This window comes from Pseudophryne corroboree, chromosome 6, assembly GCF_028390025.1.
Source record: "Pseudophryne corroboree isolate aPseCor3 chromosome 6, aPseCor3.hap2, whole genome shotgun sequence".
Taxonomy (NCBI): domain Eukaryota; kingdom Metazoa; phylum Chordata; class Amphibia; order Anura; family Myobatrachidae; genus Pseudophryne; species Pseudophryne corroboree.
Window position 1 is genome coordinate 355,132,137 of NC_086449.1, and position 278,040 is coordinate 355,410,176.

General features: G+C 47.9%; 1 protein-coding gene across 2 annotated transcripts; it reads left to right on the top strand.

Annotated features, from left to right (window-relative positions):
- The first annotated feature begins 65,567 nt into the window (after window positions 1-65,567).
- LOC134932299 (very-long-chain 3-oxoacyl-CoA reductase-like) lies at window positions 65,568-229,507 on the top strand. 2 transcript variants are annotated; one of them, XM_063926607.1, is made up of 11 exons: window positions 65,568-65,636; window positions 98,899-99,217; window positions 162,287-162,333; window positions 162,539-162,614; window positions 165,212-165,322; window positions 177,109-177,176; window positions 207,249-207,283; window positions 208,149-208,230; window positions 223,090-223,155; window positions 227,318-227,467; window positions 229,318-229,507. In XM_063926607.1, exons 2-11 carry the CDS (start codon window positions 98,926-98,928, stop codon window positions 229,435-229,437), a joined length of 1,047 nt encoding a protein of 348 aa, XP_063782677.1. In that variant the 5' UTR covers window positions 65,568-65,636; window positions 98,899-98,925; the 3' UTR covers window positions 229,438-229,507. The 2 variants fall into 2 exon arrangements, with proteins under 2 accessions (XP_063782677.1, XP_063782676.1); XM_063926606.1 differs by lacking the exon at window positions 65,568-65,636 and adding an exon at window positions 202,551-202,595 and having other exon boundaries at window positions 98,911-99,217.
- The last annotated feature ends 48,533 nt before the right edge of the window (window positions 229,508-278,040 follow it).

Sequence of the window (278,040 nt, forward strand, 5' to 3'; positions counted from 1 at the left end):
CGGTCAACGTAATATAAAATATCCACCCTTGTACCAATAAGATGCATTGTCAGATGTTGTGGTGTGCACCAAGCAAATACTCCTGATGGCACTCACAGCAGTTCTCCTCAGCCTAGTCTGGCTCCCCCTCTCTTTCCCCTGCAAGCTGCAGTCACTCACTGACACTGACAGTCGCAGACTAGTTACTGCTGCAAAAACGCGTTGTGTCAATGCTGCTGCCGACCGCCTGCCAGTATTGAATTTGTCTTCCTCATCAGTGGCTGGCGTTGGCATAGAATAGAAGGAGTGAGGTGGGAGTGTGACGGTTGGGCGTGCGAGCAGCATGATGTCATCACGTCACATCACGCTGTTTTTGTACATTGAGGTGGAGCCGGGAGTATGAAAGCCGGTGGCAGTGGCACCCTTGATTAACCCAGGCGTCCAGTCAGTAATGCAGTCCTGACAGGGTGCAACGCAGAGGGGACAGTAATCAGCCTGCTCGGCGCTCGCTGCATCAGGCATGTGAGATCGGATTGCCAGACATTAGGGGGTGCCTGTGCGCACCAGGCACCCACCCTGCGCACGCCTATGATAGTGCCCCCAGTAGGAGCGCCGCTGACACGCATAGTGCCCCCAGTAGTAGCACTGTTGACATGGATAGCGCCCCAGTAGCAGCGCCGCTTAAATGCATAGTGCCACCAGTAGTAGTGCTGATTACACGCATAGTGCCCCCAGTAGTAGCGCTGCTTATACGCATAGTGCCCCCAGTAGTAGTAGCGCTGATTACACGCATAGTGCCCCCATAGTGCCCCCAGTAGTAGCGCCAATTACACGCATAGTGCCCCCAGTAGTAGCGCCGCTGACACACATAGTGCCCCCAGTAGTAGCGCCGCTGACATGCATAGTGCCCCCAGTAGTAGCACCGCTGACACACATAGTGCCCCCAGTAGTAGCGCCGCTGACATGCATAGTGCCCCCAGTAGTAGCACCGATTACACGCATAGTACCCCCAGTAGGAGCGCAGCTGACACGCAAAGTGCCCCCAGTAGTAGCACCGCTGACACACATAGTGCCCCCAGTAGTAGCGCCGCTGACATGCATAGTGCCCCCAGTAGTAGCACCGATTACACGCATAGTACCCCCAGTAGGAGCGCAGCTGACACACATAGTGCCCCCAGTAGTAGCACCGCTGACATGCATAGTGCCCCCAGTAGTAGCACCGCTGACATGCATAGTGCCCCCAGTAGTAGCACCGCTGACATGCATAGTGCCCCCAGTAGTAGCACCGCTGACAAGCATAGTGCCCCCAGTAGTAGCACCGCTGACATGCATAGTGCCCCCAGTAGTAGCACCGCTGACACGCATAGTGCCCCCAGTAGTAGCACCGCTGACATGCATAGTGCCCCCAGTAGTAACACCGCTGACATGCATAGTGCCCCCAGTAGTAGCACCGCTGACATGCATAGTGCCCCCAGTAGTAGCACCGCTGACATGCATAGTGCCCCCAGTAGTAGCACCGCTGACATGCATAGTGCCCCCAGTAGTAGCACCGCTGACACGCATAGTGCCCCCAGTAGTAGCACTGCTGACATGCATAGTGCCCCCAGTAGTAGCACCGCTGACATGCATAGTGCCCCCAGTAGTAACACCGCTGACATGCATAGTGCCCCCAGTAGTAGCACCGCTGACATGCATAGTGCCCCCAGTAGTAGCACCGCTGACAAGCATAGTGCCCCCAGTAGTAGCACCGCTGACATGCATAGTGCCCCCAGTAGTAGCACCGCTGACACGCATAGTGACCCCAGTAGTAGCACCGCTGACATGCATAGTGCCTCCAGTAGTAACACCGCTGACATGCATAGTGCCCCCAGTAGTAGCACCGCTGACATGCATAGTGCCCCCAGTAGTAGCACCGCTGACACACATAGTGCCCCCAGTAGTAGCACCGCTGACATGCATAGTGCCCCCAGTAGTAGCACCGCTGACATGCATAGTGCCCCCCGTAGTAGCACCGCTGACACGCATAGTGCCCCCAGTAGTAGCACCGCTGACATGCATAGTGCCCCCAGTAGTAGCACCGCTGACACGCATAGTGCCCCCAGTAGTAGCACCGCTGACATGCATAGTGCCCCCAGTAGTAACACCGCTGACATGCATAGTGCCCCCAGTAGTAGCACCGCTGACATGCATAGTGCCCCCGGTAGTAGCACCGCTGACATGCATAGTGCCCCCAGTAGTAGCACCGCTGACACGCATAGTGCCCCCAGTAGTAGCACCGCTGACACGCATAGTGCCCCCAGTAGTAGCACTGCTGACATGCATAGTGCCCCCAGTAGTAGCACCGCTGACATGCATAGTGCCCCCAGTAGTAACACAGCTGACATGCATAGTGCCCCCAGTAGTAGCACCGCTGACATGCATAGTGCCCCCAGTAGTAGCACCGCTGACATGCATAGTGCCCCCAGTAGTAGCACCGCTGACATGCATAGTGCCCCCAGTAGTAGCACCGCTGACACGCATAGTGCCCCCAGTAGTAGCACCGCTGACATGCATAGTGCCCCCAGTAGTAGCACCGCTGACACACATAGTGCCCCCAGTAGTAGCACCGATTACACGCATAGTACCCCCAGTAGGAGCGCAGCTGACACACATAGTGCCCCCAGTAGTAGCACCGCTGACATGCATAGTGCCCCCAGTAGTAGCACCGCTGACATGCATAGTGCCCCCAGTAGTAGCACCGCTGACATGCATAGTGCCCCCAGTAGTAGCACCGCTGACAAGCATAGTGCCCCCAGTAGTAGCACCGCTGACATGCATAGTGCCCCCAGTAGTAGCACCGGTGACATGCATAGTGCCCCCAGTAGTAGCACCGCTGACATGCATAGTGCCCCCAGTAGTAACACCGCTGACATGCATAGTGCCCCCAGTAGTAGCACCGCTGACATGCATAGTGCCCCCAGTAGTAGCACCGCTGACATGCATAGTGCCCCCAGTAGTAGCACCGCTGACATGCATAGTGCCCCCAGTAGTAGCACCGCTGACACGCATAGTGCCCCCAGTAGTAGCACTGCTGACATGCATAGTGCCCCCAGTAGTAGCACCGCTGACATGCATAGTGCCCCCAGTAGTAACACCGCTGACATGCATAGTGCCCCCAGTAGTAGCACCGCTGACATGCATAGTGCCCCCAGTAGTAGCACCGCTGACAAGAATAGTGCCCCCAGTAGTAGCACCGCTGACATGCATAGTGCCCCCAGTAGTAGCACCGCTGACACGCATAGTGCCCCCAGTAGTAGCACCGCTGACATGCATAGTGCCCCCAGTAGTAACACCGCTGACATGCATAGTGCCCCCAGTAGTAGCACCGCTGACACGCATAGTGCCCCCAGTAGTAGCACCGCTGACACACATAGTGCCCCCAGTAGTAGCACCGCTGACATGCATAGTGCCCCCAGTAGTAGCACCGCTGACATGCATAGTGCCCCCAGTAGTAGCACCGCTGACACGCATAGTGCCCCCAGTAGTAGCACCGCTGACATGCATAGTGCCCCCAGTAGTAGCACCGCTGACACGCATAGTGCCCCCAGTAGTAGCACCGCTGACATGCATAGTGCCCCCAGTAGTAGCACCGCTGACATGCATAGTGCCCCCAGTAGTAGCACCGCTGACATGCATAGTGCCCCCAGTAGTAACACCGCTGACACGCATAGTGCCCCCAGTAGTAACACCGCTGACATGCATAGTGCCCCCAGTAGTAGCACCGCTGACATGCATAGTGCCCCCAGTAGTAGCACCGCTGACACGCATAGTGCCCCCAGTAGTAGCACCGCTGACACGCATAGTGCCCCCAGTAGTAGCACCGCTGACACGCATAGTGCCCCCAGTAGTAGCACTGCTGACATGCATAGTGCCCCCAGTAGTAGCACCGCTGACATGCATAGTGCCCCCAGTAGTAGCACCGCTGACATGCATAGTGCCCCCAGTAGTAGCACCGCTGACATGCATAGTGCCCCCAGTAGTAGCACCGCTGACACGCATAGTGCCCCCAGTAGTAGCACCGCTGACATGCATAGTGCCCCCAGTAGTAGCACCGCTGACATGCATAGTGCCCCCAGTAGTAGCACCGCTGACATGCATAGTGCCCCCAGTAGTAGCACCGCTGACACGCATAGTGCCCCCAGTAGTAGCACCGCTGACATGCATAGTGCCCCCAGTAGTAGCACCGCTGACATGCATAGTGCCCCCAGTAGTAGCACCGCTGACACGCATAGTGCCCCCAGTAGTAGCACCGCTGACATGCATAGTGCCCCCAGTAGTAGCACCGCTGACACGCATAGTGCCCCCAGTAGTAGCACCGCTGACACGCATAGTGCCCCCAGTAGTAGCACCGCTGACACGCATAGTGCCCCCAGTAGTAGCACCGCTGACATGCATAGTGCCCCCAGTAGTAGCACCGCTGACACGCATAGTGCCCCCAGTAGTAGCACCGCTGACATGCATAGTGCCCCCAGTAGTAGCACCGCTGACATGCATAGTGGCCCCAGTAGTAGCACCGCTGACATGCATAGTGGCCCCAGTAGTAGCACCGCTGACATGCATAGTGCCCCCAGTAGTAGCACCGCTGACACGCATAGTGCCCCCAGTAGTAGCACCGCTGACATGCATAGTGCCCCCAGTAGTAACACCGCTGACATGCATAGTGCCCCCAGTAGTAGCACCGCTGACATGCATAGTGCCCCCAGTAGTAGCACCGCTGACATGCATAGTGCCCCCAGTAGTAGCACCGCTGACACGCATATTGCCCCCAGTATTAGCACCGCTGACACGCATAGTGCCCCCAGTAGTAGCACCGCTGACATGCATAGTGCCCCCAGTAGTAACACCGCTGACATGCATAGTGCCCCCAGTAGTAGCACCGCTGACATGCATAGTGCCCCCAGTAGTAGCACCGCTGACACGCATAGTGCCCCCAGTAGTAGCACCGCTGACATGCATAGTGCCCCCAGTAGTAGCACCGATTACACGCATAGTACCCCCAGTAGGAGCGCAGCTGACACACATAGTGCCCCCAGTAGTAGCACCGCTGACATGCATAGTGCCCCCAGTAGTAGCACCGCTGACATGCATAGTGCCCCCAGTAGTAGCACCGCTGACATGCATAGTGCCCCCAGTAGTAGCACCGCTGACAAGCATAGTGCCCCCAGTAGTAGCACCGCTGACATGCATAGTGCCCCCAGTAGTAGCACCGCTGACACGCATAGTGCCCCCAGTAGTAGCACCGCTGACATGCATAGTGCCCCCAGTAGTAACACCGCTGACATGCATAGTGCCCCCAGTAGTAGCACCGCTGACATGCATAGTGCCCCCAGTAGTAGCACCGCTGACATGCATAGTGCCCCCAGTAGTAGCACCGCTGACATGCATAGTGCCCCCAGTAGTAGCACCGCTGACACGCATAGTGCCCCCAGTAGTAGCACTGCTGACATGCATAGTGCCCCCAGTAGTAGCACCGCTGACATGCATAGTGCCCCCAGTAGTAGCACCGCTGACACGCATAGTGCCCCCAGTAGTAGCACTGCTGACATGCATAGTGCCCCCAGTAGTAGCACCGCTGACATGCATAGTGCCCCCAGTAGTAACACCGCTGACATGCATAGTGCCCCCAGTAGTAGCACCGCTGACATGCATAGTGCCCCCAGTAGTAGCACCGCTGACAAGCATAGTGCCCCCAGTAGTAGCACCGCTGACATGCATAGTGCCCCCAGTAGTAGCACCGCTGACACGCATAGTGCCCCCAGTAGTAGCACCGCTGACATGCATAGTGCCCCCAGTAGTAACACCGCTGACATGCATAGTGCCCCCAGTAGTAGCACCGCTGACACGCATAGTGCCCCCAGTAGTAGCACCGCTGACACACATAGTGCCCCCAGTAGTAGCACCGCTGACATGCATAGTGCCCCCAGTAGTAGCACCGCTGACATGCATAGTGCCCCCAGTAGTAGCACCGCTGACACGCATAGTGCCCCCAGTAGTAGCACCGCTGACATGCATAGTGCCCCCAGTAGTAGCACCGCTGACACGCATAGTGCCCCCAGTAGTAGCACCGCTGACATGCATAGTGCCCCCAGTAGTAACACCGCTGACATGCATAGTGGCCCCAGTAGTAGCACCGCTGACATGCATAGTGCCCCCAGTAGTAGCACCGCTGACATGCATAGTGCCCCCAGTAGTAACACCGCTGACATGCATAGTGGCCCCAGTAGTAGCACCGCTGACATGCATAGTGCCCCCAGTAGTAACACCGCTGACATGCATAGTGCCCCCAGTAGTAGCACCGCTGACATGCATAGTGCCCCCAGTAGTAGCACCGCTGACACACATAGTGCCCCCAGTAGTAGCACCGCTGACATGCATAGTGCCCCCAGTAGTAGCACCGATTACACGCATAGTACCCCCAGTAGGAGCGCCGCTGACACACATAGTGCCCCCAGTAGTAGCACCGCTGACATGCATAGTGCCCCCAGTAGTAGCACCGCTGACATGCATAGTGCCCCCAGTAGTAGCACCGCTGACACGCATAGTGCCCCCAGTAGTAGCACCGCTGACATGCATAGTGCCCCCAGTAGTAGCACCGCTGACATGCATAGTGCCCCCAGTAGTAACACCGCTGACATGCATAGTGCCCCCAGTAGTAGCACCGCTGACATGCATAGTGCCCCCAGTAGTAGCACCGCTGACACGCATAGTGCCCCCAGTAGTAGCACCGCTGACATGCATAGTGCCCCCAGTAGTAGCACCGCTGACACGCATAGTGCCCCCAGTAGTAGCACCGCTGACACGCATAGTGCCCCCAGTAGTAGCACCGCTGACACGCATAGTGCCCCCAGTAGTAGCACCGCTGACATGCACAGTGCCCCCAGTAGTAGCACCGCTGACACGCATAGTGCCCCCAGTAGTAGCACCGCTGACATGCATAGTGCCCCCAGTAGTAGCACCGCTGACATGCATAGTGCCCCCAGTAGTAGCACCGCTGACATGCATAGTGCCCCCAGTAGTAGCACCGCTGACATGCATAGTGGCCCCAGTAGTAGCACCGCTGACATGCATAGTGCCCCCAGTAGTAGCACCGCTGACATGCATAGTGCCCCCAGTAGTAACACCGCTGACATGCATAGTGGCCCCAGTAGTAGCACCGCTGACATGCATAGTGCCCCCAGTAGTAACACCGCTGACATGCATAGTGCCCCCAGTAGTAGCACCGCTGACATGCATAGTGCCCCCAGTAGTAGCACCGCTGACACACATAGTGCCCCCAGTAGTAGCACCGCTGACATGCATAGTGCCCCCAGTAGTAGCACCGATTACACGCATAGTACCCCCAGTAGGAGCGCAGCTGACACACATAGTGCCCCCAGTAGTAGCACCGCTGACATGCATAGTGCCCCCCGTAGTAGCACCGCTGACATGCATAGTGCCCCCAGTAGTAGCACCGCTGACACGCATAGTGCCCCCAGTAGTAGCACCGCTGACATGCATAGTGCCCCCAGTAGTAGCACCGCTGACATGCATAGTGCCCCCAGTAGTAACACCGCTGACATGCATAGTGCCCCCAGTAGTAGCACCGCTGACATGCATAGTGCCCCCAGTAGTAGCACCGCTGACATGCATAGTGCCCCCAGTAGTAGCACCGCTGACATGCATAGTGCCCCCAGTAGTAGCACCGCTGACACGCATAGTGCCCCCAGTAGTAGCACTGCTGACATGCATAGTGCCCCCAGTAGTAGCACCGCTGACATGCATAGTGCCCCCAGTAGTAGCACCGCTGACACGCATAGTGCCCCCAGTAGTAGCACTGCTGACATGCATAGTGCCCCCAGTAGTAGCACCGCTGACATGCATAGTGCCCCCAGTAGTAACACCGCTGACATGCATAGTGCCCCCAGTAGTAGCACCGCTGACATGCATAGTGCCCCCAGTAGTAGCACCGCTGACAAGCATAGTGCCCCCAGTAGTAGCACCGCTGACATGCATAGTGCCCCCAGTAGTAGCACCGCTGACACGCATAGTGCCCCCAGTAGTAGCACCGCTGACATGCATAGTGCCCCCTGTGCATAGTGCCCCCAGTAGTAGCACCGCTGACACGCATAGTGCCCCCAGTAGTAGCACCGCTGACACGCATAGTGCCCCCAGTAGTAGCACCGCTGACACACATAGTGCCCCCAGTAGTAGCACCGCTGACATGCACAGTGCCCCCAGTAGTAGCACCGCTGACACGCATAGTGCCCCCAGTAGTAGCACCGCTGACATGCATAGTGCCCCCAGTAGTAGCACCGCTGACATGCATAGTGCCCCCAGTAGTAGCACCGCTGACATGCATAGTGGCCCCAGTAGTAGCACCGCTGACATGCATAGTGCCCCCAGTAGTAGCACCGCTGACATGCATAGTGCCCCCAGTAGTAACACCGCTGACATGCATAGTGGCCCCAGTAGTAGCACCGCTGACATGCATAGTGCCCCCAGTAGTAACACCGCTGACATGCATAGTGCCCCCAGTAGTAGCACCGCTGACATGCATAGTGCCCCCAATAGTAGCACCGCTGACACACATAGTGCCCCCAGTAGTAGCACCGCTGACATGCATAGTGCCCCCAGTAGTAGCACCGATTACACGCATAGTACCCCCAGTAGGAGCGCAGCTGACACACATAGTGCCCCCAGTAGTAGCACCGCTGACATGCATAGTGCCCCCAGTAGTAGCACCGCTGACATGCATAGTGCCCCCAGTAGTAGCACCGCTGACATGCATAGTGCCCCCAGTAGTAGCACCGCTGACAAGCATAGTGCCCCCAGTAGTAGCACCGCTGACATGCATAGTGCCCCCAGTAGTAGCACCGATTACACGCATAGTACCCCCAGTAGGAGCGCAGCTGACACACATAGTGCCCCCAGTAGTAGCACCGCTGACATGCATAGTGCCCCCAGTAGTAGCACCGCTGACATGCATAGTGCCCCCAGTAGTAGCACCGCTGACACGCATAGTGCCCCCAGTAGTAGCACCGCTGACATGCATAGTGCCCCCAGTAGTAGCACCGCTGACACGCATAGTGCCCCCAGTAGTAGCACCGCTGACATGCATAGTGGCCCCAGTAGTAGCACCGCTGACATGCATAGTGCCCCCAGTAGTAGCACCGCTGACATGCATAGTGCCCCCAGTAGTAACACCGCTGACATGCATAGTGGCCCCAGTAGTAGCACCGCTGACATGCATAGTGCCCCCAGTAGTAGCACCGCTGACAAGCATAGTGCCCCCAGTAGTAGCACCGCTGACAAGCATAGTGCCCCCAGTAGTAGCACCGCTGACATGCATAGTGCCCCCAGTAGTAGCACCGCTGACATGCATAGTGCCCCCAGTAGTAGCACCGCTGACACGCATAGTGCCCCCAGTAGTAGCACCGCTGACATGCATAGTGCCCCCAGTAGTAGCACCGCTGACACGCATAGTGCCCCCAGTAGTAGCACCGCTGACACACATAGTGCCCCCAGTAGTAGCACCGCTGACACGCATAGTGCCCCCAGTAGTAGCACCGCTGACACGCATAGTGCCCCCAGTAGTAGCACCGCTGACACACATAGTGCCCCCAGTAGTAGCACCGCTGACATGCATAGTGCCCCCAGTAGTAGCACCGCTGACATGCATAGTGCCCCCAGTAGTAGCACCGCTGACACGCATAGTGCCCCCAGTAGTAGCACCGCTGACATGCATAGTGCCCCCAGTAGTAGCACCGCTGACACGCATAGTGCCCCCAGTAGTAGCACCGCTGACATGCATAGTGCCCCCAGTAGTAACACCGCTGACATGCATAGTGCCCCCAGTAGTAGCACCGCTGACATGCATAGTGCCCCCAGTAGTAGCACCGCTGACATGCATAGTGCCCCCAGTAGTAGCACCGCTGACATGCATAGTGCCCCCAGTAGTAGCACCGCTGACATGCATAGTGCCCCCAGTAGTAGCACCGCTGACATGCATAGTGCCCCCAGTAGTAGCACCGCTAACATGCATAGTGCCCCCAGTAGTAGCACTGCTGACATGCATAGTGCCCCCAGTAGTAGCACCGCTGACATGCATAGTGCCCCCAGTAGTAGCACCGCTGACATGCATAGTGCCCCCAGTAGTAGCACCGCTGACATGCATAGTGCCCCCAGTAGTAGCACCGCTGACACGCATAGTGCCCCCAGTAGTAGCACCGCTGACATGCATAGTGCCCCCAGTAGTAACACCGCTGACATGCATAGTGCCCCCAGTAGTAGCACCGCTGACATGCATAGTGCCCCCAGTAGTAGCACCGCTGACACGCATAGTGCCCCCAGTAGTAGCACCGCTGACATGCATAGTGCCCCCAGTAGTAGTACCGCTGACATGCATAGTGCCCCCAGTAGTAGCACCGCTGACACGCATAGTGCCCCCAGTAGTAGCACCGCTGACATGCATAGTGCCCCCAGTAGTAGCACCGCTGACACGCATAGTGCCCCCAGTAGTAGCACCGCTGACACGCATAGTGCCCCCAGTAGTAGCACCGCTGACACGCATAGTGCCCCCAGTAGTAGCACCGCTGACATGCACAGTGCCCCCAGTAGTAGCACCGCTGACACGCATAGTGCCCCCAGTAGTAGCACCGCTGACATGCATAGTGCCCCCAGTAGTAGCACCGCTGACATGCATAGTGCCCCCAGTAGTAGCACCGCTGACATGCATAGTGCCCCCAGTAGTAGCACCGCTGACATGCATAGTGGCCCCAGTAGTAGCACCGCTGACATGCATAGTGCCCCCAGTAGTAGCACCGCTGACATGCATAGTGCCCCCAGTAGTAACACCGCTGACATGCATAGTGGCCCCAGTAGTAGCACCGCTGACATGCATAGTGCCCCCAGTAGTAACACCGCTGACATGCATAGTGCCCCCAGTAGTAGCACCGCTGACATGCATAGTGCCCCCAGTAGTAGCACCGCTGACACACATAGTGCCCCCAGTAGTAGCACCGCTGACATGCATAGTGCCCCCAGTAGTAGCACCGATTACACGCATAGTACCCCCAGTAGGAGCGCAGCTGACACACATAGTGCCCCCAGTAGTAGCACCGCTGACATGCATAGTGCCCCCCGTAGTAGCACCGCTGACATGCATAGTGCCCCCAGTAGTAGCACCGCTGACACGCATAGTGCCCCCAGTAGTAGCACCGCTGACATGCATAGTGCCCCCAGTAGTAGCACCGCTGACATGCATAGTGCCCCCAGTAGTAACACCGCTGACATGCATAGTGCCCCCAGTAGTAGCACCGCTGACATGCATAGTGCCCCCAGTAGTAGCACCGCTGACATGCATAGTGCCCCCAGTAGTAGCACCGCTGACATGCATAGTGCCCCCAGTAGTAGCACCGCTGACACGCATAGTGCCCCCAGTAGTAGCACTGCTGACATGCATAGTGCCCCCAGTAGTAGCACCGCTGACATGCATAGTGCCCCCAGTAGTAGCACCGCTGACACGCATAGTGCCCCCAGTAGTAGCACTGCTGACATGCATAGTGCCCCCAGTAGTAGCACCGCTGACATGCATAGTGCCCCCAGTAGTAACACCGCTGACATGCATAGTGCCCCCAGTAGTAGCACCGCTGACATGCATAGTGCCCCCAGTAGTAGCACCGCTGACAAGCATAGTGCCCCCAGTAGTAGCACCGCTGACATGCATAGTGCCCCCAGTAGTAGCACCGCTGACACGCATAGTGCCCCCAGTAGTAGCACCGCTGACATGCATAGTGCCCCCTGTGCATAGTGCCCCCAGTAGTAGCACCGCTGACACGCATAGTGCCCCCAGTAGTAGCACCGCTGACACGCATAGTGCCCCCAGTAGTAGCACCGCTGACACACATAGTGCCCCCAGTAGTAGCACCGCTGACATGCACAGTGCCCCCAGTAGTAGCACCGCTGACACGCATAGTGCCCCCAGTAGTAGCACCGCTGACATGCATAGTGCCCCCAGTAGTAGCACCGCTGACATGCATAGTGCCCCCAGTAGTAGCACCGCTGACATGCATAGTGGCCCCAGTAGTAGCACCGCTGACATGCATAGTGCCCCCAGTAGTAGCACCGCTGACATGCATAGTGCCCCCAGTAGTAACACCGCTGACATGCATAGTGGCCCCAGTAGTAGCACCGCTGACATGCATAGTGCCCCCAGTAGTAACACCGCTGACATGCATAGTGCCCCCAGTAGTAGCACCGCTGACATGCATAGTGCCCCCAATAGTAGCACCGCTGACACACATAGTGCCCCCAGTAGTAGCACCGCTGACATGCATAGTGCCCCCAGTAGTAGCACCGATTACACGCATAGTACCCCCAGTAGGAGCGCAGCTGACACACATAGTGCCCCCAGTAGTAGCACCGCTGACATGCATAGTGCCCCCAGTAGTAGCACCGCTGACATGCATAGTGCCCCCAGTAGTAGCACCGCTGACATGCATAGTGCCCCCAGTAGTAGCACCGCTGACAAGCATAGTGCCCCCAGTAGTAGCACCGCTGACATGCATAGTGCCCCCAGTAGTAGCACCGATTACACGCATAGTACCCCCAGTAGGAGCGCAGCTGACACACATAGTGCCCCCAGTAGTAGCACCGCTGACATGCATAGTGCCCCCAGTAGTAGCACCGCTGACATGCATAGTGCCCCCAGTAGTAGCACCGCTGACACGCATAGTGCCCCCAGTAGTAGCACCGCTGACATGCATAGTGCCCCCAGTAGTAGCACCGCTGACACGCATAGTGCCCCCAGTAGTAGCACCGCTGACATGCATAGTGGCCCCAGTAGTAGCACCGCTGACATGCATAGTGCCCCCAGTAGTAGCACCGCTGACATGCATAGTGCCCCCAGTAGTAACACCGCTGACATGCATAGTGGCCCCAGTAGTAGCACCGCTGACATGCATAGTGCCCCCAGTAGTAGCACCGCTGACAAGCATAGTGCCCCCAGTAGTAGCACCGCTGACAAGCATAGTGCCCCCAGTAGTAGCACCGCTGACATGCATAGTGCCCCCAGTAGTAGCACCGCTGACACGCATAGTGCCCCCAGTAGTAGCACCGCTGACATGCATAGTGCCCCCAGTAGTAGCACCGCTGACACGCATAGTGCCCCCAGTAGTAGCACCGCTGACATGCATAGTGGCCCCAGTAGTAGCACCGCTGACATGCATAGTGCCCCCAGTAGTAGCACCGCTGACATGCATAGTGCCCCCAGTAGTAACACCGCTGACATGCATAGTGGCCCCAGTAGTAGCACCGCTGACATGCATAGTGCCCCCAGTAGTAGCACCGCTGACAAGCATAGTGCCCCCAGTAGTAGCACCGCTGACAAGCATAGTGCCCCCAGTAGTAGCACCGCTGACATGCATAGTGCCCCCAGTAGTAGCACCGCTGACATGCATAGTGCCCCCAGTAGTAGCACCGCTGACACGCATAGTGCCCCCAGTAGTAGCACCGCTGACATGCATAGTGCCCCCAGTAGTAGCACCGCTGACACGCATAGTGCCCCCAGTAGTAGCACCGCTGACACACATAGTGCCCCCAGTAGTAGCACCGCTGACACGCATAGTGCCCCCAGTAGTAGCACCGCTGACACGCATAGTGCCCCCAGTAGTAGCACCGCTGACACACATAGTGCCCCCAGTAGTAGCACCGCTGACATGCATAGTGCCCCCAGTAGTAGCACCGCTGACATGCATAGTGCCCCCAGTAGTAGCACCGCTGACACGCATAGTGCCCCCAGTAGTAGCACCGCTGACATGCATAGTGCCCCCAGTAGTAGCACCGCTGACACGCATAGTGCCCCCAGTAGTAGCACCGCTGACATGCATAGTGCCCCCAGTAGTAACACCGCTGACATGCATAGTGCCCCCAGTAGTAGCACCGCTGACATGCATAGTGCCCCCAGTAGTAGCACCGCTGACATGCATAGTGCCCCCAGTAGTAGCACCGCTGACATGCATAGTGCCCCCAGTAGTAGCACCGCTGACATGCATAGTGCCCCCAGTAGTAGCACCGCTGACATGCATAGTGCCCCCAGTAGTAGCACCGCTAACATGCATAGTGCCCCCAGTAGTAGCACTGCTGACATGCATAGTGCCCCCAGTAGTAGCACCGCTGACATGCATAGTGCCCCCAGTAGTAGCACCGCTGACATGCATAGTGCCCCCAGTAGTAGCACCGCTGACATGCATAGTGCCCCCAGTAGTAGCACCGCTGACACGCATAGTGCCCCCAGTAGTAGCACCGCTGACATGCATAGTGCCCCCAGTAGTAACACCGCTGACATGCATAGTGCCCCCAGTAGTAGCACCGCTGACATGCATAGTGCCCCCAGTAGTAGCACCGCTGACACGCATAGTGCCCCCAGTAGTAGCACCGCTGACATGCATAGTGCCCCCAGTAGTAGTACCGCTGACATGCATAGTGCCCCCAGTAGTAGCACCGCTGACACGCATAGTGCCCCCAGTAGTAGCACTGCTGACATGCATAGTGCCCCCAGTAGTAGCACCGCTGACATGCATAGTGCCCCCAGTAGTAACACCGCTGACATGCATAGTGCCCCCAGTAGTAGCACCGCTGACATGCATAGTGCCCCCAGTAGTAGCACCGCTGACAAGCATAGTGCCCCCAGTAGTAGCACCGCTGACATGCATAGTGCCCCCAGTAGTAGCACCGCTGACACGCATAGTGCCCCCAGTAGTAGCACCGCTGACATGCATAGTGCCCCCTGTGCATAGTGCCCCCAGTAGTAGCACCGCTGACACGCATAGTGCCCCCAGTAGTAGCACCGCTGACACGCATAGTGCCCCCAGTAGTAGCACCGCTGACACACATAGTGCCCCCAGTAGTAGCACCGCTGACATGCACAGTGCCCCCAGTAGTAGCACCGCTGACACGCATAGTGCCCCCAGTAGTAGCACCGCTGACATGCATAGTGCCCCCAGTAGTAGCACCGCTGACATGCATAGTGCCCCCAGTAGTAGCACCGCTGACATGCATAGTGGCCCCAGTAGTAGCACCGCTGACATGCATAGTGCCCCCAGTAGTAGCACCGCTGACATGCATAGTGCCCCCAGTAGTAACACCGCTGACATGCATAGTGGCCCCAGTAGTAGCACCGCTGACATGCATAGTGCCCCCAGTAGTAACACCGCTGACATGCATAGTGCCCCCAGTAGTAGCACCGCTGACATGCATAGTGCCCCCAATAGTAGCACCGCTGACACACATAGTGCCCCCAGTAGTAGCACCGCTGACATGCATAGTGCCCCCAGTAGTAGCACCGATTACACGCATAGTACCCCCAGTAGGAGCGCAGCTGACACACATAGTGCCCCCAGTAGTAGCACCGCTGACATGCATAGTGCCCCCAGTAGTAGCACCGCTGACATGCATAGTGCCCCCAGTAGTAGCACCGCTGACATGCATAGTGCCCCCAGTAGTAGCACCGCTGACAAGCATAGTGCCCCCAGTAGTAGCACCGCTGACATGCATAGTGCCCCCAGTAGTAGCACCGATTACACGCATAGTACCCCCAGTAGGAGCGCAGCTGACACACATAGTGCCCCCAGTAGTAGCACCGCTGACATGCATAGTGCCCCCAGTAGTAGCACCGCTGACATGCATAGTGCCCCCAGTAGTAGCACCGCTGACACGCATAGTGCCCCCAGTAGTAGCACCGCTGACATGCATAGTGCCCCCAGTAGTAGCACCGCTGACACGCATAGTGCCCCCAGTAGTAGCACCGCTGACATGCATAGTGGCCCCAGTAGTAGCACCGCTGACATGCATAGTGCCCCCAGTAGTAGCACCGCTGACATGCATAGTGCCCCCAGTAGTAACACCGCTGACATGCATAGTGGCCCCAGTAGTAGCACCGCTGACATGCATAGTGCCCCCAGTAGTAGCACCGCTGACAAGCATAGTGCCCCCAGTAGTAGCACCGCTGACAAGCATAGTGCCCCCAGTAGTAGCACCGCTGACATGCATAGTGCCCCCAGTAGTAGCACCGCTGACATGCATAGTGCCCCCAGTAGTAGCACCGCTGACACGCATAGTGCCCCCAGTAGTAGCACCGCTGACATGCATAGTGCCCCCAGTAGTAGCACCGCTGACACGCATAGTGCCCCCAGTAGTAGCACCGCTGACACACATAGTGCCCCCAGTAGTAGCACCGCTGACACGCATAGTGCCCCCAGTAGTAGCACCGCTGACACGCATAGTGCCCCCAGTAGTAGCACCGCTGACACACATAGTGCCCCCAGTAGTAGCACCGCTGACACGCATAGTGCCCCCAGTAGTAGCACCGCTGACATGCATAGTGCCCCCAGTAGTAGCACCGCTGACACGCATAGTGCCCCCAGTAGTAGCACCGCTGACATGCATAGTGCCCCCAGTAGTAGCACCGCTGACATGCATAGTGCCCCCAGTAGTAGCACCGCTGACATGCATAGTGGCCCCAGTAGTAGCACCGCTGACATGCATAGTGCCCCCAGTAGTAGCACCGCTGACATGCATAGTGCCCCCAGTAGTAACACCGCTGACATGCATAGTGGCCCCAGTAGTAGCACCGCTGACATGCATAGTGCCCCCAGTAGTAGCACCGCTGACATGCATAGTGCCCCCAGTAGTAACACCGCTGACATGCATAGTGCCCCCAGTAGTAGCACCGCTGATATGCATAGTGCCCCCAGTAGTAGCACCGCTGACACGCATAGTGCCCCCAGTAGGAGCGCTCCCAGTAGTAGTGCCTCCAGTAGTAGCGTTGCTTACACAAAGTGCCCCCCGGAATAGTGCCACTTATACACAGTGCCCCCAGGAGTAGTGCCACTTATACACAGTGCCCCCAGGAGCAGTGCCACTTATACACAGTGCCCCCAGTAGTAGCGCCACTTAGAAATATAGTGCCCCTAGTAGTAGTTATACATAATTACCCCAACAGTAGTGCGATAATTCCCCCCCAACACCACACACACACACACACACACACACTTTCTCTCACTCACTCTCTCTTTCCCTCCACTCACCTAAGTCTGTGTGACCGGATCAGGAGCAGCATCCTCTCCCTCGTCACACACAGCAGCCTGGTTCCCTGTAGCTCTGCCCTTCTGACACATGTAGCTCCGCCCCCTGGTCATGCAGCCCCGCCCCTTTCCCATCCACAACACTGCTGAAGGGAGAGGGGGTGCAGACTCTTCAAGTTGCTGACGCCGCTGCCTGTGTCTGTAGTGTGACAAGAGCAGTGGCAGCTGGCAGCAGCAGAAGGGACTTCAGCACAGGGAAGCAGAGCATGAAGAGCGCCTATCCAGCACAGCACCTCCCTGCACTGCATCCCTTTGCTGGGCCTGTATGCAGTTATCCAGATCCATCAGCCAAACCCGTACACCCAGGGCAGGTGCAAGGTCTCTGCACCTTAGGCAAAGGTTTATCCTAGTGCTCCTAACCTGCAAACCCCACCACTACCTCTCGGAGGGGAGATGCAGGTGGACATTAGGTGACCTGGGGTGAATTGCATCAGTATACATACAGAGGACAACATTCAAGGACTTTTAAAGTGAAAAAGTATATTGTAAACAAAGTCTTCACAATATACTTTCATTTTCAAATCCTTGAGCGAGAATCATTCTTTTTGCCTAGGTATACACTCTAGCTGGCATGTTAGGAATTGTAGGACACTAAGGCCTATGTATTCACTCTAGCTGGCATGTTTGGAATTGTATAGGGCACGGAGGCCTATGTATACATGCTAGCTGGCGTGTTAGGAATTGTATAGGGCACTGAGGCCTATGTATACATGCTAGCTGGCATGTTAGGAATTGTATAAGGCACTGAGGCCTATGTATACACTGTAGCTGGCATGTTAGGAATTGTATAGGGCACTGAGGCCTATGTATACACTGTAGCTGGCATGTTAGGAATTGTATAGGGCACTGAGGCCTATGTATACACTCTAGCTGGCATGTTAGGAATTGTTTAGGGCACTGAGGCCTATGTATACATGCTAGCTGGCATGTTAGGAATTGTATAGGGCACTGAGGCCTATGTATACATGCTAGCTGGCATGTTAGGAATTGTATAAGGCACTGAGGCCTATGTATACACTGTAGCTGGCATGTTAGGAATTGTATAAGGCACTAAGGCCTATGTATACACTCTAGCTGGCATGTTAGGAATTGTATAGGGCACTGAGGCCTATGTATCAGGGACGTGCAGTCAGGGGAGGCCCTGTCATAATGATTAAAATAATCCAAAGAAGATATTTATGTAACACATAGTCTCTTCTGTGTCATATATATCTTCTTTGCTTTTAATAATTGTTGCCCTGACATGGCAGCAAAATCGTAGTGGTGAGGCAGTGAGAGCGCTTCCTCCCACAGACAATAGTAAACTGCTGAAGCAGGGGGCGGGGCCATGCTATGGGCATAAAAGCCCATTGTAAAAAATGAAGAAAAGAGGCAGCTGTACATATGCCTCATTGATGAGGCTGTACCGTCAGCTCACTCGAAAGCACGCCCCCTTCCAGTCATTGGACAGCAGATCCAGCACTGCTTCTGAGGAAATGGCCAGTGATTACAGAAATGCCCCCATACTGTGTCTATCAGTGGCGTGCGGTGAGGTCAGTGGCTGGTGAGGCACTGCAGCCATAATGTCCGCTGAGCCTTGTTGATAAAACCTACCACCGCCGAGTCAATGCCCGCTGCCACCACTGTCCTTGCATGCGCCAAAGTCACACATGCTCCTGGAAAAGTGGGCGTAGTCTTGCAATGAGGGTGTGGCCTTACAACAAGGGGCATGGCCTCAATGGGAATGCTGTATCCATGTGATCAGGACAGGGTGATGCCTTGGAAAGGCAGTGGGTGACAGGAGAGAGATGGTGATGGGGAGACAGTGATGCAGAGGAGATTCAGTGGGTGACAGGGAGAGGATGACGGAGAGACGGTGACAGGTAAAGGGTGACAGAGAGAGGCAGTGGGTGACAGGGAGAGGGTGACACCAGGGAGAGGATGACAGGAAGAGGGTAACACCAGGGAGAGTTTTACAGCAGTAGGTAAAAGGGAGAGGGTGATACCAGGGAGCTGGTGACAGGAAGAGGGTGACGCCAGGGAGATGGTGACAAGAAGAGGGTGATGTCAGTTAAAGGATGACAGCAGTAGGTGACAGGGATAGGGTGATGCCACTGAGCTGGTGACAGGAAGAGGGTGACATGGAGAGGGTGCCAGCTGTAGGTGACAGGAAGAGGGTGACACCAGAGAGAGGGTGATGCCAGGGAGAGGGTGGTGCCAGGGAAAGGGTGACAGGAAGAGGGTGATGCCAGGGAAAGGGTGACAGGAAGAGGGTGATGCCAGGTAGAGGGTGACAGCAGTGGGTGACAGTAGAGGGTGAAAGGGAGAGGGTGATACTAAGGAGAGCATGTTGGCAGTACAGCATAGAACATGAGCAGTACAGCCCGGTCTCCGATGAGCTTAGCTCATGTCAAACTAAAGTACCCGCCACTCTCCCTCGCAAATCCCAGCCAGCCCCCACTGCCAACGGTAACAGAGAGAGGAAACAACAAGCCTGGTCCCTGTGGCGGGGCTGCTCATCCTTCAGTACTTGGTGGTACTTTGCTCTAGGCTACATTTTAGCCTACCACCCATCCTCCCTCAGAAACCTGCACAATTGACTTTTGGGAAAAGCTGGTGAGTAGACTCTAGGGCAGCACTAGAGTCTACTCACTTGCACCACCGGCTAGAGAGATGGGGGCCTGGATGGAGATGACACACAGACCCCCTCCTTGCTGAATATACCTTTGTGTGGGATCGGTATGGGATTCCGTTGCATGGGATGCCGAATGTCAGTAGTCAGAAAGCCAGCAGAGGGGGGGCGAGCGCAACAAAGCTCTCTGCGCTCACCACGTTGCCGGCTCAGTGTTGAGTCTCACTCGCCACAGGTTCTAGTCTCCCTCTATGGATGTCATGGACACACACAGAGGGGGAATCACTTACCTCGCCGGTATTCCAGTGGCGGTATGTTGGGATCCCGGTATCTGTATTGAAACAGCTGAGCTCCCGACAATCGTTTTTTTAACCGCATACCGTGTATGTGTGTAAAAAATAAATAAATCCATGTGCTCTGTATGTACAGTACATAGACAACAATAATACATACACTTCCTCAACTTTCACAAAACATTACTACATATATATATATATATATATATACTGTATTGCCTGGCTCACCCCACAGAGCTGGCTGGGAAGGAATCAGATCTTCCCAACAAGAGCAGGAAAGGGGCGTGACCTCTGCCGTGAGGGGGCGGAGCCTCAGGAGGGTATTGAGAAGGTACATACAGATGCAGGAGACTGGTGGCTGATCCCGGGGGAGGGAGCAACCATTTAAATAGGGAAGGGACGGGCATCGGGCACTGCTGCTGCTGGCTATGCTGCAGCAGACATGTCAGACTGTGACATGTCTGCATTCCCGGCCAGACAGCAGCTGAAAGGGGTGGGTGCAGCGGCTGCAGCTTACAGCATCCATCGCCGTTGCACATATTCAGTAAAATAAGGGAGGGGAGGGGAGGGGAGGGGCGGGGGCGGGCATATGTAAATAATAATCATTTTCCTTCGCTCCCTCGATTTCAGTGAAGCCACTGCCCAACTGCATGTGAGAGGGACGTGCTGAAAACGGCACTTCCGTTAGGTGCCGCTTCAGCTGCTTATTTTAATGGGCTTTCACTGCCGAACGCTTGGCCCCGCCCACCGCTTCCTGACGTTTACACTGTCAGCGGGAGGCACTGTGAGTGCTGCCTCCTAAACATATTTAACTCAGTTTTAAAGCCGATAAAAATTATTACAATAATACAAAGGTTAAAGCAGATACTTATGACACAGAATATGTGTCATAAGTATCTTCTTTGTATTATTTTTTAACAGTAATGACACTGCCTCCCCTGACTGCACGTCCCTGGTATCTATTGCGGAATCACCCCAGCACACTGCTGCAGCCGGGGCAGTGTAGGATTCCCGGCATATTTGACGTTTCCTCAGCTGATTATCAGACAGCATTTGCTATCTGCATGACCCCTATCTGGAGCCTGGAGACTGATACCATCCTGGAAGAAAGCAGAGCTGTGTACACATTAACACCAAAGGTTAGCTGCCAGGGACCAGTCATCATCTGCCACTCTGCACTATACGACCGGCTTTTACACTGGAGACAGTAATACAGGGTGAGTTACCCTCAGCACTGTAAAGCCCCATACCACTAGAAGATCCCTGCCAATATTGGTGGCGACGGAGACCCGGCGGGGTGCCGGCATCGGCAAGCGCATACACACTTGTTGATGCTGGCGATGACGGCAGCGATGGCAGGGGGGCTGCAGGGGGAACGACGGCCATGCTGCATCTGCAGCGTGGCTGTCGTTAACAAGGACATCCCTCATCTGTACACGTTCAGATGAGGGAGGGGGTTGTTAATGATGCCCGGGAGCGTGCATCATTAACGACATTGAGTGTACACACTGGATGAGATTGTAACAGATCTAGCTCATATTGGCCCTTCTGAGCGAGATCTTTTACTTTCTCGTCTAGTGTTTATGGGGCTTTACTCTTTGATTACAGACACAGGATAGAGTCTTTCCCTTTTCACTGCACTATGCGGGTTATTCAGAGCAGAGCCGCCCATAGCTATAGGCAAACTAGGCAATTGCCTAGGGCATTTGATATGCCCAGGGGCATCAGCAGCTTCTGCTGATTAAAATGATATGCGGCATGCCTATATTCTGTGTGTAGCATTTCATATGCAGATACAGCCACAGTCTCACACAGTATATAGGCATGCTGTATATCATTTTAATCAGCAGAAGCTGGTTGTGCATCCTAGCCACATAACAATGCAAATAAGATGCATTTTCATTAAAAAATGTGCCCGACGTTAGCACTGAGGCAAGATTTATGAGGACACATCTGTATCCAAGCAGAGGCAGAGGTCACAGTGTTAGTGGCAGTGTGAGTGCTGTGTGCATGTGAGTGGGTTGGTTGTGCAGTAGTGTTCGGAATATGTGTAAGGAGCATTATGTGTGTCATGTAAAAATGGATTAATAATGTGCATCATATGTATAAGGGGCACTATGTGTGTCATTATGTGTATAAGGGCATTAATAATGTGTGGCATACTGTATGTGTAACAGGGTACTACTGTATGTGCCATTATGTGTATAGGGGCGTGCAGCAAATGTGTAGGGGGCACTATGTGTGTCATTATGTGTATTAGGGCATTAATAATGTGCGGCATATGTGTAAGGGACATTATGTGTAAAAGGGCATTAATAAAGGTTGTCATAATGTGTAAGCACATTATGTTTAGAAGGACATTAATAATGTGTCTCATATGTGTTAGGGGCATTACTGTGTGGAATTATGTGTTTAAGGTGCTTTTCTATGTGGTGTTGCGTATAGAAAGGGCTCTACTGTGTCGTCTAATGTGAATAAATAGCAAGAGGGTGTAGTGTAATGTGAATAAGGAGCAATTCAGTGTGATGTAATGTGAATAAGGGGCTCTACTGTGAGGAGTAACGTTTATAAGGTAAAGTGATACTACTGTGGGATGTAATATGAATTATGGAAACTATCGCATTATCAAATGTGAATAAAGTGCAGTACTGTGTGGTGTATTTGGTATTGGGGTTACTATTGTGTGGCCATGCCCCTTGCCAGCAAAAACACACCCCTTTTTGGGCTGTGCGCCAAATGTGCAAACTGTACCTATTTAAAATATAGGGGGGACAAACCCCAAACTAAGGACTGCTATGGATGAGGGGTGATGGTTCTGGAAAAGAAGTGCAAGGTCAGATGCAGAACCAACAGTGGTGCTAGGGGGCACCAGCCAAAATCTTGCCTAGGGCATCATATTGGTTAGGGCCGGCTCTGATTCAGAGATGGACGCATCTTGCTTCCGCAGCAAGACCTGCATCCATCTCCTTACATTCTCTTGCTTCCGCAGCAAGACCTGCGTCCATCTCCTTACAGACTGTAAGGAGGCTGCACAGCACAGGGCAAGGCTGCTCAGCATGTGTATTGTGTTGCCTCACAATGCATCCGCAAATTAATTGTGGATGCAACAATTTGAGGTTGACACCTGCCTGTGCAGCATGACTGCGCTGGCAGGCGGTATGGAGCCATTATTTTTTCGGAGCAGTAGTCCCAAAAGAGCTCCCGACACGCCCCCGCAATGCCTTGTCGCCACACCCCTGATGGCTGCCGCTGTCAATCACCTTGTGGCTGCATCCTGCCACAAGGTGTAGGGATGCGCACTGCAGCCGGTGCGTGTGCACAAACCTTTTGAATGCAGCCGCGGTGTATAGAAACGTGGCTGCGTTCAGTGTCTGACTAGACTCCAATATATTGTGTCCTTATATCTGTGTTTTATAATCCATTAAAAAGGTCTGCATAGAACCTGATTGTATGACTGTCATTGTGCAGTAACATTTCAGCCATTAGAAAGCACTGGGACATATACTTAAATTAAATCCTGCTTATATTAACTGCTTTACAGCTCTCTGCATATCTATAAGAAGATTTTTTTTTTCCGTTTTACTGTGGGTTTATTCACACAAACAAAACTGTAAAGATGCCAACCCCCCACCCCTTCCACTCCCACGTGTGCCTCCCCAGCCACTAACCTCACCGCACGTCACTACTATGTATACATGCTAGCTGGCATGTTAGGAATTGTATAGGGCACTGAGGCCAATTTCCCATTTTTGCTGAGTGCCAGGATAATCTATATACTGCATATACATATGAGGTCTGGTGGTGATATTTAATTGTAAATGGATACATAGTCATACAGTACATATATTAGAGATGTGCGGCGGGCACTTTTCGTATTTTGTGTTTTGGTTTTGTTTCTGGTTCCATGCTTGTGTTTTGGATCTGGATTGGTTTTGGCAAAACCACCCTTTCGTGTTTTGGTTGTGGTATTGGATCTGGATGATTTTGGAAAAAACCCCCATAAAAACAGCTAAAATCACAGAATTTGGGGGTAATTTTGATCCTACGGTATTATTAACCTCAATAACATTAATTTCCACTCATTTCCAGTCTATTCTGAACACCTTACAATATTATTTTTAGGCCAAAAGGTTGCACCAAGGTGGCTGTATGACTAAGCTAAGCGATACAAGTGGGCGGCACAAACACCTGGCCCATCTAGGAGTGGCACTGCAGTGGCAGGCAGGATTGCAGATTTAAAAAATAGGCCCCAAACAGCACATGATGCAAAGAAGAAAAAGAGGTGCAATGAGGTAGCTGGAGGGCTAAGCGACACAAGTGTGCGGCACAAACACCTGGCCCATCTAGGAGTGGCACTGCAATGGCAGACAGGATGACACTTAAAAAAACTAGTCCCCAAACAGCACATCATGCATAGAAGAAAAAGAAGTGCAATGAGGTAGCTGTATGACTAAACTAAGCGACACAAGTGTGCGGCACAAACACCTTGCGCATCTAGGAGTAGCATTGCAGTGGCAGAAAGGATGGCACTTAAAAAAAAATAGTCCCCAAACAGCACATCATGCAAAGAAGTAAAAGAGGTGCAATGAGATAGCTGTTTGACTAAGCTAAGCGACACAAGTGTGTGGCACAAACACCTGGCCCATCTAGGAGTGGCGCTGCAGTCCCACTGCACTAATGGCAGATACCGAATGCACGTCTAACACCAGCATAGTTGTTATGGCCTCAGTAATACACTTTGCAACAGGGTATATATATATGGCAGTATCACTGGAATTATATGGCAGTACCACTGGACATATACGGCTGTATCACTGGAATTATATGGCAGTACCACTGGACATATATACGGCTGCATCACTGGAATTATATGTCAGGATCACTGGAATTATACCGCAGGATCACTGGATTTATACGGCAGTACCGCTGGACATATACGTATGTATCACAGGGCTTGACTTATACTCCAGTACTACTGGAATTATACGTCAGGATCACTGGAATAATACGGCAGTACCACAGGACTTATACGCCAGTACCACTGGACATATACGGCAGGATCACTGGACTGTATTTATACGCCAGTACAACTGGAATTATACGGCAGGATCACTGGATTTATATGGCAGGATCACTGGAATTATACGGCAGGATCACTGGATTTATACGCCAGTACCACTGGAATTATACGGCAGGATCACTGGAATTATACGGCAGAATCACTGTATTTATACGCCAGTACCACTGGAATTATATGGCAGGATCACTGTATTTATACGCCAGTACCACTGGAATTATACGGCAGGATCACTGGATTTATACGACAGGATCACTGGAATTATACGTCAGGATCACTGGAATTATACGTCAGGATCACTGGAATTATACGCCAGTACCACTGGTATTATACGGCAGGATGATTGGAATTATACGGCAGTACCACTGGATTTATACGGCAGTACCACTGGACAAATACTGCAGTATCACTGGACTGGATTTATACGCCAGTACCACTGGAATTATATGTCAGGATCACTGGATTTATACGGCAGTACCGCTGGACATATACGGCATTGTCAATAGACATATACGGCAGTATCACTGGACATATACGGCAGTACCACTGGACATATACGGCAGCACAGGGACACTACCACTGGACTGATGCAGGACAACACAGCACCACTTTAATGGACTGGACTTATACAATAGCACTGGACATATGGCAGCAGAGGACTCCAGCACTGTGACTGGACTGGACATATGGCAGCACAATACACCACCACTGAACTGATGCAGCACAACACAGCACCACTGGACTGGACTTATACAGCAGCACTAGGCATATGGCAGCAGAGGACCCCCACCACTGTGACTGGACCTATGCAGCACAAGACACCACCACTGGACTGATGCAGCACAACACAGCACCACTGGACTGGACTTATACAGCAGCGCTGGACATATGGTAGCAGAGGACACAACCACTGTGACTGGACTGATGCAGCACAAGACACTAACACTGAACTGATGCAGGACACTGAGGATGGAGACACATCCTCTCTCTACACTCTCCAATGCCGGAGTGAAAATGGTGGTGTCGCACGGCGACTTATATTGAATCCAAACCCTGCGAGAATGACAGCGGGATGACGTTTTGCCTCGTTCTGGTTCCGAGTCAGGTGGGAAAATCCGAGCCTGACTCGGATCTGGGCTCGGGTGGTGAAGTTCAGGGGGGTTCAGTTCTCAGGGAACCGAACCCGCTCATCTCTAGTTATCAGGGTATTCCTGTGAAGCCATGATCCCTTCAGTGACATCAGTTGGGCTTCTGAGAGGTCACCTCCCCTGTCTGAGAAGACAAAAGTGCCAGATGGCAAGTCCGGCCCTGCACAAGAGAAAACCCATTGTTTCCACAGTTTACGTGGAATTAGTGACTTCCTGTGTGTTAATCCCTGATTTTTAGTTTGGGGCAAAATGCAATTTAATTGAATAGCCTTTCCCAGTGCCATGTGGCTAAATTAATATGTGTTAAGTGCAATACATATACCCCAACAGTTCCGGTTTTATATGTAAAATGAGATAATTTTTTCAGTACTACAGTAGTAGCAGAGAAATAATTAAAACATTTTGTAATTCCCATAGTAAAAATTGTAAGGACCCCTAAGTAGATCAAACATAACATGTCTCACTTTCTGGCTTACTGAAGCTTTCTCTGATTAGTCCATGGCTGCTTCACAGCAATACAGCAATAGGGTCATGGGTTTCATTCCAACTAAGGACCTATTTAAGTGAAGTTTGTATGTTCTCCCCACATTTTTATGGATATGCTCCAGTGTCCTCCCACACTTTGAAGATATACTGGTATTACTTTCTGGAAAGTGATGTGAAATTTGTAGAGACTATTTAAATGTCTGCATACATAGGGGGTCATTCTGAGTTAATCGCTAGCTACTTTCATTCACTCTGCAGTGATGAGGCAAAAAACGGCACTTCTGCGCATGCGTATGCGGCACAATGCGCATGCACGTTGTACTGTTGCAATGAATGATGTAGTTTCACACAAGGTATAGCAAAGCTTTTCAGCCGCACTGCTGGCCGCAGAGTGATTGACAGGAAGTGGGCGTTTCTGGGTGTCAACTGACCGTATTCAGGGAGTGTTCGGAAAAACGCAGGCATGCCAGGATAAACGCAGGCGTGACTGGGCAAATGCAGGGCGTGTTTATGACGTCAAACCAGGAACTGAACAGTGTGAAGGGATCGCAAGCGCTGAGTAGGTATTGAGCTACTCTAAAACTGCACAAAAAAAGTTTGCGCCGCTCTGCGATCCTTTCACTCGCACTTCTGCTAAGCTAAAGTACACTCCCAGTGGGAGGCGGCATAGCATTTGCACAGCTGCCAAAAACTGCTAGCGAGCGAACAACTCGGAATGACCACCATAGTGTTTGGTACACATAGATTCAAGTGGAGATCATACAGAGTTAACCAACAAGTCTCTTAAAAAAAATATTTATTTATTTAGGTTCAGTATTTAAAGAGACATAAGGCATACGCACGCCACTCAAGCACACTTATCTTAGTAAATAAAGACACAACAACCGTAATTGGCGTGAAAGGGGTCAGCTTTTTATTTTGACTGAGAGGGAGGCCTATTAATACTAAAACTAAAAATGCAGACTTCCCTCTCTAACTAAGGTGGCGGGGAGAAGAACGGTTAAGCATGATCTAGAATTTAAGGGTAATCCAAAATTATATGACGAAATAGAGCAATAAACATGTGTTTGTGAGGGGACCTTCTGCCCCAGATGTTCTGGGATTGGCCTCCTGCCTCCATCCCGAGCAATAAAAACTTATGTGTGAGGGGGAATTCTGCCCCAGATGTTCAGGGATCGGCCTCCTGCCTCCATCCTAGACATCGGAAATCCAAAAATCCAAGGCCAGGGGTCGACCTTCTGCCACTACCCCTGCCCACTAACAGTTGTAGGGACGGAGGTACGCTCCGCCCCAACGGGGTAAAAAATAGGGCCACCGGCCCCGACATCCACAAATGTTTATGATCTATCATATGGGCCCATCAATTAATAATAAGACTATAAAATTACCTAAAAGTTCACCCAAACTTTCTAACGATAAACTCCTTAAGTTAAACTAAAATAACCGTTCAGAAACTGGCCAACTGCCAGGTTACCAACCTGCCACCGCCACCGCACCGAAAACTCAACTCAACTAAACAAAGCAGAATACGAAGAAAACTCACTCAACTCAAACTAAAGAAAACAGAATACAAAACTAAAAAGATCTCAAGACCTGGCGCACCAGATAATTGCCACCCACGGCCGACAAGCCATATAAAGCGCGGATCTGAGCGCCTGCCTGCAAAAGAAGGGTGTTACTGAGGTTAAGAAACAAAATATATGGAGAAAATGGGTAACCTAACCTGCATCCCTAACAGGGGGGGGGGGGGGGGGGGGGGGGTCGCCCAATTTGACTTGAGGCAAAAACGCAAAACTTCGTCATTCAGCCGGCAACAGCCGTAATTAAAACCAACGATAAAACAAAAATTCCTCAAGGCCCCCGCAGTCGCAAAGTGCGACTGCGATGAGCAGCTAATCTTCACTGGGAGGAAAAGGCCTGATACAACGCCTGACTGCACCAGACCTCCACCTACCCAGTGCCCGGACTTTGACTTTGGACCAACCCGCCGCAGCGGCTGCTGAAGCAGAGCCGATGCGGAAAGAGTGAGTCCCATAGTCGGCCGGAGATAGACCCATGTATAAAATACAACGCCCCAAAACCGACCGGAATTGATATCTGGTCAACGGGGAACCGTCACTATGGACGAGTCACCCGGGAGGCGTTGGAGGCCGTACGGACGAAGAAGACCGGGCCGCGATAACTGGACAAATGCCCCGCACACGAGCCCGACCCACTCGAACCCACAGCCCCCTGTCGACTACGTCAGTCGTGGAGCGCTGAATCCTACACCACAAACCGCCGGGGCGTGCGACGACGTGGGCCGCCAGCATGGGCGAGGCAGAAGTCCGAGAGACGGACACCAGCTCACCCACCCTGAACGCACCGTGGAAGGCCATCGTAAAGGCCGCCATGAAGAGGCGAACCTCGTATCCCCGTATCGTATCCCCGTATCGTATCCTCGTATCGTGAGCGCTGAATCCTACACCGCAAACCGTCGGGGCGTACGTCGACATCTTTTGTTTGACTGAAAGGAAGGCCTATTAAATCTAAACTTGGAGGAAAAACTCCATCTCTAGGGACGGTTGAAATAGTTATCACACATAGCAGAAAGCATACAGCACATGAAAATAAAATATCTCAAAAGTATAATTGAAATAATATCCGAAATTTAGAAGGTCCTTCTGCCCCGATGTTCTGGGATCGGCCTTCTGCCACCATCCCTGAGGGCCGGATGCCCAGATGTTCCGGGATCGGCCTTCTGCCACCATCCCTGAGGGCTGGCTGCCCAGATGTTCCAGGATCGGCCTTCTGCCACCATCCCTGAGGGCCGGCTGCCCAGATGTTCCAGGATCGGCCTTCTGCCACCATCCCTGAGGGCCGGCTGCCCAGATGTTCAGGGATTGGCCCTCTGCCAACATCCATGACATCCCGAATCCAATGCAACTATGGGCCATCTGCCTTGTGAGGGGTCTTACCACTATGGCCCCTCTCCAGAAGGTAGCGACTCCACCACTACCAAGCGGCCAGACAAGCCGCGAAAGTTGCAGGATCCAAAGACTTGTGGGCTAAATCATCCAATCCGCAAACAGAAGCAGGACAGAAGTCCCTTTGGATTAGAGCTGCAGGAGCCAACTGCCTAAATCGTTGCCAGTCGCCGCGAAAGGGTATCATCAATGTCGTTGCGCTCGGTCGGGACATGCTCGGCTCGCAACGTAATGTTGTTCACCCAGCATAGCAAGACTATCTGCGCGAAGACAAGGATGTGGACTCCTGCCTAATGATGGCAAAAACCACGCCCAAATTTTCGCACCAGAAGACCACCTGTTCGTTACGCAGGGCATAGCTCCATAGCTCCAATGCGCCCAGTATGGGAAAAATTTCAAGCAACAGCAAGTGTTTCGTGAAGTGCTCGCTAACCGCAAGCACCAGAGGCGTCCGTGAAAAGCTGCAGGGAGGTGCTAGACACGACCGCCTCCCACCCAACACAGACGCCGCTGAAATGAACCAGAAATTCATCCCTTGTACGTAAATCCCGCCGAATTTCACGGGACAATCTGAGAAAATGATGCGGGCGTTGAATTCCAACTGTCACCCACTCCAATCTTGCAAGCAAAATTAAACAGGCACAATAGGGATCGAGCCCGCATGAAAGTAAGCTTGCCCGCAGCAAGCACACAAAGGATATTATCGTGAAGACGTAACACCGTATCCACTGGGAGTCCACAGAGGCTGGCGACCGAATCAATCTGAAGTTCGAGATAAACGGATGCAGAGGGCCCCTAAAGCCGTTCAGGCGCCACCGCAACCCCGAAGTGTGCGAAGAGGGCGAGTGCCCTCCGCAACAAGCTAGCGCGCGATCTGAGTCCTGTGGCACCGGTCAAAAGGAAATCATCCAAGCAGTGCGAAATTAGCCGTTCGCCCGTCACATGCTTCAGTCACCAATGGAAGAAAGAACTGAATTCCTCAAAGTATGCGCAAGAGAGAGAACAACCCGTAGGGAGGCACCGATCTATGTAATAGCCATCACCCAATATAAGAAACCCATAAACCGAAAGGCCGAAGGGTGCAGAGGGAGAAGACGAAATGCTGACTGGATGTCCAAGTTACACGTCACGGCCCCCGTTCCAAAGGACCTAATGGTGGCTATGGCCGAAACAAAGGACAGGTAAATGACTCTACACTGTTAATCGGCGATAGCATCATTTACATAGGAGCCTAAATTTGTCCGCGGCCTTCTTGGGCACTATCCCGACGGGAGACAAGACCAAATCTGGTAAGGGGGGGGATTCCGAAAAGGGGGGGGGTGGCTATCCTCCTGGCCAACGAAACCTCAGCCTGAACATTCTGCCGGAGCATGACTGGAAACTCCCAAGCCGAACGCAGGTTTGTACCAGCCCCGGGACCCACTTGCCCAGATATCAGCAAGGAGAAGCCGAACGCGAAACCCGAGAGCAAAAATTGGGCGTCCACCCACCGCGGGTACCCTCGCAGCCAGGGTATGGGCGCCAGTAATCTAATTGGGGTGGGGGCCAAGGACAGCGCCAGGGGCCGCGGGAACCCGACTCTGCCGGGTCTGCGAGCCGGAATTACCCCTTGTCCCAGGACTGGCGCAGTCCTTGATCCCATGGGCTCCGCCACATCCGATGCAGGAGCGACGAAAATGACACCGACCACCCAACTCACATTGGGCATTATTTAAAGCGAAGCATTTACCATGCCCTGTGCGGGATGGACCCGCTTGAAAAGCAGCAGAATGAGAGCCAGGCCGCTTTGGCCACCGTCTCGCCGTACTGGCCTCCTCGGTGCCCACGGAGTGTCAGCTCCGAGCACAATTCGACATCCATTGTTCCGAAAATGTAGATCCCCCCGGCCGAGCAGTGTGCGCCAGAAGACCTAATAGTAACGTTGCCCAGCCGACCCTTTATACTCCTGATACAGCACGTGTGTAAGGAATTGACAGAGCACTAGGTTCATGTGCTCGTCCGGGAGCGTCTCTAAATAACACGCCGCGTAGATTAACATGCACCTAACCCAATCAGGGTAGGATCGCAAAGCGGCGTCGCCGAAAGCAAAGCGTAACGATCAACACTAGTGAGGGAGAAGATATTGACGTATTGGCCCTTACGGATCCTGTCCCGGACCCGGTGCATCAGACCACGGTGCACCGCCGTGCTAGCGCAGTGCACGGTGTCTGACTCGAACGACACTTGCGAGGCGGAAGAGGTTGAATACCGGCGTTCGCGCCGTTTGACCCTGTGCAAACAGCCGTTGGAGGACACCCCCTCCGAGGACGTTGAGCCAAGGGATGAGTCCGTGCACCGATGCCTACGCCTGTGTCTACTGCGCTAGCTGGAAACTCTACGCGTACATCTACCCTCGCTAGAGGACGGGACTGAGTACTAGATCCCAACCTGCTACGAGGGGTAACCATACTACCCCGGGACAAGTCAGGGTCCGATGAAGACTCACCTGCACGAGAAGCAACTCAGTCCGTCCCTGCACCCTTCGGATGACTCGCTGAGGCACCGGCCGACTCCATTCCAGTCCCGACGTCCACGGCTGGGGAGACAAAAGAGACATAGTTCCCGTGGACCCCCACCAGTCTTGCAGCCGTCGCGAGCAGAGCTGGCGCGCCGGCCATTCCGCCAGAGGACAGGAGCGGCGTAAGCATCTGCGCGATGCTATCAGCCAAAGAAGCGGTGTCCGGCTCCTGTCCCCCGTGTACGGAGAGTGACAAGGGGGGGGGCACCGCCGACATGACTGTGGCACGAATGGTGCACAAGATGGTGGCATCTACCAAAGGAGCAGATGCCGTTGCTCTAAGCTCAGACACAGAACGCGAGTCCCGCGCCCCCACGGGAGGCTTGTAAACCACTTGTTGGCAGCAAAAACCCAGACGTGCCCTCGCTGTTGGTTATCGTGGCGTCTCCGTCCCCCACCGCCAAGCACAGCCCGGCGCCAACTCCTATCCCTAGCATAGGTCTAAACACCAGATCCCCGAGCGCTGTCCTGCCATAGATATGCAACGCATCTGCCAACCGTGAGCCATTCGCAGCAGCGTCCGGAGCAGAAGGCTGTCCCCAGCTGGGCTTAGATAATGCGCTGACTGCCGGCGGACGCCATTCCCCTAGGGGGGGTAACGACCTGCAGCTGTCTGTGGCTGGCCGGGAAAAACACGGGCACGTAGGACGACATTACTACATGCAGCAAGTGCACCCCCAGAATGGGCTGGTGCCACGGGCCCATACACGGCAGGAGTGTCACATTGACCGGTCCCACCGCGGGCGGCCGTCGTGCGGGCCTGTGAGTCTGTAATATCAGCCCCAGAGTGGCTGACCAGACCGTGGCTCCGGAGGGACATCCCTGCGAGGGCTGACGGCATCACCGGCCCAGGAGCAGCAGGGCAGGTGCGTCGCCTCGTCCTACTGGGGGGGGGGGGGGGGCGCCACGTGGCCATGCACCTGCCTGCTCAAAAGTATTCCTATTTATTTCATTTGTTTTGATTTTGTTATTTCATTATTATTATTATTATTTTTGTTTGTTTTTAAGTACATCTCATTGGGGAACTGAGGAGGCCTCATGTGGGCTCCCCTGGCGTTGGCCGGCGACGATACCGGGCCAGAGCGGGAGATACATCATATATACTAAAACTCACGGACTTCAGGTCCGTAAACCATTACTGCACCTGAGTGCTGCCCACCACTTGCGAATCACACGGCCGCGTCAGAGGCGGGAGCGCTGGCCGGGCCGATCAGACATAGCGCGGCCGCCCCCCGCTTCCGACTAGCAGCTGCAAGGACGTAAGCACGCCCGTCCAAGCAGGCCGGCCCTGCCGCCTGGGAACTTCAGGTGCCTCGTCATCCGCCTCCGCCGCAGCCAGCGGCAGGGCCGGAGACGGAGTTTGTGCCCGGCGGGGAGCCGAGCGGGCGGACGAACCAGGCCGCGGGCGCTCCGTGACTCAGGCGCCACAGGAGCAGCAGGCATGCCGCACTTGGCCGGACCCAAAGGAGTCCAGTAGCCGATAAGGCAGGCCCATGCTGCGGCTGGGTGAGGCAGCAATTGTAAAACACAGGCACAAACAGTATAAGAGAATGTAGGAAAGTAGGACAGTAGGGGGGAAGAAGAGAGGTAAAAAGATGCAGAGAGAAGTATAGATCAGGAGGGCAGGGAGAAAGTGAATAGTTTGAAAGAAACAAAGAGTTTTAAAAGCTATATGGTGTACTTAGGAGTTCCACGGAAAAAGCTGGAAGAGGCAGGATGTCCTAGGTCTGAAGACTATATGTATGTCAGACCAGCCCCTATACAGAATCCAGCCAAGGACAATCCAGGAAGTTTCCCTTACGTTCCTCCCACAAAAACTGTAACCCCTTCCGTGCAAGAGTGATGCATTAAGAGGCGTGCCGGTGAGTTTATGCTGTCTCGGCCACATTCATGACCTACGCAGTCTTTGCTTTTAAGTTTTAACCTTATATATACAAGCATTGAATGCACCAAAAAATTGGAGATATTGGCCCTCATTCCGAGTTGTTCGCTCGGAGTTTTTCATCGCATCGCAGTGAGAATCCGCTTAGTGCGCATGCGCAATGTTCGCACTGCGACTGCGCCAAGTAACTTTACTATGAAGAAAGTAAGTTTACTCACGGCTTTTTCATCGCTCCGACGATCGCATTGTGATTGACAGGAAATGGGTGTTACTGGGCGGAAGCACGGCGTTTTAGGGGCGTGTGGATGAAAACGCTACCGTTTCCGGAAAAAACGCAGGAGTGGCCGGAGAAACGGTGGGAGTGCCTGGGCGAACGCTGGGTGTGTTTGTGACATCAGCCAGGAACGAAAAGCACAGAACTGATCGCACAGGCAGAGTAAGTCTGAAGCTACTCTAAAACTGCTAAGTCGTTTGTGATCGCAATATTGCGAATACATCGGTCGCACATTTAAGAAGCTAAGATTCACTCCCAGTAGGCGGCGGCTTAGCGTGTGTAACTCTGCTACATTCGCCTTGCGAGCGAACAACTCGGAATGAGGGCCATTGACTACCTAATAAGTGCTAATTATTTTCAGTGTTACGCTATATCATACCCTCCAACTGTACCGTTTTAGTAGGTCCAGTACCTTTTTTTTATGTTTTTTACCGATTTTTAGCTCTCCTAACTTCCATTGAAAATATAGGAAAAGGGGCGTGACCACACCCCTTTACCCCATGGCCACGCCTCATTTTTCACATTTGTACTGATTTTTATGTTTAAAATGTTGGAGGGTATTTACTAGTAGATTTTTCACTAAATGATCTACTCAAATCAGTGGATATCGAGTTCAGCTAAATGGTGTTCACATATAAGAAGCCAAACTGTGCTCAAGAACTATTGCATACCTCACAACTGTCCCAATTTTTGCGGGACAGTCCCTTTTTCTGGGACTGTCCCGCTGTCCCACCTGCGGGCTGCAGTGTCCCATGGTGTGTGTGGCGGTGGCAGTTAGGAGGCTCCTGCATTCGCTGCTCTGCAAAACATACACACAGTGTCTGTTCACATGTTCACAAGTGACAGAGGGAGAGTGGGTATGCCAGCAGCTCATAGAGTGCTGGGCATGCATCATTCAGTGACGTACAATGGAGGCGTGGCTTAAATCACGGCATCGTCACAAAGCCACACTCCCTTTTCGAGATCATGTCCCTTTTCCGGGAGCGTGCACAGCTTCGCCGCACGTGTGCCCCTCTTCTACGATGAGGAAAGTTGGAAGGTATGCTATTGATACTATGTATAAGTGCTGAGTAGTTCCACTGGTTACATGAATAAGGAGATTTTCCCCTAGTGATACATCTGAGTAGGTGAATAATGATCTTATTGCTGCTGTGATACAGGAGCTAAAGTGACGCTATCACCTGAGAACTGATTATTCAGGTTCTCACAATTAAAAGATCGAGAAAGTTTAATATTTATATACATTTTTCTAGATGCTGTTATGTGTTATTATACCATTGCTTAATACACCATCATATGTGAATTATGTTAGAGATTTTGGATACTTACCTGTGATAATAGAATTGTTTTCCCTGATAATATGAACTTTTTTTATATTATGAATAATTATCATAGTTATATATTTATCTACTAGACATAAGATATATTTCTCATTACAAATACATTAAATAGAGACAAGAACGCACTGATTTTGCACTGGTTCTTTATTGATGTTAAAGATTAATAACCAGTTACTGTATAGCCACAGTACGCTGAAACCAGTAGATGGTGGACATGGATCATTGTTTTTATGTACTTACCTATTAGAGAAGGTGAGGAAAGATGGAAAATACACACTGAGAGTTTTCTGCAGACTTCAAAAAAGAAAGGTCACTCCTTTTCGATTAGAAGATTACAGAAACCTCTCAGGGCATATCTTCCACCTTCTCTAATAGGTGAGTGCATAAAGATAAGGATCCATGTTTACTGGTCAGCTACTGGGTGCTTCTCCGTAACAGCGGCGAAGTTAGACAGGGGCCTAGAACAGCTCTATGACTTGCGTTAGTGTGCCTTTAAGCTTTTCAATCTTGATCTTCAGTAAGGTGTTTTCTGCGCTAACAAGCTGTTCTCCTGGATTAACTGTTTGTTTAGGAACTCGAGGACTTTTATCTGGCGATCTTTGTCTTTATCTCTGGGAGACAGTTCTTTGTACAAACTGCCATCAGAGTGATCATAACCCACTGGCTTGGTTGGGGGCAGTTCTTGTTTCTCAAGCCTGGTATGGCGAGGCAAGTGGGCATCCCTTCTCTGTGCAGACAAGGTATCTTCTGCATGGACAGCAGGCAGTTATCGTCTCCCAAAGTGGGATCATCCATCTTAAGGCCATGTGGCTGATGTGGGGAAAGATGAAGAGTAGACACTGTTAGACAGTGTCGGACTGGGGCATGTAGGGCCCACCAGGGGAATGCAGTGGTAGGGGCCCATGTTTAGGGGTGTGGCCAGTCTGCAGAGGGGGTGTGGCCTGCCACCTCATTGGTTTGACTAACCATTAGAGAGTGCAACGTCTGGGCCCCTTCATAAATATATACAGTAAATTCAGCTGCTGCATGCATGATAATGTACCGGATTAATAACAGCAATGCACTGTAGAAAATACACCATAGTCCAGTATAAGGTAACATATGTATTATGTATAATTCAAGTGCAGAGTCTGAAACCTGATCCTTAGAGCAGGTGGTGGGCCCCCAGACAGTAGGGCCCACCGGGGGTTTCCCCTGTACCCCTGTGGGCCAGTCCAAGCCTGCTGTTAGATGCCTTGCAATGCATTTACAATTGTAAGTGACAACAACTATTTATTTAGGGATATACATTCATATTTAAGCTCAACTAGAAGCTGAAACTATTAGATGTATAATGGCCTTTCTGTACAGTCCAATTCGTCGGTTACTATTTTACTTATGTAAGCTGAGAACACTTTCATTGTTGGAAATTGTAAAATCATCTGCGGTGTCTGACATAAACCTACTTTCTGACTTCCCTAATATTTTCAGACGTATCAAACCTTCTAAAGAGTAAAAGTGGAGCTGTTGCCCACAGCAACCAATTATCTTCTAGCTGTTATTTATTTATTTATTTAGTATGCTATACAATGATACAGTAGCTAACAGTTTGTTGCTATGAGCAACAGCTCCCATCATTAGAAGGGATGACAGCTCTCCCCAGGTTACTAATAATTAATGGTGGCCATGTATTGCTGATGTACTCTATTGGCCAGTGTGTAATAAGGAAACCAGGAGAGTGGTGAGGATTTCTCAGTACATAAATAGCTCCTTAGTTTGGCTTCAGTGGTAGAAGATGAAGCCATCATGGAAAACCTCAGTGACCACTCTACTAAACTTAGCTGCCCTTGTCTTTGTCCAGTTACTAACCTCAGCCAAGTATATTTCTCCTAACAGTTGTTTCTCCTCCTGCCTGTGAGCTGCCGGTGAGATGTCTGTCTCCAGATCTTGAAGGAGAATGAGAGAGGCAGCAGCCAAGCAGAGAGATAGGCAGTTGATACCATTATGACATCACAGCATGACCTCACAGACACTCTTCCCCCCACTCACACACACTAGACCGGCTAGGACTGGTTATTTCTGGTTTGAGGCCCATTATGACATCACAGCATGACCTCACAGACCCCACCAGACCAGCCAGGACTGGTTCTTTCTGGTTTGAGGTGCCTGTTGTCTGACATAAGGGAAATGTGATATCACACCTCATTTAAAGCTATTACATTCACATGAAAATAATAGTTATTATTTTTTTGAACAGAGAGTGGTGTATCTGCACACTTGTATATTGATTCATTTGCCAAAAGTTGTTCCCCTATACTTAGAGTTTTACATTTGTGTTAGAATTCACTCTGTAAAGGATTCCATCAGGGGGCACCACCAGTATAGTAAGGTTACAGACATCAAACAAGTAATGGAAAAAGTATACCATATAATAGGCGCACATTGAGACTGAATTTATAAGACGTAACTTTTAATTTCCTCGTTTGGAGAAAATGATACCCCTTTCACATCGCACAAATAATCCGGTATCGACACGGCATATTGCCGTGTCGACACGGGTCAGTGTGCGATGTGAAAGCACTCTGCCGGAATTAGCGGGTCGCCTGACCCGGTAATTCAACCCGGTATAAAAGAAGGATTATACCCGGGTTGAATACCGGGTCAGGTGCAGTGTGAATGGGAGCCGCGTCGATGCGACACGGTTCCCATTCACAGCATAGGGAGAGGAGCTCATCTCCCAGCGCCGCTTCCAACCCCGCCCTGCGCCCCCCCCCCCCCCCCCCCCGCTGCTATGGCAACCGACCCGGGGTCGGAAAGCCAGCAGAGGGGAGCAAATGCCGGATCCCACCCGGTAAGGACACGTTTCTTTTACCGCGTGGGATTCGGCATTTGCGATCTGAATGCGGTATTAGTGATATTCAATCACAGTTGAGTTGGATATGACAGTGACAATTAGAGGTTAAAATCAGATTTACACAGACATACAAATATGTGCACTGTATATGAAAACAAAGTGTGTAAAGATTAAAAAAGAAAGCAATATCCATTTATAACTGTTCTGCTTGTGATATTGCTCATACAATCAAAATAACCTGTTTCCAGACTTGGATTTTATTTAAACAGGGTACATATCTTACTGTTTCTTATTGTGATACACACGTAATTATTAGATTCTCACATTATTACTTTCAGTGCATACTACTACTACTACTACTACTACCAATGAAATAATAATAATAATAATAATAATAATAATCTTTTAGGTTACTATGGCAGCAGCCATGACCTGTTCACTAAAGGGGAGCTTGAGTAAAGGTAAGAATGTTGGGTGGCATGGCAATATATTGACTTAAGATCATCATTGCACAGTTAGCTGGCATTACAGGTAGGTGTGTCATGCCATGGAGCAGAAGATGGCAAAGCATAGCTGAAGCTTCAGTCCCACAATAATTGATTGCTAATTAACAGGCGAGTTGGAGTAACAGTGTGTATAATTAATAAATTGTTCCCTAATATGCCACAGCGTGCACAAAACTATTGATTCAACGGTTCATGCAGCTATGTTATATATTGCAGAGGTGAGAGTTTAGATTACCTCAGGTCCGTGAGGGACAGTAGCACGCAGTCAGGGCCAGTGAGAGCCACGCCGGGCCCCTGTAAATACCTGGAGGCGTGGCTTAAGTGGGCATGGTTATGCCCATTAGTATAAAAAATATGAGACTACCAAAATAATTGCGGGTCCGTAAAGTATCCCCACATGCTCCACAAGGGGGGGCCACCACTTTAACATAGGGGACAGGGGGTGGCCACCCACTTCCTACTGTACTTGATCTGGAAGCGGGTCCCTCCTCCCCGGCCACTGCCAATCTTCCCAGTAATATTTGGGAAGAGGACGCAGGCCACTAGAGAGCACAATGCCAGAGTCTCTGCTTTCTATATGAGGTGACATCTTCCTGAAGATATCACCGGGACGATGGTGCCTCCACCGCCGGCTAGTGGAATCACTGGAATTAAATAGCAAAATCTCGCTATCGCCTGCCTAGTGAAGTGGAATCTAGATGGGATTTGGTACCGGGGACACAATACCTCCATCAATTGTCTAAATCCCACTGCACTAATGGCGGATACCGGACACATGTCTAACACCAACAGAAGTGTCAAGGCCTCAGTTATGAGGGCTTCCATCGTCATGTGAAGCTGAACCACTAGTCATGAACATAGGCCAGGGCCTCAGCCATTCCTTATCACTCCGTCATAAATGGCATATTGGCAAGTTTACATTTCTCCTCAGACCATTTCAATTTATTTTTTGGGGTCTTTTTACTGAATTTTGTTTTTTGGGATTTTACATGCCCTCTACTATCACAATGGGCATCAGCCTTGGCAGACAACGTTGATGGCATTTCATTGTCTATGTCATGGCTAGTGGTAGCAGCTTCAGCACTAGGAGGAAGTGGTTCTTGATCTTTCCCTATTTTATCCTCCAAATGTTTGTTCTCCATTATTTTTCTGGAGTTATATAGCACAATATGCAGCACAAGAGAGCGTACCCCCTATACCTCAAAGGGCAAACCCTGTAAAAATTATTTGGATTAAATATTAATAACCCCTTTATTTGGAGTAAATAATATACAGCACAGGACAGCACCACTGAGTTTATATGGCAGCACCACTGGACTGTATTCATACGGAATTATATGGATTTATATGGAATTATACAGCAGGATAATTGGAATTATATGGAAGTTTTCCAAGAATTATACGGCAATATCACAGGAATTATACAGCAATATCATAGGAATTATACGCCAGTATTCCGAGAATTATATTCCAATATCACAGGAATTATACGCCAGTATCCCAGGAATTATACGCCAGTATTTCGAGAATTATATGGCAATGTCACAGGAATTATATGCCAGTATTCCGAGAATTATATGGCAATATCACAGGAATTATACGTCAGTATTCCAAGAATTATATTGCAATATCACAGGAATTATACGGCAATATCGTAGGAACTATACGCCAGTATTCCGAGAATTATACGGCAATATCACAGGAATTATATGACAGTATCACAGGAATTATACGCCAGTATTCCGAGAATTATATGGCAATGTCACAGAATTTATACGCCAGTATTCCGAGAATTATACGGCAATATCACAGGAATTATACACCAGTATTCTGAGAATTATATGGCAATATCACAGGAATTATATGGCAATATCGTAGGAATTATATGTCAGTATTCCGAGAATTATACAGCAATGTCACAGGAATTATACGGCAATATAACGGGAATTATACGCCAGTATCACGGGAATTATACGGCAGTAACACTGGTTATATGGCAGCAGAGGACACCACCACTGTGACTGGTCACTGGCCTGATGCTGCACAAGACACTTCCCCTGGTCTAATGCAGGACAAAACAGCACCACTGAAAGGGACTTATACAGCTACACTGGATATATGGCAGCAGAGGACACCACCACTGTGACTGGTCACTGGACTGATGCTGCACAAAACACTTCCCCTGGTCTAATGCAGTACAACACAGCACCACTGAAAGGGACTTATACAGCTACACTGGATATATGGCAGCAGAGGACACCATCACTGTGACTGGTCACTAGACTGATGCTGCACAAGACACTACCCCAGGTCTAGTGCAAGACAACACAGCAAAAATGCAAGGGACTTATACAGCAGCGAGCAGCACTGGGGACATATAGCAGCAGAGGACACCAACACTGTGACTGGCTGGACTGATGCAGCATAAGACACTGACTACACTGGACTGGCCTGAGCAGCACAACACAGCACAAGAATCGCCACCCCACTTTCCCGCCCCCACACAGACTCTGAGGACGGAGACACGTCCTCTCACTACACTCTCCGAAACTGGACTGAAAATGGCCGCGACGCGCGGCTCCTTATATGGAATCCAAATCCTGCGAGAATCCGACAGCGGGATGATGATGTTTTGCCTCGTTCAGGTTTTCCGAGTCAGGCGGGAAAACCCGAGTCTCGCCCGGAACCGGACTCGAATGGTGAAGTTCGGTATGGTTCGGTTCTCTGAGAACCGAACCCGCTCATCTCTAACATATATACACACATACATATACTTGTATGCTCCTTATTGTGTTCCATCCGCCCATCTGTAAGTTCATTAAAGACCCCTCTCCTACATATGTACTATATTGTGCCCCAGTGCCTGTGTTTTCCCTATTATGCTGTTTACAAGTACAAACCACCCATCGGACTGTAGGAGCTGTACTGTCTGTGGTCCCACAGAAGCTCCCGTGGGTTACCTACCTAGAAGTGGTTTCCTTGATTTTCCTCGTAATTGGCATGGTTCCTTTTAAAGGCGGCAGCAGCATTTCAGGTGATGCTGCAGGGCGGAGATATGTATTCAGGTGCTGCTTGCTGCTGGAGAGCCAGGATCCAAGAGGTGCATCGGGGCTATGAGGAGCGGCCGTGGGGGTGCCGCTCAGGAGGCATAGTTACATCCGTCTCCTATGTGTTTTCACATGATTTGATGTTCCACGTGTCAGCACGAAGGATGTGCTGAGACACTATGTGGTACTGTACAGCCTGATAGTGGTGGATGCACCTGATAGACCTGCAGCAGCAGCCAGCGCAGTGTAAAAGAAGGAGGCTGCATACATCCTTCAGTTTTTTGCTAGATGAATTCAGTGATGCCCTCCAGGGCTCAGGGCCCCTAGGTAGCCGCCTAAAGCTGCCTGATGGTAGAGCCAGTCCTGGATACACCTGCCTCATCTACAGGTACCACACCATCTTCATAAAAGGGGAGACTGAGTAAGGGCAGCACCTCTTGGAAGAGTCGAAGAACCTTTATAATAGTTAAAGTTACAAAATAAAACATTATTCAACTAACACTCCAACCAGGTCCGGTAACAGAAATCTTGGGGCCCGGTACACTTATATTTTTGGGGTCACCTATCCCTCCAAGGTAGGTACAGGCTAGTTGGCCAATGGCTTTTTCAACAACACCCCCTTCCCTCGTCTCTCACCAGCCCCACTTCGCTCCAGTCCTCCAGCCTTGTCCTCACCTTGTACAGCCGGGATGCGGTTAAGATCCCGCCGGTCGGAATACCGACACTGGAATCCCGACCAGCACAATCCCGACATATTCTCCCTCTGTGGGTGTCCACGACACCCACAGAGGGAGAATAAATTAGTGTGCCGAGCGTAGCGAGGCACCGTGCCCACAGCATGGCGAGCGCAGCGAGCCCGCAAGGAGCTGTGTTCTGCTTGCCACCCCTGTCGGGATTGTGCTGATTGGGATTCCGGTGTCGGTATTCCGTCCACCGGGATCCCGTCCAGCAGGATTTCGTACTGATCCCATACAGCCCCATCCCTCCCACCCCCCCACCCTGTCCACCCATTCCTATGTCTCTTAGCCTTCCCACTGTCCTGTGTTTCTGAGCCCCCCAAATCACCTTGTGTTTTTCAGCTTATCCCCCTCCTCATTGTTAGGGTCTCCTGCCCTGTGCTGCCACGTCGTCATGGCAACCGGGAGACAAGTGCTAGCGGAGTAACCTGAGCGCAGCTGATACTCCGGTTCGGGTCTTTTGCTGTGCAGTGGTTATAGGCTCTGTGCACGGCAGGGGATCCGGTGCTGGTTTTTGTGCTCACAGTCTGTGAGGTCTGAGTGGGACGTGGACAGAACCTGCTTTATAAGGCCTCTTCTCAGGGTAGGCAGATGCTGCTGAATCTTTGTTGGTTAGTCAGTTCATGAAAGTTAGCCAGTACTGTGTAGCTTTGTATTTGTTTGTTGCTTACTGCAAATAGGCCTGGGGATTTGGTATTACACTCTGCCAATCCAGACCTAGCAGTAAGACTGGAGTCAGTCGTTTAGCTTGCTGGGGTTCTGTTACTACTCTGTGAACTTAGCAAGTTTGCGGCTGTATCCTAAGACTTGCCTGTCTAATCCTTTCTCACTGTGCTAGGTGTCAGGGGTCAGTTTAGTGGCAGTAAACTGAACCTGTGCTCTGCAAGTGAGAATTAGGATTGTGGAGACTCTCCTTGTGTCTATCATTCCATCTCTGACCAAGGAGTTTACTGCCACACCCGTTGGTAACTCTTTAGGGTTTTGCTGTTGCCCTTAGCAACAGCATTTCGGGTTCTCTACGTATTAAAACACAACATCTTGCCTTTCCCATCTGAGCAGTTCTAATACAAGGGAGATACCCAGTTCCTTAGCCTCTGGGCTTCTCTGTTCACTTTGTGTGTATTTTGTTACCCTATCACCTTCTGTGTACGTTATGTCATATTCCCCAGTCTGTCTGTGAATCCATTTGTTTTGCATAACAGTTCAAACACCAGTACATTCCTGCAGGCAATGGAGTGCATAACAGTTCTGACACCAGTACTTTCCTGCAGGCACTGGTGTGAATAACATATTCAGCAGCCTAATACTCCTGTTGAAATTTTGTGGGAATATGGGCCCTCATTCCGAGTTGATCGCTCGCAAGGCGATTTTAGCAGAGTTACACACGCTAAGCCGCCGCCTACTGGGAGTGAATCTTAGCTTCTTAAAATTGCGACCGATGTATTCGCAATATTGCGATTACAAACTACTTAGCAGTTTCAGAGTAGCTTCAGACTTACTCGGCATCTGCGATCAGTTCAGTGCTTGTCGTTCCTGGTTTGACGTCATAAACACACCCAGCGTTCGCCCAGACACTCCTCCGTTTCTCCGGCCACTCCTGCGTTTTTTCCGGAAACGGTAGCGTTTTTAACCACACGCCCATGAAACGCCGTGTTTCCGCCCAGTAACACCCATTTCCTGTCAATCACATTACGATCGCCGGAGCGAAGAAAAAGCCGTGAGTAAAAATACTATCTTCATTGTTAAATTACTTGGCGCAGTCGCAGTGCGAATAATGCGCATGCGTACTAAGCGGAATTTCACTGCGATGCGATGAAATATACCGAGCGAACGACTCGGAATGAGGGCCATGGAGCATACCCCTCAAAATACGTTGCAACAGGTGGTCGATCAGGTGCAGGTCCTGACTCAACAATTTAATGATTTGTCCATTAAAATGCACAGCTCCCAGGCTGCTGGCGGAGCTCCCGCAGCAGCAGCACCTGCAGGGGTTAAGGAGCCGAAAGTAAATCTCCCGGATCGTTTTTCTGGAGATCGCTCGCAGTTCTTTTGTTTCAAGGAGAGCTGCAAGCTATACTTCCGGCTTAGGCCTCAGTCTTCTGGGTCGGAGATTCAGCGGGTGGGCATAGTGATTTCCTTGCTACAAGGAGACCCACAGGTCTGGGCATATGGGTTGCAGCCTGACTGTCCGTCGCTTAAAAGTGTTGATGCTTTTTTTACGGCACTGGGCATGTTGTATGATGACCCTGACAAGACGGCCTCAGCCGAGGCTCAGATTTCGATCCTTAAGCAAGGGCGAAGGCCAGTTGAGGTTTACTGTACGGAGTTTCGGAGGTTGGCCCATGATACCAAGTGGAATGACCCAGCCCTGAGACACCAGTACCGAAGAGGTCTTTCTAACCAGATAAAGGACCAACTGGTACAATATCCCTTGCCTGATAGCTTGGATCAGCTCATGCAGTTATCCATCCGGGTGGATAGACGGCTGAGAGAGCGTAGGCTTGAAAGGGAGACTGAGATTTCCTTCCTTCCCAAGGGAACCTCAGACTCTGAGGAATTTTCTGAGGAGCCTATGCAGATTGGGGCTACCCGCCTCTCCTCGCGTGAGAAGACGCGGAGGAGACAGCAGGGGTTGTGTTTGTGCTGTGGGAATAAAGGTCATGTGGTAGTATCATGCCCAGAAAAGCCGGAAAACTTCAGGGCCTGAGGGTGATGGGAAATATCCTGTCAGGCCAGAAGTCAGAATTTCCCAAGAAGACTTTTATCATTCCGGTGACCTTGAAGATCCTCGGTCAAACTGTCAAGACTGAGGCCTTTGTGGACAGTGGGGCCGACGGGGTTTCTATGGACCGCCAATTCGCCCTGAAACACTCTGTTCCCTTAGTACCCTTGGCATCGGAAATTGAGATTTGTGGGTTAAACGGGGAACCATTATCCCAAGGTAAAATTACCTCTTGCACTAGCCAGATTTCTTTGTTTATTGGAGCCACACACTCTGAAAAATTGTCCTTTTATGTGACTGTCTGTACTTTTGCCCCATTGGTGTTGGGGTTACCCTGGTTAAGGGCCCACAATCCTCAATTTGACTGGGTCTCTGGGGAGATTCTTAGTTGGGGTACTGATTGTTTCAGGAGTTGCTTGAGCCTTCCAGTCAGGCTCTCGCAGCTAAGTTTGCCAGGATTGCCAGGGTGTTATGCAGATTTTGCGGACGCGTTCTCCAAAAAAGTTGCAGAGGTACTACCTCCCCATCGCCCCTATGACTGTGCCATTGATTTGTTGCCAAATGCTAAGCTTCCCAAGAGCAGGTTGTACTCCCTGTCACGTCCTGAGACTCAGGCTATGGCAGAGTACATTCAGGAGAACTTGGCTAAGGGATTTATCAGACCTTCACAGTCTCCAGTTGGGTCGGGGTTCTTCTTCGTGGGTAAAAAAGATGGTTCGTTGCGACCCTGCATCAACTTCAGGGAATTGAACCGTATCACGATTAAAAACTCATACCCACTGCCTCTCATTTCGGTCTTGTTTGACCAGCTTCGTACTGCCACCATTTTTTCTAAGATTGACCTACGCGGTGCGTACAATCTAATCCGAATAAGAGAGGGGGATGAATGGAGGACTGCCTTTAATACCCACTCAGGGCATTATGAATATTTGGTGATGCCTTTTGGGCTCTGTAATGCCCCGGCAGTCTTCCAGGATTTCATGAATGATGTGCTCAGGGAATATTTGGATAGATTCTTAGTTGTATACTTAGATGACATCCTAATCTTCTCCCATTCCCTGGAGGAACATCGGAAGCATGTACGCTTAGTCCTCCAGAAACTCAGAGACCACCGGCTTGGGGCGAAGCTGGAGAAGTGCGAATTTGAAGTTAAGCAAATCGCATTTCTAGGATATATTATCTCCCCAGAAGGTTTCCAAATGGAGGGTTCCAAGGTACAGGCAGTCCTGGATTGGGTGCAGCCCACTAGTTTGAAGGCGCTTCAGCGTTTCCTGGGCTTTGCGAATTTTTATAGACGATTTATCGCTGGATTTTCGTCTATAGTGGCGCCCTTGGTGGCACTCACTAAGAAAGGGGCGGATGTTGCTCACTGGTCTTGTGAGGCTAAAGCGGCTTTTGCCCGTCTCAAAAGGGCATTTGTTTCGGCCAAGGTGCTGCGACACCCAGATCCAGAGCGTCCTTTTGTGGTGGAGGTGGATGCCTCTGAGATGGGTATTGGGGCAGTGCTTTCTCAGATGGGAGTGTCTGATAATCGCCTTCATCCCTGTGCTTACTTTTCCAGTAAATTTTCGCCTGCCGAGATGAATTATGACGTGGGTAACCGGGAATTGTTGGCTATTAAGGATGCACTCGAGGAGTGGAGACACTGGCTTGAGGGGGCTAAGTTTGTGGTCTCAATTCTCACTGACCATAAGAATCTGGCATATTTAGAGTCAGCGAAGCGTCTCAATGCCAGGCAGGCACGATGGGCTTTGTTTTTTGCTCGCTTTAATTTTTTGATAACATATCGCCCTGGGTCAAAAAACATCAAGGCTGATGCGCTCTCGCGGAGTTTTGCTCCAATCCAGGAGACCACCGAGGAGCCGTTGCCCATTGTTTCCCCATCATGTATTAAAGTGGGCATTACCCAGGACCTCTTATCATTAGTCCTTAGAGCACAGGAGCAGGCTCCTCCAGACCTTCCGGTAGGTCTTTTGTTTGTGCCTCCTAGGTTAAGACAGCGAGTGTTCCTGGAATTCCATGCCAAAAAGTCGGCAGGTCACCCGGGTATTGCCAGAACTCGGGAGTTGCTATCTAGGGCGGTGTGGTGGCCCTCGGTGGCTAAGGTTGTGGATCAGTGGGTTCGGGCATGTGACATCTGTGCCCGAAATAAGACTCCGAGAGGGGTTCCTGTTGGCCCATTACATCCACTCTCTATCCCATCTAAGCCATGGACCCACATTTCAATGGATTTTGTGGTGGACTTGCCCAAATCCTCGGGGATGACAGCCATCTGGGTTGTCGTTGACAGGTTTTCGAAGATGGCGCACTTCGTTCCACTGGTGGGGCTGCCATCGGCCAGACGCCTGTCTGAATTATTTATGCTGCATGTTGTGCGTCTCCACGGGTTGCCACTTGATGTGGTCTCTGACCGCTGATCCCAGTTTGTGGCCAAATTCTGGAGGGCATTTTGTTCCGATCTCCAGATTTCTGTCAGCTTGTCGTCAGGCTACCATCCGCAGTCTAATGGGCAGACTGAAAGGGTGAACCAGTCCTTGGAGCAGTTCCTCAGGTGTTATGTCTCCAAGTGTCAGACTGACTGGGTTGCTCATCTGTCCATGGCGGAGTTTGCCTATAACAATGCGGCTCACTCTGCTACAGGGATCTCTCCCTTCCTTTGTGTGTATGGGCATCATCCTAAGGCCAATTCTTTTGACCCCCTGGACTCCACGCCTGGTGGTTCCTCTGTGGTTTCGGTCCTTAGAGGTATTTGGCGGAAAGTGAAGAAAGCCCTTGTGTCTGTGTCATTAGTGACCAAAAGGGTTTTTGATAAGCGGAAAAGACCCTGCAGCTTCAAATTAGGAGACTTCGTCTGGTTGTCTACCAAGAATTTGAAGTTGAGACAGCCATCTCATAAGTTAGGCCCCCGGTTCATCTGCCCTTATAAGATCACCAGGGTTATCAATCCGGTGGCATTTCAGTTAGATCTGCCCCGTTCTTTGGGTATCAATAAAACATTTCATTGTTCCCTTTTAAAACGGGCGATTAGTAATCCTTCTTCCAGTGGAAGACCTTCCCCTCTTCTGATACGTGGCCAGAGGGAGTTTGTTGTTGAAAGGATTCTTGACTCCAAGGTGGTTCGGGGTCGGCTGTCATTTTTGGTGCACTGGAAGGGGTATGGCCCGGAGGAGCGGTCGTGGGTGCGCAGTTGTGATCTTCATGCCCCCAGACTGATACGCTCTTTCTTCTCGCAGTTCCCCGATAAACCCGGTGGTAGGGGTTCTTTGACCCCTCGTCAGAGGGGGGGTACTGTTAGGGTCTCCTGCCCTGTGCTGCCACGTCGTCATGGCAACCGGGAGACAAGTGCTAGCGGAGTACCTGAGCGCTGCTGATACTCCGGTTCGGGTCTTTTGCTGTGCAGTGGTTATAGGCTCTGTGCACGGCAGGGGATCCGGTGCTGGTTTTCGTGCTCACAGTCTGTGAGGTCTGAGTGGGGCGTGGACAGCACCTGCTTTATAAGGCCTCTTCTCAGGGTAGGCAGATGCTGCTGAATCTTTGTTGGTTAGTCAGTTCATGAAAGTTAGCCAGTACTGTGTAGCTTTGTATTTGTTTGTTGCTTACTGCAAATAGGCCTGGGGATTTGGTATTACACTCTGCCAATCCAGACCTAGCAGTAAGACTGGAGTCAGTCGTTTAGCTTGCTGGGGTTCTGTTACTACTCTGTGAACTTAGCAAGTTTGCGGCTGTATCCTAAGACTTGCCTGTCTAATCCTTTCTCACTGTGCTAGGTGTCAGGGGTCAGTTTAGTGAAAGTAAGCTGAACCTGTGCACTGCAAGTGAGAATTAGGATTGTGGAGACTCTCCTTGTGTCTATCATTCCATCTCTGACCAAGGAGTTTACTGCCACACCCGTTGGTAACTTTTTAGGGTTTTGCTGTTGCCCTTAGCAACAGCATTTCGGGTTCTCTACGTATTAAAACACAACATCTTGCTTTTCCCATCTGAGCAGTTCTAATACAAGGGAGATACCCAGTTCCTTAGCCTCTGGGCTTCTCTGTTCACTTTGTGTGTATTTTGTTACCCTATCACCTTCTGTGTACGTTATGTCATATTCCCCAGTCTGTCTGTGAATCCATTTGTTTTGCATAACAGTTCAAACACCAGTACATTCCTGCAGGCAATGGAGTGCATAACAGTTCTGACACCAGTACTTTCCTGCAGGCACTGGTGTGCATAACACTCATGAAGCAGTGAAAAGTGTAGACAAGTGAACCAGTGGAGAAATTGCCCATAGCAACCAATCAGCTGCTTTGTATAATTTTATAGTATGCAAATTATAACTGTTATTTCAATGCTAACTGGTTGCAATGAGCAACTTCTCCATTGGCTCGCTTCTCCACACTTTTCACTGTTTAATAAATAGACCCCTGTATCTCTCAGCCTCCCCCTGTCTCTCAGCCCAGGGGCAAATGCATTCCCTCCAACTGTACCTTTTTGGCAGGTACAGTACCTTTTTTCTATGGTCTGTACCAATTTTTGACTCTCCAAACATCCATTAAAAGTATAGGAAAGGGGGTGGGGCCACGCCCCCTTTATCTGTAACTATGCCCACTTTTCTAATTTGTACCGATTTTTATGTGTAAAGTGTTGGAGGGTATGCAAATGCAGTATTCGCAGGAAAGGGGAGTCCTTCTATTCATGCATGGGTGTGTGTGTGTGTATATGTATGTATGTATAATATATATTAATATATATATATACCCCCCCCACACACACACACACACACACACTCGTTACATAGAACCCATATACACACACAGGGCCAGATAAACCATGACAGCATGATGATGACCAGCCATCAGCTGGCCACATGTTTGGCCATAAATCAGAAGGGTTAAAATTGCATTTCTATTTTTCACACAGAACAATTAAATTTTTGTACTTTTATATAATTAGGGAGACATTGGGGCTTATAGTGTATGGTGTCTACTTGCCTACATGGCATTGGCCTCACCGCTTCTCATAGTAGGCCCCTGATCATTTTCAGCCCCAGGCCCATTAGCCCTTAATCCGGCCCTGGTTATAGGGGGTAATTCCAAGTTGATCGCAGCAGGACATTTTTTAGCAGTTGGGCAAAACCATGGAGGTCATTCCGAGTTGTTCGCTCGCAAGGCGATTTTAGCAGAGTTGCTCACGCTAAGCCGCCGCCTACTGGGAGTGAATCTTAGCATCTTAAAATTGCGAACGATGTATTCGCAATATTGCGATTACAAACTTCTTAGCAGTTTCAGAGTAGCTTCAGACTTACTCGGCATCTGCGATCAGTTCAGTGCTTGTCGTTCCTGGTTTGACGTCACAAACACACCCAGCGTTCGCCCAGACACTCCCCCGTTTCTCCAGCCACTCCTACGTTTTTTCCGGAAACGGTAGCATTTTTTCCCACACGCCCATAAAACGGCCTGTTTCCGCCCTGAAACACCCATTTCCTGTCAATCACACTACGATCGCCTGAGCGATGAAAAAGCCGTGAGTAAAAATACTAACTTCATAGCAAATTTACTTGGCGCAGTCGCAGTGCGGACATTGCGCATGCGCACTAAGCGGAAAATCGCTGCGATGCGATGAAATTTACCGAGTGAACAACTCGGAATGAGGGCCATGGGCAGTGCAGGGGAGGCAGATATAACATGTGCAGAGAGAGATAGATTTGGGTGTGGTGAGTTCAATCTGCAATCTAAATTGCAGTGTAAAAATAAAGCAGCCAGTATTTACCCTGCACAGAAACAAAATAACCCACCAAAAATCTAACTCTCTCTGCAAATGTTATATCTGCCCCCCCCCTCCAGTGCACGTGGTTTTGCCCAATTGCTATCAAAAATCCTGCTGCGATCAACTTGGAATTACCCCCATGGTTATGCCCAACTGCTAAAAAATTTGCTGCTGCGATCAACTTGGAATTACCCCCATAGTGTGAAGACTATTTATAACAGGATTTTCTGCTATTATGAGAAATTTTCTCCATGACAATCATCTCTATAGTAGGCCTGGCCAACCTGTGGCTCTCCAGCTGTTGTGAAACTACATATCCCAGCATGCCCTCCCACAGTTTTAATATTCCCTAACAGCAAAGCTGTGGCAGGTGTAAATGCTGGTTTACTTACAGGACTAAAAGCTACACTTTAAAAATGACATTCAATACACTTTAAATGGAGTCGCTGTGGCCGCTATACTTAATCCTCAACCTACGTACTAATTACACCATTAGCGCACAGAGCCCTGTACCGTGTACGTACTTTGCGTACAAATGCTGCGCTGGCTGTACAAAATACACTCAGTGCGTACACACCCAAAAGATACTTCGTGAGCCCTTAACAGCTACACATGTGATTGTAATACACTTATAACCTTAGCAAGGAAATGGAACACAACACCAATTGTAAATCAAAACTCGGTTGGGGTCTAACACACCAACGGTTCTTTACTTGCAGGAGGTAACAACATAAACAATACAATAGAATAATGGCTACATCCAATGGTACATACTTGTTTGGTTTCACCTGCGCTTCCCAGTCTGGTCCTCAGTCATCTAGGTAGATGACCTTCAGAGTCTGTGTTTGACCAGGCATGCAGCTGGCTCTTTTATACAATCTTCCAATCTGCGGGAGAGACCATATGCAAATTGCGAATATACGCACGCACGGCAGAACAAGTACGCACACGGAGGCCATCTGTGTGTAGTTTGTACGTCATGTGCGCATTGCAATATTTTTCGACTTCGACAGTCCACCCTTTGGCAGTCACCAATAACTGCCACTACCTAATCAATAAACAGAAAAATATCTATACAATATATACAGAAGCTTGGATGGTCGGGGGAGAGTTGTAGGTGGGAAATGTATGACCTAGTGGGATAGTAAAAAGCATGTATGTATGAATCCATGTCTGAGGGGCATGTATCATCGTGCCGTATATGTTCTAAATAAGCTTCGAGGTATTGCAAAGTATACATTAAATCCTTCTCATCCCGTATTAAGGGTCTGTAAATGGGCCAACAAACACTACCAAGCTCTTTTTGGCTTCTTGTTTCAACAAATGGGGTGCACATTTAGTTGATGATACATGGAGGGGGAACATACGTGAGTGCTAGTATATGTGGATATCACCTGTCGACTATGTGTGCCATTAACTGGAGGTTGCAGAGATGAAGATAAAACACATACTGTATATAAAAATACATTCACATAAACATTTTTGGTAGGGCTGACGTCTTTTCCGTTTGGATGTATCTGGGCAGAGGGGGAAACAGAGAAAAATGGGTGAAAGAAACAGGCCATGAAATTCATTTGCAATCTTTATCATAGCGCTGTCTCTATGGATGGATCATAAATTAAATTTGCTGCTGTAACAGCGCCCTCGCTCCTTAGACTCATCAAATTTGTGCCGTGCTTGCGCCGTGTTAGAATTTGAACACACCTAAATATCAAACCAATAATTATGATGACTCCCAGGATACAAAGGAGAAACTTCCCCACACTCATAATGACATTTTGAGCCCACTCTCCTAAACCTGAGAACCATTTGCGTAAGTTCAACCATGAGACCCAGCCGGTCAGTTCATTACTCACAGTCGCTAAGGTAAGGTTGTGCTTCCTCCTGAACTCCCACTTCAACTGCAAGATCTTGTCCATCTTCTGATCGATGATCTCCGTTGGGTGGTCAGTGCTGTTCGTAATATATGTACAGCACTTCACACCATTATTGAGTTGCCAGAGTAACACAGTACCCACCTGTGACGGTTGTGACATAATTAAGGACCATCCTGTGCTGGATCAGTTCCTTCTTGTAGGCTTGTAACTCCCTTCCCGTATACCTGAAGGTGTCGTCATACATCTCAGTGATATTATCTATTAAGTTCGCTATCGCATGGATATACCTATAATTTATAGTTCCTCTGGCAGTACGGGTGATTTCTAATGCGAGAAGGAACTGAATCCCGGTGGATTCGTGGATCAAATCAGAGGCTGCGTGCTCTGCCCTATCTATGAGGTGTCTCTTGATGATGTGTTCATAGTGAGTATGAGTATAAGGAGCCTGAGCACTGCGGTGAATGTCTTTCATTTTATCATGGGTTATGGTCATGACCTCTGGTAGTACTCTCCCAATATAACACAATCCCTCTGAGCTCGGGGCAAGCCACTTGTACGCTTTCCTCCCACATATGAAATAGGCATCATCTGGGAGAACATAGGGGACAAAATGTAACATCACAATATTGCAAACTTTGCAAGTAAAGAAACCAATCCCTAGTTCTCCCATCTGCTCAGTACAAGTATCGGGCTGGATGATATGAGCACAATACCGTGACGATACTTTTGCAATCCACATGATCTTGCTTCCACGGGTATACCTATACCGAAAATACCTCCCACTGTTGGCTATTTGACGTACAAGTTCAGAGTCTATGGGTATCCTACCAAAAAGAGAAAAAAGAAAGGTAGTTCTGTGGTGCACTTAGTCGATGAGTTTCACAGTTTTTATTTATTAAAACATAACTTTTATTAGTATCATAAAATATAATCTCCCCACTTATCTATAAAAAGCGAAATATTAAAATATAAAGATAGTAAGAAATTAAATAATAAAATCTGGCGTTGGAGCACCCGATATTTCTCCTGTTCTTATTAAATGTTCGATCCAAATATCATTAGTATTATTGTGTCTGAACCATAATGATATGTTGATTCAAATTCTCTAAATATATCCTAAAGTGATCTATTAATAATATCCTTCCTCCTCTTATAAACCAGTCCGATTGGGTGGTTGTGAGGTGATTACAGGAAGGGTATATATAGATCACTAGGCATTAGATAGGTAGTATGCAATCTTGTATCAAATACAGTTTGATTGTCCTTTCAATTCAGTGATGTATTTCCTCATGCAATGTTATGAGGTTGATGCAATGTATTATGTTCAATCCTTCACTGTTACAAACTGACTGAACAGATCACTGTAGCAGTGTTATAACGGATGGGCTGCTTACTCACACCTCTATGCCTTAATACAGAGCATAATCCCAAATCAGTACATCTATAATAATAATGTACTGTAGTATGGGGATACAGGGTTGTCCCATTCACAGTTACTGCCTAAGTGTGATCTTTTTTATTTATATTGTCCCTTGCTGTTTGATAATTTTAACTCGTGCAGGGCTGCAGAGACTTAGTTTGTAAGTATACAGTCCTACGTTAGACGATCGCAGACATAGTAATGATATTATTGTATGTCAGTTTGGCTGTTGGATCTTTCCTCTATATAACCATGAGGTGCATGATCCAAATCGCCGCTGCTATGTGATTACATGCAGATAAATTAATGCTGCCAGTATATTATCACATGGGGCTAAAATTGATCTCTGCAAATAAGCCTGCACGCGCTGCATATATTCAGAGCTTTCTCATAATGCAAGGAACTTCTATTGATATAGGCATACTTGAATTAAATCATTTCATTGGTGTTAATGACACATAACATGATTGTACATTGGCTACCAGCGCCTCACTCCAATGCGCATTTCGCCCGTAGCTTAATCGCGGCTCCATGATTAAGCTACGGGCGAAATGCGCATTGGAGTGAGGCGCTGGTAGCCCCGTTTTTTGCTCCTGTAGACAATGTACAATCATGTTATGTGTCATTAACACCAATGAAATGATTTAATTCAAGTATGCCTATATCAATAGAAGTTCCTTGCATTATGAGAAAGCTCTGAATATATGCAGCGCGTGCAGACTGTCATTGTGTGAAATCTTCCTACTTAGTATAACGCACGTGTTTTTAGCACACTGGTAGCAGACATAAAGGCTTATTTGCAGAGATCAATTTTAGCCCCATGTGATAATATACTGGCAGCATTCATTTATCTGTGTTAGGGTCTCCTGCCCTGTGCTGCCACGTCGTCATGGCAATCGGGAGACAAGTGCTAGTGGAGTAACCTGAGCGCAGCTGATACTCCGGTTCGGGTCTTTTGCTGTGCAGTGGTTATAGGCTCTGTGCACGGCAGGGGATCCGGTGCGGGTTTTTGTGCTCACAGTCTGTGAGGTCTGAGTGGGGCGTGGACAGCACCTGCTTTATAAGGCCTCTTTTCAGAGTAAGCAGATGCTGCTGAATCTTTGTTGGTTAGTCAGTTCATGAATGTTAGCCAGTACTGTGTAGCTTTGTATTTGTTTGTTGCTTACTGCAAATAGGCCTGGGGATTTGGTATTACACTCTGCCAATCCAGACCTAGCAGTAAGACTGGAGTCAGTCGTTTAGCTGGCTGGGGTTCTGTTACTACTCTGTGAACCTAGCAAGTTTGCGGCTGTATTCTAAGACTTGCCTGTCTAATCCTGTCTCACTGTGCTAGGTGTCAGGGGTCAGTTTTGTGGCAGTAAGCTAAAACCTGTGCACTGCAAGTGAGAAATAGGATTGTGGAGACTCTCTTTGTGTCTATCATTCCATCTCTGACCAAGGAGTTTACTGCCACACCCGTTGGTAACCCTTTAGGGTTTTGCTGTTGCCCTTAGCAACAGCATTTCGGGTTCTCTACGTATTAAAACACAACATCTTGCTTTTTACATCTGAGCAGTTCTAATACAAGGGAGATACCCAGTTCCTTAGCCTCTGGGCTTCCCTGTTCACCTTGTGTGTATTTTGTTACCCTATCACCTTCTGTGTACATTATGTCATATTCCCCAGTTTGTCTGTGAGTCCATTTGTTTTGCATAACAGTTCAAACACCAGTACATTCCTGCAGACACTGGTGTGCATAACATATTCAGCAGCCTAATACTCCTGTTGAAATTTTGTGGGAATATGGAGCATACCCCTCAAAATACGTTGCAACAGGTGGTCGATCAGGTGCAGGTCCTGACTCGACAATTTAATGATTTGTCCATTAAAATGCACACCTCCCAGGCTGCTGGCGGATCTCCCGCAGCAGCAGCACCTGCAGGGGTTAAGGAGCCGAAAGTAAATCTCCCGGATCGTTTTTCTGGAGATCGCTCGCAGTTCTTTTGTTTCAAGGAGAGCTGCAAGCTATACTTCCGGCTTAGGCCTCAGTCTTCTGGGTCGGAGATTCAGCGGGTGGGCATAGTGATTTCCTTGCTACAAGGAGACCCACAGGTCTGGGCATATGGGTTGCAGCCTGACTGTCCGTCGCTTAAAAGTGTTGATGCTTTTTTTACGGCACTGGGCATGTTGTATGATGACCCTGACAAGACGGCCTCAGCCGAGGCTCAGATTTCGATCCTTAAGCAAGGGCGAAGGCCAGTTGAGGTTTACTGTACAGAGTTTCGGAGGTTGGCCCATGATACCCAGTGGAATGACCCAGCCCTGAGACACCAGTACCGAAGAGGTCTTTCTAACCAGATAAAGGACCAACTGGTACAATATCCCTTGCCTGATAGCTTGGATCAGCTCATGCAGTTATCCATCCGGGTGGATAGACGGCTGAGAGAGATGGCTTGAAAGGGAGACTGAGATTTCCTTCCTTCCCAAGGGAACCTCAGACTCTGAGGAATTTTCTGAGGAGCCTATGCAGATTGGGGCTACCCGCCTCTCCTCGCGTGAGAAGACGCGGAGGAGACAGCAGGGGTTGTGTTTGTACTGTGGGAATAAAGGTCATGTGGTAGTATCATGCCCAGAAAAGCCGGAAAACTTCAGGGCCTGAGGGTGATGGGAAATATCCTGTCAGGCCAGAAGTCAGAATTTCCCAAGAAGACTTTTATCATTCCGGTGACCTTGAAGATCCTCGGTCAATCTGTCAAGACTGAGGCCTTTGTGGACAGTGGGGCCGACGGGGTTTTTATGGACCGCCAATTCGCCCTGAAACACTCTGTTCCCTTAGTACCCTTGGCATCGGAAATTGAGATTTGTGGGTTAAACGGGGAACCATTATCCCAAGGTAAAATTACCTCTTGCACTAGCCAGATTTCTTTGTTTATTGGAGCCACACACTCTGAAAAATTGTCCTTTTATGTGACTGTCTGTACTTTTGCCCCATTGGTGTTGGGGTTACCCTGGTTAAGGGCCCACAATCCTCAATTTGACTGGGTCTCTGGGGAGATTCTTAGTTGGGGTACTGATTGTTTCAGGAGTTGCTTGAGCCTTCCAGTCAGGCTCTCGCAGCTAAGTTTGCCAGGATTGCCAGGGTGTTATGCAGATTTTGCGGACGTGTTCTCCAAAAAAGTTGCAGAGGTACTACCTCCCCATCGCCCCTATGACTGTGCCATTGATTTGTTGCCAAATGCTAAGCTTCCCAAGAGCAGGTTGTACTCCCTGTCACGTCCTGAGACTCAGGCTATGGCAGAGTACATTCAGGAGAACTTGGCTAAGGGATTTATCAGACCTTCACAGTCTCCAGTTGGGTCGGGGTTCTTCTTCGTGGGTAAAAAGGACGGTTCGTTGCGACCCTGCATCGACTTCAGGGAATTGAACCGTATCACGATTAAAAACTCATACCCACTGCCTCTCATTTCGGTCTTGTTTGACCAGCTTCGTACTGCCACCATTTTTTCTAAGATTGACCTACGCGGTGCGTACAATCTAATCCGAATAAGAGAGGGGGATGAATGGAAGACTGCCTTTAATACCCACTCAGGGCATTATGAATATTTGGTGATGCCTTTTGGGCTCTGTAATGCCCCGGCAGTCTTCCAGGATTTCATGAATGATGTGCTCAGGGAATATTTGGATAGATTCTTAGTTGTATACTTAGATGACATCCTAATCTTCTCCCATTCCCTGGAGGAACATCGGAAGCATGTACGCTTAGTCCTCCAGAAACTTAGAGACCACCGGCTTGGGGCGAAGCTGGAGAAGTGCGAATTTGAAGTTCAGCAAATCGCATTTCTAGGATATATTATCTCCCCAGAAGGTTTCCAAATGGAGGGTTCCAAGGTACAGGCAGTCCTGGATTGGGTGCAGCCCACTAGTTTGAAGGCGCTTCAGCGTTTCCTGGGCTTTGCAAATTTTTATAGACGATTTATCGCTGGATTTTCGTCTATAGTGGCGCCCTTGGTGGCACTCACTAAGAAAGGGGCGGATGTTGCTCACTGGTCTTGTGAGGCTAAAGCGGCTTTTGCCCGTCTCAAAAGGGCATTTGTTTCGGCCAAGGTGCTGCGACACCCAGATCCAGAGCGTCCTTTTGTGGTGGAGGTGGATGCCTCTGAGATGGGTATTGGGGCAGTGCTTTCTCAGATGGGAGTGTCTGATAATCGCCTTCATCCCTGTGCTTACTTTTCCCGTAAATTTTCGCCTGCCGAGATGAATTATGACGTGGGTAACCGGGAATTGTTGGCTATTAAGGATGCACTGGAGGAGTGGAGACACTGGCTTGAGGGGGCTAAGTTTGTGGTCTCAATTCTCACTGACGACAAGAATCTGGCATATTTAGAGTCAGCGAAGCGTCTCAATGCCAGGCAGGCACGATGGGCTTTGTTTTTTGCTCGCTTTAACTTTTTGATAACATATCGCCCTGGGTCAAAAAACATCAAGGCTGATGCGCTCTCGCGGAGTTTTGCTCCAATCCAGGAGACCACCGAGGAGCCGTTGCCCATTGTTTCCCCATCATGTATTAAAGTGGGCATTACCCAGGACCTCTTATCATTAGTCCTTAGAGCACAGGAGCAGGCTCCTCCAGACCTTCCGGTAGGTCTTTTGTTTGTGCCTCCTAGGTTAAGACAGCGAGTGTTCCTGGAATTCCATGCCAAGAAGTCGGCAGGTCACCCGGGTATTGCCAGAACTCGGGAGTTGCTATCTAGGGCGGTGTGGTGGCCCTCGGTGGCTAAGGATGTGGATCAGTGGGTTCGGGCATGTGACATCTGTGCCCGAAATAAGACTCCTAGAGGGGTTCCTGTTGGCCCATTACATCCACTCTCTATCCCATCTAAGCCATGGACCCACATTTCAATGGATTTTGTGGTGGACTTGCCCAAATCCTCGGGGATGACAGCCATCTGGGTTGTCGTTGACAGGTTTTCGAAGATGGCGCACTTCGTTCCACTGGTTGGGCTGCCATCAGCCAGACGCCTGTCTGAATTATTTATGCTGCATGTTGTGCGTCTCCACGGGTTGCCACTTGATGTGGTCTCTGACCGCGGATCCCAGTTTGTGGCCAAATTCTGGAGGGCATTTTGTTCCGATCTCCAGATTTCTGTCAGCTTGTCGTCAGGCTACCATCCACAGTCTAATGGGCAGACTGAAAGGGTGAACCAGTCCTTGGAGCAGTTCCTCAGGTGTTATGTCTCCAAGTGTCAGACTGACTGGGTTGCTCATCTGTCCATGGCGGAGTTTGCCTATAACAACGCGGCTCACTCTGCTACAGGGATCTCTCCCTTCCTTTGTGTGTATGGGCATCATCCTAAGGCCAATTCTTTTGACCCCCTGGACTCCACGCCTGGTGGTTCCTCTGTGGTTTCGGTCCTTAGAGGTATTTGGCGGAAAGTGAAGAAAGCCCTTGTGTCTGTGTCATTAGTGACCAAAAGGGTTTTTGATAAGCGGAAAAGACCCTGCAGCTTCAAATTAGGAGACTTCGTCTGGTTGTCTACCAAGAATTTGAAGTTGAGACAGCCATTTCATAAGTTAGGGCCCCGGTTCATCGGCCCTTATAAGATCACCAGGGTTATCAATCCGGTGGCATTTCAGTTAGATCTGCCCCGTTCTTTGGGTATCAATAAAACATTTCATTGTTCCCTTTTAAAACGGGCGATTAGTAATCCTTCTTCCAGTGGAAGACCTTCCCCTCTTCTGATACGTGGCCAGAGGGAGTTTGTTGTTGAAAGGATTCTTGACTCCAAGGTGGTTCGGGGTCGGCTGTCATTTTTGGTGCACTGGAAGGGGTATGGCCCAGAGGAGCGGTCGTGGGTGCGCAGTTGTGATCTTCATGCCCCCAGACTGATACGCTCTTTCTTCTCGCAGTTCCCTGATAAACCCGGTGGTAGGGGTTCTTTGACCCCTCGTCAGAGGGGGGGTACTGTTAGGGTCTCCTGCCCTGTGCTGCCACGTCGTCATGGCAATCGGGAGACAAGTGCTAGTGGAGTAACCTGAGCGCAGCTGATACTCCGGTTCGGGTCTTTTGCTGTGCAGTGGTTATAGGCTCTGTGCACGGCAGGGGATCCGGTGCTGGTTTTTGTGCTCACAGTCTGTGAGGTCTGAGTGGGGCGTGGACAGCACCTGCTTTATAAGGCCTCTTTTCAGAGTAAGCAGATGCTGCTGAATCTTTGTTGGTTAGTCAGTTCATGAATGTTAGCCAGTACTGTGTAGCTTTGTATTTGTTTGTTGCTTACTGCAAATAGGCCTGGGGATTTGGTATTACACTCTGCCAATCCAGACCTAGCAGTAAGACTGGAGTCAGTCGTTTAGCTGGCTGGGGTTCTGTTACTACTCTGTGAACCTAGCAAGTTTGCGGCTGTATTCTAAGACTTGCCTGTCTAATCCTGTCTCACTGTGCTAGGTGTCAGGGGTCAGTTTAGTGGCAGTAAGCTAAAACCTGTGCACTGCAAGTGAGAAATAGGATTGTGGAGACTCTCCTTGTGTCTATCATTCCATCTCTGACCAAGGAGTTTACTGCCACACCCGTTGGTAACCCTTTAGGGTTTTGCTGTTGCCCTTAGCAACAGCATTTCGGGTTCTCTACGTATTAAAACACAACATCTTGCTTTTTACATCTGAGCAGTTCTAATACAAGGGAGATACCCAGTTCCTTAGCCTCTGGGCTTCCCTGTTCACCTTGTGTGTATTTTGTTACCCTATCACCTTCTGTGTACATTATGTCATATTCCCCAGTTTGTCTGTGAGTCCATTTGTTTTGCATAACAGTTCAAACACCAGTACATTCCTGCAGACACTGGTGTGCATAACAATCTGCATGTAATCACATAGCAACGGCGATTTGGATCATGCACCTCATGGTTATATAGAGGAAAGATCCATCAGCCAAACTGACATACAATAATATCATTACTATGTCTGTGATCGTCTAACGTAGGACTGTATACTTACAAACTAAGTCTCTGCAGCCCTGCACGAGTTAAAATTATCAAACAGCAAGGGACAATATATATAAAAAAGATCACACTTAGGCAGTAACTGTGAATGGGACAACCCTGTATCCCCATACTACAGTACATTATTATTATAGATGTACTGATTTGGGATTATGCTCTGTATTAAGGCCTAGAGGTGTGACTGAGCAGCCCATCCGTTATAACACTGCTACAGTGATCTGTTCAGTCAGTTTGTAACAGTGAAGGATTGAACATAATACATTGCATCAACCTTATAACATTGCTTGAGGAAAGCCATCACTGAATTGAAAGGACAATCAAACTGTATTTGATACAAGATTGCATACTACCTGATGCCTAGTGATCTATATATACCCTTCCTGTAATCACCTCACAACCACACAATCGGACTGGTTTATAAGAGGAGGAAGGACATTATTAATAGATCACTTTAGGATATATTTAGAGAATTGAAATCAACATATCATTATGGTTCAGACACAATAATACTAATGATATTTGAATCGAACATTTAATAAGAACAGGAGAAATATCGGGTGCTCCAACGCCAGATTTTATTATTTCATTTCTTTCTATCTTTATATTTTAATATTTCGCTTTTTATAGATAAGTGGGGAGATTATATTTTATGATACTAATAAAAGTTATGTTTTAATAAATAAAAACTGTGAAACTCATCGACTAAGTGCACCACAGAACTACCTTTCTTTTTTCTCTTTTTGGTAAAATACTGGTTCTAGGCAGCGGGTAGCACATCCCCCCCTTATACACATCCAGAAATTGAGATGAATACACTAGATGGGGATATAGTCGTACGGTACCTGTGCGGAAACCTCTGTTCTTCTCTATGGGTATCCTATCAGCTCTATGTGAAAAGGTCATTGTCTGGTTATTCCACGTCACTTCCCAATTTCCTGGTTTTCGGTAATTGGAAATATTAAAGCACAGTAAGGACCTGTCTACATGATACTGGTGGAGCTTCAAACTAGGGGGCCCAGAGATATTGAATTTCTTGTCCACTGGTCTCCCACCCCGTAATTCGAGTACCTCATCTATTGCTAACGGGTATGGTACTAATCCTGACTTACTCTGACCTTGAGGTACCTGTGAGCACACCCAGAATTCTGTCTGGTTTAAGACCTTACCCACTAGTGAATGGTAATCACTCAATGGATGGCGGTCCATGTCGATATTAAGGTTGGACTGACATCTCTGAATGCACCCATCCTCAATTCTCACAATTCCTACAAATACAATATTTATCAGACAATAACCCTTCACAGTGCCTCCGAGCTCCATGACTACCAGAGCGCTTACTGATACCAGCCTTTACTCGACTGATGTGCTGCTCCTGAGATCCTACAAATTCGTACTCGCCATCAGAACCCATTCCAGATCCCTGCTCGACCTCTCTGGGACATTCACCAAAGCAAATTGTCCTGATCAAAAATAGAATTACTAGTAGAACCTGAAACGCAGTCTCTTGTGATAGATCCATTTCGTTAGGGGAAAGAAGGAAAATAAGAAGGAGAAAAGAAAGGAAAATGTAGGGGGTGAAAAAAGAAAATGGTGCGACAACCGTCCTAGATTTTGTTGCTCTCCGTGCTCAGGTGCCTTTCAACAGTCCTGCCTCTCAACTTTCCCGTCACAAACACTCCAGTGATACGAGGTTCTCTACACTCTGCTCTTTGTCACGAGTCTTCTCCGAGTCAGCGACCTTCTTGTAGTGGGACGAGTGAACCCAAATCTCTCTTTCGGCGACCTTTAGTGCTGGTTAACAAGACTTGGTATGGTCCTTCCCACCAGTCTATGAGGCAACCTGAGCGTAAGAAATTTCGAATAATCACATAATCCACAGGCTCAATGTCATGACAATTACTGTTCGGTAGGTCAGGAATCACCCGCTTTAGATTTCTTTGTTGATTTCTCAGCTGCTGGCTCATCCCAACCAAATATTTCACAGTCACTTCATTATTACATTTCAAATCATCCTGGGGGTCTATCATTACATGAGGTTGTCGACCAAAAAGAATTTCACAGGGTGATAAGTTAAGTGGAGACCTGGGAGTGGTTCTGATGCTGTACAACACTAGTGGCAAAGCTTCTGGCCACAACAATCCAGTTTCAGCCATTAATTTGCTCAGCTTGTTCCCATCAGTTTGCACATAACCTTAAAGACTTCACCTGTAAAATGGGTTCCCCTATCACTTTCAATCATTCTAGGGATACCATATCTACACACAAATTCCTGCACAATTTTCTTTGCAGTGAACATAGCAGTATTTGTGGCAGCAGGGAACGCTTCTACCCAATTGGAAAATACATCAATACAAACTAACACATATTTCAAATTCCTACAGGGTGGTAACTGTATGAAATCGATTTGTATTTCCTGAAAAGGTCCATCTGTCGGAAGGATATGGGATGGTTCTGTTGGTATTGTCTTACCAGTATTCTTCCTCAAGCAAGTAAAACATGTCATTGCTCTCTTACCTGCATGAGAAGTGAATCCTGGCGCACACCAGTAGGCTCTCACCAGCTTGCACATACCCTCTTTGCCTAGATGAGTCAGACCGTGTGCCGCCTCAGCTAGACTTGGAAGATATGCTCTGGGGGCTACTGGCTTACTGTGTCCACCTGGCCAAAGTCCTGAGGACTCCTGGCCATACCCCTTTGACCTCCAGACTGCCTTTTCCTGTAGGAAACACAAATTTTGAATTTTAATTTACTATCGTGTGTTATCAGTTGTGTGAAGTAAACCGTCTCTGGATGAGAGAAGAGGGGAAAAATAGTAAATACAAAAGGAAAATGTCAGGTTTGGAATTGTCAGGTTTGGCATTCACCAACAGGCTGTCACACCATCATGCATATCGGTGTCTGTACACAGTCTCCCTTCACCAGTATTCTCATTCTACATCCTTTGTGCCTGACCAGGCACACTGCATAAATACTGGTGTCCTTGTGCTGGTGAGATATACTGGATATTGGGCAGAACTCTGATGGACGGAGTAGGCATCTGACGTTTGAACTGTAATCGGGTCCATGTATTGTACCCTCCTGTTGGTGAACGTAAGAGATGAGGAGGAAACTTTGAAGAAAAATCACATAGAGGTTGTTAACAGATAAGTTTGTTGAGGCAAAGAGGATTTTATAAAATTTTACAACTGGATTGGGCACTATGGAGAATGACTTCTCTACTGTCTATACCCCTTAAAAAAAATTCTATGTGTCATATGTCAAAGTCGAAAAATATCGTTATTCACATTGCCATATACTAACCCCAATGCACACGCCCACTGCTCGTGCATGCAGTCTGCCGTGCGTGCACATGTCCGCAAATTGCCTACACTCGCTCCGGCGATTACGCGCGTGACATGCGTATTTACAGTAGAGTTTATGGGCTTGTAGCGGGCGACTCGTTTATAGTATAATTAACCCACATAGCGTGTTTTATAGATAATATTCCCCTTAACAATGTCAGTAAGTTTGTTTAGTTTAAACGGTTTCAGGGACTTGGGAATTCCTCTTTTCATGATACAAAGGGTCTGACAAAGGTTGAACAGCGGTGTCTGGTACCTAACTGAAGAGTATTTTATTAGAAACATTCCGGTGTTGGTTAGGAAGAGATCGGTCGCTCCAGCGCATAGTTATATGTAAAAGTAGTTTATGGACATTTACAGTATTTGCAGTTCATTACACATGCAGGGGGAATCCAGAGGATGCCTCCCACCTGAACAGTTGGAGAGAGACACATCCCCCCGTACGAACCCACCTATGACCTTTTGTTATAGTGCAAAGAGACATTCCTGTGTCCAATGAACAATGAGATGGTAGGGACCATCGTATTGTGAATGTAGGCTGTAAATATAAGGCAGGCAGCCTGGGCCAGCTCACTCACTTCTCTCTACAAAGGTTTTCATCATTGATTAACTTGGAGCTGGTTTCCAGATTGCGCCTGCGATTCTTTCCCACGTGTGTAAGTTTTTCTCTGTGGCCATTTCGTTACTCTGTATGTATGCAATTGTTTTTGTGTAGCTAACTTATAAGTGTTTGCCATTTATCCTCTTTCTGTTTATTTGTATTTGCAATCGTTTACTAATGTTTGTATTTCTGCTTCGTTATTCTGTTTAGGTATTAATGTTAGTTTTGTAGTGTATAAGCTGTAACCGTTTTCCCCTTTTTACATACTAAAATCATCCAGATAAAGGTTTTCGAACCTTACAATGTATTGTGTGTTTATCATTACATTGCTAAGGGTATCCTGAGCGTCTCAATCGCTCAAGCAGCTTTTTTATTAACAAGCGTTATATCATTACAGTATTTCAGTATTAAGGTTCACAGTATAAGTATATCCTTTCAGTGTGTTGCTAACAAGGTTTACTGAGTGTCATCCCGTGAGCGTCTGCCCCGCTCGTGTTCCTTTCGTGGGCACAGCGTCCGCTACGCTAATAGGGTAGCATTACGATAGTCGGCCGCCTATAGCATGCTCGATACCAAGCGTAAAGTTGTGAGTGAACGTGCCGCTCGTGCGTCTCGACCACGGCCTAGCGTCTGATACGCTAAGTGCGTATCATTACGGCACCTCGTACGCCAATTGCGTACTGAGACTCTTACCAATATATTGTGAATGTTATAAGATAAAGAATAGGCTTTATCACATATCTCTACTGGGACTATCCCAGCCATCAATCCAGTGTCCTGTCCATCCTAAGTTCATAGGGAACCCGGTATCTGTGAGATAATTTCCTCTACCTGTGATGGACATGCATCTAGAACAGTGAAATGCAACATTAGTCTTCGTGGGTATCCAACATACTTTGTGCTTCCTGGGCGGGAGCACGCTATATGTATACCATATCTAACAAAACTCCTGTCAAGTTAATCAGGGGCCATTTCTGCTAGAGAAAGAAAGTTTCGAGGCCTCCTCTTAACCCCAGCAAGTTCTGTCAAAGGGTAAAATTGTATTTATTCCGTTCTTCCCATTAACCGAATCTGTGTTTTCTATATGGCTCGTGATTCCTTACTATATGTCCCTTGATCCCGTCTATGTGTTTAATAATGTGGCTTGTTTTCTCTGTCTAGGGGTCTATATTTACTATGTGTCCTACTACTCCTACAATTTCTAGCAAAATGTCCTTTCTTTTTACAAATGTAACATATTCTCGGTCTTTTCCAACTACCAGGGTTTTGGAGTTTAGGCTGATAAGGCTTTGCTGCAAGAGCCTGTAGACTTATTGTCATCAGTTTCTCCTCCTGTTGTTTTCTGCGCCTAGCAATATTCTTGTGGTGTTCAATAGCACACCCTCTAAGACAAGCTACTGTGGACCTTCTCTAATTAGGCAAAGATGTTTGTACCCTGTCTCTTACTGCCTTATTGAGCCCGTCCATTAGCACAGAGACAGCCACCTCCCTGTAATTCGCATTGTTCCCTGTATCTGATATCCCAACGTATCTATCCATTATTTGCAGAGCCCAATGAAAATATTCAGATGCCATTTAATTTTCCCTCTGATTTATGGAGAAAAATTTTCTCCACTTAACTGTAGTGGGGAAATACAACTCTAGTTGCCTGTTTATTCGTTCCACATTCTCCTGATTGTTTCAGTCAGTCATAGGACTATCCAACTCTAATCTACAATCAGTTATAACATTTTGGGTGTCAATATTAGGGGGTAGGCACGCTTTCAAAAATATCCGCCAATCTTTGTTTGCTGGTTCATGAGCATTACCCAGATCTCTGATAAACTTTTGACATCTGGCTAAATGCTTCCAGGGATCGAGGAATTCTGAAATGATTGACCGCAGCTCAGCTCTGGACCACGGGCAATACATTGCATTATTCCTGGTGAGGATTACTCCCTGACTATCGGTTCCCCCATTGGAAGTTACTATTTCCAAGACAGGATGTAATCCTACCATTCCATTCCTAATCTGTTTGCTGTAAGGTGTTGTTGTCTCTGTGCAATGACCCGTCTCACACTTACCGGTAGCTGTGACCTCACCAGTTCTTTCAGTGGGGAATACTGTTACTGCTCTAACTGGATGGCTAGGCCCCACCTGAGTTTCCTGCAAGGCGACTGCCTGAATGAGAGCTGCGATTTGGCTGGGTCCTTCATATTCCTGTGACCTATAACCTTGAAAAGACTTCAAAACAGGATACATCTTGCAAAAATTAGGGTTAATACATTTCTCTTGCATTATACTATCATTCATAGATATACCATTGACTGTAGCCATCTCCTCCCTCTCGACCTGTGTCGTTAATGGTGTGTTTGTGTCCTCATTCCTGCTAGGTTTGGAACCAGCTTTGCGAATATGTTCCCTTTGCATCTCCCCCTCTTGTTGCAATAGTTTTAAACAATCGTTATGTCTAATCCTTTGTTTTCTGGATTTAAGCAAACATATTTTACTGCCTACATTCTGCAGTACCTCTGGTTCAAAGCTGCATACCCTGGGGAATGATACCCTATCGTTGTCAGTCATACATACCCATTCGTCACAGTAAACTTCAGCGTGTGGACCATATTTTCCACACATAATAAACCTTGCTGACCATCTCGACCGCAATTCCGACCTTCTCGATCCTAACTCTTCTGCCTGAACCCTGGCTACCATACATCCCTTAGTTGAGCAACTGGCTCCCATAATTTGTGGGTCTTGCCTTCTCGGCTATTCCCACAAATACCAAAATACTCAATATAAGGCGATGGTGAAAGTTCTCAGAGCGCTTCCACCCACTCTCGCCCACGTTGGCCGGTACTACCATACACTGTCGATAGCGAAGGCGATGTACCCAACTTAGGGCCCCTAATTGACCTATATTTACTGGAAGGTTTTAGGAGTAACTTACCCTTTCCAGTAAATATCTGTCGTTGGAGATTTTCCTGAGAGAGACCAGCAAAAACTCCCTATGCACTTTATACACAAATCACACTTGCGTATGCTCTACATGGCGCTAATGATACCGCGATTTTACGCAAAAGCTCGTAAAAAGGGTATCAAGTTGCACTATATATCGCACTCACAAATGCGCGGTCCAATCGCACAGCGTATAGGTACTTGTTACCTATCCGCCCTACGACCACTGGAATCAAATCACAAGCTGCAAAACCTCAGCCGGAGCGTATCAAAAAACTATATGGGTCACAAAGTTCACAATTTCCTACCAAGCTCCTGTGTAAGTCTCCTCATGACTTACGTATTCCAATCTATACTAACATGAGTCAGCCGCCTCACGCCGCCAAGCCTCCACTCACTTAATGTACCACACAACGGGATCACGACTTCCCGGGGTTCAATACGTTCACTCTTACTTTCACTCACTTAAATATGATTTGTTTTTCGGTACAGAAAAATTTTCACGCGTTCTGATTGGCAGCTTTACCCCCAGAGGCAATACAGTTTAAACAAAAGTTTTATACTAATCTGCTTTAGAAACCGGATAGTTATGTGCTATTGTAGCATGGCTACTGTCCCACCTTTTAACTGAACGAAACTATCGTGTAATTTGTACTTATCGTCCACACTCTTACGCACTTTGTGTAAACACCCAACCGTGCGTGTCTTTTACGCTGCGTGCTCAGTCCTGTACTTTGTCCGAGACACGTGTACTAAACCATGCGTCCGCAATAAAACAAATCACACAACTCTATAAATGTGAGCAATACTAACCATAATCGCTCACAAGCACAACCGCTTGTTCTGTGTAACCTTTAACGACAGGGCCAGACCTGCGTGTTGTGTTTTATATTTACTTCCTTAAACACTGTTATTTAAATTTTAACTATATAGCAACAAATGTATCCGATTTCACACAGATCTAAATGAATCTAGCAATCTGAATCTTGCTGCAACAATGTGAGAGGGTATGCAAAGTATCGGTGCCCTTTGTGTACGCTTTTGGCACCAACATTTTTTTCACAGATTTTAAATAGCTTTTTTCCTGTTTTACGGGTTCTATCAGCACCTCTGCAGACCAGACAGAGCAGACTCAATCTAACGGCACACAAATAGGGTTTTCAGCACATCCATCGACCAGGAAAAGGTTACCTAGGATAACTTTCCGCCCTTTGCTGATAGATTAAGTCTGCTATGACCTGTTAGGCTGTGAGCATGTGAAAACCGGACGATGACTTCAATTGTAAACGCTGGTTTACTTACAGGACTAAAAGCTACGCTATACGCAACCTACGTACTAATTACACCATTAGCGTACAGAGCCCCGTACCGTGTACGTACTTTACGTACAAATGCCGCACTGGCTGTACAAAGTACACTCAGTGCGTAAACACCCAAAGATACTCCGTGAGTCCTTAACAGCTACACATGTGATTGTAATACACTTATAACCTTAGCAAGGAAATGGAACACGACACCAATTGTAAATCAAAACTAGGTTGGGGTCTAACCCACCAACGGTTCTCCCATGTGTCACTCCTGCTCATTAGCTTGGTTTGATTGTCTATCTATATAGCACATAAACAGAAGTTCAGTTGATATTACCAGACTTAACAGCCTAGCTCCAGTGTTACTTTAATGAGTGATAATATCAGTGGGATTCACCATCACACAGTCTGTAACAGGAGGAGACGTATTCATTTAGCATATTTACATATAGATAAGAAAATGTTTGTATAGTATATCATATTGCTGTGTTCCTCATTCATCAAAGAAAATGTATTTACCACCAAATGGTAAGGCATGTGTAAATAAAATATCATTATTTTATTGTAAGAGTTCAGAGTCAGGTTTTTTTTTTATCTGTGTTTTATTTATTTATTTTTTATTACACAATACAAGATCAAAGTTATCAGTATTTTCAGTATATCATTTTCTCTATATTATGCTCTTTTTTATTTAGACTGTAATATTTTTAACAACAGCAGACTGGAAAGGACAGACATAACAGGCAAACAGTAGTTAATTAGTATTCTGATAAAATAGAAATACATATGAAATATAGGCGGTGTGTGAATTAATTTCCAAACATATCCCTATGTTCTCCCCTACCCCTACAACAGCACATTCCGAGTTGATCGTAGCTGTGCTAAATGTAGCACAGCTATGATCAGGCACTCAGACATGCGGGGGGATGCACAGCACAGGGCCAGAGTGCCCCCCCCCCCGCGCAGAAATGCAAAAGCATCACACAGCAGCAATGCTTTTGCATCTCTGGAGTTACTCCCGGCCAGTGCAGCTCCTGCGGCTGGCCGGGAGAACCTCCTCGCTGCCCCAGGTCGCAGTGGCTGCGTGTGATGTCTCGCAGCCGCCACAGCCTGCCCCCCAATGGTCTGGCCAAGTCTGCATTGACCGGACTGCGCCCCGTAAATGGCGGCTTAACGCCGCCGTCCATCCCCCTCCCGCTCAGCAACTGCCTCTGCCTCAGAGGCAATTCCTAGGCAATGACGGCTGGCATGCACCTGGGCACTGCGGCACCGGCGCATGAGCAGTTCCGACCCGATCGCTGCACTGCAATAAACTGCAGCAAGCGATCGGGTCGGAATGACCCCCATTGTAAGCTGCTGTATCTTGTAGTCTTATCAGCATGAAGTTAAATATGGCTATGTAACATTAAGATTGTGTCTACTTCTGCAGCATCCACTGCAGCACTTTGTTTTCCTTTTGTTACTTGTCCAAATAAGAAAACAGTTCATTTGTATTGTTCTGCTTTCATTAGTGGATGTCTGAATGGCAGTGCCGTAACTAGGCATTTCAGCACTGTGTGCAAGAAATGACATTGGCACTCCCTGCCCCTATGCAAGATAGGGGCAGTGTGCGCCGCAGGCACAGAACAGGCGGCTTGTAATGAGTCAATTTGACTCATTATAAGCCACTGGCCTGTGACGTGCGGTGGGGTGAGGCACTTACTTACGTTTGTCCCAGAGTTTTGACTGAATAAAGTATATGATAAATACAAAGAATATGTTTGAAATATCTTCTTTGCATTATTCTAATAATTTTTATAGCCAAATCTCTGGAGTAAAAAGTCTATGGCAGTGCCTCACCTGCTTATCTTCTCCGCACATCTCTGATCAAAGCGCACCAAATTTTCAGGGGTTTATACTCCTGCACCTGTGTATAATGCCCAGATATACCCTTTGGCTCATATATTGTGTGTAAATCTGGCTCTGGGGCCAGCTAGTGCCTCCTTAGCCATTTAGCTCACCGCCCTCAGGGCAACTGCGCTGTGTGCCAGGCACACCTGGCACACAGGTAGTTATGGCACTGCTGAATGGTAAAAGAAGCCCCAAATGTTTCCTTATAGTACTTGTTTCAGCAATTATAGATAATGCATGGCATATAGTAGCTACAAGGAAGAAAAAGACTATCAATTTCATAAAATGAGGTATTCCTAGGTGTGTAAGTGTGCTACTACCAGTAGCAACTCTTGCCACGGGCAAGCAGGCTTTTTGCCTGGGGCGCCGCTGCCATGGCAAGAGCCGCTACTGGTGCCATGCGGTGTGCCTGACATTATCGCGCACTGCACGGCATTGTGGGAGCGGCCGCAGATGCTAGAGGTCATAGTTGACCTCTAGTGTCTGTGCAGTGTATGGCGCTATGGGAGAGACGTCATGACGTCTCTCCCATTGATTCGAGGAGCAGCGGCCGGAGATGAAGGACAGCAGCAGAGGTCGGGAAACAGGAGTAGAGCTGTTGAGTATTTTTTTTTGTTAGCACCGCTACAAGGGGGAACATCTACTAAGGCCAAAACTACTGGGGGCACAGCTACTGGGGGCACAACTACTGAAGGGCACAACTGCTGAGGACACAGCTACTGGGGGCAAAACTACAGGGGACACAACTACTGAGGGCACAGCTACAGGGGGCAAAACTACTGGGGACACAGCTACTGAGGGCAAAACTACAGGGGGCACAACTACTGATCGTACAGCTACAGGGAGCAAAACTACTGAGGGCAAATCAACTGTGGCCACATCCCTTCCCTATAACCTATGAAGCCACACCCCTATTTTTTGCCGCACGCCTATGGTGCGCACTAACCCTGTTTTGTCTATTGGGGGAGGCGCCAATGGAAACTTTCGCCCTGGGCACCACAAGGTCTTGAACCGGCACTGACTACTACCTCATGACAAAGTCATCATAAAAAAAAATCCCTAAGGACTTCTGTTATTATTATTGGGATGACCATAGTTTGAAAATGTAGTCATTTAAGCCTCTGCTTAAACTGGTACAGGGCCATTGCCCAGTATGCTGCCGCCTAGAGCACGGATGCAGTCACACCGCCAGTGTTAGTAGTGTGCTATGCAGTCCTGACAACTCCCACTGGCCAACCCATGGAGGTGTGATCTTTTACATCAGTCTTCCACACTTATGTGGCACTCCACCATGTTTTTCCTCTTCCTGTCTACAGCATGGACCGGGTATGCCCCTGAGTATCTACCAGGTTGAGGAGCCCCATAAGACTCAATATTACACTGTGCCTCCATCACTTATACATATTAATTAAACCCTGCTGCCACAACTGTGCCAGAGAGTAATGAATACAACTGTGTACAGTGGTTCAAGTAGAAAAAATGTTTTACAGGTGCGCATCCCAAAAAAAGATGGATGTGGCCACATGCCACATGGGGCGTGGCCAATAAAAATGGGGACGTAATACACATATGGGGGGGGGGCAGATACACATATGACCCCAATAGTGCCAGCTACACATTATCCCACAGTGCCAGATATACATTGCCCCACAGTGCCACATATACATTGCCCCACAGTGCCAGATACACATTGCACCACAGTGCCAGATACACAAATACCCCCACTTTGTCAGATATATTTGCCCCCAGTGCCAGATACAGAAATGTCCCCACTGTGCCAGATATGCCCCAGTGCCAGATACATATATGCCCCCAGCAGTGGCGTCACAAGGCGGGTGCGTGGGGTGCGGCCCGTACCCGGGTGTGACACCTGGAGGGGGTGACACCAAATGTCAGCTCCTCCGCAGTGACAGGAGCCAGGTGCTGCAGTGTGAAATTCCGCTACAGCACCCGGCTCCTGTCACAGAAGAGGAGCCGACAGCACACTGAGGCCGTCTCTGGGGGAAGCCCAGCATCTCCGGAGATGCTGGGCACGCCCCCAGAGTGACGATACCAGTATCCCCGCAAAGCCACGCCCCCTAGCTGTAAGACCACGGCAGTACATCAGGGGTGCGCACCGGGTGTCACCACACCTGGTGACGCCTCTGGCCCCCAGTGCCAGATACATATATGCCCCCAATGCCAGATACAGAAATGCCCCCAGTGTCAGATACACATGTCCCCACAATGCCAGATATGCCCCAAGTGCCAGATACAGAAAAGCCCCCAGTGCTAGATACACATGTCCCCCCAGGGCCAGATATGCCCCCAGTGCCAGATACAGAAATGCCCCCAAAGTTCCAGATACAGAGATGCCCCCATTGCCAGATACAGAGATGCCCCCAGTGCCAGATACAGAGATACCCCCAGTGCCAGATACAGAAATGCCTCCAGTGCCAGATACACATGCCCCACAGTGCCAGATATGCCCCCAGCGCCAGATACAGAAATGCCCCCACAGTGCCAGATATGCCCCCAGTGCCAGGTACACATGTCCCCCCCCCCCCCCCCCGCTGCTTACCATGCTGCTGCTGGCCTTTGTATGAGAGGAGGAGAGCACAGCATGCGCCTCTCCTGCTCCTCAGTCCATGGCGGCAGTGCGGGTGTCACTCTACCTTCATTTAGGTGGCGAGCCATGAGCCAATCAAAGCTTGCGGTCCGGCAGCCAATCAGGAGCCTTGGCTGCCGGTCCACGAGCTCTGATTTGCTCACGGGCCAGCGCCGAATTGAAGGTAGACACTGAGGGGCAGGAGAGGCACACGCTGCGCTCTCCTCCCCTCATACAGCAGCGGTGAGCAGCAGCAGAGGGAGGAAGCGGCAGTGGGTACAGCGTACCCACGGCTAAATTCTTAAGGGTACCTACCCGTTCTTGCACTGCTGCCTGTGCACCTGCTAGGTGACCTGGAAAATGTGACCCCAAGAGTGGCAACTGAGCTAGCAGGACCATATTAAAGGCTTTTATTGGACTTAAGTATTGAAGACTCTTAAAAAGTGTCAAATGGTTGACTTTTACATTTTTTGTTTTTAATGTGAAAACATTATAACCAGCGAGTGGTTTATTTTTTACAGTTTTTTGGGGAGCTAAAAATTCTCTTTAAACATAGGTTCTCAAACTCAAAGTCTTCAGGACCCCAAACAGTTCATGGTTTCCTGGTTTACTTTTATCACAGAATCGCAAGTAAAATAATTAGCTTCAGCTGTGGATTTTTTAAAATGTGTCAGTAATGACCACACCTGTGCCCCTGATAGGTGACTTGAAAAACTGTTTGGGGTCCTGAGGACCAAGTTTGAGAACAAATGCTCTATAATGATTTTCCAGTGTTTTTATAAAAGTTTGAAAACCCCCTGTCCAATTAATACAAAATCTCAACTTATATCATTTACCCACTGTTGAGCTCTTTAGATAAATACACCTGGAAAATTACATGTCATTATTGGTCAAATTAACTTTTATTATTTATGCATTCTTTTTAATTTTGAGGCGTGTACCAGAGGTTTTACACTGTGTCCCAACATTTTTGCCTTAAAATATAAATGTTCCCTACCTTTTAACTTGCTCAGGGGGGTGCGTACAAAAAAAGTTCAATTTGCAGGTAGAATGGATTGTGAGTTTGGAGTTGCAATTGTAGTATTAATTTGCACAAGCGAATTTGCACATAATTGGATCGACCCAAGGATGGCTAAACATAAATGTCCAGAAAACAACAGCTGTAGTCAAGATTCTTTCTAGTTGTTATAAGATCTAGATCTGTTGACAGGAGATGCATTCAGCATCCCAACTGTCGGGATCCTGACGGTCATGTGACTGACGCCTGAATCCAAACACCACTCAGGAGATCACTGACAGTCGACATCCTGCAGGTGAGTATCGGGATTAGGGTTAGGGCCCGGGAGGGGAAGATTTAGGGCTAGGCACTAAGGAAGGTTAGGGTTAGGCACTAGGGGGGATGGTTAGTCTTAGCCATAGCCACCACCGCCGGAGAGTTAGCTCAAGCCGCCACCTCCCAAGGGTTAGGGTAGGGGAATGGTGTGACTGGGGTAGAAATACTTACCCCCCTGATGTCAGGATCTTCAATGTCGGGATGCTGCCAGGATTAAGTGTGTATTCCGTTGACAGAGTGTGTGTTAATTAATGTTTCATTTATTGGGGCTTTTTCAATTCTCTTCCGGGGGTATCCAATTAGCTGTGATATTGCATTTTTGAGATAAATGATCACAAATTAGATAATTCGGTATCCTATTAGCGGTGATAAGTTATCTGCAATAAGTCTCCATAGGGGTTATCGTGGATTTATATTGATCATCTTTGAGCAGGTGATGAGTAGTGAAAAATCTCTATTTTAAGGTAAAAATTTGGGGATTTGGTTTAAAACCACTGGGACACTGCCCTGAATGACAAATTAGGCACTTAGATGTTTTCAAGTGGCCAATAATGACATGTGATTTTTGGTGTTAAAAATGCAAAGTGATGAAAAATTGGGTACAAGGTATGGGACAGGTATCGAGTATCCCATATCCAAATATTCCGAAATGAGGAATTTTTTGAGTGAGAGTGAGATAGTGAAACATTTGTTTTCTGATGGCTCAATGTACACAAACTTTGTTTAATACATTAAAAAAAATATTGTATTTAACGACCTTCAGGTTGTGTGTATAAGGTGTATATAAAACATAAATGAATTGTGTGAATGTACTCACACTTTGTTTAATGCACAAAGTTATAAAAAATATTGGCTAAGATGACCTTCAGGCTGTGTGTATAAGGTGTATATGAAACATAAATGCATTCTGTGCTTAGACTTGGGTCCCATCGCAATGATATCTCATTATGGTATGCAATTATTCCAAAATAAGGAAAAATCGGATATACAAAATACTTCTGGTCCCAAGCATTTTGGATAAGGGATACTCAACCTGTATTGGGGCGATTTATGAGTGGGACAAGTGTTTTTATGCTTGCAAGTAAGAGTAATTGGTCTGTTTCCACTTATTTAAAAAGTCTCCTAAAATGACCCAAATATATATACTTATACCCATGTTTATGTACCCCACTTATTTTGCTGGGGGAAAAAATGAATATACAGTAACAGCCGTCTGTCCCAATTTAATTACACAAAATAGTTTTATTATGCCTAGACTCTAGAATGTTTTCCTATATTAGTTTGGCTCTTTGGGGGGTACAGGCAGATTTCTAACATTTTCTCCTATACTTATCTTAGCTTTTGTTGGCTACAATTATCGTGCAAATCCCATTATCACCATTTTGGAATAGGATAGGTGCAATAAACGGGAGCACGTAGGCTGCGATAAGGCGATTTATTGGGAGAAAGGTGCAATAACATTAGCCGCGATTGCGATCGCGTTATCGTGGCTAATTGGATACCCCTCTTAGTGTTGGATATAGAGACTAGTTAGTGTCTTTGCATAGGTTCTAACTGCTCACTTATGTGTAATGATATGTTGTAATTGTAACAATTTCTACCTTCAATGTTGCTTTTATAACTTCTCACTATTGTGTAATATGATGTAATTGTAATGATTTTTCCTTTCGTTGTTGCTTTTAGAATTTCTCACTTATGTGTAATATGTTGTAATTGTAACGATTTTTCCCTTCAATCTTGCTTTAATTAATAATAAGTCTTACACATTTCTATAAGTGTATCACTTTGTATGGAGTGTGAAGTAGAGATTCTCAGTTAAGGTTTGCTCCCGTGTATAAATTACTTCACAGAAAGGGTAGTGGATAAGTGGAATAGCCTCCCATCATAGCTGGTAGAGGCTAACAGAGTAGAACAATTCAAACATGCTTGGGATAGGCATATGAATATCCTTACAAAGAAATAAGGATCAAATAGGGTTGAAGTTTCCTAAAGGTAAAAAAAAAAGGGCAGACTAGATGGGCCAAGTGGTTCTTATCTGCAGAGCCGGCCATAGGCATAGGCAAACTAGGCAATTGCCTAGGGCATTTGATATGCCTAGGGGCATCAGCAGCTTCTGCTGATTAAAATGATATGCGGCATGCCTATATTCTGTATGTAGCATTTCATATGCAGATACAGCCACAGTCGCACGCAGTATATAGGCATGCCGCATATCATTTTAATCAGCAGAATCTGCTTGTGCATCCTAGCCACATAGCAATGCAAATAAGATGCATTTTCAATAAAATAATGTGCCCGATGTTAGCATTGAGGCAAGATTTATGAGGACACATCTGTTTCAAAGCAGAGGCAGAGGTCACAGTGTTAGTGGCAGTGTGAGTGCTGTGTGCATGTGAGTGGGTTGGTTGTGCAGTAGTGTTCGGAATATGTGTAAGGAGCATTATGTGTGTCATGTAAAAATGTATTAATAATGGGCAACATATGTGTAAGGGGAACTGTGTGTCATTATGTGTATAAGGGCATTAATAATGTGCAGCATATGTGTAACAGGGTACTACTGTATGTGTGTCATTATGTGTATAGGGGCACTAACAATGTGCAGCAAATGTGTAGGGGGCACTATGCATGTCATTATGTGCATAAGGGCATTAATAATGTGCAGCATATGTGTAACAGACATTATGTGTAAAAGGGCATTAATAAAGGTTGTCATAATGTGTAAGGTGCATTATGTTTATAAGGACATTAATAATGTATCTCATATGTGCAAGGGGCATTACTGTGTAGAATTATGTGTATAAAGGCATTACTAATGTGTGGCATTATGTGTATAAGGTGCTCTACTATGTGGCGTTGCGTATAGAAAGAGCACTACTGTGTGGTGTAATGTGAATAAGGAGCAATTCAGTGTGATGTAATGCGAATAAGGGGCTCTACTGTGAGGAGTAACGTTTATAAGGTAAAGTGATACTACTGTGGGATGTAATATGAATTATGGCCACTATTGCATGATCAAATGTGAATAAAGTTGTAGCACTGTGTGGAGTAATTGGAATTGGGGTTACTATTGTGTGGCCATTCTCCTTGCCAGCAAAAACACACCCCTTTTTGGGCTGTGCGCGAAATGTGGAAACTGATCCTATTTAAAATATAGGGGGTACAAACCCCAAAATAAGGACTGCTATGGGTGAGGGGTGATGGTGCTGGGAAAGAGGCGCAAGGTCAGAGGCCGAACCAGCGGTGGCGCTAGGGGGCACCAGCCAAAATCTTGCCTAGGGCATCATATTGGTTAGGGCCGGCTCTGCTTATCTGCCTTCAAATTCTGTTTCTATGTATAATTAAGGAATGTATTCAGGGCCAATTTAACATATAGGCACACTGGGCAGCTGCACAGGGCACCACCATTCTAGGCGCCTTCAGGCAGGGATGGGATGGGCTGGCAGGCATCTGCCCCCTCGGGCTTGGGACTCCAGAGCTCCTTGGGAGATAGGTAGATAATGCTGCCCAGCCGCTCTGATAGTGAATTACATACAATCATATTAGCCAGGCAGCATTCTCTACCTGCTTCCTAGCCTGCAGCCACACAGTGAATATCTGTTAGCATGCTGATTGACGGATATTAGGAATTCATTGAACTAGTCTGTGTCACAGTGACTAGTGATGCCTCTTTCAGCTAATCCAGCTCTGACTAAAGAAACTGTCCCTATGTGACTGACTATGTCTTAGGCTGTCTCTGGGACTAGGAATAATGTGTCCTTAATGGAATAATAAAAATGCTAATTTGTAAAATCTGGTGGAAAATGTGGGAAGACCAAGTAGTCTGTAAGGCAGAGAAGAAAGGGGAAACTTATATTCAATTTGTGACATAGCATGGACATATGAGAGAAGCAACTTGGAGGAAAGGTGAAATTGATTTTAATGTGAATAAGCTGTACAACTAGAGATGTGCTGCGACCTCCGTGTTTTGGTTTTGGATCTGGATTAATCCTCATGTTTTGGCTTTGCAAAACCACCCTCAAGTGTTTTTGTTTGGATTCAAATTTTGTTTTGGATTAAAATTGATTTTAACAAACGATAATCATTGATAAAAATTGATAAAACAGCTAAAATCATTTTTGCAATCCAAAATACCGAAATTTAAAATCCGAATTGCAAACCACGGTAACATTCAAACTGTAACTAGGAACAGATTGCATCTCCTTGGAGGATCTGTATCGGATTTTGATTCAGTTCGGATCCACAAATTTTGGGTGGATTAGGATTTCTTGAGAACCGAACTGCACATCTCTAACTACAAGATAAAACAGAGGGGGACATTTACTAAGCAGTGATAAGAGTGGAGAAGTGAGCCAGTGAAGAAGTTGCCCATCGCAACCAATCAGCACTGAAGTAACATCTATAATTTGCATACTATAAAATTATACAGAGCTGCTGATTAGTTGATGGGGCAACTTCTCCACTGGCTCACTTCTCCGCTCTTATCACTGCTTCGTAAATGTACCCCAGAGTGTGAGAAATAAATTGTGGTGAAATTCAGCTTACACCCTACTAAATAGCAGTCCCATGATGTACAGTATGCATAGTATGATGTCCTACCTCTGGTGAAAAACACACTCTTGCACAGAAAATTTAGCTTCTCATCCTTTAATAAACAGACTACTACATTGGCAATTTTTCCTGGGGACACCAGGACAGCGTCGGGGGAAAATTACCATTATACTTCTTATTAGTAATAGCATGGATTGGAGAGCTTCTATATTTGCCCACTGATATTACAAGAAGACAAAAGTACCTGTGTTTATAGAAGAGGGTTTCCTCTTTCAAGTGAAATGTAAACTAAAGGGGGGTACACATGGAGTGATAATCTAAGCAATCTGACTAGATTTCTTAGATTTTCAGCAAGATTGCTCCATGTGTACCCCCTACAGCGATAGCGATGCGCAGCCCAGCGCATCGCTATTGCTGCTGCTAGATTGGCCTGCATGTAGGCCAATCTAGCGGGTCGCTCATGTCACCCGCTGGGTGAAATGAGCGGCCCCCCGTCTTTCCCCACACGCTCAGCACAGATCGCGCTGTGCTGAGTGACGGGAGAGATGTGTGCTGAGCGGTTCGCACACATCTCTCCTGCATCGGCCCGTCTATATGGGCCTTAAAAGTTAAGATAATAAATCCTATCCTGAAGCCTATAATCTAAGTACATACACTCAATTTGCTCTAAAGTCCCATATAGACGGGACGATGCAGGATAGATGTGTGCTGAGCGAACTGCTCAGCACACATCTCTCCCGCTGCTCAGCACAGCGCGATCTGTGCTGAGCGTGCGGGGGAAAACGGGGGGTGGGGCGCTCACTTCACCCAGCAGGTGAAGTGAGCGACCCGCTAGTCAGATTGCTTAGATTATCGCTCCGTGTGTACCCCCCTTAACAGTAGCCCAAACACTAAATCTAAATTTGCATCACATTTTAATCCTACCCATAAAAGAAGCTCAATATCTAAATCTTTTCTAAGTCCTAAAATTGCTCCCCAAATTCAATAAAATTAATGAACACTCAGGGATAGATTTACTAAAGGTAAGTTTTGTAAAAACATTTTCTGGGCATTTTTTCTGGTGGAATATTTGTCTATCTCCTCTGCATACAATGCTTGCCAAATTTGTAAATATTGAGAGCTCTTGGAGGGTGATGTGAGAGTGGGCAATGTCGGGATTGGGAGGGGGAAGAGCAGTTGACTGACACAATAGGTTCAATTCAAATAGCCATGAGCTCTTACAGTACAGCTGGACTTGCAGATTTTTGGTCGCAGCCCCATAGAGCTGTGTACAACAGTCCACGAGAGCAGGGCAATATTGGGCTGCAATGCATGGGAGTTGTGGCACTGTTGCAGATGTTTCCACACTGTTGCAACTGCTACTCATCCCTGTCGTACCTAATAGGATCGAGCTCAATGACTCCTTATATAAGAAGCTCTTCACAGCACAGGCAGTTGTAAGCTTGGTGATCAACAATTTACATCCACTGTGCTGATCGCAACGGGATGTATAATAGTGTGGCAGGTGGGCTGTGGCTGTGCTTGGTGCCTGCACTGTGCACTTCCCCGCTGTGGCAACAGTCACATCACTCCTTGGTAAATACTGTAAGAGGGCTCTTCCACCGCCCATGCTAATCTCCCTTTCCAGCCTTAGCTGCTGTACCTCAGGGAGGCCAAACTCGGGGAGACTGGCCTATCCTCCCGGGAGTACTGGAAATTGTGAGGTGTCCCAGACATTCCAGAAAAGGAGGCAATATGCCCTTCTGTTTTTCTAATATTAAAAATGAACTCAAATATTTTTAGAATATATATAATGTCTCATATATTATTATAATATTTATAACATGCCCCTATATTATATGATTCATTATAATGACCCTCATATTATTGTATTTAGAGTATTGGCTCAATTTTTAAAAATAATTATAATGAAACCCTCCTTCATAATTATGGGCTCATTTTGGGCATACCCACTGTGCCTGTAATATTTATTTAGAGTATTGGTATGCTGAATGACTAAAGGGGGGTACACACGGAGAGATCAGTGCTTAAATTCTAAGCAATCTGACTAGATTGCTTAGAATTTAAGCATGATCTCTCTGTATGTACAGCGAGCCGCGGATCGCTATCGCCGGTGCTAGATTGGCCTGCATGCTGGCACAATCTAGCAGGTCGCTCACTTCAGCGCTGGGTGAAATGAGCGCTCCCCCCGTCCGCCCCCCTCGCTCAGCATACATCGGCACTGTGCTGAGCGGGGGTAGAGATATGTGCTGAGTGGTCACTGATAGATCACGCAGCACATATCTCTCCCCGTGTGTACGGGGCTTTATCAACACTTTTCTTGTCTTGATATTACATAACCCATTAGATAAAAAGTAAATGAAACAAGATGGATCACTTAACAGGCCTCCCACCCAAAATGAGCTGATGCATACTTAGACAGCCAGTCATACTGGAACGGTATGACTCGATCTTTGATGGATGTAAGCGATTTAGGGCTTAATTCAGCGTGGATTGCTACTGAGGCAGAAATAGCGATTTTCTCAAACCTCCTTCTGCTACAAAATCGCATGTGAAGAGCCACCTAGAAAGGTAAATGAGGCCGGCCGATGCAATCGCAAAACTGCGATGCATAAACAAAAATCGAGCCCCATTGATAGTTGCGGATGACCCAGGGCTACTCAGAATGATGAGAATGCAGTCGCACCTGGCGCCATGTTTTAAATCGCAGCAATGGCAGCTAACATCAGATGCACACCCCAAAAACGGCCATGACACGTCTGCATCTCCCTAATGCCTGCCTCCTGTCAAACCTGATTTGTTTGGTCTTTTTGTTGACCTGAATAGGTTTGTTAGAACCTTAAGTCGTAAGAGGTATTTTGCCATTAAGGAATTAAATAAAAAGGATTTAATGGAGAATCCTATTGTAATGGATTCCAATGATCAAATTCCTTTGGAAATATTAGAATCTCTTCTTTCAGAAAATGTAGAAGGATGTGGGGTACCCAAAACAACAGCTAAGCTTTATGATGTGAATAATAAAGAATTACCCTTTAAGAAACCATCCGAGTTCTATCCTCTTCAATATCAGGGGCCATTCGTAGAGAGCTTCTATTCTTCCACTATGGAAGATTTTAGGAAGCTATGTCAAAAAGTAGAATCTAGAGAAGGTAAAAGTAAATTTTGTGGGGACAATCTCACCAAAAAAGAGAGATTAGCTCTTAAGAAATTAATGGCGGACACCGATTTGGTCTTTAGACAGGCCGACAAAGGTGGGGGACTAGTAATACAAAATAGAAAGGATTACCTTTCTGAAGCTAATAGACAGTTGAATATTACATTATTCTACAAGAAATTGTCATCAGACCCCACCTTTGCCTATCAGAAAGAGCTAAAAACCCTTCTCGATACAGCCCTTGTGGATGGAACGATATCTAAGGACACATGGCACTTTTTGTTTTCTGCGCACCCCGTTACACCCATTTATTATCATTTACCAAAAATCCACAAACACATCACTAAGCCACCTGGTCGACCTATAATTTCAGGTGTAGGGTCACTTACCACTAATTTATCTTCTTTCGTTGATGCACATTTACAAGGCTATGTAACGTCTCTTCAATCATACTTAAGAGATTCTTCTGATTTTTTTGAATAAAATAAACAAAATTGTTTGGAAAGACTAGAGATGAGCGGGTTCGGTTTCTCTGAAACCGAACCCGCACGAACTTCATGTTTTTTTCACGGGTCCGAGCAGACTCGGATCCTCCCGCCTTGCTCGGTTAACCCGAGCGCGCCCGAACGTCATCATGACGCTGTCGGATTCTCGCGAGACTCGGATTCTATATAAGGAGCCGCGCGTCGCCGCCATTTTCACACGTGCATTGAGATTGATAGGGAGAGGACGTGGCTGGCGTCCTCTCCATTAGAAATTAGATTAGAAGAGAGAGAGAGATTGTGCAGAGTCAGACAGAGTTTACCACAGTGACCAGTGCAGTTGTTGTTAGTTAACTTTTATTTATTTTAATATAATGTATCCGTTCTCTGCTATATCCGTTCTCTGCCTGAAAAAAAACGATACACAGCAGCAGCCAGTCACACAGTGTGACTCAGTCTGTGTGCACTCAGCTCAGCCCAGTGTGCTGCACATCAATGTATAAAAGGCAAAGCTTATAATAATTGTGGGGGAGACTGGGGAGCACTGCAGGTTGTTATAGCAGGAGCCCCCAGGAGTACATAATATTATATTAATTTAAAATTAAACAGTGCACACTTTTGCTGCAGGAGTGCCACTGCCAGTGTGACTAGTGGTGACCAGTGCCTGACCACCAGTATAGTAGTATATTGTTGTATGTATTGTATACTATCTCTTTATCAACCAGTCTATATTAGCAGCAGACACAGTACAGTGCGGTAGTTCACGGCTGTGGCTACCTCTGTGTCGGCAGTCGGAACTCGGCAGGCAGTCCGTCCATCCATAATTGTATTACAATATATACCACCTAACCGTGGTATTTTTTTTTCTTTCTTTATACCGTCGTCATAGTGTCATACTAGTTGTTACGAGTATACTACTATCTCTTTATCAACCAGTGTACAGTGCGGTAGTTCACGGCTGTGGCTACCTCTGTGTCGGCAGTCGGCAGGCAGTCCGTCCATCCATAATTGTATTATTATTATAATATATACCACCTAACCGTGGTTTTTTTTTCATTCTTTATACCGTCATAGTGTCATACTAGTTGTTACGAGTATACTACTATCTCTTTATCAACCAGTGTACAGTGCGGTAGTTCACGGCTGTGGCTACCTCTGTGTCGGCAGTCGGCAGGCAGTCCGTCCATCCATAATTGTATTATTATTATAATATATACCACCTAACCGTGGTTTTTTTTTCATTCTTTATACCGTCGTCATAGTGTCATACTAGTTGTTACGAGTATACTACTATCTCTTTATCAACCAGTGTACAGTGCGGTAGTTCACGGCTGTGGCTACCTCTGTGTCGGCAGTCGGCAGGCAGTCCGTCCATCCATAATTGTATTATTATTATAATATATACCACCTAACCGTGGTTTTTTTTTCATTCTTTATACCGTCGTCATAGTGTCATACTAGTTGTTACGAGTATACTACTATCTCTTTATCAACCAGTGTACAGTGCGGTAGTTCACGGCTGTGGCTACCTCTGTGTCGGCAGTCGGCAGGCAGTCCGTCCATCCATAATTGTATTATTATTATAATATATACCACCTAACTGTGGTATTTTTTTTTCATTCTTTATACCGTCGTCATAGTGTCATACTAGTTGTTACGAGTATACTACTATCTCTTTATCAACCAGTGTACAGTGCGGTAGTTCACGGCTGTGGCTACCTCTGTGTCGGCAGTCGGCAGGCAGTCCGTCCATCCATAATTGTATTATTATTATAATATATACCACCTAACCGTGGTTTTTTTTTCATTCTTTATACCGTCGTCATAGTGTCATACTAGTTGTTACGAGTATACTACTATCTCTTTATCAACCAGTGTACAGTGCGGTAGTTCACGGCTGTGGCTACCTCTGTGTCGGCAGTCGGCAGGCAGTCCGTCCATCCATAATTGTATTATTATTATAATATATACCACCTAACCGTGGTTTTTTTTTCATTCTTTATACCGTCGTCATAGTGTCATACTAGTTGTTACGAGTATACTACTATCTCTTTATCAACCAGTGTACAGTGCGGTAGTTCACGGCTGTGGCTACCTCTGTGTCGGCAGTCGGCAGGCAGTCCGTCCATCCATAATTGTATTATTATTATAATATATACCACCTAACCGTGGTTTTTTTTTCATTCTTTATACCGTCGTCATAGTGTCATACTAGTTGTTACGAGTATACTACTATCTCTTTATCAACCAGTGTACAGTGCGGTAGTTCACGGCTGTGGCTACCTCTGTGTCGGCAGTCGGCAGGCAGTCCGTCCATCCATAATTGTATTATTATTATAATATATACCACCTAACTGTGGTATTTTTTTTTCTTTCTTTATACCGTCGTCATAGTGTCATACTAGTTGTTACGAGTATACTACTATCTCTTTATCAACCAGTGTACAGTGCGGTAGTTCACGGCTGTGGCTACCTCTGTGTCGGCAGTCGGCAGGCAGTCCGTCCATCCATAATTGTATTATTATTATAATATATACCACCTAACCGTGGTTTTTTTTTCATTCTTTATACCGTCGTCATAGTGTCATACTAGTTGTTACGAGTATACTACTATCTCTTTATCAACCAGTGTACAGTGCGGTAGTTCACGGCTGTGGCTACCTCTGTGTCGGCAGTCGGCAGGCAGTCCGTCCATCCATAATTGTATTATTATTATAATATATACCACCTAACCGTGGTTTTTTTATACCACCTAACCGTGGCAGTCCGTCCATAATTGTATACTAGTATCCAATCCATCCATCTCCATTGTTTACCTGAGGTGCCTTTTAGTTCTGCCTATAAAATATGGAGAACAAAAAAGTTGAGGTTCCAAAATTAGGGAAAGATCAAGATCCACTTCCACCTCGTGCTGAAGCTGCTGCCACTAGTCATGGCCGAGACGATGAAATGCCAGCAACGTCGTCTGCCAAGGCCGATGCCCAATGTCATAGTACAGAGCATGTCAAATCCAAAACACCAAATATCAGAAAAAAAAGGACTCCAAAACCTAAAATAAAATTGTCGGAGGAGAAGCGTAAACTTGCCAATATGCCATTTACCACACGGAGTGGCAAGGAACGGCTGAGGCCCTGGCCTATGTTCATGGCTAGTGGTTCAGCTTCACATGAGGATGGAAGCACTCAGCCTCTCGCTAGAAAACTGAAAAGACTCAAGCTGGCAAAAGCACCGCAAAGAACTGTGCGTTCTTTGAAATCCCAAATCCACAAGGAGAGTCCAATTGTGTCGTTTGCGATGCCTGACCTTCCCAACACTGGACGTGAAGAGCATGCGCCTTCCACTATTTGCATGCCCCCTGCAAGTGCTGGAAGGAGCACCCGCAGTCCAGTTCCTGATAGTCAGATTGAAGATGTCAGTGTTGAAGTACACCAGGATGAGGAGGATATGGGTGTTGCTGGCGCTGGGGAGGAAATTGACCAGGAGGATTCTGATGGTGAGGTGGTTTGTTTAAGTCAGGCACCCGGGGAGACACCTGTTGTCCGTGGGAGGAATATGGCCGTTGACATGCCAGGTGAAAATACCAAAAAAATCAGCTCTTCGGTGTGGAGGTATTTCACCAGAAATGCGGACAACAGGTGTCAAGCCGTGTGTTCCCTTTGTCAAGCTGTAATAAGTAGGGGTAAGGACGTTAACCACCTCGGAACATCCTCCCTTATACGTCACCTGCAGCGCATTCATAATAAGTCAGTGACAAGTTCAAAAACTTTGGGTGACAGCGGAAGCAGTCCACTGACCAGTAAATCCCTTCCTCTTGTAACCAAGCTCACGCAAACCACCCCACCAACTCCCTCAGTGTCAATTTCCTCCTTCCCCAGGAATGCCAATAGTCCTGCAGGCCATGTCACTGGCAAGTCTGACGAGTCCTCTCCTGCCTGGGATTCCTCCGATGCATCCTTGCGTGTAACGCCTACTGCTGCTGGCGCTGCTGTTGTTGCCGCTGGGAGTCGATGGTCATCCCAGAGGGGAAGTCGTAAGCCCACTTGTACTACTTCCAGTAAGCAATTGACTGTTCAACAGTCCTTTGCGAGGAAGATGAAATATCACAGCAGTCATCCTACTGCAAAGCGGATAACTGAGTCCTTGACAACTATGTTGGTGTTAGACGTGCGTCCGGTATCCGCCGTTAGTTCACAGGGAACTAGACAATTTATTGAGGCAGTGTGCCCCCGTTACCAAATACCATCTAGGTTCCACTTCTCTAGGCAGGCGATACCGAGAATGTACACGGACGTCAGAAAAAGACTCACCAGTGTCCTAAAAAATGCAGTTGTACCCAATGTCCACTTAACCACGGACATGTGGACAAGTGGAGCAGGGCAGGGTCAGGACTATATGACTGTGACAGCCCACTGGGTAGATGTATGGACTCCCGCCGCAAGAACAGCAGCGGCGGCACCAGTAGCAGCATCTCGCAAACGCCAACTCTTTCCTAGGCAGGCTACGCTTTGTATCACCGCTTTCCAGAATACGCACACAGCTGAAAACCTCTTACGGCAACTGAGGAAGATCATCGCGGAATGGCTTACCCCAATTGGACTCTCCTGTGGATTTGTGGCATCGGACAACGCCAGCAATATTGTGTGTGCATTAAATATGGGCAAATTCCAGCACGTCCCATGTTTTGCACATACCTTGAATTTGGTGGTGCAGAATTTTTTAAAAAACGACAGGGGCGTGCAAGAGATGCTGTCGGTGGCCAGAAAAATTGCGGGACACTTTCGGCGTACAGGCACCACGTACAGAAGACTGGAGCACCACCAAAAACTACTGAACCTGCCCTGCCATCATCTGAAGCAAGAAGTGGTAACGAGGTGGAATTCAACCCTCTATATGCTTCAGAGGTTGGAGGAGCAGCAAAAGGCCATTCAAGCCTATACAATTGAGCACGATATAGGAGATGGAATGCACCTGTCTCAAGTGCAGTGGAGAATGATTTCAACGTTGTGCAAGGTTCTGATGCCCTTTGAACTTGCCACACGTGAAGTCAGTTCAGACACTGCCAGCCTGAGTCAGGTCATTCCCCTCATCAGGCTTTTGCAGAAGAAGCTGGAGGCATTGAAGAAGGAGCTAACACGGAGCGATTCCGCTAGGCATGTGGGACTTGTGGATGCAGCCCTTAATTCGCTTAACAAGGATTCACGGGTGGTCAATCTGTTGAAATCAGAGCACTACATTTTGGCCACCGTGCTCGATCCTAGATTTAAAGCCTACCTTGGATCTCTCTTTCCGGCAGACACAGGTCTGCTGGGGTTGAAAGACCTGCTGGTGACAAAATTGTCAAGTCAAGCGGAACGCGACCTGTCAACATCTCCTCCTTCACATTCTCCCGCAACTGGGGGTGCGAGGAAAAGGCTCAGAATTCCGAGCCCACCCGCTGGCGGTGATGCAGGGCAGTCTGGAGCGACTGCTGATGCTGACATCTGGTCCGGACTGAAGGACCTGACAACGATTACGGACATGTCGTCTACTGTCACTGCATATGATTCTCTCAACATTGATAGAATGGTGGAGGATTATATGAGTGACCGCATCCAAGTAGGCACGTCACACAGTCCGTACTTATACTGGCAGGAAAAAGAGGCAATTTGGAGGCCCTTGCACAAACTGGCTTTATTCTACCTAAGTTGCCCTCCCACAAGTGTGTACTCCGAAAGAGTGTTTAGTGCCGCCGCTCACCTTGTCAGCAATCGGCGTACGAGGTTACATCCAGAAAATGTGGAGAAGATGATGTTCATTAAAATGAATTATAATCAATTCCTCCGCGGAGACATTGACCAGCAGCAATTGCCTCCACAAAGTACACAGGGAGCTGAGATGGTGGATTCCAGTGGGGACGAATTGATAATCTGTGAGGAGGGGGATGTACACGGTGATATATCGGAGGGTGAAGATGAGGTGGACATCTTGCCTCTGTAGAGCCAGTTTGTGCAAGGAGAGATTAATTGCTTCTTTTTTGGGGGGGGTCCAAACCAACCCGTCATATCAGTCACAGTCGTGTGGCAGACCCTGTCACTGAAATGATGGGTTGGTTAAAGTGTGCATGTCCTGTTTTGTTTATACAACATAAGGGTGGGTGGGAGGGCCCAAGGATAATTCCATCTTGCACCTCTTTTTTCTTTTCTTTTTCTTTGCATCATGTGCTGATTGGGGAGGGTTTTTTGGAAGGGACATCCTGCGTGACACTGCAGTGCCACTCCTAGATGGGCCCGGTGTTTGTGTCGGCCACTAGGGTCGCTAATCTTACTCACACAGCTACCTCATTGCGCCTCTTTTTTTCTTTGCGTCATGTGCTGTTTGGGGAGGGTTTTTTGGAAGGGACATCCTGCGTGACACTGCAGTGCCACTCCTAGATGGGCCCGGTGTTTGTGTCGGCCACTAGGGTCGCTTATCTTTCTCACACAGTCAGCTACCTCATTGCGCCTCTTTTTTTCTTTGCGTCATGTGCTGTTTGGGGAGGGTTTTTTGGAAGGGACATCCTGCGTGACACTGCAGTGCCACTCCTAGATGGGCCCGGTGTTTGTGTCGGCCACTAGGGTCGCTTATCTTTCTCACACAGTCAGCTACCTCATTGCGCCTCTTTTTTTCTTTGCGTCATGTGCTGTTTGGGGAGGGTTTTTTGGAAGGGACATCCTGCGTGACACTGCAGTGCCACTCCTAGATGGGCCCGGTGTTTGTGTCGGCCACTAGGGTCGCTAATCTTACTCACACAGCTACCTCATTGCGCCTCTTTTTTTCTTTGCGTCATGTGCTGTTTGGGGAGGGTTTTTTGGAAGGGACATCCTGCGTGACACTGCAGTGCCACTCCTAGATGGGCCCGGTGTTTGTGTCGGCCACTAGGGTCGCTTATCTTACTCACACAGCGACCTCGGTGCAAATTTTAGGACTAAAAATAATATTGTGAGGTGTGATGTGTTCAGAATAGGCTGAAAATGAGTGTAAATTATGTTTTTTGAGGTTAATAATACTTTGGGATCAAAATTACCCCCAAATTCTATGATTTAAGCTGTTTTTTAGGGTTTTTTGAAAAAAACACCCGAATCCAAAACACACCCGAATCCGACAAAAAAAATTCGGTGAGGTTTTGCCAAAACGCGGTCGAACCCAAAACACGGCCGCGGAACCGAACCCAAAACCAAAACACAAAACCCGAAAAATTTCCGGCGCTCATCTCTAGGAAAGACACTTGTAAAATTATAGTATGTGATGTAGAAGCACTTTATACCAATATCCCACACGAGAAGGGGATATTGGCAGTGCAATATTATTTACAGAAAGATTTTACTATATCAGAGTCATTACGTAACTTTTTATTATCATCAATACAATTTATTTTATCACATAATTATTTTTAGTTTGAATTAGAGATGAGCGGATTCGGTTTTACTCGGTTTTACTCGGTTCTCAAAACCGAATCTTATTGGCTCACGGGTGTCACGTGTTTTGGATAGCCAATAAGATTCGGTTTTGAGAACCGAGTAAAACCGAATCCGCTCATCTCTAGTTTGAATCACAATTTTTTTTGCAGTCACTGGGGACCGTCATGGGACCAAGTTCGCTCCGAGTTTCGCCAACCTCTATATGGGGCGCTTCGAGGAGCGCCACATTTGGGGTGGCGTATACGGAGTGAGCATGGTCTTCTTTGGGCGCTACATTGATGAGTTGTGTATTATTTGGGATGGGGATTTTATCACGGTCACAGATCTGGTTAATAATTTGAATAATAATTACTTTAATTTAAAATTCACACACAATGTGAGCGATACCACCCTTAATTTTTTAGATATCACAGTAAAAGTGGCTAATAATCAGCTCCACACTGCCACATTCACTAAGGAAGTTGATTGTAATAAGTATCTTCACTTTAATAGTTGCCACCACAGCAGTTGGAAGGCAAATATACCAAAAGGCCAATTTATGCGTGTCCGCAGGAATTGTTCTAATGATACTGACTATGCTATGCAGATAGAAAATATGTGTACATCTTTTTTGAAACAAGGGTACCCCAAAAACCTTTTAGAAAGAACTCTTGTGGAAGTTAGTTCCATGAACAGGGAAGAGCTCCTAGTGCCCAAGAAGAATAGGACTGTGAACTCTATATCACATAGGGAAATTAATTCAAAATGTCCTCTCACCTTTATAACAAAATACAATTTATCAGCCATTGAAATTAATTATTATAAATAAAAACTATAGTTTATTGAGGCTTGATAAATATCTGAAGAACGATTTACAGGAATCTCGGAAAGTAGTTTTCAGAAACAGAGCCGGCCCTTACCAAAATGATGGTACCATCACCACCGCTAGTTCCGCCTCTGATTCTGCAACCCTTTCCCAGCATCATCACCCCCCACCCATAGCAGTCCTTTTTTTTTTTCCTACCCCCTGTAATTTAAATAAGAACAGTCTGCACATTCGGCGCACAGCCCAAAAAGGTATGTGTTTTTGCTGGCAAGGGGCATGCCCACACAATAGTACCTCCAATTCAAATTATGACTCACAGTAGTGCAACTTTATTCACAATTTATCATGCGATAGTGTCCCTTATTCACATTACATCACACAGTAGTACCACTTTACCTTATATACGTTACTCCTCACAGTAGTGCCCCTCATTCACATAACATCATACTGAATTGCTCCTTATTCCCATTACACCACACCGTATTGCTCTTTATTCTCATTACACCACACCATATTGCTCCTTATTCACATTACACCACACCATATTGCTCTTTAATCACATCAGACCACACAGTAGTGCCCTTTCTATACGTTACGCCACACAGTAGAGCACCTTATACACATAATGCCACACATTAGTAATGCATTTATACACATAATACCACACAGTAATGCCCCTTACACATATGACACACATTATTAATGTCCTTATAAACATAATGCGCCTTACACATTATGCCAACCCTTATTAATGCCCTTATACACATAATTTCCCTTACACATATGCCGCACATTGTTAATGCCCTTATACACATAATGACACGCATAATGTCCCTTACACATATGCCGCACATTATTTGTGCCCTTATACACATAATGACACACACAGTGCCCCTTACACATATGTTACACATTATTAATGCCCTTATACACATAATGACACATATAGGCCCTCATTCTGAGTTGTTCGCTCGCAAGCTGCTTTTAGCAGCTTTGCACACGCTAAGCCGCCGCCGCCTACTGGGAGTGAATCTTAGCTTATCAAAATTGCGAACGAAAGATTAGCGGAATTGCGAATAGACACTTCTTAGCAGTTTCTGAGTAGCTCCACACTTACTCGGCATCTGTGATCAGTTCAGTGCTTGTCGTTCCTGGTTTGACGTCACAAACACACCCAGCATTTGCCCAGACACTCCCCCGTTTCTCCAGCCACTCCCGCGTTTTTCCCAGAAACGGTAGCGTTTTTTCGCACACACCCATAAAACGGCCTGTTTCCGCCCAGAAACACCCACTTCCTGTCAATCACATTATGATCACCAATACGAAGAAAAAACCGTGTAATGCCGTGGGTAAAATACCTAACTGCATAGCAAATTTACTTGGCGCAGTCACACTGCGGACATTGCGCATGCGCATTAGCGACTAATCGCTCCATTGCGAGAAAAAAATACAGAGCGAACAACTCGGAATGACCACCATAGTTCCTGGCTTTAGTCAACTGGCAGTTCTACTAATGTCGGATGCCTATTTTTTATTATATTTATTCTTATTTGCATTGTTATGTGGCTAGGATGCACAAGCAGCTTTTGCTGATTAAAATGATATGCAGCATGCCTATATAGTGTGTGCGACTGTAGCCAGGGCCGTCTTAACAGCAGTGTGGGCCCCTGGGCACAGCAATGCATTGGGCTCCCTACACATCCTCCAGCGGTAGGGGTGGGGTGTGCTATCAGTGGCAGCTCAGGGGGTGTTCTATCTTCTGCTCAGCATGTAGGACCTGCAGCAGTAATTTCTGCTAATTACTCCTTTACTGCACAGATGGGACTAAACTGTAGAGGGGCCATTGGGCTGAATAAAGAAGCCCTGGTACATGACTTTCGGGGTGGTAGGGGGTGTTTAATACGTAGGGGGGGGGTGGATAATGGAGTGGGCTTAATATTCATCATTTTCTGGTGGGAGGGCAGCTTGCTTGACTGCAGATATCTCAAGTTCCTGAAAATATATTTCTTAGCTTTGAATTGAATAAAAAACTAAAGAGTCCCACCTTTCAGAAGGTTCTGGGAACTTGGGGATCAGAGGTCAGGAGCCAGAGCAATCCTCCAATGAATATATAAAACTGTATACCAGGCATGTGGAACTGGTGCAGGGACCAGCTGCTGGAAGGCTGATATCTCTGGTTCTGGGCACAGTAGAGACAAGCTGACAGTGTCCAGCAAAAGGGGAGAGTCTCAGATTTTGGATTATACCCTCAGAAAAACTCTATGTCAGACAGAACCTGAGATATCTGGCTGGGAAGAGCAATTAACAGGCTCGGATGGGGACCACTGCTTTCACGTTGAATATCTCCGGTTCCCCAAGGCCGATTTTCAAAAATCTGGTACCCTTGGAAAGAGGGAACCCTCAGCTATCAGCCTAGGGCCCTTATACTCTTGGGGCCCTTGAGCAAGAGCCCATTGAGCCCATACGTAAAGACGGCCCTGACTGTTGCTGTATCTGCATACGAAATGCTACACACAGAATATAGGCATGCCGCATATCATTTTAATCAGCAGAAGCTGCTTGTGCCCCTAGGCATACCAGATGCCCTAGGCAATTGCCGAGTTTGCCTATGCCTAGGGCCGGCTCTGTTCAGAAAGGCCGATAGTCTCAAACAGAAACTAGCACCCAGTATGCTTAGATTAGATCGTAACAAGGATCTAGCTGTGGGTCAGTGCCGTTTCTAGCGGCGGGCGAGCCGTGCAACCGCACGGGGCGCCCGCCGCGGCACTTCGTGACTACTCCTCTCTTTCCTCTCTCTTCCACCCGAGCGCTCGGGGGGCGGGGCTTCGCGGAATGACGCGTTTGCGTCGTGACGTCACGACGCAAACGCGTCATTTCGCGAAGCCCCGCCCCCCGAGCAGGAGCGCTCGGGTGGAAGAGAAAGGGAGGAGAGGACTGGAGAAGATAACCATCGACGGAGGAGGCGGCCGGCCCGCGGGACCCGAAGAGCGGCAAGTTGTAAGTATTCTCTTTCTCTCTCTCTCTCTTTCTCTCTCCCTCCCCACTTGACACCTGCCGCACTGTGTAAAATGGGGATACCTGCCACACTGTGTAAAATAGGGATACCTGCCGCACTGTGTAAAATAGGGATACCTGCCGCACTGTGTAAAATGGGGGCACCTGCCGCACTGTGTAAAATGGGGGCACCTGCCGCACTGTGTAAAATGGGGGCACCCTCCACACTGTATAAAATGGGGATACCTGCCGCACTGTGTAAAATGGGGATACCTGCCGCACTGTATAAAATGGGGATACCTGCCGCACTGTGTAAAATGGGGATACCTGCCGCACTGTGTAAAATGGGGATACCTGCCGCACTGTGTAAAATGGGGGCACCTGCCGCACTGTGTAAAATGGGGATACCTGCCGCACTGTGTAAAATGGGGGCACCTGCCGCACTGTATAAAATGGGGATACCTGCCGCACTGTATAAAATGGGGATACCTGCCGCACTGTATAAAATGGGGATACCTGCCGCACTGTGTAAAATGGGGATACCTGCTGCACTGTATAAAATGGGGATACCTGCCGCACTGTATAAAATGGGGATACCTGCCGCACTGTATAAAATGGGGATACCTGCCGCACTGTGTAAAATGGGGGCACCTGCTGCACTGTATAAAATGGGGATACCTACCGCACTGTGTAAAATGGGGATATCTACCGCACTGTGTAAAATGGGGACACATGCCTGCGTACTGTGTAAAATGGGGATACCTGCTGCACTGTGTAAAATGGGGGCACGTGCCTGCGTACTGTGTAAAATGGGGGCACGTGCCTGCGTACTGTGTAAAATGGGGACACCTGCCTGCGTACTGTGTAAAATGGGGATATCTGCTTACCGTACTGTGTAAAATGGGGATACCTGCCTGCCGCACTTTGTTAAATGGGGACACCTGCCTGCCGCACTTTGTAAAATGGGGACACCTGCCTGCCGCACTTTGTAAATGGGGACACCTGCCTGCCGCGCTGTGTAATATGGGGACACTTGCCTGGTGTAATGTGTAAAAAGGGGACTTTTTTATTTTTATTTTTTCCCCCTGTGGTGGGTGTGATATCAGACGAGGCCACGCCCACTGAAATGAGACCACGCCCATTTTAATCAGGCCACACAGCCTTGTTGGGAGCGCGCGCGCCTTCGGCGCGCGCATGCTTTTTTTCTGGCTATATGGGGGGGGGGGGGGGCACGCAATTTTTTTTTATACCAATGGGGGGGCGCATTTTGAAATCTCGCACTGGGAGCCAAATTGTCTAGAAACGGCCCTGCTGTGGGTAATTGGTTACATCTAGCCCCAAAACAAAAAGGGTTTTTTAGGTGTGGTAAACCTAGGTGTCATACATGTGATCATGCTGTACATAGATGTAACACCATCACATTATTTAGTAACAAAGAATCATTTGAGCTAGGTTCCTTTCTCAACTGCCAGTCTGGTTATGTCATTTCATTTCTTGTGGGTGCGGTATACAATATGTAGGCCGCACCACTAGAACATTAAATGTTCGGTTTCTGGAACATAGGAGATTCCTTATTAAAGGGAACAGAACACACAGTTTACAGTGTCATTTCGGAATGTGCCCCAAGGGGATCCTTAAAGATATAAAAGTACAAGCTATCGAACAGATTCCTCCATCAGTCAGAGGAGGTGATAGATTTTCAAAACTTTGTCGCAAAGAGGCATTTTGGATATTCAAACTTGGAACCATGGTTCCCTTAGGCCTTAACGACACCATAGAGCTCAATAATATATAACTTAGGGTTCCTCCTCCCATTGCAGCTATTGCCCATTCAGCTTTAAATCCATTTTAGGTGTAGGCTATGTCTTTCATTCATGGTTACATGTAACACCATAATCTGATTACTCCAGGTGTAGGTAGATTATTAGAGAAATAAACTGTATCATTATTCCTTGATTGGAATTTTCTGAGATCTGTCAAGATTTAATACCTTTATGACATTGAGTATATGTCTGTTTATGCAATAGATCATTGTATTTATATTTATATAATTCTAGGGACTGACTCAATGAAATTTCTCTCACTCTGCTGTCTCTTCACTTAAAGTCTTTTTACCATTATGGTAATTATAAGATTATTGTTATGTAGCTCTGGGATTTGTTATCTCTAGAATAAAAATAGTATGGTAATTATGTGGCTATAAGACACCCATTTTTATATATGTTTATGTTTTTAAATTGTTTATAGAGTCTCTCTTATGTGTTTAGACTTAATAAACAGAAAAAGTTATTTAACCTTAGCTATCATCTTATATAGAGGACGAATAATTAGGTCTACATATCTATTTATCTATAAAAGTATTTCAATACAAGTAAGAGCCTGTTGGTTTGAATTAACCTGACACAGTCTTTAATTGGCTGATTGTTATCAGACATCTGTTCTAGTAATTAGGGTGCTCTGGTGTATAAAACTGCTCAAAACTATGGAGGCGGTACTTCTGATGAAACAGCCCCTGTTCTCGAGGCTGAGAAACGCGTCAAGCATCCCGCCCGACATTCTGTCCGGTATTCTGGTCATCATCAAAGACTTAACATACAAGCAGTGCGCTTCGGTGGCTCCCGCCACATAACCACGAGCGAACGGCTTCTGGTCCAGATCAGCCGCGCTCCAACATTGTCCTGCGAGTCCAGCCCCTATTCAGTGCTACTGACAGCTCCTTCTGTGCCGCCGCACAGTGGTGTGGGCAGCCGGCGCCCACTATCAGGAAGGAGACGGCGGTTAATTCCTCCACCACTAAAGGCCTGGGTAAGCTTTGCACGAGACTGTTCAAATAGCGGTTCCAGCTTAAAAGTCACTGCACCATGCATGGAAATATGTCCATATAAGCTGCCCATAAAAAGCCTTTTTATATTGATGGATGAGACTGTGAGCACTCAAGCTGTTTATTAAATGGTGGATAGTTCAAGTGTACATCATTTTAATTGTGGATGGACTTTCAAAGAAACATCTAATACATTTATGTGACCAATTAGCCCATGCATGGAGCTTAATTTAAGAAGCATCAGTTAAGCATAAATGCTGCATCTTTATCCGGAATACAGGTGGTTACGTTTTTCCAAGGGAGTTTTTACAATGTATCTTATATTTGTTACTATCTTTAGCTACTAATGTTTGGTGTATATTACACGAGTTTATTATACCACAGGATACTTAGTTTATTTACTGAATTGTGATAGATATATAAATTATTTGTAATAATACATTTTATTAATGCTGTCTAATGGTAGCGCTTCGCTGAGTGTTTTTTGTTCTGTGAATTTTTTGGTTGAGGATCAGCACCTCAATTTTGGGAAGCTGCTGCCAGAGAACAGTATTAGCATTTCAGGTGTCTTATAGCCATTATACTAGCGCCCACCTACCTTTTTTTCGCCTGTCAATCAGCCTGCGATTGCACACCAGCAAAATGTGATCGCATAAGAATTGCATATCAGAGGCCGCACACGCATGATGCATTTGCAGTGCATGCACAGTCATCTTATAATCGGTCGTTTGCGATTTAGCAAATATTGCAACTGTAGCTGAATAGGACCCTTAGGACGTTTTATTCTCCGAAAAAAGTATCTGTGTGCTTCTTTTGGGAGTTTTCCCTCATGTTTTTCACAAAGACTAAGGGCCCATTAAAGTCTTAAATGGGCCCTGAAGTGAATACATGTTTAGGGTGGAGTTTGATGCTGCTTGTTTCTACATTTTAAATATGCACATTATTGTGACGTTGGTTAGTAAAGGTGTATATTTATAACAATGCAAATATTTTTCTAAGGTGCAGTTTAATATCTCTTTTCAGAAGCTGGCTCAAGCCTGTTGGATTACAATGTTTGCTTTCATACAGTGCAAAGTCTTACTGTGCAAAGTTAGTATATTGAGTAACATTACAGATGGGCGGCCCCTTACTCACACTTTACACTTCCTCCTTGATTCTGCTGAGACTGAGAGTATGTGGGGAGAGGAGCTTTGTACGTGGACACAGGGATTTTCCCTGTTTGGGATACTGGTGGCAAGTTATATAGTAATAAAGCAAACATGGAAAGTGATCTGTGGGCTGAAGACGCACATCCTGTCCCGGTGGTGGAAAACAGATCTCACACAGTATGGACGCTGGGCAGGTAAAGTAAAATGATCTCACATACAGTATTTTGTAAGTGCAGTACTGGCTGGTCACATAAAGTAATCATGTACACAGCATAGCTCAGATATGCCCGATATAATGTCCCCACATCTCAGACTTAGGAGTCTATTTATCAAGCCCATATTTTGTAAAATTATGCAGAAACATCAGTTCCTGTATAATTACATGTATTCCCACTAATAGCCTAATGCAGGAGATGTCACAGAAATCTCTAGGAAAAAGGTTAATTAGTGCTGCAGGCCTCAGTCCCTATTATTGTCAATGGGAACTATGGTCTGGCCCATAAGTACCAAACTCCAAAAAATGAAGATTAGCAGAGTTTGGATCATAGGTTACGATATACTTTGATACTGAGATAAAGGATATCAAGTGCATGATGGCAGGACTTTTCTGTAATTGGCATCATGGTGATATGAACACAAGTCTAATGTAATTGCTTCCAATAAAATACAACTAAAATGACTGCATCACTCCTTCTTGCATTCGCTTTTTCCAGAGCATGGGTAGTAAGAAAATGCACTACGTGTGCTCAGCAAACAGGTCTGCATTCAGCTTTGCATCAGTCCCAATATGTTTGGAAATCTGGGCTATGAGGTCTGTCAGAGCCGGCCATAGGCATAGGCAAACTAGGCAATTGCCTAGGGTATTTGATATGCCTAGGGGCATCAGCAGCTTCTGCTGATTAAAATGATATGCGGCATGCCTATATTCTGTGTGTAGCATTTCATATGCAAATACAGCCACAGTCTCACACAGTATATAGGCATGCTGCATATCATTTTAATCAGCAGAAGCTGCTTGTGCATCCTAGCCACATAGCAATGCAAATAAGATGCATTTTCATAAAAAAAGGTGCCCGATGTTAGCATTGAGGCCATATTTATGAGAACACATCTGTATCCAAGCAGAGGCAGAGGTCCCAGTGTTAGTGGCAGCGTGAGTGCTGTGTGCATGTGAGTGGGTTGTTTGTGCAGTAGTGTTCGGAATATGTGTAAGGAGCATTATGTGTGTCATGTAAAAATGCATTAATAATGTGCAACATATGTGTAAGGGGCACTATGTGTGTCATTATGTGTGTAAGGGCATTAATAATGTGCGGCATATGTGTAACAGGGTACTACTGTATGTGTGTCATTATGTGTATAGGGGCACTAATTATGTGCAGCAAATGTGTAGGAGGCACTATGTGTGTCATCTATGTGTATAAGGGCATTAATAATGTGCGGCATATGTGTAAGGGACATTATGTGTAAAAGGGCATTAATAAAGGTTGTCACAATGTGTAAGGCGCATTATGTTCATAAGGACATTAATAAGGTGTCTCATATGTGTAAGGGGCATTACTGTGTGGAATGTGTGTAATTAAGGGGCATTACTGTGTCTAATGTGAATAAAGAGCAATAGGGTGTGGTGTAATGTGAATAAGGAGCAATTCAGTGTGATATAATGTGAATAAGGGGCTCTACTGTGAGTAGTAATGTTTATAAGGTAAAGTGATACTACTGTGGGATGTAATATGAATTATGGACACTATCGCATGATAATATGTGAATAAAGTTGCAGTACTGTGTTGCGTAATTGGAATTGGGGTTATTGTGTGGCCATGCCCCTTGCCAGCAAAAACACACCCCTTTTTGGGCTGTGCGCCACATGTGCGAACTGTTCCTGCTTAAAATTTAAGGGGTATAAGGTCAGAGGTGGAACCAGCGGTGGTGCTAGGGGGCACCAGCCAAAATCTTGCCTAGGGCATCATATTGGTTAGGGACGGCTCTGAGGTCTGTTATAATCCTGATGGGGTTCATGCTTAAGTGGAAAGTTACTATAGTGCTGTTTGGTCAAACAGTGAAGTTTACTAAAGTCAAAATGTGCATCAAATCACATGAATAAAAATCAGATCTTTATTATTTACTTATTTATATTTCCATACACGGTCGAGTCACATTATGACCACCTTCTGCATTTGACGTCGGCAGCACATATATCCACAAAGTACGTCACATGTCGTGCAGTGGCTTGGTGGGTATATACGGTGTGCGATGAGCAGTCTGCACACATATCACTCATTGATGTCATGGGTAAAAGGGGCAATTTATTTGAGTTACAAAAAGTGATGATTATCGGCTTTCGGGTCAAGGCTGGCAGTATTTTTGAAACAGCGCAGTATGTGAACTGTTCATATGCTGCTGTGGTGAAGGTGTATAGTGAATGGACATGTGGCACCATTGTGAATAATCGAAGTGGAAACTGCGGAGCACCACATGCCACTGATGTGAGAGGTGAACGTCGGCTATGAAGGTGCGTGAGGTCCGACCGCCACACTACAGTCTAGCAGCTCAGTGTCACAATGAACATGGGGGGCTACCAGATGTGTGTCTAAGATGACAGTTCAGGCCGTCTAGCTGCTGCCGTGCTGCACATGGCGGTTACTCTGGCTATTAGCTGGTGATCATAACAATGTGACTCGACCGTGTACATAGCACCAACATATTCTATTGCACTTTACAATTGGGAACAAAACAATACAAAAACAAGACTGGGTAATAACAGAGAGAGAAAGTGGTAAGAGGGCCCTGCTCACAAGTTTACAATCTATACAATCTGCATTTGCTTAATTGTAATGATTTATTGTGAAAAATAAAAACTTCTAAGGAGAAAACACACATTTATTATATACCAAATCGTACACTCTTATACAATATTGCTGCAGATTAAATCCCAGTTAATCAGGAGCAGTTTCTGGAGAGGAATTATATATTTCAAAGTGGTGCCAGACAATGGGGGAGTGGGCACCACAAAGTATTGTGACCATACCCAGCCTCGTAACAGGGCACTTCTGCGCCCTGTGCTGCACCCACCCCCTGAATGACACTCAAGCGGAAAGGTGGGCTGCATTGCTTCGGCTCACTAGCTGCTGCTCAGAGTGCCTTACAGACGCTCCAAGCAGCAGAACATCTCCCACGGCACTAGGGGCAAAGACATAGTATCTTTCCCCACAAAGTGCTGTTGCTGGGAGCCAGAGCAGTCTGCAGCCAAGGCTAGGTATCGCCCCCAGGCCATCCCACGCTCTGTGGCTGCACCGACTGCCCACCCCTCCTTATGGCCCTGTCCATACCCCCTTATACAGCAAGGACATGCAGTCAGGGGAGGCAAGGGAGGCAGTGCCTCCCCTGTCACAATGACTAAAATAATAAAAAGAAGATATTTATAACACAGAGTCTGTGATAAATATCTTCTTTTATTATTTTAACCATTCCCGCCATAGAAAATCCCTGCATTTTAGGGTTGTAGGCAGTGGGAGAGGTGCCTCCCGCTGCTAACATTAAAGGCCGGGCAGCGGGGAGTGGGCAGGAGGCAGGGTGAAAATGTATGTTGAAGCGGCACCACTACAGGTGCCTCAATGACAGGGGCGTGCTTTCAGCCCACAGTAATGCACACCCCTGTAAGTCCCCCAGATGTGATTGGGCCAGGGGATCCGCTGGCCAAACGGGCACATGGGTGGCGCGATGCGGCATCGTGGCGACGGGACCCGGCGGGGAAAGGATGGGATGCGGCAGAGCTGGATCATAGAGGATCCAGCCCCTGCCAGCCACTCTGCAAAGTTCGGCAGCGAAGAGCGGCTTCCAATTTAAAAAATGGTGCCTCAGCGTCATTTTTTAAATTCAAGATGGCCACCGCAAGCCAATCACGGCTCGCAGCGGCATCGCCCCGCCCCCTCAACTGGCTTATATAAGCCAGCGGCGGCCAGTCCGGCGGCGGGGAGGGAGCAGTCAAGAGCTCCCAAAGACCGAAGACACCGGAAGCCCTGGGGAGGCGGCAGCCTTGCAAAAGAGCTTAAAGGCTGCCGTCACCCAGGTGAAGATGCCGGAAGTCCTGGAGTAGGGGCGGCCATGTAAAAGAGCTTAAAGGCCGCCTCCCCCAGGTGAAGGTCCAGCACACTAAAATATTAAGACATTAGGTGTTGTGTTTTTATTTTAATATTTTCTTTACAGGCAGACTACTGGTGCCAGCGGGCCCTTAATGTCCAGGTTCACCAAGTGCCAGCATGCTTGGGCAGGCTTGCTGGGACCTGTAAGCCGACTGTGAAGAACAATATTAGTATGCAATGAACCCCGAACCCACCACCACCAGGGGTCAGGAGGGGGGACCCCATTTAAATTTTCGGGGCCCCTACTTCCTGAGGAATTCCAATCCTGTGCTGACTGGTTTGGGGGGGGGGGGGGATGTTTAATGCTATGGCAGGAGAACCCCACACTGAGTGTCTCCCCTGCTATGGCATTACTCCCCCAGGCTGGTTTGGCCTAGTGCTGATCTTTGTAAAAGAAGGGGAACCCTATGCTTTTTTTGAGGGGGGGAGGGGGTGGCGGCGCCAGTGCCTCACCAGTCACTGCCCTCACCGCACGTCACTGTTATTCAGGGATCTAATAAAGGAGAAAAGAAGTACTGTATGATAGGCGCACATAGAAGACTAATTATTTCAAACGTAACTTTTATTATCGTCAGTGTATAATATCTTGTGATAATAACTCACAGTTGTGTTGGTACAGCAGCAAAAATTAGAGATTAAAATCAGACTAACACAGACATACAAATATGTGCTTGGAAAATGAAAGAGTGTACTAAAGATGTAAAAAGCGATGTCCACTTGTTACTGTCTTGCTTGTGGTATTTATTGTGCCAAGATAACCTGATTCAGAGTTCAGGGTTAGTTTGAACACATTAGGTATCTTATTAATTTCTGTTTAGATGCATATGTAAAGATACTCAGATCCCGGACTGTCAAATGACAGTTTAATTCAGTTTTTAGTCCTAGTTCCCATAGGGGCTAAGGGCGGGATGTACTAAGGGAAAAATGCGGTAAAACCCCCATTTTCAGGGGTTTTACCGCATTTTCAAATGTACTAAGATCTCACTGCTGTTTTTTCGCCGCCCAGTGTATCGCCATCTCTGGATGGCGATACCCTATAGAAGCCTATGGGCTTCTTATCGCTGGCCGCCGCAACCTGCCGCCCCTACCACAGATGCCGACCCCCCTCCCCCTCGGCATACCTTCCTCCAGGCAGCCCTAGTCCCGGAAGGTAATCTCCGGAGGTCCTTCTGGCTGCATGGTGGAGGAGGAGGCATCGGGGACAGCCTGCTGCCTTGTTCCCAGCAGCTGAGGTGAAGGAGAACCCAGGGAGGTGACGGAGACCCCCCCGTACACCACCTTACAGGTATCGCGGAGGGGGGGGCGGGGGTTCGTCACCGCATTGCGATGTTGATCGCATATGTTAGTACATATGCGATCACCATCGCGGCGAGGGGCGGCAATGTATGTTAATACATCCTGCCCTAATTCAAACCTGATCGCTGCTGTGCGTTTTCGCACAGCAGGCAATCAGGTCTGTACTGCGCATGTGTATGCACTGCAATGTGCAGGCGCGACGGCCCGCAGCGATGGGAAGTGCCAGGATGGTGCGAAAAATCCGATCGCCCCGGCGATCGCAAGAAGATTGACAGGAACAGGGCATTTGTGGGTGGCAACTGACTGTTTTCAGGGAGTGTCCAGAAAAACGCAGGAGGGACCTGGCGTTTTGTGGGAGGAATCGTGACGTCAGCTACGACCCCAATCATCGCAGCGGCTGAGTAAGTCCTGAGCTGTGCAGAGATTGCACAAACTTCTGTTTGTGCAGCTTTCCTGCACATGCGATCGCACACCTGCACAGCGAATTCCCCCTCCCCCTGTAGGCGGAGACTACCTGATCGCAGGGATGCAAAAATCGCACGCTAGCGATCAGGTCTGAATTACCCCAATAGTTATAAGGCTTTGCTGTGATATGGAATAAACCCATTTTTCTACTTTACTGAATTGTTTCGCCGCTGCTTGTTGGATCATTGCTCAGTATCATTAAAGTACAAGAGGGCACTGGAGCAAGTTGCCACACAGATAGGGTGAGTGCCAGTCCATGTTCCCTGTATAAATGTTTGCGCAAATACAAATAATCATAAATACCAAAAAACACTACTGGGCTGTAGGGGGTGTTTTAGGTGTGTGTGGGGTAGGGGGAGTGAAATGGTGGTAGTGGGCTGCTAGCGGAAGTAAAGCGGTTAGACACTGGCAGGGTGTGAGATACTGAGATGGGGAGGTCAGTGAGCAGGTGGTGAGCAGGTGGGGCCACTGGCTGTAGGGGGGGGGGGTAATCAGTGGCATACACGGAGGTCAGTGGCTGGTGAGACACTGCATCCATAATGTATGAAGAGGCCTGCCGTAGACCCCTACCACCACCGAGCTGATGCAGACACCGCCAATGCCCACAGCATGCCTGATTAAACTTGCGAAGAGTAGGCAGCTAATATATTGTCAATTTTATCAAATAAAAATATTACAGCGAGGGTTACATCAGGGAGAGGAGGACAGCAGTGTGTGACAGAGAGAGGGTAACACTGACAGCATTGGCTGACAGTAAGAGGGTGATGGAGAGGGGGTGACACTGACAGCATTGGGTGACTGGGAGAGAGTGACACCAGGGAGAGGATGACATCAGTGGGTGACAGAGAGAGGGTGACACTGACAGCATTGGGTGACAGGGAGAGGGTGACGCTGGGGAGAGGGTGACAGCAGTGGGTGACAGAGAGAGGGGTAAATTTACTAAGATTCGTATTTTTCGTAAAAAGTTCAATCACGAATGACATCGAAAGTGTAAAACTGCAACTTTTTGAATTTATTACGACTAATTTACTAAGCTGTCGTATTCGGGTTTTTCTTTTGTTCCGATGTCGATGTCATTCGTGTTTTTTTTTTTATTTTTACGGCAGTGATTAGCAAAACACTGCCGACTTTTTTTTACAATAAATCTCGGCCGGATCTGTGTGATCCGTGCTGGGGTTCATTTTTTTTTTTTTTTTAATTAAACAATGAGAAATCATAAAAAAAAAATGCGTGGGGTCCCCCCTCCTAAGCATAACCAGCCTCGGGCTCTTTGAGCCGATCCTGGTTGCAGAAATATGGGGAAAAAAATGACAGGGGTTCCCCCATATTTAAGCAACCAGCATCGGGCTCTGCGCCTGGTCCTGGTTCCAAAAAATACGGGGGACAAAAAGAGTAGGGGTCCCCCGTATTTTTAAAACCAGCACCGGGCTCCACTAGCTGGACAGATAATGCCACAGCCGGGGGTCACTTTTATATAGTGCCCTGCGGCCGTGGCATCAAAAATCCAACTAGTCACCCCTGGCCGGGGTACCCTGGGGGAGTGGGGACCCCTTCAATCAAGGGGTCCCCCCCCCAGCCACCCAAGGGCCAGGGGTGAAGCCCGAGGCTGTCCCCCCCATCCAATGGGCTGCGGATGGGGGGGGCTGATAGCCTTTTGTGTAAATGAAAAGGTATTGTTTTTAGTAGCAGTACTACAAGTCCCAGCAAGCCTCCCCCGCATGCTGATACTTGGAGAACCACAAGTACCAGCATGCGGCGGAAAAACGGGCCCGCTGGTACCTGTAGTACTATTACTAAAAAAATACCCAAATAAACACAAGACACACACACCTTGAAAGTACAATTTTATTACATACATACACACAAACATACATACATACTTACCTATGGCCCCACGCAGGTCGGTCCTCTTGTCCAGTAGAATCCAAGGGTACCTGTTGAATAAATTATACTCACGAGATCCAGGGGCCCAGGGTCCTCGTCGTATCCAAGTGTAATCCACGTACTTGCATAAAAAAACAAAACGCTGACCCGAGCCACGAACTGAAAGGGGACCCATGTTTGCACATGGGTCACCTTTCCCCGAATGCCAGAAACCCACTTTGACTTCTGTTTAAGTGGGTTTCTTCAGCCAATCAGGGAGCGCCACGTTGTAGCACTCTCCTGATCAGCTGTGTGCTCCTGTCCTCACTGACAGGCAGCACGCGGTAGTGTTACAATGTAGCGCCTATGCGCTACATTGTAACCAATGCTGGGAACTTTCTGCCCTGCGGTTGACCTAAAGTGACGTCACCGCTGAGCAGAAAGTTCCCAGCATTGGTTACAATGTAGCGCATAGGCGCTACATTGTAACACTGCCGTGTGCCGCCTGTCAGTCAGTACAGGAGCACACAGCTGATCAGGAGAGTGCTACAACGTGGCGCTCCCTGATTGGCTGAAGAAACCCACTTAGACAGAAGTCAGAGTGGGTTTCTGGCATTCGGGGAAAGGTGACCCATGTGCAAACATGGGTCCCCTTTCAGTTCGTGGCTCGGGTCAGCGTTTTGTTATTTTAATCAAGTACCTGAATTACACATGGATGCCACGAGGACCCTGGGCCCCTGGATCTCGTGAGTATAATTTATTCAACAAGTACCCTTGGATTCTACTGGACAAGAGGACCGACCTGCGTGGGGCTATAGGTAAGTATGTATGTATGTTTGTGTGTATGTATGTAATAAAATTGTACTTTCAAGGTGTGTGTGTCTTGTGTTTATTTGGGTATTTTTTTAGTAATAGTGCTACAGGTACCAAGCATGCGGGGGAGGCTTGTAGTACTGTCCCCCCCATTGGATGGGGGGGACAGCCTCGGGCTTCACCCCTGGCCCTTGGGTGGCTGGGGGGGGGGACCCCTTGATTGAAGGGGTCCCCACTACCCCAGGGTACCCCGGCCAGGGGTGACTAGTTGGATTTTTGATGCCACGGCCGCAGGGCACTATATAAAAGTGACCCCCGGCTGTGGCATTATCTGTCCAGCTAGTGGAGCCCGGTGCTGGTTTTAAAAATACGGGGGACCCCTACTCTTTTTGTCCCCCGTATTTTTGGAACCAGGACCAGGCGCAGAGCCCGATGCTGGTTGCTTAAATATGGGGGAACCCCTGTAATTTTTCCCCCCATATTTCTGCAACCAGGATCGGCTCAAAGAGCCCGAGGCTGGTTATGCTTAGGAGGGGGGACCCCACGCATTTTTTTTTTGAGAAAAAAACAACTTTCCCACCCCTTCCCACTGATAGACATGCACGGATCTCATGGATCCCTGCATGCCTATGCAATCACGGCTCAAAAAAGCAGGTCTGCTTTTTTTTAGCACTTTTTTGCGATTTGTAATTTTTCACGGCAGTGTTTTCCTCTTTAGAGATTTGCACTTTTTAGTAAATGACCGAGTTCTACTAATTTGCTGGCGTATTTTGACCGATGGTGTATTCATTCGTATTTTTTTACAACTACTTCCAAAAAAATACGAATGCCCTCATCTCTGCCGTGATTTGAGTTTAGTAAATTACCGAGATGACACTTTGAAGAAAAAACGGCATCTCGGTCAAAATCGGGACCTTAGTAAATTTACCCCAGAGTGTCTACTGAGAGCATTGGGTGACAAAGAGAGGTTGACACCAGGGAGAGGGTGACAGCAGTGGGTGACAGGGAGAGAGTGATGCCAGGAAGTGGGTTACACAGTGAGGGTGACAGCAGTGAGTGACAGGGAGAGGGTGACACTAGGGAGAGCACATTCAAATACAACAATAAACAGTACAGCCTGGGTCCGCAGAACAGCATGAGTGAGCTAAAACCATGTCACACCGAAGTGCTCGTCACCCCCCTCTGCCAACCCGGCCAACCCCCGCCCACTGCCGCAGCTGGTAAGACAAGCGGAAACAACAAACCTGCTGCATGTACTTGGTCTCCTCATCGTCCAGCACTTCATAGCTCAGCCGCTCCGCTTGTACCGCACTGGCTGGTGAGTGCTCTGCAGGCTGCGCGGATGTAGGAGGCAACAGGGTTCCCAGAAGTAGGGCCGGATCAATTGGGAGAGGAGAGGGGATCGCAGCCCCTCCTCCCCCTCGGGTCAGACTACAATTACTTAATTTGACAGCAGCTGCCAGCTCAGCCTGCCAGCTGCTGTGCGTTACTGCTGGACGGGCGGGCACATACAATTTATATAAATAAATACATATAATCCACAGGGTGGGCATTACCTTGGTGTCCACCCCTGTTCCCGGAATCCGCCACTGCCCAAGCACATCAGTCTCAGTGACAGGGGCGTGCTTTCATATGGGCTAACCGCATGCCCCTGTCAAAGAGGCACTTCTCTAGGTGCCGCTTATAGGGCTTTTTTAATTGGATTCTGCTGCTTGATGCTTGGCCCTACCCTCCGTTTCCAGCTCTTTTACATTGACAAAGGGAGGCACCAAAAGCTGTGCCTCCAAACACATTTAAAACAGAGATAAAAAAATATTCAAATAATACAAAGGCTAAAGTATTAATTTAATCATTAATGTCAGGGAAGGCGCTGCCTCCCCTGACTGCACATCCCTGGGGGTAATATATGTGGAGGACACTGGGCTGGAGTGGGTTCGAGGTGGGGTGGGGGGGGGGGGGTGAAGTGGCCTAGCAGAGTGCGAGACACTGAGAGGGGAGGGGGTGATATATGTGGAGGACACTGGGCTGGATAGAAAGAGTGGCAGTGAAATGGAGATGGGAGGAGCGAACACTAGTCTGGAAAAGGTGGGGAGCATTTTGCTGAAAGAGGCCAATGAACACTGTGACTGTGCTGGCTGTGGGGGTTAGGTGGGGGGGCAGTGGCTTAGGGGCAGTTGGCCAATTGGGGAAGAAAGCGGGGATACACTGTACTAACAGGGTGAGAGACACTGGGATAGGTGAGGGTTGGTTAGATGGGAGGGGTCACTGGGCCGGGGGCAGGGGATGGTAGCCCTGACCTGGGGTAACTTTCTGGCCAACTCACTGCAGCACTGCTATAAATGTCCCCAGTGCGAGTGGTCACTCAGCCCAGTAGTAGGTATAGGTGTCAGTGAAAGACACATATAGAGGCAGGGGTGGATTGGGGTGGAAAACCAGGTCGGGAAACTTCTGGAAGCAGCCCTAATAGAGACGGGGTCTGTTGAGAGGGTGGGTTTTGTAAAGGGGGCTTTGAAAAAGACTTTCTAGCCTTAAGGCGTGACTAGTGTTACACTGCTAACATGTGAATGTCACATATACAGCTCACAGCCAGGTATCTTTGATTGGTCACAGCCAACAAGTGGATCAGCGAATGCTTACCATCAGGGAAAATCTGCATATTTCCAATTCCACCTAAATTAAATGGACTTATGCTACATTAAAAAAGAGCGTTGGGTCTGCATAATACAAGGAATAATTTGGTCAGTTCACAATATAACCAAAGTGTTCATCTACCTCCAGATGGTCACCATGTTCCCAAACAGCATTAACACTACATATTCCAGAATGGGACCTTAGAGATTACTACAGCTAGTAAAAGCTTTATTACCCGTAGCGCCCTATGTCATGCAGATAAAATATAGCTCTGCATGTTAAATGGACTCAATACAATTAGCAAAGCATAAAGAATGTATAAAAACAGAATTATTCAGAGGGGTTACTATTACTATATAGTAGAGATGTGCTGCTGGCACTTTTCTTGTTTTGGGTTTTGGTTTTGGCTCTAATTCCACTTTCGTGTTTTGGTTTTGGCTTGGTTTTGCCAATACCACCCTTTCGTGTTTTGGTATTGGTTTTGGCTCTGGATGATTTATTTTTTTTAAAACATAAAAACTGCTAAAATAACAGAATTTGAGTGTAATTTTGCTCTTACGGTATTATTAACCTCAATAACATTCATTTCCACTCATTTCCAGTCTATTCTGAACACCTCACAATATTGTTTTTAGGCCAAAAGGTTGCACCAAGGTTGCTGGATGACTAAGCTAAGCAACAAAAGTGGACAACACAAACAGCTGGCCCATCTAGGAATGGCACTGCAGTATCAGACAGGAGGGCAGATATATAAAAAAGGCCCCAAACAGCACCTCATGCAAAGATGTAGAAGATGTGCAATGAGGTAGCTGTATGACTAAGCCAAGTGACACAAACAATTGGCCCATCTAGGAGTGGCACTGCAGTGGCAGACAGGAGGGCAGATATTAAAAAAAAGGCCCCAAACAGCACCTCATGCAAAGATGTAGAAGAGGTGCAATGAGGTAGCTGTATGACTAATCCAAGCGACACAAACAATTCCCACTGGAATTATACTGCAATATCACTGGAATTATATGGCAATATCACTGGAATTATATGGCAGTACCACTGGACATATACGGCAGTATCACTGGAATTATATGGCAGTACCACTGGACATATACGGAAGTGTCAGATAGGATGGCACTTTAAAAAAATAGTCCCCAAACAGCACATGATGCAAAGAAGAAAAAGAGGTGCAAGATGGAATTGTCCTTGGGCCTTCCCACCCACCCTTATGTTGTATAAACAGGACATGCACACTTTAACAAACCAATCATTTCAGCGACAGGGTCTGCCACATGACTGTGGCTGAAATGACTGGTTTGTTTTGGCCCCAACCAATCAATCTCTCCTTGCACAAACTGCCTCTACAGAGGCAAGATGTCGACCTCATCCTCATCGTCCGATTCCTCACCCCTTTCACTGAGTACATTCACCTCCTCACAGAGTATTAATTTGTCCCCACTGGATGCCACCATCACAGGTCCCTGTGTACTTTCCAGAGACAATTGCTGGTCAAGGTCTTCCTCAAGGAATTTATCATTCATTTTGATGAACATCATCTTCTCCACATTTTGTGGAAGTAACCTCCTACGACAATCGCTGACAAGGTTACCGGCTGCACTAAACACTCTTTCAGAGTACACACTGGAGGGGGGCAACTTAGGCAAAATAAAGCCAGTTTGTGCAAGGGTATCCAAATTGCCTCTTTTTCCTGCCAGTATACATACGGACTGTCTGACATGCCTACTTGGATGCTGTCACTCATATAATCCTCCACCATTCTTTCAATGGTGACAGAATCATATGCAGTGACAGCAGACATGTCATTAATTGTTGGCAGGTCCTTCAGTCCAGACCAGATGTCAGCTTTCGCTCCTGACTGCCCTGCATCACCGCCAGCGGGTGGGCTCGGAAATATTTTCCTTTTCCTCGCAGCCCCAGTGGTGGGAGAAATTGAAGGAGGAGCTTTTGACAGGTCACGTTTCGCTTGAGTTGACAATTTACTCACCAGTAGGTCTTTGCACCTCTGCACACTTTTGTCTGCCGGAAAGAGAGATACAACGTAGGTTTTAAACCTAGGATCGAGCACGGTGGCCAAAGTGTAGTACTCTGATTTCAACAAATTGACCACCGTTGAATCCTGGCAAAGCGAATGAAGGGCTCCATCCACAAGTCCCACATACTTAGCAGAATCGCTCCGTCTTAGCTCCTCCTTTAATTTCTCCAGGTGCTTCTGCAAAAGCCTGATGAGGGGAATGACCTGACTCAAGCTGGCAGTGTCTGAACTGACTTCACGTGTGTCAGGTTCAAAGGGTTGGAGAAACTTGCACAAGACGGAAATCATTCTCCACTGTGCATGAGTCGGGTGCATTCCCCCTCCTTTGCCTATATCGTAGGTGGATGTATAGGCTTTAATGGCCTTTTGCTGCTCCTCAATCCTCTGAAGCATATAGAGTGTTGAATTCCACCTCATTACCACCTCTTGCTTCAGTTGATGGCAGGGCAGGTTCAGGAGTGTTTGCTGGTGCACCAGTCTTCGCCACGCAGTGGCAGAATGTGGAAAGTGGGCCGCAATTTTTCAGGCCACCGGCAGCATTTCCTGTACACCCCTATAATTTTTCAAAAAATTCTGCATCACCAAATTAATGGTATGTGCAAAACATGGGACATGCTGGAATTTGCCCACATGTAATGCACGCACAACATTGGTGGCATTGTCCGATATCACAAATCCCCAGGAGAGTCTAAGTGGGGTAAGCCAATGCGCGATGATGTCCCTCAGTGTCCGTAAGAGGTTGTCAGCGGTGTGCCTCTTACGGAAAGCAGTAATACACAGTAGCCTACCTAGAAACGAGTTTGGATTTGCGAGATGCTGCTACTGGTGCCGCTGCTGCTGTTGCTGCTGCAGGAGGCAATGTGCGTATTCTGGAAAGCGGTGATACAAAGCGTAGCCTGCCTAGGAACGCGTTGGCGTTTGCGAGATCCTGCTACTGGTGCCGCCGCTGCTGTTCTTGCAGCGGGAGGCAATACATCTACCCAGTGGGCTGTCACAGTCATATAGTCCTTAGTCTGCCCTGTTCCACTTTTCCACATGTCCGTGGTTAAGTGGACACTGGATACAACCGCATTTTTTAGGACACTAGCAACACTTTTTCTGACGTCTCTATACATTCTCGGTCCAGTGTTGGGAATGTCAGGCATCGCAACCGCTGACACACTTGGACTCTCCTTGGGGATTTGTGATACCGTCTCAGAACGCACAGTTCTTTTCTGTGCTTTTTCAAGCTTAACTCTTAATTTTTCTAGCGGGATGATGAGGGCTTCCATCGTCATGTGAAGCTGAACATCTGCTCATGAACATAGGCCAGGGCCTCAGCCGTTCCTTGCCACTCCGTGTCATAAATGGCATATTGGCAAGTTTACGTTTCTTCTCAGAACATTTAAATTTCTTTTTTGGGGTCTTTTTACTGAACTTAGGCCCTCATTCCGAGTTGTTCGCTCGGAGTTTTTCATCGCATCGCAGTGAGAATTCTCTTAGTGCGCATGCGCAATGTTCGCACTGCGACTGCGCCAAGTTATTTTGCTAGGAAGAAAGTAAGTTTACTCACGGCTTTTTCATCGCTCCGACGTTCGCATTGTGATTGACAGGAAATGGGTGTTACTGGGCGGAAACACAGCGTTTTAAGGGCGTGTGACTCAAAACGCTACCGTTTCCGGGAAAAACGCAGGCGTGTCTGGAGAAACGGTGGGAGTGCTTGGCCGAACGCTGGGTGTGTTTATGACGTCAGGCGGGACCGAAAAGCACTGAAATGATCGCACAGGCAGAGTAAGTCTGGAGTTACTCAGAAACTGCTAACTCGTTTGTGATCGCAATAATGCGCATACTTCGGTCGCACATTTAAGAAGTTTAGATTCACTCCCAGTAGGCGTAGGCTTAGCGTGTGTAACTCTGCTAAAATCGCCTTGCGAGCGATCAACTCGGAATGAGGGCCTTAGATTTTATATGCCCTCTACTATCACATTGGGTATCGGCTTTGGCAGACGACGTTGATGGCATTTCATCGTCTATGTCATGACTAGTGGCAGCAGCTTCAGCACTAGGAGGAAGTGGTTCTTGATCTTTCCCTATTTTATCCTCCAAATTTTTGTTCTCCATTATATTTCTGGAGTTATATAACATAATATGCGGCACAGGAGCACTGGACATATGGCAGCAGAGGATACCACTGTGACTGTTCACTGGACTGACTGATGCACAGGACACTACCACTAGTCTGATGCAGGACAACACAGCAACACTGTAAGGGACTTGTTTTTATTATACAGCAGCACTGGACATATGGCAACAGAGGATACCACTGTGACTGGTCACTGGAATGACTTTTGGCTGATGCACAGGACACTACCACTAGTCTGATCTAGGACAACACAGCAACACTGTAAGGGACTTGTTTTTATTATACAGCAGCACTGGACATATGGCAACAGAGGATACCACTGTGACTGGTCACTGGAATGACTTTTGGCTGATGCACAGGACACTACCACTGGTCTGATACAGGACAACACAGCAACACTGTCAGGGACTTATTATACAGCAGCACTGGACATATGGCAACAGAGGATACCACTGTGACTGGTCACTGGAATGACTTATGGTTGATGCACAGGACACTACCACTAGTCTGATCTAGGACAACACAGCAACACTGTAAGGGACTTGTTTTTATTATACAGCAGCACTGGACATATGGCAACAGAGGATACAGTGGCGTAACTAGAAATGTATCTCCCCCAAGCCAAAAAAAATTTTGGCGCCCCCCCCCCCCCCCCATCCCCCATAATTGGGAGCAATAAAGGGGTAAATATGCACGCGCCGAGGGCGCGCGCAGCAAAAAAAGGGGCGTGGTTTCGTTGGAATGGGCGTGGTTTCGTTGGAATGGGCGTGGCATTGCAGGAAAAGACTACCTTATACCCCAGTTTTGCAACCTGCACGCCCAGACGTTGGCCACCACAGGAAAGAAAAATAATCCTGATTCATGCCCCTTACATTATTTGTAATTTTTCCTCCTTATAGTAATGCCCAGTATACATTATGCCACATACTGCAATGGCCCTTAGACATTATGCCACACACAATAATGCACATGACACAGTATGCACACACCATAATGCCCCCGACACATTATGCCACACACCGTAATGCCTGTGACACATTATGACAGGAATCGCAATGCCCGTTATAAATTATGCTACACACTGCACTGCCCCTGATACATTATAGCACATACAATGTCTGTGACACATTATGACACACACTGCAATGTCCGTGATACATTATACCACACACTGCAATGCCCGATACATTATAGCACATACAATGCCTGTGACACATTATGCCACACACTGCAATGACCTTGAGACATTATACCACAATGCCCGTGATATAGTATACCATACACCGTAATGCTTGTGACACATATCGCAATGCCCGTTATACCCTATGCCTGTTATATATTATGCCACACTGCAATGACCCTGAGACATTATACCACATACCACAATGCCCGTGATATAGTATACCACACACCGTAATGCCTGACACATTATGACACACACCGCAATGTCCGTGATACATTATGCCACACACTGCAATGACCCTGAGATATTATACCACATATCACAATGCCCGCGATATAGTATACCATACACCGTAATGCCTGTGACACATTATGACACACACCGCAATGTCCGTGATACATTATGCCACACACCGTAATGCCCATTACACATTAAGTCCTACAGTAAGGCTTCTAATTACTTTTCAATTACCTGCTCGTTGTCAGGGGTTTCATGCACTGGGTGTCATGCTCGTTGCCAGGGGTTTCATGCTCTTGGTTCCATGCACGGTGCCAGGGGTTTTCATGCTCAGGGTGTCATGCTCGTTGCCAGAGGTTTCATGCACTGGGTGTCATGCTCGTTGCCAGGGGTTTCATGCACTGGGTGTCATGCTCGTTGCCAGGGGTTTCATACACTGGGTGTCATGCTCGTTGCCAGGGGTTTCATGCACTGGGTGTCATGCTCGTTGCTAGGAGGTAGTCCTTGTTGCTAGGGCTGTGCTCCCAGTGCCACATATGTCCCCAGTGCCAGATATTCCCCCACGGTGCCAGGTACTCACATGCCCCCAGTGCCAAATATAGCCCCCCCCATGTGCCAGGTACACATATACCTCCCCAGTGCCACATTATCCCCAGTGCCAGATATTCCCCCACAGTGCCACATATGCCCCCAGTGCCACATATGCCCCAGTGCCAGATATTCCCCCCAGTGCCTCATATGCCCCGTGCCAGATATTCCCCCCCAGTGCCACATATTGCCCCCCCCCAGTGCCAGATATCCCCCCCCCGTGCCACATATGTCCCCAGTGCCAGATATTCCCCCCAGTGCCATAAATGTCCCCAGTGCCACATATGCCCCAGTGCCAGATATTCCCCCCCAGTGCCACATATGCCCCGTGCCAGATATTCCCCCCCCAGTGCCACATATTGCCCCCCCCAGTGCCACATATGCCCCAGTGCCAGATATCCCCCCCCCCGTGCCACATATGTCCCCAGTGCCCGATATTCCCCCCAGTGCCATAAATGTCCCCAGTGCCAGATATTCTCCCCCCCCTCCCTGCCAAATATGCCCCCAGTGCCATAAATGTCCCCAGTGCCAGATATTCCCCCAGTGCCAATTATGCCCCCTCAGTGCGTCGTTCCCCCCCCTCCTTCCTCCGCCGCCGCCGCTCCCCTGCTGTTAGGAGGGACACGGAGGGCACAGTGCGCGCCTCTCCTGTGTCCCTCCTGTGTCTCCAGCGGCCGCGGGTCACTGTAATAAAGGAAGTGCTCACGAACGGCACTTCCTTTATGACCAAACAACAAAAATTAACAGCGCTAATCTAAAGCATATGTGTACTTTTATTATAGAAAATTTAAAAACAATTTATACATATAAATACCATAATCCTAGGTACCGATTACTTCTACAAGCATGGAATGATCAGCATAATTAATACTGTACACTTTTACAGAGAATAGGTGAAAATTTAAACCATCAAATAGTTAATCATATCTCATGAGTGTAATCACTCTATCTTGACAGTCTCTTCCAGCAGTGATAGAGTAACTTGATATAGATCAATCAGTTAGTAGCAGATGTCAGTAGCTTTACCAATTTCCACTGGGACAGATTTAGCAGTGGGTTCCACAATTCAATTTGAGCAGTAATGAATTAGTGCTTATCACATTGAGCTATCAAACATCAATGAGAATGTCCGTACAGCTATTGCATACAACCTGCCTTTAGAGGTTAAACTTTAACCCTTATGGTCCGATGTATTGGTGTCTCCCGACTCCTGGTGCATGAATGTCCATTAGTGTGGGTCTTATCCGGAGTATCCAAACACGGATCCAATTTAGAGCAGGTAGAGTGGGCTTATGCAGCTTGAGTACCGGTACCGGATAGGTGAATGGCTCTTACGCGTTTCTCCGCCTGTCACTTGTTCCTCTGAGGAAGCCGCTGAACAAGTGACAGGCGGAGAAACGCGTAAGAGCCATTCACCTATCCGGTACCGGTACTCAAGCTGCATAAGCCCACTCTACCTGCTCTAAATTGTGTACAGTATTAATTATGCTGATCATTCCATGCTTGTAGAAGTAATCGGTACCTAGGATTATGGTATTTATATGTATAAATTGTTTTTAAATTTTCTATAATAAAAGTACACATATGCTTTAGATTAGCGCTGTTAATTTTTGTTGTTTGGTTGTTTCAGTTAGAGGGTAGTGTACTTTCCCTTTTTAACAGCTGCTTTCTAAACCAAGAGTGTTCTTTTTTAGTAATTTATGCACACACTATCTATTTAGCTATTAGCGCCAAGCTGCCTTTTTTTCTGTACTTCCTTTATGAGACCCGCGGCCGCCGGAGACCCAGGAGGGACACAGGAGAAGCGCGCACTGTGCCCTCCGTGTCCCTCCTAACAGCAGGGGAGGAAACGAGACCGCAGACTGACATGCGGACGCTCGTCCGCATGTCAGTCTGCACTAAATCAGTGGCGCCCCCGCAGCCCCTCGCCCCCAAGCCACCGCGAGGGCTGCGGGGGCAGGAGTTACGCCACTGAGAGGATACCACTATGACTGGTCACTGGAATGACTGATGGCTGATGCACAGGACACTACCACTGGTCTGATGCAGCACAATACACCACCACTGAACTGATGCAGCACAACACAGCACCCTATACAGCAGCACTGGACATTTGGAAGCAGAGGATACCACTGTGACTGGACTGTTGCAGAATCCTGACAACTGTACTTCCGAATGTAAGTTTGACGGGGAGGGTTAGGGCTAGGCTGTGGGATGAGGGTTAGGGTTAGGCTGCAGGATAGGAGAGTTAGGGTTTTGCTGTGGGGGTAGGGTTAGGCTGCAATGGGGAGGGTTAGGGTTAGGCAGTGAGGATGCCAGTGTCGGTATTCTGACCGCCGGCATCCTGACTGCCGGTATCCCGTACCCAACCACACGAAATACCTGGCACAAGCCTCCACGTATGTGAAGACAAGCACTCAGCAATAGCATCCCCACAGATGTAACACAATTTACAAAAAAATAATTGGAAACCAAGGCAACGCAAAGGCATGAGAAGGTTGTATATGGAGGATGCTATGAATATAATACAGACCATAAATATTTTAGTAATTATACAGCATGTAAAAGCCGGCATCGCGACATGGATAATTATCCTGATGCCAGGATCCTGAGTGAAGGTTTGCAAGGCCTGCGGACAGGTAGTTTTAGGCTGCAGGAGGATGGTTAGGGTTAGGCTACGGGGAGAGGGGACTTAGGGTTAGGCACACCCGGGGAGGGTTAGATCCGTGCATGCTTATCTGTTGAAAGGGGTCTGAAATAGAGTGACCCCAATTAAATTTGCGGTTAACCGCAGACCGCAAAGTTCCCATCATAGGCCAGAATGGACTTGCGCTAAGCTCCAGTCTGGCCGCTGTGCTCTGTCTGATTGACAGGCTAGTAGCGCACAGCCAATCAGGAGAGCACCATGACATGGCGCTCCCTGATTGGCTGCTGGGATCTCCAGTGACAGGAGTCACGGGGGGTCCCGGCCATACCCTTTAGTGGCGTGTATCGGGCTTTCGGTTTGTTTTTTTGCCAAGGCCGTGGATTACTTCTGGATCGAAGAGGACCGATCATCACTGAATAATAGGTGAGCATATTGACATTTTAAATTTACAGGTAAACAATTGGATTCTACATGGAGAAGGGGACGCGATTGGTCAGCGTGGGATGTAGGTAAGTATGTATGAGTGTGTAAGTGTGTTTTAATAAAATTGTACTATCACGGTGTGTGTGTGTGTGTATTGTTTTTATTTGGGTATTTCTTTTGTTGTAGAACTACAGGTACCAGCGGGCCCGATATTTCCCTGCAAGCTGGTACTTGTGGTTCTCCAAGTACCAGCAAGCGGCGGAGGCTTGCTGGGATTTGTAGTTCTACAACAAAAGACAATCCACCGCCCATGGATGGGGGGGACAGCCTCAGGCTTCAGCCCTGGCCCTTGGGTGCCTGGAGGGGGGACCCCTTGTTTCAAGGGGTCCCCATTCCTCCAAGGTACCCCGGCCATGGGTGACTAGTTGTGGGGTTAATGCCACGGCCGCAGGGACCAGTATAAAAGTGTCCCCCGACTGTGGCATTATCTTCTCGGTTAGTGGAGTCCGGTGATGTATTTTTGGAACCAGGGCCGGCCCAAGAGCCCAGTGCTGGTTGGCTAAATACTGGGGGACCCCAGGCAATTTTTCCTCTGTATTTAAACAACTAGGGCCGGCTCAAAGAGCCCAAGGCTGGTTATGCTTAGGAGGGGGGACCCCACGCATTTTATTTTCACACTTTTAAAAGTTTAAAGTCTTTTCATACTGTACACAATGAAGCCCTGCACGGATCTCACTGATCTGCCTGGGCTTCACTGTGTTATGTCCGGCAGTGTTTTACTAATCACTCCCGTAAAACACTTCCCGACTATATGAATAACATCGACATCGGAAAATACGAAAAACGAAAACTCAGCAGTTTAGTAAATTACAGAAAATGATTTAAAAAAGTTGCAGAAAAATAATACCAATAAAATTTGAGTTCAAACTCCCACCAATTCAGAAGAAACAGGAATCTTAGTAAATAAACTCCCATGGTTTCTTTACTTGGGATGCAACGCACATACACAGACATATACAGTATATAATAATTTATATATATACATATATATATATATAAAAAACAGGGGGATGGGGGTGCCAGCGACCATCGGTGTCTAATGGTTTTTAGATATGATATGAAGAAATGGCTGGATACATTCAGATAAAATTATAAAATTCAATTTAATTTATAAAAGAGATTGGTGGGATAAAAGTTTACAAGCATAGCGAGATATTTAAGAATACAACAAAGATATTTAAATAAAAACAAAAAACGGATATATAACATATGAGAATAAAAAAATTGAATAAAAAAAGTATATCAATATTCTAAAAAGATAAAAACTGTGCTTATCTTTTGAAATGGAGGGTCAGTTTAGAGGTACACCCAACGCATTTCGTCCATCTGACTTCATCAAGGGGTAGGGTGCTGCGAAACCATTTTATTCTTCTCCATAAACCAACAGAGGGGAGAGAAGCAAGAAAGAGCGTAAGGAGAGGATCTGATTCTCTGACGCCTCACAATGTAGCTTTCAGTATTGATTCGATTTCTGAGAGATTCTTCTTTGTATGTCCTTGCGTATGACTCTTTCCTTCCTTCCTATCTTTCTTTGCTCCCTTTCTCTCGTTCTCTCTTTCAGGACCAAGCTTGGTCCTGAAATAGAGAACGAGAGAAAGGGAGCAAAGAAAGATAGGAAGGAAGGAAAGAGTCATACGCAAGGACATACAAAGAAGAATCTCTCAGAAATCGAATCAATACTGAAAGCTACATTGTGAGGCGTCAGAGAATCAGATCCTCTCCTTACGCTCTTTCTTGCTTCTCTCCCCTCTGTTGGTTTATGGAGAAGAATAAAATGGTTTCGCAGCACCCTACCCCTTGATGAAGTCAGATGGACGAAACGCGTTGGGTGTACCTCTAAACTGACCCTCCATTTCAAAAGATAAGCACAGTTTTTATCTTTTTAGAATATTGATATACTTTTTTTATTCAATTTTTTTATTTTCATATGTTATATATCCGTTTTTTGTTTTTATTTAAATATCTTTGTTGTATTCTTAAATATCTCGCTATGCTTGTAAACTTTTATCCCACCAATCTCTTTTATAAATTAAATTGAATTTTATAATTTTATCTGAATGTATCCAGCCATTTCTTCATATCATATCTAAAAACCATTAGACACCGATGGTCGCTGGCACCCCCATCCCCCTGTTTTTTACCTTTAAATTATAGACAGCTTATCCCTGTCTAATTTGCTTGGAGGCTAGCTGACACCTTATATTTACAAAGGAGTGTCTACGGTTGGGTCTATATTTATAACCCTATATATAATCTACTTACACAAATCTGTGGCGCCGTACTACCACTGCTTCAACATATATATATATATATATATATATATATATATATGATTTGTGGAACAGCGTACAGGTGCGCTCCACGGTGATTTGCAGATAGTACTTTCCAGGAGTGTACTCCTAATGTTTTATCAGCACCAAGTCTTTGTTTTTCAGACTGCAGCTACCTCTTAGAGAATCCCGGAATCCCACGGGATGATTTGTCTAGAGAAAGAAATTAGAGGAGCGCTTCATAGTGCATTATCGTTTATTCATAATATATATTAAAAACAGCAATTTGTCACAATGATATTTGGCTTAATACCTCGTGATTCTTCTGAGTGGGCTTAAATACCACTTGATTTTTTTGTAAAAATATCCCCTGGTATCGCCTCCACCAGCCGCCGATCCAGCGTCAGATCCCTGGGACTCGTGCCGCCCGCCTCACGTTAACGATCCTCAGCACGCCGGGACACCGCTGCTGTCTGCACGGGGAGGAGGACGATTTCAGGATACTGCAATCACGTCACCAGGCTCCGCCCCAACGCGTTTCATCGTAAGACTTCGTCAGAGGGTTGGCCTTGGTGACGAGAACTACTGCTTTATACCGGCAACAGCCAATCAATGCACCCAAATCATTAGGTACACCTGTGCACTTAGGAATCCTTTTACCCAGTTTCAAAATTACTTATTTAACACAATATAAAAGACACATATATACAGATATAAAATGGAATAGAAAGCAGACAAAATATAATAGAAAACAGACAAAATATAATTGCCACAGGCAACATAATCGAGGACATCAATACAGATTGATATAATTTGTAACACATACTTGCCTACCTGACCCTCTCCATGAGGGAGAAAATGCTCTGTTCCTGGACTTTCCTGGTAATGTATGATTGCCATCACCTGTGGTGTAACACCTTTCTTATCAATTACCCAGCTCACCACAGGTGATGGCAATCAATACATTACCAGGAAAGTCCAGGAACAGAGCATTTTCTCCCTCATGGAGGGGGTCAGGTAGGCAAGTATGTTGTAACAGGCTTTGATAATTCGGCTATAGCTTTTCCCAGGTATTTTACATCTCAGTATCAGCCTGCAGTAATGCAGTAAAAGCATATATCATTAAATAATTCAAACAGATTTTATATGTTTGCCCGCTATCCTAACTACTAGCAGAACCTGGAATGACAATAAAGAAAAAGTTACAATCATTTCACAGTTATTTTCATAATGTATCTTTTTTAGACGCCTATAGCACCTTTAATTTCTAACACTGTTACAATTATTCTCTGACCACAGTTTTATACTCTGAAGAGGGAGGAATATCTTAATTATTTTTATTTTAACTATTAAATGTATCAGTCTCAGAAAGACCAACCTCTGAATCCACTAATAAACGGCTCTTAAAGAGACAGTTTCTTTTCTTTATTTACCACAAGTGAAAACCATGAGTTTCAACCCTTACTCTTGTCTGGTATAAATTTGGATGTCTTTCTTAGTATCAAGCCCTAATGTTCTTCTAAAGGGGATATTGCTGACTTGATTTCTACAGAGTTCGCACCGCTGATCATACAGTATCGGGTTGCATGTTTTTCAAAACAATTAGAGCTTATACGAATCATTCCTTCATTTTGAGTTTGATTTAATTGACTAATAAATTTACTCACTGCATTAGTTAATGACATATCCAAAAAAAGGAGAGAACTACATCCTAGAGATCTTACACTCATTTTCTTTTTACACAGATATAGCAGCCTTCAGTATGTAACACTGCTGCAGTTACTCTCTGCGGTCACCATTTTATGCTCTAATACTAAAAAAGGGGAAGAAGATGCCTAATTAATTTTTACTCATACATTTGTTAGTCTCATACGTGCCAGCATTCTGATCTATTAAAAAACTCTAAAGGGCGAAATTCAATGCTTTCTTATCTAGTCTTTTATTTATAAACTGGGATAATCTCGAATCCCTTCTCTAAAGGACAGCTATTATATATCCGACATCTTAATTAGCTATCTGTAACAAATGGGGTTATCTCATAATTTTCGTTTAGACCATTTGGAACCAGTGTGTCCAAAGAGATAATCCAGTAGGTTTCTCTCTTCGTTAATTTTTTATCTCTATCTCCTCCTCTGAGGTCTAACCTCACATTTTCAATCCCTTTAAACCTCAGAACACTTGGATCACTATTATGGAATTGTTTAAAATGTCGTGACACACTATGGTTATTTACCCCATTTTTTAAATTTCTTGTATGCTCTAAAATTCTAATTTTTAGTTCCCTTTTAGTTTTCCCTATATAGTAGTATCCACACGGACAGGACAACATATAGATAACGTATGTAGTATTACAATTAATATATGAAGTTATAGTTTGAATTTTTTTTTTTTAATTTGCTGACTGAAATGTTTTTGTTTTTTCTCCTAGGGCACAAACCTTGCAGTGCCCACACGTGTAAAATCCTTTTACATCGTGCAAAAGGATCTGTCTCCCTTCCTTTTTAGTTTGGACCTTTTCCAAACAACTCTTGGACACCTGTGATTTTATATTATTCGCTTTTTTATAAATTATATCTGGCCTCTCCGACAGATGCTCTGTTAGTATAGGATCTAATTTAAGTACATGCCAGTTTTTTCTAATCAGACTCTCAATTTCTTTATTATTACTATTAAACTGTGTAATAAAGGGACAGAAAGTATTGGTGTCTATCTTAGTATCCTTTTTTTTATATTCCAGTAATTCAGTCCTATTTTTTTCTTTAGCTCTAATTTTGGAATTTTCTATTAGACCTTTAGGATACCCACGATCTGCAAACCTTTTTTCATAAACCTCTGACTGTTCTTCAAATTTATTCAGGTTTGTACAATTACGTCTGAGCCTAGTAAATTGTGAGAATGGGATATTTGTTTTCCATCGAGGGAGATGGCAACTCGTGAACTCCAAGTAGCTGTTACTGTCCACGTTTTTAAAATGAGTATATGTTTCTATTTTTTGTTCCACTGTAAAATTCTCTGTACTTATTACTAAGTCTAAAAATTCAATTTTATTCTTACTTGTATATAATATACACATTATATATATATATATATATATATATATTCATACATTATATATATATATATATATATATATATATATATATATATATATATATATATATATACACCAATTTTCCAAGTGCGGCACTCCTGGACTTATCAAAATAAATCACGGCTCAGACAGGCAGGTACAGTAACGTTTCAGTGCCACTTTATTCAGGCACTTTCATCAGACAATATAAGATACAAAGTGACTCACCTAAATAAGTGTACCCTCCACATGGACGCCAATCGCCGGAAGCCGACATCCAGGACCTCCCACCTGGCTGGCCTCACGTCATCAATGACGTAATCCCCGCACACACCTCACCTGGGTGGGCTGAGATCTCGCTACCAAAACCCCACGTTTATTTCTTAAAGTGCTAGTGCATAATAAAACATTAAAATGTTCAGAATAGCTGAATCCTAATGCGTGCAGGAATGCTGTTTGGATCTTAGCATATGTCGCAATAGTTTTTAACATATGTCGCTATAGTTGATAATTTATGAGCATGTCAAGAATACCATTATTTGTTAATTTTAGCTCATTAACCTCACGAACCTAAATAGATAACTAATACTGTATCATGACTTTTATATTGGCCAAAGTATCCTCACTGCTACTCATAGGTGTTACAGGAACCAATTGAGACCTAAGTATTCGTTGAGCCCCTTAGGGCTAAGTGTGTCTAGTCTAAATATCCATTCAGACTCACACTGCATAAGTTTCAATGATCTATTGCCACCTCTAATTAGGGGTGGTATATGATCAATCATTCTATATCTCAACGTACTCAGTGGATGTTTTGCACGACTAAAATGTCGAGCTACTGGCTGTTCGCTGTCTCCTTTTAGGATCGCTGCTTTTATGGAGCTCCGATGTGCTGCCATCCTTTCTTTAAAGGCTCGTTCTGTCTTACCGACATATGATTTACCACAAGGGCAAATAATTTGGTATACTGTGTATTTTGTGTTGCACGTCAATGTGTGTCTAATTTTGTATTTATGTCCTGTTGTGGGGTGATAAAAGGTATCACCCGCAATAAGGTATTGGCATGTTGTACATGCACATCTTATGCATCCCATGGTCCTACTCCTACTCCTAGTGGCATAATTAGATCTAATGTCAGTTTTTACCAATATATCACGGAAATTACGGCTCCTAGTATAGCAGCTCATGAGTTTAGTATTGTTCAATTTTAACTCATCGTCCGTCTGGATCATAGGCCACCATTTTTTGGAGATCTTACTGATATCATTGCTATATTGATTGTACTCCTGCACCCAAGGGATCATGGTAGTAGTTTTTTTTATTTGATTTTGTTTCAATAATTCATCTCTATCTAATTGGAGTACTTTCTCTTTAGCCTGTATTAGTTCTTCCAAACTATACCCTCTTTCATAGAATTTATTGATCATGGTATTCATCTGCTCCTCTGCCAACTGCGGGTCAGATGTGATTCTTTTTACCCTAAGTAATTGGGAGAAAGGGAGGCCTCGTTTAAGAGGTCTAGGATGGAAACTCTTGCAATGAAGCAGGTTATTACGATCTGTTGTTTTTGTGTATAGGGAAGTAGTAATTTTACCATCATGCTTTTGTATTAAGACATCCAAAAAATGGACTTCCTTCTTGCTAATGGTATATGTAAATTTGATTGGACAATCTTGACTATTGTGTCCTTCCATCAGAGATACAAATGACTCTTGGCTACCTCTCCAAAATATCAACAGGTCATCTATAAATCTAGTATAGAAGACCACATTACTAGCAATCTCGAGATTAGAAAAAAAGACGTCAGTCTCCACCTGGAACATATAGATATTGGCGTACGACGGGGCCACACTGGACCCCATCGCACACCCTATACGCTGCAGGTAGTACTTCCCATCAAACATAAAATAATTTTTAGTCAATACCAGATACAATAATTCAAGCAAAAAAATCAAGGTCTGGGCCAGTATACAGTGGATTGTTGTTAAGAAAGCGCCTAACGGACGCTAGTCCTTCTTCATGCGGGATAACTGTATAAAGGCTTGATACATCAACACTACAAAGCCATATGTCATCATCCACATCTGTCAACACACTTAATTTTCTCAACAGTGCAGAAGTATCCATAAGATAGTTTGGGTGCGCTTGGATACTAGGCTGTAATACAGTATCAATATATATAGAGATGGGTTGGAATAAAGATTCCACTGCCGCAATTATGGGGCGTCCAGGGGGATTTACCATAGATTTGTGGATCTTTGGGGTAGTGTACATAATTGGTACTTTAGGGTGTTCAGGTATCAAAGCACCACTGAGCTTAGATGCAATAATTTTATTATCAACTGCTCTCGCTAGTAAATTTTTTAATTCACTCTTAAATATACTAGTCGGATCTCTGTCCAATAATCTGTAGGTGTCCTTATCCATAAGTTGCCTATTAATCTCCAGGATATATTTGCCAGTGTCCTGTATGACAAGTGCACCGCCCTTGTCTGCTGGCCTGAAGGTCAAATTCTCGTTTTTCGATAATCCCATGAGCGCCTGATATTCATCCCTTTGTAGGTTATGTCGTATGGGAGTGGGATTCGTGATATGGTTATTCACCTCATTTCCCATCATTCTCATAAATGTCTTAATTGTAGAATTGGACGACTGGGGATCAAATGTCGCTTTAGGTAGTACTTTGCGTAATGCCGCTGGTATTTCTTCTGTAATCGTCGACTCGGGATTGGACTTAGAGAAGAATTCTTTTAATTTAAGTTGTCTGCACATATGTTAAAAACTATTGCGACATATGCTAAGATCGAAACAGCATTCCTGCACGCATTAGGATTCAGCTATTCTGAACATTTTAATGTTTTATTATGCACTAGCACTTTAAGAAATAAACGTGGGGTTTTGGTAGCGAGATCTCAGCCCACCCAGGTGAGGTGTGTGCGGGGATTACGTCATTGATGACGTGAGGCCAGCCAGGTGGGAGGTCCTGGATGTCGGCTTCCGGCGATTGGCGTCCATGTGGAGGGTACACTTATTTAGGTGAGTCACTTTGTATCTTATATATTATAATTTTAATGAGAATGATGGGAAATGAGGTGAATAACCATATCACGAATCCCACTCCCATACGACATAACCTACAAAGGGATGAATATCAGGCGCTCATGGGATTATCGAAAAACGAGAATTTGACCTTCAGGCCAGCAGACAAGGGCGGTGCACTTGTCATACAGGACACTGGCAAATATATCCTGGAGATTAATAGGCAACTTATGGATAAGGACACCTACAGATTATTGGACAGAGATCCGACTAGTATATTTAAGAGTGAATTAAAAAATTTACTAGCGAGAGCAGTTGATAATAAAATTATTGCATCTAAGCTCAGTGGTGCTTTGATACCTGAACACCCTAAAGTACCAATTATGTACACTACCCCAAAGATCCACAAATCTATGGTAAATCCCCCTGGACGCCCCATAATTGCGGCAGTGGAATCTTTATTCCAACCCATCTCTATATATATTGATACTGTATTACAGCCTAGTATCCAAGCGCACCCAAACTATCTTATGGATACTTCTGCACTGTTGAGAAAATTAAGTGTGTTGACAGATGTGGATGATGACATATGGCTTTGTAGTGTTGATGTATCAAGCCTTTATACAGTTATCCCGCATGAAGAAGGACTAGCGTCAGTTAGGCGCTTTCTTAACAACAATCCACTGTATACTGGCCCAGACCTTGATTTTTTGCTTGAATTATTGTATCTGGTATTGGCTAAAAATTATTTTATGTTTGATGGGAAGTACTACCTGCAGCGTATAGGGTGTGCGATGGGGTCCAGTGTGGCCCCGTCGTACGCCAATATCTATATGTTCCAGGTGGAGACTGACGTCTTTTTTTCTAATCTCGAGATTGCTAGTAATGTGGTCTTCTATACTAGATTTATAGATGACCTGTTGATATTTTGGAGAGGTAGCCAAGAGTCATTTGTATCTCTGATGGAAGGACACAATAGTCAAGATTGTCCAATCAAATTTACATATACCATTAGCAAGAAGGAAGTCCATTTTTTGGATGTCTTAATACAAAAGCATGATGGTAAAATTACTACTTCCCTATACACAAAAACAACAGATCGTAATAACCTGCTTCATTGCAAGAGTTTCCATCCTAGACCTCTTAAACGAGGCCTCCCTTTCTCCCAATTACTTAGGGTAAAAAGAATCACATCTGACCCGCAGTTGGCAGAGGAGCAGATGAATACCATGATCAATAAATTCTATGAAAGAGGGTATAGTTTGGAAGAACTAATACAGGCTAAAGAGAAAGTACTCCAATTAGATAGAGATGAATTATTGAAACAAAATCAAATAAAAAAAACTACTACCATGATCCCTTGGGTGCAGGAGTACAATCAATATAGCAATGATATCAGTAAGATCTCCAAAAAATGGTGGCCTATGATCCAGACGGACGATGAGTTAAAATTGAACAATACTAAACTCATGAGCTGCTATACTAGGAGCCGTAATTTCCGTGATATATTGGTAAAAACTGACATTAGATCTAATTATGCCACTAGGAGTAGGAGTAGGACCATGGGATGCATAAGATGTGCATGTACAACATGCCAATACCTTATTGCGGGTGATACCTTTTATCACCCCACAACAGGACATAAATACAAAATTAGACACACATTGACGTGCAACACAAAATACACAGTATACCAAATTATTTGCCCTTGTGGTAAATCATATGTCGGTAAGACAGAACGAGCCTTTAAAGAAAGGATGGCAGCACATCGGAGCTCCATAAAAGCAGCGATCCTAAAAGGAGACAGCGAACAGCCAGTAGCTCGACATTTTAGTCGTGCAAAACATCCACTGAGTACGTTGAGATATAGAATGATTGATCATATACCACCCCTAATTAGAGGTGGCAATAGATCATTGAAACTTATGCAGTGTGAGTCTGAATGGATATTTAGACTAGACACACTTAGCCCTAAGGGGCTCAACGAATACTTAGGTCTCAATTGGTTCCTGTAACACCTATGAGTAGCAGTGAGGATACTTTGGCCAATATAAAAGTCATGATACAGTATTAGTTATCTATTTAGGTTCGTGAGGTTAATGAGCTAAAATTAACAAATAATGGTATTCTTGACATGCTCATAAATTATCAACTATAGCGACATATGTTAAAAACTATTGCGACATATGCTAAGATCCAAACAGCATTCCTGCACGCATTAGGATTCAGCTATTCTGAACATTTTAATGTTTTATTATGCACTAGCACTTTAAGAAATAAACGTGGGGTTTTGGTAGCGAGATCTCAGCCCACCCAGGTGAGGTGTGTGCGGGGATTACGTCATTGATGACGTGAGGCCAGCCAGGTGGGAGGTCCTGGATGTCGGCTTCCGGCGATTGGCGTCCATGTGGAGGGTACACTTATTTAGGTGAGTCACTTTGTATCTTATATTGTCTGATGAAAGTGCCTGAATAAAGTGGCACTGAAACGTTACTGTACCTGCCTGTCTGAGCCGTGATTTATTTTGATAAGTCCTGGAGTGCCGCACTTGGAAAATTGGTGTGTGTGCATATACGTGAGGGCACCCGGACGAGGATCGTAATTAGAAGGAGAGCCGGACCATACGGATATATATATATATATATATATATATCTTGAAGAGAACTGGCACTCACCCCAAAAGAATAATGCTCAGGTGCCCTCTGGAGTAATACACATGCAGCAAAAGAAATCATGCAGCTGCACTCAGAGACTGGATCCCAGTAGATAACGTGAAAAAAGGAACTTTAATCCATAACAGCAAATAGGGTGACCTATTTGCTGTTATGGATTAAAGTTCCTTTTTTCACGTTATCTACTGGGATCCAGTCTCTGAGTGCCGCTGCATGATTTCTTTTGCTGCATATATATATATATATATATATATAGGTACAGGAAAATGCTGGCACTCTCAGAGACTTGCAAAGATGACACAGATACTGTAGTTTTAAGGTCAACGTTTCAGGGCATTGCCCTTTTATCAGTCTTGATAAAAGGGCAATGCCCTGAAACGTTGACCTTAAAACTACAGTATCTGTGTCATCTTTGCAAGTCTCTGAGAGTGCCAGCATTTTCCTGTACCTATACTCTGCAGCCGTGGCTGACGCAGGGCACCGGAGCAATCTGCACACGCTTACTGGGAGTGCCATACAGTACTTTGTTATATATATATATATATATATATATATATATATAGTTTCAAAGAAAGAGGACGGCACTCACAGGATTTTGAATATGACGTTTTGTAATCCAAAAAAATGTCAAAGCATTATCGACGTTTCGGTGTCACAGCACCGTCTTCAGGATGTATAACCATAAATACAAGTGACCAAGACAAGTACAAAGAGCCACTTACCACACTTATAAAGGGACCCAAATACCAGAAACCACCCTCACCTGTGACATTTTTTTGGATTACAAAACGTCATATTCAAAATCCTGTGAGTGCCGTCCTCTTTCTTTGAAACTACTGTCACGTGGATTCGTGTTTGGACCGAGTGCACCGAGGTATTTGCATATATATTTTTTGAGTGCCGATCTGCTGGAAAGTTATATATATATATATATATATATATATATATATATATATATATATATATATATATAAATATCGGCAGCACTCCCGGCGCATGAACAAACGGGGCAGACACAAAGTCTGTGTGATTTGTGTCTGCCCCATTTGTTCATGCACCAGGAGTGCCGCCGACATTTACCTCTTATCAAAGGATTCGTGTTTTTCCATTTACCAAGGAGGGCACCGGCTATAATTAATTTTACATTGCATACAGGACTTAGGAGTGCTGTATATTGTTTACACTCTCTCTCTCTCTCTCTCTCTCTCTCTCTCTCTATATATATATATATATAGAAAAAGAAAAAGATTATTACTGCGCCAATGTAGTATAGATCAGATATGTTGTGTAAAAAGGGCAAAATATGACACTCCCCTGTGCTGCTAGTGGGGCGTCACTGTGTCCCTCAATAAAAACAGAGGTGGTAATTCCCTGGAGAAATGGGGGGGATGAGGGATATATAGCGACCACCAGTGTCAATCAATGAGGTAAAATTGCCAATAATAATGAGCCCTGTGATGAAGTCTAAGTGACGAAACGCGTTGGAGACCTGCACTTACTTCACCCCAGATAAGGAAAAATCTTTTTACTTGATCTTATTGTAGTTTTATACAGTATATCCTTCTTTGAAGTGTTTTAGTTCAGCTGTGATTGTATTTTTGTCCCATTTTTTATGTCTCATTTTTATGTCTCATTTTTATGGTAATAAATTGTTTTATTATATTTATCTCCCCATTTCTCTTTTTTTATATATATATATATATATATATATATATATATACTGCTCAAAAAAATAAAGGGAACACTTAAACAACACAATGTAACTCCAAGTCAATCACACTTCTGTGAAATCAAACTGTCAACTTAGGAAGCAACACTGATTGACAATCAATTTCACATGCTGTTGTGCAAATGGAATAGACAGCAGGTGGAAATTATAGGCAATTAGCAAGACACCTCCAATAAAGGAGTTGTTCTGCAGGTGGTGACCACAGACCACTTCTCAGCTCCTATGCTTTCTGGCTGATGTTTTGGTCACTTTTGAAAGCTGGCGGTGCTTTCACTCTAGTGGTAGCATGAGACGGAGTCTACAACCCACACAAGTGGCTCAGGTAGTGCAGCTCATCCAGGATGGCAGATCAATGCGAGCTGTGGCAAGAAGGTTTGCTGTGTCTGTTAGCGTAGTGTCCAGAACATGGAGGCGCTACCAGGAGACAGGCCAGTACATCAGGAGACGTGGAGGAGGCCGTAGGAGGGCAACAACCCAGCAGCAGGACCGTTACCTCCATCTTTGTGCAAGGAGGAACAGGAGGAGCACTGCCAGAGCCCTGCAAAATGACCTCCAGCAAGCCACAAATGTGCATGTGTTTACTCAAATTATCAGAAACAGACTCCATGAGGATGGTATGAGGGCCCGACGTCCACAGGTGGGGGTTGCGCTTACAGCCCAACACCGTGCAGGACATTTGGCATTTGCCAGAGAGCTCCAAGATTGGCAAATTCGCCACTGGCGCCCTGTGCTCTTCACAGATGAAAGCAGGTTCTCACTGAGCACATGTGACAGACGTGACAGAGTCTGGAGACACCAAGGAGAACATTTTGCTGCCTGCAACATCCTCCAGCATGACCGGTTTGGCAGTGGGTCAGTAATGGTGTGGGGTGGCATTTCTTTGGGAGGCCGCACAGCCCTCCATGTGCTCGCCAGAGGTAGCCTGACTGCCATTAGATACCAAGATGAGATCCTCAGACCCCTTGTGAGACCATATGCTGGTGCAGTTGGCCCCGGGTTCCTCCTAAGGCAAGACAATGCTAGACCTCATGTGGCTGGAGTGTGTCAGCAATTCCTGCAAGACAAAGGCATTGATGCTATGGACTGGCCCGCCCGTTCCCCAGACCTGAATCCAATTGAGCACATCTGGGACATCATGTCTCGCTCCATCCACAGACTGTCCATGAGTTGGCGGATGCTTTAGTCCAGGACTGGGAGGATATCCCTCAAGAGACCATCCACCACCTCATCAGGAGCATGCCCAGGTGTTGTAGGGAGGTCATACAGGCACGTGGAGGCCACACACACTACTGAGCCTCATTTTGACTTGTTTTAAGGACATTACATCAAAGTTGGAACAGCCTGTAGTGTGTTTTTCCACTTTAATTTTGAGTGTGACTCCAAATCCAGACCTCCATGGGTTAATACATTTTATTTCCACTGATAATTTATGTGTGATTTTGTTGTCAGCACATTCAACTATGTAAAGAACGAAGTATTTAATAAGAATATTTAATTAATTCAGATCTAGGATGTATTGTTTAAGTGTTCCCTTTATTTTTTTGAGCAGTGTGTATATATATATATATATATATATATATATATATATAACTCTGGCACTCCCTGGCAGAACAGTACCATGCAGATCACTGTACCCGTGTGCCTTCTTGAAACATTGAAGAAACCACTCATTTTTTTCACCTTCTGAATCCTGGAGTGCCGCCCTATTTTTATATATATATATATATATATATATATATCAGTGGCGTGCAGTGAGATCAGAGGCTGGTGAGGCACTACAGCCATAATGTCCGCCAAATCCTGCCGATGACCCCTACCACCGCCGAGCCAATGCCCGCTACTGCCTCTGAGCCGATGCCTGCTGCCACCGCCAATGGCTTACAAACTTGCCCACCATCAACTGACCCAGCCCTCCGCCACTAATTTGCATCTCAATCCGATGCCGCCAATGCCCGCTGCCTGCCTGCTCATCATACTTGTGATATATTCTACATTTTTATAGAAAAAAACATTAGTGTTTGGGACTGGGAAGGGAGTGGGAGGAGGACATGAATGCAATTTTGTTGTCCAGGGCTTCCATTAACTTAATGGAGAAGGGTCTGAATGGGTTAAAAAAAAATGCTAAGTATAACCAGCCTCGGGCTCTTTGAGCCGGTCCTGGTTGTTTAAATACTGGGGAAAAATTGGACAGGGGTTCCCCGTATTTAGACAACCAGCACCGGGCTCTTAGACTGGTTCCAAAAATATGGGGGACAAAAGATGTAGGGGTCCCCCGTATTTTTAAAACCAGCACCGGGCTCCACTAGCCAGGGACATAATGCCCCAGCCGGCGGACACATTGATGTAGGTCCCTGCGGCCGTGGCATTACCCCCCCAACTAGTCACCCCTGGCCGGGGTTCCCTGGAGGAGTGGGGACCCCTTAAATCAAGAGGTTCCCCCCCTCCAGGCACCCAAGGGCCAGGGATGAAGCCCGAGGCTGTCCCCAGCACCCCTGGGCGGTGAGTGCCGGGCTGATAGCCATAAGTGTGTATAAAAAAGAATATTGTTTTTTGCTGTGGAACTACAAGGCCCAGCAAGCCTCCCCCGCTTGCTGGTACTTGGAGAACCTCAAGTACCAGCATGCGGGGAAATAACGGGCCTGCTGGTACCTGTAGTTCTACAACAACAAAAATACCCAAATAAAAACACAACACACACACCGTGAAAGTAAACATTTATTAAAACACACAAACACACTCACACATACTTACCTACATCCCACGCCGGTCACGTCCACTTGTCCATGTAGAATCCAATAGGTGGTTCCTGTAAAAATGAGAGAGAGATTACTTACCTACATCCCACGCCGGTCACGTCCACTTGTCCAGTAGAATCCAACAGGGCCGGTACCTGTAAAAATGAAAATTATACTTACAAACAAAGTAATCCACAGGAGGAGAGAGAGAAATGAATGAATATTATGCACTCGCTGACGCAGGAGGACGTTAGCACAGACAGGGGAGAGTGCTGCTGCTAGCTGGGATGATGGAGCAAGCGCCCCCGATAGTTGTAAGCCTAGTAGCTATACCCCTAGTAGCTTTACCCCCTGTAGCAGTGCCCCCAGTAGCAGTGCCCCGAGTAGTTGTGACCCCTGTAGTTGTGCCCCCAATCGCTGTGCCCCCTGTAGCTTTGCCCCTTGTGGCTGTGCCCCCAGTAGTTGTGATCCCTGTAGCTGTGCCCGTTGTAGCTGTGCCCCTTGTAGCAGTGCTCTGAGTAGTTTTTCCCTCAGTCACTGTGGCCCCTGTAGTTTTGCCCCCAGTAGTTGTGACCCCAGTCGCTGTGCCCCTTGTAGCTTTGCTTCCAATCGCTGTGCCCCGAGTAGTATTGCCCCCTGTCGCTGTGCCCCCTGTAGCTTTGCTCGCAGTAGCTGTGACCTGTCGCTGTGCACCCTGTAGCTTTGCCCCCAGTAGCTGTGCCCCCAGTCGCTGTGCCCCTTGTAGCTTTGCCCCCAATAGCTGTGCCCCCTAGCTGTGCCCGAGTAGTTGTGCCCCCTGACGCTGTGCCCCAGTCGCTGTGCCTCCTCTAGCTTTGCACCCAGTAGCTGTGACCCCTGTAATTGTGCCCCCAGTTGCTGTGCCCCCAGTTGCTGTGCCCCTTGTAGTTGTGCTCCCCAGTTACTGTGCCCCTTGTAATTGTGCCCCCCAGTTGCTGTGCCCCTTGTAGTTGTGCCCCCCAGTTGCTGTGCCCCTTGTAGTTGTGCCCCTTTTGCTGTGCCCCTTATAGTTGTGCCCCCCAGTTGCTGTGCCTCTTATAGTTGTGCCCCTTTTGCTGTGCCCCTTATAGTTGTGCCCTTGTTGTTGTTCCCTCCCCAGTTGCTGTGCCCCATATAGTTGTGCCCCTTGTTGTTGTGCCCCCCAGTTGCTGTGCCCCTTATAGTTGTGCCCCTGTTAATGTGCCCCTTGTTGTTGTGCCCCCCAGTTGCTGTGCCCCTTATAGTTGTGCCTTTTGTTGTTGTGCCCCTTGTAGTTGTGCCCCTTTTGCTGTGCCCCTTATAGTTGTGCCCCTGTTGCTGTGCCCCTTATAGTTGTGCCCCTGTTGCTGTGCCCCTTATAGTTGTGCCCCTGTTGCTGTGCCCCTTGTTGTTGTGCCCCCCAGTTGCTGTGCTCCTGTTGCTCTGCCCCCAACACAAACACATTTAAAAAAAAACACACACACACACACACATACTTACCGCTCCTGCAGCGCTGCCTCCGTCTCCGTCCGCCGGCTCGTCTCTGCTGTACTATGGGAGAGACGTCATGACTCATGACGTCTCTCCCATAGTAGCGCCGCTCAGACACTAGGGGTCAATTATGACCTCTGGTGTCAGTCAGCGGCGCTGGCTGCAGCGGGCGCCCACACAGCCCACGGCGCCTGCTGCAGCCGGGAAGGGGGCTCGCTAGTGATTGGACAGCGGATCCAGCACTGGATCCACTGGGCCATTCACATCTGGGGCACTGACAGGGGTGTGCATTCATCGGGGCTGAATGCACGCCCCTGTCATTGCGGCACCAGTATATGTGCCGCTTCCCCATTCATTTTCAATGGGCTTTCACAGCCCATTGCAGCACCCCGCCCCCTGCCCGCTGCCCGGACTTTTAATGTTAGCAGCGGGAGGCACCTCTCCTACTGCCTCCCAGCTGTCCCTCACATGCAGCCACAGGGGGGGATTAAAATATGAAAAAAAGATATTTATAACAGACTGTGTTATAAATATCTTCTTTTTATTACTTTAATCATTATGACAGGGGGTGGACTTGGATGGGATGAGAGGGGGGGGGCCCAAAGCATTTTGTTGCACCTGGGCCCACCGCTCGCTAGTTCCGCCACTGAAGCACACCATACATACAACATACAATACACACACACACACACAGAGCATACTGTACATGCAAACATAGCTAGCAAAGCATACTGTACTTAACAAAAATCACAAGCAAGAGAGAGGAGCAGTCTGGCCTCCAGAGTCTGAAAGATGGCATGTTGGCGAGCTGCTGTTGCCCCTGATCACTCTCCCAGGCTGAGATGCTGAGCCCCTTGCATCGGGCAACTGGGCTGACTTATCAAACAGTGCAGGAGGCTGTTGGTTGGCCAATGTACCTGCCTGTGCAGCGGCAGGAAGGGTGACAAGTTTAACTTCCATTTTGCTGGTTCGGTGAAGTCAGTCTACCATCCTGGAACCAATAAAAGTTCCTTCTGAGGACTATTTTCAGTTGAAGAATTCTATCCGAAACCCATATTGATTTTATATGTGTAATACACTAATTTGTTTCCAGATCACTTCAAGCCGGCACTTCTAATGATACATCTTTGTTTACCACGCTTTTTCTAATTTATTCTTAATGTACCCCTGAGGAAGTTCTTTGGGACAAAATGCGTTGGGTTCTATGTTCTTTTGATTTCAGTGCTACCATTTGAGCAATATTCCGGCTAAGAAAGCTGCTATATCCAACTGGAAAGATCTGCCTTGTATTTTTATGAAAATCTGTATATGTTTGTACTTTCTTAACATTACCGTTTTGTTTTGGTGTGTCCTGATGACGGGAGAGGGGGGGGGGGGGGGGAGTACCCCGAAATGTTGCAAATAAAAGCACCTTTTTCCACTTGAATGAAGTCCAGGAGTGCCACCTTGCTGTATGTGTTGGTATGCGGGGCTGGTTAGCCCATGGGAGTGCACCCTGGCAAGTATCTTTTAAGGCTATTAAAGGAGTGCTGAATCTGTGGTTTATGTATATCTATCTATCTATCTATCTATATATATATATATATATATATATATATATATATATATATATATATATATATATATATATATATATATATATATATGAAACAAATAAAATTAGACGTGTGCCTCCTAGTGCAAATGTTCAAGAGAAAAATAGGTGAAAACAAACAACCTGTGAAACAAATAAAGGCAGATAATGAGACAAGGGGGTATATTTACTAAGGTCCAGATTAATTTTTTTATTTTTTTTGTCGAAGTGTGATCACGGGAATTTACTAAACACAAATCTCGGCAGTGTTGGGGCTATTCGTATTGGTTTCCAGGCAGAGTTAACAAATACGAATGGATAGACCATCGTTCAAATCAGTGGCGTGCGGTGAGGTCAGTGGCTGGTGAGGTACTATAGCCATAATGTCCGCCAAATCCTGCCGATGACCCCTACCGCCGCCGAGCCAATGCCCGCTACTGCCTCTGAGCCAATGCCTGCTGCCACCGCCAATGGCTTTCAAACTTGCCCACCATCAACTTACCCAGCCCTCCGCCACTAATTTGCATCTCAATCCGATGCCGCCAATGCCCGCTGCCTGCCTGCTCATCATACTTGTGATATATTCTACATTTTTATAGAAAAAAAAATTAAATTAGTGTTTGGGACTGGGAAGGGAGTGGGAGGAGGACATGAATTAAATTTTGTTGTCCAGGGCTTCCATTAACTTAATGGAGAAGGGTCTGAATGGGTTAAAAAATTTAAAAAAAAAATGTGTGAGGTCCCCCTTCCTTAGTATAACCAGCCTCAGGCTCTTTGAGCCGGTCCTGGTTGTTTAAATACTGGGAAAAAATTGGACAGGTGTTCCCCGTATTTAGACAACCAGCACCGGGCTCTTAGACAGGTCCTGGTTCCAAAAATACGGGGGACAAGAGATGTAGGGGTCCCCCATATTTTTAAAACCAGCACCGGGCTCCACTAGCCAGGGACATAATGCCCCAGCCGGGGGACACATTTATGTAGGTCCCTGCGGCCGTGGCATTACCCCCCCAACTAGTCACCCCTGGCCAAGGTTCCCTGGAGGAGTGGGGACCCCTTAAATTAAGGGGTCCCCCCCTCCAGGCACCCAAGGGCCAGGGATGAAGCCCGAGGCTGTCCCCAGCACCCCTGGGCGGTGGGTGCCGGGCTGATAGCCATAAGTGTGTAAAAATAAGAATATTGTTTTTTGTTGTGGAACTACAAGGCCCAGCAAGCCTCCCCCGCTTGCTGGTACTTGGAGAACCTCAAGTATCAGCATGCGGGGAAATAACGGGCCCGCTGGTACCTGTAGTTCTACAACAACAAAAAATACCCAAATAAAAATACAACACACACACCGTGAAAGTAAACATTTATTAAAACACACATACACACTCACACATACTTACCTACATCCCACGCCGGTCACGTCCACTTGTCCATGTAGAATCTAATAGGTGGTTCCTGTAAAAATGAAAGAGAGATTACTTACCTACATCCCACGCCGGTCACGTCCACTTGTCCATTAGAATCCAACAGGGCCGGTACCTATAAAAATGAAAATTATACTTACAAACGAAGTAATCTACAGGAGGAGAGAGAGAGAGAAATAGAAAGAAATTAATGAATATTATGCACTCGCTGATGCGGGAAGACGTTAGCACAGACAGGGGAGAGTGCTGCTGCTATCTGGGATGATGGAGCAGGCGCCCCCGATAGTTGTGAGCCCAGTAGCTTTGCCCCCAGTTGCTGTGCCCCCTGTAGCTTTGCCCCCAGTAGCTGTGACCCCTGTAATTGTGACCACAGTTGCTGTGCCCCTTGTAGCAGTGCCCCAAATAGTTGTGCCCCCAGTAGTTGTGACCCCAGTCGCTGTGCACCCTGTATCTTTGCCCCCAGTAGCTGTGCCCCTGTGGCTGTGATCCCAGTAGTTGTGACCCCTGTAATTGTGCCCTCAGTTGCTGTGCCCCTTGTAGCTGTGCCTTCAGTTGCTGTGCCCCTTGTAGTTGTACCCCCAGTTGCTGTGCCCCTTGTAGTTGAGCCCCTTGTAGCTGTGCCCCTTGTAGCTGTGCCCCCCGTTGCTGTGCCCCTTGTAGTTGTGCCCCCAGTTGCTGTGCCCCTTGTAGTTGTGCCCCCCAGTTGCTGTGCCCCTTGTAGTTGTGCCCCTTGTAGTTGAGCCCCCAGTTGCTGTGCCCCTTGTAGGTGTGCCCCCAGTTGCTGTGCCCCTTGTAGTTGTGCCCCCAGTTGCTATGCCCCTTGTAGTTGTGCCCCCAGTTGCTGTGCCCCTTGTAGTTGTGCCCCCAGTTACTGTGTCCCTTGTAGTTGTGCCCCCCAGTTGCTGTGCCCCTTGTAGTTGTGCCCCTTTTGCTGTGCCCCAACACAAACACATTAAAAAAAATACACACACACATACTTACCGCTCCTGCAGCGCTGTCCTCCGTCTCCGTCCGCCATCTCCTCTCTGCTGTACTATGGGAGAGACGTCATGACTCATGACGTCTCTCCCATAGTAGCGCCGCTCAGACACTAGGGGTAAATTATGACCTCTGGTGTCAGTCAGCGGCGCCGGCTGCAGCGGGCGCCCACATAGCCCACGGCGCCTGCTGCAGCAGGGAAGGGGGCTCGCTAGTGATTGGACAGCGGATCCAGCACTGGATCCACTGGGCCAATCACATCTGGGGCACTGACAGGGGCGTGCATTCAACGGGACTGAATGTGCGCCACTGTCATTGCGGCACCAGTATAGGTGCCGATTCCCCGTTCATTTTCAATGGGCTTTCACAGCCCATTGCTGCACCCCGCCTGCCCCCCGCAGCTCGGACTTTAATGTTAGGTGCGGGAGGCACCTCTCCCGCTGCCTCCCACCTGTCCCTCACATGCAGCCACAGGGGGGGGGGGATTACTAAAATAATAAAAAATTATGGCCCTCATTCTGAGTTGATCGCAGCAGCAAGAAAGTTAGCAATTGGGCAAAACCATGTGCACTGCAGGAGGGGTAGATATAACATGTGTAGAGAGAGTTAGATTCGGGTGGGGTGTGTTCAATCTGCAATCTAATTTGCAGTGTAAAAATAAAGCAGCCAGTATTTACCCTGCACAGAAACAAAATAACCCACCCAAATCTAACTCTCTCTGCACATGATATATCTGCTTCCCCTGCAGTGCACATGGTTTTGCCCAATTGCTAACTTTCTTGCTGCTGCGATCAACTCAGAATGAGGGCCTATATTTATAACAGACTGTGTTATAAATATCTTCTTTTTATTATTTTAATCATTATGACAGGGGAGGCACTGCCTCCCCTGACGGCACGTCCCTGGTTCAAATACGGCTGTTATTTTAGACAACTCAGTAAATTACTAAGAATTCGTATTCTCAATCACTGCCGACAATAACCAAACACTGCCAGGAAAGCATAGAATTCGTAAAGAAAAGGAGCTTTCAAATAGACCTGCTTTTTGGTGGCATGTTCAGATAGTCATGCATGGATCAGTGAGATCCGTTCATGCTTATCTGAGGAAAAGGGACAGAAATAGTTAAAAATGTCAAATAGCTGGCCCATTATTTCCCCGCATGCTGGTACTTGAGGTTCTCCAAGTACCAGCAAGGTTGGGGGGGGGGGGACTTGCTGGGACTTGTAGTTCTAAAACAAAAGACAATATTCTTTTTTTTACACTGGAAAAGTTTATCAGCCCCCCATCCACCACCCAGGGATAGGGGGACAGCCTCAGGCTTCACCCCTGGCCCTTGGGTACCTGGAGGGGGGGGACCCATTGATTTAAGGGGTCCACACTCCCCCAGGGAACCCCAGCCAGGGGTGACTAGTTTGGGGGGGGGGCATTATCTTCTTGGCTAGTGGAGCCCGGTGCTTGTTTTAAAAATACGGGAGACCCCTACGTCTTGTCCCCCATATTTTTGGAACCAGGGCCGGCCCAATCGCCCAGTGCTGGTTGTCTAAAGACTGAGGGACCCCAGTCAAATTTTCCCCGGTATTTAAACAGCCAGGACCGGCTCAAAGAGCCCGAGGCTGGTTATACATAGGAGGGGGGACCCCACGCAATTTTTTGCCAAACTTTAACTCTCTTAATACTGTACGCAATGAAGCCCTGCACGGATCTCACTTATCCGGCCGGGCTTCATTGTGTTATGTTCGGCAGTGTTTTACTCATCACTTCCGTAAAACACTACCCAACAATACGAATAGCATCGACATCAGAAAATATGAAAAACGAAAACTCGGCAGCTTAGTAAATAACCAAAAATTACCTCAAAAAGTTGCAGAAAAATACGTTCGATAAAATTTGAGATCAAACTTACACCAAATCGGCAGAAACACGAATCTTAGTAAATATACCCCAACTTATCCTTTTCAGATTTTTTGGGTCACCAATAGGTATGGATATGTGTAACAAAATACAGAAATAAAATATAGACCCTCATTCCGAGTCGTTCGCTTGGTAAATTTCTTCGCATCGCAGTGAATTTCCGCTTAGTGCGCATGCGTAATGTCCGCACTGCGACTGCGCCAAGTAATTTTACAATGAAGATAGTATTTTTACTCACGGCTTTTTCTTCGCTCCGGCGATCGTAGTGTGATTGACAGGAAATGGGTGTTACTGGGCGGAAACAGGCCATTTTAAGGGCGTGTGGGAAAAAACGCTACCGTTTCTGGGAAAAACACGGGAGTGGCTGAAGAAACGGGGGAGTGTCTGGGCGAATGCTGGGTGTGTTTGTGACGTCAAACCAGGAACGACAAGCACTGAACTGATCGCAGATGCCGAGTAAGTCTGAAGCTACTTTGAAACTGCTAAGAAGTTTGTAATCGCAATATTGCGAATACATCGTTCGCAATTTTAAGATGCTAAGATTCACTCCCAGTAGGCGGCGGCTTAGCGTGTGCAATGCTGCTAAAATCGGCTTGCGAGCGAACAACTCGGAATGAGGGCCATAGTGTACACCCTTAAAAACTGCACATAAGGCATAAACCGCACAATCTGGTTTTAAAATAAGGAAAAGTTCTTCTAGTACCTAATTATCTGATTTTTGGCATCCAAAATTGCCTGAAATGGTCATGATTTGGGCAGATTGGGATGGGGACTGATTTATGCAAAACATGTCTATCACTAGCTGCTTGCTTATAGTATACATCCCAACTGTGTCATCTTCAGCAGAGCAGTAGTGAATGAGTAGCACATTCAGCATTGAAAGGGGAGGAATGGTTATCACACCCCTGTGGTGTCTGGCAATGCAGTTTTGAAGCATGACCATACCTCCATATAGGGCCTAAGGGCCTAATTCAGACCTGATTGCACCTCTGCAAATTTGCAGAGGATTGCAATCAGATAGTCGCTGCCCAGACAGAGTGAATACCCATCCCGTGCACGTCTGCGTACGTCATGCGAAAAGTTTTGCAAACACCGGCCAGCTGCAAATCCGTTCGCAACTCACTCACCATCCAATGTTTTTTCCAGTCTGTGTAGACTGTGCGCAGCCCAGGACCAACTCCTACAGTGTGAAAGAAACAGGCTGATCGGGCCGGAGCTGACATCACACACCCACCCTGAAAATGCGTGGGAACGCCTGCATTTTTCCTGACACTGCCATAAAATGGGCAGTTACCACGCCCAAATGTCCGCTTCCTGTCAATCAGCCTACCTTCGCCTAGCGATCAAAAAAGACACTGATTTTTTTTGCAGTTTGGCCTCGCACCTGCGCATTACAATCCGTAGTCATTTGATTATCATCCGCATTGCGAATTCGCACAACAACGATCAGGTCTGAATTAGGCCATAAATCATGTTTGTACGCAAATGCAATTGCAATTCTCTAGGCTACAGAGCTGATAATGTTAGCAATTAAAGCTGTCACTCAGTAATGAAAAGAGATGCCCACCGGACTCATCGCAAGCTGACAATTGCGTACACATTAGCGGACTGGGGACCCCATTCAGTAAGGATTGCATTTGCAAAGCTGCTCACGTAGCTCCTCCTTCCTGCATTTGCCATAGCAATACTGCTATCGATGCAATCACAGTTCAGGATGAACATCGCGGACATCAGTCGCGATGTTCATCTGCGACGGCAGGCTGAGTAGCAGAAAATGGGGACAGCACCAGCCGCTCCTGTCCCTCCCTGCGAACGCCTGTGCATGTCAATCAGGCAGAGGCGATCGTATATCTGTGCACATCGCATGTGAAGAACTGGTACTGCACATGCTCAGTTTCCCAAACATTGGGATACTGCAGGTTGGATCCCATAAGCGATCCAACCTGAATAAGGCCCTATATACAATTGTGGAGAACATCAAAGCTAAGGGTTGGTCTAAGGCTACGCAGACTGGCCGCAGCAGTAGCAACTCAGAAGCCATGTATTTGCACATACGATCATGAAGCCATCAGAAGATAGAGGCCCATAAATGGCCATGACACACCTGCGTTTTCAAAACCACTCCTCTTAAACTCCCTGTTAACACAGCTTCAGAACGGCCAAGGGGCAGTGTGAACGGGTAACCCGGGTCATCCAACCCGAGACCCATTTACACAGGGCCGTCTTTCAGTATGGGCTCAATGGGCTCTTACCCAAGGGCCCCAGGAGTATAAGGGCCCTAGGCTAATAGCTGAGGGTCCCCTCCTTCCAGGGGTACCAGCTTTTTTAAAATCGGCAATGGGGAACCGGAGATATCCGACCTCAAAGTAGTGGTCCCCATCCAAGCCTGTTAATTGCTCTTCCCAGCCATATATCTCGGGTTCTGTCTGACTTAGAGTTTTTCTGAGGGTATAATCCAAAAGCTGCGACTCTCTCCTTTTGGTGGACACCTGCAGCTTGTTTCTACTATGCCCAGAACCAGAAATATCAGCCTTCAAGCAGCTGGTCCCTGCTCGAGCTCCACACGCATAATGGCCCTCATTCCGAGTTGTTCGCTCGGTATTTTTCATCGCATCGCAGTGAAAATCCGCTTAGTACGCATGCGCAATGTTCGCACTGCGACTGCGCCAAGTAACTTTACTATGATGAAAGTATTTTTACTCACGGCTTTTTCTTCGCTCCGGCGATCGTAATGTGATTGACAGGAAATGGGTGTTACTGGGCGGAAACACGGCGTTTCAGGGGCGTGTGGCTGAAAACGCTACCGTTTCCGGAAAAAACGCAGGAGTGGCCGGAGAAACGGTGGGAGTGCCTGGGCGAACGCTGGGTGTGTTTGTGACGTCAACCAGGAACGACAAGCACTGAAATGATCGCACAGGCAGAGTAAGTCTGGAGCTACTCAGAAACTGCTAACTCGTTTGTAATCGCAATATTGCGCGTACGTCGGTCGCAATTTTAAGAAGCTAAGATTCACTCCCAGTAGGCGGCGGCTTAGCGTGTGTAACTCTGCTACATTCGCCTTGCGAGCGAACAACTCGGAATGAGGGCCAATATGCAGTTTTAGGTTTTCATTGGTGAATTGCTCTGGCACCTGAACTCTGAGCCCTAATTCCCCAGTACCTTGTGAAAAGTGGGACTCTCTATTTTTTCATCCCGTTCAAAGCTAAGAAATATATTTTCAGGAACTTGAGATATCTACAGTCAAGCAAGCTGCCCTCCCACCAGAAAATTATAAATATTAAGCCCACTCCACTATCCACCCCTTCCCTACGTATTAAACACCCCCTACCACCCTAAAAGTCATGTACCAGGGCTTCTTCATTCAGCCCAATACCCCCTTCTACAGTTTAGCCCCATTTGTGCAGTAAAGGAGTAATTAGCAGAAATGACTGCTCCAGGTCCTACATGCTTAGCGGAAGATAGAACACCCCCTACCACCCGCGGGACATCAAAGCTGCCACTGATAGCACCCCCCAACCCTACCACTGGAGGATGGGTAGGGGGCCCAATGCATTGCTGTGCCCAGGGGCCTACACTGCTGTTAAGACAGCCCTGCATTTACAGCATAGGGAGAGCCACATTTCCAGTGCTTGGGAATGATGTCATCTACAAGCATCATCAGGTCAGAGCGTCTGTGTGAACAGTGTCTGTCCCGGGTTAGACCCGGGATGTTGGTGTGAAAGGGATATAAGTTTCACTTTCAAGAACCCCCACCTTTGTTCCAGAACCCCCCCTTCCCCCTTACTTAGCATCCAAACATTGTAGAAACATATACTCGGCTTACAGTATTCACCAAATGTAGATGAACTGGCTTCTTATCTGCATATTTTCCTTTAGGAGACGGAGGGCCTAATTCATAGTTGATCGTAACCGTGCACAATTTTGCACAGCTACGATCAGTTACTCAGACATGCGGGGAGACGCCCAGCACAGAGCTAGTCCGCCCCGCATGTCTGGCTCTGCGCCGCCACACAAGTGCAATAGCCGCTTTTGTACTTTAAGAGTAGCTCCCTACCAGCACAGCTCCTGCGCGCTGGCAGGGAGCTACCCGTCGCTGTCCGGGTCATAGCGGCTGCATGTGATGTCACGCAGCTGCTGCGGCCTGCCCCCTGCATGGTCTGAGCACGCCTGCGTTGACCGGACCGCGCCCCCAAACACCGCCGTCCCGCCCAGAGACTGCCTTTGCCTATCAATCAGTCAGAGGCGATCACAGGGCTGAGACAGCCGTCGGCTGTCTGGCATGCGCCGGTGCACTGCGGCACCGGTGCATGCGCAGTTCAGACCTGATCGGCTGCTGTGCGAAAATGAATTGTCCATGAATAACAATAGGGATGGAATCTTAATAATATGGACACCAATTAATTTTCTTGTATAGTTTTAAAAAAATAAGATTTTACTCACCGGTAAATCTATTTCTCGTAGTCCGTAGTGGATGCTGGGAACTCCGTAAGGACCATGGGGAATAGCGGCTCCGCAGGAGACTGGGCACAAAAGTAAAGCTTTAGGATTACCTGGTGTGCACTGGCTCCTCCCCCTATGACCCTCCTCCAAGCCTCAGTTAGGATACTGTGCCCGGACGAGCGTACACAATAAGGAAGGATTTATGAATCCCGGGTAAGACTCATACCAGCCACACCAATCACACCGTACAACCTGTGATCTGAACCCAGTTAACAGTATGATAACAGAGGAGCCTCTCGAAAAGATGGCTCACTACAACAATAACCCGATTATTTTACAATAACTATGTACAAGTATTGCAGATAATCCGCACTTGGGATGGGCGCCCAGCATCCACTACGGACTACGAGAAATAGATTTACCGGTGAGTAAAATCTTATTTTCTCTGACGTCCTAGTGGATGCTGGGAAATCCGTAAGGACCATGGGGAATATACCAAAGCTCCCAAACGGGCCGGAGAGTGCGGATGACTCTGCAGCACCAAATGAGAGAACTCCAGGTCCTCCTCAGCCAGGGTATCAAATTTGTAAAGCCGAGACCCCTCGGGCAGCCGACCAAGATGAGCCCACCTTCCCTGTGGAGTGGGCATTTACAGATTTTGGCTGTGGCAGGCCTGCCACAGAGTGTGCAAGCTGAATTGTACTACAAATCCAACGAGCAATAGTCTGCTTAGAAGCAGGAGCACCCAGCTTGTTGGGTGCATACAGGATAAACAGCCGTTCTGGACACCTAAATGTTCAGGGCCCTGACAACGTCTAGCGACTTGGAGTCCTCCAAGTCCCTAGTAGCCGCAGGCACCACAATAGGTTGGTTCAGGTGAAACGCTGAAACCACCTTAGAGAGAAATTGAGGACGAGTCCTCAATTCCGCCCTGTCCGAATGGAAAATCAGGTAAGGGCTTTTATAGGACAAAGCCGCCAACTCTGACACGCGCCTGGCCGAGGCCAGGGCCAATAGCATGACCACATTCCATGTAAGATATTTTAACTCCACAGATTTAAGTGGTTCAAACCAATGTGACTTTAGGAACCCCAAAACTACATTGAGATCCCAAGGTGCCACTGGAGGCACAAAAGGAGGCTGTATATGCAGTACCCCTTTTACAAACGTCTGAACTTCAGGGACTGAAGCTAGTTCTTTCTGGAAGAAAATCGACAGAGCCGAAATTTGAACCTTAATGGACCCCAATTTCAGGCCCATAGACACTCCTGTTTGCAGGAAATGTAGGAATCGACCTAGTTGAAATTCCTCCATCGGGGCCTTCCTGGCCTCGCACCACGCAACATATTTTCGCCAAATGCGGTGATAATGTTTTGCAGTTACATCCTTCCTGGCTTTGATCAGGGTAGGGATGACTTCATCCGGAATGCCCTTTTCCTTCAGGATCCGGCGTTCAACCGCCATGCCGTCAAACGCAGCCGCGGTAAGTCTTGGAACAGACAGGGTCCTTGCTGGAGCAGGTCCCTTCTTAGAGGTAGAGGCCACGGATCCACCGTGAGCATCTCTTGAAGTTCCGGGTACCAAGTCCTTCTTGGCCAATCCGGAACCACGAATATAGTTCTTACTCCTCTCCGTCTTATAATTCTCAGTACCTTGGGTATGAGAGGCAGAGGAGGGAACACATACACTGACTGGTACACCCACGGTGTTACCAGAGCGTCCTCAGCTATTGCCTGAGGGTCCCTTGACCTGGCGCAATACCTGTCCAGTTTTTTGTTGAGGTGTGACGCCAACATGTCCACCTTTGGTTTTTCCCAACGGTTTATAATCATGTGGAAGACTTCTGGATGAAGTCCCCACTCTCCCGGGTGGAGGTCATGCCTGCTGAAGAAGTCTGCTTCCCAGTTGTCCACTCCCGGAATGAACACTGCTGACAGTGCTATCACATGATTTTCCGCCCAGCGAAGAATCCTTGCAGCTTCTGCCATTGCCCTCCTGCTTCTTGTGCCGCCCTGTCTGTTTACGTGGGCGACTGCCGTGATGTTGTCCGACTGGATCAACACCGGCTGACCTTGAAGCAGAGGTCTTGCTAAGCTTAGAGCATTGTAAATGGCCCTTAGCTCCAGGATATTTATGTGAAGTGATGTCTCCAGGCTTGACCATAAGCCCTGGAAATTCCTTCCCTGTGTGACTGCTCCCCAGCCTCGCAGGCTGGCATCCGTGGTCACCAGGACCCAGTCCTGAATGCCAAATCTGCGGCCCTCTAGAAGATGAGCACTCTGCAACCACCACAGAAGAGACACCCTTGTCCTTGGTGACAGGGTTATCCGCTGATGCATCTGAAGATGCGACCCGGACCATTTGTCCAGCCGGACCCACTGAAAAGTTCTTGCGTGGAATCTGCCGAATGGGATTGCTTCGTAGGAAGCCACCATTTTTCCCAGGACTCTTGTGCATTGATGCACTGAGACTTGGCTCGGTTTTAGGAGGTTCCTGACTAGCTCGGATAACTCCCTGGCTTTCTCCTCCGGGAGAAACACCTTTTTCTGGACTGTGTCCAGGATCATCCCTAGGAACAGAAGACGAGTCGTCGGAATCAGCTGCGATTTTGGAATATTGAGAATCCAACCGTGCTGCCGCAACACTACCTGAGATAGTGCTACACCGACCTCCAACTGTTCCCTGGATCTTGCCCTTATCAGGAGATCGTCCAAGTAAGGGATAACTAAAACTCCCTTCCTTCGAAGGAGTATCATCATTTCGGCCATTACCTTGGTAAAGACCCGGGGGGCCGTGGACCATCCAAACGGCAGCGTCTGAAACTGATAGTGACAGTTCTGAACCACAAACCTGAGGTACCCTTGGTGAGAAGGGTAAATTGGGACATGAAGGTAAGCATCCTTGATGTCCAGAGACACCATGTAGTCCCCTTCTTCCAGGTTCGCAATCACTGCTCTGAGTGACTCCATCTTGAATTTGAACCTCTGTATGTAAGTGTTCAAAGATTTTAGATTTAAAATCGGTCTCACCGAACCGTCCGGCTTCGGTACCACAACAGTGTGGAATAATACCCCTTTCCCTGTTGCAGGAGGGGTACCTTGATTATCACCTGCTGGGAATACAGCTTGTGAATGGCTTCCAAAACTGCCTCCCTGTCGGAGGGAGACATCGGTAAAGCCGACTTTAGGAAACGGCGAGGGGGAGACGTCTCGAATTCCAATTTGTACCCCTGAGATACCACCTGAAGGATCCAGGGGTCTACTTGCGAGTGAGCCCACTGCACACTGAAATTCTTGAGACGGGCCCCCACCGTGCCTGAGTCCGCTTGTAAAGCCCCAGCGTCATGCTGAGGGTTTGGCAGAGGCGGGAGAGGGCTTCTGTTCCTGGGAACTGGCTGATTGCTGCAGCCTTTTTCCTCTCCCTCTGTCACGGGGCAGAAATGAGGAACCTTTTGCCCGCTTGCCCTTATGGGAACGAAAGGACTGCGCCTGATAATACGGCGTCTTCTTATGTTGAGAGGCAACCTGGGGTAAAAACGTGGATTTCCCAGCTGTTGCCATGGCCACCAGGTCTGAAAGACCGACCCCAAATAACTCCTCCCCTTTATAAGGCAATACTTCCATATGCCGTTTGGAATCCGCATCACCTGACCACTGTCGTGTCCATAACCCTCTTCTAGCAGAAATGGACAGCGCACTTACTCTTGATGCCAGTCGGCAAATATCCCGCTGTGCATAACGCATATATAGAAATGCATCTTTTAAATGCTCTATAGGCAATAATATACTGTCCCTATCTAGGGTATCAATATTTTCAGTCAGGGAATCCGACCACGCCAACCCAGCACTGCACATCCAGGCTGAGGCGATTGCTGGTCGCAGTATAACACCAGTATGTGTGTAAATACATTTTAGGATACCCTCCTGCTTTCTATCAGCAGGATCCTTAAGGGCGGCCGTCTCAGGAGAGGGTAGAGCCCCTTGTTTTGACAAGCGTGTGAGCGCTTTATCCATCCTAGGGGTTGTTCCCCAACGCACCCTAACCTCTGGCGGGAAAGGATATAATGCCAATAACTTTTTAGAAATTATCAGTTTTTATCGGGGGAAACCCACGCTTCATCACACACCTCATTTAATTCCTCAGATTCAGGAAAACTACAGGTAGTTTTTCCTCACCGAATATAATACCCCTTTTGGTGGTACTCGTATTATCAGAAATGTGTAAAACATTTTTCATTGCCTCAATCATGTAACGTGTGGCCCTACTGGAAGTCATATTTGTCTCTTCACCGTCGACACTGGAGTCAGTATCCGTGTCGGCGTCTGTATCTGCCATCTGAGGTAATGGGCGCTTTAGAGCCCCTGACGGCCTATGAGACGTCTGGACAGGCACAAGCTGAGTAGCCGGCTGTCTCATGTCAACCACTGTCTTTTGTAAAGAGCTGACACTGTCACGTAATTCCTTCCAACAGTTCATCCACTCAGGTGTCGACCCCCTAGGGGGTGGCATCACTATTACAGGCAATTGCTCCGCCTCCACATCATTTTCCTCCTCATACATGTCGACACAAACGTACCGACACACAGCACACACACAGGGAATGCTCTGATAGAGGACAGGACCCCACTAGCCCTTTGGGGAGACTGAGGGAGAGTTTGCCAGCACACACCAGAGCGCTATATATATACAGGGATAACCTTATATAAGTGTTTTTCCCCTTATAGCTGCTGTATTGTTAATACTGCGCCTAATTAGTGCCCCCCTCTCTTTTTTAACCCTTTCCGTAGTGTAGTGACTGCAGGGGAGAGCCAGGGAGCTTCCCTCCAACGGAGCTGTGAGGGAAAATGGCGCCAGTGTGCTGAGGAGATAGGCTCCGCCCCCTTCTCGGCGGCCTTTTCTTCCGCTTTTCAGTGTAATCTGGCAGGAGTTAAAATTCACCCATATAGCCCTGGGGGCTATATGTAATGTATTTTCGCCAGCCAAGGTGTTTTTATTGCTGCTCAGGGCGCCCCCCCTTAGCGCCCTGCACCCTCAGTGACCGAAGTGTGAAGTGTGCTGAGGAGCAATGGCGCACAGCTGCAGTGCTGTGCGCTACCTTGGTGAAGACAGGATGTCTTCTGCCGCCGATTTTCCGGACCTCTTCTTGCTTCTGGCTCTGTAAGGGGGCCGGCGGCGCGGCTCTGGGACCGGACTCCATGGCTGGGCCTGTGTTCGATCCCTCTGGAGCTAATGGTGTCCAGTAGCCTAAGAAGCCCAATCCACTCTGCAAGCAGGTGAGTTCGCTTCTTCTCCCCTTAGTCCCTCGATGCAGTGAGCCTGTTGCCAGCAGGTCTCACTGAAAATAAAAAACCTAAAACTAAACTTTTCACTAAGCAGCTCAGGAGAGCCCCTAGTGTGCACCCTTCTCGTTCGGGCACAAAAATCTAACTGAGGCTTGGAGGAGGGTCATAGGGGGAGGAGCCAGTGCACACCAGGTAGTCCTAAAGCTTTACTTTTGTGCCCAGTCTCCTGCGGAGCCGCTATTCCCCATGGTCCTTACGGAGTTCCCAGCATCCACTAGGACGTCAGAGAAAATACTTTGAACTCCTGAGAGAGGGATCAAGATAACTTTGAAAGGTAACTTTACATGGCTGAGCCAGTGTACATAAATAGGCTTTGGTGATTTACAGCAGACCGGTGAGCCAGTTTATTATTATACCCAGAACTCATACATTAGAGCAGTAGTTCTCAAACTGTGTGCCGTGGCACCCTGGGGTGCCTGGGGACACTTGCATGGGTGCCTTGGATTGGTGGTCCAGGACCATTCAAATTTATGGTCAATGTAATAGGCAAAACCATTGCTGGTGGCTGCCAGTCATAAAATATGTGGACAAACAGAAGCAAATCTTATCCCTCACCACACAACTGAGCCTAAGGATGACAAATTGAGTAATACATTTTTATTAAAGATTTTAAAAGACATAAACAAAGGAAGAAAGACACCTATACAGTTACCAGTATATAAACATCGCTGCAAATAAGGCAAATATACACAGATCTGAATGTATACATGTCTGATGGTGAGGAGGCAAACCTGCAGAGGAGAGTGAAACCGTAAAAGGCAAAATATACCAAGTGGGCAGGCGGCACAGTTTAACATTCGAGGGGCAGGGGATATTCCATAGAAATATCACAGGGAAATCTAGCTATGTCTGCGAAAGGGCTACGGTGTATTGCAGAAGTTATAGGTGTTCTTAAACATAAGGAACATGAGAAAAGCAGAATAGAAATGCCAGTTGGCAACAGGAGTAGGAGCAGAAAGAAGTAGGAAGGAAGAAAGAGCGAGAGAATGAAGAGGGTGTAAGAGAAGTAAAGGATATCACTTTACAGGCTATGTGAGACAGAGAAATGGGAGTGTTAGTTACTATCCAAGGGAGTGGCTAAGTAGGCCCGGGAAGCCTTGTATTCCAGCCAGGGGGACCATGTGGAATCAAATTCCCGAGACTTGCCTATCGATGAGAGGAACAGGTCCTCCATTCCCATGAAGTAATCTAGTTTAGAGAACCATGCACGACTCGTGGGCGGGAGATGTGACCTCCACATGGACGGTATTACAGCACGCGCTGCGTTACTTAAATGTCGCAATAGGGAGTGTTTGTGTTGGGACAATGGAATATCGGAGTGATTAATAAGCTGGAATGCCGGGTCACGTGGGATTTGAGTCTTAAGGATGACCTGAGAAGTGTGCATAACCTCCCGCCAGAAGGGTTTGATCAGTAGACATGTCCACCAAATATGAAGGAGAGTTCCCAATGAGGAGCAACGCCAGCATAGGGCTGATGGGGAGGGATACATAACATGGAGAAGAGAGGGGTGCCTGTACCATCTCGTCACAACTTTATATTGAGTCTCTCTAACTTGGACACAAACAGAGCTCATGTGGGTTTTTAAGAAAATGTTTCCCAGTCTCTAGGTGACAAGGAAATGCCCAGGTCCCTCTCCCAAGCCACAGCAAAAGGATGGTGTAACGGTAGGTTGGGAGTGACAAACAATCTTGTAAAGTGCGGAGATAGTGTGGGTCGGGTCAAGGACAGCAACACAGAGTTTCTCGAATGGGGTCAGTTCTCTAGCGGCACTCCGAGGTCTAGAGCCAGTCATCAAAAAGTGTCTTATTTGTAGGAACTTCCAAAAGTCCTGCTGGGGGATGTCCCTCTTTGCTCTTAGGTCTGAAAACTGTTTGACTCCAGTCGGTGACACCATCTGACCGACCCTGAACAGTCCTGTTAGCGCCCATCATGAGAAGTGGGCAGGGTTGACACCCGGACCAAAATTGGGGTTGGCCAGGAAGGATGTCAGGGGGCCGAATTTAGGAGAGATATAAGGAAGTTCCCGTAGTGACTTCCAGGCGGCTAGTGTAGGAGTTATAGTGGGGTGAGGCAGGAGTAACTTAGGGGGAGAGGGGAGCCAAGGGAATATTTCCGGGAATTGCTGTACGTACAGGCCCTCTAGCTCCACCATTGTTTAAGTGCACGGTGTCTCGTCCAGTCTATAATTCTACTCAGAAGGACAGCATGGTAATAATATTTTATGTCTGGAAGTTGGAGGCCACCACTTTCAATCGATCTGGTCAACTGGGAGCGTTTAAGCCTAGGTCTCCTCCTCTGCCAGACAAACTGCTGGATCAAAAGTGAAACAGATTGGAACCAGGATTCTGGAATGCGGATAGGGAGGGCCTGCATTACGTATAACAACTTGGGGAGGGTGTTCATCTTGACTATGTTTATCCTCCCAAACCAGGATAGATACTTCATATTCCCCCTCAAATAGTCATTCCGGATCGTTTGCAAAAGAGGCAAATAATTCACTGAGAACAACTGGGATTCATTGGCGAAAAACTTAACGCCAAGGTAAGTTATGTGGGAAGATTGCCACGAGAAAGGGAAGGAGCGTTTAAGGTATTTGACGGAGTCTGCAGAGGTGGAAATATTAAGAGCACTAGATTTGGAATGATTAATTTTAAAATTGGAAAGCTGTCCAAATAGTTTGAGTTCTTTCATTAAGTGCGGTAGGGAGTCAGTGGGATGGGAAACTATGGCCAAGAGGTCGTTGGCAAACAGGGCTAACTTATATTCCCCGTCACCTAAGGTAAAACCCTTGATGGCTTGATTGGCACGTATAGCTCTGGCCAACGCCTCAATACACAGCACAAAGATCAATGGAGATAACGGGCAGCCTTGCCTAGTGCCATTGCTTATGGTGAATGGGTCAGATAAGGTGCCATTTACGCGGACCCTTGCTGTCGGGGAGTTGTATAAGTCCATGATCAGAGTAAGTGCATTGGGACCTAAGCCTATATGCCCCAAAATTGATTCCATAAAATGCCAACTGACCCTATCAAATGCCTTTTTGGCGTCAGTAGAGAGTAGAATAGTAGGGGTAGAACTGTGGGATGCTAAATGGATGAGGTTGAGGAGTTTGGTTGTGTTGTCTTTAGCCTATCGGCCAATGACAAAATCTACCTGGTCATTGTGAACCAAGAGAGGGACCAGCGCAATCTATTTGCCAAAATCTTCACATAGATTTTGAGGTCTACATTGAGGAGGGAAATGGGTCTATAGCTGGAGCAGAACGAAGGGTCTTTGTCCTGCTTCGATATCACCGAAACATGGGCCTCCAGAGAGTCGCGGGAGAACAGAGCGCCAGATGCAATCGAGTTAAACGCTCGAAGGAGTAGGGGGAGCAACCTGTCTTTAAACACCTTGTAATATGCGATGGTGAAGCCATCAGGGCCAGGGTTTTTTCCCGACGGTATAGAGGAGATGTCCTGGTCAAGCTCTTGGGCAGTGAAGGGGGCTTCTAACAAACTAAGTTTAGAAGGCGGGAGAACGGGATAATCAATGAACTTCAAATAGTCCCTTACTTTTTGGAGCGAAAGGTGGGGGTCTGTAGCTAAGGAAGCACTCTCGAGGTTGTAAAGCAAGGCATAAAATTGTGCAAAGCAAGCCCCAATCTCAGGCGATTTGAATTTTGGGATCCCTCCGGCATCCTTTACTGAACTAATAAACAAAGCCGAGTGTTGGGCACGTATAGCGTGAGCCAGGACTCGGCCAGGCTTATTGCCCCATTGATAATATTTCCGTTTACATTTACTGATGGAGTAGATTATATTATCAGAGAGGAGTTTATTCAGTTGTGAGCGGGCCTCCGACAATTCCACAAGAGTCTCATCTGACAACGAGGCCTTGTGAGAGGTCTTGAGGGCATGAATCTTATGTAGAAGACCTGAGATCAGAGACTGCCCCTGTTTCTTTTTAGAAGCGCCCAGTTGTATCAGTTTGCCGCGGAGAACACATTTATGTGCTTCCCAGACAGTAAGGTGAGAGACATCATCCGTGATGTTCGTGGCAATATAATCGTCCAGAGCCTTGTCTAAGGCGTCCTTGCAGAGTGCATCGTAGAGAAGAGACTCATTGAGTCTCCAAGTCCATTGTTTATGGGGACCGTGTAGAAGGGCCAAAGTCAAAGTTACTGGGGCGTGGTCGGACCAGGTGATAGAGCCAATAGTGGCATCTATGAGAAGCGGGAGATGTCTATGGCTAAGTAGCAAGTAATCAATACGGGAATAAACCCGGTGCGGATGTGAATAAAAATAGTAGTCACGTCCTGAGGGGTTAAGGGTCCTCCAAGAGTCAGCTAGTTGTTGTGTGTGAAGCAAGCGTTTGACACGGCGATATTTGGATGCAACAAATCTAGAGGTTTAGGATGACGTGTCAAAGCTGGGAACCAGTTAAAATCTCCACCGAAAACAGTGACACCCTGGAATAGAGAATCTAACTTCGGAAGATGAGAATTAAAGAAAGACAATTGGGCTTGGTTCGGGACATAAACCACTGTAAAAGTGAACAGTTGCTCAAATATTTTACAAGTCAAATGGAGGAGCCTACCCGGTACTACCCTGTGTACAGAAACGTCCGAAATGCGCAAATCCCTGGAGAAAACAATAGCCACTCCCTTGGACTTGCTACCTGGGGTGTTAGTTACTTGCTATGTGTCAGGTTCGGTCTGGTTTGTGTCCCCGGAGGGGGCGCTAGTGGGTCAGTGGAGGTAGGATGGAGGAAGAGAGGAGACTGGATTGGATTCCCGCGCATGTGCGCAATGTTATTTATTAACATAAAAGTTCACACAATAAGGCAGCAGAATAACGTGCAGGAATAAACAATAAAAAGTATGCAATGGAAATGGTGCAGCTTGGAAGCTGAGAGTCTATGGAAGGAATGGTAATAAATGTATAGCTACCTGGTAGCAGATGCAGGAGACTCAGGTGAATGTTCACAGTGCAGTTCGTTAGGCACAGGCAGCTAGCAAGCTGCTTCACAGATGAGGTGAAGGGATGCACCTGGAGAGAGTCTCTACTGCTGAGGCTGAAGCACACTGTGGTTGTAGATAGGTGTGGAGCCAAATACAGATGCAGGGGTTGCTGATGCTTGTAGTTCCACGGAGATGCAGGAGGATAACCAGGAACACAGGGGATCTGGAGACTGGAACACAGGGAACCACTGGATGCAGCAGGAGAGCTGGAGTGGTTGCTGGAACTTGTAGTTCCACAGAGATGCAGGAGGATAACCAGGAACACAGGGGATCTGGAGACTGGAACACAGGGAACCACTGGATGCAGTAGGAGAGCTGGAGTGGTTGCTGGAACTTGTAGTTCCACAGGAACACAGGAACTTGCACACTGAATGTCGCAGGAAAGCTGGAGGGGTTGCTGGAACTTGTAGTTCCACAGGAACTTGCACACGGAATGTCGCAGGAGAGCTGGAGGGGTTGCTGGAACTTGTAGTTCCACGGGAACACAGGAACAACTGGGAACTGGAACGGAACTGGAACAGCTGGGACCTGTTGTTCCACAGGTCTAATACACAAGGAACTCTCTGTAGACAGAGGATTGCAAACAGAAGCCGTCTGTTCACGGGATGTGACGTGTTGTCTAAGGCAATGTGAGAGAGCCACAAACTGGAAGTTATACCTCCTGCCCAGAAGTGATTGGACACAAACTGCAGGCAGAGATACTAGCTGGATTAGGTGTCCAGATCAGCTGTGAGTTAGCTGAAGCATTCCAGGCTGCAGAGGACTGAAAACCAGAACTGGAACAGAACTGAACTGGTTAGGTGGAGCACGGTGAGCTGTGGGCTGCAGGAGACTGGAGACTGGAACAGAACTGAACTGCTGGGACCTGTAGTTCCACAGCAGTGATGCGATGGAAAATGCAGATTCCTGACAGTATGCTGTGGGGAAGTAGCGACTGGTAAGAGAGGGGTTACGGATTCCAACCTTAAAATGGGTCTCCTGTACTAATGCAACATCTGCTCTTTCAGATCTCAGTAGACATAGAAGGCTAGATCTCTTCTCCGGTGTGTTGAGACCACGCGCATTGAGGGACAGCACTTTAATCTTCCCCGGGGTACTCATGGTGGAATGAAGTAGAGCAAATTCCCATAAAACTGAAAGTGGAGGAAAGGAAAAGGGGGAGAAGGAAGAGCAAACATGGAAAAAAAGGCAAAGAAGAAAGAAATACAAAAACAATGTAATAACATCAGCGAAAAACCCACAGGAGAGAGACTGAACCGTATCACCTTCAGCCTCCCTAACGGCATAGAGCCAAAGGCAGGTGTATTGGGGGGGAGCGGGAGTGAACCGCAACAGGAACCATGGTGAAAAACAAAAGCATGTTTGAAACTGACACAAAAAGAAAGGGGAAAGAAAAAAAAATAGAATAATCCTATACTAAGAAAAGCAAAATAGCCTGTAGGAGAAAAGGGCAACAGACGAATTCGCAACCCTCACCCCCCACCGACCGGCCCGGGCAAACAAATTAACGAGTTATCAATAACCTCCGTAAACATCTAGGAGTTAACACTAAGCATATATGAGGACTCTTTGAAAAGGAAAAGTTACCCTCCCACAGCACGTTATCAGCAAGAATCTCAATAGGAGGAAAAAAGAGCAAGAACAACAATGTCAAAGAGAAGGGTCCTTCACAGTAAGTCAGTCTTGGAGGGTGACGCAGTCGGCTGGGCTCTTTTCTTGGCGCCTCGGACCTCGTGCCATGGTTGTGAGCTAGGAGCTCGTTTCGGGAGAGGAATCTCAGAAAGAGGGAATTCCCAGTCCGGAATGGTCAACGGAGGTATGCCTAGTGAAGAGCAGAACAGGGAGAGGTCTGCATGGGAAGACAGAGTGTACCACTTTCCAGAGGAACAGGCTTGGAGGTTAAAAGGGAAACCCCAACAGTAGCGTAGCTGACGTTTTCGTAATTCGTCCGTTAGGGGTCTCAGGGATTTCCATTGCTGGAGCGTGTACCAGGAGAGATCTTGATAGAGGCTGATATCAGAGCCGTTGAAGTCGATACCGTCCAATTGCCGGGCTTTGGACATAATCTCCTCTTTCTGGGCGAAGTAATGGAGCCGGCAGATGACGTCGCGGGGGCAATCGGTGAAGAGGCCTCTCGGTCTGAGGGTTCTGTCAAAAGTGATAGCATTGTCTGAATCCTTGTTCAAGAGTTCATTAAATATCTTGGTCAGAGCGTCCACCAGCCCAGATTGGGGAATCTCCTCCGGGAGACCACGGACTCGGATGTTGTTCCGTCTGCCCCTGTGGTCGATATCCATCATTCTGGACTGCAAGGCACGGATTTCTTTGGATTGAGCAAGGACGGAGTCCCTCAACAAGGACATACAGGAAGCGCCAGCCTCTTGGTCTTCCTCCAGGGTCACCAAGCGGTCCGACAGGTGTGAGATATCGCTTTTAATGGAGGCGAGTTTGTTCCGGATAGTGTCCTGAAGGTCTTGCTTGGTGGGAAGGGACCTCATGAAGGTTAGGATTTCCTGGAGATTACGACCGCCCACTGACATAGGGTCAGTCATATTGTCAGCCGGATTCGAGGTCGAGGAAGCAGAGGGAGAAGTTGGGGGGTAGGGGGAGGAGCGGTTCTCCATCTGTGGGGAGGTTGTAGGGTGGAGGAAAGGCCTCAGGTCCGCTTGAGACCTCGTGACCTTTTGAGGTTGGTTGTTGTTGCTCCGCCTAGAGGATTTCGCCCCATACTCCGGGGGGGGACAGCAGGGAGGATGTTTGCAATTAGCTCAGGATGTGTCAGAATCAGTAAGATGTATACAACAGCATAGGTCCTGGGAAGCGGTCACTCCCCATGGCCTGGCATCAGACGGCCATCAGGTGTCCCCGGGTAGAATAGTAGAGAACGAGAGCTCAGGGTGGAGCATTTTGGTACGGAGCAATAGCGTGAGCAGCCAGTGGTAGAGCCGCAGGGGGCACTGTGAGCAGACTGGGCGACAATCAGTAAAGGGGAGAAGCAAGGGAGGCAGGGGGCCTCTACAAACGAGGAGGGGTGTGGCAATTAGGGGCCAGAGTGGGCCGCCTAGGTATGATCCACTCGAGGGGGGGGGGGGAAGAGAGGGTCCGTAGTGCGACCCCTGGAGGTTGATCAGCCCAGCATGGGGCAAAGCAGAAGGGCCCCGCAAATCCGGCTTATGCAGATCCAGGAGGGGCCTTATCAATGCCTAGAGGAGTGAGACGTGTTTTAAATGGGCCGAGGGCCGTAGCTGAGAGGCCCCTAGCCAGACAGTATTCGCCACAGGGGCGGGAAGATGCTGTGCAGGGTGTGGTGTGATCAGCGGGGGGATACCCTAGGGGCACGGGAGGGCAACCCCAGAGAGCCTCTGAATTCAGACAGGGGGAGGGGGGGGCAGGGGCCACTGCCAAGCCGACAACAATTCGCCACAGGGGGCGGGAAGGTACTGTGCGGGGTGTGGTGGGGTCAGCGGAGCAGCGGGGGGCAACCCCAGAGAGCCGTTGAACACAGACAGGGGGCCGTGGCCGATCAGGCGAGCCACCCGCAGCAGCAGGGAACGGGCGCCCGTACACCACTTGTGAGGAGTGGAAGAGGGGACGGGTGGTCACCTCATGCAGGCCGGGGAGGCGGGCTAATGATACCCGAACGCCTCCGGACACCTCCGCCGGGCTCCTGCCGGAGCCCCCTCCGCCGTCCAGGAACAAAGATGGACGCCGCCAGGGCTCCGGAGCGCCCGGCCCAGCTCCAGTCAGGTCCCGGGTCGCCTCCGCTGCTCAACAGGGTCTACTATGCAGGCTGGTGGGAGCCCCTGGCAGGGGGCAAGGTCCAGAAAGCATGCTCAGGCGTCCCGGGAGAGCTAACCACTCGGCGAGGGGACGATCCGAAATTGAGGTCCCGGCTTCAGGGCAGTGAGTAGGCCGCAATCCGTTGGAGCCAGGAAACCGGCTCCCCGACTCCGCAGCACCAACTCACTGCTTACACCACAGGTAGATAATGCTGGCCAGGGAATTTAATATAAAGAGCAGGCATGACAAGGCTGTTTTACACTGTAAAAACTCCCAGGTTCCTGGGAGCTCATAGAAAGTGCAGCCAGCCCCATCAGCCTCCAGGCCACGCCCCCTAAGGATGGCAAATAAACACAATTTACTTAATTTAATATTTCTTTCTAAATATCTCAATAAGAAACTTTTGGCCTAGGGGTGCCGTGAAAATAATACAGATACTCTACGGTGCTGTGATTCAAAAACGTTTGGGAACCACTGCATTAGGGCCTTGTCCTACTATATTCTGACCCTACTTCCACTAATAAGTCATGGACGCAGCATGTAAAGGAGAAACTATTGTAACAGGAGTCTTCCTAGAATATGCTCTGCTACAAAAATTCCACCAGCGACCGACTCCAGGCTTGTGCAAAAACAACAAATACCTTTTATTCAGGTTGCTCCAAAATAAAGATAAACATAAAACAAAGATAACTATCTTTAGTATAAACAACCAGGGAGGTTAGGCCCAGCCTCACTCCCTCTTACTAAATAAGGAACCCTTCAGGTTCCGGCATACTGACACTAGTGCACCAGTCTTCCGTATCCCACTGTCCCTAGCAGGCCTATCACCTGGACACTAACTGCCTTCAGGAGTCCTGACTCATGGGAGAGACTCTGCATTAAACCCATCAACCAGGTGCTGGCTGATGAAGCAGCTTCTTGGGCTAAGAATCCTATAAGACCTGGTCTGGGCCAAATGGATGGGAACCCGGACCATCCACACTTCCCATCCACCCCCAGGACTCTGTGAGTAGCTTTCAGGTGGCAAAGCACCTCTCCTGTCACACTATGTTATGTGCATATTAGGCATACTTGCCTACCTGACCCTCTCCATGAGGGAGAATATGCTCTGTTCCTGGTCTTTCCTGGTAATGTATGATTGCCATCACCTGTGGTGAAACACCTTTCTTATCAATTAACTAGCTCACCACAGGTGATGGCAATCATACATTACCAGGAAAGTCCAGGAACAGAGCATTTTCTCCCTCATGGAGAGGGTCAGGTAGGCAAGTATGATATTAGGCTGTGTTCAGTGCATACAGTATCTCATGCTTCCATCTTGTTTTGCAGTGGTCACAGGTGCTACAGATGGCATAGGTAAAGGATACGCTCAGGAGGTAAGTCATTATTGTTACATTTATCTATGATGTCAGTTGTGACGGAATCAGTAACATTTAATGTAAACGCACACCTTACTAAAATACTTCACTATGCCACATACAGTATATATCAGAAAATTAAGAATAATATATAATATAGATATTTCTAAACTGTAAACTGTCGCCTCATTATGTTAAAAAAAACAATTGGCTGATTTTGCAGCTTGCCAAGCGGGGTCTGGATATCGTGCTGATAAGCCGAACCTTGGAAAAGCTGCAGAAGGTGGCTGCGGAAATAGGTAAAGGAAATTATTCTCTGAAATCAGACACCTTACAATGAAAGCATAATTGTTTGTAATTGTTTGTTTCACATATGAAAATGCAGGAACAAGTTTCTATACCTTGAAAATATCTATCAGGACCTGTAGAAATAGTGAAAATATGTTTTCTATAGTGCCCTGTACGCTATGTACATATTAATCCTGAAGGTCCCTGGGCGGGAGGGGGCTAAACGGCAGCGCCACACTGTTGGGGGGATGGGGAGGCCGGCGGCGGCTGTGTGACGTCTCACGCAGCCGCTGCTCCCAGCGGGTGCGACGAACAACTCCCGGCCAGCCGCAGGAGCTGCGCTGGCCGGGAGTTACTCCTCACATACAACATACCCTCCAACATATACAAATACAAACGCATCGCACAGTGGCGATGCCTTTGTATCAGACCCTCCAACATGACCCGCCTAGATACAAAATGCTCTGTTTCTGGACTTCCCTCTTCATTTATTATTGCAATCACCTGTGAAGAAACACCTTTCTTATCATGTAACTAGTTCAACACCGGTGATGGAAATCATAAATTAAGAGGGAAGTCCAGAAACAGAGCATTTTGTACCTAGTAGGGCGGGTCGTGTTGGAGGGTCTGATACAAAGGCATCGCCACTGTGTGATGTGTTTGTATTTGTATTTGTCCGCATGTCAGGGAACATGATCGTAGTTGTGCTAAATTTAGCCCAGCTACGATCAACTCGGAATGACCCTCATAGTGATTTCAAATTCCTGACCAGTTCTCTTAGAAGCAGTAATTAACCATTGTGTCTTGTTCATTTCCTGCCCATTAGCCAACATAATGGCATTATGCATGAAATGGAGATTGTGCTGATTCTGGGTCGGACACAAAGTGGCTGTGTTTGTGTTGTGCCCGGAAGCCAGATTTACTACCTTATCCTAATGCGAGTAGGACCATGCAGCTTCAAGTGAGAAGCCGCACTGCCTACTGTTTTGCCTCGTTATTTGTATGGACGCTTGGAGAAGCCCTATTCTAGGTGCAAGAGATCCATTTGTAGCAGGCCTACCTTTTCCGTGGGTGTGTCAGTGGCAAACGCAGGATTTGCATGGGGGGGATTTCCAGAACTGGGTGGAGCCAAGCACGGGGGTGGGGACTGAGGTGACCCAGTATATGCTGGGTCCGTAAAACTAGTGTGTGTGTGTGTGTGTATATATATATATAGCTACATATCTACACATATATACATAGGTGTATATACGGTATATATATGTGTAGATAGATATAGATATATATATAGATATATATATATAGATACAGTACACGTATATATATATATGCATGTATATATATATCATATGTGTGTGTTTATATGTATGTATGTATATACATGTGTATATATGTATGCACAAATTGCACATTTATTTATTATTTATTTATTTATTAACAGTTTCTTATATAGCGCAGCATATTCCGTTGCGCTTTACAATTAGAACAACAGTAATAGAACAAAACTGGGTAAAAACAGACAGACAGAGGTAGGAAGGCCCTGCTCGCAAGCTTACAATCTATAGGATGGATATATATGTACTATAATTAAAATAAAGTAAACTTTTATTAAGCACTTACAACTGCCACCAGGAAGAAAGCAGGCTGCAGAGGACGCTAGACAGCCATTAATAATACCCATGCAGCAAAAAAAAAAAAAAAAAAAATATATATATATATATAAATTTTTTTTTTTTAAATTTATTTATTTATTTATTTTGGTGGAGGGAGGTTTCTGGGTGCTCGGAAACCGCCCCCTGGGTGCACCACTGTGTGTATCATTGGGTTGTCTAGGTCAACAGTCACTAGGATCGACCACTTTTGGTCGACGTGAACTACGTCGACACCTGAAAAGGTCGGCATGAAAAACATTGACACAGAAAAATGTCGACTTGAGCTTTTTTTTTCTTTATATTGTTCACTCCATAACAAAGACGGGAACCCTAATTAGTGCACCGTGTCCCCTCACATGGTGAGCGAACTTCAGGTAAAGTTACTATTCCCAGTTGTGATCCACGTAGATCGTAAAGTATAAAAAAGTTATCAAAAATCAAAAAGGGAAAAAACTTGTGTCAACCTTTTCCTGTGTCGACCTTTGTAATGTCGACCTTCTGTCAATGTCAACACTGGAACCATGCTGACATAATGCATGTCGACCATTAGTGGTCGACCTAATGACTGTCAACATAAGTGTGGTTGACCTATCATCCAGATGTTTTCTATATGCATAGAACTGAAGCTACACACCTAGACACTCCCATGAGACAGATCAGATGTGTGCAGTTGCTTTGTCTCCTCCCAGCCACTAGATGCCAATGTCATACAAAGCAAGATCTGTAAATTCACTTGTGTGCATGCGCTGTATACTAAAACTCGCTATTTGCATCCGTGAAATGCCACGCAGCATCAGCCCCATTGTGTATTATTTGTTCAGAAATATTGCTGCTACAGTAATTCCTTTGCTATTGTGCCAATGCTGGATTTATGTAACTGAATACATTGCTGGTAGTGTGTACTGTATACTAATGGTGGTGTATCATTGTTATGCAGTAATAACTGTTTGTTACAGAGAAAGAGTTTGGGTGCAAGACTAGGATTATTCAATTGGATTTTACAAAGGGATCGCATATCTACCAGACGATTCAAGCGGAACTGAAAGGACTGGAGATTGGAATTCTGGGTAATTACTATGTTCATTGTTCTATAATATTGTATAGGTGGAAACATAGATGTAATAACAGAAGACAAGAAAAATACTTTTGGTGTTAGGTCTTTAAGAATAAAAATAAACTATTGTCGTATAGCCAAGGCTGGTCTACAGGCCTGGTGCTACTCGCTCAGCGAAGGGATGCAGTGCAGGGAGGCACTGGGTCGGAGAGGCACCGTCTCTGCTCTGCATCCCTTCCCTGCTGCTGCACCGTCCTGTCCCCCCTGCTGCCAACTGCTGTGCCTGTCACTGTATGACAGGCACTGGCAGCGGCGCCAGCAGCATGAAAAGCCTCCTCCCCTCCCCTGTGTGACAGCGCTGTGTACGGATCTGAGGAGGGGGCGGGGCTTCACGGGACTAAAGGGGGCGGAGCTACACGGACCAGGATGCTGTACAGAGGGAGACTGGAGAGTAATTACAGTGGCAACCAGCCAGACTTACGTAAGTGGAGGGTGAGAGAGAAATGTATGTATGTATGTGTGTGTATGGTGGGTGGGTGTATTGTGGGAGTATGTATGGTGTGTGCATAGTGGGAGTATATATATATATATATATATATATATATAATGTGTGTGTGTGTGTGTGTGTGAGGTGTATCTCTGTGCTCGCGCATTATGGACGCTACTACTGGGGGGGCATTACATGTAAGGACGCTACTACTGGAAGGGGGCATTACATGTAAGGACGCTACTACTGGAAGGGGGCATTACGTATAACAACGCTACTACTGAGGGCATTACGTATAACAACGCTACTACTGGGGGGGCATTACGTATAACAACGCTACTGTTGGGGGGGCATTACGTATAACAACGCTACTGTTGGGGGGGCATTACATTTACGGACGCTACTACTACTGGGAGGGGCATTACGTATAACGATGCTACTACTGGGGGGCATTTCATTTACAGACGCTACCACTACTGGGTGGGGCATTACATATAACGACGCTACTACTGGGTGGGGAATTATGTATAATGATGCTACTACTGGGGGTTATTACATTTACGGACGCTACTACTACTGGGGGGACATTACGTACAGAGGGAGACTGGAGTGTGTATGGTGTGTGTGTGTGTGTGTGTGTGTGTGTGTGTATGGTGGGAGTATATATATATATATATATATATATATATGTGTGTGTGTGTGTATGGTGGGAGTATATATATATATATATATATATATATATGTGTGTGTGTGTATGGTGGGGGTGTGAGGTGTATCTGTGTGCGCGCATATTATGGACGCTACTACTGGGGGGGCATTACATGTAAGGACGCTACTTCTACTGGGGGGGCATTACGTATAAGGACACTACTAAAACTACTAGGGGGCATTACGTATAAAGACGCATCTACTACTGGGGGTGCACTACGTATAAGGACACTACTACTACTGGGGGGGCATTATGTATAAGGATGCTACTACTACTGGGGTGAATTACATATAAGTACGCTACTACTATGGATGAGGCATTACGTATAAGTTGAATAAGATTGTGGTACTGTGTGGCAGAATTTTAAATGGGGGTACTATTGTGTGGCCATGCCCCTTCCTGGCGCGCCAAAGGAGCGCGCTGACCCTTTGTGGGATATGGGAGGGTGCAAATTTATAGTTTGCAAGGGGGCGCTGAACACCCTAGCACCGGCCCTGCTGGTCTGTTTGAGGGATTAAAAGACCCCCAAATGTCAGTCAGGGACTGTGGATGAGATGTACTAAGCCTTGAAGAGTGATAAATTGAATGAAGATAAAGTATCAGCCAAACAGCACCTTGGACTTTGCCCTCACTAGCCTCAATAGAAGAAAGATAACTACTGTACAGGTGAAACTCATAAAATTTGAATATCGTGCAAAGTTCATTTATTTCAGTAATTCAACTTAAAAGGTGAAACTAATATATTATATAGACTCATTACATGCAAAGTGAGATATTTCAAGCCATTATTTGTTATCATTTTGATTGTGAGTTACAGTTTAAGCAAGATAACCTCAAATCCAAAATCTCAGAAAATTAGAATATTACATAAAATCAATTAAAAAAAGGATTTTAAATACAGAAATGTCAGCCCTCTGAAAAGTATAATCATGCATATGTACTCAGTACTTGGTTTGGGCCCCTTTTGCATGAATTACTGCCTCAATGCGGCGTGGCATGGATTCTATCAGCCCGTGGCACTGCTGAGGTGTTATGGTAGACCAGGATGCTTCAATCGCGGCTTTCAGCTATTCTGCATTGTTCGGTCGCATGCCTTTCATCTTTCTCTTAGCAATGCCTCATAGATTTTCTATGGGGTTCAGGTCAGGCGAGTTTGCTGGCCAATCCAACACCGTAATCCCATGGTCATTGAACCAGGTTTTGGTACTTTTGGCAGTGTGGGCAGGTGCCAAGTCCTGCTGAAAAATTAAGTCAGCATCTCCATAAAGCTTGCCTGCGAAAAGAAGCATGAAGTGCTCTAAAATGTTCTGGTAGACGGCTGCGTTGACTCTGGACTTAGTAAAGCACAGTGGACCAACACCAGCAGATGACATGGCTCCCCAAATCAAAACTTCACACTGGACTTCAAGCATCTTGGATTGTGTGCCTCTCCATTCTTCCTCCATACTCTGGGACCTTGGTTTCCAAATAAGATGCATAATTTGCTCTCATCAGAAAAGAGGACTTTGGACCACTGAGAAACAGACCATTTTTTTTTCTTTAGCCCAGGTCCAGTATCCGTCTGTGTGTGGTGGCTCTTGACACACTAACTCCAGCCTCAGTCCACTCGTTGTGAAGCTCCCCCACACTTTTGAATGGCCTTTTCCTGACAATTCTCTCCAGGCTGCGGTGATCCCTGCTGCTTGTGCACCTTTTTCTTCCACGCTTTTCACTTCCACTTTGTATTAATGAGCTTTGATACAGCACTTTGAAAACATCTATCATGAAGGGGCTGGCGTCACAGGGCAAACCTCGGCAGGAGAGGCCAGATTTCTGCCTGTATTCAGATTTTGGTCATACCTTTTATAATGCACTGCCCTCATTCTTCCGCTAAGGTAGAAAGTCATTAACCATACACATGAACAGAGGTGTAGCAAGCGCGCGTCAAAAAATAGGAGCGTGGATTCATAGGGAAGAGGCGTGGCCCAGTTAACAGCATGATAACAGCGGAGCCTCTGATAAGATGGCTCACAACAACAATAACCCGATTTTTGTAACAGCAACTCTGTACAAGTATTGCAGACAATCCGCACTTGGGATGGGCGCCCAGCATCTACTACGGACTACGAGAAATAGAATTATCGGTACGTAAATTCTTATTTTCTCTGACGTCCTAGTGGATGCTGGGAACTCCGTAAGGACCATGGGGATTATACCAAAGCTCCCAAACGGGCGGGAGAGTGCGGATGACTCTGCAGCACCGAATGAGAGAACTCCAGGTCCTCCTCAGCCAGGGTATCAAATTTGTAAAATTTAGCAAACGTGTTTGCCCCTGACCAAGTAGCTGCTCAGCAAAGTTGTAAAGCCGAGACCCCTCGGGCAGCCACCCAAGATGAGCCCACCTTCCTTGTGGAATGGGCTTTTACAGATTTAGGCTGTGGCAGGCCTGCCACAGAATGTGCAAGCTGAATTGTACTACAAATCCAACGAGCAATAGTCTGCTTAGAAGCAGGAGCACCCAGCCTGTGTTGGGTGCATACAGGATAAACAGCGAGTCAGATTTTCTGACTCCAGCCGTCCTGGAACCATATATTTTCAGGGCCCTGACTACATCCAGCAACTTGGAGTCCTCCAAGTCCCTAGTAGCCGCAGGTACCACAATAGGCTGGTTCAGGTGAAACGCTGAAACAACCTTAGGGAGAAATTGAGGACGAGTCCTCAATTCTGCCCTGTCCGTATGAAAAATTAGGTAAGGGCTTTTATAGGATAAAGCCGCCAATTCTGACACACGCCTGGCCGAAGCCAGGGCCAACAGCATTACCACTTTCCATGTGAGATATTTTAAGTCCACAGTGGTGAGTGGTTCAAACCAATGTGATTTTAGGAATCCCAAAACTACATTGAGATCCCAAGGTGCCACTGGAGGCACAAAAGGAGGCTGTATATGCAGCACCCCCTTGACAAACGTCTGAACTTCAGGAACTGAAGCCAGTTCTTTCTGGAAGAAAATCGACAGGGCCGAAATTTGAACCTTAATGGACCCCAATTTGAGGCCCATAGACACTCCTGTTTGCAGGAAATGCAGGAAACGACCCAGTTGAAATTCCTCTGTAGGGGCCTTCCTGGCCTCGCACCACGCAACATATTTACGCCAAATACGGTGATAATGTTGTGCGGTTACATCCTTCCTGGCTTTGATCAGGGTAGGGATGACTTCATCCGGAATGCCTTTTTCCTTCAGGGATCGGCGTTCAACCGCCATGCCGTCAAACGCAGCCGCGGTAAGTCTTAGAACAGACAGGGTCCTTGCTGGAGCAGGTCCCTTCTTAGAGGTAGAGGCCACGGGTCCTCTGTGCGCATCTCTTGAAGTTCCGGGTACCAAGTCCTTCTTGGCCAATCCGGAGCCACGAGTATAGTTCTTACTCCTCTCCGTCTTATAATTCTCAGTACCTTGGGTATGAGAGGCAGAGGAGGGAACACATACACTGACTGGTACACCCACGGTGTTACCAGAGCGTCCACAGCTATTGCCTGAGGGTCCCTTGACCTGGCGCAATACCTGTCTAGTTTTTTGTTGAGGCGGGACGCCATCATGTCCACCTTTGGTTTTTCCCAACGGTTCACAATCATGTGCAAGACTTCTGGATGAAGTCCCCACTCTCCCGGGTGGAGGTCGTGCCTGCTGAGGAAGTCTGCTTCCCAGTTGTCCACTCCCGGAATGAACACTGCTGACAGTGCTATCACATGATTTTCCGCCCAGCGAATAATCCTTGCAGCTTCTGCCATTGCCCTCCTGCTTCTTGGGCCGCCCTGTCTGTTTACGTGGGCGACTGCCGTGATGTTGTCTGACTGGATCAGCACCGGTTGACCTTGAAGCAGAGGTCTTGCTAGGCGTAGAGCATTGTAGATGGCCCTTAGCTCCAGGATATTTATGTGAAGTGATGTCTCCAGGCTTGACCACAAGCCCTGGAAATTTCTTCCCTGTGTGACTGCTCCCCAGCCTCTCAGGCTGGCATCCGTGGTCACCAGGACCCAGTCCTGAATGCCGAATCTGCGGCCCTCTAGAAGATGAGCACTCTGCAACCACCACAGGAGAGACACCCTTGTCTTTGGTGACAAGATTATCCGCTGATGCATCTGAAGATGCGACCCGGACCATTTGTCTAGCAGATCCCACTGGAAGGTTCTTGCGTGGAATCTGCCAAATGGGATTGCTTCGTAGGAAGCCACCATTTTTCCCAGGACCCTTGTGCATTGATGCACTGAGACTTGGCTTGGTTTTAGAAGATTTCTGACTAGCTCGGATAACTCCCTGGCTTTCTCCTCCGGGAGAAACACCTTTTTCTGGACTGTGTCCAGGATCATCCCTAGGAATAGAAGGCGTGTCGTCGGGATCAGCTGCGATTTTGGAATATTGAGAATCCAATCGTGCTGCCGCAACACTATCTGAGATAGTGCTACCCCGACTTCCAACTGTTCCCTGGATCTTGCCCTTATCAGGAGATCGTCCAAGTAAGGGATAACTAAAACTCCCTTCCTTCGAAGGAGTATCATCATTTCGGCCATTACCTTGGTAAAGACCCGGGGTGCCGTGGACAAGCCAAACGGCAGCGTCTGAAACTGATAGTGACAGTTCTGTACCACAAACCTGAGGTACCCTTGGTGAGAAGGGTAAATTGGGACATGTAGGTAAGCATCTTTGATGTCCAGAGACACCATATAATCCCCTTCTTCCAGGTTTGCAATCACTGCTCTGAGTGACTCCATCTTGAATTTGAACCTCTGTATGTAAGTGTTCAAGGATTTTAGATTTAAAATTGGTCTCACCGATCCGTCCGTCTTCGGTACCACAAACAGTGTGGAATAATACCCCTTTCCCTGTTGCAGGAGGGGTACCTTGATTATCACCTGCTGGGAATACAGCTTGTGAATGGCTTGCAATACTGCCTCCCTGTCTGAGGGAGACGTCGGTAAAGCAGACTTTAGGAAACGGCGAGGGGGAGACGTCTCGAATTCCAATTTGTACCCCTGAGATACCACCTGAAGGATCCAGGGGTCCACTTGCGAGTGGGCCCACTGCGCGCTGAACTTCTTGAGACGGGCCCCCACCGTGCCTGAGTCCGCTTGTAAAGCCCCAGCGTCATGCTGAGGACTTTGCGGAGGCGGGAGAGGGCTTCTGTTCCTGGGAACTTGCTGTGTGCATGCAGCCTTTTTCCTCTCCCTCTGCCACGGGGCAGAAATGAGGAGCCTTTTGCCCGCTTGCCCTTATGGGGCCGAAAGGACTGCGCCTGATAATACGGCGTCATCTTATGTTGAGAGGCTACCTGGGGTAAAAATGTGGATTTTCCAGCAGTTGCCGTGGCTACCAGGTCTGATAGACCTACCCCAAATAACTCCTCCCCCTTATAAGGCAATACTTCCATGTGCCTTTTGGAATCCGCATCACCTGACCACTGCTGCGTCCATAACCCTCTTCTTGCAGAAATGGACAGCGCGCTAACTCTTGATGCCAGTCGGCAAATATCCATCTGCGCATCACGCATATATAAAAATGCATCTTTTAAATGCTCTATAGTCAGTAATATACTGTCCCTATCTAGGGTATCAATATTTTCAGTCAGGGAATCCGACCACGCCACCCCAGCACTGCACATCCAGGCTGAGGCGATTGCTGGTCGCAGTATAACACCCGTGTGAGTGTATATACATTTTAGGATATTCTCCTGCTTTCTGTCGGCAGTTTCCTTTAGGGCGGCCGTATCAGGAGAGGGTAGTGCCACCTGTTTAGACAAGCGTGTGAGCGCTTTATCCACCCTAGGGGGTGTTTCCCAACGTGCCCTATCCTCTGGCGGGAAAGGGTATGATGCCAATAACCTTTTAGGAATTATCAGTTTTTTATCGGGGGAAACCCACGCCTCATCACACACTTCATTTAATTCCTCGGATACAGGAAAAACTACAGGCAGTTTTTTCTCACCAAACATAATACCCTTTTTAGTGGTACTTGTATTATCAGAAATATGCAAAACATTTTTCATTGCCTCAATCATGTAACGTGTGGCCCTACTGGAAGTCACATTTGTCTCATCATCGTCGACACTGGAGTCAGTATCCGTGTCTGTGTCTGCCATCTGAGGTAACGGGCGTTTTAGAGCCCCTAATGGCGTTTGAGACCCCTGGACAGGCACAAGCTGAGTAGCCGGCTGTCTCATATCGTCAACTGTCTTTCGTAAAGAGCTGACATTGTCACGCAATTCCTTCCATAAGCTCATCCACTCAGGTGTCGACTCCCTAGGGGGTGACCACTCTATTATAGGCAATTGTTCCGCCTCCATCTCATTTTCCTCCTCAAACATGTCGACACAATCGTACCGACACACCGCACACACACAGGGAATGCTCTGATAGAGGACAGGACCCCACTAGCCCTTTGGGGAGACAGAGGGAGAGTATGCCAGCACACACCAGAGCGCTATATATAGACAGGAATATCACTATATAACGTGCTTTTCCCTTTATAGCTGCTGTTATTATCAAAACTGCGCCAAATTAGTGCCCCCCTCTCTTTTTTTTACCCTTTTCTGTAGTGCAGGACTGCAGGGGAGAGTCAGGGAGACGTCCTTCCAGCGGAGCTGTGATGGAAAATGGCGCCCGTGTGCTGAGGAGATAGGCTCCGCCCCCTTCTCGGCGGCCTTTTCTCCCGCTTTTTGGTGAATTCTGGCAGGGGTTAAAATACATCCATATAGCCCTGGGGGTTATATGTGGTGTATTTTCGCCAGCCAAGGTGTTTACATTGCTGCTCAGGGCGCCCCCCCCTAGCGCCCTGCACCCTCAGTGACCGGAGTGTGAAGTGTGCCTGAGTAACAATGGCGCACAGCTGCAGTGCTGTGCGCTACCTTGTTGAAGACTGATGTCTTCTGCCGCCGATTTTTCCGGACCTCTTCTTGCTTCTGGCTCTGTAAGGGGGCCGGTGGCGTGGCTCTGGGACCGGACTCCGAGGCTGGGCCTGTGTTCTGTCCCTCTGGAGCTAATGGTGTCCAGTAGCCTAAGAAGCCCAAGCTGGCTGCAAGCAGGTAGGTTCGCTTCTTCTCCGCTTAGTCCCTCGATGCAGTGAGCCTGTTGCCAGCAGGTCTCACTGAAAATAAAAAACCTAAAACTAAACTTTCACTAAGAAGCTCAGGAGAGCCCCTAGTGTGCACCCTTCTCGGCCGGGCACAAAAATCTAACTGAGGCTTGGAGGAGGGTCATAGGGGGAGGAGCCAGTGCACACCAGGTAGTCCTAAAGCTTTACTTTTGTGCCCAGTCTCCTGCGGAGCCGCTATCCCCCATGGTTCTTACGGAGTTCCCAGCATCCACTAGGACGTCAGAGAAATAGGAGCGTGGATTCATAGGGAAGGGGCGTGGCCACAGTTATGCCCCCTGTAGTTATGGACCCAGTAGTTGTGCCCCCTGTAGATTTGCCCCCAGTAGTTGTGCCCCCTGTATATTTGCCCCCAGTAGCTGTGCCCCCTGTAGCTGTGCCTCCTGTAGCTGTGCCCAGAGTAATTGTGCACCATGGTTAGTGCCCCCCTGTAGATTTGCCCCCTGTAGATTTGCCCCCTGTAGCTGTGCTTGGAGTAGTCGTGCCCCCTGTAGATTTGCCCCCAGTAGATGTGCCCCAATAGGTGTGCCCCCTGTAGCTGTGCCCAGAGTAATTCTGCACCCTGGTTTGTGCCCCCTGTAGATTTGCCCTCAGTAGTTGTGCCCCCTGTAGATTTGCCCCCTGTAGATGTGCCCGGAGTTATTGTGCCCCCTGTAGATTTGCCCCCAGTAGATGTGCCCCTGTAGATTTGCCCCCTGTAGCTGTGCCCCCAGTAGGTGTGCCCAGAGTAATTGTGCCCCCTGTAGCAGTGCCCCCTGGTAGCACCCGCAAACGCACACACAAAAATGTACTCACCTGCCCCGCTCCTGCTTCCCGACTCCTGCTGGCCGCGTCTCCGCCCGTCCGTGTGACGCGTAACGTCACATGCAAGTCACGGACCGGAGGGGAGGGAGAGATGTGATGCAGCTCGGGCTTCCAGCTGTCAGTGACTGACAGCTGTGGCAGCAAGCTGCTTGCGGCCAGGCGGAGGTTCCGGTGGAGTCGAGCTGCGGCGCACTGTACCGTCTTGGGCGCCTCGAGCTCGAGATCCACCGGAACCGCCCTCCCTGGCCTACGCCCCTGCACATGCATCTTCATCAGCCCTATCCTTGGTGCCCACATCAAACTTTTTTTTAACATGTGAACACTCCATTGCCACCGAGTTGCACGCACTGAGTGTCACGTGTAAATATAAATGAGACCTGTACGAGTGTTAATTGCCTGTAATTACTCTAAGTTGCATAGGTCAGCCCCATCTATGGATAGTTTGCACGAGATCTGTTGCATTGAATGCAATTCTGAATTACTCCCTCTGACTCCTATATTTACATTTCTGTCCAATGTATTCTGCATAAAGGGCCTGATTTAGGTTCCAACATTCTTGTAGCAAAGTATCGATGTTTGGTAATTTGCGAATGCGCCAGACTGTATTGTGCATGTGCAGTACAAGTATGCGATGGCGGACACAGTATGGTATCAGGCTGTCAGTGGTTTACAGGCTGGTGCCATTTGAGGGCAGGGAGGGTGTCGTCGCTGTTGCATGGGAGGGACGAAGCCAGGATTTCCGTCAGTGGGCGGAGCTTTCCTTGCCTGTTGGTAGGACCTGTGGCGGCTTGGTCACGCAGGCAGACGATACTGGGTCCTAGATGATCCGATACTGGGTCCTAAGACTCTGCTCGGATCAGTAATGCAAGCAAGAGGCGTGACACTGATGTTTCTACGTGAGCAGCAGCAATAGTAACTCCGTCTCCAACCACATCTAAATCAGGCCCAGTACGTCCAGGTTGTGAGGATATAAAATAACTGAAGACATGGGGGTACACAGGGCCGGTGCTAGGGTGTTCGGCGCCCTCCTGCAAAATATAAATTTGCGCCCTCCCATACTTTACATGTAGGGCGGGGGGGTTACCATGGCCTCTTGGGCCCCTGAGCTGCAGGAGATCCGTGTAAGCCTATGGATGTGAACTCTCTGCCCACACTCGGCACCCTCCCCCCCACACACACACACACACACACACACCTGCATGTAAAATAGGGGCAGTGCGCGCCGCAGGCGCGCACAAAAAATATAGGGGCGTGGTTTCGCGGGGAAGGGGTGTGGCCACAAAATAATACCAATTCATATTACATATTATAGTAGTCTCCATTATTCAAACTATGCCGCACAGTAGCGCCACTACACCAGGTAGAGCCCCTTTTACACATTACGGCCGACAGATTCCGTTTTTTACACATTACGGCGGACAGCGCTCCCCTTTTTACACATTACGGCAGACAGCGCCTCCTTTTTACACATTACGGCGGACAGCGCTCCCCTTTTTACACATTACGGCGGACAGCGCTACCCTTTTTTCACATTACGGCGGACAGCGCCTCCCTTTTTACACATTATGGCGGACAGAGTCCCCTTTTTACACATTACGGCGGACAGCGCCCCCCTTTTTACACATTACGGCGGACAGCGCCCCCCTTTTTACACATTACGGCGGACTGCATCCACTTTTTACACATTACGGCGGACAGCGCCTCCCTTTTTACACATTACGGCGGACAGAGTCCCCTTTTTACACATTACGGCGGACAGCGGTCCCCTTTTTACACATTACGGCGGACAGCGCCCCCCTTTTTACACATTACGGCGGACAGCTCCCCCTTTTTTACACATTACGGCGGACAGCATCCACTTTTTAAATACAAACACACATACATATACACACACACACACACACACACACACACACACACACACACACACACTTTCTCTTTCACACTCTTTACACTCTTACCACAATCTTGCTGGCCAGATCTTCCACTGTCTGCTAGCCTGGTCCGTGTAGCTCCGCCCCCTTGGTCCGTGTAGCTCCGCCCCTTGCTCCGTGTAGCTCCGCCCCTTGCTCCGTGTAGCTCCGCCCCCTTTCGTCCGACAGAAAACACTCCTCTCTCTCCCTGTCACAGGGGACAGAGGAGAAGGAGTCATGATGCCGGCGCTGCTGCGGCTGCCTGTCAGTGTGACAGGGCAGGCGCAGCAGCAGCAGGGGGGACAGGACGGCGCTTCAGCTGGGATGCAGAGTAGTGAAGGCGCCTCTCCTGCCCGGCGCCTACCTGCACTGCATCCCTTGCTGAGTGGCTAGCGCCGGGCCTGGGGGTACATTTACTAAGGTGGGAGATTTTTAGAACTGGTGATGTTGCCCATAGCAACCAATCAGATTATATCTATTATCTGCTAGAAGCAGCTAGATAAATGGTAAGTAGAATCTGATTGGTTGCCATGGGCAACATCACCAGTTCTAAAAATCTCCCACCTTAGTAAATGTACCCCATGGTATGCAAGCTGAAATATCAGAATCCATATGCTAAATTGTAATTATATAGTACATACATTACACTTTGCTCCTGCTGACATTTGCTAGATACAGAAAAGTTTATAATCATAGATTATGTGCAGAATTATTAATGTTAATCATTAATATGTTACATTTATTAGAAGATTGTTTTGTTTTACAGTAAACAATGTAGGCATGAAGCAATATGACCTTCCTGCTAAATTTCTAGACGTCCCTGATCTTGATAAGGTAAATTCTATCCCATTTCATGCTGTAATACGATGCTATTAACCTCAAACTATGAGCCATACTTGCCTACTTTTGAAAAAGTCAAGATCTACTGAAAAGACACTGATATTTTCCTGGGATTGCTTGTGTATTGTGTTTTACATGAGGTTCCATATAAGTGGCCCCGAGAAACCTTATTTAAAAATGCATGTAGCCGTAGAGATCATCTGTGCCTTATAACCAATGCAGGGAAACGGCACTGATGGTGTCTTTTGAATGTACATATATCTAAATCCTTTTTCCCCCTAAGAATCTAACAGCTACACAGTGGTGTAAGGTGCAATCAGGGAGATTTATAGACTCTTCAGGGAGTCAGGGAGATTGCAACTATTTCAGCCAGTCTCCCTGACAATCAGGGAGAGTTGGCAAGTATGCCATGAGCATGCTCCTCTGTGTTTATTGTTTGCAAGACTTCATCAAGCAGCCAAATTCTCTGCCTCCCTGCAAAACGGGGTGTTTTTTCTGTATGTAGGGTATTGCCCTATCTATATAGAGGTTATTGTAAACCACAGCGGTGCAGTCACAGGACGTAAACCCTGCAAGTGACAAAGATTTGTTAGGTTCCATCTGATCAGCTTACGGGAAGACTTTTTAACTAGAAACTGACAGTACATGTACTGCGGCAATCCTTCTTCTGTAATCACCATCTCAGGAGGAAAAAAATAATTAATGCTTTATTTAAATAAAATATTTTCCATTATATTTATATATATTTATAGTTTTTTTTAATCTATTTTGAAATATATTTTCTTGACAAAGTGAACTGGCTTGTCTGGACACTCAATAGCATAACTCCGGGTACGTGGTAAGTTAAGCCTCACTGCTCAGGAACAGAATTATCTCAGGGCCAGTCGTATCGAGGCAGCTGCATATCACTGCCACTGCCAATATTTTATTGTTATATAAGGGCGATCGATGGTTTTCTATCACTGTGATAAGCGACAATAGAAAATCAGCCCTACCTCCATACATTATTAATCCGATTCGGATAGTCCTTATTTATAATGGAACACTAACCTTAATATTAAAACTTTACAGTATGATTTATGTAATGAGATTTATGGAATTATATATTCTGTGACTGTACCTGCTACAGACATCAGTTAAAAGCTTATTTATAGCACCAGCATTGTGTGTTTTTTTTTGTCTCTGGATATAAGACTTTAAGGAATATGTGCAAAAATGATTTCCTCCTTCCCTCACCTCTATCTGCACTAGGGATGGCCATTGACCATCAGTGACTCTTAATCATCAATGGTTTATGGCCAATGTTGAATGCTTTTGCCATCGATGGGGGAGAACCAGTGCCAGATTAAGGTCCACATTGGCCTGGAGCTGACATTTGTGAAGGGCCTATTGTGTGCTGCAGCAGATGATGTGACTATTGCCATGGAGGTGTGACTAGTTATGTGTGTGTGTGGGGGGTGGGGGGTTGGGGGGGGGGGGGGGGTGGTCTGCACAGGGGGTGTGGCCTTTGCCATGGAGTGTGACTAACGCCTTCCTCGAAAACCTTAGTCTCATTTCTCTGGCTACAAGACACAGACTGCCTGTCCCTGAATAGCAGCAGCCAGCAGGTCGTCCCTGATTATTATTATTATCCTTTATTTATATGGTGCCACAAGGGATCCACAGCGCCCAATTACAGAGTACATAAACAAATAGGCAAAACAAGAAAACAGTGACTTTTACTGGAAGACAATATAATGTAGGGCAAGTACAGGGTATATAAACATAGCTTCTTCAGCAGACGACACTGAAATAAGTATCAGGGTGGCAGAGAATTGGGGGATTTAGTGCCGTCGAAGGAAGTATGAAGTAGAAGGTGGTTTACGTTAGAGAGGAAAAAGCACGATGGAAGAGGGCCCTGCTCGTGAAAGCTTACATTCTAAGGTGAGGGGCTAACAGACCGGGGTGACACAGAAGGGGTAGACAGTGAGCATAGACAAGAGGGTTAGGAGGAGATTTGGCTGGGTTTGGTGAAGAAGTGGGTCTTGAGAGCCCGTTTGAAGTTTTGTAGAGAGGTGGAGAGTCTTAGGGGGAGAGGTAGAGAATTCCAAAGAAAGGGAGCAGCACGTGAGAAATCTTGGAGGTAGGAGTGGGAGGAAGTAACCAGCAGTTAGGAGAGGCGGCATGCATTATACTAAGCTTTCATTCACGCATATTATACACAGATACCTCTCTACCTACAGAGCTCACTACCTAACACATGTATCACACAGATACTGGGCGCTTGTCCGCAGATCTCACAATCTTACACACATATCTCACAGATACTGAGCCTTCAACATCCCCAGAGCTTACAATCAAATACTGTACATGTCATCACACATACCTAGTAATATCACCCAGGATTTACAATCTAACACATGTGCCATAAACCTTCTACACTTTTGTCCATCGGTTTACAATCTTATCTAACAGTAGCATAATCCAAGGTCGCCCTGATACTTGTTTTAATAGCTGACAATCACATGTCGCTCTCTCCCCAACTAGAGCTTGTTATTCCACTACACAGGTACCTTCAGAGAGACCTCACTTACAACTTGCCACCTAGTACGTATCACACATCCCCAATATCAGATAATATGATGCAAAATTCAGATTTAAGTGTGCAGGTTCCTTGCCCACAGAGCTTGCAATCGCAGAGATTGCCTTCTCACCTGGGAGGGGTAGGGAGTTGAGACAGGGGCCAAAGCAGCGGCTCCGTGCTCTCCCAAAACTCTTCTCTGCTGCTGGAGCAGGGGCCTGAGATGTCAGAGCTAGTTCCCACTGCACCAGGGCTGGTACTTTTAGTTTGACTGCACAGCTCAGGCTCTCGCCTGATAACAAGCAGCCCTGTCACAATCACGCGGGCCGCCTTCACAGAGCAGAGGGTAAGCACAGCTCAACTGCCGCTGGTGCACTGGTGGTGTGGCATCACACTTCATGAGGAGGAGCCTGGTGACTGTGAGGCGCATGGAGGGCGTATGAAGCCTTCTACTGCACCACCAATTTTAACAGTGTTGCCGGTTAATTTTTGCTGGATGGCAGGGGGAGAGATTAGTTGCGGTGCGAGTGAGCGGGACCTCAAGTACCCGCTGGCAGCTGGATTTTTTTTCTCCTGTCTCCAGCAGGGGTTGAAGCTACATTTGCCCCATTATTAATCCAACCCTGGCTGGCACCCTGTACATACTGTAGCTGTGCTGCAAGCATCAATGTACACGGACGCATCTGTATGTAGGGGGTCATTCCGAGTTGATCGCACGCTGCCGAATTTCGCAACGCAGCGATCAGGGTACTACTGTGCATGCATGTGCACCGCATTGCGCATGCGCGTTGTATGGGTACAAACATCATTGTTGCTGGGCAATGCTTCTAGCGACGAATCCATTCGCACAACTGATCGCAAGGAGATGACAAAGGGAGTTTATGGGTGTCAACTGACACCTTCTGGGAGTGGTAGGGAAAATGCAGGCGTTTGCAGGGTGGGTGTCTGACGTCAATTCCGAGCAGGGCCTTCCTACCTCTATGTCTGTCTGTTTTTACCCAGTTTTGTTCTATTACTGTTGTTCTAATTGTAAAGCGCAACAAAATATGCTGCACTATATAAGAAACTGTTAATAAATAAATAAATAAATTCCGGGACCGGACAGGCTGAAGTGATCGCAAGCGCTGAGTAAGTTCAGACCTACTCAGAAACTGCAAAAAATGTTTTTGTACCGCTCTGCTGCACAGGCGATCGCACACTTGCAAATTAAAAATACACTTCCCTGTGGGCGGTGACTATGCGTCTGCATGGCTGCAAAAAGTAGCTAGCGAGCGATCAACTTGGAATGAGGGCCATAGAACAGTAATGCATACACATAGCAATAAAAAATAAAAATTATATATATACACACACACACACACACACACACACACACACACACACACACACACACTATACATAGTATGCATGCATGAGATGAGAATACTAACAGTGGTCAGAATGCTGGTGCGGGATCCCCACATGGATAAAAATGCCGGCACTGGAATCCCGACTGCTAGCTCCCGAACGTAAGTGTGCCGCCGTAGGAGATGGGGGGATATGTTTAGGCTGTGGGAGGGTTAATATTAGGCTGCAGGGGGAGTGTTAGTTGTGGGGAGGGGGGTTAGACACCACCAAGAAGGGTTAGGCTACGGGGGTGGAAAGGTTAGCTTTAGGCTACAGGTGTGTGTGGGGGGTGTGTGTGGTTTAGGCATCACCGAGTAAAGTTAGGGTCAGGCTGCGGGAAGGGAGGGTTAGGTTGGGGAGTAGATGAGGGTTAGTATACTTACCTTCCAAGTGTCAGGATTTGGCACGTAGGGGTGATGTTGTCGGTATTCTGACCGCTGCCATCCCAAACGCCAGGATCCTGATACCATCCCTGCATGCATATATAGCGTATAGTATATATATTATTGTATATATTTCTGCATAAAGCACACACATACAATACACATACATAATATACATATATATGCAGAGTACATGTTGTATACATAGTATAGATAACTATACATACTGCAACAGAGCAGGGAGGGTGTTACAGGAGGTGCTTGCTAAAGATTGAACTTGTAGGTTTTGGTGAGGGGAAATCACGCTTATAAAAGTAATTATCCTGTACAGTACTATGCACATATATAGTGTGCGTGACACACTGACAGGTGACTAACCATCTCCCCTGCGTTGAGCTCCTGGCTGCAATATCATTCTTCAGTCTGCTGCCCGGGTAGTTGCTGGTGTGTGTGTGTGTGTGTGTGTGTGTGTGTGTGTGTGGGGGGGGGGGGGATGCTGCTGAGGAGTTCCTGCACTGATCAGGAATCTCATCAGCGTTACAGCAGAGCGCAGCACAGCTTCAGCAGCTGAAATAGTGAGTACCTACCGTATACAGCTTGTCACCAGCCCGACCCTGCCTTGGCCACGCCCCTGATTATAGTGGGAGGAGTTACAGAGCAGGGGGCACACCTGGGATTAACCAACAGCCCAGCCCGACTCTGATTGTGAGGATAGGTCAGGGGGCGGTGCTATGGATGGATTCGGGGGTAGAGCCTCAGAGGTATTGAGGACTGACCCTCGCCAGCAGAGTTTCAGACTTCTGTCGTCTGAACTTTGCCCAGCCGGTTTGGGGTCTTGTGGGCCTATTTTCAATGGGGGGCCTGGAGCTGCAGCACCATCCGCCCCATTGTTAATCCGGCCCTGGGAAGAACCAGATGGTTTCCCTCCATCGATGGCATGGCATAAACTAATTTTATTTAATTTTTTTAACTTGGTGCCGGGACACTGAGCATTGCTCTGCCTCCTGACACCCGCAAAGCTCTGCCCCCAGGTTCTGATTGGCATACAGGCCAGTCAGTCAAAGAACAGGGATGACCGTCGGTTGGTGAAACCAGCTGGTATGTTGATCTGGGCCCTCCGTGCTACCCTGTCATGTGTGAATTGAAGACAGAGTGGCATCTTATATTCTTGGGAGTTTGGGTATGGGTTGTGTCATTATAGCCACACCCACAGCCCATGGTAAGCATGAAGGTGCAACTGCGTGCAACTTAGTGGATAAGAAGCTGTCAGCTTCTGCACGTACATGTCAGCTGCTGGTGCTCAGTGTGGGGGCACTGCAATGACCAGGGGTGTATCAAGAGAGGAGGGGGCTTGTGTGCAATCTACATCTGGGTCCCCTCCTGTCTAGCCAGCAGTGCAGTAGACGCTGGGCACTAGGTTCACTAGTAGACCATAGCGCTGTACCAGATTCAAGTGCGCATGTGAAGGTCTCTGGGAAAATGGAACAGTGGTCAGTTACCTGGTGATTTTCCTACTGCGCATGTGCAAAATGCCAGGAAAATGTGATTTGTGCAGTGCTACTGCCGTCACTGCGGGTCGCTGGAGGGGTAAGTATTGAAGAAATGGGTGCAGGGTGTGCGGTGTGGGCCCCCGTGGACCCAGGGGCCTGAATGCACCACATTCTGCTCCCATTATACAGTAGATATGCCATTGGCAATGACAATCAATACAATTCTTACAATGTTTGAGGTTATCTCATATACCGGTGCCCTGGGCATCTGTCTAGATTCACCTACTGATATCGCAGGCCCTGCATTCAAGCCCTGTGCTCAATTTGCTCTAGACCACAGGAGTCAATCCATTGGCATTTCTCTGTCTACAGAAAGTTAGACAATTGAAGCAAGTATCTGTATGCTTTGGATTAGTGCAAACTTTGGACCTAAATACAATGTAAGGCTGGAAAGGGCCGACTTACCGGCGATCCGCCTTGTTGGCAACCAATAACTGAGACGAGACCACGTAAATTGGGCAATTGGTCACAGCTTTATTTCCATAACACAATCACAACAAAACAGTCGCAGGGCAAGGAAAGGGGAGTGGTGCTATAAAAAGGCCTTTCAACGCTGAAACCACCTGGGGCATGCCAGTCCCAACCTTGTAGGTACGTGACCACGCTCCCTACCATTTGGGACCAGCTACCATCTGCACAACACCCTCACCTGCTGCGCAACCCATATGGCCCATGCCGCATTATTGCTGGAACCAGGCGTGCGGCCACCTATTGGTGAATATGCGAGGCATTCTGACAACCCCCTACTTTTCATACCTTGTGCTCCCTCCCCGCGTACATACTATGACAAGAAAATATCTTTTAACATTAACTTCAATAAGGAATACAAGTTCCGAAAATATTTTTTTTTTCGTTTTTAATATGTTTTTCGTTTCCATTGTTTGTTCATTCATTTTTTTAAAAACATATATGCAAAGCACACTGTTACCATATTACATGTGATTACACAATCATAAAAATGTATACATTTACCACAACTGCCTGCTTCTCTGGCCTTACGCCTGGCTAGCACCCCTCCTTTTTGTTCAGAGGGGTGGGTGGGTGGGTGTCCTGGCTGGGGCAGCGAGGTAAGAGGGCTCTCTCCCCTCCAGACATCTGCTATATAAATTCGCTGCCTCCCTTCCCCAGCAAATAGCCTTGCTAAATTCTACTAACCGGCAAGACCAGCCAGGTGCTGCAAGGGGGACCAGCTTACCCACGGGCAACCTCCCCCTTCCCCCCTGGATACTTGCTGTTGGCCCGCGGGCTGCCTGGTGCCCCTCCCCCTTACCCGGCTGCGGCACCAGTTCTCAGCACCTTCACTCCCTTAAGGATGGCGAGGCCGACTTACCGGCGACCTGCCTTGTTGTCAAACAATAACTGAGATGAGACCACGTAAGTTGGTCAATAAGAATCGGTCACAGCTTTATTTCCATAACACAATCACAAGAGAACAATAGCAGGGCAAGGAAAGGGGAGTGGTGCACATAAAAAGGTTTCTCAACGCTGAAACCACCTGGGGCGTGCCCGTCCCAACCTTGTAGGTACGTAACTACGCCCCTTACCATTTGGGACCAGCTACCATCTGCACAGCACCCTCACCTGGCGCGCAACCTGTATGGCCTATGCCGTATTATTGCTGGAACCAGGGGTGTGGTCACCTATTAGTGAATATGCAGGGCATTCTGACAATCCCCTACTTATCATGCCTTGTGCACCGCTCCCTCCCCGCCACAAGAGGACCCAGTGACCTGGGACCAAAGCCCCCACCCTACGGATACTGGGGGTAATTCCAAGTTGATCGCAGCAGGACATTTTTTGGCAGTTGGGCAAAACCATGTGCACTGCAGGGGAGGCAGATATAACATGTGCAGAGAGAGTTAAATTTGGGTGTGGTGAGTTAAATCTGCAATCTAAATTGCAGTGTAAAAATAAAACAGGCAGTATTTACCCTGCACAGAAACAAAATAACCCACCCAAATCTAACTCTCTCTGCAAATGTTTTATCTGCCCCCCCACCCCCACCCCCTGCAGTGCACATGGTTTTGCCCAACTGCTAAAAAATGTCCTGCTGCGATCAACTTGGAATTACCCCAACTAATCGCAGCCTTTCAGGACATCCTGAAGGGCATTGAAGAATATGCCCAGGCCTTTGATGGACCGTTGTACTCCCTTGCTCATGCACCGACCACTGCACTGCTGTGCTGCTGGTGCTTCCTCCGCTGGCTGTGACCGACTTACTGATGGCAGCATTTACCTTTGCTCCAGACCCCCTTTGATTCCTCACCAAGCTACCCTTGCGATGATTATGACCATATTATGCGCACACTGCCCCACTGCCCTGTTAACCAAGCTATGACCTCCTGGGCCGACATGATGGGGACTAACAACATAATCTTACCAAGGTCATTCCTGTCAAGGCACTGTGCTTTTGCCATGGGCTGCCCTGCCACTAGCTCCACCTCTGGCAAGGCCTCTCTAGTCCATACCCACTGCCTGCAAATGCTGCCCAACCAAAATGCAGATCCCTCCACTTGCTGCAGGTCCCATATGCCCCAGGAATGGCCATGCGGAGGCCCCTTCCGCTTGCCTGCTGTAAAATCCCACCCCTGGGGCTTACCTATCAGCAACCTTGGGCCTAACTATTAACGACTGCCTCTGGCCTAGGAACAGCTATTGGATTTCTCAATCCCCTGTGCCTGGATTCCAGGATTGCTTGCCGCCGGGCTCTGGGTCTTATTCTGGTCATGGGGGCCCTGTTATCAACCGCATGACTTAGAGCTTGCGCCGCGAATGCACACCCTGGTCTAATGCGCATGACCTGTCGCCAGCAAATAGCCCACCCCTGTAAGGTCTCATCCCCTGTGCGGCATATGGGGCCTAATTCAGACCTGATAATTCGCTAGCGTTTTTTGCACCGCTGCTTTCAGGTCAGAACCGCGCATGCGTATGCATCGCAATGAACAGGCGCGTTGCACGGGTACAAAGTGGATTGCCGCTCAGTGATGAGTTTGTACGAAGAATCCATTCGCATGGCCGTTCGCAAGGATATTGACTGGAAGAAGGTATTTGTGGGTGGCAATTGACCGTTTTCAGGGAGTGGTTGGAAAAACGCCGGCGTTCCCAAGTGTTTTCAGGGCAGGTGTCTGATGTCAATTCCGGTCCCGGACAGGCTGAAGTGATCGCAGCGGCTGAGTAAGTCCTGGGCTACTTAGAAACTGCACAAACTCTTTTTGTACCGCTTGGCTGCGCATGCGATCGCACACTTGCATAGCTAAAATACACTTCCCGGTGGGCGGCGACTATGCGAACGCTGGACTGCAAAGAACCCTAGCAAGTGATCAGGTCTGAATTAGGTGCTGAATATGCGAGTAACTTAATCAGAGCCGGCCTTAACCAGTATGATGCCCTAGGCAAGATTTTGGCTGGTGCCCCCTAGTACCACCACTGGTTCTGCCTCTGACCTTACACCTCTTTCCCAGCACCATCACCCCTCACCCATAGCAGTCCTTATTTTGGTGTTTGTACCACCTATATTTTAAAAAGGAGCAGTTCGCACATTTGGTGCTCAGACCAAAAATGGGTGTGTTTTTGCTGGCAAATGGGCATGGCCACACAATAGTACCCCCAATTCCAATTACGCCACACAGTACTGTACTTTATTCACATTTGATCATGCAATAGTGTCCATAATTCATATTACATCCCACAGTAGTATCATTTTACCTTATAAACGTTACTCCTCACATTAGAGGCCCTTATTCACATTTCATCACACTGAATTGCTCCTTATTCACATTACACCACACCCTATTGCTCTTTATTCACATTAGATGACATAGTAGTGCCCTTTCTATATGCAACGCCACATAGTAGAGCACCTTATACACATAATGCTACAGAGTAATGCCCCTTACACATATGAAACACATTATTAAGGTCCTTATAAACATAATGTGCCCTACACATTATGACAACCTTTATTAATGCCCTTTTCCACATAATGTCCCTTACACATATGCCGCACATTATTAATGCCCTTATACACATAATGACACACATAGTGCCCCCTGCACATTTGCTGCACATTATTAGTGCCCCTATACACATAATGACACACATATAGTAGTACCCTGTTACACATATGCCGCACATTATTAATGCCCTTATACACATAATGACACACATAGTGCCCGTTACACATATGTTGCACATTATTAATGCATTTTTACATGACACACATAATGCTCCTTACACTACTGCACAACCAACCCACTCACATGCACACAGCCCTCACACTGCCACTAACACTGTGACCTCTGCCTCTGCTTGGCTACAGATGTGTCCTCATAAATCTTGCCTCAATGTTAACGTCGGGCACCTTTTTTTATGAAAATGCAGCTTATTTGCATTGCTATGTGGCTAGGATGCACAAGCAGCTTCTGCTGATTAAAATGATATGTAGCATGCCTATATACTGTGCGAGACTGTGGCTTTATCTGCATATGAAATGCTACACACAGAATATAGGCATGCTGCATATCATTTTAATCAGCAGAAGCTGCTGATGCCCCTAGGCATATCAAATGCCATATGCAATTGCCTAGTTTGCCTATACCTATGGCCGCCTCTGAACTTAATGAACTTTGGGGGTAATTCCAAGTTGATCGCAGCAGGAATTCTGTTAGCAATTGAGCAAAACCATGTGCACTGCAGGGGAGGCAGATATAACATGTGCAGAGAGAGTTAGATGTGGGTGTGGTGTGTTCAATCTGCAATCTAATTTGCAGTGTAAAAATAAAGCAGCCAGTATTTACTCTGCACAGAAATAAAATAACCCACCAAATCTAACTCTCTCTGCACATGTTATATATGCCACACCTGCAGTGGACATGGTTTTGCCCAACTGCTAAAAAATTTCCTGCTGCGATCAACTTGGAATTACCCCCTTTATTTGCAAACCAGAAAAAGAGTGTAGAATCTGTATAGAGTGCACACCAATAGCAGCTTGATGAAGTAAAAGACATACGGAGGTAACTCTCTAAAATACCTCTACCCCAAGGGTTTGAACAATTGCAAAAAAATAATATGGTGTCTATACATACAACCAAACGCATCAATAGTGAAGTATCGTCACAGACCCACTATTGTATGTGGTCCTATCACTGAGGATCTCCAATGTAGTTTTTACCAACAAAGGAAAAAAGTATAAAGGGCATATAGTAAAGCACAGTTATATCCGATGTAGAACAGAATAAAGTGCATATATTGCAGCCCAATAAAACAAATTTAATAGTAATGAATAAAATAAATATATATAGCATCAAAACATGATAATATAGCAGCACGATGATGTCCACATTAGGGATGTGCACCTGAAATTTTTCGGGTTTTGTGTTTTGGTTTTGGGTTCGGTTCCTTGGCCGTGTTTTGGGTTCGAACGCGTTTTGGCAAAACCTCACCGATTTTTTTTTTGTCGGATTTGGGTGTTTTTTTCAAGAAACCCTAAAAAACAGCTTAAATCATAGAATTTGGGGGTCATTTTGATCCCATAGTATTAACCTCAATAACCATAATTTCCACTCATTTTCAGTATATTCTGAACACCTCACACCTCACAATATTATTTTTAGTCCTAAAATTTGCACCGAGGTCGCTGTATGGCTAAGCTAAGCGACCCAAGTGGCCGACACAAACACCTGGCCCATCTAGGAGTGGCACTGCAGTGTCACGCAGGATGGCCCTTCCAAAAACTACTCCCCAAACAGCACATGACGCAAAGAAGAAAAAAAAGAGGCGCAATGAGGTAGCTGTGTGAGTAAGCTAAGCGATCCTAGTGGCCGACACAAACACCTGGCCCATCTAGGAGTGGCACTGCAGTGTCACGCAGGATGGCCCTTCCAAAAACTACTCCCCAAACAGCACATGACGCAAAGAAGAAAAAAAAGAGGCGCAATGAGGTAGCTGTGTGAGTAAGCTAAGCGACCCTAGTGGCCAACACAAACACCTGGCCCATCTAGGAGTGGCACTGCAGTGTCACGCAGGATGGCCCTTCCAAAAACGACTCCCCAAACAGCACATGACGCAAAGAAGAAAAAAAAGAGGCGCAATGAGGTAGCTGTGTGAGTAAGCTAAGCGACCCTAGTGGCCGACACAAACACATGGCCCATCTAGGAGTGGCACTGCAGTGTCACACAGGATGGCCCTTCCAAAAACTACTCCCCAAACAGCACATGACGCAAAGAAGAAAAAAAAGAGGCGCAATGAGGTAGCTGTGAGTAAGCTAAGCGACCCTAGTGGCCGACACAAACACCTGGCCCATCTAGGAGTGGCACTGCAGTGTCACGAAGGATGGCCCTTCCAAAAACTACTCCCCAAACAGCACATGACGCAAAGAAGAAAAAAAAGAGGCGCAATGAGGTAGCTGTGTGAGTAAGCTAAGCGACCCTAGTGGCCGACACAAACACCTGGCCCATCTAGGAGTGGCACTGCAGTGTCACGCAGGATGGCCCTTCCAAAAAATACTCCCCAAACAGCACATGACGCAAAGAAGAAAAAAAGAAAAAAGAGGTGCAAGATGGAATTGTCCTTGGGCCCTCCCACCAACCCTTATGTTGTATAAACAGGACATGCACACTTTAACGAACCCATAATTTCAGCGACAGGGTCTGCCACACGACTATGACTGAAATGACTGGTTGGTTTGGGCCCCCACCAAAAAAGAAGCAATCAATCTCTCCTTGCACAAACTGGCTCTACAGAGGCAAGATGTCCACCTCATCATCATCGTCCGATTCATCACCCCTTTCACTGTGTACATCCCCCTCCTCACAGATTATTAATTCGTCCCCACTGGAATCCACCATCTCAGATCCCCGTGTACTTTCTGGAGGCAATTGCTGCTGGTGAATGTCTCCAAGGAGTAATTGATTATAATTCATTTTAATGAACATCATCTTCTCCACATTTTCTGGAAGTAGCCTCGTACGCCGATTGCTGACAAGGTGAGCGGCGGCACTAAACACTCTTTCGGAGTACACACTGGACGGAGGGCAACTTAGGTAGAATAAAGCCAGTTTGTGCAAGGGCCTCCAAATTGCCTCTTTTTCCTGCCAGTATACGTACGGACTGTCTGACGTGCCTACTTGGATGCGGTCACTCATATAATCCTCCACCATTCTTTCAATGGTGAGAGAATCATATGCAGTGACAGTAGACGACATGTCAGTAATCGTTGGCAGGTCCTTCAGTCCGGACCAGATGTCAGCATCAGCAGTCGCTCCAGACTGCCCTGCATCACCGCCAGCGGGTGGGCTCGGAATTCGTAGCCTTTTCCTCGCACCCCCAGTTGCGGGAGAATGTGAAGGAGGAGATGTTGACAGGTCGCGTTCTGCTTGACTTGACACTTTTCTCACCAGCAGTTCTTTGAACCTCTGCAGACTTGAGTCTGCCGGAAAGAGAGATCCAACGTAGGATCGAGCACGGTGGCCAAAATGTAGTGCTCTGATTTCAACAGATTGACCACCCGTGAATCCTGGTTAAGCGAATGAAGGGCTCCATCCACAAGTCCCACATGCCTAGCGGAATCGCTCTGTTTTAGCTCCTCCTTCAATGCCTCCAGCTTCTTCTGCAAAAGCCTGATGAGGGGAATGACCTGACTCAGGCTGGCAGTGTCTGAAGTTGACTTCACGTGTGGCAAGTTCAAAGGGCAGCAGAACCTTGCACAACGTTGAAATCATTCTCTACTGCGCTTGAGACAGGTGCATTCCACCTCCTTTGCCTATATCGTGGGCAGATGTATAGGCTTGAATGGCCTTTTGCTGCTCCTCCATCCTCTGAAGCATATAGAGGGTTGAATTCCACCTCGTTACCACCTCTTGCTTCAGATGATGGCAGGGCAGGTTCAGTTTTTTTTGGTGGTGCTCCAGTCTTCTGCACGCGATGCCTGCACGCTGAAAGTGGCCCGCAATTCTTCTGGCCACCAACAGCATCTCTTGCACGCCCCTGTCGTTTTTTAAATAATTCTGCACCACCAAATTCAAGGTATGTGCAAAACATAGGACGTGCTGCAATTTTCCCAGATGTAATGCGCGCACAATATTGCTGGCGTTGTCCGATGTCACAAATCCCCACGAGAGTCCAATTGGGGTAAACCATTCTGCAATGATCTTCCTCAGTTGCCGTAAGAGGTTTTCAGCTGTATGCGTATTCTGGAAAGCGGTGATACAAAGCGTAGCCTGCCTAGGAACGAGTTGGCGTTTGCGAGATCCTGCTACTGGTGCTGCCGCTGCTGTTCTTGCAGCGGGAGGCAATACATCTACCCAGTGGGCTGTCACAGTCATGTAGTCCTGAGTCTGCCCTGCTCCACTTGTCCACATGTCCGTGGTTAAGTGGACATTGGGTACAACTGCATTTTTTAGGACATTGGTGAGTCTTTTTCTGACGTCCGTGTACATTCTCGGTATCGCCTGCCTAGAGAAGTGGAACCTAGATGGTATTTGGTAACGGGGGCACACTGCCTCAAGAAATTGTCTAGTTCCCTGTGAACCAACGGCGGATACCGGACGCACGTCTAACACCAATATAGTTGTCAAGGCCTGAGTTATCCGCTTTGCAGCAGGATGACTGCTGTGATATTTCATCTTCCTCGCAAAGGACTGTTGGACAGTCAATTGCTTACTGGAAGTAGTACAAGTGGTCTTCCGACTTCCCCTCTGGGATGACGATCGACTCCCAGCAGCAACAACAGCAGCGCCAGCAGCAGTAGGCGTTACACTCAAGGATGCATCGGAGGAATCCTAGGCAGGAGAGGACTCGTCAGACTTGCCAGTGACATGGCCTGCAGGACTATTGGCTTTCCTGGGTAAGGAGGAAATTGACAATGAGGGAGTTGGTGGTGTGGTTTGCGCGAGCTTGGTTACAAGAGGAAGGGATTTACTGGTCAGTGGACTGCTTCCGCTGTCGCCCAAAGTTTTTGAACTTGTCACTGACTTATTATGAATGCGCTGCAGGTGACGTATAAGGGAGGATGTTCCGAGGTGGTTAACGTCCTTACCCCTACTTATTACAGCTTGACAAAGGCAACACACGGCTTGACACCTGTTGTCCGCATTTCTGTTGAAATACTTCCACACTGAAGAGCTGATTTTTTTTGTATTTTCACCAGGTATGTCAATGGCCATATTCCTCCCATGGACAACAGGTGTCTCCCCGGGTGCCTGACTTAAACAAACCACCTCACCATCAGAATCCTCCTTGTCAATTTCCTCCCCAGTGCCAGCAACACCCATATCAATTTCACTATCAGGAACTGGACTGCGGGTGCTCCTTTCAACACTTTTTTGGGGCGTGCAAATGGTGGAAGGCGCAAGCTCTTCCCGTCCAGTGTTGGGAAGGTCAGGCATCGCAACCGACACAATTGGACTCTCCTTTGGGATTTGGGATTTCGAAGAACGCACAGTTCTTTGCTGTGCTTTTGCCGCAAGTCTTTTCTTTTTTCTAGCGAGAGGATGAGTGCTTCCATCCTCATGTGAAGCTGAACCACTAGCCATGAACATAGGCCAGGGCCTCAGCCGTTCCTTGCCACTCCGTGTCGTAAATGGCATATTGGCAAGTTTACGCTTCTAATTTAGATTTTTTTTTTACTGATCTTTTGTGTTTTGGATTTTACATGCTCTGTACTATGACATTGGGCATCGGCCTTGGCAGACGACGTTGATGGCATTTCATCGTCTCGGCCATGACTAGTGGCAGCAGCTTCAGCACGAGGTGGAAGTGGATCTTGATCTTTCCCAATTTTTTTAACCTCCACATTTTTGTTCTCCATATTTTGCGCACAAGTAAAAGCCACCACAGGTATACAATGTAGATGGATGGATAGTATTACTTATACTTATGGACGACGAGTGATGAGTCGACACAGAGGTAGGTACAGCCGTGGCCTACCGTACTGCTGCTTAGTGCTTATATATAAATATAATATACTGTATAACGGACCTGGTGGACAGTGTCAGCAGACTGCTAAACTAGTATGAAGAAAGAAAAAAAAAACACCACAGGTATAATGTAGATGGATGGATAGTATTACTTATACTTATGGACGACGAGTCGACACAGAGGTAGGTACAGCCGTGGCCTACCGTACTGCTGCTTAGTGCTTATATTATATAAATATAATATACTGTATAACGGACCTGGTGGACAGTGTCAGCAGACTGCTAAACTAGTATGAAGAAAGAAAAAAAAAAACACCACAGGTATAATGTAGATGGATGGATAGTATTACTTATACTTATGGACGACGAGTGACGAGTCGACACAGAGGTAGGTACAGCCGTGGCCTACCGTACTGCTGCTTAGTGCTTATATTATATAAATTTCTCTATCGTCCTAAGTGGATGCTGGGGTTCCTGAAAGGACCATGGGGAATAGCGGCTCCGCAGGAGACAGGGCACAAAAAAGTAAAGCTTTACTAGGTCAGGTGGTGTGCACTGGCTCCTCCCCCTATGACCCTCCTCCAGACTCCAGTTAGATTTTGTGCCCGAACGAGAAGGGTGCAATCTAGGTGGCTCTCCTAAAGAGCTGCTTAGAGAAAGTTTAGTTTAGGTTTTTTTTTTTTCTTTACAGTGAGTCCTGCTGGCAACAGGATCACTGCAACGTGGGACTTAGGGGGAAAGTAGTAAACTCACCTGCATGCAGAGTGGATTTGCTGCTTGGCTACTGGACACCATTAGCTCCAGAGGGATCGAACACAGGCCCAGCCGTGGAGTCCGGTCCCGGAGCCGCGCCGCCGACCCCCTTGCAGATGCTGAAGCGTGAAGAGGTCCGGAAACCGGCGGCTGAAGACTCCTCAGTCTTCATAAGGTAGCGCACAGCACTGCAGCTGTGCGCCATTTTCCTCTCAGCACACTTCACTGGGCAGTCACTGAGGGTGCAGAGCGCTGGGGGGGGGCGCTCTGAGAGGCAAATATAAACCTTATACAAGGCTAAAAATACCTCACATATAGCCCATAGGGGCTATATGGAGATATTTAACCCCTGCCTGACTGGAAAAATAGCGGGAGAAGAACCCGCCGAAAAAGGGGCGGGGCCTATCTCCTCAGCACACGGCGCCATTTTCTGTCACAGCTCCGCTGGTCAGAACGGCTCCCAGGTCTCTCCCCTGCACTGCACTACAGAAACAGGGTAAAACAGAGAGGGGGGGCACATTAATGGCTATATATATATATATTAAAGCAGCTATAAGGGAGCACTTAATATAAGGATATCCCTTGTATATATAGCGCTTTGTGGTGTGTGCTGGCAGACTCTCCCTCTGTCTCCCCAAAAGGGCTAGTGGGTCCTGTCTTCATTAGAGCATTCCCTGTGAGTTTGCGGTGTGTGTCGGTACGTGGTGTCGACATGTATGAGGACGATATTGGTGTGGAGGCGGAGCAATTGCCAAATATGCAGATGTCACCCCCCAGGGGGTCGACACCAGAATGGATGCCTTTATTTGTGGAATTACGTGATGGTTTATCTTCCCTTAAACAGTCAGTTGAGGACATGAGGCGGCCGGACAATCAATTAATGCCTGTCCAGGCGCCTCAAACATCGTCAGGGGCTGTAAAACGCCCTTTGCCTCAGTCGGTCGACACAGACCCAGACACGGGCACTGATTCCAGTGACGACGGTAGAAATTCAAACGTATTTTCCAGTAGGGCCACACGTTATATGATTTTGGCAATGAAGGAGACGTTACATTTAGCTGATACTACAGATACCGTAAAACAGGGTATTATGTATGGTGTGAAAAAACTACAAACAGTTTTTCCTGAATCAGAAGAATTAAATGACGTGTGTGATGAAGCGTGGGTTGCTCCTGATAAAAAGTTGATAATTTCAAAAAAGTTATTGGCATTATACCCTTTCCCGCCAGAGGTTAGGGCGCGCTGGGAAACACCCCCTAAGGTGGACAAGGCGCTCACACGCTTATCCAAACAAGTGGCGTTACCCTCTCCTGAGACGGCCGCACTTAAGGATCCATCAGATAGAAAGATGGAAGTTATTCAAAAGAATATATACACACATGCAGGTGTTATACTACGACCAGCTATAGCAACTGCCTGGATGTGCAGTGCTGGAGTAGTTTGGTCAGAATCCCTGATTGAAAATATTGATACCCTAGATAGGGACAATGTTTTACTGTCGTTAGAACAAATAAAGGATGCATTTATCTATATGCGTGATGCACAGAGGGATATTTGCACACTGGCATCTCGGGTGAGTGCTATGTCCATTTCAGCCAGAAGAGCCTTATGGACACGACAGTGGACAGGCGATGCGGATTCAAAACGTCACATGGAGGTTTTGCCGTATAAAGGGGAGGAGTTATTTGGAGTTGGTCTATCAGACTTGGTGGCCACGGCTACTGCCGGGAAATCCACTTTTTTACCTCAAGTCACTCCCCAACAGAGAAAGGCACCGACTTTTCAACCGCAGCCTTTTCGCTCCTACAAAAATAAGAGAGCAAAGGGCTTGTCGTACCTGCCACGAGGCAGAGGAAGAGGGAAGAGACACCAACAGGCAGCTCCTTCCCAGGAACAGAAGCCCTCCCCGGCTCCTGCAAAAACCTCAGCATGACGCTGGGGCCTCTCAAGCGGACTCGGGGACAGTGGGGGGCCGTCTCAAAAATTACAGCGCGCAGTGGGCTCACTCGCAGGTAGACCCCTGGATCCTGCAGAGAATATCTCAGGGGTACAGGTTGGAATTAGAGACGGATCCTCCTCATCGTTTCCTGAAGTCTGCCTTACCAACCGTCTCTTCCGAAAGGGAGAGGGTGTTGGAAGCCATTCACAAGCTGTACGCTCAGCAGGTGATAGTCAAAGTACCCCTATTACAACAAGGAAAGGGGTATTATTCCACTCTATTTGTGGTACCGAAGCCGGATGGCTCGGTAAGGCCTATTCTAAATCTGAAGTCCTTGAACCTCTACATAAAAAAGTTCAAGTTCAAGATGGAGTCACTCAGAGCAGTGATAGCGAACCTGGAAGAAGGGGACTTTATGGTATCCTTGGACATCAAGGATGCGTATCTACACGTTCCGATTTACCCCGCACACCAGGGGTACCTCAGGTTCATTGTTCAAAACTGTCACTATCAGTTTCAGACGCTGCCGTTCGGATTGTCCACGGCGCCTCGGGTCTTTACCAAGGTAATGGCCGAGATGATGATTCTTCTTCGAAGAAAAGGCGTATTAGTTATCCCATACTTGGACGATCTCCTAATAAGGGCAAGGTCCAGAGAACAGCTGGAGACAGCTTTAGCACTATCTCAAGAGGTGCTAAGACAACACGGGTGGATTCTGAATATTCCAAAATCCCATTTAATCCCGACAACTCGTCTGCTGTTCCTAGGAATGATTCTGGACACGGTTCAGAAAAAGGTTTTCCTTCCAGAGGAAAAAGCCAAGGAGTTATCCGATCTGGTCAGGAACCTCCTAAAACCAGGAAAAGTGTCAGTACATCAATGCACAAGAGTCCTGGGAAAAATGGTGGCTTCTTACGAAGCAATTCCATTCGGCAGATTCCATGCAAGAATATTCCAAAGGGATCTGTTGGACAAATGGTCAGGGTCGCATCTGCAGATGCACCTGCGAATAACCCTGTCACCAAAGACAAGGGTGTCACTTCTGTGGTGGTTGCAGAAGGCTCACCTATTAGAAGGCCGCAGATTCGGCATTCAGGATTGGATCCTGGTGACCACGGACGCCAGCCTGAGAGGCTGGGGAGCAGTCACACAAGGAAGAAACTTCCAGGGAGTATGGACGAGTCTGGAAAAGTCTCTTCACATAAACATTCTGGAACTAAGAGCAATCTACAATGCTCTAAGCCAGGCGGAACTTCTCCTGCAAGGAAAGCCGGTGTTGATTCAGTCGGACAACATCACGGCGGTCGCCCATGTAAACAGGCAGGGCGGCACAAGAAGCAGGAGTGCAATGGCAGAAGCTGCCAAGATTCTTCGCTGGGCGGAGAATCACGTGATAGCACTGTCAGCAGTGTTCATCCCGGGCGTGGACAACTGGGAAGCAGACTTCCTCAGCAGACACGATCTTCATCCGGGAGAGTGGGGTCTACATCCAGAAGTCTTCAACATGTTAATAGACCGTTGGGAAAGACCAATTGTAGACATGATGGCGTCTCGCCTCAACAAGAAACTGGACAAATATTGCGCCAGGTCAAGAGATCCACAGGCAATAGCTGTGGACGCACTGGTAACTCCTTGGGTGTACCAGTCAGTGTATGTGTTTCCTCCTCTGCCGCTCATACCAAAGGTATTGAAGATCATACGGCAAAGAAGAGTAAGAACAATACTAGTGGTTCCGGATTGGCCGAGAAGGACTTGGTATCCGGAACTTCAAGAGATGCTCACGGACGAACCGTGGCCTCTACCTCTGAGAAGGGACCTGCTACAGCAGGGTCCCTGTCTTTTTCAAGACTTACCGCGGCTGCGTTTGACGGCATGGCGGTTGAACGCCAGATCCTAAAAGGGAAAGGCATTCCAGAAGAAGTCATTCCTACCTTGATTAAGGCACGGAAGGAAGTCACCGTGAAACATTATCACCGCATTTGGCGAAAATATGTAGCGTGGTGCGAGGATCGGAAGGTTCCGACGGAGGAATTCCAACTGGGTCGTTTCCTACATTTCCTGCAATCAGGATTATCTATGGGTCTCAAATTGGGATCCATTAAGGTTCAAATTTCGGCCCTGTCAATATTCTTCCAAAAAGAATTGGCCTCTGTCCCTGAGGTCCAGACTTTTGTCAAGGGAGTACTGCATATACAGCCTCCTGTGGTGCCTCCGGTGGCACCGTGGGATCTAAATGTAGTTTTAGATTTCCTCAAATCCCATTGGTTTGAACCATTGAAAAAGGTGGATTTGAAATATCTCACATTGAAAGTGACTATGTTACTAGCCCTGGCCTCTGCCAGGAGAGTATCTGAATTGGCGGCTTTATCTTATAAAAGTCCTTATCTAATCTTCCATTCGGATAGGGCAGAATTGCGGACTCGTCCGCATTTTCTCCCTAAAGTGGTATCAGCATTTCATCTGAACCAACCTATTGTGGTGCCTGCGGCCACTAGCGACTTGGAGGACTCCAAGTTGTTGGACGTTGTCAGAGCCTTAAAAATATACATTGCAAGGACGGCTGGAGTCAGAAAATCTGACTCGCTGTTTATATTGTATGCACCCAACAAGTTGGGCGCACCTGCTTCTAAGCAGTCGATTGCTCGTTGGATTTGTAACACAATTCAACTTGCACATTCTGTGGCAGGCCTGCCACAGCCTAAAACTGTAAAAGCCCACTCCACAAGGAAGGTGGGCTCATCTTGGGCGGCTGCCCGAGGGGTCTCGGCATTACAACTCTGCCGAGCAGCTACGTGGTCGGGGGAGAACACGTTTGTAAAATTTTACAAATTTGATACCCTGGCAAAGGAGGACCTGGAGTTCTCTCATTCGGTGCTGCAGAGTCATCCGCACTCTCCCGCCCGTTTGGGAGCTTTGGTATAATCCCCATGGTCCTTTCAGGAACCCCAGCATCCACTTAGGACGATAGAGAAAATAAGAATTTACTTACCGATAATTCTATTTCTCGGAGTCCGTAGTGGATGCTGGGCGCCCATCCCAAGTGCGGATTATCTGCAATACTTGTACATAGTTATTGTTAACTAATTCGGGTTATTGTTAAGGAGCCATCTTTAAGAGGCCCTTTCTGTTGTCATACTGTTAACTGGGTTTAGATCACAAGTTGTACGGTGTGATTGGTGTGGCTGGTATGAGTCTTACCCGGGATTCAAAATGCCTCCCTTATTGTGTATGCTCGTCCGGGCACAGTACCTAACTGGAGTCTGGAGGAGGGTCATAGGGGGAGGAGCCAGTGCACACCACCTGACCTAGTAAAGCTTTACTTTTTTGTGCCCTGTCTCCTGCGGAGCCGCTATTCCCCATGGTCCTTTCAGGAACCCCAGCATCCACTACGGACTCCGAGAAATAGAATTATCGGTAAGTAAATTCTTATTATAATATACTGTATAACGGACCTGGTGGACAGTGTCAGCAGACTGCTAAACTAGTATGAAGAAAGAAAAAAAAAACACCACAGGTATAATGTAGATGGATGGATAGTATTACTTATACTTATGGACGACGAGTGACGAGTCGACACAGAGGTAGGTATAACTGCTCCCCAGTCCCCACAATTAGGCAGTGTGAGCAGTGCACTCAGCACAGATATATCATGCAGCAGTGCAGCACACTGAGTGAGCACAGATATGGTGGAGCGTTTTTTTTCAGGCAGAGAAACAACGGATTAATTAAACTCAAAACCCTGCACTCCCTAACAGCTGCTCCCCGTCCCCAATCCTCCCCACAATTATAACTAACTAAGTTCTACTATAACGGAGAGGACGCCAGCCACGTCCTCTCCCTATCAATCTCAATGCACGTGTGAAAATGGCGGCGACGCGCGGCTCCTTATATAGAATCTGAGTCTCGCGAGAATCCGACAGCGGGATGATGACATTCGGGCGTGCTCGGGTTAACCGAGCAAGGCGGGAGGATCCGAGTCTGCTCGGACCCGTGCAAAGAAGGGTGAAGTTCGGGCGGGTTCGGATTCCGAGGAACCGAACCCGCTGATCTCTAGTCCACATGGGGAGTCCAATAAAATGCAATTACCAGAAGCGGGTGAGTATGAGAGCATATAAGTCAGTGGGTCCACAATGACCGCAGCAACCCCTGCACCACAACCGCTAGTCCTCCACACTGGTTTAGTCGATGTTTGGATTCTTTTTTTCCTTTGTCGGTAAACACTACATTGGAGATCCTTAGTGATAGGACCACATACAATAGTGGGTCCGTGACGATACTTCACTATTGATGCGCTTGGTTGTATTTATTTGCAAACCCCCCGTAATGGGGGGGGGGTGAGTTCCCCACTTGTTCACAGCTAAGCCTATCCGGCATCAACACTCTCACACTTTTCCATGTGCTGGAAAGACCCCTTTTGCCATCCACCTTTCTGCGACAACGTGGCTTTGGAGCTCTTGGAGGCACCTGGATGGCCTTTCCTGGCTCCCCCTTGGCCTAACTAGGCTGAAATATATTCTTCCCATCATGGGAGTCACACCTGGGTTTCCCACACCCCACATAAGAGACATAACCTAATGAGCCACATAAGCCCTCATTGCCTTTTACAGACGCAGGCACTCTGGGGAACCTTCCTGATGACCCCTCTGCTTATAACCCTCCTTTGTAGGGCACTTAACTCTGAGGGGAGGGGGGTGTTCGGGTACTCTGTGCCCCGTTAATAAGCATAACCCCTAACCTGACCCTGCTTGGGTGTGCTGGCCTTTGAGTCGCGCTACCTTCTTGTCTTGTGTTCTCGCCTGCACTTTTACACCCCAGCCCGCTATTCACGCACCAAGATTATGGTACTGCTGACCCTTTAAAACCACAGTTTCTCCTAAAAGCATTGTCATAATGCACCATGCATGGCCACCAACCGCCCTGGGCATGGAATTGATGAAGCTGGTGAACTGGCCCGTAGGGGTACAGGGGAAACCCCCAGTGGGCCACACTGTCTGTGGGGGCCAACTACTCTTCTAGGGATCAGGTTCCAGACTCCAGAGTCCTTGTATTATACATTATACATGTGTTACATTATACTGTACAAGACTATAGTGTATTTCCTACCATGCATTGCTGTAATTGATCTGGTACATTATCAATGGTGCACTAGCCATGTTTTCTAAATATCTTCTTGACTTGGTCCCGGACTATGCTCTCTCTAATGGCTAACCAAGCCCCTGTAGTGGCTGTCCACACCCCCTCCGGCAGCTGGCCACGGATCTACACGCAGGCCCCTACCCTTATTTTCATCCATTGGGCCCTTAATGCTTCAAACCGATCCTGGATGAACCTGCTGTAGCTCATCGAATTCAGACCATGTTAGGGTATGCTTCCCCGCAACCGTACCGTAACCCACAACATGTCAGCAGTGGGATCCGCACCCACGCCTCCATTTGGGTACCGGAACACCCGCATTTCGGAAAGGGATTATTCTTGCATCGGGCACCTTTGACCATCCCGCCATCATGCTGCGTCCAGCCTATAGTCCAGCACTCTTCCTGACACAGCTACCCTTGCCAAATGCTGCTGTTCTTTCAACTCTTGTCAGGACGCATTGTCCTCTGAATCGAGTAACCCGACGGCTCGCCTGCGCGCTCGCATTACCCTCAGTGTATGCCCTAGGAACCTTACTTATAACTTGCCCTTCGCTGGCATTACCATTATGCCCTCCACTTGCGATATTCAAAATAACGCTCTCGTCACCCCACCTTGCGGGTCCCTTGAGTGAGTGATACAGGAGCATACGCGCACGCACTCCTTGCTGTTGTCCCCCTTCTATAATGTGCTGCTGCCTGTGGCGGTAGAGTAAGAATCGCTGTTAACACTCTTTCTGTATTTACACCTTTTAATTACTCTGAGTATCTGGTGAAAGAGAGCTGCATGGGGAATAGAACCGGTGCTCCCCTGTCACTAATCCGGCCAGTATCAGGCTACAAGCCCTGTAAGACAGCACAGCACCTTCTGTAATTACTTGGCTAATGCTGGAACGGTATGAAAATCGCACATACCATAAATATAGGTAGTGCCTGCAGGAATGTAAGCAACCAGTGCTCGTCATAGAGCAATATTCGATACCCCAAACTCATAATTTTCTTGTGTTTCCGCAAGTTTGTTGTAGGCATGGCCTGAAATAACATAACACCAACATTCTACACATTATATGCCTGATTCAACTCACCAATCCTGACCTTGCGCCATGCTTGCCTGGGCGACAGCCATTGTCGGTGGTGCCTGTGCTGCGCTAGCATTGGTGCTCGGCTGTTCTGATGACCCACTGGACGAGGCATGGACCGCACTGGCCGCATGCCTTTCTCTGGTGGCTACAGGGTGGTGGCTGGATGACTTTACTGCCCATGAGCAGGGGGGGGGGGTGATGGGGCGGGAGGGAAAGGGCGCGGGCTGGTGCAGCGGGTGCGCCAGGGAGACGGGTAGTGTGTATTTACCTGCCCGAGGTCAGATCACCTGTTGCCTGCCGCCTCGGTTCCGACTCTGTGCCTGCCCAGTGACCACTGGGCAGGCACAGGTGACACCTCTACATAATTTAGTACAGCTGCTGCATACAAAGATGCAGTGGTAGTGTCATTAGCCATTCACTTCTGAATCAGACTGATTGTCAGATGTGTATGGTGGCTATTCTTTTAGCAATACTCTCCAACACTCTTCTGTTCTTGTGCTTTTCTTGGGCTTTTTCATAATCAAATAAAAATGCCAGTTTTACTTTTTAGTCAACAATTACATTATCCATTAATCTTGATACTGACTATTAATGACTCTGATTTCATAACAGCATAATAGTAAGACATCTAGAATATACATTGATCACATTTTTTTCTATCCTTATTAGTTGCTGGACAATATAATAAATTGCAATATACAGTCGGTAATACAGGTAAATGTTTTTCTATTTGTATTTATGTGTTGTATTTATTTATTTTTTACAATATATCGTGAGCAGATGTTCCATCAGTGTTTTGGAGGAATACACTATGCAATATGCTCTATGGGGGTCATTCAGACCTGATCGCACGCTAGCTTTTTTCGCTGCGCTGCGATCAGGTCAGAACTGTGCATGCATATGCACCGCAAGGGAACACATCGCACAGGAACAAAGCGAATCATTGCTGTGCAATGGATTTAACAAAGAATCCATTCGCACAGCAGATTGCAAGGAGATTGACAGGAAGAAGGCGTTTGTGGGTGGCAACTGACCGTTTTCTGGGAGTGTTTGGAAAAACGGAGGCGTGTCCAAGCATTTGCAGGGCGGGTGTCTGACATCAATTTCCGGCCCCGGACAGGCTGAAGTGATCGCAGTGGCTGAGTAAGTTCTGGGCAACTCAGAAACTGCACAAATATTTTTTGTGCCGCCCGGCTGCACATGCGTTCGCACACTTGCACAACTAAAATACACTCCCCTGTAGGCAGCAACTATCTGATCGCAGTGCTGCAAAAAAATTGCTAGCAAGCAATCAGGTCTGAATGACCCCCTATGAGCGATATTGCATAGTTTTTCCCCTCCCGGGCCGCCGACATAGTGCATCCACACTATGTGACATTGCAGCATCTGACAATATAGTCAGATTGAGCTGCGTGTACTATACTCGCAACACCTGGGAGCGTGCATCAGCCATCATGGCAGCATACACACTGGGCGATATTGTAAACAATATTGCTCAGAAGGGTAAAAATTATCGATATTGTTTACAAAATCGCCTAGTGTGTACCCACCAATACTCATAATGAGTATTGTATTAATAGATTACACATTCCCTTTTATGGTATGAGTTATACATAATGTATTATTTTCCTAAATCCCTCTGTCTCCTACAGCAAAAGACATAGAGCAGCCGTTATACAACAGTCTACATGATATATATATATATATATATGTGTGTGTGTGTGTGTGTGTGTATGTATATCGGCTATTGTAAATAATATTTCCTTTATGCAAACACTGATATATACAGTAATGTCAATGGTCTCGTAACTGCATGTTAGAAGAAGGACAATACAATTTGTGTGCTCATTTTGCAGTGATTATCCTGCAGAAGTACTGTATATGTACTATACTGTATGTAGCAGTGACGTGCAGTGGGGTGAGGCAGGTGAGGCAGAGCCTTTCCTGTCATATGAACGTTTATGCTAGAGATTTTACTGTATAAAGTATATGTAAAATACAAAGAATATGTTTGAAATATCTTCTTTGCATTATTCTAATCAGTTTTATAGCCAAAACTCTGGAGTAAAAAGTCTATGGCAGGTGAGGCAGTGCCTCACCTGGCTATCTTTTCCACACGTCTCTGATCAAATCTCACCAAATTTCCAGGAGTTTTTACTGCTGCACATGTGTATAATACCCAGATGTACCCTTTGGCTCAAATTTTGTGTGTAAATCAGGCTCTGGTGCTAGCCAGTGCCTCCTCAGCCTTTTAGCTCAACGCACGTCACTGGTATGTAGATACGGGACTCAGCACTTATCAATGACCACCATTGTCTTATTTTACTGACACAGACTTTGCTACAAGTACATTTGTTTGTGAGTTTGCATAGCAGATTAGATATGCACAGTTATGCTCAAGTGATAACAATAATGCATTATTTACCTACCGCCCTGGAAGTTGCGGTAAACTCCCAATTTTTTGGGTAGTCCCAAGGGCATAGCTACCATAGGTGCAGGGAGTGCAGCTGCTATGAGCCCCAGAGCTGAGAGGGGCCCATCTATTCTGTCAAAGAGACATGTTATATACATTATTCCCAATTAGGTGGTGCATAGAGGCACTTACAAACTTTTGCCTTGGGTTTTACTTTTTACAATATATCTTGTTATGCCCCTGGACATGCTCATTGTATTGTGGAATAAAATAAACAGGAGGGCACTATACCGAATACATAATATTAATTGGGGGCACTGTAATGTGGCATAATATGAACTGAAGACACTGTATGTCATAGTATGAATTTGAGGCACTGTGTTGCATAATATGTACTGGTAGCTATAAAATGTAACATGATGTATACTAGGGCACTACTATGGTTCATAAAATAAACTACAACATTACTATGGGGCATAAAATAAACGTGGACACTACTATGGGGCATAACATTAGCAACTGCTGTGTAGAGGTGTCTCTGTAGAAGTATTGGGAAAGGGCCTCTCCAAAATGTTGCTATGGGGCCCACAAAGTACTGGCTATGCCCCTGGGTAGTCCCCTGCTGCCCCTCCACAACAGTGGCCAGATCTTCCATACCCAGCCCGTTTCCACAGTGAAGTGAGCAGGTTGTGGAGAGACCACTGGGAGTGACGGCTCCTTTTTGTGGTGGAGGGTCTACTCTAAATGAAACTAAATTGCATAATTTAGCCCTGCCCCTTCCCTGCTGTCCCAGGCACAAATTGCAGCATTTTGCTGCTATGGGGGCTTAATGATGTGTTAGCCTGGTCCCGCCCCCCGAAGTTGCCTGCATGTCTCCTAAGTAACTTTGCACCTTGTTATAACCATGAAGCACTGCAGGGGGGGGGGGGGGCAGATCTGACATGTGCAGAGAGAATTAGAGGTGCATTTGTAGGCTACATGCAAAAGCAGCCAGTATTTACCCTGCATGCAAAAATAATAATACATGTATTTGTACTCCTTGCATTGCAACATGATTTGTCCAAGTGCACAGCTATTTGCTCTTAATCCCAAATCAGAATCAGACCCAGAATGAATGACTATACAGTAGTTAAAAGTATATTGTATACATGCTTTAAATTTATTTTAGTATACCATGGGGAACACTCAGTTCTACGGCTAAAGCTTTGCCTTGAGCTATTCAATTACAGCCTCAGGAGCGGCGTAGAAAAATCAGTTTTAAATGCACCCAATGGGGCTTACCGCGTGGGGTCACTTAACCCAGATACTATGGGGTATATTTACTAAGATTCGTAATTGTCGGAATTTGGTGGGAGTGTGAATTTGCAACTTTTTATTTTTTTTATGTGCCATTTACTATGCTGTCGTATTCTGCATTTTTGTATTTTCCGATGTCGATGTCATTCGTAATGTCAGGCAGTGTTTTACGGGAGTGATTAGTAAAACACTGCCTGACAAAACACAATGAATCCCAGCCGGATCTGTGAGATCCGTGAAGGACTTCGTTGTGTATATTATGAGAAGTGAAGAAAGAGTTAAAAATCCCCAAAGTTTTTTGCTTGGGACCCCCCCCCCCCCCTCCCTCCCCCCCCTCTCCTAAGCATATCCAGCCTCTGGCTCTTTGAGCCGGTCCTGGTTGTAAAAATACAGCAGAAAAAATTACTGGGGTCCCCCCATATTTAAACAACCAGCAGCGGGCTCTGCGCCTGGTCCTGGTGCAAAAAATACGGGGGTCAAAAAACATAGGGGTCCCCCGTATTTTTAACACCAGCACCGTGCTCCACTAGTTAGAGAGATAATGCCACAGCCGGGGGACACTTTTATATTGGTCCCTGCGGCCCTGACATTAAATCCCCAAATAGTCACCCCTGGCTTGGGTACCCTGGAGGAGTATGGACCCCTTAAATCAAAGGGTCCCCCCTCCAGCCACCCAAGGGTGAAGCCCGAGGCTGTCCCCCCCCATCCGTGGGCAGTGGATGGGAGGCTGATAGCCTTTTGTGTAAAAAAAGAATATATTTTTTTTGTAGCAGAACTACAAGTCCCAGCAAGCCTCCCCCGCAAGCTGGTACTTGGAGAACCACAAGTACCAGCATGCAGGGGGGAAACGGGCCCACTGGTACCTGCAGTTCTACTACAAAAAAATACCCAAATAAAAACAAAACACAGACACCGTGAAAGTACAACTTTAATGTACATACATGCACACTTACATACATACATACTTACCTTGGTCCTCTTCTCCAGTAGAATCCATGGGGTACCTGTAAATAAAATATATACTTACAAAGAATCCTGTGTAGATTGGTCCTCTTCTTTCTCCTTGTAATCCACGTACTTGTTAAAATAAAAAAACGAAATACCCGAACCATGAACTGAAAGGGGTCCCATGTTTACACATGGAACCCTTTCCCCGACTGACGGGACCCCCGTCATGGCACTCTCCTGATGCGCTCCTGCCCTGTCAATCAGGAGGAGCGCACTGGTTACAATGTAGCGCAGCGGCGCTCCATTATAACCAATGGTTGGAACTTTGCGGTCTGCAGTTAACCGCAAGTTAATTGGGGTCACCCACAAGAGGGAGAATAGAGAGTGGAGGGAGAATAGATAGTGTGGCACGCATAGCACGAGCACGCAAGGGGCTCATCTGCGCTCGCCCAGCTGTCGGTATGCCGGCAGTCGGGATTCTGGCGCCAGTATGCTGTGCGCCGGGACCCCGACAGCCGGCATACCATACTACACCCCAAGATAGATATGTGTTTGAGGAACTATTGTCAGTCACATACTGTAAATATGGGTATTGCTCAAAATTAGTCCTTCCTTTTTTTAGGATACATTACAAAGTCTGTCAGTTTGTTTCATGAGTCACGTGCAGTGTTTTTAACAGAAACTTTTTTATTGTTTTGTTACTTTTTCAGATGACACGGATTATTCTTCCTCAAATGGTGCAAAGGTAAAACTTTTATGGTGGCTATGCTAAGCAGGTAGAGTTGTAAATAACAGATTCACATTCTGCTTTCACATCGTAAACCCTGCTTTTGAAACAGTTCTTTAATGGTTCTTAAAACAGGTCTGAGCAGTTAAACCCCCTTCACATTGCATGTTGTAACTGGTATATTACCGTTTAATTTCCGTTTTGGTACCTTGCACACTGAACCCGTTTCTCCCATAGAAAACAGTGGTTGTCATTTTAAATGGACTTTTCTGGCCCACACATTATTAATAATTATGAATTCATTATTCATAATTTGGCTAGTCGTACGATGGAACCCAGGAGCTTCAAGCATCTTTACCATGTTTTTGTAGATTACTGCATCCTTCACTGTCCCAGTGATTTGTCTAGCAATTTCTTCATCCCCTCTCATCCTAAGCAGCTCTCTAACCTCCTCATCACTCCAATTTGCCATTTTAAACTGAATTCTGTATAATAAAATGCTTCTTCACTCTCATGTGTTTCCTCCAGTTTATTTCCTGCTTCTGCCTGGTGACATCACACATGGAGACAGCCTATCACCTTCTGTGGTTTGGAAATACCGTTTCTGAGCCTTTCACATTGCACAATGAAACGTGTCTGAACCGTGTAGGACCCTGCTTTTTAACCCTGCTTTTTAACCGTTTTAAAATACCGGTATTCTGTAACCAGTAAATTCAAAGTGGCCCTTCCACACCGCAGCTAGAACCGTTTTAGAAGGCTTAAAAATTGGCAATTTACCGGGTTATAGCTGCGGTGTGTAAGGGGTATTATTTAGGCTAGATAACAATCATTTTGAGTGCTTTCGAAGATTTACCTTATTTTTTATACTATTTTTTTCCCTCAGGAAGAAAGGCCTAATTATTAATCTTTCCTCAGAAGCTGGAAATCGTCCTCTTCCAAAGGGAATTATATATAGCGCTACCAAGGTACCTTTACAATTAATCTTTTCTAAAGAGCAACAAATTAATTTAGACATTTTTACAATGTTCACGTGTAGTTAGAAACAGGGCCGGCTCGAGGCATGTTCGACTCGAGCGGCCGCGCAGGGCGCCACCCTTAATGGGCGCCGTGCGCTGGTCTCCCCTGCTGTCCCTGCTGTGTGCGCCACCGCTGTGTGCGCTATGCGGCGCCGGCGTCTGATGTCAGACACCGGCGCCGCACAGCGCGCGCAGACAGCACAGACAGCGGGCGCGCACAGCAGCACTCCCAGCAGCACTCCCCCTCCCTCATCACAGCAGGTACTGGGGGCATATGTGGCACTGTGGGGGGCATTTATCTGGCACTGTGGGGGCATTTATCTGGGACTGTGGGGCGCATTCATTTATCTGGCACTGTGGGGGGCATTCATTTATCTGGCACTGCGGGGGGGGGGGACATTTATCTGTGCACTGTGAGGGGGCATTAATGTATCTGGCACTGTGGGGGCATTTCTGTCACTGTGGGGGCATATCTGCGCTGTGGGGGCATTTATGTATCTGCACTGTGGGGGCATGTATGTATCTGGCACTGTGGGGGCATTTCTGTATCTGGCACAGGGGGGCATATCGGCACTGTGGGGGTATTTATGTATCTGGCACTGTGGGGGTATATCTGCACTGTGGGGGCACTTATTTATCTGGCACTGTGGGCATTTATTTATCTGGAACTGTGGGGGGCATTTATTTATCTGGCACTGTGGGGGGCATTTAGTTATCTGGCACTGTGGGGGGCATTTATTTATCTGGCACTGTGGGGGCATATCTGGCACTGGGGGCATTAATGTATCTGGCACTGTGGGGGCATATCTGGCACTGGGGGCATTAATGTATCTGACACTGTGGGGGGCAATAATGCATCTGGCACTGTGTGGGCACTTATGAATCTGGCACTGGGGGCATTTATGCATCTGGCAATGTGTGGGCATTTATGTATCTGGCACTGGGGGCATTTATGTATCTGGCCCTGTGGGGGCATATCTGGCACTGTGGGGGCATTTTTATATATGGCACTGTGGGGACATATCTGGCACTGTGTGGGCATTTTTATATCTGGCACTGTGTGGGCACTTATGTATCTGGCACTGTGGGGGCATTTATGTATCTGGCACTGTGGGGGGCATATCTGCACTGTGGAGGCATTTATGTATCTGGCACTTTGGGGGCATTTATGTATCTGAACTGTGGGTGCATATCTGGCACTGTGTGGCCATTTATGTAGCTGGCACTGCGGGGGGGGGGGGGGGGCATGTCACGTGTAGCTGGCACTGCTGGGGGGGGGCATGTCGCGTGTAGCTGGCACTGCTGGGGAGCATGTCGCGTGTAGCTGGCACTGCTGGGGGGGCATGTCACGTGTAGCTGGCACTGCTGGGGGGCATGTCATGTGTAGCTGGCACTGCTGGGGGGCATGTCATGTAGTGTTCCCGCTAGGCGTCTGTGGCTAGGCAATGTGTCTCAGTGCTCTCCCTGGTGCAATGTGTCTCAGTGCTGTGCCTGGCACAAAGTGTATAGGAGGTTCTACCTGGTGCAGTGTGTATTAGCTGCACTACTGTGTGGTGTAATGCAAATTGCCACTATTATGTGGCCACGTACCTTCCCCACGAAGTAACTCCCCTTAATTTTTGCTGCGCGCACACTGTCCATGCTTTGACATATAGGTGTGGGAACAACAAGCAGTATGTACATCATTTTCCCCTTCTAACTTAAAATTGTGCCCTCCCTGTGATCAGCACCATGCCCTAAAAAGTGAACACTATCATGTGTAGCTGGCACTGCTGGGGGGCATGTCATGTGTAGCTGGCACTGCTGCGGGGCATGTCATGTGTAGCTGGCACTGCTGCGGGGCATGTCATGTGTAGCTGGCACTGCTGGGGGGCATGTCATGTCTATCTGGCACTGCACATTATGTGTATCTGGCACTATACTGGAGACATTGTGTGTAAGGAACACTACTGTGGCTATGTGTAAGGCTGCTAATTGTGTGAAAATATGTTTATAGTTTGATGAAATGAAGTTGCGAGGCCACGCCCACTTTTCCAGAGGCCACACCCACTTTTCCGGGAGCACACGCGCCTTCGGCGCGCACATAGGGGGGGGGGGGGGGGGCGCTTTTACATTTTCTCGCTCAGGGTGCTAGTAGGCCTGGAGCCGGCCCTGGTTGAAAACTGTGTTAGAACAGAAGATATATCTGTTACAGTGAATCTTCTTTTTGAAGATTGCATGGTATTGAAGCACTAGCACAGTGGTGTCAAACTCCTCATTTTGCGGCCTGCGGGCAGGGGTCATTATGCGGCCCGCTAGCAGGGTTCCTTGTGCGGCAGGTTAACTTGGGCTGGAACGAGTTTACCGAGTCCGCCTCCATCCACCCATACTGCATCCTCGACCCCATCTGCCCCACTTGTCTGCACCGCCCACCTCAGCCAGTCATGGCTACTGCAGGAGGTTAGGAGGCTGGGTTCTCGGCGGGCTTACCACTACCAGCACCACCCACTGCAGCCAGTCATGGCTGCTGCAGGAGGAGAGGAGGCTGGGTTCTGGGCAGGTTTAGCCACCGGCCCACCCTGCCTTCAAAGGTGATGTTACATCACATGTCTCCTGTGAGGAGGGAGGAGGGAAGCTGCCCTGAGAGGAAAGAGTGCCCATGCGGATGCTGAAGACTGTGACTGGGAGACTCACCAGCAGAGATCTTTACAGCTATTGCTATATATATATTAATTAAAGTAAGAGGAGAGTGATCTGTACAGTGATATATGAGGTGGAATAACACAGCTGTCTTCTCACACTGCTATGTAGTATTATTATTATATTGGGGAGAGGGAACTGCACAGTCAGCAGAGGACTGGTGTGCTGGGACGGTGGGATGGTACACGGTCGGCCGGTCCGTGATCTCACTATCCGGGCCGCCCGTGTGGCTCACACTGCTGGCCGGGCACGGTTATAGCCGCAGCGATCGCAGCAGCCAGCTGGACCTTGAGCGCATGCGCAAATGGGCACAGTGTCCAGAAGCAAAATGACCACGGGAGGGCTGCTGCTCATGTCCAGCTGCAGCACCTCCTCCCATGGGCCTTTGCAGAGCTTGCGAGTGATGGCTCACGGCTCTGACTCCAGCATCCTTCTCACTCATGCCGAGAAAAGCAGGGGCAGCCACGGCGATGCTTTTAAACTTATAGTAAGTGCGTCACAGCCTTATGTGAGCTGTGTTCATGTGTTAGTGATACTGGGCCTAATTCAGTAGGGATTGCAATCATTTTGTTAGCATGCTGGGGGCTGCCCATCGCAGGGCAATGCCACCCAGCATGCTGACCGCCACATTGCCCACTTAATCAAGCAGAAATTGCAATCGCATAGCAATTTATGCTTGATGGCAGAAATTAAGGTTTCCTCCTGTGGCGCAGCTTAGCCCCCATTTCCTAAATGCCTTCTCCGCCCCCACAATGCTCCATCTCCGCCTAGTAAATGGAGCGTTGCTGCCCCCCGCCCGCCCCGCGAATGCCTCTGCCTTATTGACGGACAGAGGCAATCGCATTTTCTGCAGACCCCCACAGAAAATGCGGGGGAATGGACCCACATCTTTTTAGCAATTTTGTGCGGCTGGATCGCGTTTTGTGATCCAACCTGAATTAGGCCCACTGTTCCACTAATGGAGTGTGGTGGGGAGCGGGACAGTATTAACTACTGACCCATTCTTTATTTATTATGTAGTGATGGGTGCTGTGTGTGATTGCAGTGATGGGCACTGGGTGCTTATGTAGTGATGGTTGCTGGGTGCGATTGCAGTGATGGGCGCTGTGTGCATATGTAGTGCTGGGTGCGTATGCAGTGATAGGTTCTGGGTGTGATTGCAGTGACGGGTGCTGGGTGAGATTGCAGTGATGGGTGCTGGGTGTGATTGCAGTGCTGGGTGCATATGCAGTGATCGGCGCTGGGTGAGTATGCAGTGTTTGGGGCTTGGTGAGTATGCAGTGTTGGGCACTGGGTGCGTATATAGTGTTGGGAGCTGGGTGTGATTGCAGTGATGGGTGCTGGGTGCGTATGCAGTGATGGGTGCTGGGTGCGTATGCAGTGATGGATGCTGGGTGCATATGCCGTTATGGGTGCCGGGTGCGTATGTAGTGTTGGGCACTGAGTGCATATGCAGTGATGGGCATTGGGTGTGATTGTAGTGATGTGCTGGGTGTGTATGCAGTAATAGGGGCTGGGTGTGATTGCAGTGATGGGTGCTGGGTGCGTATGCAGTGATAGGTGCTGGGTGTGTATACAGTAATGGGTGCTGGGTGTGTATGCAGTAAAGGGCGCTGGGTATGTATGTAGTAATGGGTGCTCGGTATGTATGTAGTAATGGGTGCTTGGTGTGAATGCAGTGAAGGGCGCTGGGTATGTATGTAGTAATGGGCACTGGGTGTGAATGTAGTAATGGGTGCTGGGTGTGTATGCAGGGATGGATGGGGTAAATGTATTAATGTGTTTTATTCTTTCTGTTGAAGGCAATGTTTATTTTTTTTCCTGTCGGGCCAATGTGTTTGGTTTTTTTATAGGCGCCATTGTGTTTGGGTATTTTTTTGCTATTGGGGGCTATTGTGTTTGTTTTTTCCCCTGTCTGGGGCCATTCTGTTTATTTTCCTGTGAGGCACAAAGGGCAGAAACCAGTTGTCTTGCGCCCAATCTCCCACCTAAAGACATGGGCGTCATACCCAATTGTTTGTTTTTATTGCGCTTATTACACCTAAACTGCCTGTGTTTAGCCATGTAAAGCGGCTAAACGCAACCAAAGTATTGGACACGACGCGAAAATTCCCATATGCGCGCCCAAATGGGTCACTTTTCACACATTTCTGTTCGCCACCTCAGGGGTTGAGAGCAGTAATAACGTTAGTGCGCCCGTTGGCAGAAACAATTGGGGGATAACTTGTTAATAAAAAAATGTTGTTGAATGATTTTTATCTGTGCATGAGATTGAGTTGAAATGCGCATGTGTCTCAAGGGTGTTTGTACTGAGCTATAGTACAGATTCAGTTGCATGCACAAAGAAGTGTATTAGAAATGTGTTTAGTGTACCTGAGCAGTTACAGGGTGTTGGCTTATCAGATGCGCATGTAACATAATATGGGTGTGTTATTGGCATGACATAGGCATATTGCTTATAGTGGGTGAGTAGAGAGATGTTGAATCGCTGACATTGGAGGCCATATTTAGACTCATGATCTGCACCTAGCATAGGGCTGGTGAAAGTTTTTATTGAAAAAGTGCTGCAATACAGGAATGACGCATAACATACATCAACAATGGGCTGATGCACGTTTCAATGGCATACCTCCCAACTGTCCTGATTTTCGCCGGACAGTCCCGTTTGTTTGGGACTGTCCCGCTGTCCCAGCCGCAGGCCACAGTTTCCCGCGGTGAGGGTGAAGGGGGCAGTTGGGAGGCTCCTGCACTCGCTGCTCTGCTAAGCAGAGCAGCGGTGAATAGACGCTGCGTGCATGCGCACAGCGTCTCTTCAGTCGAGACAGTTGGAGAGGGGGCATGCCGGCAGCTGGGCATGCCCCCTCAGTGACGAAAACGGTGGCATGGCTCGCGAATGCGGGTCATCCTGCGAAGTCACGCCCCCTTTTTGGGAGAGTGCGCAGCTTTGCTCTCATTGATAGACAAGAATTTTGGGACGTATGCAATGGTGTGACCGGTAGTGGGGTCTAAAGACACACACAGCATGATTGCAGCTTCTGTAGATACTGACAGTGGGCGTCTCAGTCCTTGTACATTCAGACACACGCATGTACACCAGGGAAGGGCTGTGTAGCAGCATTAGCATAAAGTTGTAACGGAAGTAACTGCGGCAAAAGATGCAAGGTAGAACATAATTGCGTCCGACTCAGGCCCCACCAGTGCTGCAAGTATGGCGGTACGGCGTATCTGTAAGAAAATCCCAGCAGGTACGCTGTACCGCCGGGCCGCCACCTTGCAGACACCGGGTGCTAGAGAGAGGAGAGCGCAGCATGCGGTCTCTTCTCCTGCCTGCCCGAGTCCCGTTCTGCGGCTGCGTGTACTGAGACGGTTCGTGAGGAAGTTGCACTGCTGGGGCATATCTGGCACTGTGGGGGCATGTGTATCTGGCACTGTGCGGGCATGCATATCTGGCACTGTGCGGGCATGCATATCTGGCACTGTGCGGGCATGCATATCTGGCACTGTGGGGGCATGCATATCTGGCACTGTGGGGGCATGCATATCTGGCACTGTGGGGACATGTATATGTGACACTCAGGGGGCATATCTGGCACTCTGGGAGCATGTGTATCTGACACTGTGGGGGCATATCTGGCACTACTGGGGGCATTTGTGTATCTAGCACCGTGGAGCATTTGTGCATCTGGAACTGTAGGAGCATATCTGGCACAGTGAAGGCGTATCTGGCACTGTGGGGGCATATGTGTATCTGGCACTATTGGTTTCATAAGTGTAGCTGGCCCCCCATACGTGTATCACGCCCCCATTTTCATTGGCCACGCCCCATGTGGCAGTACCTATAAGACATTTTTTCTACTTGCACCACTGGGCTCCACACTCCCCTCAACAAGCCCCACTCCCTCAACACACCTCGCCTCCATTAGGGCTGCTTCCAATAATTTTCCCGGTCTGGTTTTCATCCCAATTCACCCATGTGCACAGTGATAAGAGGAATATCACGGCTCCCAGTACACACTAATATATGGTATTATTATTATGGGTGTGGTTCATAGGCTCGACCACACTTTGGTCGACAGTGTCTGGGTCAACCATTATCGGCCGACAGTGACTAAGTCGACACCCAAAATAGGTCGACACAAGCATGTCGACGTGAGCAAGGTCGACATGACATGAGATTTTTTTAATTTTTTTGGTGTCGCTTTCTTCGTGACCCCCAATTAGTGCACTGTATCCACTCGCATGGCGTCGGGAAAGGTACCTCGCTCTGCTACCGCTGTGCTCGGCACAGGTTACCGTTCACAAATGTAGTCCACGTGGATCGTAAAGTATGAAAAATACAAATAAAATGGAAAAAATTGTGAAAAACTCACATCAACCTTGTCATGTCGACCTAGTGACCATGTCGACCTAGAAACCACGTTGACCTAATGCATGTCGACCAATAGTGGTCGACCTAATGACTGTTGACCTAAGTGTGGACACCTAGAGACTGGATACCTATTATTATATAGGGGAGAGGGGACCGCACAGCGATATATGAGGGGGAATAACACAGCGGTCAGCTCACACTGATAAGTGGTATTATTATTATTATTAGATATTAAAGGGGAGAGGGGTTTGTACAGTGGGGTGTACTACAACTGGCCGGCTGTCGTGATGCTGGGCGCCGGGATCCTGACCGCTGGAATGCCGGCAGCGGTGTGAGTGCAAAAGAGATCCCTTGCGGGCTTGCTGCCGGCACGGTGGTGCGCTAGATGCTCCACGCTATTTATTCTCCCTCCAGGGGTGTTGTCGACACCCCAAGAGGGTGAATAGTTGTCGGTAACCCGATGCCCGGATACATGAGGGGGAATAACACCGCTGTCAGCTCACACTGATATACAAGACATATAAGACTTTTATTTATTTTTCTTGCGGCCCACACAAGACTTAAGGCCCATACACACATGACGATAAAATGAACGATGTCGTTCATTTCAGCCCTCATGAACGACGTCGTTCATTATATCGTCAAGTGTGTATGTGTTAGGCGCCGAGGGTCCGCCCGTCAGTGCGGCCCGGTGCCTAGCAACTAGGGAAGCCGCAGGCAGACAGCCGCCGGCTCCCTAGCAACGCTAGACGCCGGGCGCACAGAGCCGCTCTGACCCTAGCAACGGGGACGCCACTGTCGGACCGCGTTCCCCGTTGCTGGGTCTAAATAAATCAGTTAATTGGTAGCTTGGCCGTGCAGCATGCAGCTGCACGGCATGATTGATCATTACCCTGTCTGGATCCTGATTGGAGGGCTCCCAATTAAAAGCACTCCCAGGACTTCTCACAGACGCCGGTGATAGCTTCCTGTTTGCTGTGTCAGTTACAGAGAGTTTCCAGTCCTGCTCAACCCGGTTGTTCCTGTCCTCAGTGATCCAGTACTCGGAATTTGTCATCTATTCCTGGAGTCCGACCGAGCACCTTTAACATCCTGTGGTGTTCGTGAGTCGCGGCGTAGCCGTGTGTTGCGGCTTGACCGCTTACAATTATTATTTAGTTTATTGTGTTCTGGAGCTTTTGCGGAGGATTCCGCTCCCACAAATCCACTCTGGTATCCAGCGGTGCTGGATAGGAGTAACGGATCAGTAGATCTTTGGTTGTCCTTTTCCCTGGCGGTTTGTCCGCACATACTTTTGGTTTTAGTTAGATAGCTTGTAACCCCTGGCCTGGTTGCTTAGTCAGAGGGCCCCTTGTTATCACCCTGTCTCGGATTTCCCTTTGTCTCCCATTAAGACCTGAGGGGGCATCGGGGTTGGGGAGACATAATCCGCCCTTCGAACGCGGCTGCCATGGGCTCAAGCAACCATAGTCTCGCAGGGGATTTCTGATAACACGGGCGAGACAACGGAGTTAGGGAGCCAGGGGTTACTAGGCCTTCCTGCTCCCGTACCAGCATATCTTTCCAGTACTCAGACCTCTGCCATAAAGATCTCCTCTGGTCTGGAGTACGGGAATCATAACATTATCACCGGCCAGACTAAAATTTAAAATTAACAGGAGTTAATTTTTTCCCTTATTCTGTTGGGAGATTAGTCAGCCTCATGAATCCCTCCGGTGTTGGGCCAAATCCTGGCCAGTTTTTAGTTAGCCAGATTCAAGAGCTTACTCAGATGGTTCAAGATCTGTCCCTTCGGGTGAAGTCATAGGAAGATCTGTTACGGACTTCCCCGAGGGTCATTCCTGAACCAAAAATGCATCTGCCTGACCGTTTTTCTGGGGATAGAAAGCAGTTTTTTAATTTTAAAGAGTCTTGTAAACTGTATTTTCGTTTAAGACCAGTCTCCTCAGGTATGGAATCTCAGCGGGTAGGAATTATTATTTCTTTGCTACAGGGGGATCCTCAGACCTGGGCTTTTGGCTTAAAGACAGACGATCCGGCTTTATTGTCTGTAGACGCCTTTCTGGGATCTTTAGGGCTATTGTATGACGACCCTGATAGAGAGGCATCCGCCGAGAGTCAGTTGCGTGCTCTCAGACAGGGTAGGAATCCCGCAGAGATGTATTGTACGGAGTTTCGCCATTGGTCGAACGACTGTGGATGGAATGACCCAGCCCTGCGCAGTCAGTTTCGCCTCGGCTTATCCGAGTCTATAAAAGACAGTCTCCTTCAGTATCCCGCTCCTGAGACTCTCGATAAACTCATGGAGCTTTCTATTAAGATTGATCGTCGTCTCAGAGAGCGGAGGGTTGAAAAAGGAGCATCTGTCGGGTCTTCTCCTTGTGTTTTTTCCATTCCTGTGGACATAGAGGAGCCCATGCAGATAGGCCTCTCCAAACTGTCTCCTGAAGAAAGAACCAGAAGGCAAAATTCTGGTCTTTGTTTATACTGTGGGGGTAAGGGACATTTTGCCCGTAGTTGTCCGAACAAGTCGGGAAACGCCTTGACCAAGTGAGTTGTGAGGGGGTTCACTTTGGTCTGCAGCTTATCTCCTCAAATAATTCACTGTTGGTTCCAGCTAAAGTTTCCTTTGGCAGCCTCTGTTCCTCGGTCTCGGCTTTTGTGGACAGTGGAGCTGCAGGGAACTTTATGGATTTAACATGGGCTAAGGCCTTAGGTATTCCTCAGGTAGCCTTGGGTAGGTGTATCACCATGCATGGTTTAGATGGGAGTCCCTTGTCCAATGGGGTCATTTCTCTCTGTACCCCTCCTGTTCTACTTTCAGTAGGAGCTCTGCATTCTGAAAAGATTGAGTTTTTCCTTACCCATTGCCCAGCAGTTCCAGTGGTTCTGGGTCACCCTTGGCTGGCCTTTCATAATCCCATCATTGATTGGCAGTCGGGGGAGATCTCACAATGGGGTACCATCTGTAATAAGGAATGTATTACGCTTCCCATCAGAATAGCTGCTGTCATTCCCGCACCCATTCCTGTGGAATACCAGGATTTTGTTGATATATTTTCCAAGGGCAATGCGGATATTCTGCCTCCCCATAGGCCTTATGATTGTGCTATCGAGTTAATTCCTGGTGCCACTTTGCCTAAGGGAAGGTTATATGCATTGTCCGGACCTGAAACTGTGGCCATGAATGAGTATGTTAAAGAAAGCCTAGGGAAAGGATTTATCAGGCCATCTAAATCCCCTTTAAGTGCAGGCTTCTTCTTCGTGGAGAAGAAGGATGGATCACTCAGACCTTGCATTGACTTTAGAGCCTTGAATAAAATCTCAGTGAAGAATACTTACCCTTTGCCGCTGATTTCTGTCCTCTTTGATCAGCTACGTTCGGCTGTGATTTTTTCTAAGATTGACCTGAGAGGAGCATATAACCTCATCAGAATCAAGTCAGGGGATGAGTGGAAAACGGCATTCAGTACTCAATCAGGCCACTATGAGTATCTGGTTATGCCATTCGGCCTGTCCAACGCTCCGGCAGTTTTCCAGGATCTCATTAACGATGTGCTCCGTGAATTTCTTGGAAGATTCGTTGTAGTCTACTTAGACGATATTTTGATATATTCTGACTCCATTGAACAACATGTTACCCAGGTGCGTCAGGTTCTAAAAAAATTACGTGAAAATCACCTATATGCCAAGCTGGAGAAGTGTGAATTTCATGTCACGGAGGTATCCTTTTTAGGGTACATTATTTCCCCTCGGGGATTCTGTATGGAACCAAAGAAGCTCCAAGCCATCCTTAGTTGGGCGCAACCCACCAATTTAAAAGCAATTCAGCGCTTTTTAGGGTTTGCGAATTACTATAGAGGATTTATTCACTCTTTCTCTGACCTAGTTGCTCCCATTGTGGCACTGACTAAAAAGGGAGCAGATCCTACCAACTGGTCACGTGAAGCGGAGTTATCTTTTCAGGCCTTGAAACAAGCCTTTGTCTCAGCCCCGGTCCTCAGACATCCCAACCCAGAATTGCCTTTCATTGTTGAGGTTGATGCCTCGGAGGTTGGAGTAGGGGCTATCCTATCTCAGAAGGATCCGGATTCCCTGGAATTACATCCTTGTGCCTTTATGTCCAGGAAATTCTCATCTGCTGAATCCAACTACGATGTTGGTAACCGGGAATTACTGGCTATTAAATGGGCTTTCGAGGAGTGGAGGCATTGGCTTGAAGGAGCCACTCATACCATTTCAGTTTTGACTGATCACAAAAATCTTCAATACATTGAATCAGCTAAACGGCTGAATGCCCGGCAAGCTCGGTGGGCTTTATTTTTTACTCGTTTCAAGTTCATTATCACTTTCAGGCCAGGTTCCAAGAATACCAAGGCAGATGCCCTGTCACGCAGTTTTCTTCCAGTTCAAGACAACAGTCCTGTTACCCCCATACTTCCGTCTTCAGTCATTCGGGCAGGTCTCACACAAGATTTATTTACCCAGTTAAAGCAGCTTCAACATCAAGCTCCTGGAAATACTCCTGCTGGTCGTCTTTATGTCCCCGAGTTTTTGAGAGCAACGGTTTTGACGGAGTTTCATGATAGCAAGGTTGCCGGGCATCCGGGGATCGCTAAAACTTTTGAATTAGTTTCCCGCTCGGTATGGTGGCCTGGTCTTTCCAAAGACATTAAGGAGTTTGTTTTTTCTTGTCAGGTCTGTGCACAGCATAAGGTTCCCCGTTCCTTGCCTATCGGTCAACTTATGCCCTTGAATGTTCCTCTTAGGCCATGGTCTCATATTTCCATGGATTTTGTGGTGGACCTCCCTCTGTCAGCCGGTTGCCGAGTCATATGGGTGGTAGTGGACCGTTTTAGCAAAATGGCCCATTTCATTGCTCTTCCCAGATTGCCATCTGCCCAGGGATTGGCAGTCTTGTTCCTCCGCCATGTTTTCAGACTCCATGGGTTACCCACTGATATTGTTTCTGATCGGGGTCCACAATTCATTGCACAGTTTTGGAAGTCTTTTTGTGCCTCATTAAAGATGAAATTATCTTTAACGTCTGGCTACCATCCCCAATCCAACGGGCAGACTGAGCGAGTTAATCAATCATTAAAACAATATTTGCGTTTGTACTCGGCCAAACTCCAAAATGATTGGTCTGAGTTTCTTCCGTTTGCAGAGTTTGCTTACAACAATGCCTGTCATTCCTCCACCAATGTATCTCCATTTTTTACAGTTTTTGGTTTTCACCCCAGAGCTAATTCCTTTTTTCAACATTCCTCTGTCTCCTCGCTGACCTTGACCTCTCATCTCAAACTCATCTGGAGAAAAGTGCACCTGGCTCTCAGAAAAGCGGCATTTCGGGAGAAAAGATTTTCTGACAGGCTCCGGCGGCCGTGCACTTTTAAAGTTGGAGATAGGGTATGGTTGTCGACTCGCAACATTAAACTTCGACAAACCTCAGCCAGATTGGGTCCTAAATTTATTGGACCATTTCATATTATCAAAAAAGTCAATCCAGTGGCTTTCCGGTTACGTTTACCAAAAACTTTACGGATCGGAAATACCTTCCATTGCTCCTTGTTAAAACCCTATGTTTCGTCCAGTAGATTTCCTCGCAAGATCTCTCAGGGGAAATCACCAATAGATGTACAGGGTCAGCAGGAGTTCTTGGTGGAGAAGGTTCTTGATTCCAGGTTGTCCCGGGGTCGACTTTATTTTTTGGTACATTGGAAAGGTTATGGTCCAGAGGAAAGGTCCTGGGTCCTGGATGAGGATCTCCATGCCCCGAGGCTCAAAAAGGCATTTTTTCGAGAGTTTCCTCAGAAACCTGGCCTTAGGGGTTCCTTGACCCCTCCTCAAGGGGGGGGTACTGTTAGGCGCCGAGGGTCCGCCCGTCAGTGCGGCCCGGCGCCTAGCAACTAGGGAAGCCGCAGGCAGACAGCCGCCGGCTCCCTAGCAACGCTAGACGCCGGGCGCACAGAGCCGCTCTGACCCTAGCAACGGGGACGCCACTGTCGGACCGCGTTCCCCGTTGCTGGGTCTAAATAAATCAGTTAATTGGTAGCTTGGCCGTGCAGCATGCAGCTGCACGGCATGATTGATCATTACCCTGTCTGGATCCTGATTGGAGGGCTCCCAATTAAAAGCACTCCCAGGACTTCTCACAGACGCCGGTGATAGCTTCCTGTTTGCTGTGTCAGTTACAGAGAGTTTCCAGTCCTGCTCAACCCGGTTGTTCCTGTCCTCAGTGATCCAGTACTCGGAATTTGTCATCTATTCCTGGAGTCCGACCGAGCACCTTTAACATCCTGTGGTGTTCGTGAGTCGCGGCGTAGCCGTGTGTTGCGGCTTGACCGCTTACAATTATTATTTAGTTTATTGTGTTCTGGAGCTTTTGCGGAGGATTCCGCTCCCACAAATCCACTCTGGTATCCAGCGGTGCTGGATAGGAGTAACGGATCAGTGGATCTTTGGTTGTCCTTTTCCCTGGCGGTTTGTCCGCACATACTTTTGGTTTTAGTTAGATAGCTTGTAACCCCTGGCCTGGTTGCTTAGTCAGAGGGCCCCTTGTTATCACCCTGTCTCGGATTTCCCTTTGTCTCCCATTAAGACCTGAGGGGGCATCGGGGTTGGGCAGACATAATCCGCCCTTCGAACGCGGCTGCCATGGGCTCAAGCAACCATAGTCTCGCAGGGGATTTCTGATAACACGGGCGAGACAACGGAGTTAGGGCGCCAGGGGTTACTAGGCCTTCCTGCTCCCGTACCAGCATATCTTTCCAGTACTCAGACCTCTGCCATAAAGATCTCCTCTGGTCTGGAGTACGGGAATCATAACATTATGCATCCAACGACCAACGATGCGCGGCCCCGCGGGACGTTAACGTCCATCGTTCATCTGTGGAGCATGTATGCTCAATTTCCACTATGGTCGTTAGCGACCAGAGACGTCGTTGAATGTGTATGGTGTGAAAGACCAACGACCAAGCCACTGTTCACCAGCTCATTATTTTAATAAACTGTTCAGCTTGGATGCTTTAACGATGAATGGTCTATGGTCTTTGGTCTTTCGTCTTTGGTCTTTCATCTTTCGTCTTTGGTCTTTCATCTTTCGTCTTTGGTCGTTGGTAGTGTGTATGCTCATGTCGTTTGCTCAGCTGTTCAAGGGAAGTCGTTAACGACGGTCGTTAACGATGTGTGCATCGTCAAGTGTGTATGGGCCTTTAGACCTTGATTATTCAGCCCATTTGGGATTTTGAGTTTGACATGCCTGACCTGGAGGGGAGGCATTTGATATGCCGGCTGTCGGGATCCCGGTGCTCACCATACCGAGGCCGGAATCCCGACAGCCGGAAAACAGACAACTATTCTCCCTCTTGCGGTGTCCACGACACCCCTGGAGGGAGAATAAATAGCGTGGCGCGCGTAGCGCACCACCATGCCTGCAAGGGGCTCTTTTGCGCTCACACCGCTCCCGGCATGCCGGCGGTCGGGATCCCAGTGCCAGTATGCTGGGCGCCGGGATCCCTAGCGCCGGCATAGCATACTACACCTGACCTGGGGGGTAGGACTATTAAATCAGGGAACCTGAAAGGATCTTTTTCCAGGGGTTTATCTTGTGGAAACTATGTTTTCTTCCCAGTACACGTCTCCTCATTATACCTTTAATCAAGCAAAGCAAGAAGCTTACTTATCTTTTTTATTTTTAAACAATACTATTGTAATTATAGAAAACACTTTATTATGTGTTTTAACTCTTTCCCTTGCAGGTCTTTGTGGATTTCTTCTCCCGAGGTCTGCATGTAGAATACAAGAAAGCAGGAATAACTGTGCAGGTAAAATCATCGCTTGCAGCCTGTATGATTCAAAATACCCTCTCCCAGTACCATAGGGTCCCATTGGTATTGTTGGACATTTATACTTTGTGTTTCTTACTGAGCCTTTTTATCTACTAATTTCACTGTTTCTTATTTGAAGCTCTGTCTACTTAGTTTTAGACAGTGGCGCATTCTTTTCGTTGGGCTTTCTTTGTAGTTATTTATAAACTTGTGATGATGTATGCTGTTGGTTTACAAGCAATAATGCAGTGAATGAAATGGATTTCTGCTTAGTTGAAACCACTGCACTTTTTCATGCATTTATTAAGTGCCATTATGCTTTGCTCTGTGTACTGTATACTGTAGCTTTCACGGTCGACACTATCAATGGCTGATAGTGGTTACACTAGCCAACAGTACTGGGCTGTGTATTGTACACTAGCTCTAGAGCGTGTATTATTATAGCAGGGTCGTAACTAGGTGTGTGCGGAGGGGGGACCGCACATAGCGCTGCCGGGTTAGCGGTGCTGTTGGCGGAAGTTGTCAATGATCTATTTTAATTACTTTCACTTGCAGCTTCTCTCCTTTTTGAAGCCCAGCATCTCCTGTCCACCTCCATCTCCGACCCTGATCTCTTCTGTCGCTAATACTTATACAACATTCATGAACTCAAACTGAGATTTCTTTGTTATTTAGTCGCACTGTCCTTTATTACATTTCAAGATGCTGACATACCCGGGATTGAAAATTCTCATGGGGTGACCTAATACATTGCCCTTGTTGGCGAATAGTCTGTTGAGTCTGCTTAGGGCTGCTGCAAATGTCAGTGGTGGTGTTTCTAATTTCTAATCTTCCTTTACCGGTAAGTTGGCGAGCACACTGTTTAGGGGGCGAGTTGGTGTGGGCTGGCAAGCATGACATCTATAACGTTAGGCGCTGCCGCACAGCCATACCATAACCACTACCATCCCACCCCGCTCTGGGAAGCAGCTCAGCCTGGCAACTAAATCCCGGAGGCACCAATTTTCAGGATTCAAATCCTGACATTTTTTTGGCTAAAATCCCAGGACAATGCTGATCTTAATTCCGGTAATGGCCTCCCTAATATCAGTCCAGTATGTGCAGGTGGGACTGCAGCAGATATCGCCATATCTGCTGCAATCCTTCCATTTTACAAAAGCAGCCGCAGCCCCCATAGGTTTCTGTGCGGCTATGAAGCTGTCAGATTTACCAAGCTCAATAATGCAAAGCATTCCTGAGCTTCCCCCCCCCCCACAGCTAATGCCATCTGAAGATGGTGTTAATCCATTGTAGCCTATGGGCTACATTCCGCAAAACTTACTGGTCCCTCGACTGAAACAATGCTATCCATGAATAAATAAGCAAATAAAACTAGATTATTCTTGAGTTTCATGTCTCAACGTACTCTGAAATTAAAACATTGAACAAATAAAGAATTGGAGATAATAAAAAAGATGACTGAATTATCTTGTATCTCGCTCTGATTGTGGTATGGGCGAAGCTGCATGAAAGCTGTGTAGCAGGTGAAGCTTGGCACTGTACAGATCATGGCCTAAATATAATGTGATCCGAGCAATGGCTGGGAACTTTGGACATAAACAAGCACTCTCATCCCTACTAATACAAGAATACAGAGCAATAAAAGAGAAGTGTGAGCATTGCAGGCTTGTAAATGGTATACAGTAGGAAGCCGTTATTTCTGCAGGCAGAACATGTACAGCATACATGATTTCTGTGGGGTGCATAGATTTCTGGAGCAATATGGCTGCATTGTGGAGGGAAGAAGCTGGACGAAGTGGAGGCAGTCCTAACAGACTATGGAATAGGCACACTGGCGTACCTCATCTTACTGAGCAGTGTTGAAACAAGATACTGTATCATTTTAAAAGAAAATGATTGTTGCTGACAAAAAGTGGTGCAGAAGGTGCATTGTATGAGGGGTTTCCTTACACTCAAAAAAACCCTAAAATTTTGCACCAGCTTAGAAATAATGGTTCATATTTACTTATGCTAATTTTTTGGGTGGGTATTTTCCCACTGGTTTTACAATCCTCCCATTATTAAAGACCAAACTAATGAAAACCCAACCAAATGACTGACTTTAGAACACATTAGAACGTCATCTCGCTATCAATATTTTCTTAGTTACAAGAATAGAAACCCCAGGTTTACTTTCCGTCAGGTTAAGAGTTTAGAACCCATCCAAAATAGACCATGCTTCTGGCAGGAGAGTTTAGTGAAGCACTGCACAGATCACTGTAATCTGTGCAGGCTTCATTTTATTAATATTGTTAGAAAGGATTTTTAAAAAAATTATTAAAAAAAGGGTGTACCGCCACAAAACCCCCAAATATTTAACCATCCCCGGGCCTTTGAACCTAGGCTGGTACTAGAAAATAAAGGGGGTACATTTTGTGGAGTTTATCTTATTTTCTAATAACCAGCATTAGGATGAACCAGCCGGAGCAGATGATGCTACAACAGCAGTTCCATGCCATTAGTTATTGCATAATGCAGGGCCGTCTTTTTGTATGGGCTCAATGAGCCCCAAGAGTATAAGGGCCCGAGGTTGATAACTGAGTGCCTCCTTTTTCCAGGGGCACCACATTTTTGAAAATCGGCCCTGGGGAACCAGAGATATTTGACTTCAAAGCAGTGGTCCCCATCCGAGCTTATTACTTGCTCTTCCAAGCCAGATATCTTGGGTTCTGTCTGACTTAAGAGTTTTTCTGAGGGTATACTTCAAAAGCTGGGACTCTCTCCTTTGGTGGACAGTGGCAGCTTGTCTCTTATATGCCCAGAACCAGAGATATCAGCCTTCCAGCAGCTGGTCCCTGCTCCAACTCCACACGCCTGGTATGCAGTTTTATATTTTCATCAGTGGATTGCTCTGTCTCCTGAACTCTGATCATTGTACAGGTGGGAGGCAGTACCTCCTGAAAGCTGGGACTCTCTAGTTTGTTTTTTGTTTTTTTAATCCGATTGAAAACTAAGAAACCCATTTCCAGGAACTGGAGATGTCTGTAGTCAAGTAAGCTGCCCTCTCACCGGAAAATGATGAATATTAAGCCCACTCCGTTATCCATCTCACCCTCTACCACCCTGGAAGTCATGTACTGGGGCCCCTTCATTCAGCCGAATGCCCCCTTCTACCCTTTAGTGTTCTCCTTCCTGCTCCATCTCCCACCATCTGTGCAGTAAAGGAGTAATTAGCAGATATTACAGCTGGGAGTGCTGCCGGCTGTGGAGCCTGAAGACGGAGAGAATATCATTCCTGGACAGCAGTTCTGGCTGTGGGCTCTTGAGAGAGTGGGGTCTGGGGCACTTACCCCCTGCCTCTCTCCTTTAATACAGCACTGACTATGACCCATGTAATAACAATAATCATCAAATAATAATAAAATGCTACTGCCACCTGTAATAGTTGGTCCCAATTTCCCCAATCTACTCTTGTAGTTAAGGCATAAGTAAGCCTACATTTACCAAGATTTTTGGTGATTGGTAAAGTTGTGAGGGTGCATTTGTGTGGATGGGAAAAAGATAGCTTAAAATAAAAACAGGTTTTCAGAGGGCATTTAAATATGTGAAAGTTTTGGGAGAGTCTGATTGGGCATTGTAGGAAATTCCATAGTGGGGTAATGGCACAGGAGAAGTCATGTAGAAAGAAGTGAGAGGTACTGTAGATCAAAGGAAATGATAGAATATTTTGATATTAGATATGAAATGTATGAAGGGGTGGTGTTGTTGAGAGAATTGTAAGTAAGGATAATTTTCATTGGATTCTGGAGGACACAGGGTTCCAGTGTAGAGATTCCCAGAGTGATAGAATAGACATGGAGCAGGGAGTTTTACTGCTGTATTTAAGGTAGAGTGAAAAAGGGATACTGTAGATGGCTGGTGGAATACCAGATAGAAGGAGGTTGCAGTAGCCAATGGGGAGATCATGAGAAAATGAATAAGAGTTTTGGTAGCAACTTGGGTAAGAAAAGGGCATATTTTAGAAACATTAAATGATGTAGAGTGGTTACTATTTATTGATAACTGTGGGGAACAGAGAGGAAAGTCTACTAGCTATTACAAAGTAAGTTTGTACAAGTGTAGATTTCCTGTTTTAAATACTATGCCTGTGTATTTCTAATTAGTCTTGTTCCTTCTGCAGAGTGTGATGCCATTATTAGTCTCAACAGACATGACCTATAATATGAAACCCAACATTTTCATAAAAACATCTCGGGCATATGCTTGTGAAGCTTTGAATGTTGTGGGTTATGCACAAAGAACAAGTGGATGTCTCTCACACTCTCTACAGGTAACATTGTACTTGGATAAAGAGCTTGCATAACTCAGGGGTATAGAGGAACCACACTCCTAACATACATCATTCAAATGAAGTGGATTATGGTTATTTACTTTTCACAAAGCATGGACTGCTATGGAAAAAGGTCATTAGGTCGACCACACTTAGGTCGACAGTCATTAGGTCGACCACTATTGGTCGATATGCATTAGGTCAATATGGTCACTAGGTCGACGTGTGGTAGGTCGACATGCATTTTTTTTTAAATGTTTCTTTTTTTTTAAACTTTTTTCATACTTTACGATCCACGTGGACTATGATTGGGAATATTAACCTGTGCTGAGCGAAGCGGCAGTGGAATGAGGCACCTTTCTTCAAAGCATGGCGAGCGAACACGGTGCACTAATTGGGGTTCCCCATCACTTTACGAAGAAAACGACACCAAAAAAAGTAAAACTCATGTCAACCTTGTTCATGTCGACCTAATGCATGTCGACCAATAGTGATCGACCTCATGACTGTTGACCTAAGTGTGATCGACCTAATGATCCATACCCGACTGCTATAGTCACCTCTTAATGAACTCCTGTTCTTCAACCAAACAGGATATTAAAGATAACTTTGATTTGCACAGACTATAAAGTATTTGGCTAACATTCTAAAGGGGGGTACTGATGGGAGAGATGTGTGCTGAGCGTTCTTAACACAGACCGCTCAGTGTGCTGAGCGGGGGGGGGGGGGTGGACGGGGGAGGGCGCTCACTTCACACAACAGTGAAGTGAGCAACCCCTAGATTGAGCCAGCATGCAGGCTCAATCTAGCACCAACGATAGCACGCATCGCTATCGCTGGGGGCAGTAGCGGATCTTGCCACGGGCAAGCAGTACTTTTGCCCGGGGCGCCGCCTTCCGGAGGGCACCAGGGCAAGATCCGCTACTGGTGTGTGCCCCCTGCTGCCCGCTGCCGCTACCGCTGGGAAGGGAAACTAGACGCGTACGCGTCTAGTTTCCCTTCCTGGAGAGGTCCATTAATGTGCGGTGCGCGATGACGTCATCGCGCACCGCACATCAATTCAGCTGTACAGGGGGCGTAAATGACCACGCCCCCTGTACAAAGCCACGCCCCCTAAAGCCCCGGAGCCGGCCCTGGCTGGGGGGTACACACGGCAGATCCCAACTTAAAATCTATGCAATCTATTCAGATTGCTTAGATTTTAAACATGGATCTCTCCGTGTGTACCCCTCTTTAACAGATGCAACTACTGTATGTACAATCATAAATAGTATGTGGCGTGATGATGGTTTTGTCCACTGACTTCCGGATTTAAAGTTAGTCTGTCCATTGGGGGCATCTACGCATTACTGTAGGAAATATCTCCACAGGATTTATGGTCAGTCACTCGTCTCATAAGTCGCAGACTAGCTTCCAAATATAATCTTGAACCTCTGGTCTAGAAACCATGATACCAACTTTTTATAAAAGATCGTCATTCATCATAGCTACTATATATTGATGATCATTTTTAGTAATACCATGTTATGGCATGCAGTTAATATCCCGGCTGCCAGAATCCCGACAGCCAGTAAAATGCAGCCGGTCGGAATCCCGACAACCGCAGGTTATTCCCACACGGTTTGTGGGTTCACACTACCAACCAATAGGGAATATAACCTGTGGCGAGCAAAGTGAGCCACGGGGCCCGAGGCATGGTGAGCGCAGCGAGCCCACAAGGGGACTCACTGCATCGCTGCTGTCGGTATAGTGACAGCCGGCATCACATCTGCAAAGATATCATATGTATTCCCACCTTACTTGTCAGTCCTTATTAACTTGTTTCATTTTTTGTTTGTTTGTCTATTTAGAGTTATGTTCTTAGCCTCATTCCAGACATACTTTTGAACACTATTTCGTCAATGAATTCTTTGGAAAATAATTTCAAGAAATTGCAGAATAAGCACAACAAAAGCAAGAAAAAGAAGTGAGCATGTTCTCTCATCACACGTCCTTTAAGGAGTAACTTGTCTTTAAGTGTTTAATAAATGGCATAATTGATTTCTGTTTTTGTTATACATTGTAATCTCTAATAATCCTGTAAACTAAGATATGTACTTTATAATAACTACTACAGACTTACATAGAGGGTAAATAAATATGAGGAAGAACACCATACTCCATAGAACTTACCTATTGTGGTAATTGGTTGGTGGCCATGGTGAGAGATTTATGTGAGATAAGGATAAAATCTGCAACTTTAGGGATATTCCAGTAAACCATGATTTATCACCCCGTCACAAAACGGATGTTGTCTGCGCTCCCCAGTCTCGCTTTATCTTACCTCCGGCACAAGCCTGGGCGCTCTCCTGATGTATCCTGCCGCTCGCCGCGGTGTCTGTGACTCTGTGCCTCTCTGTCCAGTGGCCGTGGCGGCCATCTCCAGCCACAGCACGCTAAGGTTCCTGCCGCTCACCTCCATGGACCGCGCCATGACAGTCTCCAGTCAGCTGACATTCCTGGTGCCAGTCTGGATTCACTTCCGCATCATGTTAACTATTCCTACACTCAGCTGTAAGCAGTGGGTATAAGTTCCGGGTCTCAGCGCTAGCAAGCTGTCAGTGCTTTGGTTTCTCTCTGCCTGGAGTGAGCTCCAGAATCTCCTGCTGGTAACAGACTCTGGGGGTCATTCCAAGTTGCTGCGATTTGTTGCTAAATGCGCATGCGCAAGGCACGCAGGGCGCATACGCTTATTTATTTAACTAAAAACTTAGCAGATTTGCTGTGGATCCTGCTGCGCTTTTCAGTCGCTCTGCTGATCGGTGAATGATTAACAGGAAAGGGGCGCTTCTGGGTGGTAACTGAGCATTTTCCGGAAGTGTGCTAAAGCAGCAGCACTTACATGTACTTTTATCTTTTAAAACCATTCCAAAAACAAGGTACAAAGGCTCGGATAAAGGCTAGGGTAAAGGTGTTCCCTAAAAGTTCACCTGAAGTTCTGCCCCACAAGGGCAACATCAGTTTCAATAAACATAGCTATAAGGGATCAACCAAAACATTAAACTTTAGAAAAGCTAACTTTAATATGCTGAGACGGACACTAAACGACATCGACTGGGAAGTTTTGTTTCATGGTAAAGACACTATGGAAATGTGGGATGCTTTAAAAGGGTTGCTCGATAGCAATATTCACAAATTCATTCCCATGGGCAGTAAACGCTGGAGTACTAAACTCAAACCAATACGGCTTAATAAGGAGGCCAAAGAAGAATTGGCTAAAAAGAGGTGTGCTTTCAAAGCATTTAAATCTAATGGAAGGGAGGAGTCATTCCAGTACTACAAGGAAAGCAATAAAAGATGCAAAAAAGTAATAAAAGCAGCTAAAATTGTAAACGAAAAGCAAATCGCTATAGAGAGTAAAACTAATCCTAAAAAGTTTAATACATATACAGTAAAATATTAAAAAAGGAGAACGTAGGTCCATTAAAAGATGAACTGGGAGCCTTGATAAATGATGACAAAATAAAAGCGGAAATACTGAACAAATATTTTTCATCAGTGTTCACCAGGGAAGAACAGATGGTGATAGTAGTGCATAACGACAGTGAAGGTAATGACTCTTGGCTAGCTGCTTGTTTAAGTGACGAAGCAGTGCTGGAGAGACTAAGCAACATAAAGATTAATAAATCACCTGGCCCAGATGGTTTTCACCTGAGGGTTCTTATGGAGCTTAGATCACAGACAGCAAGACCCCTATACTTGATTTACTATCGTTTAATTAGATCATGCATGGTACCGAAGGATTGGCGTATAGTTGAGGTAGTGCCATTATTTAAAAAGGGAACTAAAAATCATCCTGGTAACTATAGACCGGTTAGTTTGACCTTTATAGTGGAGAAATATTGGAAGGAATTTTGAGGGATAGCATAGGATTATCTGCAGACTACTAAAATTATTAGCAAGAGACAGCATGGGTTTGTGAGGGGCAGATCATGTCAAACTCACTTAATTAGCTTCTACGAATAAGTAAGCGATAGTCTTGACCAGGGAAAAGCAGTGGATGTGGTCTATTTAGATTTTGCAAAAGCATTCGATACAGTGCCTCACAGGAGACTGATCATAAAATTAAGGGAATTTGGCCTAGGAAATACTATTTGTACATGGATAAGTAATTGGCTGGATAACAGGGTACAATGAGTAGTGGTCAATGGATGTTCTCCAGCTGGGCACCAGTAGTCAGCGGAATACCACAAGGGTCCGCACCCGACCCGCTACTGTTCAATATATTTATTTATGACCTAGGAATAGGCCTGGAAAGCACAGTGTCAATCTTTGCAGATGATACTAAACTGTGTAAGGTAATTAATTCAGAAATCGATGTGGAGTCTCTACAGAATGACTTATTTAAACTTGAAACCTGGGCATCTAAATGGAGAATGAGGTTCAGTATAGAAAAATGAAAAGTTATGCATTTTGGGATAAAAAACAAATTTGCATCCTACACATTAAATGGGGAAAATATAGGGGTAACAGTAGTGGAAAAAGATTTGGGGGTGCTCATTGATAATAGGCTTAAAAACAGTATACAATGTCAAAATGCAGCAAAGAAGGCAAGTAAGGTGCTTGCGTGCATAAAACGGATTATTGAGACAAGGGACGAGGATGTAATCCTGCCTCTGTACAAATTATTGGTACGTCCGCACCTGGAATATTTTGTCCAATTTTGGGCAGCACAATATAAAAAAAGATATCGGGGAACTCTAACCCCCTTAGAATGTAAGCTCTCACGAGTAGGGCCCTCTTCCCTCATGTGCTTATCATTTTCTTACTTTAATAATCCTCAACTGCCCAAATCACACAGTTTTTTGGCCACCTGGAACTTATCTCTGTCATTTACTGGTGTAGTTATGCTTAGTTACCCTGTACTTGTCCTAAATTGTCTTCAACTGTAAGTCACTGTTTTCCTGTTTTGATTATGTGCATATGTACTCTGTAATTGGGCGCTGCGGAACCCTTATGGCGCCATATAAATAAAGGATAATAATAATAATAACTCGAAAGAGTTCATAGGCGAGCTACTAAATTGATTAAAGGGTTAGAGGCACTGGAGTGCGAGGAAAGGCTTACTAGGTTAAATATGTATACACTAGAAAAGAAGCGTCTAAGAGGAGACATTATTAATATCTTCAAATATGTAAAGGGGCATTACAAGGAGTTAGCAGGGGATTTGTTTATTAAAAGAACTCTGTATAGGACACGTGGGCACTCGCTGATGCTAGAGAGAAAATTCCGTACACAATGTAGGAAAGGGTTCTTCACAGTAAGGGCAAGAAAGATTTGAAACTCCCTGCCAGAGAAGGTGATAATGGAGGACTCTGTAAATGCATTTAAAAATGGAATGGTCAAATTTCTAACTGAAAAAAGTATCCAAGGCTATAGCATTTAATATATTGACATTAAATATCTGGGAGTGATACGAATTATAGTTGTTAATTGGTACTAAACCATTACTTCAGCAGGTACATTATAATGTACACAGCTTAATACAGGTTGAACCCGATGGCCATTTTTCCTCTTTTCAACCTCATGAACTATGTTGCTATATGATGCAGATCCACCAATCTCCCTGTAATCACCAACTACACTGTGTAAGGGTAGCTCTGTCACGCTTACTGCTCCGGATGCGCTGGGTCTCCTGGTCGTCGCGTCTTGCTGGCGCTGCCTCCGGCGGGTTCCCAGGGTGTGGGCGCCGCCATTGCGCCCGGCATCCACGAGAGCGTGGTGAGCGGGTGACGTCATCGGCCCCTTCCGCCAATCGGGAGAGGGCGGGAAGTTCAAAGGCAGACGCCGTACAGAGCCCCGGCGCCCGAGTATCGTCTTTCCAATGATCACCAGTGCTAGCAGCGTTCAGTGTGTTCTCAAGCTGAACGTCTCCTGTGTTCCAGCGTTACAGAGTGTCTTTCAGTGGAACATTCCCTATGCTACCAGCGTTACAGTGTATCACTCAGTGGAACCTTTCCTGTGCTACCAGCGTTACAGTGTATCACTCAGTGGAACCTTCCCTGTGCTACCAGTGTTACAGTGTATCACTCAGTGGAACCTTCCCTGTGCTACCAGCGTTATAGTGTATCACTAAGTGGGACATTCTCTGCGTTACCAGCGTTACAGTGTATCTTTCAGAGGGACACCACCTGTGCTTCCAGTATTACAGGGTATCCCTAAGTGGAACGCCTCCCAAACTTCCAGAGTTGCACTGAATCTCAAGTGTCCATTTATTTCTTCAGCATCACTCACAAGTTCTTCATTCTTCTGTGTGCTTCAACATTGTTCTCAAATCTTCATTCATCTCTTCAGCATCGCTCACAAGTTCTTCATTCTTCTGTGTGCTTCAACATCGTTCTCAAATCTTCATTCATTTCTTCAACATCGCTCACAAGTTCTTAATTCTTCTGTGTGCTTCAACATCGTTCTCAAATCTTCATTCATTTCTTCAACATCGCTCACAAGTTCTTCATTCTTCTGTGTACTTCAGCATCGCCCCCAAGCCTTGGCCACAACTAATTCTTTAGCATTACACATCGGTTACAATGGCTAAGTTCTGCATGAGGAAAACCTACATCCGGCCATCCCTGCTCCGACCCAGCTGTGGTTCCTCTTCCCAATCATCGGAAGAACCCCCGAGTTCTCAACACTTCCAACCCAGGTCAGTGACAAGCTCCTTGTCACTTTACCCTTAAACTTATTAGCTTATTCACATAGAATGATGGTGTTTGTCATCTGTTGTAATGTTTACATTCCTCTTCTCCCTTTTTACTCCATTGGTCCCAATTCATGTTTTGTATTTCTATACCAATAAAATGTTATAAAATAAAAATCATTATACTCTCCCACTGCATCTGGGTTTAGAAATAATTGAATATTGTTCAGAAATTATACATCAATCAGAGCCCATGCTACCAGGCCGGATTGACAGCTGCTTTTTTTGATCATGCCTGTTGGCACTATTGTACCTCATTAAACCTGCAGAGGCTAAGACAGCAATTCATATCACCTATACGACCTTGGCAGCTTACTACAATGACTTTGTGCCACTTGACGTATATTAACAACATAAGGCCTACTAAGCCTTTATAGCTGAACCAACAGTGTGGTTATCAACGTGGACCCACTCTCACTAGGGAGGTACATTTGTGTTTAGAAATATCACCAGGTACTCTTGACCTTCCTGTAAGGATAGTGTCCTGATGGTAGCATTTTCTAAGACAGGAACTGGCCTGTGGCATTCCTGCTGACAACACCCACAAAGTGTTTCTCCAGACCGTCACCATTTGGAATTGTTGCTCTATTTCAGCAAATGCACCTGAATGTGGTAAAACAGCCACATTCTGAGGCTCACACTGGGATTTATGAGGAGTGGCAAACTCTGGAGTCTTCTAATTCTAATCTGCAGTACAATCTTCAGCATTAGACTGCCAGCAGTTTTATGAGTCAATCAATACGATCTACAGGTTTCCAAATGGTGTTTCCCAGGTCAAGCTTGATATCTTAATAGTGTAGCTCACAAGCACTCTAGCAAAGGTAGAGTGCCTCACAAAGGTAGAGTGCCTCATAATATAATGGAATGCAAGTCAACACTAGCACTCTAGTAACTTAAGCCCCATAATAAATTCAATTGCCCCATTCTAAATTACCAAGATGAGCAAAGCAGCTTCTTTGTATCAACACATGGCTGTTTCCACAGTGAGACCTACAGTAAGTGTTCTATTTATTGTACACTACTATTACAGAGCTGATTTGGGGACTTCAAGGGGTTTACTTAAGAAGCAAACTGCCACTTCCGATAGTGTTTATGCTCAAAATTTAAAGGGACAATGATTTTCACTAGCGAAACAAGGCTAGCAGAATCATTACCCTTTCACAGTGATTCTCAAAACTCGGTTCTCAGGACCCCACACAGTTCACCTTTTCAAGATCACCTAGCAGGTGCACAGGTGTATTCATTAGTCACTGATACATTTTAAAAGATCCACAGGTGGAGTGGATTATTTCACTTGCAGAACTGTGAGGAGACCTGGAAAACATGAACTGTTTTGGGTCCTGAGGACTGAATTTGAGAGCCTGTGCCCTTTTAAATTTTGGGCATAAACATGATCAGAAACGCAGTGTTTTACGACTCGACCCTTCGCAAATAGACCCCCATTTCTCAATATAGGCGTTTCTGAATCATCTAACGTTTCAGTTTAAAAGATAAAAAAGAGCAGCTGGAGAGAGGAAACGTGATATTATTCTAAGCTGCCTGACCCACTCACCAATGCCATCAGAGGAACTTTCATTCCAAATTTACAACATCAGATCCAAGCTCCGATCTGAACATTTTTCTACCTGTTTTCTCCTTCATATAACAGATTAGTAATGGAAAGAAGTGTGCTATTTTTGGGGTTACGGCAGGCGACAAACCATATACATACTGAAGCACATACAGTACTTGGGTTCTATCTTCTTTAGTCTTTGCAACTATTTCATCTTTATGGTATGGCCATCCTACCCTATGTTTTAACTGTTATAAAATAATACAAGCCAAAATTTTATATCATTACAACGGAGTCCTTTTCCCATTATTTATATACGAGATGGACATGATATAGTAGTAAAGAAACCTTTATGGGCTTGACACTGACATTGATGAAGTAAGCATACATGTAAAGGGCCCTACACATTTAAAGATTATCTGTCCAATCTGGCTGATTGGGAAGAAAATCTGGCAATGGCTGGGAGCAAATGACAATCAACAATTTGCTACCAAAATCAAGAAAATGGACAAAAACAGTTCAGATAAAGTGGTTTAATGAAACAAACTTAACCAATTTGTCTTAAAGTCCATTTTTGTCTGTTTTCCAATGTTTGAGAGCTAATAGTCAATTGCCATTTGCTCCCAGACATTGCCAGATTTTCTTTCCAATCAGCCAGATTGAACAGATAATCTTTTAGTGTGTAGGGCCTTTAAGAGTTTGCACAGCAGTCATCACTTCCTCGCACGTTGGGTGATCTAACAAATCAGGGAATCTTGATCTCCTGGATGGGACTGTTTGCACCCTTCTCTTCCAAAACTCACCTGTTGGAGGCCAATTTTACATTGCAATATTACACTATTGTATGGTTTTATCTCTTTTTTTTTCACATTACGAATGATCTCTTGGAAATTGAGACGAACAAATTTGTGTCATTTTGTTGAAAAATCCGAACCACATGTGAGATTGTTACATAGATATTCAGATACAAATAAATTGTAAGTTTGGTGAATTACTTTCTGTAACATGTCTGCTGATTTGGATTGCAGAGTCATTGGTTTGTTACTTGTTTATCTACAGATTAGTAATGGAGTTCTGTACTCTAATAGGCGACTAGTAACTTTATTACCATCATTTGAGAAGATTTAAAATAACTATACTCAGTGGCAGAACTAGAGAGTGGTGGACTCAGGTGCAGCAATATGCTTTGGGCCCTCACCCCCCATTACGACAGTAGGTGCCTGGGATGTTCACAAGATCTTGGTGTGACGCTGTCAGACCCCCAGTGCCCATGGCTTAAGTTTACATTTTTCTCCACCAAGCCAAAACATTCCCTGGCACCCCCCCCCCCACCCTACAATGCCCCCAAGACATTATACCACATACAGTACTACAATTCCCGTGATATAGTATACCACAAACCGTAATGCCTGTGACACATTATGACACACACCACAATGTTCATGATACATTATGTCACACACCGCAATGCCCATTACACATTAAGCCCTACAGTATGGCTTCTAATTACTGCTCATTGCCAGGGGGTTCATGCTCTTGGTTGCATGCACGATGCCGGGGGTTTTCATGCCCGTTGCCAGGGGTTTCATGTGCTGGGTGTTATGCTTGTTGCCAGGGGTTTCATATGCTGGGTGTCAAACTCGTTGCCAGGGGGTAATATTCGTTGCCAGAGGTTTCATGGACTGGGTGTCATGCTCGTTGCTAGGGGGTAATGCTTGTTGCCAGGGATTTCATGAGCTGGGTGTTGTGTTTGTTACCAGGGGGTAATACTTGTTGCTAGGGGTGTGCCCCCAGTGCCACATATGACCCCCAGTGCCAGCTACACACACTCCCCCCACTCACCGCTGCACTGTGCGAGTCCAGGAAGGAGGGCACAGTGCACGCCCCTTGGCGGTGTTGCTGTCAAATGAAGCACTGGTTTTGAGCCAATCAGAGCTCGCAGATCGGCAGCTGCGGCTCCTGATTGGCTCACGAACTGGCACTTCATTTGAAAGACACGCCGCCGGCGGAGACACAGGACGGGGACTGGGGTGGGGAGGAGCTAAGATAATGTCTCCTCCTTCCTCATTGGAGGTGCACTTAGCATCTGGCAGCAGAAGCAACACGGCGTCCCTCTCCAGCCGTGCTGCCGCTGCTTTATTGTTAAAAGGAAGAACAGGAGGGGCACTGGCAGTAGGCACAGTGCTGGTGGCTGCGGCGGTGGTATACAATGAGTCAGAGTGACTCACTGTAATGCCGACGGTTGTGGGCCCCTTCAGTGCGGCGGGGCCCCAGTGCAGTGCATTGGCTGCCCCGCCGCAAGTTCCGCCACTGACTATACTCATCACTGTGTCTTGGCAATGATTACATACAAAAATACAAAACCCTACAGTTCATCCAACTTATCAATATATAATTAAAATACCAAATGGAAAAAGTCTGTGACTCAACCACAATTACCATTTTTTTTCTCCTGTAAACTAAAGACTGATTTTCCGCAGGCTATTATGGTGTCTGAGTCCAAAGAATAATCAACAAAACTAGCCACAAAAATCAATATTACATACATACTGGCAAAAGCCCATCATTTAGGAAATAATATTTATGGCTAATTTCCTGAAATCACCTATTTTCCTGGGTAAGCCGAAAATATCAACCATCCCTCCATTACCTCCTGCAGATGCACCTTCTATTGGTTTCTATGAGGGATGCGATGCTGCCAGACTTACCAATATTCGGAATGCAAAGCATTCTGGATATTGGCCCCTGCAGCTTCCGCCATCTGGGCTATACTTCATATTTTTAGCTCGCACACCCTCACCGGAAATGGCTGCTGTGCATGTGCGGTCAGTGGGACCGTGCATGCACAGTAGCCCTGGCACCACATTTAGCACATCACAGGGCTGGGGTCCTTTTGGAGCAGGTGCCAGACAATATATCCTGCTAATAACGCGCCCAGACTGCATTACAAATGCGATCAATGATAAATGGGCCCCTAAGGCAGTAAAAGCAGATACTCCAAATAGACGTCTAAGAATAGTGACTGATATGTAGTCTAAGAGCAGAATTGTGAAACATTTCTGATATTTCAGAAGGACCGCTAACTTATGAAACCTAACCAACAGGATATGGAGAACCAGGACAGAAGAAACAACCATTGTATTAAAGCAGTAATGGAATCCAGCAGCCTAGATGATATCTATAAATAACATGCCATGCGTCTATTCCACCACACAGAGCAAGCCTGGCCAACCTGTGGCTCTCCAGCTGTTGTAAAACTACAGGTCCTATCATGCCTTGCCACAGTTTTCTTATTAGGTAATGCTAAAACTGTGGCAGGGCATGCTGGGACGCGTAGTTTGACAACATCTGCAGAGCCACAGGTTGGCCAGGCCTGACACAGAGGAACAGTGATTGCAGCAGAGATTCGTCAAGCTCTGTAATCTTTTTCACTACATGGAGAACCAGCGATTGCACCAGAGATTCATCTATCTGTATTGAGATACTGGGGTTAGCCAGATCAGCCCAAGACACATTCAGTAACTGTTTGAGCATACCACCAGCACCAGATATTAAAGGGGATATCGGTTTATATCATCTCAGGAAACTCATCATTAATGAACATAACACTGACTATTATAACAATATGGATGTGCCATTTATATTATTGCTGTTTTACATTTAGTGACAATGTTGTGGCTGCCTGCAATCTGCAGGCAATTACATTCACTCCTAAGAGTTCAATGGATAAGTAAATTTAAATCTTGTCTAGATAGGTGAACACAATTGAAAAATAGGATTTTAATTACCTACCAGTAAATCCTTTTCTCGTGGTCCGTAGAGGATGCTGGGGTCCACATTAGTACCATTGGGTATAGACTGGTCCCTTGGGAGCCATGGGTACTTTAAGAATTTAATAGTGTGGGCTGGCTCCTCCCTCTATGCCCCTCCTACCAGACTCAGTCTAGAAACTGTGACTGAAGAGACGGACATACTTCAATAGAAGCAAATACACAGATAGTGGTGAGATCCACACCAGCTCACACAGAACAACAGAAAACCAAGCTAACCAGCTTGAAACAATTCAGCAACGGCTGAACAATAGTACTTAACCAAGTAATAAAGCAGTACTCAACCAAGTAACAAGGCAGTACTGAACCAAGTAACAACTGCGGGAAAACGCAGCGCAGGGCGGGCGCCCAGTATCCTCTACAGACTACGAGAAAAGGATTTATCGGTAGGTAATTAAAATCCTATTTTCTCTTACGTCCTAGAGGATGGGGATGGGGATGTACCAAAGCTCCCAGTACAGGAGGGAGAGCGCGGAGGCTCCTGCAGAACAGATTGACCAAACTGTAGGTCCTCAGAGGCCACAGTATCAAACTTGTAGAACTTAGCAAACGTGTTCGACCCTGACCAAGTAGCTGTTTGGCAAAGCTATAAGGCCGAGACACCCCGGGCAGCCGCCCAAGAAGAACCCACTTTACGAGTAGAGTGGGCCTTAACAGATTTTGGACACGGCCATCCAGCCGTAGAATAAGCATGCTGGATAGTAAACCTGATCCAGCGATAAATTGTCTGCTTAGAAGCAGGAAACCCAATCTTGTTGGGATCATACAGGACAAACAGAGCGTCAGACTTTCTGTGACAAGAAGTTCTCTTCACATAAATCTTCAAAGCCCTTACCACATCCAAGGACTTTGAGGTAATTGAGGAGTCAGTAGCCACTGGCACCATAATAGGTTGGTTGATATGAAAAGCTGACACAACCTTCGGAAGAAATTGCTGACGCGTCCTGAGCTCAGCCCTATCGTCATTGAAAATCAATTAGGGGCTCTTGCATGACAATGCCTCCAATTCTGACACACGTCTAGCAGATGCCAATGCCAATAGAGTGACAGCCTTCCAAGTAAGAAACTTGATATCAACTACTTGTAACGGTACAAACCAATCCGACTGCAAGAACTGCAGCACCACATTAAGCTCCCAAGGTGCCGTAGGAGGCACAAAGGGAGGTTGGATGTGCAGAACTTCTTTCAGGAAAGTCTGAACCTCAGGGAGGGCAGTAAATTGTTTCTGGAGGAAACTGGACAAGGCCGAAATCTGGACTTTTATGGAGCCCAAATGCAGGCCCACATCCACACCTGCTTGCAGAAAGAGGAGAAACCGCCCTAGTTGAAACTCCACCGTAGGAAACTTATTGGATTCACACCAAAACACATACTTTTTCCAAATTTGATGGTAGTGCTTAGACATAACACCTTTCCTAGCCTGTATCAGGGTAGGAATAACTTTGTTCGGAATGCCCTTCTGAGCGAAGATCTGGCGTTCAACCTCCATGCCGTCATACGTAGTCGTGGTAAGTCTTGATAAGTGAAGGTCCTCGCGAAGAGGAAGAGGCCTCAGATCTTCCAGCAGTAACTCCAAAAGATCTGCGTACAAAGCCCTTCTTGGCCAGTCCGAAGCAATGAGGATTGCCTGAACTCTCGTTCTTTTGATTAGTTTGAGAATCATTGGTATGAGTGGAAGTGGAGGGAACACATACACTGACTTGAAAACCCACGGAGCTACCAGGGCATCCACTGCCACAGCCTGTGGGTCCCTCGACCTGGAACAGTACCTCCGAAGCTTCTTGTTGAGGCGGGGGGCCATCATGTCTATTTGAGGAATGCCCCAAAGACTTGTCACCTCTGCGAACACCTCGGGGTGGAGACCCCATTCTCCTGGATGGAGATCGTGTCTGCTGAGGAAGTCTGCTTCCCAGTTGTCCACTCCCGGAATGAGGATTGCCGACAGCCCCACTGCGTGCTTTTCCACCCAGAGGATGATTCTTGTTACCTCTGACATCGCAGCTCTGCTCTTTGTTCCACCTTGTCGGTTTATGTAGGCCAACGTCATTACATTGTCCGACAGAACCTGAATGGCCTGATCTTTCAGAAGATGTGCCGCTTGTAGAAGACCGTTGTACACGGCTCTTAGTTCCAGAACGTTTATCAGAAGGATGGATTCTAGACTAGTCCACCTTCCTTGGAAATTTTCCCCTTGGGTGACTGCTCCCCAACCTCTGAGACTTGCATCCGTGGTTAGGAGGAGCCAATTCTGAATCCCGAACATGCTGCCCTGTAGTAGGCGAGAGGTTTGCAGCCACCAGAGGAGCGAGATTCTGGCTTTCGGTGACAGATGTATCCTCTGGTGCATGTGAAGATGAGATCCTGACCATTTGTCCAGGAGATCCAGTTGGAAGGATCGAGCATGAAATCTTCCGTTCTGTAGAGCCTCGTAGGAGGCAACCATCTTCCCCAGAAGTCGAATGCACTGATGAACCGATACCCGGGCTGGCTTCAGGACATCCCGTACCATTGTTTGTAACACAAATGCTTTCTCCTCCGGCAGAAACACCTTCAGTACTTCCGTATCAAGAATTATCCCCAGGAAGGACAGCTTCCTTGTTCCAAATGCGACTTTGGAAGATTCAGGATCTATCCATGATCCCGGAGTAGTTGAGCTGAGAGAGCAATGCTCTGCAACAACTTCTCCCTGGAAGATGCTTTGATCAGCAGATCGTCCAGATAAGGAATTATGTTCACATCCTGCTTGCGGAGGAGTAGCATAATCTCCGCCATGACCTTGGTGAACACCCGCGGTGCTGATAGCGACAGTCCAGCAGCGCAAATCTTAGACAAGCCTGGTGAGGCAGCCAGATCTGAATGTGAAGGTACGCATCCTTGATATCCAGGGATACTAGAAATTCACCGCTCTCAGAGACTCCATCTTGAATTTGAATTCCTTCAACTAAGGGTTCAATGACCTTACATTTAATATTGGCCAGACTGAATCATCTGGCTTCGGTACCACAAACAGGTTTGAGTAATAACCTTTGCTTACTAAGTGAGGTGGAACTGGGACAATGACATTTGACGTGCACTTTCTGTCAGCGAAGCTGGTAAGCCTGATTTGAAGAATCTGTGAGGTGGCATGATGACGCCCAGACGTGACTGAAATTTCTTAGTCTTGCTCCCACCTACCCGATCTCCAGGCTGGGAGGTCCACCATCATGCCGAGGATTTTGAGGAAGCAGAACCAGGTTTCTGTTCCTGGGAACCTGTTGGTGCAGGTTTTCTGAATTTCCCCTGACCTCCTTTAAAGAAAGTGGAAGGGGGTTTTGACTTTTTAACTTTTGCGGTCCGAAAGGACTGCATTATAGAGGTAGAATACGATTTCCTAGTTGGAGGTGGTGCAGAGGGAAGAAAAGTGGACTTACCCAGAGTTGCTGAGGAGATCCATGCATCTAACACTTCCCCAAACAGAGCCTGACCTGTGAAGGGTAGGTTCTCCACACTCTTTTTGGATTCTGCATCCGCAGACCATTGGCGCAGCCAGAGCCCCCTGTGTGCCGAGACAGCCATGGAAGAAGCCCTCGCATTCAGATGTCCAAGGTCTTTCATGGCCTCCACCATGAAACCTGCAGAATCCTGTATGTGACGTAAAAACAAATCAATGTAACTTCTATCCATAGAATCTAATTCCTCTAGTAAGGTGCCTGACCACTTTACTATGGCTTTAGAAATCCATGCACAAGCAATAGTGGGTCTTAAAGCTACCCCATTAGCTGTGTATAAAGATTTGAGTGTAGTCTCAATCTGGCGGCTAGCCGGCTCTTTTAGCGCGGTTGAACCAGGGACAGGTAAAACCACCTTTTTAGACAACCTAGATACAGAAGCTTCTACTACAGGCCGGTTTTCCCACTTTTTCCTGTCCTCCTCCGGGAAAGGAAAAGCAACGAGAACGCTTTTTGGGATCTGGAATTTTTTCTCTGGGTTTTCCCAGGATTTCTCAAACAAGGGAGGTTTTCTTATTGTCAGTAAAGTAAGCCTCCTCCACCTGCTCAGGAACCTTATCAGTAATGTGTAAAACATCCCTAATAGCCTCAATCATGAGTTGCACCCCCTTAGCAAGGGATGCCTCCCCTGCAGTATATCACCATCACCAGAGCCGGCCATAGGCATAGGCAAACTAGGCAATTGCCTAGGGCATTTGATATGCCTAGGGGCATCAGCAGCTTCTGCTGATTAAAATGATATGCGGCATGCCTATATTCTGTGTGTAACATTTCATATGCAGATACACCCACAGTCTCGGACAGTGTATAGGCATGCTGCATATCATTTTAATCAGCAGAAGCTGCTTGTGCATCCTAGCCACATAGAAATGCAAATAAGATGCATTTTCATAAAAAAAGGTGCCCAACATTAGCATTGAGGCAAGATTTATGAGGACACATCTGTATCCAAGCAGAGGCAGACATCACAGTGTTAGTGGCATTGTGAGTGCTGTGTACATGTGAGTGGGTTGGTTGTGCAGTAGTGTTCAGAATATGTGTAAGGAGCATTATGTGTGTCATATAAAAATGCATTAATAATGTGCAACATTTGTGTAAGGGGCACTATGCGTGTCATTATGTGTATAAGGGCATTAATTAAGTGTCTCATATGTGTAAGTGGCATTACTCTGTGGCATTATGTGTATAAGGTGCTCTTCTATGTGTCGTTGCATATAGAAAGGGCACTACTGTGTCGTCTAATGTGAATAAAGAGCAATAGGGTGTGGTGTAATGTGAATAAGGAGCAATTCAGTGTTATGTAATGTGAATAAGGGGCTCTACTGTGAGGAGTAGCATTTATAAGGTAAAGTGATACTACTGTGGGATGTAATATGAATTATGGACACTATCGCATGATCAAATGTGAATATAGTTGCAGTACTGTGTGGTGTAATTGGAATTGGGGTTACTATTGTGTGGCCATGCCCCTTGCCAGCTTAAACACATCCCTTTTTGGGCTGTGTGCCAAATGTGCGAACTGTTCCTATTTAAAATATAGGTGGTACAAACACCAAAATAAGGACTGCTATGAGGGGTGATGGTACTGGGAAAGAGGTGCAAGGTCAGAGGCGGATCCAGCTGTGGTGCTAGGGGGCACCAGCCAAAATCTTGCCTAGGGCATCATATTGGTTAGGGCCAGCTCTGACCATCACCATCCCCTGAATCAGAGTCGGTATCCATGTCAGCTTGAGTTATCTGGGCAAGAGCACGATTTTTAGGGTATATACCAGGGGTTTTTGATGAGGTAGTGAGAGCCGAGTACGACACAACGTCTACAGATTGTCTTAAAACCTGTGTTTCAGTCTCATTATGAGCTATCCTAGAAGAAATCTGGGATAACATTCCTCTAATAGAAGCCACCTAAGGGGCTTCGGATTCAGAATTCTGAGACAGTACATTACATTCCTGAGTACATGGAATAGACTCTTCAGGAGAGGATACAGACTCTGCAGCACAAGACACAGAGTCCCTAGACATGGTAATGTGAGATAACTCAACACACACACAGGAAAATGCAAACACAGTTTCCCCACAGAGTACTCTCAGAGAGACACAGAGTATAAGGAGCCAGCCACACAGCGTCCCAGTAGACAGTTATTATGATAATTGCCTAGTGCTGACTGAATAACCTAAATAGATTAAACAGTGAAATAACACTCTTTCCCCCCTCGTTTTATACACCCTGGATAACTGGAGTGAAGAGGTGGGCAGCGCTCCCTGTCAGCGTCTCTGTAGTGTGATCTGCAGGGAGAAAATGGCGCTGGTGAGTGCGGGATCCGCTCTGAGGAGGAAGCCCCGCTCCCTGTAATGGCGCGTCTTCCTGCTGATAAGTTTATACTGGCCTGAGGTAATTCTTGGTTGCTAACAGTGGGATTAGCCCCTGTTAGCCTTGCATGCCAGTGTAGGGTCTGTCCGCTGACTCAGGGCACCCCTCACAGCGCCGCACATTGCCGCTGAGCCCTCCAGAGCGCAGCGTTACAGAGCTGGGCTCCAACCCTTATGCCGACATTCCCGCCGGCGACCCGCTTACCGGGGAGCCAGCGTTATACTCACCACACCATCTTCTGGCTCTGTTAGGGGGTGGCGGCCGTGCTGCGGGAGTGAGTGGTCACCTCGTGGGCTTGCAATCACCCCCCTCAGGAGCTCAGTGTCCTGTCAGCGGAGATAGGAGCCATTAACCTCTAGGGTTGGATCCTACTCCCCCCCCCCCTCCGCACCCTAAGTCCCACAAAGCACGGATGCTGTTGCCAGCAGCCTCCCTGTACCTAACTCTTTTAAAAAAAATAATAAAACCAGAGAAACTCCTAGGAGCTCCCCTAGCTGTGGCCGGCTCCACCGGGCACATTTTCTAAACGGAGTCTGGTAGGGAGTGCATAGAGGGAGGAGCCAGCACACACTCTCAAACTCTTAAAGTGCCCATGGCTTCTCAAGGGACCAGTCTATACTCCATGATACTAATAAGGACCCCAGCATCCTCTAGGATGCAAGAGAAAGACAAAATATTACAGGATCAATAAGGGGTGCACTCACCAGACTTGTAACATGTCTTCTTTTCACAAAATATTATATATCTATATATATCTATATATATCTATATATATATTCCATAGACAAAAAACCTTACGGTTTCACATGTCCCATTAAGGCTTCTTAGACATGATCGAAATTTCAGAAACCTGTTGTAACTCTTCCACTCAAACTCCAAAAAGCAATGAAATTCCGATCATTAAGGCTGACACCTTAATGGACGTGTTCCTTGCGCAATACAGATATGGTATGCCATCACAGCCTGTGGGTAAGTGCAGATTCAGCACTCTCACAGAGTGACATTGCTGTCACTCACACAATGGTGGAGCTGCTAATTTACAGATTTGTGTGCTCATTGGAATACACACATGCAGTCTATGCAACTGAAGGTCTGAGCAGTTATGTGGTGCTCCCATCCCACACAGTCCTCACAACCATCCCATTCAGTCACAACAATCCCACCTTGTTACAACATCCTTCTAACTCCATACATCCATCTCATTTAGAATACACATTTAGCTCCCTCAAACATCTTGGTTAATTGCTAAAACTATAATACCACATCTACGGTCTATGCATCTACACTTACTTCCCCTACACCCCCATGCTGCTCTGTCTTCCCCAATCCCTACTGCTGTGTTCTCCCATCTGTGCTAGTCTGTACTAATTTATCTGTACCATCTGCCTTTCCCCACCTGTGCCTTGTCTGTACCACCGTTTCCTTCTCTCTGTGCTGCTCAGTGCTGCTCAGTTGATTGTAGATGTGCCAAATTTAGCACATCTACAATCATTTACTCTGACATGCAATGTGACGCCCAGCACAGGGCTAGTCCGCCCGGCATGTCAGGCCCTCCCCCCGCTGCGCTCCCGGGTACGCACGCACAGTGCAGCCATTGTGCATTCGCACCCCACAAACTAATTCAGACTGCGATCGCTGCAGTCTGAATTATCCCCTGTGTTTCTTTGTCCCCCCCATTAGTGCTGCTTAGTCTTCCCTCTAGCCACACACTTTTGTTCCCCCATCCACAATGCTGTTTCCTCCCTCCAACCAACAACACTCTTACCTCATCCGAGCAGCTTTGTCTTCCGCTCAGACCTTCAGTTGCATAGACTGCATGTGTGTATTCCAATGAGCACACAAATCTGTGAATTAGCAGCTCCACCATTGTGTGAGTGACAGCAATGTCACTCTGTGAGAGTGCTGAATCTGCACTTACCCACAGGCTGTGATGGCATACCATATCTGTATTGCGCAAGGAACACGTCCATTAAGGTGTCAGCCTTAATGATCGGAATTTCATTGCTTTTTGGAGTTTGAGTGGAAGAGTTACAACAGGTTTCTGAAATTTCGATCATGTCTAAGAAGCCTTAATGGGACATGTGAAACCGTAAGGTTTTTTGTCTATGGAATTCATCGCTTTTTTTAAATTTATTTTTTTTATTCAGAAATGTAAAATTTCACTGTAAGAATAAACATTTGATTTTTTAAATGTTTAATGAAAATGTTCGTATAACATCACTATTCTGTGCAAAATTATTTTATTTACCAAACCGAATTGTTTAAAGTCCGTACACACTTAACGATTTAATGAGCGACGTCGCTCATTTTCCCCCTTCTTGAGCGACGTTGCTCGTTTTATCGTTAAGTGTGTATGCTGCCAGCGACGAACGAATGCGCGGCCCCGCGGGTCGGCAACGATCGTCGCTGTCGGTAGGGCATGCATGAAGGATGTGGACTGTCGTCCACGACCTTCGTGCAGGGCTGGCGGGGGCGTGACGTCACTGAGCGATATGAGCGGTCATATCGCTCAGTGTGTACAGTCGGCCGCCGGCCCGGGAGGGGGAAACATTAGACGATGTCGCTCACAGATCGACATTGTTTAATGTGTATGGGCCTTTAGACTTTGGTCAAAATATTTTGCTGCCTTTGCAGCTGATGCAGGGAGGGGGGTAGGCGGCAGCAGCCTGTGACTGAGGCTGGAGGTAGGCGTGAAATGCATTGCTTGTACGTGTGAGTGCGTGGTGTCAGGTGCTGCCTGTGTATGTGTGTGTCAGGTCCTGTGTGTGTGTGTGTGTGCGCGTGTCAGGTGTTGCGGGTGTATATGTGTGTGTATCAGGTGCTCCGCGTGTGTACAAGTGTATGTCTGGTGCTGTGCATGAATACGTATGTCTGTGTCAGGTGCTGCGTGCGTCAGGTGCTGCGCGTGTACATGAGTGTGCGTCAGGTGCTGCGCGTGTACATGAGTGTGCATCAGGTGCTGCGCGTGTACATGAGTGTGCGTCAGGTGCTGCGCGTGTACATGAGTGTGCGTCAGGTGCTGCGCGTGTACATGAGTGTGCGCCAGGTGCTGCGCGTGTACACGAGTGTGTCAGGTGCTGCGCGTGCACACGAGTGTGCGTCAGGTGCTGCGCGTGTACACGAGTGTGCGTCAGGTGCTGCGCGTGTACACGAGTGTGCGTCAGGTGCTGCGCGTGTACATGTGTGTGCGTCAGGTGCTGCGCGTGTACATGTGTGTGCGTCAGGTGCTGCGCGTGTACATGTGTGTGCGTCAGGTGCTGCACGTGTACATGTGTGTGTGAGTAAGGTGCTGCGTGTGTATGTGTGTGTCAGGTGCTGCGTGTGTATATTAGTGTGTCTGATGGTGTGCGTGTATATGTATGTGTCAGGTGCTACGTGTATATGTGTGTGTGTCAGGTGCTGCGCATGTACACGAGTGTGCGTCAGGTGCTGCGCGTGTACACGAGTGTGCGTCAGGTGCTGCGCGTGCACACGAGTGTGCAACAGGTGCTGAGCGTGTACACGAGTGTGCGTCAGGTGCTGCGCGTGTACATGAGTGCGCGTCAGGTGCTGCGCGTGTACATGAGTGTGCGTCAGGTGCTGCGCGTGTACACGAGTGTGTCAGGTGCTGCGCGTGCACACGAGTGTGCGTCAGGTGCTGCGCGTGTACACGAGTGTGTCAGGTGCTGTGCGTGCACACGAATGTGCGTCAGGTGCTGCGCGTGTACACGAGTGTGCGTCAGGTGCTGCGCGTGTACACGAGTGTGCGTCAGGTGCTGCGCGTGTACACGAGTGTGCGTCAGGTGCTGCGCGTGTACACGAGTGTGCGTCAGGTGCTGCGCGTGTACATGTGTGTGTGAGTAAGGTGCTGCGTGTGTATGTGTGTGTCAGGTGCTGCGTGTGTATATTAGTGTGTCTGATGGTGTGCGTGTATATGTATGTGTCAGGTGCTGCGTGTATATGTGTGTGTGTCAGGTGCTGCGTGTGTATATGTGTGTCAGGTGCTGCATGTTTATCTTATTGTGTCTGATGCTACGTGTGTGTGTGTCAGGTGCCGCACGTGTATGTGTGTGTCAGGTGCTGCATGTTTATTTTATTGTGTCTGATGCTACGTGTGTGTCAGGTGCCGCACGTGTATATGTGTGTGTGTCAAGTGCTGCGCGTGTACACGAGTGTGCGTCAGGTGCTGCGCGTGTACACGAGTGTGCGTCAGGTGCTGCGCGTGTACACGAGTGTGTCAGGTGCTGCGCGTGTACACGAGTGTGCGTCAGGTGCTGCGCGTGTACACGAGTGTGCGTCAGGTGCTGCGCGTGTACACGAGTGTGCGTCAGGTGCTGCGCGTGTACACGAGTGTGCGTCAGGTGCTGCGCGTGTACACGAGTGTGCGTCAGGTGCTGCGCGTGTACATGTGTGTGCGTCAGGTGCTGCGCGTGTACATGTGTGTGCGTCAGGTGCTGCGCGTGTACATGTGTGTGTGAGTAAGGTGCTGCGTGTGTATGTGTGTGTCAGGTGCTGCGTGTGTATATTAGTGTGTCTGATGGTGTGCGTGTATATGTATGTGTCAGGTGCCGCATGTGTATATGTGTGTGTGTCAGGTGCTGCGTGTGTATGTGTGTCAGGTGCTGCATGTTTATCTTATTGTGTCTGATGCTACGTGTGTGTGTGTCAGGTGCCGCACGTGTATGTGTGTGTCAGGTGCTGCATGTTTATTTTATTGTGTCTGATGCTACGTGTGTGTGTCAGGTGCCGCACGTGTATATGTGTGTGTGTCAGGTGCTGCGTGTGTATATGTGTGTCAGGTGCTGCATGTTTATCTTATATGTCTGATGCTACGTGTGTGTGTGTCAGGTGCCGCACGTGTATGCGTGCTGCGCGTGCACACGAGTGTGCGTCAGGTGCTGCGCGTGTACACGAGTGTGTCAGGTGCTGTGCGTGCACACGAGTGTGCGTCAGGTGCTGCGCGTGTACACGAGTATGCGTCAGGTGCTGCGCGTGTACATGTGTGTGCGTCAGGTGCTGCGCGTGTACATGTGTGTGCGTCAGGTGCTGCGCGTGTACATGTGTGTGTGAGTAAGGAGCTGCGTGTGTATGTGTGTGTCAGGTGCTGCGTGTGTATATTAGTGTGTCTGATGGTGTGCGTGTATATGTATGTGTCAGGTGCTGCGTGTATGTGTGTGTGTGTCAGGTGCTGTGTGTGTATATGTGTGTCAGGTGCTGCATGTTTATCTTATTGTGTCTGATGCTACGTGTGTGTGTGTCAGGTGCCGCACGTGTATGTGTGTGTCAGGTGCTGCATGTTTATTTTATTGTGTCTGATGCTACGTGTGTGTGTCAGGTGCCGCACGTGTATATGTGTGTGTGTCAAGTGCTGCGCATGTACACGAGTGTGCGTCAGGTGCTGCGCGTGTACACGAGTGTGCGTCAGGTGCTGCGCGTGTACACGAGTGTGCGTCAGGTGCTGCGCGTGTACACGAGTGTGCGTCAGGTGCTGCGCGTGTACACGAGTGTGCGTCAGGTGCTGCGCGTGTACACGAGTGTGCGTCAGGTGCTGCGCGTGTACACGAGTGTGCGTCAGGTGCTGCGCGTGTACACGTGTGTGCGTCAGGTGCTGCGCGTGTACATGTGTGTGCGTCAGGTGCTGCGCGTGTACATGTGTGTGTGAGTAAGGTGCTGCGTGTGTATGTGTGTGTCAGGTGCTGCGTGTGTATATTAGTGTGTCTGATGGTGTGCGTGTATATGTATGTGTCAGGTGCCGCATGTGTATATGTGTGTGTGTCAGGTGCTGCGTGTGTATGTGTGTCAGGTGCTGCATGTTTATCTTATTGTGTCTGATGCTACGTGTGTGTGTGTCAGGTGCCGCACTTGTATGTGTGTCAGGTGCTGCATGTTTATTTTATTGTGTCTGATGCTACGTGTGTGTGTGTCAGGTGCCGCACGTGTATATGTGTGTGTGTCAGGTGCTGCGTGTGTATATGTGTGTCAGGTGCTGCATGTTTATCTTATGTGTCTGATGCTACGTGTGTGTGTGTCAGGTGCCGCACGTGTATGTGTGTGTCAGGTGCTGCATGTTTATTTTATTGTGTCTGATGCTACGTGTGTGTGTCAGGTGCCGCACGTGTACATGTGTGTGCGTCAGGTGCTGCGCGTGTACATGTGTGTGCGTCAGGTGCTGCGCGTGTACATGTGTGTGTGAGTAAGGTGCTGCGTGTGTATGTGTGTGTCAGGTGCTGCGTGTGTATATTAGTGTGTCTGATGGTGTGCGTGTATATGTATGTGTCAGGTGCCGCATGTGTATATGTGTGTGTGTCAGGTGCTGCGTGTGTATGTGTGTCAGGTGCTGCATGTTTATCTTATTGTGTCTGATGCTACGTGTGTGTGTGTCAGGTGCCGCACGTGTATGTGTGTGTCAGGTGCTGCATGTTTATTTTATTGTGTCTGATGCTACGTGTGTGTGTCAGGTGCCGCACGTGTATATGTGTGTGTGTCAGGTGCTGCGTGTGTATATGTGTGTCAGGTGCTGCATGTTTATCTTATATGTCTGATGCTACGTGTGTGTGTGTCAGGTGCCGCACGTGTATGCGTGCTGCGCGTGCACACGAGTGTGCGTCAGGTGCTGCGCGTGTACACGAGTGTGTCAGGTGCTGTGCGTGCACACGAGTGTGCGTCAGGTGCTGCGCGTGTACACGAGTGTGCGTCAGGTGCTGCGCGTGTACACGAGTATGCGTCAGGTGCTGCGCGTGTACATGTGTGTGCGTCAGGTGCTGCGCGTGTACATGTGTGTGCGTCAGGTGCTGCGCGTGTACATGTGTGTGTAAGGAGCTGCGTGTGTATGTGTGTGTCAGGTGCTGCGTGTGTATATTAGTGTGTCTGATGGTGTGCGTGTATATGTATGTGTCAGGTGCTGCGTGTATGTGTGTGTGTGTCAGGTGCTGTGTGTGTATATGTGTGTCAGGTGCTGCATGTTTATCTTATTGTGTCTGATGCTACGTGTGTGTGTGTCAGGTGCCGCACGTGTATGTGTGTGTCAGGTGCTGCATGTTTATTTTATTGTGTCTGATGCTACGTGTGTGTGTCAGGTGCCGCACGTGTATATGTGTGTGTGTCAAGTGCTGCGCATGTACACGAGTGTGCGTCAGGTGCTGCGCGTGTACACGAGTGTGCGTCAGGTGCTGCGCGTGTACACGAGTGTGCGTCAGGTGCTGCGCGTGTACACGAGTGTGCGTCAGGTGCTGCGCGTGTACACGAGTGTGCGTCAGGTGCTGCGCGTGTACACGAGTGTGCGTCAGGTGCTGCGCGTGTACACGAGTGTGCGTCAGGTGCTGCGCGTGTACACGTGTGTGCGTCAGGTGCTGCGCATGTACATGTGTGTGCGTCAGGTGCTGCGCGTGTACATGTGTGTGTGAGTAAGGTGCTGCGTGTGTATGTGTGTGTCAGGTGCTGCGTGTGTATATTAGTGTGTCTGATGGTGTGCGTGTATATGTATGTGTCAGGTGCCGCATGTGTATATGTGTGTGTGTCAGGTGCTGCGTGTGTATGTGTGTCAGGTGCTGCATGTTTATCTTATTGTGTCTGATGCTACGTGTGTGTGTGTCAGGTGCCGCACTTGTATGTGTGTCAGGTGCTGCATGTTTATTTTATTGTGTCTGATGCTACGTGTGTGTGTGTCAGGTGCCGCACGTGTATATGTGTGTGTGTCAGGTGCTGCGTGTGTATATGTGTGTCAGGTGCTGCATGTTTATCTTATGTGTCTGATGCTACGTGTGTGTGTGTCAGGTGCCGCACGTGTATGTGTGTGTCAGGTGCTGCATGTTTATTTTATTGTGTCTGATGCTACGTGTGTGTGTCAGGTGCCGCACGTGTACATGTGTGTGCGTCAGGTGCTGCCCGTGTACATGAGTGCGCGTCAGGTGCCGCGCGTGTACATGAGTGTGCGTCAGGTGCTGCGCGTGTACATGTGTGTGCGTCAGGTGCTGCGCGTGTACACGTGTGTGCGTCAGGTGCTGCGCGTGTACATGTGTGTGCGTCAGGTGCTGCGCGTGTACATGTGTGTGTGCGTCAGGTGCTGCGCGTGTACACGAGTGTGCGTCAGGTGCTGCGCGTGTACACGAGTGTGCGTCAGGTGCTGCGCGTGTACACGAGTGTGCGTCAGGTGCTGCGCGTGTACACGAGTGTGCGTCAGGTGCTGCGCGTGTACACGAGTGTGCGTCAGGTGCTGCGCGTGTACACGAGTGTGCGTCAGGTGCTGCGCGTGTACACGTGTGTGCGTCAGGTGCTGCGCGTGTACATGTGTGTGCGTCAGGTGCTGCGCGTGTACATGTGTGTGCGTCAGGTGCTGCACGTGTACATGTGTGTGCGTCAGGTGCTGCGCGTGTACATGTGTGTGCGTCAGGTGCTGCGCGTGTACATGTGTGTGCGTCAGGTGCTGCGCGTGTACATGTGTGTGTGAGTAAGGTGCTGCGTGTGTATGTGTGTGTCAGGTGCTGCGTGTGTATATTAGTGTGTCTGATGGTGTGCGTGTATATGTATGTGTCAGGTGCTACGTGTATGTGTGTGTGTGTCAGGTGCCGCATGTGTATATGTATGTGTCAGGTGCTGCGTGTGTATGTGTGTGTCAGGTGCTGCATGTTTATTTTATTGTGTCTGATGCTACGTGTGTGTGTGTCAGGTGCCGCACGTGTATGTGTGTGTGTGTCAGGTGCTGCGCGTGTACACGAGTGTGCGTCAGGTGCTGCGCGTGTACACGAGTGTGCGTCAGGTGCTGCGCGTGCACACGTGTGCAACAGGTGCTGAGCGTGTACACGAGTGTGCGTCAGGTGCTGCGCGTGTACATGAGTGCGCGTCAGGTGCTGCGCGTGTACATGAGTGTGCGTCAGGTGCTGCGCGTGTACATGTGTGTGCGTCAGGTGCTGCGCGTGTACACGTGTGTGCGTCAGGTGCTGGGCGTGTACATGTGTGTGCGTCAGGTGCTGCGCGTGTACATGTGTGTGTGAGTAAGGTGCTGCGTGTGTATCAGGTGCTGCGTGTGTATATTAGTGTGTCTAATGGTGTGCGTGTATATGTATGTGTCAGGTGCTACGTGTATATGTGTGTGTGTCAGGTGCTGCGTGTATATGTGTGTGTGTCAGGTGCTGCATGTTTATTTTATTGTGTCTGATGCTACGTGTGTGTGTGTCAGGTGCCGCACGTGAATATGTGTGTGTGTCAGGTGCTGCGCGTGTATGTGTGTGTCAGGTGCCGTTCCCCTTCTTCCCATCCCAGCTCTCTCTATAGAATACAGCTCTGCACCCAGAGAGAGGGAAAGACCAGGGGGCTGATCACGGCACTGCTCACTTTTTGGTTATGAGTTCGGCCTCCTGTTTCTTCCAGTGCTGTGTTCCTGCAGCCCAGCCCTCCCTGTTATGCCAGAGAATCAGCCCTTCCTTCCCCAGCCAGAGAGAGAGCCCGAGGCAGAGACACTCTTCCCGTAGCTGGCCTACCCCCAGTACTTCAGCACTGGCCATGCGGCAGTCAACAAAGTAGAGCAGCAGGGGTTTCTGGCAGCATCAGCTGTGGCCGCAGCTGGATCGGGGAGGCTTGCAGTGTCTGAGGTGGGCAACGCTTCCTCCCCCGCGGTCACCTTCCCCTGACGGAGAGAAAGCAAGAGACATACCCTTCCCGCAGCTGGGCTACCCCTAGTACCTCAGTGCTGGCCAGGCAGAAGTCTATGGAGGGGACCGGCAGGGGTTTCAGGCCGCAGCAGCAGCGGCTGCAGCCAGATAAGGGAGGCCTGCAGGGTCAGAGCCGGGCAGCACTTCCACCAACACTGTCACCTCTGTGCTGGGCATGTACACCAGTCCGTACGGACGGAGGTGTCCACAACAGGCAGCAGTATGAGTCAGACAAACTCATTACATGCTGCCCACTGCTGCGCCGCGTGCCCTCGATGGAGGAAGCCTAGATGCGGTCCCCAGCGGCAGCGAGGGAGAAGGGTGATCACATCACCCTTCAACCCGGCACCTCACAATCAGCTGGGGATCTGCAGTAGCTTCATCTCTCTCTTCCTCTCTGACAGCACAGCAGCCCCTCTGGGTCCCATGTAGCTCTGCCCCCCTGCTCACAGTTCACTCGGCCTCTACTGATTAAAAAGAAAATAAGAGCCTGACCTGCTGCTCAGATGCGAGGAGGGGACGGGCGGTAGGTCCTCTGTGAGTGCACTACACAGTCAAAATTAACTCGGACTCCTCACAACAGTGTGGACTGCGGGCGACGTCAGACGCCAATTTGGGTGTGCTTGCCGCACTACCTGCCCATCAAGCCCAACGTGGTGCCATGGTGTCAGCCCCGCCCACTATAGGGATTCCATTTTGTATTAGGAATCCTATAACAGCATTCTGACATCCCTCCCTATGACGCTGCCATCCATACACTGCCGCTCTCATACATCCACACACCGCCGCTCTCATACATCCGCACACCGCCGCTCTCATACAGCCGTAAACTGCCGCTCTCATATATCCGCACACTGCCGCTCTCATACATCCGTACAACCCAGCTCTCATACATCCGCACACTGCTGCTCTCATACATCCATACACTGCCGCTCTCATACATCCGAACAACCCCGCTCTCATACGTCCGCACACTGCCGCTCTCATACATCCGCACACTGCCGCTCTCACACATCCGCACACTGCCGCTCTCACACATCCGCACACTGCCGCTCTCACACATCCGCACACTGCCGCTCTCATACATCCACACACCAACGCAGTTATACAGCCGCACACTGCCGCTCTCATACATCCGCACACTGCCGCTCTCATACATCCGCACACTGCCGCTCTCATACATACGCACACTGCCGCTCTCATACATCCGCACACTGCCGCTCTCATACAGCCGTACAACCCCGCTCTCATACATCCGCACACTGCTGCTCTCATACAGCCGCACACCGACGCGGTTATACAGCCGCATACCGACGCAGTTATACAGCCGTACACTGCCGCTCTCATACATCCATCCGCACACTGCCGCACTCTTACATCCATCCGCACACTGCCGCACTCTTACATCCATCCGCACACTGCCGCACTCTTACAACCGCACACTGCCGCACTCTTACAACCGCACACTGCCGCCCCCATACATCCGCACACTGCCGCTCACATCTATACATACATAGCCTCCATACAGCTACACATCCAATCACTGCTCAAGGAAACACTGAAATCACTATCACTTTTCCCCGGGGGTGTGACCACAGCCAGCCACTACTCCGGCCACCTTCTTGTGACACCAAAATGCATCTTACCTATCATCAGGGTGGTGCTGCTGCTGGGGGTAGGTTGCTGCCTCAGTCTCCTGGTTGGTGCTGCGATTGGAGGGGGTACTGCTTCCCTGTGCTGCCACTGTCTCCCGGATCATCGTGCCGCTGGCTGAATTGCAGCTTGACGCTACTGCTGCCGGGAGTAACAGCTTCCTGACTGTTGTTGCTGGTGGCTGCCTACTGCTCATTGCCGACGGAACACTGACCGGCTCTGCAGTGATGCTGGCGGAGTAGTGGCGGTGGGGTGGGGGGGTGCCTGCTCCCTTCCCTCGAGCATGCCGCAGTGTAAAAAAATAAATAATAAATAGAGAGCATACCAGGGTGAGAGTCTTTATTGATCACAGTGACTACACGGGGCACAGCATAAGGACACCTTGCTGTGAAGGGCTCTGCCCACACAAATTGCTGCACCCTCTCTGTCAGCCGCTGCCCTCTCGTTCTCTGGGCGGCCAGTTCCAGTGTGAGGTAGGAGAGGAAGAGAACACACAGGAGAGCAGCCCTGATATATAACAGAGGTGGAAGTTCTATAGGCAGCAGAGACGGATACCAGCCAGCCAGTCTCCCAGTGCCCTGATCACTACACGCCGCCAGCACAGCATTACAGGAGGGTCCTATAGTGCTGCCCTGAGCTAACAGGTGTGTGTACCAAGTGTACCCCGTACAGTGTGCTGCGGCCTGGTGTCTCTGAGAGGGGTGAGGTCACCGTGCCGCTTTAGAATATGGCTTTTCCTTAGTACTGTATGTTACAGCCCTGCACTAGTAGTGGCAACTCTGCCCTATGTGAACCTGTGAGGTTATTTTCCTATTTACAGAATAACCGGGGAGAAGGCGGCCATATTGCGGCTCTCAAGTGAAGGCCCTGTAGTACACCCCCTGCTGGCGGCCACTGCGCAGGCGCAACAAATTGAAATGCCCCATCTCTATAATGGGGCATATTTCTCTTAATTAAAAAAAACCCTGTAACTTTCTGAAAAACCACAACCCCAAAAGGCACTTCACTGGGACATGCTCTATCTAATAAAACAAACCCCAAGTCATATATATATATATATATATATATATATATACACACACACACACACACACACACACACACACACTCATGTATAAACATGTATACACAAATACACGTATGTACATGTTTATGTATGTATAATACACATAGAGTACATTATATTTATGAATTAATTGCTTCCCGATTCTGCAGCAGCATCATCAGCACCACCAGTGTTACTCACAGTCACTTCACACTGACTGCTGCACAACACATCACTTCATTTCCAGGCCGCCCGCCACCTGGTGAAGAGACATGGGAGATGAAGGACCAGCAGTGCCACGTTGAGCGGAAGTATTGTGAATTAGTTACCCACACACTCCTTGTGACACCTGCTCCCCGTCTGCCCTCCCTCCCACCCGCCGCCTGCCGTCCGGAACCCGCACTGACAAGTAAGTCTCAGCAGAATGTGTCTGCTGGCGGCTCCCAGTCCCTCCTAGAGGAACACTGCCAGTGGTGTGGCGGCCGCGGCACACTAGGACTGAGAGACCGCAGCGGGAGGAAAGCACAGGTGGGCGGGAGGAGAGCATGGGCGGACATCACCACGTCACATTGCAAGGTGACGCCAGTCCCCCCAGTGAGGCCGCCGACGAATGCACTCAGCATAGTATTAGCAGCAGGCAGGGGGGGGGGGGGGCGGGCGCAGCGGTGGTGGGAGGTACGGAAATGAGCTGCAGGCTAGGCTCCACCGATCACACACTCAGCGATCACTGTGCTACAGCAAGCGTGGCGTGCAGCGGTGCTGGACATTAGGGAGTGCCTGTGCGCACGCCTATGCGCTACCACCCCCCATATGCCACACTACATCACTATGCTATAGCCCTCCCATATGCTGCACTTCATAATTACACTATACCCCCCATACAACATACTACATCACCACACTACACTACTCACAATAAAATTAAAACATCCCAGTTCCTCATTCTTAATGAGCTCACGTGAGTTCTCTCCCCAGCGGAGCTCCAGACCAAGTAACAATGAAGACACCAGCAGCGTGTAGGGGGCAGGCCTGGTCCACTTGTCAGGAGAGAGCAGTCACTGGAGGGTAAGAAGGGGGCGGGGCCTAGTCCTACAGACGGGAGAGAGCAAGGTACAGGGGTAGAAGGGGACGGCTGATGTGAAGAAGGGGGCGTGGCCTATTCTTACAGGCTTTCAAAATTCGATTTTTTTAAAAATTCGACATTTGACAAATTCTACTTTTCTGCAATGGTACAAATGCGGCAATTCGACAAAAGTATATTCAATTGAAGTTTGTAAATTCGACAACAGTGCTTTTAAACAGTAAATTCGTCATTTTCAATCCACCACACTTTGCTGGCGGAATCTAATAAAAAAATTTAAAAACATGTTGTTGTTTTTTTGCTGTTTTTTTTTTTTATGGTAATAGCATATCTATTTATATTAGAAGGGATTAGGTCAGGCATTCCCAACCGCGGCCCTCAAGGCACACCAACAGTGCAGGTTTTAGTGATATCCAGGCTTCAGCACAGGTGACTTAATTAGTAGCTCAGTTATTTTGATTTAACCATCTGTGCTGCAGCCTGGATATCACTAAAACCTGCACTGTTGGTGTGCCTTGAGGACCGCGGTTGGGAATGCCTGGATTAGGTACTTGGTTTGTCTCTTTTGGAGGCACAAGTATTATTTATATATTTTTTAAAAGATTATTATTTTTTTATTTTTTTTAAATGGAATGTGAAAAAAATAAGATTTTACTTACCGATAAATCTATTTCTCGTAGTCCGTAGTGGATGCTGGGACTCCGTAAGGACCATGGGGATATAGCGGCTCCGCAGGAGACAGGGCACAATAATAAAAGCTTTAGGATCAGGTGGTGTGCACTGGCTCCTCCCCCTATGACCCTCCTCCAAGCCTCAGTTAGGATACTGTGCCCGGACGAGCGTGCATAATAAGGAAGGATATTGAATCCCGGGTAAGACTCATACCAGCCACACCAATCACACCGTACAACCTGTGATCTGAACCCAGTTAACAGTATGATAACAACGAAGGAGCCTCTGAAAAGACGGCTCACAACAAGAATAACCCGATTTTTGTAACAATAACTATGTACAAGTATTGCAGACAATCCGCACTTGGGATGGGCGCCCAGCATCCACTACGGACTACGAGAAATAGATTTATCGGTAAGTAAAATCTTATTTTCTCTGACGTCCTAGTGGATGCTGGGACTCCGTAAGGACCATGGGGATTATACCAAAGCTCCCTAACGGGCGGGAGAGTGCGGATGACCCTGCAGCACCGAATGAGAGAACTCCATGTCCTCCTCAGCCAGGGTATCAAATTTGTAGAATTTAGCAAACGTGTTTGCCCCTGACCAAGTAACTGCTCGGCAAAGTTGTAAAGCCGAGACCCCTTGGGCAGTCGCCCAAGATGAGCCCCCTTCCTTTTGGAATGGGCTTTTACAGATTTTGGCTGTGGCAGGCCTGCCACAGAATGTGTAAACTGAATTGTATTACAAATCCAGAGAGCAATCGTCTGCTTAGAAGCAGGAGCACCCATCTTGTTGGGTGCATACAGGCTAAACAGCGAGTCAGATTTTCTGACTCCAGCCGTCCTGGAAACATATTTCTCAGGGCCCTGACAACGTCAAGTAACTTGGAGTCCTCCAAGTCCCTAGTACCCGCAGGTACCACAATAGGTTGGTTCATGTGAAAAACAGAAAACACCTTAAGGAGAAATTGAGGACGAGTCCTCAATTCTGCCCTGTCAGAATGAAAAATTAAGTAAGGGCTTTATATATGATAAAGCCGCCAATTCTGACACACGCCTGGCTGAAGCCAGGGCTAATAGCATCGTCACCTTCCATGTGAGATATTTTAAGTCCACAGTGGTGAGTGGTTCAAACCAATGTGACTTTAGGAAACTCAAAACAACATTGAGATCCCAAGGTGCCACTGGGGCACAAAAGGAGGCTGTATATGCAGTACCCCTTTTACAAACATCTGAACGTCAGGCACTAAAGCCAGTTCTTTCTGGAAGAAATTCGACAGGGCCGAAATTTGAACCTTAATGGATCCTAATTTTAGGCCCATAGACAGTCCTGTTTTCAGGAAATGTAGGAAACGACCCAGTTGGAATTCCTCTGTAGGGGCCTTCTTGGCCTCACACCACGCAACATATCTTCGCCAAATGCGGTGAAAATGTTTTGCGGTTACATCCTTCCTGTCTTCGACCAGGGTAGGGATGACTTCATCTGGAATGCCCTTTCAGGATCCGGCGTTCAACCGCCATGCCGTCAAACGCGGCCGCGGTAAGTCTTGGAACAGACAAGGCCCCTGCTGGAGCAGGTCCTTTCTTAAAGGTAGAGGCCACAGGTCTTCCGTGAACATCTCTTGAAGTTTCGGGTACCAAGTCCTTCTTGGCCAATCCGGAACCACGAGTATCGTTTTTACTCATCTCCCTCTTATGATTCTCAGTACTTTTGGTATGAGAGGCAGAGGAGGGAACACATACACTGACTGGTACACCCACGGTGTTACCAGAGCGTCTACAGCTATTGCCTGAGGGTCCCTTGACCTGGCGCAATATCTGTCTAGTTTTTTGTTCAGGCGGGACGCCATCATGTCCACCTTTGGTTTTTCCCAACGGTTTACAATCATGTGGAAGACTTCCCGATGAAGTCCCCACTCTCCCGGGTGGAGGTCATGCCTGCTGAGGAAGTCTGCTTCCCAGTTTTCCACTCCCGGAATGAACACTGCTGAGAGTGTTATCACATGATTTTTCGCCCAGCGAAGAATCCTTGCAGTTTCTGCCATTTCCCTCCTGCTTCTTGTGCCGCCCTGTCTGTTTACGTGGGCGACTGCCGTGATGTTGTCCCACAGGATCAATACCGGCTGACCTTGAGGTCTTGCTAAGCTTAGATCATTGTAAATTGCCCTTAGCTCCAGTATATTTATGTGGAGAGAAGTCTCCAGACTTGATCACACTCTCTGGAAATTTTTTCCTTGTGTGACTGCTCCCCAGCCACTCAGGCTGGCATCCGTGGTCACCAGGACCCAGTCCTGAATGCCGAATCTGCGGCCCTTTCATAGATGAGCACTCTGCAGCCACCGCAGAAGAAACACCCTTGTCCTTGGAGACAGGGTTATCCGCTGATGCATCTGAAGATGCGATCCGGACCATTTTTCCAGCAGATCCCACGGAAAGGTTCTTGCGTGAAATCTACCGAATGGGATCGCTTTGTAAGAAACCACCATTTTTCACAGGATCCTTGTGCAATGATGCACTGATACTTTTCCTGGTTTTAGGAGGTTCCTGACTAGCTTGGATAACTCCCTGGCTTTCTTCTCCGGGAGAAAACATCCTTTCTTGGACTGTGTCCAGAATCATCCCTAGGAACAGTAGACGTGTCGTCGGAAAAAACTGCAATTTTGGAATATTTAGAATCCACTCGTGCTGTCGTAGAACTACTTAAGATAGTGCTACTCCGACCTCCAACTGTTCTCTGGACCTTGCCCTTATCAGGAAAGCGTCCATATTTCTTTTAAGAAGAATCATCATTTCGGCCATTACCTTGGTAAAGACCCGGGGTGCCGTGGACAATCCAAACGGCAGCGTCTGAACTGATAGTGACAGTTCTGTACCACGAACCTGAGGTACCCTTGGTGAGAAGGGCAAATTTGGACATGTAGGCAAGCGTCCCTGATATCCAGTGACACCATATCGTCCCCTTCTTCCTGGTTCGCTATCACTGCTCTGAGTGACTCCATCTTGATTTGAACGCTTGTATGTAAGTGTTCAAATATTTCAGATCTCACGAGCCGTCTGGCTTCAGTACCACAATATAGTGTGGAATAATACCCCTTCCCTTGTTGTAGAAGGGGTACTTTGATTATCACCTGCTGGGAATACAGCCTGTGAATTGTTCCCAATACTGCCTCCCTGTCGGAGGGAGACGTTGGTAAAGCAGACTTCAGGAACTTGTGAGGGGGAGACGTCTCGAATTTCCAATGTACACCTGGGATACTACGTGTAGGATCCAGGAGTCCACTTGTGAGTGAGCCCACTGCGTGCTGAAACTCTTGAGATGACCCCCTACCGCACCTGAGTCCGCTTGTACGGCCCCAGCGTCATGCTGCGGACTTGGCAGAAGCTGTGGAGGGCTTCTGTTCCTGGGAATGGGCTGCCTGCTGCAGTCTTCTTCCCTTTCCTCTACCCCTGGGCAGATATGACTGGCCCTTTTGCCCGCCTGCCCTTATGGGGACGAAAGGACTGAGACTGAAAAGACTGTGTCCTTTTCTGCTGAGATGTGACTTGGGGTAACAAAAGGTGGATTTTTCAGCTGTTGCCATGGCCACCAGGTCCTATGGACCGCCCCTTTATACGGCAATACTTCCATGTGCCGTCTGGAATCTGCATCACCTGACCACTGTCGTGTCTTCGTCTGGCAGATATGGACATCACATTTACTCTTGATGCCAGAATGCAAATATCCCTCTGCGCATCTCGCATATATAGAAATGCATCCTTAAAATGCTCTATAGTCAATAAAATCTTGTCCCTGTCAAGGGTATCAATATTTTCAGTCAGGAAATCCGACCAAGCCCCCTCAGCGCTGCACATCCAGGCTGAGGCGATTGCTGGTCGTAGTATTACACCAGTATGTGTGTATATACTTTTAGGATATTTTTCAGCTTCCTATCAGCTGGCTCCTTGAGGGCTGCCGTATCTGGAGACGGTAACGCCACTTGTTTTTATAAGCGTGTGAGCGCCTTATCCACCCTAAGGTGTGTTTCCCAACTCGCCCTAACTTCTGGCGGGAAAGGGTATACCGCCAATAATTTTCTATCGGAGGAAACCCACGTATCATCACACACTTCATTTAATTTATCTGATTCAGGAAAAACTACAAGTAGTTTATTCACACCCTACATAATACCCTTATTTGTGGTACTTGTAGTATCAGAAATATGTAACCCCTCCTTCATTGCCCTTAACATGAAACGTGTGGCCCTAAAGGAAAATACGTTTGTTTCTTCACCGTCGACACTGGAGTCAGTGTCCGTGTCTGTGTCGACCGACTGAGGTAAATGGGCGTTTTTACAAGCCCCTGACGGTGTCTGAGACGCCTGGACAGGTACTAATTTGTTTGCCGGCCGTCTCATGTCGTCAACCGACCTTGCAGCGTGTTGACATTATCACGTAATTCCTAAATAAGCCATCCATTCCAGTGTCGACTCCCTAGAGTGTGACATCACCAATACAGGCAATTTGCTCCGCCTCCTCACCAACTTCGTCCTCCTACATGTCGACACACACGTACCGACACACAGCACACACACAGGGAATGCTCTGATAGAGGACAGGACCCCACTAGCCCTTTGGGGAGACAGAGGGAGAGTTTGCCAGCACACACCAAAAACGCTATAATTATACAGGGACAACCCCTTATACAAGTGTTTTCCCTTATAGCATTTTTATATATGTAATCATATCGCCAAATAAGTGCCCCCCCTCTCTGTTTTAACCCTGTTTCTGTAGTGCAGTGCAGGGGAGAGCCTGGGAGCCTTCCTCACAGCAGAGCTGAGCAGGAAAATGGCGCTGTGTGCTGAGGAGAATAGGCCCCGCCCCCTTTTCGGCGGGCTCTTCTCCCGGAGTTTGTGAGATCTGGCAGGGGTTAAATACATCCATATAGCCTCAAGGGCTATATGTGATGTATTTTAGCCATAAAAAGGTATTATACATTGCTGCCCAGGGTGCCCCCCCCAGCGCCCTGCACCCTCAGTGACAGTTGGTGACTGTTGGTGAAGTGTGCTGACAACAATGGCGCACAGCTGCAGTGCTGTGCGCTACCTTATGAAGACTGAAAGTCTTCTGCCGCCCGTTTCTGGACCTCTGGACCTCTTCAACTTCGGCATCTGCAAGGGGGGTCGGCGGCACGGCTCCGGGACCGGACTCCATGGCTGGGCCTATGTTCGATCCCTCTGGAGCTAATGGTGTCCAGTAGCCTAAGAAGCAAATCCATCCTGCACGCAGGTGAGTTTACTTCTCTCCCCTAAGTCCCTCGTAGCAGTGAGCCTGTTGCCAGCAGGACTCACTGAAAATAAAAAACCTAACTTAAACTTTTATTCTAAGCAGCTCAGGAGAGCCACCTAGATTGCACCCTTCTCGTCGGGCACAAAAATCTAACTGAGGCTTGGAGGAGGGTCATAGGGGGAGGAGCCAGTGCACACCACCTGATCCTAAAGCTTTTATTATTGTGCCCTGTCTCCTGCGGAGCCGCTATATCCCCATGGTCCTTACAGAGTCCCAGCATCCACTAGGACGTCAGAGAAAACGGAAAAAAAATTGCTTGGTGTCCCCCCTCCAAAGCATAACCAGCCTCGGGCTCTTCGAGCCGCTCCTGGTTCTAAAAATCCGGGGGGAAAACGGATAGGGGATCCCCCGTATTTTTAAAACCAGCACCGGGCTCTGCGCCTGGTGCTGGTGCAAAAAAATACGGGGGACAAAAAGAGTAGGGGTCCCCCGTATTTTTTACACCAGCATCGGGCTCCACTAGCTGGACAGATAATGCCACAGCCGGGGGTCACTTTTATACAGTGCCCTGCTGCCGTGGCATTAAATATCCAACTAGTCACCCCTGGCCGGGGTACCCTGGGGGAGTGGGGACCCCTTCAATCAAGGGGTCCCCCCCCCCAGCCACCCAAGGGCCAGGGGTGAAGCCCGAGGCTGTCCCCCCCATCCAAGGGCTGCGGATGGGAGGCTGATAGCCTTGAGAAAATTGAAAGAATATTGTTTTTTCCAGTAGTACTACAAGTCCCAGCAAGCCTCCCCCGCAAGCTGGTACTTGGAGAACCACAAGTACCAGCATGCAGGAGAAAAACGGGCCCGCTGGTACCTGTAGTTCTACTGGGGAAAAAATACCCAAATAAAAACAGGACACAGACACCGTGAAAGTAAAACTTTATTTCACACCTGCCGACACACACATACTTACCTATGTTGAAACGAAGCAGTCGGTCCTCTTCTCCAAGTAGAATCCACAGGTACCTGAAAATAAAAGATAATTATACTCACCTGATCCAGGTTCCAGATTAAATCCACGTACTTGGCAAAACAACAAACCGAACACCCGGACCACACGGACTGAAAGGGGTCCCATGTTTACACATAGGACCCCTTTCCACGAATGCAGACATCCGAATCTCGCGAGAATCCGACAGCGGGATGATGACGTTAGGGCGCGCTCGGGTTAGCCGAGCAAGGCGGGAAGGTTCGAACCTGCCTCATACCCTTGTAAAATGGGTGAAGTTCGGGGGGTTCGGATTCTGACGAACCGAACCCACTCATCACTAGTATGTACGTGTGTGTCAGGTGCCGTGCGCGTACGTACATGTCAGTGCCGTGCGTGCACGTACGTGTGTGTCAAGTGTCGTGCGTGTACGTGTGTGTGTCAGGTGGCACGTACCTACATGTGTGTATGTCAGGTGCTGTGCATGTGTGTACGTACACGCGTGTATGTGTCAGGTGCCGCGCGTGTACATGCGTGTGGTTGTCAGGAGCCGCGCGTGTAAGTACATGTGTGTGTGTCAGGAGCCATGCGTGTGTGTGTGTGTCAGGAGCCACACGTGTGCATACGTGTGTGTGTGTGTCAGGTGCCACACGTGTACGTACGTGTGTGTGTCAGGTGCCGCGCGTGTACGTGTGTGTGTGTGTGTGTCAAGTGCCGTGTGTGTACGTACGTATGTATGTATGTGTGTGCCTGGAGCCGCGCCTGTACATACATGTGTGTGTGTATGTCAGGTGCTGTACGTGTATGTGTGTGTCTCAGGTGCTGCACGTGTATATGTGTGTATCTCAGGTGCTGCATTTGTATGCGTCAGCTGCCACGTGGGTGTCAGGTGTTGAGCGTGTATGTGTTTGTGTCAGGTGTCGCATCTGTATGTGTGTGACTGTCAGGTGCTGCGCGTGTATGTGTGTGTCAGGTGCTGCATGTATATATGTGTGTGTTAGGTGCTGTTCATGTATGTGGGAGTGGCAGGTGCTGCATGTGTATATATGTGTGAGTGGCAGGTGCTGCGTGTGTATGTGTGTGTTAGATGCTCTGAGTGTATATGATTGTGTGTCAGGTGCTGTGCGTGTGTGCGTTAAATGCCACATGTATATTTGTGTGACAGGTGCTGCCTGTGTGTGTGTGTGTGTGTGTGTGTCAGGTGCTGCATATCTGTATGTGTGTGGGTGTGTCAGTTGCTGCATGTCTGTATGTGTGTGGGTGTGTCAGTTGCTGCATGTCTGTATGTGTGTGGGTGTGTCAGTTGCTGCATGTCTGTATGTGTGTGGGTGTGTCAGGTGCTGCATGTCTGTATGTGTGTGGGTGTGTCAGGTGCTGCATGTCTGTATGTGTGGGTGTGTCAGGTGCTGCATGTCTGTATGTGTGTGTGTGTGTCAGTTGCTGCATGTCTGTATGTGTGTGGGTGTGTCAGGTGCTGCATGTCTGTGTGTGGGTGTGTCAGGTGCTGCATGTCTGTGTGTGGGTGTGTCTGTCAGGTGCTGCATGTCTGTGTGTGTGTGTGTCTGTCAGGTGCTGCATGTCTGTGTGTGTGTGTGTCTGTCAGGTGCTGCATGTGTGTGTCAGGTGCTGCGTGTCTGTGTGTGTGTGTCAGGTGCTGCGTGTCTGCGCGTGTCGTGTCAGGCGCTGCGTGTCTGCGCGTGTCAGGCGCTGCGTGTCTGCGCGTGTCGTGTCAGGCGCTGCGTGTCTGCGCGTGTCAGGCGCTGCGTGTCTGCGCGTGTCAGGCGCTGCGTGTCTGCGCGTGTCAGGCGCTGCGTGTCTGCGCGTGTCAGGCGCTGCGTGTCTGCGCGTGTCAGGCGCTGCGTGTCTGCGCGTGTCAGGCGCTGCGTGTCTGCGCGTGTCAGGCGCTGCGTGTCTGCGCGTGTCAGGCGCTGCGTGTCTGCGCGTGTCAGGCGCTGCGTGTCTGCGCGTGTCAGGCGCTGCGTGTCTGCGCGTGTCAGGCGCTGCGTGTCTGCGCGTGTCAGGCGCTGCGTGTCTGCGCGTGTCAGGTGCTGCGTGTGCCAGGTGCTGCGTGTGTGCGTGTCAGGTGCTGTGTGTGTGCGTGTCAGGTGCTGCGTGTCTGCGTGTGTGTCAGGTGCTGCGTGTGTGTATGTCAGGTGCAGCGTGTGAGTGCGTCTGTCAGGTGTGTGTGCGTGTGTCAGGTGCTGCGTGTGCGTGTGTCAGGTGCTGCGTGTGCGTGTGTGTCAAATGCGCTGTGTGTGTCAAATGCGCTGCGTGTCTGTGTGTGTCAAATGCGCTGCGTGTCTGTGTGTGTCAAATGCGCTGCGTGTCTGTGTGTGTCAAATGCGCTGCGTGTCTGTGTGTGTGTCAGGCGCTGCGTGTGTGTGCGTGTGTGTCAGGTCCGTGTGAGTGTCAGGTGCTGCGTCTGTGTGTGTCAGGTGCTGCGTGTGTGTCAGGCACTGCATATGCGTGTGCGTCAGGCGCTGCATGTGCGTCAGGCGCTGCGTGTCTGGGGGGGGGGGGGTGGCAGGACACACAGCAGGGAGTGGGGGTGGCCGGACACACAGCAGGGAGGGAAGGGGGGGGGGGGCGACCGGACACACAGCAGGGAGGAAGAGAAGGGGGGTGGGTGGCTGGACACACAGCAGGGGAGGGGAGGGCGGCCGGACACACAGCAGGGGCGGGGGGGGGGGTGCCTGGACACACAGCAGGGAGGGGAGAGTGACCAGACACACGGCAGGGAGGGAAGGTGGTAGGGGGTGGCCGGACACAGCGGGAGGAGGGGGGGTGGCCGGACACACAGCAGGGAGGGAAGGGTGACCGGACACACGGCAGGGAGGGAAGGTGGTAGGGGGTGGCCGGACACACAGCAGGGAGGGAAGGGTGACCGGACACACGGCAGGGAGGAAAGGTGGTAGGGGGTGGCCAAACACAGCGGGAGGAGGGGGGTGGGTGGCCGGACACACAGCAGGGGATGGGGGGGGGGGTGGTGGCCGGACACACAGCAGGGGCGGGGGGGGGTGGCCGGACACACAGCAGGGGAGGAGGGGGGGTGGCCGGACACACAGCAGGGGCAGGGGGGGGGGGAGGGTGGCCGGACACACAGCAGGGGCGGGGGTGGCCAGACACACAGCAGGGGAGGGGAGGGTGGCCGGACAAACAGCAGGGAGGGGGAGAGGAGGGGGAGGAGGAGGTGGGGGGGGAGGAGGAGGGGGGGGTGGCCGGACACACAGCAGTGGTTGGGAGGGCGGCCGGACACACAGCAGTGAGGGGAGGGTGACCGGACACACGGCAGGGAGGGAAGGTGGTAGGGGGTGGCCGGACACAGCGGGAGGAGGGGGGGGGGGGGTGGCCGGACACACAGCAGTGGAGGGGAGGGCGGCCGGACACACAGCAGGGAGGGGAGGGCGACCGGACACACGGCAGGGAGGGGAGGGTGACCGGACACACGGCAGGGAGGGAAGGTGGTAGGGGGTGGCCGGACACACAGCAGGGGAGGAGGGGGGTGGTGGCCGGACACACAGCAGGGGCGGGGGAGGGTGGCCGGACACACAGCAGGGGAGGAGGGGGGGGTGGCCGGACACACAGCAGGGGAGGAGGGGGGGGGGGGGCGGACACACAGCAGGGGAGGAGGGGGGGTGTGGCCGGACACACAGCAGGGGAGGAGGGGGGAGGTGGTGGCCGGACACACAGCAGGGGAGGAGGGGGGGGGGTGGCCGGACACACAGCAGGGGAGGAGGGGGGGGTGGCCGGACACACAGCAGGGGAGGGTGGCCGGACACACAGCAGTGGAGGGGAGGGCGGCCGGACACAGCAGGGAGGGGAGGGCGACCGGACACACGGCAGGGAGGGGAGGGTGACCGGACACACGGCAGGGAGGGGAGGGTGACCGGACACACGGCAGGGAGGGAAGGTGGTAGGGGGTGGCCGGACACAGCGGGAGGAGGGGGGGGGTGGCCGGACACACAGCAGGGGAGAAGTGGGGGGTGGCCGGACACACAGCAGGGGCGGGGGGGTGGCCAGACACACAGCAGGGGAGGGGAGGGTGACCGGACACAGCAGGGGAGGAGGGGGGGGGGGGTGGCCGGACACACAGCAGGGGCGGGCGGGGGGGGGGCGGACACACAGCAGGGGCGGGCGGGGGTGGCCAGACACACAGCAGGGGAGGGGAGGGAGGCCGGACAAACAGCAGGGAGGGGGAGAGGAGGGGGGGAGGAGATGAAGGGGGAGGTGAAGGGGGAGGGGACACGGACACACACAGGCTTCTCTGGACTGTGGTGGTGGGATCCTCCTGATGGTGCGGTTCAGCGTGTCTCCTGTGTGTGTGGATATAAAACCCCCTCCCCTCTGTGTCTTCCTCACACTGTGCAAGTGCAGCACAGAGACTCCCAGCCCAGGGACCGGTGCACAGTATATATCCCCGGGCAGCCGCCGCTGGCACACGCCAGGCCCTCCCCAATAGTGTCCAGCAGCAAGGAGCGGGCAGCAGCTGTGTGTGCGGTGTCCGGGCAGCGGCTGTGAGGACGGAGATGCTGCTGCTGGGTGTATGACGCCGCATCCCTCCTCCGCTGCTCTGACGGGTCGCTGGGTGACTCGCTGGCGATTCCACACTGACACATCTGCCTGGCCGCACTCACACCGTACTAGCAGCAGGGCCGGGGAGCCGCTCATGCACTGCAGATACCTCTCATCACCCATCAGCCAGAGAGGTAGTCTGCACTCCTGTGCCAGCATTCCCCTCCCAGGTCAGCACACGCGGCGGCGGGGGGGCAATATTACACCGCCGCACAGGGCGCCCGGTGTATAAATGAGCCACCTGCGCCGCTCACTTACTGCCCCTTTCCCCCCTCCCCCCGGATACCTTATTGCTGGCCAAGCGTCAATTTAAGGAGGGGACCGGCAGAGTGTTCTGGCTGCGAGGAGGATCGCAGATCCGATGTCCGCTTCTGTGCAGATGTCAGCCATATTTGTACACCCATTTGAAGCTACTGTTTGTACACCCCCTGCTGGCGGCCACTGCACAGCCGCAGCAAATTGAAAAGCCCTATCTTTATAATGGGGCATATTTTACTTAATTAAAAAAAACCTATAACTTTCTCAAAAACCACAACCCCAAAAGGCACTACACTGGGACATACTCTATCTAATAAAACAAACCCCAGGTCTTAATTTGTCCTCTATCCTGAGTTATGCCTTCCCAAAAATCTCCTCATTCACTCTATAGGAAAACCATGTCAAAAAGCCACTGAGGGAGTGGCAGAAAAAAACTGACAGTTGGAACTTTAGGTTACTCCCAATTCCTCATTTTTTATTATTTTGCCCTGAAATTTGGCATGCAGCAGCGGGTGACGATTCTACGCTCCCATGCCAAATTTCAGCTCAGTACGTCCAATCAGTTTTGAGGTGTAGCCCCTCAAACACCATGCCCCCATCTCAGAAGTTCCCTATGGGAGAATTCCGTTTGTTCGATTCAGCCTTAATATAAGGGCACGACCGTGCCCTTATAATATATATCTATATATATATATATCTATTTTATTTATTATCATAGGATAACGTCAGCACTCACAGACATTTTAAATCGAGGTTAGCAGACCACAGTAGAAGATACTGTATATCTGTGTATACACTGTATTATGGAGTCTTTTTGTAAGCATTATGGTGGTGTATGCTAGACTTCTGGGATGTTATAATGTATGTGCAGGTGAAGCCATCAAGCTCATTTAGTGGTAGACACATTTTGGCCTAATGGTGTGTACAGGTGGTCTTCTGTATACCGGCGGTCGGGCTCCCGGCGCTCAGTATACCGGCGCCGGGAGCCCGACCGCCGGCATACCGACACTTATTTTCCCTCGTGGGGGTCCACGACCCCCATAGAGGGAGAATAAAATAGTGTGGCGCGCGTAGCGCGCCACCGTGCCCGTAGCGTGGCGAGCGCAGAGAGCCCGCAAGGGGCACATTTGCGCTCGCCACACTGTCGGTCAGCCGGCGGTCGGGCTCCCGGCGCCGGTATGCTGGTCGCCGGGAGCCCGACCGCCGGCCAGCCGTAGTGAACCCGGTGTGTACACACAGTGAGATTTTTTTCTTACGATTTTGACTATATAGTCAAAATTGTAAGAAAAGTTAGTGCAGATCGCAAGGTGAAAGCCACCTTGCGATCCCGATTCGATGCCGATGTGCGGTCCGACCGCCGGCCAGCCGTAGTGAACCCGGTGTGTACACACGGTGAGATTTTTTTCTTACGATTTTGACTATATAGTCAAAATTGTAAGAAAATAAGATTTTACTTACCGATAAATCTATTTCTCGTAGTCCGTAGTGGATGCTGGGGACTCCGTCAGGACCATGGGGAATAGCGGCTCCGCAGGAGACAGGGCACAAAAAAGTAAGCTTTTAGGATCACATGGTGTGTACTGGCTCCTCCCCCTATGACCCTCCTCCAAGCCTCAGTTAGGTACTGTGCCCGGACGAGCGTACATAATAAGGAAGGATCTTGAATCCCGGGTAAGACTCATACCAGCCACACCAATCACACCGTACAACTTGTGATTTGAACCCAGTTAACAGTATGATAACAACGAAGTAGCCTCTAAAAAGATGGCTCACAACAATAACAACCCGATTTTTTTGTAACAATAACTATGTACAAGTATTGCAGACAATCCGCACTTGGGATGGGCGCCCAGCATCCACTACGGACTACGAGAAATAGATTTATCGGTAAGTAAAATCTTATTTTCTCTGACGTCCTAGTGGATGCTGGGGACTCCGTCAGGACCATGGGGATTATACCAAAGCTCCCAAACGGGCGGGAGAGTGCGGATGACTCTGCAGCACCGAATGAGAGAACTCCAGGTCCTCTTTAGCCAGAGTATCAAATTTGTAAAATTTTACAAACGTGTTCTCCCCTGACCACGTAGCTGCTCGGCAAAGTTGTAATGCCGAGACCCCTCGGGCAGCCGCCCAAGATGAGCCCACCTTCCTTGTGGAGTGGGCATTTACAGATTTAGGCTGTGGCATGCCTGCCACAGAATGTGCAAGTTGGATTGTGCTACAGATCCAACGAGCAATCGTCTGCTTAGACGCAGGAGCACCCATCTTATTGGGTGCATACAGGATAAACAACGAGTCAGATTTTCTGACTCCAGCCGTCCTGGAAACATATATTTTCAGGGCCCTGACAACATCCAGCAACTTGGAATCCTCCAAGTCGCTAGTAGCCGCAGGCACCACAATAGGTTGGTTCAAGTGAAAAGCCGAAACCACCTTTGGGAGAAAATGAGGACGTGTCCGCAGTTCTGCCCTGTCCGAATGGAAAATCAGATATGGGCTTTTGTAAGATAAAGCCGCCAATTCTGACACTCTCCTGGCTGAAGCCAGGGCCAGTAGCATGGTTACTTTCCATGTAAGATACTTCAAATCTACCGATTTGAGAGGCTCAAACCAATGGGATTTGAGAAAATCCAAAACTACGTTTAGATCCCACGGTGCCACTGGAGGCACAATCGGGGGCTGTATATGTAGTACACCTTTTATAAAAGTCTGAACTTCAGGCACTGAAGCCAATTCTTTTTGGAAGAAAATCGATAAGGCCGAAATTTGAACCTTAATAGACCCCAATTTGAGGCCCATAGACAATCCTGCCTGCAGGAAATGTAGGAATCGACCCAATTGAAATTCTTCCGTTGGGGCCTTCTTGGCCTCACACCACGCAACATATTTTCTCCAAATGCGGTGATAATGTTGTGCGGTCACTTCCTTCCTGGCTTTAATCAAGGTAGGAATAACTTCCTCTGGAATGCCCTTTTCTTTTAGAATCCGGCGTTCAACCGCCATGCCGTCAAACGCAGTCGCGGTAAGTCTTGGAACATACAAGGTCCCTGCTGAAGCAGATCCCTTCTTAAAGGTAGAGGCCACGGCTCTTCCGTGAACATCTCTTGAAGTTCCGGGTACCAAGTCCTCCTTGGCCAATCCAGAGCCACGAGTATTGTTCTTACTCCCCGTAGCCGTATAATTCTCAGTACCTTTGGTATGAGCGGCAGAGGAGGAAACACATACACGGACTGGTACACCCACGGTGTTACCAGAGCGTCCACAGCTATTGCCTGAGGGTCTCTTGACCTGGCGCAATATCTGTCCAGTTTCTTGTTGAGGCGAGATGCCATCATGTCCACCTTTGGTTTTTCCCAACGGTTCACAATCATGTGGAAGACTTCTGGATGAAGTCCCCACTCTCCCGGGTGAAGATCGTGTCTGCTGAGGAAGTCTGCTTCCCAGTTGTCCACTCCCGGAATGAACACTGCTGACAGTGCTATGACATGATTTTCCGCCCAGCGAAAAATCCTTGCAGCTTCTGTCATTGCTCTTCTGCTTCTCGTGCCGCCTTGTCTGTTTACGTGGGCGACTGCCGTGATGTTGTCCGACTGGATCAACACCGGCTGACCCTGAAGCAGCGGTTTTGCCAGGCTTAGAGCATTGTAGATCGCTCTTAGCTCCAGTATATTTATGTGAAGAGACGTCTCCAGGTTTGACCACACGCCCTGGAAGTTTCTTCCCTGTGTGACTGCTCCCCAGCCTCGTAGGCTGGCATCCGTAGTCACCAGGACCCAGTCTTGTATGCCGAATCTGCGGCCCTCTAACAGATGGGCACTCTGCAACTACCACAGAAGAGACACCCTTGTTCTTGGTGACAGTGTTATCCGCTGATGCATGTGCAGATGCGATCCGGACCATTTGTCCAGTAGATCCCACTGAAATATTCGTGCGTGGAATCTGCCGAATGGAATTGCTTCGTAAGAAGCCACCATCTTTCCCAGGACTCTTGTGCATTGATGTACTGACACATTTCCTGGTTTTAGGAGGTTCCTGACAAGTTCAGATAACTCCCTTGCTTTCTCCTCCGGGAGAAACACCTTTTTCTGAACAGTGTCCAGAATCATTCCCAGGAACAGCAGACGTGTCGTCGGGGTCAATTGAGATTTTGGAAGATTCAGAATCCACCCGTGTTGTTGAAGCACTACTTGGGTTAGTGCTACTCCGACTTCCAGCTGTTCTCTGGACCTTGCCCTTATCAGGAGAATGTCCAAGTAAGGGATAATTAATACGCCTTTTCTTCGTAGAAGAACCATTATTTCGGCCATTACCTTGGTAAAGACCCGAGGTGCCGTGGACAAACCAAACGGCAGCGTTTGAAACTGATAATGACAGTTTTGTATCACGAACCTGAGATACCCTTGGTGTGAAGGGTAAATTGGGACATGCAGATAAGCATCTTTTATGTCCAGGGACACCATGAATTCCCCTTCTTCCAGATTCGCTATCACTGCTCTGAGTGACTCCATCTTGAACTTGAATTTCTGTATGTACAGGTTCAAGGATTTCAGATTTAGAATAGGTCTTACCGAACCGTCCGGCTTCGGTACCACAAATAGTGTGGAATAATACCCCTCTCCCTGTTGTAGGAGGGGTACCTTGACTATCACCTGCTGAGAATACAGCTTGTGAATGGCTTCCAATACCGTCGCCCTTTCTGAGGGAGACGTTGGTAAAGCAGACTTTAGGAACCGGCGAGGGGGAGACTTTTCGAATTCCAACTTGTAACCCTGAGATACTACTTGCAGGATCCAAGGGTCCACCTGTGAGCGAGCCCACTGTGTGCTGAAAGTCTTTAGTCGACCCCCCACCGCCCCTGAGTCTGCTTGTACAGCCCCAGCGTCATGCTGAGGGCTTTGCAGAAACCGGGGAGGGCTTCTGTTCCTGGGAAGGAGCTGCTTGCTGCCCTCTCTTACCCTTTCATCTGCCTCGGGGCAGATATGACTGTCCTTTTGCCCGCTTGTTCTTATAGGACCGAAGGGACTGCGGCTGAAAAGACGGTGTCTTTTTCTGTTGGGAGGAGGTCTGAGGTAAAAAGGTGGATTTCCCGGCAGTTGCCGTGGCCACCAGATCTGATAGACCGACGCCAAACAATTCCTCCCCTTTATACGGCAATACTTCCATATGCCGTTTGGAATCCGCATCACCTGACCACTGTCGCGTCCATAAACTTCTTCTGGCAGATATGGACATCGCACTTACTCTCGATGCCAGAGTGCAAATATCCCTCTGAGCATCTCGCATATAAAGAAAAGCATCCTTTAATTGCTCTAAAGTCAATAAAATACTGTCCCTATCCAGGGTATCAATATTTTCAGTCAGGGAATCCGACCACACCACCCCAGCACTGCACATCCAGGCTGAGGCTATTGCTGGTCGCAGTAGAACACCAGTATGTGTGTATATACTCTTCAGGGTAGTTTCCATATACTCTTCAGGGTAGTTTCCAGCCTCCTATCTGCTGGATCCTTGAGGGCGGCCGTATCAGGAGACGGCAACGCCACTTGTTTTGATAAGCGTGTGAGCGCCTTATCCACCCTAGGGGGTGTTTCCCAGCGCGCCCTAACCTCTGGTGGGAAGGGGTATAGTGCCAATAACTTCTTAGAAATTAGCAGTTTTCTATCTGGGTTAACCCACGCTTCATCACACACGTCATTCAATTCCTCCGATTCTGGAAAAACTACAGGTAGTTTTTTCACACCCCACATAATACCCCTTTTTGAGGTACTTGCAGTATCAGAGATATGCAAAGCCTCTTTCATTGCCGTGATCATATAACGTGTGGCCCTATTGGAAAATACATTTGTTTCTTCACCGTCGACACTAGATTCATCTGTGTCGGTACCTGTGTCGACTGACTGAGGTAAGGGACGTTTTACAGCCCCTGACGGTGCCTGAGACGCCTGGGCAGGTACTAACTGGTTTTCCGGCCGTCTCATGTCGTCAACTGACTTTTGCAGCGTGCTAACATTATCACGTAATTCCATAATTAAAGCCATCCATTCCGGTGTCGACTCCCTAGGGGGTGACATCACCATTACCGGCAATTGCTCCGCCTCCACACCAACATCGTCCTCATACATGTCGACACACACGTACCGACACACAGCAGACACACAGGGAATGCTCTATTGAAGACAGGACCCCACTAGCCCTTTGGGGAGACAGAGGGAGAGTTTGCCAGCACACACCCAAGCGCTATAATATATATGGTAACAACCTTATATAAGTGTTGTTCCTTATAGCAGCTTAAATATATCAAAATATCGCCAAAAGGTGCCCCCCCTCTCTGTTTTACCCTGTTTCTGTAGTGCAGTGCAGGGGAGAGTCTTGGGAGCCTTCCTCACAGCGGAGCTGAGCAGGAAAATGGCGCCGTGTGCTGAGGAGAATAAGCCCCGCCCCCTTTTCGGCGGGCTTTTCTCCCGGAGTTTTAGATATATATGGCATGGGTTAAATACATACATATAGCCTCAATGGCTATATGTGATGTATTCTTTTGCCCTAAAGGTATTAAATATTGCTGCCCAGGGCGCCCCCAGCAGCGCCCTGCACCCTCCATGACCGTTTGGTGTGAAGTGTGTGACAACAATGGCGCACAGCTGCAGTGCTGTGCGCTACCTTCATGAAGACTGAAGAGCCTTCTGCCGCCTGATTCCGGACCTTCAATCTTCAGCATCTGTAAGGGGGGTCGGCGGCGCGGCTCCGGGACGAACCCCAGGGTGAGACCTGTGTTCCGACTCCCTCTGGAGCTATGTGTCCAGTAGCCTAAGACTCCAATCCATCCTGCACGCAGGTGAGTTGAAATTCTCTCCCCTAAGTCCCTCGATGCAGTGAGCCTGTTGCCAGCAGGACTCACTGAAAATAAAAAACCTAAAAACTTTTTCTAAGCAGCTCTTTAGGAGAGCCACCTAGATTGCACCCTGCTCGGACGGGCACAAAAACCTAACTGAGGCTTGGAGGAGGGTCATAGGGGGAGGAGCCAGTACACACCATGTGATCCTAAAAGCTTACTTTTTTGTGCCCTGTCTCCTGCGGAGCTGCAATTCCCCATGGTCCTGACGGAGTCCCCAGCATCCACTAGGACGTCAGAGAAAAGTTAGTGCAGATCGCAAGGTGAAAGCCACCTTGCGATCCCGATTCGATGCCGATGCGCGGTCGGCATCGCAAGAATAGAGAGACTGTGCAGGCAAGTCAATTTTGACTATCTCTATAGAAGAGATAGTCAAAATTGACACTTAGACAAAAATCGCACATAGTCAGCATCGCAAGCACACTCATTATGTGCTTGTGATACTGACTATGTGCTGACCTAGCCCCTGTCGCATAGTGAAAATCGGGCATAGCCCGAATCTCACCGTGTGTATGTAAAAAAAAATCGTACTTGCAAGTATGGATACATCTTAGGTACACA

What these genes read in the sequence shown, in the direction of transcription:
- LOC134932299 (XM_063926606.1), top strand. Translation starts at nt 98,926, where the DNA reads ATGTTTGCTTTCATACAGTGCAAAGTCTTACTGTGCAAAGTTAGTATA. An exon ending in ACAGTATGGACGCTGGGCAG is followed by an intron (nt 99,218 to 162,286) that starts GTAAAGTAAAAT and finishes CTTGTTTTGCAG; the next exon opens with TGGTCACAGGTGCTACAGAT. An exon ending in ACGTCCCTGATCTTGATAAG is followed by an intron (nt 177,177 to 202,550) that starts GTAAATTCTATC and finishes TATCCTTATTAG; the next exon opens with TTGCTGGACAATATAATAAA.